The 282798-nt window shown below is 43.3% G+C and overlaps 12 protein-coding genes and 1 long non-coding RNA gene across 20 annotated transcripts; 7 read left to right on the top strand and 6 right to left on the bottom strand.

Annotated features, from left to right (window-relative positions):
- Positions 1-3068: 3068 nt before the first annotated feature.
- On the bottom strand, positions 3069-24567 carry LOC142391179 (protein NLRC3-like). The gene is made up of 14 exons (XM_075476956.1): positions 24503-24567; positions 24310-24423; positions 24068-24160; positions 23031-23123; positions 21550-21642; positions 19330-19422; positions 18960-19052; positions 18788-18854; positions 17858-18071; positions 15987-17775; positions 15735-15905; positions 4151-4324; positions 3724-3770; positions 3069-3634 (listed from the first exon to the last, which is right to left on the bottom strand). The coding sequence occupies exons 1-14, from the start codon at positions 24565-24567 to the stop codon at positions 3069-3071; spliced, it is 3672 nt and encodes a 1223-aa protein (XP_075333071.1).
- An 11527-nt stretch (positions 24568-36094) lies between these two features.
- Positions 36095-39386, top strand: LOC142391327 (bone morphogenetic protein 6-like). The gene is made up of 5 exons (XM_075477098.1): positions 36095-36292; positions 37316-37473; positions 37574-37660; positions 37743-37873; positions 38713-39386. The coding sequence occupies exons 1-5, from the start codon at positions 36171-36173 to the stop codon at positions 38845-38847; spliced, it is 633 nt and encodes a 210-aa protein (XP_075333213.1). The 5' UTR covers positions 36095-36170; the 3' UTR covers positions 38848-39386.
- Positions 39387-58002: 18616 nt separating this feature from the next.
- Positions 58003-78038, bottom strand: map3k2 (mitogen-activated protein kinase kinase kinase 2). Its single transcript, XM_075477391.1, has 17 exons — positions 77672-78038; positions 74062-74134; positions 73570-73688; positions 73433-73473; positions 73249-73348; positions 73057-73170; positions 70073-70169; positions 69824-69954; positions 68011-68090; positions 67860-67924; positions 66627-66719; positions 66308-66544; positions 66071-66219; positions 65847-65978; positions 65632-65761; positions 65386-65563; positions 58003-61305 (listed from the first exon to the last, which is right to left on the bottom strand). The coding sequence occupies exons 2-17, from the start codon at positions 74114-74116 to the stop codon at positions 61086-61088; spliced, it is 1941 nt and encodes a 646-aa protein (XP_075333506.1). The 5' UTR covers positions 74117-74134; positions 77672-78038; the 3' UTR covers positions 58003-61085.
- A 995-nt stretch (positions 78039-79033) lies between these two features.
- sumo1 (small ubiquitin like modifier 1) lies at positions 79034-81570 on the top strand. Its single transcript, XM_075477411.1, has 5 exons — positions 79034-79169; positions 79577-79651; positions 80271-80348; positions 80496-80567; positions 81482-81570. The coding sequence occupies exons 1-5, from the start codon at positions 79158-79160 to the stop codon at positions 81548-81550; spliced, it is 306 nt and encodes a 101-aa protein (XP_075333526.1). The 5' UTR covers positions 79034-79157; the 3' UTR covers positions 81551-81570.
- Positions 81571-86364: 4794 nt separating this feature from the next.
- LOC142391326 (claudin-34-like) lies at positions 86365-87258 on the bottom strand. Its single transcript, XM_075477097.1, has one exon. The coding sequence runs from the start codon at positions 87158-87160 to the stop codon at positions 86429-86431; it is 732 nt and encodes a 243-aa protein (XP_075333212.1). The 5' UTR covers positions 87161-87258; the 3' UTR covers positions 86365-86428.
- An 8625-nt stretch (positions 87259-95883) lies between these two features.
- LOC142391546 (protein Shroom2-like) lies at positions 95884-140601 on the bottom strand. Of its 2 annotated transcripts, none has more exons than XM_075477390.1 (11): positions 140461-140601; positions 125699-125946; positions 123769-123917; positions 110672-110794; positions 108388-110587; positions 107644-107699; positions 102171-102758; positions 100531-101034; positions 98452-98626; positions 98093-98362; positions 95884-96682 (listed from the first exon to the last, which is right to left on the bottom strand). In XM_075477390.1, exons 2-11 carry the CDS (start codon positions 125903-125905, stop codon positions 96410-96412), a joined length of 4545 nt encoding a protein of 1514 aa, XP_075333505.1. In that variant the 5' UTR covers positions 125906-125946; positions 140461-140601; the 3' UTR covers positions 95884-96409. The 2 variants fall into 2 exon arrangements, with proteins under 2 accessions (XP_075333505.1, XP_075333504.1); XM_075477389.1 differs by having other exon boundaries at positions 98093-98365; positions 140461-140600.
- A 10504-nt stretch (positions 140602-151105) lies between these two features.
- On the top strand, positions 151106-154642 carry LOC142391568 (uncharacterized). Its single transcript, XR_012770582.1, has 4 exons — positions 151106-151199; positions 153719-153780; positions 153870-154113; positions 154409-154642. It is a non-coding gene; the product is annotated as an uncharacterized LOC142391568 (long non-coding RNA).
- A 7371-nt stretch (positions 154643-162013) lies between these two features.
- Positions 162014-167650, top strand: LOC142391545 (uncharacterized). Its single transcript, XM_075477388.1, has 4 exons — positions 162014-162096; positions 165417-165478; positions 165568-166186; positions 167469-167650. Exons 3-4 carry the CDS (start codon positions 165628-165630, stop codon positions 167612-167614), a joined length of 705 nt encoding a protein of 234 aa, XP_075333503.1. The 5' UTR covers positions 162014-162096; positions 165417-165478; positions 165568-165627; the 3' UTR covers positions 167615-167650.
- A 5311-nt stretch (positions 167651-172961) lies between these two features.
- LOC142391543 (growth/differentiation factor 8-like) lies at positions 172962-176172 on the top strand. The gene is made up of 3 exons (XM_075477386.1): positions 172962-173315; positions 174342-174712; positions 175698-176172. The coding sequence occupies exons 1-3, from the start codon at positions 172988-172990 to the stop codon at positions 176076-176078; spliced, it is 1080 nt and encodes a 359-aa protein (XP_075333501.1). The 5' UTR covers positions 172962-172987; the 3' UTR covers positions 176079-176172.
- Positions 176173-186207: 10035 nt separating this feature from the next.
- stat1a (signal transducer and activator of transcription 1a) lies at positions 186208-215335 on the top strand. Of its 5 annotated transcripts, XR_012770581.1 has the most exons (26): positions 186208-186337; positions 189034-189161; positions 192482-192626; positions 192737-192832; positions 192907-192993; positions 193081-193159; positions 196614-196705; positions 196812-196963; positions 198250-198408; positions 198488-198580; positions 199329-199388; positions 199470-199490; positions 199619-199709; positions 199836-199877; positions 201998-202087; positions 202187-202285; positions 203421-203556; positions 203657-203712; positions 203791-203885; positions 205303-205442; positions 206368-206556; positions 206639-206717; positions 206789-206885; positions 209527-209584; positions 213479-213517; positions 214893-215335. XR_012770581.1 is itself a non-coding variant. In XM_075477384.1 (25 exons), exons 2-25 carry the CDS (start codon positions 189034-189036, stop codon positions 214917-214919), a joined length of 2292 nt encoding a protein of 763 aa, XP_075333499.1. In that variant the 5' UTR covers positions 186208-186337; the 3' UTR covers positions 214920-215335. The 5 variants fall into 5 exon arrangements, 4 of the variants coding, with proteins under 4 accessions (XP_075333499.1, XP_075333500.1, XP_075333498.1 ...); XM_075477384.1 differs by lacking the exon at positions 209527-209584; XM_075477385.1 differs by lacking the exons at positions 209527-209584; positions 213479-213517.
- A 1380-nt stretch (positions 215336-216715) lies between these two features.
- glsa (glutaminase a) lies at positions 216716-252305 on the bottom strand. 3 transcript variants are annotated; one of them, XM_075477379.1, is made up of 18 exons: positions 251940-252305; positions 241726-241822; positions 241299-241417; positions 237984-238113; positions 236945-237024; positions 236704-236867; positions 234386-234444; positions 225273-225305; positions 225015-225073; positions 224832-224898; positions 224578-224628; positions 223107-223283; positions 222893-223024; positions 222717-222809; positions 220715-220776; positions 220556-220632; positions 220416-220479; positions 216716-218124 (listed from the first exon to the last, which is right to left on the bottom strand). In XM_075477379.1, the coding sequence occupies exons 1-18, from the start codon at positions 252179-252181 to the stop codon at positions 217977-217979; spliced, it is 1854 nt and encodes a 617-aa protein (XP_075333494.1). In that variant the 5' UTR covers positions 252182-252305; the 3' UTR covers positions 216716-217976. The 3 variants fall into 3 exon arrangements, with proteins under 3 accessions (XP_075333494.1, XP_075333495.1, XP_075333496.1); XM_075477380.1 differs by having other exon boundaries at positions 241726-241816; XM_075477381.1 differs by lacking the exons at positions 234386-234444; positions 236704-236867; positions 236945-237024; ... (2 more) ...; positions 241726-241822; positions 251940-252305 and adding an exon at positions 226948-226997.
- On the top strand, positions 218738-220320 carry LOC142391943 (uncharacterized; the record flags this gene model as incomplete). Its single annotated transcript, XM_075478138.1, has 2 exons — positions 218738-219439; positions 220282-220320. Coding segments are annotated over 2 exons (741 nt in total), but the record flags the coding sequence as incomplete, so codon positions are not given.
- Positions 252306-258853: 6548 nt separating the features above from the next.
- On the bottom strand, positions 258854-282484 carry LOC142391540 (NGFI-A-binding protein 1-like). The gene is made up of 8 exons (XM_075477377.1): positions 282039-282484; positions 271234-272036; positions 270043-270176; positions 269873-269924; positions 268842-268961; positions 261938-262106; positions 260620-260772; positions 258854-260526 (listed from the first exon to the last, which is right to left on the bottom strand). The coding sequence occupies exons 2-8, from the start codon at positions 272032-272034 to the stop codon at positions 260450-260452; spliced, it is 1506 nt and encodes a 501-aa protein (XP_075333492.1). The 5' UTR covers positions 272035-272036; positions 282039-282484; the 3' UTR covers positions 258854-260449.
- Between the last annotated feature and the right edge of the window lie 314 nt (positions 282485-282798).

The raw sequence follows: 282798 nt of genomic DNA, 5'->3' as shown, positions 1-282798 counted from the left end.
TTAAATAAAAGGAAGTTTAAAAAAAAAAAGAAAAAAAGAACTTTCACACACACAGTGCATCCGGGAAGTATTCACAGGCTCCACCTTTCTCACAGCATCCTCTCTTACAGCCTTATTCCCAAAATAGATGAATCTTTTACCTCTAAATTCTACAACCAATACCCCATAATGACAAAGTGAAACAAGTTTGTTTGAAACCTTTGCAGATTTGTAAAAAATAGAAAACAAACAAACAAACAAACAAACAAACAAACGAAAAAAAACACATACCTCCGTAACCGTAACACCCACTATCCTAGCTTGTTCGTGATTGTCCCTCTTGCGTTGTGGCGTGGGATTAACATAGCGCAGACAGCGCTTCAAGGCATAAATCAAAAATAACTGCGTCGTGTCTGCGACAAGCTCACTGCGACACACTGCTGCGAAGTATACACGAGCCTTTAGTCAGGTAAGTAAGGAAGAGTATTGCATTCACTTTAAAAAAACATATATAAAAAAAAAAATTCTTTCTAATTTATCTTTTGGTTTGTTTTTCGGGGTAATTTTTTTTCTGTTTTTCGGGGTAATTTTTTTCGGAAATATCGAGATAAGGTGGCCGACACGTGCAAACGCGCTGCAAACGGGGAAACAAATCCAACAGTGAAACGCTGCAAGAGAAAAATGCGGCAATCACAAAAACGAGCGGAGCACACGCGCTGCAACCCCCAAAACACATGCAAGAGAGAAACGCTGCAAACTTCAAAACACATGCAAGAGAGAAACGCTGCAAACTTCAAAACACATGCAAGAGAGAAACGATGCAACCCCCAAAACACATGCAAGAGAGAAACGATGCAATGTTCAAAACATATGCAAGAAAAAAACGCTGCAAACTTCAAAACACATACAAGAAAGAAACGATGCAATGTTCAAAACACATGCAAGAGAGAAATGATGCAAACTTCAAAACACATGCAAGAGAAAAATGCTGCAAACATCAAAACACATGCAAGAGAGAAACGCTGCAAACTTCAAAACACATGCAAGAGAGAAACGCTGCAAACTTCAAAACATATGCAAGAGAGAAATGCTGCAAACTTCAAAACACATGCAAGAGAGAAACGCTGCAAACATCAAAACACATGCAAGAGAGAAACGCTGCAAACTTCAAAACACATGCAAGAGAGAAACGCTGCAAACTTCAAAACACATGCAAGAGAAAAATGCTGCAAACATCAAAACACATGCAAGAGAAAAATGCGCAGCAAAATTCAAAACACAACGGGGGTCTCGACCTGTGGGATAGGGGATCGACTATGGGAGATCTACCATATTAATGAAAGAGAAGAAAGTCAAAAGGTAGTTGTCATTTATGTCTTTTTTAAACACTTGGCCGTAATCTTTTACCTTATTATAGCGACTGCGCTGCTCTTCTATAATAAAGTAAAATATTACGGCCAAGTGTTTAAAAAAGACATAAATGACAACTACCTTTTGACTTTCTTCTCTTTCATTAATATGGTAGATCTCCCATAGTCGATCCCCTATCCCACAGGTCGAGACCCCCGTTGTGTTTTGAAGTTTGCAGCGCGTGTGCTCCGCTCGTTTTTGTGATTGCCGCATTTTTCTCTTGCAGCGTTTTTACTGTTGGATTTGTTTCCCCGTTTGCAGCGCGTTTGCAGCGCGTTTGCAGCGCGTTTGCAGCGCGTTTGCAGCGCGTTTGCAGCGCGTTTGCACGTGTTGGCCACCGTACGAGATACTTTGAAATCCCGCGAGATTATCCAGCCTGAAAGTGACTCCGGTGGACCTAAGGTGACTCCTGCCCCCGCCCATACATGTCGACAGGTGCCTGCGTAAAGTCGACAAACTAATAGTTAAACCATCTACATGACTTAAAGACAGGACTATCTCCCAGTGTCTTAAACCCAGGTCAAAGTAAAACTTGATTAAACTAAACAAACCTTCCATTAAATCGAGCCCTCATAAAGGAATGAATGCGTTGATTGTTGCTTTCTGAACAAAAAAAAATTAAGAAAAAATTACCACGAAAAACAGAAAAAAATTACCCCAAAAAACAAACCAAAAAATAAATTAGACAGAAAAAACTGAGTTTTTTTTTTTTAAGTGAATGCAATAGGTATGGAAGCCCGTTTCCACCACTTAATAAAAGTAAATTTAGATTTTAATAATAATGAGATACTAAGTCGAAATTCCATCTCATAATTTCGACTTAGTATCTCATAATTATTAGATAGTATTACTAAATTTACTTTTGTTAAGTGGCGGAAACGGGCTTCCATATTTTTCAGATTGACTGGCTTGGTAAAAAAAAAAATTTAAAAAAAGATTTAAAAGATTTCCAAAGTATTTAATTATGTTTTATTTAGATTTAACACAGAGTCCCAACTTTATTTGGAACTGGGGTGTATTCTACATGGTCTGTCATTCAGGTAGAGATTTCTGCAGGTTGTTCACAAACAAATTTAAAAAAAAAAACAATGTTAAAAGGAAAGTCCTAATGATAAATGATAGCACCAACTCAAGTTATATTTAAGTAAAAAAAAAAACACTGTTCAAATCAGCTGCATTTCATTTTCACACTTTGATTGCAAACTGTGTTGCTTTTACTCCACGTCAACTCAATGGAAATCTAAACTTTTCTTCTTCATATGAGCACTACATGCAAAGTCATTTTCATTGATCATTCATTCATTGAAGTGCGGTAGAGCCAAATGTTCGCTGCAGGTTCTCCCATCTGTTTGAAAAGCTGCAGGTAAAAGACCAAAAACGATCAAATGGGAAGATGAGGATCCATTTAGTGTGTGAGTGTAAGAGCAGGCAGGTTGAAACAAAAAGAGTAAATCTGTTTGAATTAAGTAGGCAACAAAACCCCTCGTATATCCTGCAATATAATGCAATAGATATTCAATTGTGTGATCTGGGTTTTGAACCCTCAGGACCAGTTCACTCTTCACAAAACTTACAAAGAAGCTGAAAGAATTATAAGTCAACCATGGCACACCATGTCATAGAGGCCCTTTACACAGTCTGGTACAGTTAAAATCCATCTTAATGTGAGAGTCTAGACTCTAGAGAATGGACTTTTCCTCCTTCAGCTTACACAGAGACACTGAAGAATCAAAGAGGCTGTGCTGAAGCCCGATCCTGAAAGCAGGGTAAACGGGTTCAGTGAATGTGGTGCTGAAGGTGTGGAGGTGGATCAGTGTCTTTGAGGAGACTCTGTAAAAGGACAGAGTGCCAGAGGGCCAGTCCAGAAACACCCCGACTCTGTTGGAGGTGGGAGGAGCAGGACGGATGTCTCTTCTCTCTTTGTTGTGAAAAGCAGAGTAAGTCTTTCCGTTGCAGTACAGAGTCCAGGACTGATTTTCCCCTCCAAGCAGGGAGCTAGCACTGTCTTTTTTCCTGTCGATTCCTTTGTAAGTCACTCCAATACACACCATCCCCTCCCATTCAACCTCCCAGTAACAACGCCCAGTCAGAGCGTCTTCACAGAGCAGCTGCTGGCAGAAGTCGAACCTCTCTGGATGGTCAGGATGTGGCTGCTGCTCTTGTATCTCTGACACCTTACTGTTGTCCTCAGACAGTTTCAGGTGTCTGTGTGCTGTGTTCGAATCCAGAGTGATGTCACAAGCGTCTGCAGTAACAAGACAAAAGCAGTGGAATCATAATGCTGGAACGTCGTTCTTTTTTTTTTTTTATGACATAGGTGAAAGCCACACTTACACTTCCTCAGTCCTGCTTGCAGAGTCCAGGCTCCACCACATTCCACTCTGTGGAGAAAACCCAATCTCAGAGAGAAAAATCCACTCAGATTATGCACATTTGCAGCCAAAAAAATCCAGAATTAAAGAGTCAGCACACCTTATAATATTGCTTTGTGTGGAAAGGAAGGGCTTTCAATGGTTGAATTTGAAAGTAAATGGTAATCTTGTCCTAACCGTGAAATTCTGATGCCTGAACCTCAACAGTGTCAGAGAATCAAAGTAAATACAACTGATGGGAAGCTGTGTTTCTGGGACAAAAATATGTTTCCAATCTAATTCGGCTATTCAAAAGTTAGCCACTGTGATCCTCTGTTTCTGCTCCCCTTGAATTCTGACTGATGATGCAACTCTCTTTAAATGTGATGTAAAAACTCTAAAACTCAGACCTGACAGAGTCCAGTCTGCGGTTTGGGTCCTTCAGTGCAGCCCTCAGCAGCTTCACTCCTGCGTCTCCTGGATGGTTGTAGCTCAGGTCCAGCTCTCTCAGATGGGAGGGGTTGGAGGTCACAGCTGAGTTTAGAGAAACGCAGCCTTCCTCTGTGATCAGACAGCCTGACAGGCTGCACACCAGCATGAGGAATGTTAGATAATCTGCATAGAGTCTTTAAACACGTCACACACTCTCAGAAAATAAAGTACAGAATTGTACCTTTAGGGATACGATGGATTGTCACGGGGGCAGTACCCTCAGAAGGTATAGTTTTGTACCCTTGTGGTTTGTAGCTTACAGAGACCAATCTTGTACCTCTGGTGGCAATTTTGTACCCTTATACTGAAGTAGCCTAACACAGACTGTCTATTGTACCCCAGCATGTAGAAAAAAAAGGTACATATATGTACCTTTTACCACTTGAGTACTGTGGAGGGGGCGTGGTGCATCAGGTGCAGAGGAGAGGTGGGAAGGGCTCAGAGGACAGTGGGAGGGGAGATGATTGGCACACCTGCACATCGTCCGCTAATCATTCTCCCCTTTATCAGTAGCGTACTGGTCCAGGCAGGGCAGGACCATGAGATGACCAGAACCAGAGACGGCAGAACAGACGAAAGCCAGAGACACGGAGAAGCCGGCGATCGTCTCCTGCATTCTGCCTTGTAGCCTCGGTCATCGTCAATAAAAGATTAACACTTAAGAAGTGGTCTCTGTGTGTGTGTTGGGAGAACCCACGGTGGCAACCAGAACTGCCACACTGGCGCCCAACTTAACCCAACACACAGGATGACAGAACCGCAACAACCAGTGAACACGTTGGCAGAAATGCTAACCGAAATAGCCAAGATGAGCCACGACCAGGCCGCCGCGACCAGGCAGCACCTGGCAGCGCTGCCTACACAGGCGGAAAAGTAGACACGACTGCTGGAGGCGATGTTGTCCCAGGCGGGGGCAAGCGCAACGGGCCCCTCGCTCTCAGGAATGACTGTCCGCAAAATGACAGCAGAGGATGATCCACAGTCATTCCTGGAGATGTTCCGAGGCGACAGCGACGGCGTGTGGCTGGCCCGCGGCGGAGTGGGCGGTACGCTTGCTGCCAGTGTTGTCGGGGGAGGCACAGACGGCGAAGCTCTGCCTGCCGGCCACTCCCATGACCAAGCGCCGGAGGTTCGCCCTGACGCGGCGTTAACGTACCCACACTTTTCATTACGGAGCGACAGGTTGTACAGAGTGAGTCGTGACACTCAGACTGAGGAGATAATTACCCAGTTGCTGGTACCGAAAAGCCAGCGGGAAATGGTTTTCCAGGCGGCTCACTACAACCCGATGGCTGGGCATATGGGGTATGAAAAGACACTGAACCGTGTAATGGCCCGATTCTATTGGCCAGGCATTAGAGCGCACGTTCGCCGCTGGTGTGCGTCCTGCGCTGAATGCCAGTTGGTTAACCAACCGGCCATCCCGAGAGCGCCGTTGCGCCCGTTACCACTGATTGAGGTCCCGTTTGAACGGATCGGGATGGACCTCATCGGGCCATTTCACCGGAGCACACGTGGATACCGATTTGTGTTAGTCCTCGTGGATTACGCAACCCGACATCCAGAGGCAGTGCCGCTGCGCACCATCTACGCAAAGAGCGTGGCGCAAGCGCTGTTTCAGGTTATCTCCCGAGTCGGGATCCCCAAAGAGATCCTAACTGACCAAGGCACCCAGTTTATGGTCACGAACACTGAGGGAACTTTACGGATTATTGGGCATCAAGTCTATTCAAACCAGTGTTTACCACCCGCAAACTGACGGCCTCGTCGAGCGCCTAAATAAGACTTTGAAGTCCATGGTCCGTAAGTTTATGCACGATGATAAGCCAAATTGGGATAGGTGGCTAGATCCTCTGCTGTTTGCAGTGCACGAGGTTCCCCAGGCCTCCACGGGATTTTCTCCCTTTGAACTGCTGTTTGGCAGGAAACCACGTGGGGTTTTGGACCTGGTAAAAGAAAGCTGGGAGGAAGGTCCGAGCCCCAGCAAAAACGAAGTTCAGTACGTCCTGGACCTGAGAGCAAAACTCCACACACTGGGTCAGTTATCACGGGCCCAGGAACGTCAGCAGTGGCTGTACAACATAGGATCGAGGCTGAGACAATTTGCACCGGGAGATAAAGTGCTTGTGTTACTCCCAACTTGTAACTCCAAATTACTCGCCAAGTGGCAAGGGCCCTTTGTGGTCACACGGCCAGTGGGTGATGTTGACTGTGAGCTTGTGCGATCTGACAGAGGAGGTGCGACACAGATTTACCACCTCAATGGGCGTAATAGAAGAGTCCAACAGTGCCTGGTGTAGTCCCATCCTTCTTGTAGTCAAGAAGGATGGGACTATTCGGTTCTGTGTGGACTATCGCAAGGTGAAGGATGTTTCACAGTTGATGCCTATCCTATGCCCCGGGTCCACGAACTCCTGGACCGCCTTGGCACAGCTCGATTTTTTACGACGCTGGATTTGACCAAAGGCTACTGGCAAATTCCCCTATCTCCAGAGTCTAAGGAAAAAACGGCCTTCTCCACTCCAAACCAGAGACACGGAGAAGCCGGCGATCGTCTGCTGCATTCTGCCTTGTAGCCTCGGTCATCGTCAATAAAAGATTAACACTTAAGAAGTGGTCTCTGTGTGTGTGTTGGGAGAACCCACGGTGGCAACCAGAACTGCCACAAGTACATATATGTACCTTTTACCACTTGAGTACATATAGGTACCTTTAGGTCCAATAATTAACCCTAGGGGGTACATTAGTATAGATTGTACCTCATGGTTAGGGTTGCCAACTCCCCGAAAAATAAATAAGGGACACCTCATTAGAAGGGTCGGCCGAAACCGATTGCCTTCACCCTTCCTGGCCTGGAAATTTTTTTTTAACTATTTGACTCGAACCTGAATTGAATTAGATGCATATTTTTGAGTGACATGAACACATGGAAAACAAATTATTATCCAGCAATTCACTTTAATATAAAATAAAAAATTAACTGAATAAAATAAGTATCTTTCTTAAAGGAGAAGTTATTTGTTTTTTTTTACCTGTGTCTTTATTTCACCAATACTTTAAGACGAATGAATGAAAAAATGTTTTTCCCCCTGTTTGAGTAAAGTACTATTGCACTGTTAGCTCATAGTTGCCGTGTTGTTGTTATTTTGTAGCAGAGTGGTGCAAAAAGTCTACATCTCTGTTCATCATTAAGTGGTTTCAGAGTTACATGGTTCTGTAAAAGCATTCAGAAAACAATACAGCAATGTACTTGTTACAGCCATTTGGATGGTTTTTATGTTTTGGCCTACTAAGGTAACATTTGGGTTATGTATGACATATGTGGTATGAAATATTTAGTTGTTATGGAAAATGTGGAATGCTTATGCCTGGATTATGATTTAGTTTTGTTATTAGGTTAATTGCTTTAAGTATGACGATCACCATTGGGTGACGTCATTGGGTCAAAAGTCATTATATCAGGGTTTTTTTGAGTTGGTTTGGTGGATGGGAAATGCAGACCGGGCTGTCATACTATTTTCGACCGTACTTACTTAATGTTGTTACATTTTCATCATCTTTTCGTTTAGTTTGGACTGTTAGCTTATTTTGACTGCACTTTCATTCATCACTTGTTATCATCCTGGACGCAATAAATTATTTTCTACAACAAAAGGAGTGCGCGTTTGATCCCAGCCGAGTCCCAGTGTTTCTCCATTCCTTGGAACTTTGGAAAAAATTGGACCTAACAAAGTCGAAAATAATTAAGGATCTGGAAAACTGGAACTGTGGATTAAACTACTTCGACACCTGAAACCCGATGAAGCTCATCAACCGTGAGTAGTGCGCTTTTAAAGCAACTTCGGCCGCCGTGCCAATTGTTTACGCGGAAGCAAACAAACAAAGTGTTGGATGGTGCGTAAAGTGATGCTGGATGCTTGTAGCGCTTGGCACTGAGCTTGTAAAGTGCAAAAATGGATGAACAAAATGTGGACGATGTACAAGAAACTGTTGAGCAAGAAAAGCAATTATACCAGTTGATTAAAAGTCGGCGTGGAAAGTTGAGCGTGTTAACCAGGAAGCGCAACGAAATAAATGCACTAATTGAAGCCGGTGATACCACAGAGGAGGTTAACCAAGTACTTTCCAGTTTTGTTGCTTTTTTGGATGATTTTGGTCAAGTGCATAAACAAGTGCAATCTTTATTGAGTGAAGATGAAAGAGACGATGATCACAATGACTGGTATCAACCCAAAGTGGCGAGCTTCTCAGATTTTGTTAAAGGAGTGGAAATGTGGTTGAACAACGACGAAGTGAAAGAAACTGATGATGTGGGGGAAAAAATGAATGTTGGTGAATCAGAACAGCAATCTGGCGTAGCTCATGAACACGACACCTCGGTCTCCCCACATGACAGCGTCTCTCAAGTGGCAATAAAAAAGTCGCCAAGCGTAGCCTCTAGTCGGGGCAGTAACGTTTCCAAAGCGCTCTCTGACACTCGCGTAGAACGCGCTCAATTAAGGGCTCAGACTGATGCACTTGACAAAGAGCTTGAGCTGGAAATGCAAGAACTAAAAATAAAATCTGCAAAAAAGAAGCACCAGCTAGAAACTAAAATGGCACAGGCCGACGCAAAAATACAAGTCCTTCAGGAATATGAAATGCCCGCTGCTCATTTCATAACTCCGTCTGGTACCTCATCCGAATACATAATTCCCACAATCAAAGGAAAAGTTAAAGCACAACAATTTCCCTTTCACGGCACCACAAGCAAAGTCAAACTCAGTTTCAGTCCAACAGGTAAAGCAGGACAAAGCTCAACATCGTTAAATGCCACAAAACAAATGCCTGCCCAAAAGGCGCAAAATAAATCACCAAGGGACACCAACTTTCTCGAGGTGATGGAAAAACAAAATGAAATAACAGAAATGCTTGCAAAACAAAACATGTTAGCACAGTTACCACAACAAGAAATTCCTGTCTTCCGTGGCGACCCACTTCAGTACAAAACATTTATAAGATCATTTGAGCAAACCATTGAAACCAAAACTGACAATATGCAACAAAGGCTTTACTACTTGGAACAGTACACATCTGGAGAGGCAAGGAACCTGGTAAGGAGCTGCTACCACTTACCACCGGACCAAGGCTATCAGGAGGCCAAAGAACAACTGCAATGGCATTTCGGAAATGAAATAAAAATTTCATCTGCTTTCCTGGATAAGGCATTGGCCTGGCCTAACATCAAGGCAGAGGATGCATCAGCTCTGAAGTCATATGCAATCTTCCTCAAAACGTGCCACAATACCATGCAAGAAATGAATTTCACCATGGACCTGGAAACACCATCCAATTTAAAAATTATTGTCTCCAAGCTACCATTCAAGCTCAGAGAGAGATGGCGCACTGTTGTCAGCAGTATTTACGACAGACATAAACAAAGAGTATCCTTCAAAGATTTACTGGCATATATTGACAAACAGGCACGCATTATGCTGCATCCAGTTTTCGGAGAGCTACAAACCACACCTGACTCAAAACAAAGGAAAGTGCCCGCAAAAACAAACAAAACAAGCAGTTTTGCTACAGCTGCTACACCAACACCTGGACAAACAAGAGGGCATCCACCAAGTAAACAAAAAAACCCAAATGCACTCACAAAACCATGTCTGTTCTGTAACAAAGCCCACCTCATGACTATGTGCGAAAGTTTCAAAACAAAACCAAATAACGAAAAAGTACAGTTCATGAAAGATAATGGATTATGCTTTGGATGTGCGCAAAAGGGACATCTAAGTAAGGATTGTCAGCATCGCCTGCAATGTGAAACTTGTAACCGAATGCACCCAACCATCTTGCACATACCAATCAAAGGAAATCAAAGTGAACCTCAAAATGAAGAAAATGTCTTGTCAATGGCAACAGGGAGCAATACTGGGGCCAGAAAGTGTGCTCTTGCAATTGTGCCTGTTAAAGTTAAGATGGAACATGGAACAAAGTGTGTGGAGACATATGCTTTTTTGGATCCAGGGAGCTCTGCAACCTTTTGCACAGAGGACCTTGCCAAACAACTTGCTGCCCCTGGGAAAAGAACAGAAATTATTTTAAGAACAATGGGCCAAGAAAAAACATTGTCTACATTCAAAATCACTGGCATGGAAGTAGCAGCACTGGACAGCAACACTTACCTGAGACTCTCTGATGTTTTTACACAAAATCAAATCCCTGTAACACATGATGATATTCCAAAACAAAACGACATAAGGAAATGGTCGTATCTGGAGGAGGTTGACATCAAGTCTATTGACGCCAGCATTGGGCTGCTCATAGGTGTCAATGCTCCAAAAGCATTAGAACCATGGAAAATTATCAACAGCGTTGGCAGTGGCCCCTACGCTGTAAGAACACAACTAGGCTGGGTTATGAATGGCCCACTCGGTTCTGATGGTAGCCCAAACAGTTCCTACACAACCAATAGGATATCTGTGGAAGGCCTGGAAAATCTTTTGATGAAGCATTACAACGAAGATTTCATAGAACATCAATATGAAAAGAATGAGCTGTCAAGAGAGGATAAGCAGTTTTTGGAAATTGCTAATGAGTCTGCTGAACTCAAAAGTGGTCACTACCATCTCAAGCTGCCATTTCGCAACACAAGTGTGAACATGCCCAACAACAGGCAGATAGCACATCAAAGGGCTCAGTATTTGGCAAAAAAATTTGAAAAGAATGCCGAATTCTTTAACGAGTATAAGGCCTTTATGAGTGAGGTGCTAGCAAAAGGACAGGGTGAAATTGTCCCTGCAAGTGAGCTGCAGACTGCAACTGGCAAGGTGTGGTACCTGCCACACCATGGCGTATATCACCCACGCAAACACAAACTGCGTGTAGTTTTTGACTGTGCAGCATCCTATAGTGGAACCTCTTTGAATAAGGAGCTCCTACAAGGCCCCGATCTGACCAACACCCTCCTAGGTGCGTTGCTCCGCTTTCGCCTAGGCCCTGTAGCCTTCATGACGGACATTGAGGGAATGTTCCACCAGGTGCGTGTAGCAAAGGAGCATGTCAACTTCCTACGTTTCCTCTGGTGGCCTGATGGAGACTTATCCAAAGATCTTGTGGAGCATAGGATGTTGGTGCATATTTTTGGTGCTGTGTCATCACCTAGCTGTGCAACATACGCCCTGCAGAAAACTGCTAATGACCACCAGCTTGAATATGCAGAGGAAGTCACAGGCACAGTAATGCACAACTTTTATGTGGACGACTGCCTCAAAGCAGTCATCGGCACAGAGCAAGCACTGTCTCTCCTGCACCAGCTGCGTGAATTATGCGCAAAAGGAGGCTTCTACCTCAACAAGTGGGTTAGTAATGACCGAAAAGTTCTGGCTGCAATCCCTGAAAGGGACCGAGCAAAAGAAGTGCAGACATTGGATCTGAGCAGCAAGGAACAACTCCCAATGGAAAGAGCACTCGGAACCCAATGGAACGTGGAAAGCGATCAATTTACATTTAGCATAGCCATCAAATCGCATCAGCTGACCAGAAGGGGACTTCTTTCTGTTGTCTGCTCCATCTATGACCCCCTCGGCTTCCTAGCTCCCGTTACACTCGTGGCAAAGCAGATCCTTCAAAGCTTATCCAAACTGAAGCTGAGCTGGGATGAGAGAATCCCAAAAGAAACTGCACTTGAATGGGAAAGTTGGCATAGTGCACTTCACCTTTTAGGCAATCTGGGTGTTGGCAGAAGCTTTATTCCTTTAGGCTTTGGCAAAATTACATCAGCACAGCTACACCACTTTTGTGATGCTAGTGAGGTGGGATATGGCGCCGTATCCTACCTTAAGGTCACAAATGATGCTGGTAACGTCCATGTGTCCTTTGCCTTCGGGAAAGCTAGAGTGGCACCTATGAAGCCCACAACTATCCCCAGAATGGAGCTGGCGGCAGCAGTCCTGGCTGCACGTCTGGACCGTATGCTGAGAACTGAGCTGCACTTGTCACTATCAGATTCAGTCCTTTGGACAGACAGTATGACTGTTTTGCAGTACATTGCCAATAGTACAAAACGGTTCAAGACATACGTGGCAAATCGCGTATCTCAAATTCACTCTCTGACAAAAGTGGAACAATGGAGGCACATCTCTTCAAAGGAGAATCCGGCTGATGTAGCTTCACGTGGCTTGTCAGCCAAAGCCTTTCTCCAGTGCCAAATGTGGTTGACTGGACCACGCTTTCTTCGAACCCCCACACAATGGCCTGAAATGATTGGAAACATACATACCATCTCAGAGAACGATCCTGAAGTAAAGGAGGAAGCTTCTGTTTACGCCACAGCAGTCTCATCCATGGAATCATGCCCAACTACTAAACTGCTTTCGTATTTCTCGAGGTGGTCTGACCTAAAACGTGCAGTTGCATGGATTTTGAAGATTAAAGACACACTTAAGCAAAGGTGTGATGAAAAGAAAAAGGCCAATGAAAACAAACCAGCTGGTCACAAAAGGAAAATGGAAAAAACAACTTACCTGCTAACAGTGGATGACTTTGAAAAGGCTGAGCAAGCCATAGTCAGTTATGTACAAAGGCAACACTTCTCTGAGGAGATGTCACTCTTGAGCGATGGAAAAGCTATCAAAAAGGCAAGCACTTTGTACAAACTGGATCCTGTGATGGAGGACGGCATCCTTAGAGTTGGTGGTAGACTGAGCAAGTCTGCGCTACCTGAAGAGGCAAAACATCCTGCCATCTTGCCTAAGAACAGTTACATCTCTAAGCTCATTCTTCGCTGCATTCATGAGAGGGTGGGGCACAGTGGGAAGAACCATATGCTCTCCACTCTGCGCAGGCAGTTTTGGATCCCTCACGCCAATGCATTGGCAAGGAAGATCATTGGAGAATGTGTGACATGCCGCCGCTCACGCCAAAGTCCCGGGCAACAAAAAATGGCCGACCTACCACCCGATCGCCTAGTCATGGACCTCCCTCCATTCACTCATGTAGGCATGGATTACTTCGGACCTATTGAGGTCAAAAGAGGAAGGAGCACTGTAAAAAGATATGGAGCGATCTTCACATGTTTAACATCCCGTGCTGTTCATCTTGAAGTGGCCCACACACTTGATACTGATTCCTGCATTAATGCCATAAGAAGGCTCATTTGTAGGAGGGGGCAAGTCAAAGCCATTAGATCTGACAATGGAACTAACTTCATAAGTGCGCAGCGTGAATTGAGACAAGCAATAAAAAACTTGAATCAAGATAAAATCCATACCACACTCGCACACGAAGGAATACAGTGGAGCTTTAACCCGCCTCATGGAGCACACCATGGCGGAGTATGGGAGCGTTTGGTGCAGCAAGCTAAAAGGATCCTTTGTTCCATCACCAAGCAGCAAATGATTGATGATGAAACCCTCCAAACAGTATTCTGTGAGGTTGAAGCAATGCTAAATGACAGGCCAATTACACCCTCTAGCGATGATGCAAATGATCTTGAAGCACTCACACCCAATCACCTCTTACTTTTAAAAGGAAAACCCATCATCCCTCCTGGTTTGTTTAGCAAACATGACTCCTATGGAAAAAGACGCTGGAAACAAGTTCAGTATCTCAGTGACCTCTTTTGGAAGAGATGGATAAAAGAATATCTCCCCCACTTGCAAAAGCGCCAGAAATGGAACAGGCCCCGTAGAAACTTCTCTGTGGGAGATTTAGTTCTCTTGGTAGAAGAGTGTGCCCCAAGAAATACATGGCCCCTAGGGCGCATCACTGAAACAATAAAGGATGCCAAAGGCTTTGTGCGCAAAGTACGGGTTAGAACCCAAAGCAATGAATTGGAAAGGCCCATAACTAAGTTGTGCCTTTTACTGGAATCTGACTGAACCAAGAAGCTTCTCTCTCTCTCTCTTTTTTCGTTTCTTTGTTTTCCTGGAAATGGGTTATTTACTTAATGAAAAGTATGTAATATTGAAATGGAATGAATTTACCTTTTCTGAGTATACTTAAAGGTCTTATGACTGGTTTGCTACAGTGTTATTACATGTTATTGAAGTATAAGGTTTGCTGAAAGCATTGGTGCATAAAAAATAACATATGTGAATTCCTAGGTAATGAACATGATTTATGATGGACAATTGATGGACATTCTGTGTTGAGAAACTTTTGCTTTTTGCATTTTTTGGACCTCTTTTGTCTGAAGACCTTTTTTTCTCATGGACTTTGAAAACACACACACGCACGCAAGAAAAGAAAAGAAATGGACATTGATATACACTATTGAAGTGGACTTTGGGAATGGGCTGATGGGTATGTGATGCTATTGCTGATGCTATGTGAATTCTGAGCAATGTGTGGTTAATGTGCTTTGACTTTTTGTAGATGGCTGCTCCGTGAATGAGTTGGTAATTTTGTTTGTTCAAAATTAGGGGCCGGTATGTTACAGCCATTTGGATGGTTTTTATGTTTTGGCCTACTAAGGTAACATTTGGGTTATGTATGACATATGTGGTATGAAATATTTAGTTGTTATGGAAAATGTGGAATGCTTATGCCTGGATTATGATTTAGTTTTGTTATTAGGTTAATTGCTTTAAGTATGACGATCACCATTGGGTGACGTCATTGGGTCAAAAGTCATTATATCAGGGTTTTTTTGAGTTGGTTTGGTGGATGGGAAATGCAGACCGGGCTGTCATACTATTTTCGACCGTACTTACTTAATGTTGTTACATTTTCATCATCTTTTCGTTTAGTTTGGACTGTTAGCTTATTTTGACTGCACTTTCATTCATCACTTGTTATCATCCTGGACGCAATAAATTATTTTCTACAACAAAAGGAGTGCGCGTTTGATCCCAGCCGAGTCCCAGTGTTTCTCCATTCCTTGGAACTTTGGAAAAAATTGGACCTAACAGTACTGATATTAGAAAATGTAGTTTGTACTTTTAAAAGTAAGTTCTTCAGTACTTTAACTTGAGTAAAATTTTTAGCGACTTTTACTTGTAGTTGAGTAAGATTTGACCATGAGTATCAATACTTTGACTCAATTATTGGAGTTGAGTACTTTGTCTCCCACTGCTTAAAGTAGTGTTGGCGTCTGCGTAACTGCCATATATGCTGCTTTGTTGTCTTCCGCTATCTTCTCAGTAACTCCTCGACCAATGGGATGAGTGTATTCTCGTGTGTGAATATGCTGTCAGCTCATTGGTCACAGAGCAGGACAGGGCCTGGGAAAAATTTACCGTATATTTTCATATAAAGCCCCGTTTTTCATTTCCATTGGCATGATACTGCCTATTTTTGGATTCTCACAGTAATACGGGACAAAGTGCGTCCCTTTTCAGTTCAATACGGGACGGATGCTTTTGTTTCTAAATACGGGACGATTCCGTTTTTCAAGGGACGGTTGGCAACCCTACTCATGGTACAAAAAAGGACTCGTACTGTCCCTCTATTTCTGAGAGTGTACAATTCACTCTTTACCGTAGAATAAACAAGTAACTATTTTTAAAAATGTAAAACCTGAGAGATTCCAGTCTACATTGTGGACTCTGCAGTCCATCAGAAAGCTGCTTCACTCCTGAATCCTTCAGGTCGTTGTTACTGAGGTCCAGCTCTGTCAGACTGGAGGACTGGGAGAGAATCGAGGACAGGGCTTTACAGCTTCTCTTTGAGAGGTTACAGCCACTCAGCCTGAAGGAACAATGAAAAAACAGAAAAGATTATCTTCTCCAATTATAAATGTATAACAAAGTCTGAGATATGTGAACTTACAGAGCTTTGTTGGAGGCTTTGACCACTGGCAGCAGCCTCAGAAGAGCCTCCTCTGAAGCAGAGTACTTCTTCAGGTCAAACACATCCAGATGTTTTCCTGATGACAGTAAGATGAAGACCAGAGCTGACCAATGAGCAGGAGACAGTTCATCTGTGGAGAGACTTCCTGAACTCAGGGCCTGTTGGATCTCCTCCACCAGAGAACGATCATTCAGTTCATTCAGACAGTGGAACAGATTGATGCTTCTCTCTGCAGACAGTTTCTTTCTGATCTTCTTCTTGATGTAATCAACTGTTTTCTGATTGGTCTGTGAGCTATTTCCTGTCTGTGTCAGCAGGCCTCGTAGGAGCCTCTGATTGGTCTGCAGGGAAAGACCCAGGAGGAAGCGGAGGAACAGGTCCAGGTGTCCATTTGGACTCTCTAAGGCCTTGTCCACAGCACTCTGGTAGAAGAGAGTCTCTCTCAGTGTTTCAGACTTCTTAGACTTTGATGGTTCTTCCATCAGGTTGAGTCCAGAGTTGATGAAGGTCAGACGGACATGAAGAGCAGCCAGAAACTCCTGAACACTCAGATGGATGAAGCAGAACACCTTCTCCTGGTACAGCCCTCTCTCTTCTCTAAAGATCTGTGTGAACACTCCTGAGTACACTGAGGCTGCTGAGATATCGATGCCACACTCTGTCAGGTCTGATTCATAGAAGATCAGGTTTCCTTTCTGCAGCTGCTCAAAAGCCAGTTTTCCCAGAGACTCGATCATCTTCCTGCTCTCTGGACTCCAGTGTGGATCTGTCGCAGCTCCTCCTTCATACTTGAGCTTCTTCACTTTGGCCTGAACCACCAGGAAGTGGATGTACATCTCAGTCAGGGTGCTGGGCAGCTCTGCTCCCTCTCTGGTTTCCAACACATCCTCCAGAACTGTAGCAGTGATCCAGCAGAAGACTGGGATGTGGCACATGATGTGGAGGCTTCGTGATGTCTCAATGAGGGAGATGATCCTGCTGGCCTGCTTCCTTTTTCTGAATCTCTTCCTGAAGTACTCCTCCTTCTGTGGGTCAGTGAACCCTCTGACCTCTGTCACCATGCCAACATAGCCAGCAGGGATCTGATTGGCTGCTGCGGGTCGTGTGGTTATCCAGAGGCGAGCAGAGGGAAGCAGCTCCCCCCTGATGAGGTTTGTCAGCAGCACATCCACTGAGGTGGGCTCTGTAGCATCAGTCAGGGGCTCCTTGCTGTGGAAGTCCAGAGGAAGTCGACACTCATCCAGACCGTCAAAGATGAACACAACCTGGAACTGTTCAAAGCTGCAGATTCCTGCTGCTTTGGTCTCAGTAAAGAAGTGATGAACAAGTTCCACCAAGCTGAACTTTCTCTCTTTCAGCACATTCAGCTCTCTGAAAGTGAATGGAAACATGAAGTGGATGTCCTGGTTGGCTTTGCCTTCAGCCCAGTCCAGAGTGAACTTCTGTGTTAAGACTGTTTTCCCAATGCCAGCCACTCCCTTTGTCATCACTGTTCTGATTGGTTCATCTCTTCCAGGTGGGCCTTTAAAGATGTCTTCTTGTCTGATGGATGTTTCTGCTCTGCCTGCTTTCCTGGATGCTGCTTCAATCTGTCTGACCTCATGTTCATCATTGACCTCTCCGCTCCCTCCCTCTGTGATGTAGAGCTCTGTGTAGATCTGATTCAGAAGGGTTGGCTTTCCTGCTTTAGGAATCCCCTCAAACACACACTGGAACTTATTTTTGAGGTTGGATTTCAGTTTTTGTTGGCACAGTGGAGCAACAGTCTCTGAAAAGATGAGCAACAAAGATGATATGTTAAGATGTAAAAAGAATCCGTGAAGCCACAACAATTTAGTAAGTTGTCTTACTGCTGTACAACAAGTCAGCCAGCCGCTGATGCCTCATTGTCTTCAGGAAATGCAGCGTGATCTTCAGAAACGCCTCTCTGCTGCTCGTCTTTTGCTTCTCATCTGCACCCTCCAACTCCTCTTCTTTCATCTGACTGGCACAACCCGGCTTTAGAACCACCAGGAACCTCTTCAGCTCAGTTTTCACAAAAGCAACAATGTTCTCCTCAAGAAGCTAAAAGAATCATAATGCACAAAGAAATCCAGCTGTTACATGATGACCCATAACCCACTGGGACATTCTGTGTCAAATCAGTTGAGCAGAACCTTTTATCCTGACAGAATTGAAATATTTAAATGCTTTGATATTGATATGATATTTAAATGTTTGAATGCACATTAATATAACCGTAACTCATGTAGTTTTGCATGTACTCTTATTATATTTCAGAGGAGAGTCAAATAATAATTACAACATTTGTGGCAAACGTTTAAAAAAAGGACGAATCACCACAAATTCAATGACCACAATACAAGATTGTTTTACAGCACATAGAAAATATAACAGATTTGACTTTTTTAATTTCTCACTGTCTTTTGCCCATGTCTGAATTCTTTGATCTGACAGAAATCCTGATTAAAATGTGTGAAACTGACAATAATCTTTTAGAAAAAGTCATGAAGTTGCTCAATAATTAGACCAAATAGTGATTCTGACCCACTTTTCTGTAAAAGTAGCTTTAACTTTTATGAATAATTTCAGCACTCCTGTAAGATTTGGGATTTCTTTATCACTTAGTTTCATCTCCTAGTAAAAATAATAGTGACAATGCTGAACTAAAACGCAGTCATTGCACTGCTTTACTGAGATTATGTCAGAACTGTGTGGATCAGACTGCTTCCTTTTCACTCAGTGTTATCAGCAGTGAAAGCTGCCCTGTATGCAGAAACCTTGAAGGTGAGCTCCAGATCTGTTGCAGACTGGTCACTGAGCATCTCTGGCCTCTCCTGGTCAACTCTGAAGTAAGTACAAAGACACACAAGTGGTTAGTGCTTTTTTTTTCTCTTTTGAAAATCAGTTCTAAAAAATGGTTGTGCCCCTTAGTTCGTTATAAAAACACACCCATCTTTGATGTTAAGGGGTTGACCCATGGAGTTGTCACTCTTCATGGAGACGCTGGTCATTACTGAGGGGTCTTTCCTCTTAGGATATATCCTGGAACAAGCACAAAGGACAAAGAACAGAGACGATGAGCACTTAGGATGGACAAGTGTCACATTCTGAGTGACCAATCTAAGAACAGTTAACTTGTGTAATTTAAGTAATTTGATCGAGGGCAAGTGAACTTCTTTACTTGGTTTTCAAGAGGGAAGAAAATAAGTCTGATATTCTGAACAAAATACACATACAGGTATAAAACATCTTGAAGTCTTTTGTGATCCATCCTAGAAAATAATTAGGCACATAAGACAGTTCTTTATTAAAAACACACCCATCTTTGAAGTTGAGGGGTTGACCCATGGAGTTGTCACTCTTCATGGAGACACTGCTCATTACTGAGGGGTCTTTCCTCTCAGGATATATCCTGGAACAAGCACAAAGGATGAAGAACAGAGACGATGAGTACGTGGAGGTAATATAGGTGCCATGTTCTGAGTGACAAATCTTAGAACAGACACATTCTGTATCCTAAGGACTTAAATAAAGAGAATCTGGAGTCATTTACTTGTTTCTTGAAAACCAAGAAAATAAGTCCAGTTGCCAATTTTGAATAATCCATCCATCATCTTCCGCTTCTCCGGGGATCGGGTCGCGGGGGCAGCAGCTTGAGCAAAGAGACCCAGACGTCCCTGTCCCCGGCCACTTCCTCCAGCTCTTCTGGGGGGACCCCGAGGCGTTCCCAGGCCAGCCAAGAGACATAGTCTCTCCAACGTGTCCTGGGACTTCCCTGTGGCCTCCTCCCAGTGGGACGGGCCCGGAACACCTCACCAGGGAGGCGTCCAGGAGGCATCCTAACCAGATGCCCGAGCCACCTCATCTGACTCCTCTCGATGCGGAGGAGCAGCGGTTCTACTCCGAGCCCCTCCCGGATGACCGAGCTTCTCACCTTATCTCTAAGGGAGAGCCCAGATACCCTGCGGAGGAAACTCATTTCGGCCGCATGTATTCGCGATCTCGTTCTTTCGGTCACTACCCACAGCTCGTGACCCTAGGTGAGGGTAGGAACATAGATTGACCGGTAAATCGAGAGCTTGGCCTTCTGGCTCAGCTCCTTCTTCACCACGACGGGCCGGTGCAGAGCCCGCATCACTGCAGACGCCACACCGATCCGTCTGTCAATCTCCTGCTCCATTCGTCCCTCACTCGTGAACAAGACCCCGAGATATTTGAACTCCTCCACTTGGGGAAGGATCTCATTCCCGACCCGGAGAGAGCATTCCACCCTTTTCCGGCTGAGGACCATGGTCTCAGATTTGGAGGTGCTGATTCTCATCCCAGCCGCTTCACACTCGGCTGCGAACCGCTCCAGTGAGAGCTGAAGGTCACGGTCTGACGACGCCAACAGAACCACATCGTCCGCAAAAAGCAGAGACCCGATTCTGAGGTCGCCAAAACGGACCCCCTCAACGCCCTGGCTGCGCCTAGAAATCCTGTCCATAAAAATTATGAACAGAATCGGTGACAAAGGGCAGCCCTGACGGAGTCCAACCCTCACAGGAAACATGTCCGACTTACTGCCGGCAATACGGACCAAACTCTGACACCGGTCATACAGGGACCGAACAGCCTGTATCAAGGAGTCCGGCGCTCCATACTGCCAGAGCACCCCCCACAATAGTCCCCGAGGGACACGGTCGAACGCCTTCTCCAAGTCCACAAAACACATGTAGACCGTTTGGGCGAACTCCCATGCACCCTCCAGGATCCTTCCGAGGGTATAGAGCTGGTCCACTGTTCCATGGCCAGGACGAAAACCACACTGCACCTCCTGAATTCGAGATCCTCCTCTCCAGTACCCCCGAAAAGACCTTACCAGGGAGGCTGAGGAGTGTGATTTTTTTTTTCCCCTGTAGTTGGAGCACACCCCCCTTTTTAAAGAGGGGGACCACCACCCCGATCTGCCCTTCTAGAGACACTGTCCCCGATGTCCACGCGATGCTGCAGAGGCGTGTCAACCAAGACAGCCCTACAACATCCAGAGTCTTGAGGGACTCGGGACGGACCTCACAGACCCCACATCCGAGCTCCCCGACTCTGCTTCCGCATTGGAAGCATGTCAGTAGGATTGAGAAGGTCCTTGAAGTATTCTCCCCACGGACTCACAACGTCCCCAGTTGAGGTCAGCAGAGCCCCACCATAAACGGTGTTGACGATGCACCGCTCCCACCCCCCTGAGCCGCCGGACGGTGGACCAGAATCTCTTCGAGGCCATCTGGAAGTCGTTCTCCATGGCCTCACCGAACTCCTCCCAAGCCTGGGAGGGCTGGTAAGACCTTCAGTGCAGACAGTTCAGCTGATTGAAGGAAACAAGTCAGCTGTGCTGTTGCAGGGTTGGAACAAAACCTTGCACCCACACGGCCCTTTCATGGATCAGTTTGACACCCCTGCTGTAAGGCATTGGTGGTAACCACAAAATCACTTTGTGGCCATGTTTTGTCGTCGGCTCTCAAAATTTGTTTTAACTTGGACAGTTCTTTATAAAAACACACACCTATCTTTCATGTTGAGGGGTTGACCCATGGAGTTGTCACTCTTCATGGAGACGCTGCTCATTACTGAGGGGTCTTTCCTCTCAGGATATATCCTGGAATAAGCACAAAGGACAAAGAACAGAGACGATGAGCACCATGATCAGGACAACTGGAAATCTGCACCATTATAAAGAACTTTATAGCAGCGAATTTGCCCCGACTGTTTAATTCAGTGTCAAAATGTATAATCGGATCAACAGACAATTAAACCATAATCTTCTATCATGTGAGTTGGGTCTGTGATCAGAGTTACGAGGATGGGCTGCAGAGTGATCACTCTTCATGGACATACTGCTGGGTTCAGGGGGTTGCCGCCACAACAGGCACCGACCACCTTACGGCCACAGCTCCGGTCAGCCACCTCAACAATGGAGGCACAGAACATGGCCCATTCGGACTCAATGTCCCCCACCTCCCCCGGCACATGGTTGAAGCGCTGCTGGAGGTGGGAGTTAAAGCTTCTTCTGACAGGGGCTTCCGCCAGGCGTTCCCAGCAGACCCTCACAATACGTTTGGGCCTGCCAGGTCTCACCGGCTTCCTCCCCCACCAGCGGAGCCAACTCACCACCATGTGGTGATCAGTCCACCGGGGTAAACCCCAATGTACAGGAACACAGCCGGGGGGGCAATAAGTATACCCACACCTGCTCTGCGCCTCTCACCACGGGCAACTCCAGAGTGAAAGAGTCCAACCCCTCTCGAGGAGACTGGTTCCGGAGCCCAAGCCGTGCGTCGAGGTGAGTCCGACTATATTTAGCCGGAACCGCTCAGCCTCGCGCACCAGCTCAGGCTCCTTCCCCAGCAGAGAGGTGACATTCCACGCCCCAAGAGCCAGCTTCAGTAACCGAGGATCAGACCGCCAAGGTCTCCGCCTTTGGCTACTACCCAGCTCACACTGCACCCGACCCCCTTGGCACAAGCCCGGCCACTAGGCGCTCGCTGCCGGGCCCCGCCCCTGGGCCTGGCTCCAGGGGGAGGTCCCGGTGACCCGCATCAGGGCAAAGGAAGACGTTGTCCACATTTCACTTCCGTCATAGAGGGTCTTGTAAGATGTTCTTTGTCTGGTCCCTCTTCTTGGATCTGTCTGCCTTGGGTGACCCTACCAGGGGCTTAAAGCCCCAGGCAACATAGCTCCCAGACTCATTGGGGCACGCAAACCCCCCCACCACGATAAGGTGACAGCTCATGGGGTACGTTATTATTTTGACTAAATATGGATGTTGTTGGACTGTGGGAGACAGCCAGAGAACCTCATGAGAACCCATGTTGGAACAGGGAGAACATGCAAACTCCACACAGAAAGGCCACAATCAAGTTTTAAACCAGGAGGCTTGTTGCTGTAAGGCATTGGTGGTAACCACAAAATCACTTTGTGGCCATGTTTTGTAGTCGGCTCTCAAAAATTGTTTTAACTTGGACAGTTCTTTATAAAAACACACACCAATCTTTGAAGTTGAGGGGTTGACCCATGGAGTTGTCACTCTTCATGGAGACGCTGCTCATTACTGAGGGGTCTTTCCTCTTAGGATATATCCTGGAACAAGCACAAAGGACAAAGAACAGAGACGATGAGCACTTAGGATGGACAAGTGTCCCATTCTGAGTGACAAATATAAGAACGGTGAACTTGTGTAATTTAAAGGGATAGTTCGCCTCTTTTAACATGAAGCTGTATGACATCCCATATCAGCAACATCATTTCTGAACATCTTCTTACCCCCTGCTGCGTCCTGTGAGCAGAGTTCCAGCCTCGTTTTGGTGTTGATGAAGGTAGTCCGGCTAGTTGGCTGGGGTTTAAAAAATAAAGCGTTTTGCTTCTCAAAACAATATGCGTTCAACAGAGTAATACATTTGCATCACAAAATCATTCTCCAGGAAAAAGTCAGACCTCACAATCGCTTGGCCCTATTTTCTCTCCCTTCGTATCACTGCCTGCTGCCGCCTGCCGACAGCCGCGCCTGTTACAGTGTTTGCTGCTCTGAAGCAGGGGACTGCACGGTCTACACAGCAGGCAGTGATACGAAGGGAGAGAAAATAGGACCAAGCGATTGTGAGGTCTGACTTTTTCCTGGAGAACGATTTTGTGATGCAAATGTATTACTCTGTTGAACGCATATTGTTTTGAGAAGCAAAACGCTTTATTTTTTAAACCCCAGCCAACTAGCCGGACTACCTTCATCAACACCAAAACGAGGCTGGAACTCTGCTCACAGGACGCAGCAGGGGGTAAGAAGATGTTCATAAATGATGTTGCTAATATGGGATGTCATACAGCTTCATGTCAAAAGAGGCGAACTATCCCTTTAAGTCATTAGATCGAGGGCAACTGAACTTCTTTACTTGGTTTTCAAGAGGGAAGAAAATAAGTCTGATATTCTGAACGAAATACACATAAAGGTATAAAACCTCTTAAAGTCTTTTGTGATTCATCCTAGAAAATAATTATGCACATGGGACCGTTCTTTATTAAAAACACACCCATCTTTGATGTTGAGGGGTTGACCCATGGAGTTGTCACTCTTCATGGAGACACTGCTCATTACTGAGGGGTCTTTCCTCTCAGGATATATCCTGGAACAAGCACAAAGGATGAAGAACAGAGACGATGAGCACCATGATCAGGACAACTGAAATCTGCACCATTATAAAAAACTTTATAGCAGCGAATTTGCCCCGACTGTTTAATGTATAATCGGATCAACAGACAAATAAACCATAACCTTTTATCATGTGAGTTGGGTCCATCATCAGAGTTTCGAGGATGGGCTGCAGAGTGATCACTCTTCAGGGACATACTGCTGGGTTCAGGGGGCTCTGCTTCTTTTTGTGAAGACCTGATATAAACACAACATATGTTACAACCTCAACAATTAAAGAACTTTTTAATGTGAGTCACAGATTACTTTTGTTCACCTTGTTCCAACCATACAAGCTGTCTGGGTGTATGGAAAGTATTCTGCATCATTCTCAACATTCATTTAGATCCATTCATCAATGATCAAGAAGTTCTTTGATCATTTTAAAGATCAAACTGAATCTGACTTGTTTCACTGTATGAAATTCTTCTCTGACATAAAAAGAGTTCATGGTCACTGATTAGCTTGTATGAGGAAGAAGCTGTTCTCGTAACTGAGCTCTAAAACAATGAAGGCAGAGTTCACCTCTGTAGATAAACAGCTAAATTATGGGCGTAGCTCAATATAATTTTTCATAAAACTTCCTTTTGTTTTGTCACAAAGTTTAAAATATAACTGAACTGGCCCTGGCAGGATCTGTAGTGTGAATAACTTGTGTGCTGTTAGATGCATTTAGACCCTATATTTTACCAAAAGTAACAGTGCTTCTCTTTGAAAATATTCACTTATCAACATGTTTTCATTTAATTCAAAGTGAAAATACAAAAATACGTGCAGCCAAAATGCTCTAAGTTTGAAACTTGTCTTTGTCAGTGACAGAAAGGCCACATTTCTATGCTATTTATCAATATATTCATTGCTTCAAGTGATAGAAAATATAGGTTCTGACAAGTATATGTGATTAAACAGTACTTGACCAGAGGTCCGTTTCACGTAGCAGGTTTAGTGAAAACTCTGAGTAGGTTAACCCTGAAATGAGGGAAACCCTGAGTTTTCCGTTTCACAAAGGGAGGTAACTCAACCCCGAGAAAGAGGGGTAACTCTAGCCTGTTTCACAAAGAGAGGTAACTTAACCTCTCGGTCAGTTACCGGAGTAACAGACTCTCTGAACCTAACCTGGTCGGGACCAGGTTTTATTCAAGAAACCTTGAGTTTCTTTCTGTCTCCGCCCTCTTTCAGCCACGCACGCCATTTGATTTCCTCATTCATTCAGTCAGCAGAGCGAGTTCTTCCATCTCAGTTCTTCTACTTCTAGAAGTCCATTAGGCACAATAGGAGGCGACTTTTTTCACGAACATGTCCTTTTGACAATGATCCCGTGGATGAAGGTGCAGCATTACTGCGCAGAGAAATAAATATTCGTCGGAGATGGTTTTCAGACCGCGCAGAGATTTTTGCATTTACAGACAATTATCTTTTTGAGCGGCACCATCAGAATGTGTTGGGACAAAAGAAAAAAAAGACATAAAAGACCAATAAATATTTGTATGAATAGGCTTAAAAAAGACATATATAGGCCTATTATATTTTATAAAGGCACTCGTGTCTTGGGGGTGGATTCCCTCAGCCACTGGCCTCCCGTTAGAGGTGGCGGTGCTGGCCACCACCCGTTTTACGGGCATCTGCCTTCTTTCTGTTGGCTCAGTAGAAGTCTGTGTTAGTTTAAATAGGCTTAATTATTTAACAGAACATGATATAGATGATGACTCTAAATTGTCCTTCTGAGTGACTGTGAGTGTGTATGGTTGTTTGTCTCGTTTGTCTCTATGTGGCCCTGTGATGGACTGGCGGCCTGTCCAGGGTGTACCCCGCCTCTCGCCCATTGACCGCTGGGATAGGCTCCAGCCCCCCCGCGACCCGACTGACGGATTCAGCGGTATAGATAATGGATGGATGGATGATATAGATGAGAAGACATAGTTTATGTGTGAAAACAGCATTATGTTGGGAATAAAATAACTGCACAGTCAAATAGCCACTTAATATTTATTTTACAGTGTAAAACATGATCAAAATGAGGTACCTCCATGCCGAGGTCTCACCTGTTTGAACAATGTTTTTATATTTCATCTTAAGCTACCAAGAGCGCTTCTCCCCTGTGGGATTGCACCTAAATTAAATAAATGAATGGGCTACCATTCAAGCAGTTTCCCTGTAATATTATTGGGATTGCAAAGGACTACATTTAAACTTACACTTTTGCTGCTGCAGCGGTGTTGCACTTATTTCTAAAAACGTATTGAAACTCGCCGTATGAGCGCATTAAGATTTCCAATTCGAGGTTGGTGAAAAACGTAGCCCCTCCTCTTCCCCGTTGCCAAGGTGACTCGTCGAATCGGGGCTCCATTGATGCTGGCTTTTTAAAGTTGTGGTGCACGCGCTAAACTCAAGGTGAACTTACTCAGAGTTGATTAACCTCACTCAAATCAGCGTTTCTGGAACCGAAAACTCAGGGTTTTCTATCTCAGAGTAGATCAACTCAGAGATCAGGAATAGACTCAGAGTTGGTTGAACCTGCTACGTGAAACGGACCCCAGGTCTGAAGTCAGAAAGATGTTTCTCCAGGTCTCCTGAAGTAATTCAGTTCAAAACATCAGCGTCAGAGGGTAAACTCCAGCATTATCTAAAGTTCAACTGTTTACAGGCAGAAATAAACGACGGGCCGTATTGTTGACTGCTTTACCTTTTCATGTTGAAAACAACTTGGAGCCACACTGATCAGACCACAGCCTGAGAGAGAGAAAGAATCAGAAACACGATAAACCGAGAGTCTGTAGCAGTGTCACACTGCAAAAAGCCAGCTTTCAAAAACAAGAAAAAAAAGTACAAAAATTAGGTGTATTTTGCTTAAAAATAGCAAAATTATCTGCCAATGGAACAAGAAAATGTGGCTTGTCAAGATTTTTCAAAACAAGTACAAATATCTAATCTCAATTAACCCACAAATACCTTAGAATTAGTGTATTTTAACTAATAACAAGTACATTTTTCTTGATTCTAATTAAATACACGTGGCCTATTTTCTCAATATATTGTAAAATATTCTTGAATTAAGTAAATGCTAGAGCCATTATCTTGACATAGTGGTATGCACTAGGCCTTATATTTCTTGAAACCAGCTTGGAAACTGTTGATATTCTATCTTCAAGCATGTACTTACTCAAAACAGGTCATAAAATCTCAGTGACAAGCTGTAATATCTTATTTAGATAATTAAGGACAGAAACACCTAAAACAAGTGAAACAGTCTAACATAAAAACTTACTAAGAAGAACTATCTTATCAGACAAAAAATAAGCATGTCCCTTTGATCTGAGATATTTCTTTTTACTTAGATTTCACTTTTTGCAGTGCACCGGCGCTGTGAGGCTGCACACACAACATCAGAACTGTGTTAACACATTACTGCAAATTAAATGTGCAACATTTGGTCCTGAATTAGCTAAAGTAGGGCAGAAAGAAGCTTTGATTTCTGTTTATCAACTCAAAAAGTCAAAGATCCTGATCAGTACAAGCAGTAAAAATCGTGCGTGACACAAAAGTAATAAAACAACAGAGACGAGATGAGCAGGTTTTCAAAGAGAAGAAACGTCTATGATTAAATCTGACTTAATCAAAAAATTCAAACGAGTTATTCTCAAAGAAATTAAACATTGGAGACTGAAACAAGGAGATTTCGATAATTTTCTTACTTAAGTTTTTCCCTCGGATGTCATTTGTCTGCTCCGCAGTTCACATGCATCTCTGTGACGCTCCTGTTGGTATAAATGCTGCTCTGCTCCACCTGTACTTTAATCTGACTATAAAGCAGTAAAACTCCTGCAGTCTGGGGTCAGAGAGCAGGTTAAATCTATCATCTACAGGGACACTGTTTAAAGCACTAAAACAAGTTTGTGTTGAATGTAAAAACATTCAAACTACCTGATGTTTTCCATCAGAATCTAAATGTAATCTCTGTTCTTCTGATGTAGTTTACTTTAAGGAGATCGTCCCATCCATGGACTGAACCATGACCACAAATATTGCTTCCTCATCAACTTGTAGGTTGTTGTAGTAGCTCCCTAACATCAGTGATGCGCCTATTTTTATTTTGCTTTTATTTTAAGATGCTGGCCCCAGATTTACACAGGCTGGCTGGTAAGGATCCTGCCAGAGTGCAGAGTAAGGGCAGAAAGGCTCAAAGGGCTGGAGAAGGTTTCACAAGATCTCATTTTTCTTTCTTTTCCACATTGTTGTGGAAAACATTAAAACTGCCAGGTTTTGAAAATATACTGGATTCAACATTTCAAACATGAAGATGTCAAGAGTATCTTCTATATTCTAGGTTAAGACACTATAAATAAATTAATTAATTAAATTAAATAAATTCACGCCAATCCACAAACTACTATTTCACATATATCTGTTGTATCCGCATTTTTCAATTCAATTAATTTTTATTTATATAGCGCCAAATACAACAAATGTCATCTCAAGGCACTTAGATAATAAAGTCCAATTCAAGTCAATTGGAATTCAATTTCAGTCCCTTTAGAAAAGTATTTGTCATGTTAATTGTTATATCTGTAAGTTTATCATGACACAAAACACAGATAGAGTAGTGCTGCTCTATCTGTGTTTATATGTATATATATTTTATATATATATATATATTTATTTATTTGAGCTTACTACAAATAAATTCAGACAGAATTCAGAGTCTAACTGGCTCTTTCTGAAAGTCTTTTCGGACAGAAACGTTGGTAAGTTGAGAAATGTCACGTATAGAAAGACTATTGCTCATTATGAATGCTGATTTGCTGTTTTTATTTAAGACTGGAAAGTCCCTTAAAGTTTTTGTCTGGGCTTATACTGCTTGTAGTACCCATCCGTGGCCACAAGATGGCAGAGAAAGCCCATAATCTGAATATGAAAGATATCCGAAGATAGATTCAAGATTCAAGATTCAAAGTTTTATTTGTCACATAGTTATACACGGTACAACATGCAGTGAAATGACTTTTGACCGCCGTCCACAAAATACAAACTATAAACTATAAAATATAAACTAGGTAGCAAAGTAACATGAATAGAAAGTTAAAGTAAAATTAAATATTCCTAAATTAGAATAGTAGAATATCAAATAAAATATATAAAATATATAAGCAAGATTAAAATACAAAATAAGATTAAAAATATATACATATAGAATAAAATAGAGTACAAAATAAGTAAATATATGTATGTGCACAAGTTAAAGTCCGAGATATGTACGCCGTGTGTGCAAAACCGCAGATTTGTGCATGTGCGGGTGTGAGCGAGAGAATGTGCAAAAAAAAAAAAAAATGAAATGTTGAATATCAGGCTGTTGCAGCCTAACAGCAAATATAATGAAGGTTTGTGCTGTTCCCACATTTCCAATAAGAAATCCGACCACACTTTGAAAGCCTGAGCTGAGTCAGGTTGTGCGGTGTGATTAACTTCACTGCTTGTTACGACTCCGGATGGTGAGAGATGAACCAAACAAGTGACTGTGTTACCAATCTGAAACATTACAGCAATGTAAGGACATGTGTATCACATATATGTCGAAATATATTCGACAATGTTGACCAATGTTGTTGGTTGCCTTGGAGACCATCCTTGACCATCAGGCAGGGCACACCGGATCAGGCTGCCAGTGCATCGCAGCGCCAACAAAGAGAAAGATGAGACAAAGAACCGGCTCACTCACACTCACGCCTGAGACCGATTTAGAAAGCCCAGCTCATCAGAGAGGCATGTTTTTGGACTGTGGGGGGAATCTGGAGCACCTGGAGAGAAGCCCTGCACGCACAAAGGGAACATGCAGACGCCACAGAGAAAGGCCTAATCTGAAAATACGCCTTGCTGACTGCCACACCACCGAGCAGCCCCACAGCGCCGAGCAGCCCCACAGCACCGAGCAGCCCCACACCACCGAGAAGCCCCACACCACCGAGAAGCCCCACACCACCGAGCAGCCCCACACCGCCGTGCAGCCCCACACCGCCGTGCAGCCCCACACCAACGAGCAGCCCCACAGCGCCGAGCAGCCCCACACCGCCGTGCAGCCCCACACCAACGAGCAGCCCCACACCGCCGAGCAGCCCCACACAGGGGTGGAGCTGTGATTTTAAATGTGGGGGTGTTCCAGGGGGGGCACATGAGCGCCACATCAAGCCCATAGACACGACGCTGAAGTTGGCATCCGTTTCGCGAATTCCTGTATGGAAACTACAATTGTTACACTGCTCAAATTTGGATAGAATTATTCTAAAGAGGCTTAAACCTTGTTTGGGATTTGTGAAACCTTTTTCTGATTTGTGAAAATGCAGAACAGGGCCATTTTACTGCTTTTTTTTTGTATTCTCATCACCCTAAACTAGGTCCTGCATGGAAACTACAATAGTTAGACTGCTCAAATCTGGATGGAATTATTCTAAAGAGGGTACAGAGTCTTTAAAACATTTTTATGATTTGTTAAAACTTTATTTGGTCATTGAAAATTGAAAAAGGTGTAATCATCTTGCTGTAAAAGTGGGGGTGTCGAAACCCCCCCACCCCCCACGGGTGCGACGCCCATGGCCCCACAGCGTTCATTTCACAGCTCGGCTGAATGGGATGGAAATGGAACCCAAACTGGGAGTAAGTTTAGGCCTGAGGAAAGAGCACGAAGCTTCCGTGCACGCCTCTGACCTTTGCTGGCCCACACAGCTCTGAACGGGCTGTCAGACAGTCACATCAGCTGCTCCACTCCTCTGGGTTTTGTTACATTTTCTCCCTCCAGATCCTGTCCTTGAAAAGCACCTGCAGTGGAATAATGTTGTTATTGTGTTTATCAGGGAAAGATTTCTGTCTTTGACGTTAAGCCAAAAAATGGATGTTGCAATCAAAGATTACTCTGTCTTTTATTGTGTAGCAGCATGATGTGCACCCTGTGTGTTCCCCTCATGTTATGGTGGCTTATCTTCTCTGAATGCAGACTGCGGCCAACATTGTTTTGCATTCTTGGTTGGATTCCAACGTGATCAGAGATGCAAAAAATGTCAGGGTGAATTAGTAAGGACACACATAAGGTGCTCCAAAACAAAGCATCCATTCATTTTCTACACCTGCTTAATCAAACTCAGATAAAAAGATAAAACCCATCAAAAACACGCTTGTTTGCTGTTTTTTTTTGTAATGTTTTACTTACGAAAATCCTTATTTATGATGCTGTTTTTTTTAATTGGGATTTGGACATCAAGGCCACCGTATAAGATTAACTGTAAAGGATTTTATTATACAAAGACGAAGCTTTTTTACGGCCTCTTAGACGTGACTAATATGTGTGTGCCTGCTGTATATTTGCAGGGCTCACATGGAGATTTGTTTTGATCACAGTGGTATCACATCTCACACCTGTAGGGGAAGCCAGAGCCTGAATAAAGGCTCAGATTTTTTACTAAGCTTTGGCTTGTAAATCAGTGGTTGTTGCACCCAGCCACTGCAGAACTGTCGCTGCGTTTCTGGGGATTTGTACATTTTCCTCTTGTGCAAAGTTCATCCACTCAGTGCGATTCCATATAATATAATCAAAATAATCTTTTTCCTTTCCTGTTTCAATCTCTTTCTGTTTTGGTGAGGATCAAACCTTAGAAAAATACTTCAGCGTAGAGAAAACCAGTCGGTTGCCATTTTTACTGTCATCAATTTACTGTATTCACTTCACAAGACATTGTGCACCATATGTGCCATTTAAAATCCTGGAGCAAGTCTGCAAATCTTTAATTTTATCTCATCTGGATTACTGCTCAGTGGTGTGGGCCTCAGCCTCAAAAAAGGATCTGGCAAAACTACAAGTTGTTCAACACAGAGCTGCTAGGCTTGTCCTAGGATGTTCTGCTAGAACCAGAATTCATGAGATGCACACTACACTGTCATGGCTCAGCGTTGAGAAGAGGCTGGCCCTAAGCACAGCAACATTTCTTAATGAAATAATGAAAACACATAGACCTGAGTTTTTGATACATCAAGTAGTATTTTGTAATACAGCTCACAAATATGACACCAGGAAAGCGGGCAAGGGTGACATTGTACAACCAAATCCAAAAACTAACTCACTGAAACGAACTGTGCTTTATAGAGCTATTAAGACATGGAATGAATTGCCACTTGATGACCGTCAAGACAAATGCAAAAAATCCTTTAAAAAGAGATTAAGAGCGCATCTTTTGAATGGTTAATATAGGTGTTGGCTCAAGTTGTATAGTCTGTATTTTTATATTGTTTTATTAAGTGTTCAAAGCTGGACTTAAGCAATGTGGCAGCACTGCATGTTAGAACTATTTGCTATAATTGTTTTGTGAATGTATTTCACTTTACTAGGACTTTTTGAACTTTTAATGCATGTATATCTGTATGGTTTTTAATTGAAATTATGTGATGTTTTTTTAATTAGGACCCCAGGAAGACTAGCGAACTGCTATGGCATAAGCTAATGGGGATCCTTTAATAAAATGAAATAAATAAATTAACTTTTAAACCTCACATTGGAAATGTTACAAGAACAGCATTCCATCACTTACGAAATATTACACGGGTTAGACCATTCCTCAAACAGAAGGATGCTGAGAAACTGATCCATGCTTTTGTTTTCTCACGACTTTACTACTGTAATGCGCTATTTACTGGGCTCCCAAAATCTACTACTGACAGATTACAGCTGGTTCAGAATGCTGCTGCTAGAATCCTAACCCGCACTAAAAAGAGAGAACACATCACACCTGTTCTAGCTTCACTACACTGGCTCCTTGTGTCTTTTAGAATAGATTTTAAGATTCTCTTACTGGTTTTTAAATCTCTGAATAGATTAGCACCTCCGTACATTTCAGAACTACTCACAGAATATGTTCCAAATCGAGCTCTAAGACCATCAGGTGCTACTTTATTAAATATTCCTAGGATGAAATATAAAAAGACGGGTGAAGCTGCTTTCTGTTTTTATGCACCAAAAATCTGGAACTCTCTACCAGTGTATATTCGTCAGTCAACAGATATTACAAACTTTAAAAAGCAGCTAAAAACACATCTATACACCCTCGCCTTCTACTAGTTTTATGGATTCTATTATTATTATTATTACTATTTGTATATTGCATTTGTTGTTTCTCTATTTTATTGGTAAATTCATTTTTCTATTTTTAGTGCTTTGTCTTTGGTTTGTGTCTGTTTCCTCCTCGCTCTGTCCCCCCCCCCCCTCTATTGTGCTCTATTTTGTTGTTCTTGTGGTTGTTTTACTTTATTTACTTTGTATATTGATCTTATTTGTAAAGCACTTTGAGCTACATTTTGTGACTGAAAGGTGCTATATAAATAAATTATTATATTATTATTATTATCATCACCAGTATTCATGACTGATGGAAACCTTTTAGATTTATATCTTGTGTGATGTCATTGCCTCACCTTTTGTGAGAGGGTGTACAGAAAGCCAGATCTCTGTTATTTTCTCTCTAATTTCATGCGTTTTCTCTGCATCATTCTGATGTGTTTTCCATCTTTGGGCCTCTCCACTAATGTAACCTGGAGCCCAAACTCTGCCAGTGGGTCTACATTTGTGACCTACTTGGTGATCGGTTTCATCTTTCATACGATGCTGCTCTGAATTAGCCCTCAGTGCCAAGGGCACATAACTGGAAACACTCTTGTACAATGACGTCTTTAAATATGATTTCTCTAACAATCCTCAGGAAACTTTGACCTGTTCACACACACATATTGTAACATGAATGGCTGCATTTTCAGTCGCTCTCCCTCCAAACCTTCATGCCTGACTCTGCCTCTGCTTGTACTCTTTTCCACAGAACAGAGAACAAAACAGGGGCGTGGCTACAGGGGCGCAACAAGTCCTGCCCCCCCTGAGAAATGCCCTGTCCATCCAAAGAAAACTGGCCAGAAAAAAGGCCACGATTTATTATCTCTGTGTGTGTCTTGTATTGATAGAATAAATGCAGGTGGTGATTTTAAAAAAGCATATATCTGCAAAGTTTATAGCTTTAGTTATTTTTTTGTTACCGTGTTTCCCCCCCTCCGTAACCTTAACCCCTTGCTGCTGAAAAAAAAAGGCGATTTTCAAATTTTCGGATGTTTTTGTTGTATATAATGATCTGAAATGTAGACTTAATGAAGGTAATAAAAAGCTGGAGTTGGCTGGATGTCTTGCCCCATCTACTTGAATGTAAACCCTCAATGGAGAACGTGGCGCATGTTAAACAAAAGCTAATGCATCCTAAAGTCCTGGTCTAAAAACCTCTCCAAAATAGGACATATTTGCAACATGGCGAAGGGGTTAAGGGGCAGAACAATCGTCAAAACTGCTTTCCAGTTGGTTTGTTTGAATAGGACGAGGACTGACTGTCTGTCAGTCCTCGTCCTATGCAAACAGCACAACGTTGTGCGGGAGTTTACTTTAAGCACATACAGTGCACGTGTGGGCAGCTTGAGCTTTCGTCAACCAAATTTAAATACCTGACAACTTCGATTCCTGTTCCTTTAATTTTATTGATAGCTTGCTGTTGGTTGCATGCATCATACAAGTTCTACATTTCTTTACAAAAAAACAAACAAACAAAAACAAAATTCATAAAAAAAATTCCACTGAGCCACAAACGAGATCTGACATAGGCCCACTCTGAATAGTTTATAAACAATTTAAAAGTATTCCAGATAGAGTGTTGTTGGGTTTCATCCTCTCTTACCTTAACCATGCCTCTGAGTGTTGAACACTTTGTTCTTCTGCTGGACAATGGATGCAGATTTCAGTTCTGGTATACAACAGGACTGCAGGGTAATAGTGTTCTGGTACTCTCAGCTTTATTTCTTCTCTTTAGCAGTTACTTGGTGAACACATTTCTTGTGACCCTGATGGCGTTGTAATGGTGCGTTTGCATGCATCATCCAAGTTCTACATTTCTTTACCAAAAAAAAAAAAACTTGATAAAAAAATTCCACACTGTTAACGAAATTGACGGTCATGATTTATGCTAGTGTGCAGGGGTGGAGCAGTGATTTTAAATGTGGGGGTGTTGCAGGGGGGCACATGAGCGCCACGTCAAGCCCATAGACACAACGCTGAAGTTGGCATCCGATTTGCTATTAAAATGGATGGGCATAAAGGGCCATTTTACTGCATTTTTTGCATTTTGATCGCCCTAAACTAGGTCCTGTATGGAAACTACAATAGTTACAGTGCTCAAATCTGGGTGGAATTATTCTAAAGAGGCTGTAGATTCATTAAAACCTTGTTTGGGATTTGTGAAACCTTTTTCTGATTGTGAAAATGCAGAACAGGGCCATTTTACTGCATTTTTTGCATTTTGATCACCCTAAACTAGGTCCTGTATGGAAACTACAATAGTTACACTGCTCAAATCTGGATGGAATTATTCTAAAGAGGGTACAGAGTCTTTAAAACATACATTATGATTTGTTAAAACTTTTTTTGGTCATTGAAAATTCAAAAAGGTGTAATCATCTTGCTGTAAAAGTGGGGGTGTCGAAACACCCCCATCCCCCATGGGTGCGACGTCCATGCTAGTGTGACCATATTTTCATTACCGAATTGAATTATTATTATTATTATTATTATGCTTGAAGTTGTAGTAGTGTTTTTTTTTTCAGGTATTGTTTTCTGCCCCCCCAGATGAGCTAACTGCCCACCCACACATGCCATTCTGGTCACACCTCTGGAACAAAACAACAATGTGAAGTATCTCAAGGCCATGTTTGGGTACAGGATGATAAGAGCTCCCAGCCGCTGGATAATAGTACCCGGAGCTGCATCCTTAGTCTCAGCACTCCTGTCTCCTCCTCCTACAAGAGGTCCGACCGCTCGCTGTCTTTGTTTGCCGCCTGCCTGAGTCCAACTCGTTTCTTCTGTAGACCGACGGCGCTGCTCACCCATCATGTCCTTTGCATTCATCGTCATGACGATGCTTTTTGGCTCTTCAGTAGTGACTCCATTCGTGTTGCATCCATCCAAGGAAGAGCTTGTGGCTTCTGCTAATCCTCCCATTTCTCATCACAGGTCAGTTTTTACGTGTTTATGCAACAAAGCGGCATTTTTCATGTGCTTATGCCGTGTTTTGTTTGTAGAGTGCAGGGAACATTTACCGTCACCCATTCGTAATCAATCAAAAGCAGGCAGGTTAAATTACTGAGAGATTTCTGCTGAGGCGTGACCGGTGAGCCCATTGTGGATTCTGTGGGATTCATAGTCATATTTCAGCTTTGTGAGAACAATCTGTGAAGGGTCATCAGAGGAACACATCGCTGTATGTCACATTACTTATTTCATTTCTTAAATAAGTGCTTCTACAGGTCGTCCAGGATCTCAAAAGCATTGTTATTGTTTCACAACCACATCCGTCTCGTTTTTTGTCCTGATCAGAGTGTAAACATCAAATCAAATCAAATCAAATTTATTTATATAGCACATTTCATGTACAAAACAATCCAAAGTGCTTCACATAAAATAAAAGCATTGCAGCAGGGAGTGGAAGAAGCATTAAAATACATAAAAGAATATAAAGAGAAACAAATAAAATCATTTAAATGAATTTAAAAACGCAGCAACAGTCCAGATAAGTTCAAAGATATCGTGCAGATTTCATGCATAGACACATGAGAACAGAAATGTCTTTAACCTGGATTTAAAAATGTCTATATTTGGTGAAAGTTTAATCTCCACTGGCAGTTTGTTCCACTTGTTTGCAGCATAACAGCTAAATGCTGCTTCTCCATGTTTAGTCTGGACTCTGGACTGGACCAGCTGACCTGAGTCCTTGGATCTAAGAGCTCTGCTGGCTTTATATTCTCTGAACAGATCACAGATTGTAAACCATCAGCAGGCTTTTAAAATCTATTCTGTGACTGACTGGAAGCCAGAGTAAAGATTTTAAAGCTGCTGTGATGTGTTCAGATCTCTTAGTCCGGGTTAAAACTCCAGCAGCAGCGTTCTGGATGAGCTGAACATGACAGAGTTCTATTATGTTTTTTTTTTTTTTTTTAACTCAGATTTTATTATTTTAATCATATTTCATTGTTTCAGATGCCAGGACGAGTCACTGCAGTCCATCAGGAAGAGTCTCCTCAGGGCCCTCAACATGCAGACTGAGCCTCAGCTGCCTGCTGGCGGGCTGGACAGAGTCCGAGAGCAATGGCAGAGAACCTTTAGCACCATCTCTCAAAGTGCACCGCACACAAGACGTAAGTGTGATCCAAGGCAAGGCAAGGCAATTTTATCAATTTTATCAATCAAATGCTTAGTCAACTGCAGCTAAAGTTTCCGGTGTCCATCTTTCTCCAGCTGCCTCTGACTGCTCTGTGCCACCCGACGGTGGAAACAGCACCAGCCTGAGGTGCTGCTCCGTGGCCTCCGACATCTCCATGAAAGGTCTGCCCCGGCGTGTGTGTGTTGGCTGCGTGTTGACACCATCTTCTGTTTATTCGTTTATATGAATTCTTTCTGTGGCCAGATCTGGGCTGGGACAGCTGGGTGATCCATCCTTTGAGCCTGACCGTGGTTCAGTGTGCACTGTGCGATCCCGCAGAAGACACCGTGCCGTGTTCGCCATCCGCCTCCGGTGTTCAGGATGCAAACTCGCAGGTACGAATCTTAAAGACATTTCCAATCTTCCTTCATTTACATAAGAATTATCCTTCATTTCAGTAACAAGTAGATCTTGCTTTGGTGACGTAGAGAATCCGCCTCCTGTGCTGCAGATCTGTGTGATTCAGTGCAGTATCTGCAGTTTTAGGGCATTATTAGGACAGTATTTCCCTTTTCCCCTGGGTTTCAGTGTATTGGAGCTACAGCCAGCGTGTAGCATCACTTACCCTTAGTGTGTTTCAGAAATAAACCCATTATAATTTTCTTAATTTTCAGAAATTAACCCCTTAACACCTGAATTTATATAGCTGTATCTAAAAAAATGTTTGGTGTGTGTTTTAGCCTTTAAGTAGATGGTAAATAATGCTGAGATTATTAATTTCACTTTTGCACAAAAAATAAATAGAAATTTTGGTAGGCATCCTGGTCAATTTGGAGTCAATTTGGTATGTTTGGTATGTAATTTGGTATGTTGCTTATTTGCAACACAAGGCATAATGGTCAATAATAAGATAACAACAACACAGTAATATAACAGTGAAAAAACAATGTTTTTTTATTCACCCTTTCTTTTTTTTACATATTTATTTATATAAATCTGTAACAGGAAATAAGTCCGTCCCTTTGCAGTCGTAGTGAATATGTACTAACCGGCACTGGGGGAATAAAGATGCTATCTCAGCTGGTTGATTGAGTCAAACGGTTTGCAGCATATATGCGACAATAGGCGTTAAGGGGTTAAATAACTTTGATTCATTTCAATCTTGTGTTTAATTCAGTTAATGATTTCCTGCTGTCAGAGCATCATCTGAGTCCCTTTCCCCGACTCTCTCCAGGACCAGGTGCCATGCTGTCGGCCCACCTCGCAGGAATCGGTGCCCGTCGTCTACATGGATGAAACCAGCACCGTGGTGCTTTCTGACGTGCAGCTGACTCGCAGCTGTGGCTGTGGACGTGGCGACAAAGAGTAGGATGAGATTTGTCCAACGGCCCTGAGTGTTTGACATGAGCCACCTGGTGAATCCAAAGTGTGGTTATGCACATGGCTATCTTCTCTTACAAACCCTCACACTGTTGATTGTTTCTCTATCTGTGATACTCCATGTTTTCAGCTCTAATCTGGGGAACCAAAGCAAAGCATTTGCATTCCAGCTGTACCAAAAACAGATTTGTTGAGCCTACCACACACGAAACACAAGTCCACTTCTTTTGTAAGACACATCTGCGTGTTAAAAGTGACCAACAAACAAGCTCAGACCAATAAAGCATGTTGCATGAGCGTTTCCTCCCAAAATGTGAGACTTCCTTGAGGCTAGCACTCTCAGAAGCCAGTTCTCTGATGTGTGAATTGGCCTCCAATGTGAAATATTTCCATTTAATCTTCGTAGATAAGCAAGGATCCGTCAAATGAGGGTGCAAGTTATGCAGAGGCTTGTTGTTATGAAGCTTAAATCCTTCATTTAAAAGTTCCGATGTGCAAAAACGTCCTATATTTAGTCGGTATTAATTTAACCCCTTAAAGCCTATTGTCTCATATATGCTGCAAACCGTTTGACTCAATCAACCAGCTGAGATAGCATCTTTATTCCCCCAATGCCGGTTAGTACATATTCACTACGACCGCAAAGTGACGGACTTATTTCCTGTTGCAGATTTATATAAATAAATATGTAAAAAAAAAAAAAGGTGAATAAAAAAACATTGTTTTTTCACTGTTATATTACTGTGTTGTTGTTATCTTATTATTGACCATTATGCCTGGTGTTGCAAATAAGCAACATGCCAAATTACATACCAAACATACCAAATTGACTCCAAACTGACCAGGATGCCTGTTGTCGCAAATTTGCAACATACCAAAATTTCTATTTATTTTTTGTGCAAAAGTGAAATTAATAATCTCAGCATTATTTACCATCTACTTAAAGGCTAAAACACACACAAAACATTTTTTTAGATACAGCTATATAAATTCAGGTGTTAAGGGGTTAAACCCACTGGGTTTATGGGTAAGAGACACGTGAGAGAACTGGGAAATACGCCGACAGTCTCCTTATCAACAGTAATCTGCCAGAAATGTTTAGAAAATCCTCATAACAACTGATATTTTCATTTCCACCTTACCAAAACAATTATTTATGTTGATTATATAACAGTCTTACAGATGAGTTATTGGCAGTGATGCTTTTCAGCCTGTTCCAGAGATGCTCAGCCATTGCTTCAGATGCAACACATGGAAGCAGAAGACATTTGACTTCTGTTTTAATTCTAGCAGTTCTCGCTCAGCCTTCAGAGTTTTGCACCGGTTGTGTTTTCAGAACAGAAATGTTTCCTGGATAACTGTGTGCCTCTTCCTGCTGGGACTCCTCCTGAATGCTCACTGGCCAATCTTTTTTTTTTTTTTTCAGCTGCCATGCAAATACAAGAGGCCGCAACTTTAACAGTGCACAATTCAACTGTTTGTTTGAGTAATACTGTCTGTTTAAAGCTTGGATTAAGAGTCTAATTAAAGATAAAAGATTCTGATTTGATATCGTAAAGCTCTACATTTTCTAAGGTTGTGCGTGAATAGAAAACGTTTAATAATCCGACTTTGTTTATAGACGTATGCTTTTTCTTTGATAGCTTCTGTTGCTGGTGATGATTCTCAGTTGTTCATTTTCAGTGTCTTTGACAGATTTTCTGTCATCAGTTTGTTGTACACTCACTTTACAAAGTTACTTAATGGTCTACTAATGTCCAGTTTAATCGATGCATTTATTTTGAATTCTTATGACTCTGCTTTGTAATCTTAATCATTTATACCAATTCAATCATTTCTTGCTCTCATTTTTTTTAAATAAAGATTATTCAAATCGACTGAATATTCGCTCTCAGTTATTATTCTTTAAAGGTTTTCTTTGTTTTTTTTGATCAGCTGCCATGTAGGCAGAAGCTCGTGATGAGGGAGGGAAACTGGAGACGAAGGAACTTTGGCACTGTTCTCTGAAAACCAGGTGCTGCTGAGAGGAGGAGTGACAGGCTGCATTATCCTGAGCCGCCCTCTTTGTTCTCACCGGCTGTGCATTGATTTGTGCTCAGATTCTGAATTTTAGGTTGACATTTTAAGCTCTGTAAAGGTTTGGATATCACTGAATATTGCAGGCAGTTATCTTTTCTTCTTGTTCTTCTAGTTCTTCAGTCAGTCCTGGACAGAATGTCGAGATACATCAGTGTAGGAGTGTTTTTTGGTTTGCTGTCCCCGCTGTTTCTGGCTGTAGGAGCAATCGAATGCTTAGAGAAAGAAACCCTGCTGAAAATGAAGCCGAGGCCCAGCTCTGCGAATCAACTGACAGAATGTTTGCTGGAGTGCACTTCGATGACGTACATAAGAAAATTGCAGCTTCAGGACAGACACAACATACGGATGATGGACTCCACAGAAGGTAAGAATCCACAACTTTAGCCAGATTTGCTGCCAGACTAAATGTCAGTTTTTTTGTATTAAAAATAGCACCAAAGCTAAAAGCGGAGCCATCATCAGTGGGGAAGACGTTCTAACATGCCTGACTGCCATAGACCTGCACTGTGATCTGTGAAGAATACAAAGGGAGCTTTTTATTCATACAATCAAACACCCAACTGTGGCCATAGAACTTTATGTGGTCGTGGATATCTGATTGTACCTTAAATTAGATTAAACTATAAAAAATGCATAACTTCATGAGCTTTATACTGAATTTGGTGATGGCAGATGACTGCAGCTTACAGTCTCCTGTAAGAGGGGGGGTATAAATCTACAATAAGACGCATTTCAAAGATATTCTTATATGATCTGCCATGATTTGGCCTTTATAGACGGGTTTATTTTCCCAGGAGACCTTGGGGAATACTGCTGGTCTACGGAGCTCAAGTGCACCACTGGAGAGAGCTTTTTGCAGGCCTACGTGGTGCTGCCTGTGGATGTGTCTGCGGTGGGACACGAGCAGCTGGAAGTGAAGTCCACCTCCCCGACCGCCAGCGTGCTGCACGTGCACAGCGGCCCGACCACGATTGCAGAGAGTTGCGGCCTCCTTTACGAAGTAACGGCACACTTCAGCACCCCGGATACTGAAAGATTGTTCTGTGTTGAAGTGGTGACTCCAGAAAATGAGCTCGCGGACAGAGTTCTCAAATGCCCCCCCCATGTCGTCACCTTCTGGCAGAGAAATCCAAATCAGCAAAGTGGTGAATAATGTACTTGTGTAAAAGTACGGAGATAGTAGCACAAATGCTATTGTAATGCATTTAAATCATTAAGAGCTATATTGCGTGATATGTAGGGATGGGAATTGATAAGATTTTTATGATTCCAATTCCATTTTTGATTCTATTTAACGATTCGGTTCTTTATCGGTTCCCTTATCGATTCTCATTTGGAGAAAAAGGACAACAAACCGGTCGATTAGCATCAACTTTGTCTAGTTTAGAAGTAACACGAGTCATGACCTCACAAACCCAACAACGGTGAGGTCCACATTGGCCTATCATGGCCTGGGTAATTTAACTCTTCCTGCTCTGGTGAAAGGAGAAGCTGGAGGTAGAGGTGAACTGGGGGTGGTACCACCAGCCTCTGGCTCTGAGCCAGTCAGGCTCTGTCTCTCATGATTTCATCTAAATGTAATGCCTGAGAAGGCATTCATTTAACCTTAACCGTTACTAACAGCAGGTTTTACAATGAGCCAAATGGCGCTAACATGATAGGCAGTGTTAGTTAGTTAGTTAGTTAGTTAGTGACCTGCAGTGTTAGCCGAGGACATGCTAACGTTGCTAACGTTGCTGGGTTCAGATTCACCGACGTTAATCATTCATTCATAGTTATTGCATGTTGGTAGTATTTCCTCTCTTTGGTGAAATATTCACTTTACAAGTTGCCCAGTTGTCGTCTATTTTAGGGATGTGTAATCAAACTTTCGAGCGTTTGTACCGCTTGGGCGCCATGTTTACTGCTGGCTGCTGGCTGCGCTGGACTCGCCACGCAACGCTGCGTGGTGACGTCATTCGCGCCCACTGGAATCGATAAGGGAATCGTTTGCAAAATCGCCAAACGATTCCAAGGAATTGAAACACTGGGAACCGGTTCTCAACAAGAACCGGTTTTCGATTCCCATCCCTAGTGATATGTCTTCATTATGCAATCACATTTGTAGTTTTTCCTGCTTGTATTTTATAAATGTCAGAAGGCTTAGACGGAAAATAAATGTAATTTATAAACAGTCATAAAACTCCTGTATAAATCTATTAAAAGACAATGTGTGTACTTTCAGTCTGTGTGAATAAAGTCTGCATGATAAGCACTCATTTGAGCACGATACTTATTGCTTAAATAAGGATAATCACTGTTTGAGATGCACTTCCATGTTTTATTGAGCAATTTTAGGTTTTACTTGATTTTCTGAATACAAAGTGCACAAAGCCCTCTTTGACTGTGTGTCTGTCCACTCTGGCAGCTTTTATCTGTTGACTGTCAGAGATTCTTCCATTCATCATTGATCACAGTGGCCGACTGCAACCATCTGAGGCAGTTTAAGTAAACCTGGCATATGGACCACACAATACTGGGCATGCTGGTGTGAATATAATAAAATATCTGGCGACTAATTAGACATGATTTTGATCATGAGCTCCTAAAATAAGGCAGAAAACCAGAGGCAGAGTCCTGATTACGCTTATTTCCTCCACCTGTGGCTGATCCTGCAGGTAACAGCTCCAGCCTCTTGATGTTTTAATGGTTTATGTCACATTGTTTATGGAAAACCTTCTAAGACTCTTACTGTTTCCTTCACAGTTAAACTGGAAACAGACTTACCAATCATCAGCTCAATCCGCCACAAAGAGGAAAAGCCACAACCTTTTCCTCAGAGAATCTCGGGACAGTGACTCCGTGCTTCTAACTTCTTCTTCACCAGTCAGTATTACTTCTTTCATCTGAAGTGAACTCGTGTGTGAAGTTAAGGTGGAACTTAATCTTTGAGATGCCCAGTTAGCGTTCCTGTGTGGGAATGTTGACTCAAAGACACAGATGTGGGAAGAGGATCACCTTTGTGCTTTATTCATCTGTTCATAACTCCACAGATATCCATCTGAATTTGCATGTTCATGTTTTCAGGCATGAAATTGAAATGGAGATCTTCCCAGTGTTGTTGAGACTTTAGCATTTTTGAAACACACAGTCACATATTTCTCTACACTGGAAAAATGCCCCTCCAAAAATAAGTAAAAAAGCAACAAATACAAGATGTTTTTGCTTGAAATAAGCAAAAAAATCTGCCAATAGAACCAGTGAAAATCTTGATCTTGAAATTAGCTTAACAAGATGTTTTAAAGACTTTTTCACTTAACAAGATATTCAAGATGTATTGTCTTAAAACAAGTCCCTATATCTGGCTGAAATAGTACTTGTTAGGCAGTTGTGTCTGATATTAAGTGTAATTAGATTCTTTTCCAGTGTAATGAGATCTCATTAATCTGAAATAAATGAAAAGGATCCAGCTTTGATAACTTGCTCAGTGTTTGTGTTCCATTTCCATCTCATTCAGCCGAGCTGTGAAATGAACGCTGTGGGGCTGCTCGGTGGTGTGAGGCTGCTCAGTGGTGTGGGGCTGCTCGGTGGTGTGGGGCTGCTCGATGGTGTGGGGCTGCTCGGCGGTGTGGGGCTGCTCGGCGGTGTGGGGCTGCTCGGCGGTGTGGGGCTGCTCGGTGCTGTGAGGTTGCTCGGTGGTGTGAGGCTGCTCGGTGGTGTGGGGCTGCTCGGTGGTGTGGTGTGGGGCTGCTCGGCGGTGTGGGGCTGCTCGGTGCTGTGGGGCTGCTCGGCGGTGTGGAGCTGCTCGATGGTGTGGGGCTGCTCGGTGGTGTGGGGCTGCTCGGTGCTGTGAGGTTGCTCGGTGGTGTGAGGCTGCTCGGTGGTGTGGGGCTGCTCGGTGGTGTGGTGTGGGGCTGCTCGGCGGTGTGGGGCTGCTCGGCGGTGTGGGGCTGCTCGGTGCTGTGGGGCTGCTCGGCGGTGTGGAGCTGCTCGATGGTGTGGGGCTGCTCGGTGGTGTGGGGCTGCTCGATGGTGTGGGGCTGCTCGGCGGTGTGGGGCTGCTTGGCGGTGTGGGGCTGCTCGGCGGTGTGGGGCTGCTCGGTGCTGTGAGGTTGCTCGGTGGTGTGAGGCTGCTCGGTGGTGTGGGGCTGCTCGGTGGTGTGGTGTGGGGCTGCTCGGCGGTGTGGGGCTGCTCGGCGGTGTGGGGCTGCTCGGTGCTGTGGGGCTGCTCGGCGGTGTGGAGCTGCTCGATGGTGTGGGGCTGCTCGGTGGTGTGGGGCTGCTCGGTGGTGTGAGGCTGCTCGGTGGTGTGAGGCTGCTCGGTGGTGTGGGGCTGCTCGGTGCTGCTCGTTGGTGTGGGGCTGCTCGGTGGTGCTCGTTGGTGTGGGGCTGCTCGGTGGTGCTCGTTGGTGTGGGGCTGCTCGGTGCTGCTCATTGGTGTGGGGCTGCTCGGTGCTGCTCGTTGGTGTGGGGCTGCTCGGTGCTGCTCGTTGGTGTGGGGCTGCTCGGCGGTGGGGCTGCTCGGCGCTGTGGGGCTGCTCGGTGCTGTGGGGCTGCTCGGCGGTGTGGGGCTGCTCGGCGGTGTGGCGGTCAGCACCGTCACCTCGCAGCAAGGCGTATTTTCAGATTAGGCCTTTCTCTGTGGCGTCTGCATGTTCCCTTTGAGCGTGCAGGGCTTCTCTCCAGGTGCTCCAGATTCCCCCCACAGTTCAAAAACATGCCTCTCTGATGAGCTGGGCTTTCTAAAACGGTCTCAGGCGTGAGTGTGGGTGAGCCGGTTCTTTGTCTCATCTTTCTCTTTGTTGGCGCTGCGATGCACTGGCAGCCTGATCTGGTGTGCCCTGCCTGATGGTCAAGGATGGTCTCCAAGGCAACCAACAACATTACATGATCTGGGCTGGTTCTGCAGCCACAGGACCTGGGCACCTTGCAGCCACTGAGTCCACCATGAACTCCTCTGGATACCAAAGTGTTCTAGAGTCAGATGTAGTTTGTCTTTTTCACGAGCGTGCTCTCAGGACGTCTCTATCTCAGGTATTATATGAGCATTATGTGGCAGGAAATACCCATGGAGTTTCCGGCTTGTTGGGATTATTGGCCAATCAGGTCTCACCATCCTAGTTATAAACGCTAGATGGTGATTCATGTTTCATGATTGTACTCGGGTGTTGAGTGCCCACATACTCTCGTCACTCGTACAGATCGTCCCCCTCTGTGACCTCCCGTGTGTCTGGAACGTTCCCAGTAAGTTTGATTCTCACCTGTCATCAGTGTTGGTTGGATGCATATTAAGCAGGTGGTTTTGCCTTAGGTTTATGCGCTCGTTTCCAATAAGTGGATAAGCTTCACGCTGCCGCTTGCTTGGATCACCTGCCTGATCGGTATGTAACATCCGCATCCGAGAATGTCCAACTACTGCAATCGCTTAGTAACGCGTTTTATTTATGCCCGGGATTCTAGGCTGGCTCCAAATCCGGAGTAATTGGGACATACTACCGCTTGCCTGACTGCCGCTGTGGCCTAAACTGCAGGAACGCTGCTGCTTTGCCTATACGCTTCATTTCTATGACCTGGATTTTACGCAGATATGGTGCCGATCGATTCGTATCATTGTTTGGTAACAGATGACGCCGCTGATGCTTAATGGATTGATTGTTTATTTTAGGTTTTGTGTTAAAACTGAAAAAAATTTAGTTTAAATTTCCCTTTTTTTACATAAACTTCTTTTTAATTAATTCTTATTTCAGGCGCTGAAGAGCTTCCAGTGGTGGGGATCAGGGTCCTTCTGGTGGCAGGTTGCATGTGTCGCACTTTTGGGTTTGGGCTGCACCACCGTGTGATTGTGATTGAGAATGTGACATGTGTGCTTGAGATGTCTTCCTCCTAACCTGCCTCCCCCACTGGTAAGCCTTAGCATTATTTTTACAGTCATTTCCTCATTGTTTTTAAACTTGTTTTTTTTTTTTTTTTTTTTTAACATTCTTTTTATTGAACATTTTCAAGATTATAACAGTCCAGCACAGTGCATGTACAGATTATTTGAGAAATGTAGCAAATCCAGAATACAGCCACAGCAATGAACTCAAAAGTCCTTATAAGTCCAGCGTTCAGGCAGTATTCCTCTGAGTTCTCAGGTACTCCAACACTTTGCCAAATTTTGCCGTGAGAAGATCCTTCCGTCCGTTGATACTAAATCTCAGTCCTTCCAGAGAGATATAGTCCGATATCGATGATTTCCACTGATGTATTGAGGGAGATTCGTCTCCCACCCATTTCGTCATAACAACCTTTCGGCCCAACATAAGCAGAAAATGTACAGTGTTTTTGTGTGGTCTTAATGATTCAGGGACACAGCCCAGTAGGCATAGTAATGGGTTAGGCTGTAATTGCTGCTTGATTATCACACTAATCTCAGCACATACAGTTTGCCAGAACCGTTGAATGTTTTCACATTCCCATAGGCAGTGAAATCTTGTCCCTAAAGTAGTCTTGCACTTTGGGCAGTTTGGAGAGGCCCCAGCTGTATATTTACTGTACATATAAGGAGATATATAGACATTCTGTACAATATTATATTGCATTTCTCTGAATCTATTACATATGGATATTTTCATAGGTAGAAGTAAGATCTCCTCCCATACTGCAATGTCCAATGTTGTTTTCAACTGAGTTTCCCATAACTTCCGTAGAAATGCTAGTCGATCTGTATTCAAATGTTGTAGCTTGGAATAAAATTTGGAGACAAAATGACCTTGTTTAAGACTATCTAAAAGAGTCTTTTCTAACATGTTAAATTCATCTGGAAGATTGAGAGTATCCATTTTGGAATGTACATAGTGTCTGACCTGAAGGTATTTGTAAAATTCTTTAGTTTGTAGATTATATGTATCCTTTAAGGACTCAAATGTTTTAAAACTCCCCTTATCCCAGAGATTATAAATATTGTGAATTCCTGCTTCATACCAATTCTGAAAGTTAGAACCAGTGCCCCCTCTGGTTAAATCAGGATTATCAGTTATTGTTGTTAAACAACTTAATTTATGTTTAGTACCAAATAATTTCCGTAAAGTATTCCAAGTACTACCCACATTAGTGATAAGAAAATTGTCTCTCGCCATAATTGGTAGTTCACTCCTGCGTTTATCTAGTAAGTTGATGGGAGAGAACGGTTTGGAGAATGCTGCTTCAATCTCAAACCATGGCGGCTTTAATTGAGCAGTTGCCCATATTGAGATAATTCTGGCTTGCATTGAGATTGTATAGTTTGTAATATTGGGGAGGCCCCATCCTCCTTGTTCTTTTGGTAGTTGTAGAATATCTAATTTAATTTTAGGCTTTCTGCCAGCCCATATAAAGTCAGAAAGAGCTTTATTTATGTCTTTAATGTTGTTTCTCTTCAGAGATATAAAGAGCATAGATAAAGGATAAGTTATTTTTGGGAGGATTATCATCTTAATAAGATTGATTCTGCCAAGAAAGGATACGGGAAGCTTTTTCCAGCCCAACATCTTGTCTTTAATGTGTTCTATCATGGGGTTAACATTTTCAGCATAAAGTTGACTAATTTTAGGTGTTATTTTAACCCCCAGATATGTGAATCCATCCGGTGCCCAGCGAAAGGGTTTTACAAAGTCAGGTTCACATTCATATGAAAAACCGAGGGTCATAATTTCAGATTTTGTAAAATTAACCTTGTATCCAGAAATTTGGCCGAACTCTTTCACACACTTGGATAGTGCAGGTATTGAGTTTGATGGATCTGTTAATGTCATGAGTATATCGTCCGCGTACAATAGAATTTTGTGCTGTGTTGTTCCTATCACCGTTCCTTTGATATCAGAGTTTTGCCGGACAGCAATTGCTAGTGGCTCTATAGCTAAAGAGAACAGCAGAGGTGATAGTGGTGACCCTTGAGCTGTACCTCTGTTAAGCTGAAATTGGGCAGAAATTAGACCATTTGTTGAAACTGAGGCAGTAGGCATTTTATATAAAAGCTGTACCCATCGAACAAAATCTGAATGGAAACCGAATCTTTTCAACACCTCAAGCATATATTTTCGCTCAACACGATCGAATGCTTTCTCGGCATCCATCGTTACTATAGCGCTTGGAGTTTGGTGGAAATTAAGATAGTGAATAATATTAATTAACCGTCTTGTGTTATTTGATGAGGTACGGCCTCTCATAAATCCTGTTTGGTCTGCATTAACTATATCGGTCACCACTCTTTCTAGTCGATTAGCCACTATTTTTGAAAGGATTTTAACATCCACTCCAAGTAGACTTATCGGGCGATAGGAGGTGCACAGCTCTGGGTCTTTCCCTTTTTTGGGGATGACTATGATATGAGCTAAGTACATAGATTTAGGAAGTTCCTTCTCTTCAAAAGATTTGTTGAACACACGTTGTAGTAATTTGTTAATTTTGTGTTTCATCTTTTTATAGAACTGTACACAGAACCCATCAGCCCCTGGGCTTTTACCTGACTGGAGTGAGGAGATTACTTTATCGATTTCTAATTCTGTAATAGATCCTTCCAACAGTTTAGCTCGTTCTTCTGTTAGCTGAGGCATCTGTAAACCGTCAAAAAAATTACTACTGGTAGATGTACTGTTGTCTAACTCTGAGGTATACAGCTTTACATAAAATTTCTGAAAGCAGTCGTTGATCTTAGTATTATTAGTTTGACGGATTTGATCCTCATCAGATATTGCAGAAATAAAAGTTTTTTGAGGAGAATTTCTTGCAAGATGAGCTAAGAACTTGTTTGCCTTATTTCCAAATTCAAACAGTCTTTGTCTAGCAAACAAAATATCAGACTCAGCCTTCTTTGTTAGTAAGTTAGTCAGCAGTAGTCTTGCCTCCTTTAATTCTTTAAGCACCCCATCCGATTTGGATCTTTGAAAATCTTCCTCTAATTTTTTGATTGTCTTTTCAATTTGTGATTGTTCTTGAATGCGCTCTTTTTTCTTCTTACTAGAGTATGATATAATCATGCCTCGCATGTAAGCTTTATAAGCTTCCCACACCAGTCTTGGGTCAGAATCATTGCAGTCATTTACCTCCAGATACAGGTCTGTTTGCATTTCCAGGAATTTGATGAAATTATCATCGTGAAACAGTGATGCATTAATTTTCCAAGAGAATGATCGCTCTGCTGGCCTAAGAGGCTGCATTTTCAGAGTGACAGGAGCATGGTCTGAAAGGGCAATAGATCCAATATCAGATTGTTCTGTTAAGTGGGCTAGGTGTTCAGATATAAATATATAGTCTATTCGTGAGAATGACCAGTGAGGTGGAGAATAAAATGTGTAACTTTTATTATTAGGATTCATGTATCTCCATCCATCTAACAAGTTAAACATCTCAAGAAAATTTTGTAGTGCTCTGCCAGCTCTTGACTGATCTTTGTGAGGAGGGTCTCTATCTAAACAGGGGGAAAGATGGCAATTAAAATCGCCTCCAATTATCATATTTGCACAGTCCATTTCAGCGATTTTACTGAGTAGTAAGGCAAAAAAGTCCTTGTCATAGACATTAGGAGCATATACATTCCCTAGCAGTACTGATTCTCCGTATAATTCTCCTTTTACTAGAACTATCCTTCCCTCTGTGTCTTTGTAACTATCTTTGGCTGTAAATGGCAACAATCTATGAACTAATATAATTGCACCCCTTTTATTGGTAGAATAAGATGTGAAATATACCTGTCCTACCCATTCCCTGAGATATTTCTTGTGCTCCTCTTCATTCAAATGGGTTTCTTGGAGAAATGCGACGTGTACACTTTCCTTTTTAAGATGGTTTAGAACAGCTTTCCTTTTGACAACATTATTGGAGCCCTTAATATTCCATGTACAAAACTTAATATTGAAAATAATATAAAATTATATCATGCTGCATAGTCTTCTGTATCTTACCAATTAGTTTGGATCTGTTTTTTAACCGAAATCCTGCCTGGACAAAAAACAACAACAACAAACACAAGAACAACCCAAGCAAAAAGAAACTAAAGCTTGGATAAGACCTACCAGTTTTTAAACTTGTTTTTAAAGCATATCTGTTTTAATAAAATATTTTTCGTATTGGAACACGTCTACTGCTTTGGGTAAAAACGGACCTGAGTGTCTTTGATTTTGGGGTTGCAACTGCAGCATCATATCACATTTTTGTTTAATTTATTTTTAATTAGTTCCCTGTGTGAAATTCCCAGGGTGGCGTTGTCGGGTTTTAACTGTCATCTTATATACCCGTTGAGCTCGGTTCGCCACAATCATATGAGCATTATATGAGTATTTTATGAGCTTCCAGAGCATTCCTCTGTCACTGCGGATGCGTTATGGTTTGAAATCCTGTGCAGCAGATAAGCTGTCCAATTCTGGCTTTCCCAATTGTTTTGTCTTCCCATTCCTGCATGGAAAAGTACAGAGTACAGAGACTATTTCATTTATAATGTCTAAGAACAAAGCCAATTTTAACAAGTGGAACTTTGTAAACACCTCTGAAAACCCAGCTGATTGTGCCTCACGGGGACTCGCAGTGGAACAGCTCTTGGCCAATCAAACATGGACACTAGGGCCAGTCTTCTTACAAGATGCCAATGTGAAAAAGACAGACAAGCATGAAGATTTGGGCCTTGGTGAGGATGATCCAGAGGTGAGAAAAACCGTTTTGGTGTTCTCAGCAGTCACTGTGGACGTGTGTACAGTGGAGAAGTTAATAAACTATTACTCCAGCTGGTGGCGCTTGAAACGAGCCGTTGCCTGGTTGCTGAGAATTAAAGGTTTTCTGGTTTCAAAAGCATACAAAGGAAGAAATACAGTAAAAAAAAAACCTTCAAGGACCGCTGACTGTAGATGAGCTGAACAGAGCCGGAACGGCAATCGTTCAGTCAACGTCGCAGCTTCCATCCATTCCATGAAATCTCAGCTTTGGAGAAAGGAAGGCAAGTGCCAAAAAGAAACAGCTCCATCTATAGATTGGATCCTCGTCTTCAGGATGGCCTGCTCAGAGTTGGGGGACGGTTAAACAAATCAGCTATGCCTGAAAGTTCAAAGCATCCCATAATAATGCCAAAAGGTCTCCATGCTACCAACCTGTTGTTACAGGACATTCATGACAAAACTGGACACTCTGGCAGGAACTTCATGCTTTCTCACCTTCGTCAGCGGTACTGGATGCCTGCAGCGAACGCAGCAGTGAGAAAAGTTGTGTTGTTTACAGAAAATATCATTCAAGAGCTCAAGAACAAAAAATGGCAGACCTACCTGTGGATCGGCTGACACCTGATAAACCCCCCTTCACACACGTAGGAATGGACTATTTTGGGCCCATAGAGGTCAAAAGAGGTCGCACCATCGTTAAAAGATATGGAGCACTGTTTACTTGTATGACAACGCGTGCCCTGCACATTGAAGCCTCTCACACTCTCGACACAAGTTCGTGCATCAACGCTATTCGACGCTTCATGTGCAGAAGAGGACGGGTGGATCTCATCAGATCTGACAACGGCACGAACCTAGTAGGGGCCGAGAGAGAGCTCAGAGCTGCCATAAGAGAAATGGATCAGACAAAGATCACAGAAACCTTGGCAGAAAGAGGGATACGTTGGATCTTTAATCCACCTGCTGGACCACATTTTGGTGGAATATGGGAGAGGAAAGTGAGATTGGTGAAGAGGATTTTAAAGTCAGTGCTTGGTGAACAAACGATGGACGACGAGTGCCTACAAACTGTGTTATGCGAGGTGGAGGCAATAATAAATGATAGGCCTATAACCACAACATCTGAGGAGATGGGCAAAATAATATCTCCCAAGCTTACAGGAGCGCCAGAAATGGAACAGAATAAAAAGAAACCTCAAGGTTGGAAATGTCGTCATGATCCTGGATGAAAATTCACCAAGAAGTTCATGGTTACTTGCCAGAGTGGAGCAGACTAAGCTGGACGCCAGAGGTCTTGTTCGTCGGACGCTGGTCAAGACCAGGAGCAACATCTTCGAAAGACCAGTTGACAAATTATGCCTTATTTGTGAGGCTGACGACTAGACCATAACTCATGAACTGACAACTAATGACTATAGGGGTGTTGGCGGACCGCTGCCCCAAAAACGACTAATGACTATAGGACCGCTGCCCCAAAAACGACTAATGACTATAGGGGTGTAGGCGGATCGCTGCCCCAAAAACGACTATAGGGGTGTAGGCGGACGGCTGCCCCAAAAACGACTATAGGGGTGTAGGCGGACGGCTGCCCCAAAAACGACTAACGACTATAGGGGTGTAGGCGGACGGCTGCCCCAAAAACGACTAACGACTATAGGGGTGTAGGCGGATCGCTGCCCCAAAAACGACTATAGGGGTGTAGGCGGACGGCTGCCCCAAAAACGACTAACGACTATAGGGGTGTAGGCGGACGGCTGCCCCAAAAACGACTAACGACTATAGGGGTGTAGGCGGACGGCTGCCCCAAAAACGACTAACGACTATAGGGGTGTAGGCGGACGGCTGCCCCAAAAACGACTAACGACTATAGGGGTGTAGGCGGACGGCTGCCCCAAAAACGACTAACGACTATAGGGGTGTAGGCGGACGGCTGCCCCAAAAACGACTAATGACTATAGGGGTGTAGGCGGACCGCTGCCCCAAAAACGACTAATGACTATAGGGGTGTAGGCGGACGGCTGCCCCAAAAACGACTAATGACTATAGGGGTGTAGGCGGACGGCTGCCCCAAAAACGACTAACGACTATAGGGGTGTAGGCGGACGGCTGCCCCAAAAACGACTAACGACTATAGGGGTGTAGGCGGACGGCTGCCCCAAAAACGACTAACGACTATAGGGGTGTAGGCAGACAGCTGCCCCAAAAACGACTAATGACTATAGGGGTGTAGGCGGACGGCTGCCCCAAAAACGACTAATGACTATAGGGGTGTTGGCGGACCGCTGCCCCAAAAACGACTAATGACTATAGGGGTGTTGGCGGACCGCTGCCCCAAAAACGACTAACGACTATAGGGGTGTAGGCGGACGGCTGCCCCAAAAACGACTAATGACTATAGGGGTGTAGGCGGACGGCTGCCCCAAAAACGACTAATGACTATAGGGGTGTAGGCGGACGGCTGCCCCAAAAACGACTAATGACTATAGGGGTGTTGGCGGACCGCTGCCCCAAAAACGACTAACGACTATAGGGGTGTAGGCGGACGGCTGCCCCAAAAACGACTAACGACTATAGGGGTGTAGGCGGACAGCTGCCCCAAAAACGACTAATGACTATAGGGGTGTTGGCGGACCGCTGCCCCAAAAACGACTAACGACTATAGGGGTGTAGGCGGACGGCTGCCCCAAAAACGACTAACGACTATAGGGGTGTAGGCGGACGGCTGCCCCAAAAACAACTAACGACTATAGGGGTGTAGGCGGACGGCTGCCCCAAAAACGACTAACGACTATAGGGGTGTTGGCGGACCGCTGCCCCAAAAATGACTAATGACTATAGGGGTGTAGGCGGACGGCTGCCCCAAAAACGACTAATGACTATAGGGGTGTTGGCGGACCGCTGCCCCAAAAACGACTAATGACTATAGGGGTGTAGGCGGACGGCTGCCCCAAAAACGACTAACGACTATAGGGGTGTAGGCGGACGGCTGCCCCAAAAACGACTAACGACTATAGGGGTGTAGGCGGAACGCTGCCCCAAAAACGACTAACGACTATAGGGGTGTAGGCGGACGGCTGCCCCAAAAACGACTAATGACTATAGGGGTGTAGGCAGACAGCTGCCCCAAAAACGACTAATGACTATAGGGGTGTAGGCGGACGGCTGCCCCAAAAACGACTAATGACTATAGGGGTGTTGGCGGACCGCTGCCCCAAAAACGACTAACGACTATAGGGGTGTAGGCGGACGGCTGCCCCAAAAACGACTAACGACTATAGGGGTGTAGGCGGACGGCTGCCCCAAAAACGACTAACGACTATAGGGGTGTAGGCGGACGGCTGCCCCAAAAACGACTAACGACTATAGGGGTGTAGGCGGACGGCTGCCCCAAAAACGACTAACGACTATAGGGGTGTAGACGGATCGCTGCCCCAAAAACGACTAACGACTATAGGGGTCTAGACGGATCGCTGCCCCAAAAACGACTAACTACTATAGGGGTGTAGGCGGACGGCTGCCCCAAAAACGACTAATGACTATAGGGGTGTAGGCGGATCGCTGCCCCAAAAACGACTAATGACTATAGGGGTGTAGGCGGACCGCTGCCCCAAAAACGACTAATGACTATAGGGGTGTAGGCGGACCGCTGCCCCAAAAACGACTAATGACTATAGGGGTGTAGGCGGATCGCTGCCCCAAAAACGACTAACGACTATAGGGGTGTAGGCGGACGGCTGCCCCAAAAACGACTGACTATAGGGGTGTAGGCGGATGGCTGCCCCAAAAACGACTAATGACTATTATGGTGTAGGCGGACGGCTGCCCCAAAAACGACTAATGACTATAGGGGTGTAGGCGGACCGCTGCCCCAAAAACGACTAATGACTATAGGGGTGTAGGCGGACCGCTGCTTAAAAAACGACTAATGACTATAGGGGTGTAGGCGGACCGATGCCCCAAAAACGACTAATGACTATAGGGGTGTAGGCGGACCGATGCCCCAAAAACGACTAATGACTATAGGGGTGTAGACGGACGGCTGCCTCAAAAACGACTAATGACTATAGGGGTGTAGGCGGACCGCTGCCCCAAAAACGACTAACGACTATAGGGGTGTAGGCGGACCGATGCCCCAAAAACGACTAACGACTATAGGGGTGTAGGCGGACCGCTGCCCCAAAACGACTAATGACTATAGGGGTGTAGACGGACGGCTGCCCCAAAAACGACTAACGACTATAGGGGTGTAGGCGGACGGCTGCCCCAAAAACGACTAACGACTATTATGGTGTAGGCGGACGGCTGCCCCAAAAACGACTAATGACTATAGGGGTGTAGGCGGACGGCTGCCCCAAAAACGACTAATGACTATAGGGGTGTAGGCGGATCGCTGCCCCAAAAACGACTAATGACTATAGGGGTGTAGGCGGACCGCTGCCCCAAAACGACTAATGACTATAGGGGTGTAGGCGGACCGCTGCCCCAAAACGACTAATGACTATAGGGGTGTAGGCGGATCGCTGCCCCAAAACGACTAATGACTATAGGGGTGTAGGCGGATCGCTGCCCCAAAAACGACTAATGACTATAGGGGTGTAGGCGGATCGCTGCCCCAAAAACGACTAATGACTATAGGGGTGTAGGCGGACCGCTGCCCCAAAAACGACTAATGACTATAGGGGTGTAGGCGGACCGCTGCCCCAAAACGACTAATGACTATAGGGGTGTAGGCGGACCGCTGCCCCAAAACGACTAATGACTATAGGGGTGTAGGCGGATCGCTGCCCCAAAACGACTAATGACTATAGGGGTGTAGGCGGATCGCTGCCCCAAAAACGACTAATGACTATAGGGGTGTAGGCGGATCGCTGCCCCAAAAACGACTAATGACTATAGGGGTGTAGGCGGATCGCTGCCCCAAAAACGACTAATGACTATAGGGGGTGTAGGCGGATCGCTGCCCCAAAAACGACTAATGACTATAGGGGTGTAGGCGGACCGCTGCCCCAAAACGACTAATGACTATAGGGGTGTAGGCGGATCGCTGCCCCAAAAACGACTGACTATAGGGGTGTAGGCGGACCGCTGCCCCAAAACGACTAATGACTATAGGGGTGTAGGCGGATCGCTGCCCCAAAAACGACTAATGACTATAGGGGTGTAGGCGGACCGCTGCCCCAAAAACGACTAATGACTATAGGGGTGTAGGCGGACCGATGCCCCAAAACGACTAATGACTATAGGGGTGTAGGCGGACCGCTGCCCCAAAACGACTAATGACTATAGGGGTGTAGGCGGATCGCTGCCCCAAAAACGACTAATGACTATAGGGGTGTAGGCGGATCGCTGCCCCAAAACGACTAATGACTATAGGGGTGTAGGCAGACAGCTGCCCCAAAAACGACTAATGACTATAGGGGTGTAGGCAGACAGCTGCCCCAAAACGACTAATGACTATAGGGGTGTAGGCAGACAGCTGCCCCAAAAACGACTAATGACTATTATGGTGTAGGCGGATCGCTGCCCCAAAACGACTAATGACTATAGGGGTGTAGGCGGATCGCTGCCCCGAACGACCTTTTTTCTTTTCAGCAAGGACCAAGGACCAAGAAGATTCTGTATTCTGTATTACAATGTTATGAATGTGTAATTAATGTGCCATAGATATGAGTTAATAAGCTATGTTAAAGTTAATCATAAGCCCCCCTGCCTTATAATTAGGGGCCGGTTTTGTATAGACTGCATTTCTGCCTAGGTTTTGTTTCCTGCGCTCGTGAGACAGTAAATATAAACTTCCATTAACTTGGACACAATCACTGATAATTCTTATGTTTAGTCGATTACTTTTATTTTGATAGAGTCACAGGAAGTGTAGCTTAGTGTAGCCAGCTTTACTCTTGTTGTAGTTACCATTTATGGCCACTTGAGGGCAGAAAAATGCCCGCCTGAATATAAATACAACACTTCGGCTGTTTGTGATGTAGCCAGAGTAGCTAGCTGAACTGGCTCTTTAAAACTTAATGGGCAACATTATCTCACAGTTTTATGAGGGATTTAGACGGACTCTTGATAGCTCTGCCAGTCTATTAAGTCACAACTTTAAACACCATGGTACACTCATTTTCAGGAAAACTAAAGCTGTTTGTTGATCCTTTTCCATTTAAATGTTGTCTTTATAACACCGAAAATAATTAGAGCAAACAGGTAATCTGGTTCGGTCAAATGTTAGACTGATGTTACCTATTTTTATTCACATTTATTTTGTTTCTACACGGATTACTCCTTCAGGGTGCAGTTGCTATTTATATGCAGCGAGACACCAAGCACAGAACTGTTATAAAGCACGTTTTAAATAGCTCAAATCAGTGGGAATCTTATTTGTTGAGACACTTCCTGAAGTCAACAGACAGGGAAACATGAGGTGAAATAAATATCTTTTATTGTTTTCATCATAGTCATAATTGTTGTAATTATGAACACCGAGCTGTCGCAATACTCCAGAATTTTGCCAAAAAACAGCAACCGTTCGACGGCACCGCTGCGTCTCTCAGGACCCAACCATGCATAAAATCTCCCGTTAAAAAAAGAAAAAGGAAAATAAAAAATATATATTAAAAAATTATGCGTACCACTGATATACAGATCTGATATAAACAGGCGTATTGGTCACAAACCAATCAGAATTATAAACATGGCTTCTTTTACAATACACAGAGACCGAACATGTGGGATATAAGAGTACCTTTTTTTAAAAATGAAGAAGAAGAAGGAGGGGACAATTTATTTCACACATCTGTACAGGTTCGTCATCATCGCTTCAATGTTCTCACCCCCTACAGTCAGAATGCTCGAGGCATTTTGGGCGCAGTGTCCAGTGAGCAAAATCTGCAGTAAATGCACATGAACACACACACACACACACACACACACACACACACACACACACACACACACACACACACACACACACACACACACACACACACACACACACACACACACACACACACACACGTCCAGGTGTGGCAGCAGTGGCTAAAGACAGAACTACAGGTGTATCTGCAGGTGACAAATACAAGAACCCAAGAGTTAAACCACTGTGGTGAAGGAGGCCACCTGATGGTAAAAATGACACATCAATACATTCAGTAGAAGTTAACCGGACCTTCAACACACACACACACACACACACACACACACGCACACACACACACACACACAGTAAAAATAAAAACAGTCTTTAAAATGTGCAAAGAAAAGGTGGCTGAACCGAGCTGCTCCAGCGACAGCCGACGAGGGACCGTGAGAAAGCATCAGTGGATCATCAATAGTGCATAATCAAAGTTTAGCAGTGCTGGGGGGCTGACGTCTCACCTCCACCTGTACCAGACAGTTTCTCCGACCAGAGGCCCACGCACGTTCAGTCTACAGGACTTTTTGTTTGGACACGTCTTTGTTAAAATGTAGAAAAAAGAAAAAAGAGGAGCTTCAGCTTCCACAGCCTGTGTGGAATCAGCAGCTGATGGGACACACGTACCACAGAGCAACAGAGATATGAAGCTTTCACACCAGTTTAAGTGCCTTCAGAAGGGTTCCTCCTGCCGTCCCTCAAGCTGCCATCTGTGGACTCTTTACCCGGAGAACCGTCAGGAGAACGCCAACAAACGGGTCGTACCAAAAACCTGTCGTTTTGATCATTTTACGCACCGTAACCAACAAGCAGAGCAACCTGCTGGTTGCCCCTTTAAAAAGCAGAGCAACCTGCTGGTTGCCCCTTTAAAAAGCAGAACCTGCTGGTTGCCCCTTTAAAAAGCAGAACCTGCTGGTTGCCCCTTTAAAAAGCAGAGCTACCTGCTGGTTGCCCCTTTAAAAAGCAGAGCTACTTGCAGGTTGCCCCTTTAAAAAGCAGAGCAACTTGCAGGTTGCCCCTTTAAAAAGCAGAGCAACTTGCAGGTTGCCCCTTTAAAAAGCAGAACCTGCCCCCCCCCCCCAGCAGGGAGTCGGATAAAGTGACGAGTTTAACTGATGATGGTTAAATGAGATCCTGTAAACATCTTCTCCTGCAGGAGTGCACGAGGAGTGCACGAGGAGTGCACGAGGCGGGACAACGAGCACAAAGCACCGCGGCAGCGGGTGGGATGCTGCGGGTCGTACCCCTGCTGCTTTAAGTGGAAACAGTCCGAGTCTGCAGCTGAACTCTGCAGAGCTGGAGCCGTTCACTCTGACGGTTCGGATGTTAAAGTCTGGTCCCGCTAACTGGTTCCTTACACGCCGAGTGTCTGCAGAGCTGGAGCTGCTCAGCAGAACCGAGTCAGCAAGAAGCAGAGAAGAGAAGATGAGAGAAGAAGAAGAGAAGCAGAGAAGAGAAGAAGAGAGAAGAAGAGAGAAGAAGAGCTGAAGAGAAGCACCGAGGCTGAGGGAGCTGAGTGGATCAGAACCGTCTCTGCTCAGAAAGGCAAGAACCAGATCAGCTGCTGACGGAGGGGGGGCAGTTTATCCAGGAGGAGGGCAACCGAGAGGAGGGGGGGCAGTTTATCCAAAGACTCGGCAGCAGGGACTCGGCGGCTGGGACTCGGCAGCAGGGACTCGGCAGCTGGGACTCGGCAGCAGGGACTCGGCGGCTGGGACTCGGCAGCAGGGACTCGGCGGCTGGGACTCGGCAGCAGGGACTCGGCAGCAGGGACTCGGCGGCTGGGACTCGGCGGCAGGGACTCCGCGGTTGGGACTCGGCGGCTGGGACTCGGCAGCAGGGACTCGGCGGCAGGGACTCCGCGGCAGGGACTCCGCGGTTGGGACTCGGCAGCAGAGACTCGGCAGCTGGGACTCGGCGGCAGAGACTCGGCAGCAGGGACTCGGCAGCAGGGACTCAGCGGTTGGGACTCCGCAGCAGGGACTCCGCAGCAGAGACTCGGCAGCTGGGACTCGGCGGCAGAGACTCGGCAGCAAGGACTCGGCGGCAGAGACTCGGCGGCAGGGACTCCGCAGCAGGGACTCCGCAGCAGGGACTTCACGGCTGGGACTCCGCAGCAGGGACTCCGCAGCAGGGACTTCACGGCTGGGACTTCACGGCTGGGACTCCGCAGCAGGGACTCGGCAGCTGGGACTCGGCGCCAGGGACTCGGCTCTCTCTGGAGGCCCCGCCATCGCCGCCGCTCTGGGTTTTGACTACATTCTGGGGTCAGCGAGATGGGGGGCAGGTCCACACCAACACATCCCGCTCCAAAAGGGTTGAAGAGAGAAATCGTACAAACATAAAAAAGGGACGTTTCCAAAGAGTCGTTGGGTGGCGTCAGGAGAAGAGCTCCACCCCTCCATCAGAAATTAAGGTGCACGTTGTGGAGGAAAATAAAATAAGGTTCAGGTCCTCTGTGAGTCTCATACAAACAGAGACAGAAGAGCAGGCGGCCTGAAGCCCCGCCCTCTTCCAGCGGTCTCTGCAGAGAGGGGGCGGAGTCAGAGGCAGGACCGCCCCCTCAGGTAAGGCCGTGTTTGGCGGTTCTCGGGGTTAATGTACAAAGATGTGCCTCAGTAGCTCATCTGCAGACGGACGCTGCTTGGTCTCCACGAAGATCCGTTTGAGAAACTCTCGGCCGTGGTCTGACACGTGGGCGGGGAGGACCGGGTTCGTCGGCTGCGTGGCGATTTTAAAAATGGCCGCCATGGCCTCGAACTCCGCCCAGGGAGGCCGCTGCGTCAGCATCTCCACCACGGTGCAGCCGACGCTCCTGAGGACAGAACAACAGCATTTTAGAGGGGAGACTCCCCCATCTGGACCCGGCTCACAACAGAAGCAGCTGACCCTTGACCTTTGACCCTGAACCACCTGAAACAGACATTCCTACCTTCTGGTGTTGGAGAAGGTACCATGATACCCCGACGCAAAAAAACGATTCGATACGTTCTTTTTTTATATCGACACTTCTCTTAAAATAACGTTCTGTGTCTGTGCAGCGAGCCGAGAGTAACGCTAGAGATGGCGACAAGTTCGGAAGCTCCTGCCCACCTTCTGCTGACATATTGCAGAAGTTCAGAGGTTGAGAGAGAGTGTATTTGGGATTTCATTGTTCATGAAGAAAGCTATTCAGCTATTTATTTTGGCAATTATTAGGGCTGGGCGAGTAAACTCGTTATTATCGCGTTAACTTGTTAATCATTTTATCGCACATTAACGCAGGTTTTATTATTTATTTTATTATTGTAAAAGTCTGTTGCTCTCTGCTGCGGAACCGGAAAAGAAAGACCGCTACAGGTGCTCCTTGGTCTCTGTGTGAAGCTCACGGAGCTAACCGGCGCTACTTCCTGTTTTACTTGTTTCAACATAAAAGCACGTATTTAAAAATAAATTAAAAAAAAAAAAAAAAACTCCTGGGTTCACAGCCAAGTTGAATTGTCTTCTCAGCGTAGTAGTTCCAGTCTAAAATATCACTTAAAGGCAAAACACACAACTGATAGCAGCAAGTCATTCAAGGAAACAGACAGTGGAGCGAGGCTTCTACATAAAAACTACAGAAAGATGCTGATGTTAAAAGTGTGTTTGCACAACAAATGTTATGGCACTTTCATTCATATGGCAGCACATTTAAAATAAAGCTAAATGCTAAAAGCTATACACTACTTTTGGATTCATTTTTGGATTCTGCGTACAAATACGATTAATCGTGATTAATCAGGGAAATCATGTGATTAATCAGATTAAACATTTTAATCGTTGCCCAGCACTAGCAATTATATTTTCTAAATGATTTATTCTGAGTGTAACGGTTGAAATACTTCACTGCAATTCTCTGACGTACGTTTGTCCACCATAGTGTAATGGCATACACCATGTAGTGGCATGTTTTGTTTAAAATAAAATAGAAAAGTATTTTAAATGTGTAAGTGTAATGTCATTAATGTGTTCATTGTTCAAACGTCGATATTGGACAGAAAAGTAGCTTGTTAAGCAAAAGCCAATATGCTAACAGAAGTGATTGTGCTCATACTCGCTCGGTTCAGTATCGAGTTATTTATGGCAGGTATCGTATCGAAGTCAAAATTTTGGTATTGGAACAACACTAGTACCTTCTGAAGTCTAAATGGAGCTAAATCCCACTTCTATGAAACATGAATAAATGCACTGAAACCACATTTCATGTCCAGTTTAGGATTTCTCCAAAGTTTCTGGCAAGATTTCACCATCAAACTCAGCCACTCAGCCGCCGCCGCCGCTCCAGCTGTGCGAGCGGGGAGGACGACTCCCGCTTCACTGAAACACGGCCGCCGGCAGCACCGCCGGCAGCACCGCCGGCAGCACCGCAAGTTCAGCTGAGCGTTTCGGTGCTTTTCTAAAGGCTGCGTCAGGAAAACCAGCCGAGGTCACAGATCAACACGAGCACTATAATAAGGTCACCTGTGATCCAGTGTTAATTTCGTTAACCAGGACGATGACGAAAATATTTCGTTAACGCCCCTTTTTCCCGTGACGATGACGCACAAAACTGCTTCCAGAAAATAAAAATATGACGAGAATAAAAAATTATTTTTGTTAACGAGACTTAAAGGGATAGTTCGGGATATTTGACATGAATCAGTATGGCATCACCATAACCAGTGTCGTGCATTCAAACTGACTTACCCCCGACAGTGTCCTGTGAGCCGAGTTCTTGTCCAGTGTTGGTCAAGGCGAAAGTAGTCCGGCTTGTTTGCTGGGGTCAAGAAATTAGCGCGTTTTTCTTCCCAAAACAGTACGTGTGCTAAAGAGTGATTTATTTCATCACAAAAACCGAAGCCGGCAAAAGTCACTCCTCGTTATCACTTGGGCCCTATACTGTCTCATTGTGTATCAGTGCGCACGTCATTCTGACCGCAAGCTGTGCGCACGAGTCTTTCTGTTCTTTGGCAGTGCTCAACACTTACTCTGCAGACAACTGGCCATCGGGTCCAGCTGGTCTGGGACGCCTCTTCTAGTTGATCTTGGGAACATGGAAAAAAGTTCTCAGACGCCTGCATTCAGGAGTGCAGGGAAGTCACCGTTATTTGTGATGCAGGCAGCAGCTGTCCCGCGGCCGCCGACATCCTCATCTATGGAAAGGTTTTGTATCTGGGGCATAACTAAATCCCACTCGTGGCAGCAGTAACATTCCACCTCTGTCTGCATTACTTCGCACTTCAAACAAGTGCACCAGGATTTGTTGGCCACCCTGGGTATCGCAGCTCCAGCAGTGGCTCCAGCTTCTGTTTCCATCACTTCTCTGTCCACCCTCTCTCTTTCTGCCCGATCTAAGTCCATTTGGCGAACTTCCTCCTCAGTATAAACGGGTTCATAAAGATACCCCCTTGGCTCTGAACGGAAGTCAATATGTTCCTCGTCGCTCTCGTAGTCAGACATCTTCCCGAGCAGTAAACAAAGTGAATCGACTCGTGCGCACAGCTCGCGGTCAGAATGACGTGCGCACTGATACACAACGAGAGACAGTAGGGCCCAAGTGATAACGAGGAGTGACTTTTGCCGGCTTCGGTTTTTGTGATGAAATAAATCACTCTTTAGCACATGTACTGTTTTGGGAAGAAAAACGCGCTAATTTCTTGACCCCAGCAAACAAGCCGGACTACTTTCGCCTTGACCAACACTGGACAAGAACTCGGCTCACAGGACACTGTCGGGGGTAAGTCAGTTTGAATGCACGACACTGGTTATGGTGATGCCATACAGATTCATGTCAAATATCCCGAACCATCCCTTTAAGCCCTATTCGGACGGGACTAGTTCAATGGGGGGACGTATGGTAATGTTGGTTAACCAGACGACACCAGGGAGAAGAAATGACCAATTCGGACGGGACAAGAAATCCCTGTAATATTCATCTAACATGGGAGGAGTTGTTGGTTACGCACAACCGTCACATCCTGGATGCTATGCACGTCTTCATTTCACTTCCGTACATGCGTGCTTGCAAGCAGCGCTTCATCCAGAACCTCCATGTTTGCAAACAGACACACCTAATTGTTTCTCTCTTTAAAAGGATGTGACGACATATTCCGTACTTATTACCGAAGGTCGCATTCGCACGGGATTAGTATTACCTATGGTAGATACTCCGGACCGTTTCACAGGAGGTAGAATTCTCGGCAAAGTTTACCGACATACTCCGCTATCTTTACTGACATGGCGCGTTCGGACGGGACTAGATTTCCCGGTTATTATTACTTTACCCCAGGTCCCCCCATTAAACTAGTCCCGTCCGAATAGGGCTTAAGACAAGACGAAATTTACAAGCCATGCACGAATGGACATTAAAAAATGTAATTGTTTATAATTCATTTGTAATTGTTAATATAAGTGTTTCTTTAACTTCATAGAAGATTACGCGCTGTTGCCCTGTTTGTCCCTGCACGGTCCCACAGTGCCTCGCGCGGCTAGTTCAGTTGAGTTTAGGCCCTTCCCATGTCAAGTAACGTAGCCGGTAGCTAGCTATAACTTAACCGTAGCTAGTTCACCTTTGCAGTCCAGTCATGGCGTCGGGCTCGGATACCGGTATACGGTTTGTTGGAGCTGGGCGAAAACAACGCCTGGATGTATGGAGCCATTTCGTTTACAACGCGAAGGACAACAAAACAACCTGCATGATAATGATTGATCATGGTGGTGGTGTGATATATGTAAAAAAGAGAAGCAGTGTGTGGAGAAGTTCTATTCTGCACAGTGTTGACTAAAATGACTAAAATGATTAAAATTTGACTAAGACTAAAATTGATTTTCGACATTGTGACTAAGACTAAGACTAAATTAAAAAAAACTGACGAAATTAACACTGCTGTGATCTCACCAGATGTCGGCCTTCCTGCCGTAGCCCTCGCCGCTGATCACCTCCGGGCTCATCCAGTAGGGGGTGCCGGTCACCGACTTGATGCCTGTTCCTGACAGGCAGATGGTCTGCAGCCGCCTGCTGGCCCCGAAGTCTCCCAGCTTCACGTTTCCCACCGAGTCGCGCAGGATGTTGGCTCCTGAGCGGAGAACAGTCACTCAGCTTCATCCTGCACCGCAGTGGGAAATCGTTTCCGGGTCAGCTCACCTTTGATGTCCCTGTGGACGATCATGTTGCTGTGCAGGTAGGAAACCCCCTCCAGGATCTGCCGGGTGTAGCGGCGCGTCACGTTTTCCGTCAGCGCTCCGTACGACTTCAGCTGGTCCTTAATGGAGCCCTGAGAGACGAGCAGCATGGTGAGAATCACAGAGTCTTTAAGCATGCAAAGCGGAGCGTTAACACTGGTATAAAGCGACACCGACTCCGGGCATGTGCTCCATGAAGATGGAGAGCGTGCGCTCCATGGTGTCCCGCAGGCAGCCGTAGTACTGCACGATCCGCTCGTGACACAGGTTCTTCAGGAGCTGGATTTCACACTCCAGGGCGCTGACCTCCTAAAGGGGCGGGAAAAGAAAGACAGCATCACAACGGGACCGGCCCCGCCCCCAGCCGCCGCTCACCCTCAGCGCGTGAAGCCGGCACGCACCTTGCTGGTCTCTGGGCTCTCCGGGTCAAACTGGACCTGTTTGACCGCCAGCTCCCGGCCGGTATCTGCGTCATAGCAGAGGAAGACCCGTCCGAACGCCCCCTGACCCAGAAGTTTCCCCAGCCGCCAGTTGGTCGGCGCCCGCGGAGCTGCACACACAGAGCGGACAGAACGCATCAGATAAAAGCGGATCATCGGGTTCTACAGCGGCCGTATTCACTGGTGAACTGGGCTCACAGCGGCTGGGCGGGCTGATGTCCATGACTGAGAGGGTGGGAGCCGTCGGGGGGTTGAGGTTGGGCTCAATGTCGCTGCCCCGCCGCCGCCTGGCGGGCCCGGGGGCCTCCTCCAGGTCGGGGGTAAAGACGCTGCTGCCGCTGCTGGTGCTGGGCGACTGCTCCGTCGGGCTGAAGCTGACCGGCGAGCGGAAGCCGTGGACCTGCGTTCTCCGAGCTCGGGGGAAGGTCTTCCTTCCTGCGCGAAAAATCAGGACCTGTGACACCCCCCTTACTCACAGCCAAAATGTTTGGGTCAGTAAGAAAAGAAAAACACCCACCGTCACTATAATCCTGAAGGCCGAAGGGAATTCCGTATCTGCGGGGGTACGTCCCCCCTTTCCCCGACTTTTCGAACACGGGGATGTCGTACTCTGCGGAAGAAAAGATGGAGGAGACATCCAGAACGGCTTTTTAACTGGTTTCCTGGTGCAGCACACAGAAGGAATGCTGCCAGGATACTTTACTCTACAGCAGAGATACTCACTGCGGCTCCTCAAGCTTTAATTGGCGGCTCGCACTCGCATAGTAGCTTATAACAATATGGTAACAAAAACAATATTTTTTTTTCAAATAACATACAGCAAATACTGCACAGTATTATGTATTTTTATTAGGTTTGCGTTTTTTGTAGTATTAAGTATTTTTATTAAGTATTAATTAAGGCTTAATGGTGTTTCCTAAAGGGGGATCTGTTAAACCTGGCAACGCAGCCCGCTTAAACCACAGTGCACGCTAGCTCGTTTAGCCAGCGCCAGATGCAGGCACAATGGATTGGTTTTTAATTAAAAAAGGGCAAAAACCAGCACAAAAACCATGCTCATCTTGAATGTCTCACTATGATTACAACAACAAACTACAAATACAACATGAAGAAAGTCAAGCACATGCATGCCAGCTTCCGCTCAGCCCAGTATTAAGGTAAATGTGGTCTTGATTGAAAATGTGTTGGCTGTGTTGTTTCTTTTTTTGTGGGATGTTTTATATGTAGAAATGCATATTTGCAAAAAGGGAACTTTAGTATGTTGGTGTAAAAGTGGCTTTGCCCTTGATTTTGCTGCCAATGTGGCTCTGGTGAAAAAAATAGTGAGTATCACTGCTCTACAGGTTAGATTCTGCTTTACATAAATAAGGACGTTTCCACTGCTGCTTCAGAACCAAAAACTGTTGCTACAGCAACGCTTTGCACGGCCGGGTCAAAGCAACAGCTTCGGTCAGAGGCTGAAACATCCAGAGCAGCGTTGGGTTAGTTTAACTGCAGTGAGGGTTCCAGCTGTGTTTTAATTTCAGCTGGAGATCAGACATCCTGATCATGGTGCCTAAAACAGCCTTTAGAGACTGAGGCATCAGTCTGACCTGCTGCTGCTCTGAATATTTGCAAGTCTCTGAGGGGAAGTGTCGCGTTACATAATGACGGCAAATCAAACCGGTTCTTTGCTGAACCGGCCTTGAAGCAGCACAGGAACGAGTGTCTCAGCAAAGATGCTGCCATAGACACACAGCCGGGAACTGACCTGGAAAGTCCTGGTGGTTGTCAGGGTAACTCTGTGCTCGGGGCATCCTGGACTTTGGGTAGTCGCTGTAAAAATAAGAGCAGCTTCAGTTTACATCCGAGCTGCACGTCAACTGGACGTCCCGTTTCAGCTCTCGTGTCCACGTGCTCACCTGTCCAGCGGGCTGTCTAAGGAGGGACAGCTTCCAGACGCCGAGTTCTCCGGACTGCTCATGGACAGCGGGTCCAACATCTGGAGGAGGGACGGAACTCAAATTATTAATGTGAGCAGCAGGAGTCCAAACTGCTCTTTTCCTTTACGTGGAAGGACTGATCAATATCGAGTTTATCTTAAACTTTTCAAAGCTTACAAATCAAACTAACCTGGATCCATCGCTCACACCTGCTGTAGTTAATTAATTCATTACAATATGGATTAGCACATAACGTCAGGAGACTTTTTGATATTAAAGAATCAGCCCAAGCCTGCTTTTTTACGTCTTTATGACCTCACGTGCCTGCATGGACGTAACATCTCTGGCAGGAACAACAGGGAGAACCAGCTTTCATAAAATACTAAAAGCTAAAACGTTCAGGTTTTGACTAGGGCTGGGCGAGTCAACTCGTTTTTAATCGCGTTAATGCATCAATTATTTAACGGCGATAAATATTTTATCGCACATTAACGCATGTTTTATTTTTTTAATTTAAAAAAAAATAATTATAATTTAAATTAAAACAAAAAATTTTTTCGAGGGCTTTTGTGCCTTTAATGGATAGGAAAGTTCAGAGAGACAGGAAGCAGGGGGCAGAGAGAGGGGGAACGACACGCAGCACAGGGCCGTCTGATGCGGGACTCGAACCGGACCAGCCCTGTTTTATTATTTATTTTATTATTGTAAAAGTCTGTTGCTCCCAGGCTTCAATTTTGTAAAAGTCTGTTGCTCACAGGCTTTTATTTTGTAAAAGTCTGTTGCTCCCAGGCTTTTATTTTGTAAAAGTCTGTTGCTCACAGGCTTTTATTTTGTAAAAGTCTGTTGCTCACAGGCTTTTATTTTGTAAAAGTCTGTTGCTGTCTGCTGTGGAACAGGAAAAGAAAGTAATCGGCGGATCCACCAAACATGGAGAAGGGTACGGAACTTTTACTCGGCCATTTTCATTTTAAAGTTCTTCCAGACGGCGGAGTCGACAGAACCAAAGTCATCTGTAAACTCTGCCAAGTTGAATTGTCTTCTCAGCGTAGTAGTTCCAGTCTAAAATATCACTTAAAGGCAAAACACACAACTGATAGCAGCAAGTCATTCAAGGACACAGACAGTGGAGCGAGGCTTCTACATAAAAACTACAGAAAGATGCTGATGTTAAAAGTGTGTTTGCACAACAAATGTTATGGCACTTTCATTCATATGGCAGCACATTTAAAATAAAACTAAATGCTAAAAGCTATACGCTACTTTTGAATTCAGTTTTGGATTCTGCGTACAAATGCGATTAATCGTGATAAATCAGGGAAATCATGTGATTAATTAGATTAAACATTTTAATCGTTGCCCAGCCTTAGTTTTAACATCATAAAAATGTTTCTGTGAGGTGAGTCGGTGGATCCTTAATGTAAAACATGAGTTATAGCCTCTGAAAGGAGCTGAATTTAAAATAAAACTCAATGCTAAAAGCTATACACTACTTTTGAATTTTGCGTACAAATGCGATTAATCAGGGAAATCATGTGATTAATTAGACAAAATATTTTCATCGTTGCCCAGCCTTAGTTTTAACGGTTAAAGGCCGCAGCGAAACTCGCCAACCCGCGGCTAACGTTAGCCGCCACTTACTCCCAAAGCTACTTCCACCTGGTGGTGTTCCAACCATGAAGCAGGTGGGAAGCCAAACATTCCACAAAGTCTTTCTTAAAGCGTATTTTACACGTGAGATTTGAGTGTTTTAGCGTTCCGAACACTGCAGACAAACACTCCAAGGTGCTGGTACCTGGTCCATGCTCTCAGGGATGAACTCGCCCTCGCTGTTGATGCTGGTGAAGGAGCCGTTCCTCGCCACCTGCTGGAGAGCGTCAGGAATGTATCCCGGAGGAGGAGAGCTGCGGTCCGTGGAATGGGAACCTGAGGTCAGTCGGGGAGCAGCACAGAAGAGGATTAAATCAATCCAATTGATTATTTTGGGTGCATTGGGTTGGGTTTTAAACGTTTTTGAGAAGTCTGAGCAGGAGCTACTTCTCACCTATCAAAGCCAACATGCTCTTCTTGTCCGCGACCCTGAAGCCCGTGTTGTCCAGCTCTTCGTGGGACGGCAGGAGGTCCATGTTGGAAGAAGAGTTCTGGAGAAACAAAACGGGCAGCTTATTTAAGGCGAGACACTACAGGCGAATAGGGTCATATTTTAAAATAATAGATACAAGTTTTAGAAATTTGTATGTTTCATTATGCAAATTGGGCAGTATCTCATTAAATATGCGCTAATTTGCATATATATATCTACGGAAGCTAGATCTGAACATATGATAAAGCCAGGTGCAAAATTCTTTTTTCATTTGGTTTACACACAAAATGAAAAGAAAATTACAGAGGGATTTCAGGATATCTGCTTTCATTTCCTAGGAAATCAATATATACTGTCCATAGCCTATAAAACATCAATTTTCAACATGTTTTTTTTATTATAATGTCACATAAATCAGGTCAGGAATGATTTATAAACAAATCATTGTGTAAATATCTTCAGAATACTGCTGAGTGTATAACTGGAAGGTTTGGTGTTAGTTGGTGCTCCATAGGCTGAGATATTGATACTGGAAAAATACAAAAAACTTATTTTGAGAAAACGGCATTTAAAGATTTAAAAAGGGGAATTCAATACATTTGTATTAGAAACAATAGCTCAAAAACAGAATAAATGCTCAGGCCCTTGGTAATACTAATATTGAATAAATGCATCTTATTAATAAAGAACACAAGCTCAATACAATACAATAAAAGTGACCAGCCGCTGTCATTAACTCGGTTTCCTAGCGACAGTTTACGGTCAGCTGTGCTGCTTCCCGATGCTTCATCAGCTGATCTAATAGATTTTATTTTATTGCATCTTGCAAAGCGCAATTGTTGCTTTCTTTTCTTTGAAAGTTGCGGTTTTATGGGGCATTTTCGGAGATTTCGCGAAAGCTAAACACGTGATGCGTCTGAGCGAATCACGTTAGCAGAAACGATCAGCAGCCAATGAGATTTTGTCTTTAGCTATAAATATAATTCCTGCGTCTGTCCAATTTTAGATTATGGTGCAGGAGTTTGGGGTTATTGTAAGAAAACAAACTGTGATGCAGTTCAGAACAGAGCGATGCGCTGCTTCCTTGGTGTAAACAAAATGGCCCCTAAACTCGCAGCATGTGGTGATATGGGATGGGAGCCATGCGAAGTGCGGATTAAGGGTGACGTGGTGCGACTGTGGAATAGACTCATCAACATGGCTGACAACAGACTTGTCAAACTAATTTTTTTGTGGAACCTCTCAAAAAATAGTCGTTGGACAAATGAACTTTCCAGAATATTTCATGAAGTAGGTCTCGAGTACATATATAGAAATAAATTATCCTGTAGTGTCAAACAAATTAAGATAATATTATTTGAAAACTATAAACAAAATTAGGCAGAAGAAATTCTGTACAAATCTAAACTTAGAATGTATTGTTTGATAAAATCTGTCGACCAACCAGAGCACTATGTCACCCTGAACCTTAGCAGAGCGCAGAGGTCTGTTTGTGCCCAATTGAGAAGTGAAGTGGCATCTTGCCTCTGGCGGTTGAAACTGGACGTTTCCATGCAATCCCAGAGGAGAACAGAAAGTGTCACCTGTGTGACTTAAATGAGGTGAAAAATGAGATGCATTTTGTGTTTTACTGTCCTTTTTACCATGAAGTTAGACTTAAGCTCTTCCTTAAATTGACCTTGGAATGTCACGATTTATTTTCTATGTCCGATGAGTGCAGACTTGCATATTTGTTTAGCGAGAAGGTGTTTTATTTAGCCCAATATGTGTTGGAAGCTTACCAACAGCGCAGGAGCGCGCTTTTTGTTTGAGTGGGGTTGTTGTTTACTGAGGATCGCATATGTTGGATTAGCAATTATGAAGATGTTCTTTTGACTATTGGTTTTTGTTGCTTGTGGTGTGTCTTGTAAGCCCATGCTGGCTGGGCACCTTTTTGGTGTATGACACAGTTTAATAAAATAAACAAAACAAACAACAAACATCAAACATAAATCCGCCTTTAGACATTCACGATTGGTTACTGATAGAAAGGAAGTGCCGTTATTTGGGTGATATATCATTGTGCAGGAGACTCGGAGCTTTCCAACGATACCGGTCATGACAGACTTCAGTAAACAGACGACGCTCGGCATGGCACGTTGGAATGCTAACTGTAGGAGCTATTTGTTATTTTGTATATTTGGCTCACTTATTATTTGGTTATCTTTTGGGGGTTTAGTTTGGGGAATACACCCTTTTTGGTTGTTTTTGATATTTAGTATTGTTTGAGTAAATTTGGGTATTTACTTTTGCTTTTATTTTGAAAGCACGGGCGCACTGGGAGAGTTTATTTAGATGAGCAGGCACCTGGGAGGGCTAATAGTTTTTTATCAGGGCAAGAGAGGCGCCAAAGGCCCATTGTTCTTTGTTTGTTTGCTTGTAGTTGGAGAAATAAACTTAAAGAAACCTAATTTTTTGCCTGGACAATGGACTCAATTTACCTGCGTAAATTCACTCCTTAGGTGTCTCAGTGGCCGTTTGATTTCATTTAGTTTATTATGGTTTTGACATTTTTTTTAGTTTTGATTATTGACACAAGAGGACGAATAGCCACTACACTAACTTCTTGGTAGATTCGGGCGAAACGCACTGCCGCGGGTAAACAAAATGTAATAAAATAAACATTTTAATTTATGTTTTCAACGTTTTCTTTATAGCAGGTTGAAAGAACACATATTGAAGGAGTAGACTGGCCCAAAATCTCAAAATTGATCCCTGTTTTTGTCTGCTGTGTCTCGCCTTAAAATACCGATTGTTACATCACAGGTGAATCATTGCACGTTGGTCTAATCTGAAGCAGGATTTCAGCAGATTAAACATCCAGGTACAGCCTGAGTGGTGGGACGCCGGGACTCTTTTAAAGGTCCGTAGTCTCTGGGGAAACTGTAACTGTGGGAAGTCCTGACCTGAGAGGAGCTCTGGAGCACCAGGAGGATCTTCAGGCTCTTCATGTGAACGCTACGATCCAGCAGCTCCACAGCCTTGTCCAGGTCGTCCTGGGTGGTCAGAGGGATCACCAGCTGCCAGAGGAAAACACAACTACAGTTTAGAGATCGCCCCTTTTTACACGTCTTTCCCAGGGTCCTTCAGCTCTGCACCTCGTTGTTTGTGTAGTGAAGGTCCATCGTCTGACCAAAAGCCACTTTGGCTTTCGCCCTCAGGTCTTCAAGCTTGACGGGTCGAGGAAACTGCAAGATCCTGCAGAGGAGAGGGAGGATGAGAAGGGCGCAGCTGCTCTGCACCGACATCGTATTCCAGTGATGCACCGGAATAAAAGCTCACCTCTTCTCCCCTTTGAACTCGAACTTCACTCTCACATCATTCTGTTGGGAGGAAACAGCCAGGTTACTGCACTGAAGAACCGATTCAATCCCAACGAGCGCGCGCGCTCTCTGAAACCAGAGCGTTGCCGCGGTTACCTGGTTCTTGGGTGAGGAGGCTTTGGGTTTGTTCAGGTCCGACAGGAACGTGGCAGGACGGCTGGAGCGATGCAGTTCGGCCAAGTCCTGCATGATTGAGTTCAGGGCCTCCTGCTCATCTTTGAGATGACGACATTTTAAAGGTTTCACACTTAAAATCGATTCAACTTTTTGGAAAAAGAAATACTTCAATGAAGCTGCACAGAAAAAATATTCACAGTAACAAGACGCTGCCTTAGTTTTTAATGCACTTATCTTGGAAATGTTCAAACTTAAAGACGTGGAAAAATAAGGGGAAAAGCACGAGATCAGCCGTTGCTACGCATTACATGTCACTTACACTGGAGCGCCTCACACAAGGAATTACTATGTGGCAAAGATATCAATGAGCCATTGTTCAGAGAGCGAAAGAGGAAAAAGAAGCATTCCTTGAGTTGTAGGCCTGACAAAGGACTAAGTTCGCTGGTTGCCAACAGCAACACGCACACATACCCATCATCATGGCACGGCGATTGACCCAGGAGGCCAGGAAAGAGGATTCTCCCATCAAAGGGATTCCTTCCTCCTGCAACAGCAAAAGGATGAGATCAATCCCAGCAAGCAGCTGATGGAGACACAAGTTAAAGAGCATGAAGCGTCCCATCTTTAGCTTCCCATCCTTTAGCTTCCCATGTTTAGTTTCCCATCCTTTACCTTCCCATCTTTAGCTTCCCATCTTTAGCTTCCCATCCTTTAGCTTCCCATCTTTACCTTCCCATCTTTACCTTCCCATCCTTTACCTTCCCATCTTTAGCTTCCCATCTTTAGCTTCCCATCCTTTAGCTTCCCATGTTTAGTTTCCCATCCTTTACCTTCCCATCTTTAGCTTCCCATCCTTTAGCTTCCCATCCTTTAGCTTCCCATCCTTTAGCTTCCCATCTTTAGTTTCCCATCTTTAGCTTCCCATCTTTAGCTTCCCATCTTTACCTTCCCATCTTTACCTTCCCATCTTTAGCTTCCCATCCTTTAGCTTCCCATCTTTAGCTTCCCATCTTTAGCTTCCCATCTTTAGCTTCCCATTCTTTAGCTTCCCATCTTTAGCTTCCCATCTTTAGCTTCCCATCTTTAGCTTCCCATCTTTACCTTCCCATCTTTAGCTTCCCATCTTTAGCTTCCCATCCTTTAGCTTCCCATCCTTTAGCTTCCCATCTTTAGCTTCCCATCCTTTAGCTTCCCATCCTTTAGCTTCCCATCCTTTAGCTTCCCATCTTTAGTTTCCCATCTTTAGTTTCCCATCTTTAGCTTCCCATCTTTAGTTTCCCATCCTTTAGCTTCCCATCTTTACCTTCCCATCCTTTAGCTTCCCATCCTTTAGCTTCCCATCTTTACCTTCCCATCTTTAGCTTCCCATCTTTAGCTTCCCATCCTTTAGCTTCCCATCCTTTAGCTTCCCATCTTTAGCTTCCCATCCTTTAGCTTCCCATCCTTTAGCTTCCCATCCTTTAGCTTCCCATCTTTAGTTTCCCATCTTTAGTTTCCCATCTTTAGCTTCCCATCTTTAGCTTCCCATCCTTTAGCTTCCCATCTTTACCTTCCCATCCTTTAGCTTCCCATCCTTTAGCTTCCCATCCTTTAGCTTCGAATCTTTAGTTTCCCATCTTTAGCTTCCCATCTTTACCTTCCCATCTTTACCTTCCCATCCTTTAGCTTCCCATCCTTTAGCTTCCCATCCTTTAGCTTCCCATCTTTACCTTCCAATCTTTACCTTCCCATCTTTAGCTTCCCATCCTTTAGCTTCCCATCCTTTAGCTTCCCATCTTTACCTTCCAATCTTTAGTTTCCCATCTTTAGCTTCCCATCTTTAGTTTCCCATCCTTTAGCTTCCCATCTTTACCTTCCCATCTTTACCTTCCCATCTTTAGCTTCCCATCTTTAGTTTCCCATCCTTTAGCTTCCCATCTTTACCTTCCCATCTTTACCTTCCCATCTTTAGCTTCCCATCCTTTAGCTTCCCATCTTTACCTTCCCATCCTTTAGCTTCCAATCTTTAGTTTCCCATCTTTAGCTTCCCATCTTTACCTTCCCATCTTTAGTTTCCCATCCTTTAGCTTCCCATCTTTAGCTTCCCATCCTTTACCTTCCCATCCTTTACCTTCCCATCCTTAGTTTCCCATCCTTTAGCTTCCCATCCTTTAGCTTCCCATCTTTACCTTCCCATCTTTAGCTTCCCATCTTTAGTTTCCCATCCTTTAGCTTCCCATCTTTAGCTTCCCATCCTTTACCTTCCCATCCTTTACCTTCCCATCCTTTACCTTCCCATCTTTAGTTTCCCATCCTTTAGCTTCCCATCTTTACCTTCCCATCTTTACCTTCCCATCTTTAGCTTCCCATCCTTTAGCTTCCCATCTTTACCTTCCCATCTTTAGCTTCCCATCCTTTAGCTTCCCATCCTTTACCTTCCCATCCTTTACCTTCCCATCCTTTACCTTCCCATCCTTTACCTTCCTATCCTTTACCTTCCCATCCTTTACCTTCCCATCCAAGAAATAAAACGGCCAGCTGAGTATTTGGAGTGGTTTGCTTTATGGATCCTACTTGTGAGAGCTCTCTGGCCGTTTACCAATGCTCCATCACATTTTAATAGCAGGCTTCAAGTGTCATTGAGGACGACCCATCTCAAAAGGGACACATTCATGGTTGAGAGAGAAGCTGTCGTGCGGTCGTTCGGTGGCATTTTGTCCCAGACATGTCATTAAGACCTCAGGGAATCGGGTCAAGTGCAGTTTGGCGCTGGGTTCCTCTGCTTCTAATTATTTTGTGACTGACTCGGTTTGTTTTGCTGAAGCGTTTTGTCACGGTTCATTACAGAGAACCAGCTAATGACATGTCACAAGTTAAAGAGCAATGAAAGCTTATGTTGTTGCATAACTGTTCACAGTAAATGTCTAAATGTCACGGTGACTCGTTTAAAAAATGATTGCATTTATAAAAATTAGATGTCATAAAATAATACCAGTTGCTGGATGTTCTCCTTTTTAAAGGTGTTGCAGCTCTTTATCGGTGAGGTTTTCATATGACTTCTGCATTATTGTTATGATGTGTTGGGTGTTTTTACAGTTACAATGATGTAGCAATGATGCTGGTTGAGTTAATAAAAGCTCAATTATTATAAATACAAATTTGACCAACACAGCAACAGATAAACATCACATTACGTATTTTCCATGTCCTCTACAAAGGCATGTTTAGCTATAGACTCAAATGGGGCAGATATGAAAGAGTACATATGAGTATAAACCTGGGTACATAATAAAAGCTGTTTAATAGTCATCCATGAGTTAAAAACCCTGTATGCAGTTTGACAGAAGCATCACAAGTTGTCATAAGGTTTTTGTTATATGTTAGTTATTAGAAGTCGAAATGTTTCTGTGGCACAGCATCAGCACCAACAGACTAAACACAGTGAGGCTGGAGATGCAAGTCAGCGTGGCTTCTGATGATGAGGAGCGTGTTGGATGTTGATGATGGGAGTCTGTGATCATCACTAATTGATTAATGCGAGTGACGCAAAATCCGACAACTCCATCACGTTGATAAGAAAACCAACTAAATTAACATTAGCTTTAACATTTCTTACTGATAACGTTCTCCTCTGTGCTGGCTAACGAGATCCAGTCACTCGTCCGAGCAAAGTTAACAACACTATGGCCACCTTTAGTAGATAATTAGCTAAGCTTTAATATAACTTGCTAGTACAACAGCCCCGCGGAAGCTAACAACTGTTGCTAGCCAGTTTTACATTTATGCCAAAATATGCATCAAGATTTATTCGCTATCTTGACATGTAAGCCAGAAACACATTTAACAAAACATGAAGCAGATACGGGAAGCTAAGTGGTCAACGTCAACCGAGGGCTGGTTGCACAGCTAACTGTCAGGCCAGGGAAGTTGTCCGGCTAAGCTAATGCTAAAGTTAACTGCTACCCGCACAGCTAATGCTAAAGTTAGCTGCTAGCCGCACAGCTAATGCTAAAGCTCGTCTGCTCAGCAGGACCGTAAAAAGCAACCGTTCAACAGACAAATGGACGTTGTGAAGCAATCTCTATCGCGTGTATAACATCACCTGTCGGTTGACTGGATCTGTATTCACTTCCTCATCCACAGGGCCGGTGACAGGAGCCCCGGGCCCCGCGGAGAGCCGCCGGAGGAAGCAGAAGTTTGGCAGTCCGCTCCCAACTTCACTCCGAGTCCTGCTGGGCCACGACGACGAGGCCCGACGGTTGTCGGTTTAGCCCACACAGTGTGTCCAATGAAAAAAATCACCAGGGTAACCGATGGTCCAGCACGGCCTGCCCGCGTCTGTGTGGCGGTTAAAAGGCTAAATTATTCGACCGCTTTCATTTTGTGACACTTTACACTCTGGTTAACGGTAGCTTCACTCGCAGATCGCCCTCAGTTTGCATCAAGCTAACGAGTAAAGTGTAAATTATTACCGGAAGTGTTTTAAATTTTCTGATAAAAAATAAAAGTACGAGTCGCCACTGTTTAAGGAAAAGACACCTTCGGTATTTTATATCGATATGAATTGGCCGGAAGCGATTTTATTTATTTGTGTACACTTGATGGAGCCACCCCGAGTCCAACAACAACACCGCCTGATGTCAGAGAAAACCTCACAAATTAATATATGCGATAGCTGCGTTTTATCTGTATATAACTTCAACGTGTAACAGTATTTACTTAAGATGTTTAACATCTAGTAGTAACTAGATTGTAAGTAAACCCCAATGAGATTATTATATGATTCAAAGCTGGCCACAAAAATACAAAAACTATTGTAGTGACTATTTGTCTGTGAAAATAATAATAAACGAAAAGAAAAAACTTTTGTCTTTAAGGTTATCAAACTAAAATTAAAACAGAACTCAAATAGTGACTTGACGCACTGTGGGTTTCTGGTTTACGCAATAAGGTCCAAAAACGTCAAAAATGCAGTTCATCGTGGGTTTTATTCCGACTTTGCAGCCAAAACAGAACATGACAAGCTTTATGAGATCCCTTCTTGCCTCTCCTGGCTCTGATTTCCGTGGCTTGCTTCCCAAGTGCGCCCAGAGCTCCCTAAAACTCAAGTATTTATGTGAAACGCCCACTTCCCAAACAAAAAAAATAATTAAATAAATTACAAACCAATTTATCCTAAACAACTCAAATTAAACAAAAATGCTAATTATCAACCAAAAACTAAGCAAATAATATAAAATAAATTAATTTATATGGCTAAAAACAAAGAAATAGCTCCTACAACTATGATGATAATGCTGGTGTTGCAGAAGGTATTCATTGTTGAATATACAAAGTGATATTCTTGAAGCCGCAGTTTCCCAAGAGTAAAACGTAATTTCAGACATTTAATGTTGACTTTGTTCTTTATATTTTTTGTAGTATTCTCACGAAAACAAACTTAAAGCCACGCTCTTATTTTGAAGACACCTCGTTGCCTCACTTCCGGTAAATGTAGACCCCTCATAACATCCAGTCTCAGCTGCGACTCAAAGCTAACGCTACATCCATTGTCAGGGAATTTTCTACAGCACACAGAGAGGAGAAACATGTCAGACACGGTAAGATGGGAGCTTTTAAGAGTCCTAACTGTTTTTCTGCTGGTGTGACACGGAAAATGTCTAATTAGTATTTTTTGTAGCCGTTTCCTCGTTATCTGGTTATTTAACATGCTAACTGTTAGCCTATGTAGCCTCGGGCCTCAAACTCACACTTTATTTACCTGTTAGCAGTAAGCTTCCCTTTCATCTGGTTTAAAGCATTGCTGTGAAACTGCTGGTGTTGGTTAAATTTAGATTCTGGAGCATCCAGATCCAGGAGAGAAAGAGTTGGGGGAAATTAGCAACGTGAAAGTCTCAGGCCTTGCAGATGTTTGTGCTCGTGTGTATGTTTTGCTCAAGAAGATTTTTGTTCGTTTCTTGCTCTTTTTTTAAAAAATGCATTTACTTTGTTTTATTTGTATTTTTAGGAGACAAAACCATCCAGTCAAGATGGAGGGGATAAGAAGGATGGCGAGTACATAAAATTAAAAGTGATTGGACAGGTAGGTTTTAACATGTCGCGTGATATTAGCAAATATGACCGTTTTTATGAAATAATTTATTGAGTTGAATGGTCCATTGAGTCTTGTGTAAGTTTATGTTTGAAGTTATGTGGAAACGGTTCGTTTATTCTTATTTTTTTTTAAAAGCCCATCTGCACTACTGTAACCAAAGTACAAATGCAAAAAGGTTTCATATAGCCAGAAAGCACTGTATACTGTGGCTGTTTATATGCACAGTAACTGTGCTTTAAAGCTCTTAAATTGTGTTGATGTACTTTATTATGTTGTTTCACTTTAACAAAATGAATAAACAACTTATTTCTTGATTAAATTAATTGAAACATCAGTTCCACTTGCCATCATGTCTATGTTTAGTCATGCATTTGATGGTTAATAGCTTACTTGTTAAATAGAAAGAAAGGTCAGGAATGAGTCCACCATCCTTTAACAGAATATTTCTTCTTCTGTGGTATATTTTCCAGAATGTTTCTTGATTTTTATTCACAATCTGCCATCTTGTTTCTGCCTTTTCCTCAACATCTTACAGAAATAATTGTGTTACTTTGCAACCAGCATAAATACAGGACTACTGCTCATCACTTTGTCTTTCTGGCCACAGGACAGCAGTGAAATCCACTTTAAAGTGAAAATGACGACACATCTAAAGAAGCTGAAAGAGTCTTACAGCCAGAGACAGGTAAGAGGGTGGAGGGGATTTATCACGGGCGTAGTGTACGTAAAGCACATAGAAATGCCTCCGTTTTTAAAACCTTTAGATCATGAGGAAACGCTTTGCCGTACAGTCTCAGCAGCGTTCGGGGTCTCTTTGTGTGTTCGTTTTCAGGGCGTCCCAGCAAGCACACTAAGGTTTCTGTTCGAAGGGCAGAGAATCGCAGACAACCAAACTCCAAAAGAGGTAAACATGTCTCTTACAGCTTCATCCTCTCGCCACGTTTCCCTTTCGCTGACACCCGTGTTGATGCAGAGCTTCTTGTGTTATGTTCCTCTACTCCTCCAGCTTTCATTAAACTATAAACGTGCCTGTTGATCCAGGTTTACTGGGCCGTGTCTTACACTCAGGCTCAGAAGTTCTTGGGAATCTTGTATGAAGACCCCATGTAGTTAAAGCGAAGGCTGTAGCCTATCGTTGTTTTCATTGCTGTTTAATTTGAAGAGGTTTTGTTTGTGTAACGTCAGAAAAATAGTGGAAATGCTTGTTAGGATTTCCCACAGCATCATGAGTTGGTTTGAGGGAGCTTCTTTTGTTTTTAGGATCCTTCAGTGCATCAATTATTTCAGTTTATGTTCATATTTGATGAAACATCTTGAAATGAGTGTTCCCCATTCCCCAGTTGGCTGCCAGTTTATTATTGGATCAACAAACTGAATTAGTCCAGATGCATTTTATGTCTTCAGCACCTTTCTCATCAGCGTACGCTAAGTTTGCCACAAGAGAAGAAGAAGTTAAAAAAAAATCAGAACAGACACACTGTGAATTCTATCATAATCAAGGTCTCATCAAGTCCTTTAGTTTTTACTTCCAAAGGAGGAGCCCATTTTTATTTGCATTCAAAAGTCTTACAACTTTATGCTTTTGGAGGTTCCGGAAACGGAAAGATTCCCGTTTTGATTCGGTGTTTTTAAAGCTGGCGGTTCTGGATTTATCGTCAGAGCGAAGGAGCGTCGCTGTGCCTCGACACTGTTTTCTGTAAATAGTCTTTGTGATGTTTGTGCTGCAGATGGGATTTTGAGCAGTGTAACTGAAATAAGGACATTAAGGGGAGCCGAACTCTAACTGAAACCCGTGTCTGTGCTGTCTGTCTCCGTCAGCTGGGAATGGAAGACGAGGACGTCATCGAGGTGTATCAAGAACAGACCGGCGGACTTTGGAATGATTAAACCCCCCCGACATTTCTGAATCTTTTGTTTTCCTTTTCTTATCTTTTTTTAAATTTTTATTTTGTATGTATGTGTTTTCGTTCCGTTTCAAACCATCTGGATCAAAAACAGACTGGACTCGGGCTTCCATGTGTGAGGGCGGGGCTGAGGCTGAGCTACAGACGGCGGCGGGTCTCCGGCTCTCTGAGTGCGAGCTGCTCGTTTTGTTGGAGCAACACCCTTCCACGTCAGTCTTAGACCCACATTTACAAAGACGAGCTTTTTGCTTTTAATGCTGTTCCAAACTGAACTAAACCGGTCACCCAAAACGGAAAATGTCGTCGGTATTGACGAGTGAAACGGCTTTAAGTCGGCTTTCTCTTTAGGAAGTAAAGTGGCAGCCAACGTGATTTTCTTTTAAATACAAAACCAGAATATTTTGGTGTCCCAAAGCCCAAACGTTCCACTCAAGATCTGAAAAGTTGAATGTTTACACGTTCTTTTAGATTTTTAGCAGTTGCTCATGTTTCGAGCAGCAAGATTCAAATTTGTTCCCACAGAGAAAGTAAGCATTTCATTTGTGTTGCCATTTCCACTCTTAGGCCTGTCAGAAGCAGCTTTTAATGTCGTTATTTTTAAATGGAGGTTACCAGGGAGCATGTTTCCACTTACCAGCGGAAGCAGGTGTGAGCTGCTTCCACCGCCCACGTCTGAGCGTCCCATCCACATGTCTCACATTTACACACTGCTGTTGAAATGTGTTCTTTTTCTCCCCACAAAGTCCAAAATGATCTCAGAATGACGCAGCGGTGGCTGTTTCATTAACTTATCCCACTGCTGAGCGAATCGAACGGCCGTGGCCTGCAGCCTGTCTGAGTTGGGCGCCTTTCCTTAGAGAGGAAAGGGGGCGTGGTCACAGATTTCAGGAAGCAGACCCGCTGAGGTCCGACTGCCGGCTGGATTTCTGAAGGCAACATCATCTAAAGCAGAGCCTGGTAATCTTGAGAAGAAGGTGGACTTTAAAAGAAATAGAATTTTTTTCCCTCCCAGCTGTGCTTTAGCTATTAGCCACAGGACGAACCACAGGAACTCTTCTATTTCTTCTTCTTTATTATTTGTTTTTACAGGTTTTTAAAAAAAATTCTTGACCAGTTCAACAAATGCATCAAGTTGTTTTTCTTCTGCAAAAACCCTCTTTTGATACTCCTAATTTCCCTCCTATTTTCTTTGTATAGAGCGTCGTTTTGTGCCCTCTCGGTGTTTTTCCTAAATGACATGGAAGCTGCAGTCTTTTTGTACACGAGGCCGTTCATTCCACTCAGCTGTTGGCGTCCTCTTTGCATCACATTCAGGGCATTTAGCAGACGGAGTCGAGTTGGACACGGTGTGTGTGCTCAGATCGCTGGATTACTGGACAGTCTCTTTTTGTAAACTGTACAGTTAAAAAAAGTGTGTAAACATTTGTTTCTGTTCATTTGAATCATTTGCATTTATGGCCTCTGTGTGCCATATTTGAACAACTGCACCAATATAAGATTGTGATATTAAAAAAAACTGAAATTGACATAAAAACCATCACATTTGACAATTTAAACATTTTTTAAAAAAAAAACTGATATATGTGCTTTACTTGTATATGTTGTTCAGTATTAGTGTGTTTGAACGGTATGCTATGTGTAATATCTCCAGTGTCGTCCTTAATTTATGTTTGAGGGTTTCATTCTGTAATCAAATATATCAAAATCTAGAGGATTACTTTTCTGGCCGACAGTCAAACAGTCCTTTAAACACGGATCATTTTTGTCCTGCAGCAGTTTGTGCAAAGAAAAGTCGAACCTGATATAATGTGGTGTCAGCGCTTCCTTTTAAAGCCGTTTTCTTAAATCTGTGTTCTGTAAGAAGTTCCTCAAAAGAGATGTTTCACAATCGTTGGGTGAGAATCACGGATATTTGTCTGATGGATTAAATAATGCAGCTGCAGTAAACCTGTGGGACACAGTCCCGGGATCAGCTGATCCTACCGCCACACCAGGGTTCTCCCAGCATCTGTAAAAGATGTGGAGACGTTAAAGCAACACCAGTGGTTTTCACCCCCCTGAGGTGTGCGCAGTGAAATAAAATGTTACCTCAATTGGATTTCCTTAACCCGACTGGCTGTTAGAATCCTTCCTTTAGGTGGGGGGTTCAGGCAGGACGGGTGCGGCGATGGGACTGTCCATCACCAGAGGAACGTTGATACAGATGGTTTGAAATTCTGGAGATGAGCTTTTTGCTTTTTTTGAATAAAATATTTAAGAAAAAGATTCCACTCATTTTTTTTTCATTTTTTTATTGATAACTAGTTCTCCAGCTTTCAAAGTGTTTCTTTGGACATTTTCTGATTTTCAGTCCAGTCCTTGTACCTGAGCATTTTAAGATTAATGTGTTTTTTCTTTGTTAAGCCACTTAACTCTGACCTGTGAACCATTCAGGCAGGAAAAAGGCTCCTAACTCAAGGGATGAACCAGTGTTGTGTCCACACAGAACAGACAACTCAGCAAAGAAGCCGTTTTAAACTGGATCTTTAGGCACTTTGTTCCCAGCAGCCTGTCACAGAGACACATCATTTGTTCCCATTTCTTTAGCTGCATGAGTAATAAAACTGTTCTTTTTGCAGAAAAGTTCAAGATTAAAACACTGATGTTCAGTTAGTTAAGATTCAAACGATCCCACAGGACAAAAGTGAGGAAAGTTAATGCTTTTATACTGAAAAAAAGAGTAAATTATGACTAAAAGTCGTCGTTTTGCAACAAAATTAAGGAAGTGAGTCAAATCTATTAGATGGAACAGATAAAGTAAATGAATCTAAAGGAGCAGAAGTCCTGATCCAGATCTCATTTCTTTACATTTTCCTTCCAAGCAGTCAGACTTTCCTGTAATATTTTACAGAGGTCTCGATCGATAGCTTTTATTTGGACATTTTCTGCCTTTTTCAGCCGTTTTCAGTTCAGATTTATGTGTTTTTTCTTTGTTAAGCCACTTAACTCTGACCTGTGAACCATTCAGGCAGGAAAAAGGCTCCTAACTCAAGGGATGAACCAGTGTTGTGTCCACACAGAACAGACAACTTAGCAAAGAAGCCGTTTTAAACTGGATCTTTAGGCACTTTGTTCCCAGCAGCCTGTCACAGAGACACATCATTTGTTCCCATTTCTTTAGCTGCATGAGTAATAAAACAGCAAAGATAACACAGTGTGACAGACAGAAAACAGGATTTCTGCAGCAACAAGGTGATTCCCAAAGAGCTGTTAGCTGAAAACATGGCATATCTCAGCATGGTGTGCAGTGTGTCCTTAAAACATTTGAGGAAACTGGACAAGTGGAGGACAGAAGAAGAAGTGTCAGGCCTAAAGAACTATCCACAGCAGATGAACAAGATCTGAAAGTGATGTCCTTAAGAAAGAGGAAAACATCCAGCAAAGACCTGACACAGGAGCTGAGAGATGCATCTGGAGCTTCAGCTGATCCATCTGCTGTTGGCCCAAGCCTCATCAGAAATGGGCTCCATGGAAGGGTGGCTGTCAGGAAGCCGTTCTTAAGGAAGGGAAACAGGGAGAAAAGGCTGAGCTGTGCCAAAGGACACAAGAAGTGGGCTGAAAATCAGTGGCAGCAGGTCTGATGGACCTCCCCTGAATAACAAAAGAGCTAGAAAATGTGAGTAATGTCAGAAAGATGCTTTAATGTAACAGATTTCTGAGAGCAAAGCCTAGTTGCCCGGACCTCAACATCACTGAAGCAGTGTGGGGTCATCGGAACAAAAGGTAGCATCGGAACAAATTACATGCTATATTAACATTTATGCTTAAATTGAAACACAATATACCTGAAATCCCCAAATGTTGACTGAGAAATTGCTTCAAACTTTACAGACGTGGAAATAAGAGAATTTATTCATTTTGGAGAAACGGAACAGGAAGAAGTCTTTGTAATTACACCGAGTCCCGAGACCACGTGTTTGTCAGACCAAAACCTGTTTGAGAAAAGAGGAAATAGATAGCTATGACTCTGCATTACATGCATCAGTTAATCATTCAGATGTTGAGTCAGATCACTCCGTTTGAACTAGATTTAACACATGGGTGACACAGCATGAAAACAGCTAAAACTACGACCTCAGTAACATCGTTCCATTCATCTCTTATAGCTGCAACCTCATCACATGATGGCCTCTTCTACTTCAGATCTGAGCTAAAACGTTTATCTCAGCCTCACTGGAAAAAATCTAAATCTTACCAAGTATATTTTTCTCATTGAGTATCTTATTACACTTAATATCAGACACAACTGCCTAACAAGTACTATTTCAGCCAGATATAGGGACTTGTTTGAAGACGATACATCTGGAATATCTTGTTAAATGAAAAAGTCTTGAAAACAAATTGTTTTGAGTCACATATCATATGAAACAAGCTTTTTTTTACATTTGAAGAGGTTTTTAAGCCAATTTCAAGATAAGCAAAAAAAATCTGCCAATGGAACTAGTGAAAATCGGCTTGTCCAGATTTCTTGAAATAAGATGTGATATTTAAGACTTTTTAGATAAAAGTGATCTTGAAATTAGCTTAAAAACCTCTTCAAATGTAAAAAAAAAAAAGCTTGTTTCATATGAGATCCGACTCAGAACAAGATGTTTTCAAGACTTTTTCATTTAACAAGATATTCCAGATGTATTGTCTTCAAACAAGTCCCTATATCTGGCTGAAATAGTACTTGTTAGGCAGTTGTGTCTGATATTACATGTAATGAGATACTCAATGAGACAAATATACTTGGTAAGATTTAGTATAAATGTGTAACTTGTGTTTCCAAAGTCTCTGCTTCTTATGAAAGAGCTTGAGCCGAACATCAGCACAACACGGATTAAAAGTGTTCATCACACTCGAACGCAGGGTTATCCTTCCCAGCGGGGGTTATCACCCCCCTGAGGTCCTGCTCCAGCTGTTCCAGAGACGCCTGGATGCTGGCCAGAGACTTCACAGGTAACCTGTAAGAACAGAAAATGATCCCGGAGGAAACCATCAGGACTGCCCCCAGCATCCCGACCCAGATGCCACAGCCCACGCGCTGCGACTCGGGCGACTCGGGCAGCTTGAACTCAGGTGGGAACACGACGGTCCGATTGGTCACCACTGAGCTCAGATTCCACAGGAGAGGAATGAGTGACATCCCAGCGGCCGTCAGAAACAGCGCCCCGGTGCTGATGAAACCCACGCGGACCAGGGAACTCTTCTTCACCCCGAAGTAGGCGTTCCTCATGGTGTAAATGCCCCAGGCGTAGCCACAAAGCCCCAGCAGCAGGGCCGGCAGCATGAGCAGCTGAGCCGCTGCGATCTCAGGCGGCGTGTTTTCCTCCGTCAGGCTGATGGAGCTGCAGTGCATGGTTCTGAGCCCGTCCGTCACTGCGGTGTGGCTGTTGAAGCAGGCCCTCCAGATTCCTATCCAGGCCTCGCCGGAGGTGATGACCTCCGTGTTCGACACCTGCCACACCCTCCACTGGATGAGCCCCAGAGCCATAGCAGTGAGCGTCCAGCCGATGCAGGCCAGCCACAGGCCGCCAAACTGTGCGTGGGCCGTGTGAGCCAAGTAAGCCATGGCAAAGGGGGCCCCGGCGGGGCCTCAGCGGGGCCTCAAGCCACCCAGGAAGTCCTGATCACACTGGCTGACATCAGGAGATCACAGCCGAATAAGAGTCAGACTTCGCATCCAGCAGCAGAGATCTTGTTTACCTTCTCTTGTCCGGGCAGGTCGCCTTCTTTTCTCATGCTCTTTGGTCACCTGGGTTACCTGGCAAACAAGCACCCTGCAGCTCCCTGTGAGAGGATACAGACACAGGTATTCATTAGCAGAGAAAAACACCTCCTCCCCGAGTCAGCACCATGGCAACAAAGATATGGGATCATCTTTAATCGTTTGGTTTTCATAAATCATAGTTAATACTTAATGTTTACACAACCAAACAGGCCAAAGCTCACAGCTGGGGATGTGTTAACATAAATGGGCATCGTGGGTGTACCGGACACTGGGCCAGGAAGCCATATAGCTCCAGGCACACCTGTCAGAGTCACAGTTTCAACGGGTGTAAACAGATCCAGGTGATCACAAAGCAAACACAGAGTACAAAAGAAAAAAGTCTACGAAGACTTACAGAAGCAAACGTGTCAAATATCCAAACCAAATTATCAAAAAGGACAAAAGGACCCAAAATGACAAAAACTGATTGAGAAAACCACGAAAAAGAGACAAAAACTGAACAAAAAGGAGCAAATATCAAAGAAAAGGATGAAAAACAATCACACAATGATAGTCGCTGACGGAATTTGGGTACAAAGACACAAAATGTCCACAAAAACGTGCATAAGATCAATAAAATGACACGAAGAAACAACATCAAATATAGAAGAAAATGCAACATAAAGCTTAAACCTGCACAGATGTGGCAAACCAACTACATAGTGACTTAGATTAGCATTAAAGAGACACAATCAGCAGTATTTCACTGTAGGGAGAACTGAGTTAGAGTGTTCCCACGGCAACGATCATCACATTCCTCACAGCTTGGTAAAGTAACCGGGACATGACATTATATATGATGTAGGGCTGGGCAACGATTAAAATGTTTAATCTAATTAATCGCAAGATTTCCCTGATTAATCACGATTAATCGCATTTGTACGCAGAATCCAAAAATGAATCCAAAAGTAGTGTATAGCTTTTAGCATTTAGCTTTATTTTAAATGTGCTGCCATATGAATGAAAGTGCCATAACATTTGTTGTGCAAACACACTTTTAACATCAGCATCTTTCTGTAGTTTTTATGTAGAAGCCTCGCTCCACTGTCTGTTTCCTTGAATGACTTGCTGCTATCAGTTGTGTGTTTTGCCTTTAAGTGATATTTTAGACTGGAACTACTACGCTGAGAAGACAATTCAACTTGGCAGTGTTTACAGATGACTTTGGTTCTGTCAACTCCGCCGTCTGGAAGAACTTTAAAATGAAAATGGCCGAGTAAAAGTTCCGTACCCTTCTCCATGTTTGGTGGATCTGCTGATTACTTTCTTTTCCTGTTCCACAGCAGACAGCAACAGACTTTTACAAAATAAAATAAATAGTAAAACAGGGCTGGTCCATGGCGTAGTGGGTTGAGCAGGCGCCCCATGTACAGAGGCTATAGTCCTCGCTGCAGCTGACCCCGGTTCGAGTCCCGTATCGGACGGCCCTGTGCTGCGTGTCGTTCCCCCTCTCTCTGCCCCCTGCTTCCTGTCTCTCTGAACTTTCCTATCCATTAAAAGGCACAAAAGCCCCCCAAAAAAGGAAAAAAACTGCGTTAATGCGCAATAAAATATTTATCGGCGTTAAATAATTAACGAGTTAACTCGCCCAGCCCTAATACGATGTGATGCAATTAAATCACCAACAACAAAGATATCTCCACAAACCCGTGAAAACCAACCAAAATTACCACAAACTGAACCAAACGACCTCAAAAAAGAGTCGAGCTGGAGAAAATATCAGACTCTGACGAACTGATCAAGAAGTCAACTGGAACAAAAGTTGAAAAACAACAACCTGAAAAATGTAAATTCTGACATAAATAAACTGAGATATCGAGCGATCAGCCTCGTTAACGTCCTTCAGGTGTGGTTTTATTACGAAATGATGCGTCAGTTCATGACCTTTTGTAATCAGATTCTCATAAACAAAGAGTAGAGGTATAATAGGATTAATCCTTTTTAAGCAGTCAGATTGTTCCTGTGTCTTTCTGCTTCATCACATATGTTAAAAAAGTACAATAATCATTATTTATTCTTATAATATTATTCTTCAGCTCGTCTGAGCAGCGTAAGAGGAAGCATGAAACAATGCCTTCCCTTGTGCTCACTGCTGTGGCTCTTTCATGGACTTTTATGGAACAAACATGACAAAAACAAAAGGAAGTTAAACTTATTGGTCTCACTCCTCCTTTAGCTTCGATGATACAAGGAAAAAAAGACGATTTCTTCTCTTTTTCATCAATTCAGATACAGCGAAATACAATGATTCATGTGAAGATTTAGCAAACAGAGCCTGTTGGCTGTGAAAGAACTGGAGTGATGAACATTATTAATGACACAGCAGTGGGTTTTACAGAGGAAGTCAAACCTTTGTCACGTACCTGACAGCCTTTCTTCTGAGCAGCTTCTCCTCCGTGTTCAACAAGAAGTTCAGAGCTGTTTTATTCTCCCAGACACCTCAACACTTCCTCATCCTGCAGTGACCTTAACACAGCGTCACGGTGAATGATTGACAGGATACGAGCTCTGCTGCAGTCACTGAGTTTCTGTGTGTGAGCTCTTATCTTTCTTTCAGGTCCCGAGGGGAGGAAACAGTTTCAGGGCTTTTTTCACAATAGTTCTTCTTCCTCAGGAACATTTAAATAAATGATAATCGAGTTTCAGGACGGCTGAGTTTTAAAAGAGTTCTTAAAAGAATCTTTAAAATCTGACAACGTAACGGCTTTACGACAAATGTTTCATTTGCTTTTAAAGATAATTTTTTAAACATTACATTTAGCATTTCATGAAGGAACAGATGACACTAAACAACACAACACAACACAAAAGGCCAACAGGGAATAACTACGACTGTCAAAGATCTGATGAGGATGGACAGAAACCAAGGGGGTTATATACTGAGGGGGACATATGAGGAAGTGATTCCAGCTGTGGCTGATTGAGTGGAAACAGGTGTGAAAGTGGAGCTGAGGGCCAAACAGGGGACCCGAGGGTACCTGGGAGTAAGGCCAGGGCTGTGTTCGAAACCGCATACTTCTCCTACTACTCCCACTACTCATATTGACTTTTTTCCCGGATGCATAGTAGATTCTCTGAAATGTTGGATATGCATCATGAGGTTACTACTCATACTCAAACTACCCAAGATGCAACGTAACGTGACGTCGCCGATCGTCATTTCCTGTCAAAACGGCAGTTTCAAGCTAGCTACGACGAGGGTAGGTTCACTTCCTGTTTTCAAAACAAAAGCACCAATTGTATCCTAATGGCTTTCCCTATGATAAAAGGCAACGGGTATTTTATTTTGTGAAAATAACCGGAAGTGCGTTGCTCACTGTGGCTAGCTTTAGTAGCGCCGAGTTCGTGGGAACAAAATTGTAAACAGCCGGTATTTTGTCAGGTTTTCAACACGTTGGGGATCTAAACGACTACTTTCTCACCTGAAAATGTTTCAAATGTTGCTAAAGTTTACAGAGTTTAGAGCTTAAGCAAAATCAGCTTCAGGCCGGCTGATTTCGGCTCAGGCAGGAGCGAAATGCATTGTGGGTAAACACTCTGCATACTGCCTGATCGATGAGTATGCCGTATGCAGAATGGAAGTATGTAGTATGTAGTATGTAGTATGCAGTATGTAGTATGCAGTATGTAGTATGCAGTATGCAGTATGTAGTATGCAGTATGCAGTATGTAGTATGCAGTATGTAGTATGCAGTATGCAGTATGTAGTATGCAGTATGTAGTGTGCAGTATGCAGTATGTAGTATGCAGTATGTAGTATGCAGTATGTAGTATGTAGTATGCAGTATGTAGTATGCAGTATGCAGTATGTAGTATGCAGTATGTAGTATGCAGTATGCAGTATGTAGTATGCAGTATGTAGTATGCAGTATGTAGTATGTAGTATGCAGTATGCAGTATGCAGTATGTAGTATGCAGTATGTAGTATGCAGTATGCAGTATGCAGTATGTAGTATGCAGTATGTAGTATGCAGTATGTAGTATGCAGTATGCAGTATGCAGTATGTAGTATGTAGTATGCAGTATGTAGTATGCAGTATGCAGTATGTAGTATGCAGTATGTAGTATGCAGTATGTAGTATGTAGTATGCAGTATGCAGTATGTAGTATGTAGTATGCAGTATGTAGTATGTAGTATGCAGTATGTAGTATGCAGTATGTAGTATGTAGTATGTAGTATGCAGTATGTAGTATGTAGTATGCAGTATGTAGTATGTAGTATGCAGTATGTAGTATGCAGTATGCAGTATGTAGTATGCAGTATGCAGTATGTAGTATGCAGTATGCAGTATGTAGTATGCAGTATGTAGTATGCAGTATGTAGTATGCAGTATGCAGTATGTAGTATGCAGTATGTAGTATGCAGTATGCAGTATGTAGTATGTAGTATGCAGTATGTAGTATGCAGTATGTAGTATGTAGTATGCGGTTTCGAACACAGCCTCTAAAACACAATAAAAGGTATCAGCTCAAACTAAGGACATGGAACAGAGAACAAACCAAGAAGTAAATAAACCATGGAAACCCAAAAACACAGAGTTCACAGAAACGACCGCCTGAGAGTAAATCAAAGAACTAAGAAATAATTCAACCTTAGAAAAGACCAGAGACTAGAAGATCAAAGCACACACACCCTTCATCTAAGAGGGCAATAAGAGTCGGGAGAAGCTGTAAAATATTTCAGCACAGAACTGTAAAAGTGAGATAATGTTTGATATGTGAATCACTCGCAGCTCGTTAATAACTGAGGCGCATCGTTGGATCACCATTAACCACCTCGTTCCCTTTCTGCTCCATCTGAAGGAAACAGATCATCGGGATATGTTGCTTAAATATGAACGTTTTAAACTAACGACTTCACTTATTCATTCATACTTAAAGATGTGGCACAGACGGGACATAAAAACCTGTACAGCAGATCGCTGGTTCCTTAGAAATAAACACCCCTTCAGTTGAATTCTACAAAGCTTCTTCTGGTGTTTCTGATTTACAAGAATCAGAGAGATCAGAGCCAAGGAGAGTCTCTGAATGATGTCAGTGAAATCCAGAGCTGAGTTACTGTGTTAGTCAGACTAAAACCAGACTTAAAACACATGAAAACACCTTTGTCTGATTGAAACTGTTCTAAATTGGATTTCTCAAAATCGGTGACAGATTATGTTGGTTTTGGAGTTGAGTTTCTCCTTCTGGTTTACATAAATAATCCTGTGGCTGCAACTGGGAGAAAATCCATATTTATGTTTATTTACTCTGTTTTTCTGTGAGCAGAATCACCAGGTCATAAGAAGAGCTGCGTTTCCGTTACCATGACACCAGGGGTCCCTCCTCATCCCTGCAGCACGTTGGGGTCAAACCAAATACCGGGCTCCGGGTTGGGTTCTATCTTTAGCTTTGGAACCTTCCTAAAAGTTTGTTTTTATATATACACCTTTGTGCCTTTTTCTGTTCTTTATCGATTACAAAACCTGATAATACAGCATTATCTCATGTATTATTATACTAATATGATATATATGATTAGGGATGGGAATTCGAAAACCGCTTCTTGTTGAGAACCGGTTCCCTGTGTTTCAATTCCTTGGAATCGTTTGGCGATTTTGCAAACGATTCCCTTATCGATTCCAGTGGGCGCGAATGACGTCACCACGCAGCGTTGCGTGGCGAGTCCAGCGCAGCCAGCAGCCAGCAGTAAACATGGCGCCCAAGCGGTACAAACGCTCGAAAGTTTGATTACACATCCCTAAAACAGGGCAACTTGTAAAGTGAATATTTCACCAAAGGGAGGAAATACTACCAACATGCAATAACTATGAATGAATGATTAACGTCAGTGAATCTGAACCCAGCAACGTTAGCAACGTTAGCATGTCCTAACCATGTGCTAACACTGCAGGTAACTAACTAACAAACACTGCCTATCATGTTAGCGCCATTTGCCTCATTGTAAAAGCTGCTGTTAGTAACGGTTAAGGTTAAATGAATGCCTTCTCAGGCATTACATTTAGATGAAATCATGAGAGACAGAGCCTGACTGGCTCAGAGCCAGAGGCTGGTGGTACTACCCCCAGTTCACATCTACCTCCAGCTTCTCCTTTCACCAGAGCAGGAAGAGTTAAATTACCCAGGCCAGGATAGACCAATGTGGACCTCACCGTTGTTGGGTTTGTGAGGTCATGACTCGTGTTACTTCTAAACTAAACAAAGTTGATGCTAATCGACCGGTTTGATGTCCTTTTTCTCCAAATGAGAATCGATAAGGGAACCGACAAAGAACCGAATCGTTAAGCAGAATCGAAAATGGAATTGGAATCGTAAAAATCTTATCAATTCCCATCCCTATATATGATATAGATTCTGTGTTAAGATAGTATCAGATAAATATTCATTGAACAGCTGCATTTTCAGTGTTTTACACACATTCGCTCCGTGCAAATGAGGTCAGACTCTCATTAAAGCATGATCATCTTTTCCTAAGTCCTTAAATGTCTCTCCTTCCATCTTAAATCAACTTCACAGAGTTTCCAACCAGCTTAAAGGAGTTTAGGAAACAACGACAGACCACTTTATAACGACCATACCCTGGCTGTAGTGCAGACCTTGTGTCGCTGAAATCACACCAGCAAATTTGGTCCAATTTGTGGGATGTAGTGATTCTAATCAGGCATAAACTGCACTTCGACTCCTCTTTGGAGTCTCAAAGGAAAACTATGGAGGCCACTTAAGTCTTATCTCTAGAGCAAATGTGTCATTTATTATTTCTACTGCAGTAACATAATGGTGCAGCATCATAAATGCTCTAATTAAATAAAAAACACAGCTTTGCATATCATATTAGAGTCCCAAAGTGCAGATTTAGGTGAGTTGTCCTCATAAAACATGCTAATTTTGCACTTGTGTCTGAAAACAAGTTCAATCTGAAGATAAATCTGATGTTTTTGCTTTGAAGCTAAAAATCCAATGAAAAAAACCCAACTCTGCTACTTTATTCTGTGTTATTATTTTAATGACTTCAAGATGGTGAAAGAGCACACTTCATGCATGAAACCACAGTACCCAGCATGCCCACATCAGTCCGCTGGGATCACAGTGATGGGAGGCTACAGTAGGCACATCTTTGAGTAGATATTTCGTATATGTCGAGCAAAACAAAGAGTGTAAAGTGCAAACTTTCCTTTCAGCTTCCAGAGAAACACCTGCCGTGCCTCAGGCTTTTTAAGTACACCAGTCAGGATTTTTGGATTGGAGCTCAAGCTAAAAGCAGCGTGAATGTAAACCTATGAGGTATATAGAGAAGAAGGAGCAGTAAAGTCTTATTCTAGCATAAACCAAAAGAGTTTGACTTCAAAATGACGTGTGAAAAAGCTCGTTGAACGCACACAATCAGGAGACCGCAGATACCTGGTCGGACACGACACTTAAAACCAGATGAATCCCAAAAACAGCACGAAGCATGAATCAAATTAAAAGACCGGGGAAAGTCTTTGTCTTTCTTCAAAAAAGGCTACAATAAATTACTACCGAACATCATTAAAATCTGAAAACGCACGATAATTAAATACACATTCAGCAGGATAGCAAGCTTATGATACAACATAAATAAAAGTGGGACCGGAAGCACTGCGAGATGCAGAAAGTTGGGAGCAGGTTTGGTTTCTGTGCTTCGTTCTGCCGTCGTCCTCTTCAGGAGGTTCACCAGGACGCCCAGGCTCAGTTATTAGTTCAACAAAAATAAAATCCACACACCTATTAGCACTATGAGTGGAATACTTAATACACATATGTTCATGTTTTAAAACGTCATCGTTTATAAAATACCGTTACATCTTAAAGGAGAATTCCGGCTATTTTACAAACATATCCCATCTGTTGGAGACCCAGGGAAGTTGGCCAAAGGGAAAACCGCGAGAAATTTTCATGCCCGCTGCGCAAAGTTGTCCAATTTTACAGATTTCCATGAAAGCGGGCTCTATCGGGAAAGCTTTTAACCTTTCCTGAGGCTCTTAACGTGTATCAAAATACTTTTGACCGAATTGGCCGCGGTGTCAGTAGCAATACAATTCAACCCAGAGGCTAACCATACCGTTAGCTAGCACAGACATTATACATTTTGAGATTTCAAAAACAGCGCACTTACCTTTCTCAGCTTCAGTCATGTGACACGTCATGACATCACGGCGAAAATGGGTGTTGAAACGAGTCAGCTGTTCGATAGGACACAATAACAAACATGGCAATGTGTAGTTCGGTTCCCGAGGGTCGTTTTTGGTGGACAAAAAGACAATTTTGGAATACTATAGTGAATGACTTCGGCGATCGCACGCCTGTGGAACACGGAAGCTGAGAGAGGTAGGTGCGCTGTTTTTGAAATCTCAAAATGTATCATGTCTGTGCTAGCTAACGGTATGGTTAGCCCCTGGGTTGAATTGTATTGCTACTGACACCGCGGCCAATTCGGTAAAAGTAATTTGATACACGTTAAGAGCCTCAGGAAAGGTTAAAAGCTTGCCTGATAGAGCCCGCTTTCATGGAAATCAACGCAATCGGACAACTTTGCGCAGCGGGCATGAAAATTTCTCGCGTTTTTCCCTTTGGCCAACTTCCCTGGGTCTCCAACAGATGGGATATGTTTGTAAAATAGCCGGAATTCTCCTTTAACATGTCTGAATGCTGATGGTCCCGGGGTTCGTGTGCGGCTTTATGAGCCCAGTTACACCTCAGGAACCTGCACGTCTATCCGATTCAGGTTCATTAGAATTCATTCAGAAAGAAAACACCTTCTTCTTTCATTCCAGTTTCTTTAAGCACGAGCTGCAGACGAGTTAATTACAGTCGATGTAACACGCAGGCTGAAAAAAAGCCATTGTTTTGAGTTTTTTTACAAATCTTTTCTGCTCCAACTGATCATTTCCCGAGGCTCCTCATCCAGATGGGTAAGGAATTAACTTGGACCTATAACAGCCAAACCGCTTGCTTCATCTGAGCTATGAACTGAAACACAACCGCAGGTTTAAATAGGATTCCTCCGCCGCTTCCTGGTGGAGCTGAAGCGTGTCAGAGCAGCGGCCTCTGCTCCAGCGGCAGGCTGTCCACCAGGCACTTCAGCTGCTCCTCGCCCAGCTTGATTTTGTCTTCCAGCTTGCGTTGCTCGATGATGAGGGCGGACTTCATCTTGACGAAGTGCCGATAGTCGTCCAGGCTCTCTGCGTCGAGGTGGGCCTCCATGATGCCGAACACCAGCCGCTCCCTGCGGTCCAGATTTTCCTTCAGCTCCTTGGCATCTTCGTGCTGCCTCATCAGCAGCTTGCGCTTCTCTGTGAGGGTTCGCTGAGGAAGGACGGAGTTCAGTTAGCATTCAGCGGAGCACATTAAAGGGACATTCACATTAAAAGGGACATTCACATCTGGGGGGAAACACCTGAGTCTTTGGCCACATGCTTCAAAAAGAAAATGAAACCAAACCCACAACTAAACACTTTGAACTAGGGCTGTGCGAGTTAACTCGTTATTATCGCATTAACGCATCAATTTTTTAACGCCGATTAATATTTTATCGCGCATTAACGCATGTTTTTATAAAAAAAAATTAAAACATTTTAAAAATTAAAAACAGAAAAACATTTTTTAGGGCTTTTGTGCCTTTAATGGATAGGAAAGTTCAGAGAGACAGGAAGCAGGGGGCAGAGAGAGGGGGAACGACACGCAGCACAGGGCCGTCCGATGCGGGACTCGAAACGGGGCCAGCTGCAGCGAGGACTGTAGCCTCTGTACATGGGGCGCCTGCTCAGCCCACTACGCCACAAACCACCCGTGTTTTATTATTTATTTTATTATTGTAAAAGTCTGTTGCTCACAGGCTTTTATTTTGTAAAAGTCTGTCGCTCACGGGCTTTTATTTTGTAAAAGTCTGCTGCTCACAGGCTTTTATTTTGTAAAAGTCTGTTGCGCACAGGCTTTTATTTTGTAAAAGTCTGTTGCTCACAGGCTTTTATTTTGTAAAAGTCTGTTGCTCACAGGCTTTTATTTTGTAAAAGTCTGTCGCTCACAGGCTTTTATTTTGTAAAAGTCTGTCGCTCACAGGCTTTTATTTTGTAAAAGTCTGTTGCTCACAGGCTTTTATTTTGTAAAAGTCTGCTGCTGTCTGCTGTGGAACAGGAAAAGAAAGTAATCGGCGGATCCACCAAACATGGAGAAGGGTACAGAACTTTTACTCGGCCATTTTCATTTTAAAGTTCTTCCAGACGGCGGAGTCGACAGAACCAAAGTCATCTGTAAACACTGCCAAGTTGAATTGTCTTCTCAGCGTAGTAGTTCCAGTCTAAAATATCACTTAAAGGCAAAACACACAACTGATAGCAGCAAGTCATTCAAGGAAACAGACAGTGGAGCGAGGCTTCTACATAAAAACTACAGAAAGATGCTGATGTTAAAAGTGTGTTTGCACAACAAATGTTATGGCACTTTCATTCATATGGCAGCACATTTAAAATAAAGCTAAATGCTAAAAGCTATACACTACTTTTGAATTAAGTTTTGGATTCTGCGTACAAATGCGATTAATCGCAATTAATCATGTGATTAATCATGTGATTAATTAGATTAAAGATTTTAATCGTTGCCCAGCCCTAGTTTTAACATCGTAGAAATGTTTCTGTGAGGTGAGTCGGTGGATCCTTAATGTAAAACATGAGTTATAGCCTCTGAAAGGAGCTGATGTCACGTGTTTAGAGCAGCTACCTTCTCCTCCGGCGGGGCTTCATCCTCCAGGCTGTTGAGGGCGTTCTCCACCCGGGCGAGCCGCCCTGACAGCGACAGCAGCAGGCTCACCACTTTGTCCAGGTCGCCCACAAACATGCAGAATTTGTCGAGCTGGTTGGGCTGGCAGAGGCGCTGCACGGTGGCCTCCACCTCGCGGCCGAGCGCCTCGTTGTCCTCCACGTCCTCCTGCAGGCTCTGCCGGGCCTCCCGCAGAACCTCCAGCTTCCTCGCCAAGCTGTCGATCAGCTCCTGCTGGAGGGGACCAAGAACGCACCATTTTCCTCATTCAGAACATGCTCCATTTGATTTATTTTGCAGTAAACGTGTGAGTGTTCTACCTTTTTACTGGCCAGGTCAACGTCCAGCTCATCCTCCGAGTCCTGCTCCTCCAGCTGGCCCTGCATGTCCTTCATCTTGATGAGGAGCTCGGCTTTGGGGGCTGATGTGTTGTAGTAGGAGGAGCTGGGGACCAGGGAGGCTGCTGCAGCTGCAGACACGTCCTCCTCCTCCCGCCTGACACACACAAAGGCAAACACAGGCTCACTGAAGGCTCACTGAAGGCTCACTGAAGGCTCTGAGGCGCCTTACTGGACAAATTCAGGAGGAAATAGAACAAATTAACTTCATATTTGTTCACATAATCATTACAATCCTAAAGAGAAACTCTTTTGATGTCTCAACACTGTTTAACTTCTGACTCAAAGCCTAAAATGTTTTACATGCCTTCCATGTTAGTAAAATGTGGGAATATTCAAGGAAAAATTGCCAGCAAAAGCTGAATAATTTAAACATCTGTTAAAGAAAAGTAAATGAAAGCTGCTGGAGAGATAACTGCAACATTTCTCCACCAGAGGGCAGGATGACGGACTCAAACCTTTGTTCCCTCATCTCTGGTTGGGCTCTAGAAATGTCCACTTTTCTATGATTGTCACGGACTGTTAGTTCATTGATTCATGAGAGAGTAGAGCAGCTAAAAAGAGTTCAAAGAATCCTTTTTTAACTTTTTTTCCCATTTTCTTCAGTCTCTGCCCCCTGATTGATGGACCCCCCCACTCACTCTCTCTCTCCTTCTCTTTCCTCTCTTTTTCCTTTTCTGTCTTTTTTATTTATACTGAGCAGCATACACACACATGTACATATTACACTTATTATACTTATTCACTTGCTATATATAGATGTCCTTAACTGTTAGTTCAGTAGCCCCCCCTAAATAGTGTATTGTTCTGGAATTGTTGTGAAAAAAACAAGCCAAAAACACTAGAGGAGGTAGACTGTATGCTTTTTTTTCTAACTCATCCAGATGCACATTATTTTGTACAGAAGCATATTGCATTCATTTAAAAAAAAAAAAAAAAAAAACTCCGGTTTTTCTGTCTAATTTATTTTTTGGTTTGTTTTTCGGGGTAATTCTTTCTCCCTCTGTTTTTGATGGTAATTTATTTTTTTTTAGTTTAGAAAGCAACAATCAACGCATTCATTCCTTTATGAGGGCTCGATTTAATGGAAGGTTTGTTTAGTTTAATCAAGTTTTACTTTGACCTGGGTTTAAGACACTGGGAGATAGTCCTGTCTTTAAGTCATGTAGATGGTTTAACTATTAGTTTGTCGATAGTCACCTTAGGTCCACCGGAGTCACTTTCAGGCTGGATAATCTCGCGGGATTTCAAAGTATCTCGATATTTCCGAAAAAAATTATCCCGAAAAACAGAAAAAAATAGCCAGAAAAACAGAAAAAATTACCCCGAAAAACAGAAAAAAATAGCTAGAAAAACAGAAAAAAATAGCCAGAAAAACAGAAAAAATTACCCCGAAAAACAGAAAAAAATAGCCAGAAAAACAGAAAAATTTACCCCGAAAAACAGAAAAAAATAGCCAGAAAAACAGAAAAATTTACCCCGAAAAACAGAAAAAATTACCCCCCCAAAAAACAGAAAAAAGAGCCAGAAAAACAGAAAAAAATTAACCCGAAAAACAGAAAAAAAGAAAAAATTACCCCCCCAAAAAACAGAAAAATTACCCCAAACAACAGAAAAAAATAGCCAGAAAAACAGTGTGGAAAAATACCCAGAAAAACAGAAAAAAATTACCACGAAAAACAGAAAAACAGAAAAAAATTACCCCGAAAAACAAACCCAAAATTAAATTAGAAAGAAAAAACAGATTTTTTTTTTTCAGTGAATGCAATACGCTTCCGTAATTTTGACTGTATCAATATGTTTGCCCAAACTGACACTGTGGTGATACAATGCTCAATGTAAACGTGACATTGATTTCTATTCCAATGTGCCTTACCTCCCAATAAAAATATTAAACAACAAAAAAAAAAAAAGAGTTGAAAGAGAACATTTCCACACATCCGGAGACTTCTACGTCCCAGCACCAGCCGTCTGTGTGAAATCTGTTCTGATGTGTCCTACCTGTCTGCGCTTCTGGGGGATGAGGTGGGCAGCCTGGACCCCGCCGGGGCCTTTCTGCGCTGCTGGGACCCCTCCAGGATCTTCTCCTCTGGCGAGAAGAGTCCCTCCATCAAGTCCATGGTGGTCTTCCTGCCGCTCTGGTCCAGAATGTCAACCAGAGACTTGTCTTTACCCATGATGTCCCTTGCCAGTTCCTCTCTCTTGGCATCGTCCTCCATGTGCTGAGCCCCAGCCGTCCTGGACTCCTGACCCAAAGTCTGCTCCGGGTCCTGTGCGCCCTGGCGGGTGAAGGCGCTGAACAGGGACGAGGACTGGCGCTCGGCCGCGGCCAGAGACGGGATGGGGGGCGGCGGCTCGGTTACGCCGCGGGTCTCGCAGCTCTGAGGCAGATAGGCTCGGCCCCCCCGCTCCGAGCTGCTCTCAGAGTGAACAATCCTCACGGGGACCTTCCTCACCGGGCTGCCCACATCCATCCCCGCCGGGGGCTGCGGTTCTTTTTCACAGCTGGAAGAGAAGCAAGTGTCAGGATCAAAGACAGTTAAAATATTACCCTATTCACCTGTAGTGTCTCGCCTTAAATGTACAATTATGGCTTCATAAGGAAACATCCTGACACCAGAATAAAGACTCCTACAGAGCGTGTTGTATTTCTGGATATGAAGGCTGTTTCGATGTCATCAGCACCTGCAACTTGACAATTTTCAGGGTTTTTTCACATGATTTCAACATGAAAGTGCTGTCAGCTGGAAGGATTTGTACAGTGCTGATGGATATACTTTCTTACATATTTAGGAAGGTCAGTCATTAGTTTAAACCCTTCCTGCTTTGCAAAGGCTTAAATGTATGCTACTTAAATGTCCAAAAATATGGCGAAACGTTTTTTAGGCTATTCACAGTATATATTGATTTCCTAGGAAAGGAAAGCAGATGTCCTGAAATCCCTCTGTAATTTTCTTTTCATTTTGTCTGTAAACAAAATGAAAAAAAAAAGAATTTTGCGCCTGGCTTTATCATGTGTTCAGATCTATCTTCCGGAAATATATGCAAATGTGCGCATATTTAATGAGATTATGCCTAATTTGCATAATTAAACACACCAATTTCTAAAAATTGTAATACATTTTTTTTCATACTTGTATAAGTAAACAACTGAGGAAGTTTCATGGTGATATCTATTATTTTAAATGTGTCAAAATCCCCAAAACTGGACCTGAAAGGACGGCAGTCTGCACCGACATGAAAGTTACTGAAAGAGCAGCAACATGGAGTTAAAATGCAGCTTTATTAAGTGCTTTACATACATGGCTCTAAGTAGGTCTAATGAAGTCAGTTATGAGTGAAATGATTGATAACTCCAGCCCAGGCATGAATACTAAAAGGTGCTTTTTAATATCTATCAGAAAAGTCTTAAATCACAGGATGAATGGCACAGTTAAACTGCACACACGGCGTTTTAACTAAACTACAGTTCCATCCGCCTCATGCTGCAGAGGAAAGTCAAACTCAATCAAACTCTGAGCATCTGATCTTTTCCCTCCTCGGACTTGTTTACTCAAAGCTGTTAGTCAAATCCAATTCTGCTGGAACAGAAGGAAAAGCTTTAGGTAAGGCAGGGCAGGGAGGAGAGCTAAGCCGCTTACCTGAGCCGCGAGGCATCCCGCACAGACACGGCGGGCGGTTCGTCGGTCAGCCTCAGCGGGGAAAACTGCGGCGAAGGGGAGCGCGCTCGATCCGCCCCGGGGAGAGACAGAGCGGCTGTGAGGGAAGATGACGGGGAAGAGGAAGGAGGTGGTGGTTCCGGCTGCTCCTTCTGGTTCTCTGCACCCACCTTCCTCATGTCTGGTCCAGATGTGGCGCCGGGGCCAGAGGTGCAGGCCTGGGCAGCAGGACTGCGCTGGGTGTCACAACCTAAGCTGGACAGAGGCTGGAAGCCTGCCGGGTCCGACTGGGCGCCAGCCGGGAATTCCTGGGAGGAGAATGTGGTTTCTGGACCTAAATGGGGCCTGGGTGGTGGCAGCAGGCTCTTGGTCTGTGGAGACTGGGCATTCTGCTTGGAGTCAGAGCTGGGGCTGACACTGCGACGGTCAGAGGACGCTGTGGTGTGGGTGGGAGGGGCAGCGTCTGTGCTGGGCCTGTGGTCACGGCGGCCGGGGACAAGGCCCTCATTTCTGGGGACTGACACCACCAGCTTTGTGCTGTGGTCGGGCAACCTGCTCTCAGCATCGTCTCTAAAGTCAAAATAAGAACAAACCTCATCAGTACCTGAAAAAGATGTCTTTAGAACTCTTTAAATGATTAAAAAAAACTGACAATGAACATTACAAAAGAAGTCTGTGGAGCAGAAATAACTTCCTGACAGCCCTTGGTTCAATAACTTAAAGCTATGTGAAATTATAATTCAATTTTAGTGGCAAGATTTCAAATTGTTGCAAGTTGTCCAAAAGATTATGTCAACTTTGTCCCTTAGAACGATGTTAACATTGTTTTAGAGAAAAAGATCTTTCCCCGTGCATGAAACCAGCTTTCTGCAGCTTTCTTACAGCCCGAAAAAAAGGATTTACACCCAAAGAAGTTGCTTAAAACATGTAAAAGACTGCTTTTCACTTTTCTTGGCAGGATATAAAGGGCTGGTCTGAAGTCAGACCTCCATGACACAGTGGAGTAGATATTAAACACAGTGGAATAGATATTAAACACAGTGGAATAGATATTAAACACAGTGGAATAGATATTAAACACAGTGGAATAGATATTAAACACAGTGGAATAGATATTAAAGGGGAACTCCGGGGCATTTGAAGCGTGTTTCCATTGCTAGAGGTTGTCAAATAATGACAGTAGGACACAGACAGGTGCAAATCTGCGCTCCCTGTGTGGAGATCGCGCTGTTCGCTCAGCCTGTCATGCGAGGCTAATACGTGGTGGCTAAGGGGCAAGCGCTAACCCTTCCACGTAAAACAACAACTTGCACACAGCAGAAACGTCACACCACTTTATAAACCATCCGACAATAAAGTCACAAGCCTTACCATCAAAACCATATGCATGGTTCTCACATTACTGGCATGGGGACGTTACAAAACAACTTTATAAACAGCATGTCACTCACCGGTTAGTTGTAGGCTCGCGCATGTGAAAGCCCAAAAGAGTCGATGGACGATAATCCCATATACAAAACAATTATCTTCTCTAGAAAAACTGCGTTCGAGTATTTAAAACATTACAAGAATATTACTGGGCATGTATTGTTGTAATGTTTTAAATACTTGAACGCAGTTTTTCTAGAGAAGATTAATTGTTTTGTATATGGGATTATCGTCCATCGACTCTTTTGGGCTTTCACATGCGCGAGCGTACAACTAACCGGTGAGTGACATGCTGTTTATAAAGTTGTTTTGTAACGTCCCCATGCCAGTAATGTGAGAACCATGCATATGGTTTTGATGGTAAGGCTTGTGACTTTATTGTCGGATGGTTTATAAAGTGGTGTGACGTTTCTGCTGTGTGCAAGTTGCTGTTTTACGTGGAAGGGTTAGCAGTTGCCCCTTAGCCACCACGTATTAGCCTCGCATGACATGCTGAGCGAACAGCGCGATCTCCACACAGGGAGCGCAGATTTGCACCTCTCTGTGTCCTACTATCAGTATTTGACAACCTCTAGCAATGGAAATGCGCTTCAAATGCCCCGGAGTTCCCCTTTAAACACAGTGGAATAGATATTAAACTCAGTGGAATAGATATTAAACACAGTGGAATAGATATTAAACACAGTGGAATAGATATTAAAGACAGTGGAACAGATATTAAACACAGTGGAATAGATATTAAAGACAGTGGAATAGATATTAAACACAGTGGAGTAGACATTAAACTCAGTGGAATAGATATTAAACACAGTGGAATAGACATTAAACTCAGTGGAATAGATATTAAACACAGTGGAATAGATATTAAACACAGTGGAATAGATATTAAAGACAGTGGAACAGATATTAAACACAGTGGAATAGATATTAAACACAGTGGAATAGATATTAAAGACAGTGGAATAGATATTAAAGATAGTGGAATAGATGTTAAAGACAACCAAATACGCCTTCTAAAAGACGTTGGCCCCAGTCGGGCCTAATAAGCCATCTAATTGTGCATTTCACATATAGCGTGTGAACTACTGATGTCAGAATATGCAGAACTTGGGCTGCAGAAGAATTATGAGACAAGAAGTCATTATTAAATTAATTAATCTTGTGAAGAGTGAAGCTAATTAGAGAATTGGATTAAACTTGGTGGATTGAAGGAGCAAGCAGACGTGTTATGGGACTGCATGTGAACAAAATGCTCCTTTTATTATAATAGTAAAGCCCAATTTTTGTGTTGGTCGTGGGAACATTTGGACGTCAAAAATAAGACATTTCTGATGGCTGAACCACACTTCTGTGCAGAAAACAAGCCTGTGTTGTTCCTTTTAATCAGGATGTAGTAGTTGGCTGAAATAATGCTAAATAGTTTGAGTTTGCAAAGTCATGATTAAGTCTTAAAAACCACCGATGTGCAAAGCTCACAAGATGTTTAGCTGGAAAAGGTGTTGACTTTACTGGATATGAGGAGGGTTTAGAGGCGTGTTGTGTTGTCAGAGTGAGTGTGTTGTAGCTCAGGAAACCCGATCCATGGATGTGAAAACCAAACACTGAGGATGGATTACATGTGAGCCGAGACGGGACGGGAACTCTGCGTAAATAAATGTTTTAACCACTGAAGGAGAAAAATCTTTGGGAGTATTTGTTGTTTTACGTAGTTTAGCAAAACAGCATCTAAGCTGCTACAAAAGGGTCTGAGGTGCATGCTGTTCGAAGCAGGTGCACCCCCCCCCCAAACTGCCTCGGCTTTTTCATTTTTAGGAATACTTCAACTGTTTAAAGCTGTATGACATCCCATATCAGCAACATCATTTCTGAACATCTTCTTACCCCCTGCTGCGTCCTGTGAGCAGAGTTCCAGCCTCGTTTTGGTGTTGATGAAGGTAGTCCGGCTAGTTGGCTGGGGTTTAAAAAATAAAGCGTCTTGCTTCTCAGAACAATATGCGTTCAACAGAGTAATACATTTGCATCACAAAATCGTTCTCCAGGAAAAAGTCAGACCTCACAATCTCTTGGCCCTATTTTCTCTCCCTTCGTATCACTGCCTGCTGCCTGCTGCCGACAGCCGCGCCTGTTACAGTAGCCCCTTTCACACTGCGACCCGCTACCTTAACGGGTCCAAATTGCACCTTCGACCCGCGTCGAGCAATGTGAACGCTTGGCGTGTCAGGGTGACCCGTGTCGCCTGAAGCCGAGTTCAGGGGGAGTTGCCTAGTGGCAGAGCGTCACACGAAACACATAAAATGCTGGGCGTGTACAATGACGTAGGCACAAGCCATGCGTCGGAGGTAGGGTTAAATACACCTGTCTGCATCAAATTTTTCAAACAAACGATGGCGGGACACCTTGAGAACTCATTTTTGCAATGCAGTTCATGGAGATGTTACTTTACGGTGCGTCTTGCTGCGTGGGAAACCGCGCTCTCCCATCTTTCTCGCCAGCCCTTCCAGCAGAGGTCCATCTTTCACCGTCCCCGAAATGTGGCGGTAAATAACGTCCTCTGCTCGGAGGCTGAGGAGCTCGCGGACCTCCTTGTCTCCCCAGTTGGCCATATTAAAAAATGTCTCGAACTTGATGTAGGCTAAAACAGAGTAAAACTTGTCCTCACCTGTCGCTGTTGTTCTGAATCAGCTGTACATTCTGTCTTTAAAACTCCTCACGCCACGCCCACGTCCGACCCGCGTCGATTGCGTTCACATCAAACTCGGCTCGGCAAAAAGACTAGGGTCCGACGCGGGTCGAAAGGCGAGTCGAGTTGACGCGGCAGCCCGGGTCGGCAGTGTGAACACAACAGCGGACACGCTAAATTCGCGAATTAAACGCGGGTTATTCGGCAGTGTGAAAGGGGCTAGTGTTTGCTGCTCGGTCTACACAGCAGGCAGTGATACGAAGGGAGAGAAAATAGGGCCAAGCCATTGTGAGGTCTGACTTTTTCCTGGAGAAGCATTTTGTGATGCAAATGTATTACTCTGTTGAACGCATATTGTTTTGAAAAACAAGACGCTTTATTTTTTAAATTCCAGCCAACTAGCCGGACTACTTTCGTCAACACCAAAACTCGGCTGGAACTCGGCTCACAGGACGCAGCAGGGGGTAAGAAGATGTTCAGAAATGATGTTGCTGATATGGGATGTCATACAGCTTGATGTCAAAAGAGGCGAACTATCCCTTTAACATTAAAAACAAACATCATTTAGAGCGTGCGTGTGCACCGGCGTTGCTAAATGTGCTGGGACAGCTGCTCCTCTTTCTAAAGGCGGAGGATAATCATGACCTTTACTTTAAATGAAATATGAAAACAAATCAGCGATGAATGCATGTTGTGGGACGACCCGTCACTCCATGTCATCAGAGCCGACCCCGACATCTGCGGTGCTGCAGGGAAAACATGTCGCCCGGCGGGGTAATACTATGGTGTCTTTAGCATCACAAAGGAGGAGCTGGGATCACTGCAGTTTTACATGCACGCTGTTAGATGCATTTTGCTTCTAACAGATGAAGTTGGCACTTCTCCAGCAGCCCTCAGCCGTCAGCTACAGCCACCGTTGTTTCCGTTTGTCCCGCTAACTTTGAGTAATTAAACCGTTTTTGATGACGCCGTTCACCTCAACCTGAGCGTCAGCAGCAGGCGTTTAAGTCAGAAAGAACGATCGTTTCCTTCCAGCTGAAGGAGAAAACTGTTCTCCGTCTGCACAGAAATCTCACAGACCAACGACATTCCACATTTTTGCATGAAACTTCACATGCGTTTCTTTTTGCCGGATGTCCCAGAGTAGAAGCAACTCTGCACAACTCACATAGGTGCTGATGAACACAGACACTTCTTCAGCCAATCAGGTGACTTTTCTTTGACCTGATAACTTTTGGTTTATTTGATTTGGAGCATCAACTCAAATAATAATAATAATAATGTTTGTACTTTTGGTAAAACCCAAAGTGCTTTCTCATTTATAAGTCAAAGAAATGTTGATCTCACCTGCTGTTTAAGCTGCTCTGTTGGGCTTCAGAATCTGTCCACGGAGAAGAAATATTCTGCAAGAAAAGGGGATCATTTAGAAGGTCTTTGCTAAATCTGCTGCTTGTTAAAACACTTTACACTAATGACACGTTCTTTGTCCTTCACTGGAAAAAAAGCCCCTCCAAATATAAGTAAAAAAAACAACAAATACAAGACGTTTTTGCTTGAAATAAGCAATAAAATCTGCCAATGGAACTAGTGAAAATCGGCTTGTCAAGATCTCTTGAAATAAGATGTGATAATTGGGACTTTTGAGATAAAAGTGATCTTGAAATTAGCTTAAAAACCTCTTCAAATGAAAAAAAAAAAGCTTGTTTCATGTGAAATATGACTCAAAACAATTTGTTTTCAAGACTCTTTCACTTAACAAGATATTCAAGATGTATTGTATTAAAAACAAGTCCCTATATCTGGCTGAAATGGTGCTTGTTAGGCAGTTGTGTCTTATATCAAGTGTAATGAGATACTCAATGAGACAAATATACTTGGTAAGATTTAGATTTTTTCCAGTGTTCTGTTCGTGCGCATTAATACGAGCTGCCAAGACTAAAGATAGCTGTGATGAGTTACCCAAACCTTAATCTAAAGTTTAGATTCTAAACGCAGAACATCTCAAAAGAGTCAAGAATCCGTCGGGCTGCCCACTGTTCCTGACCTCTCTAATCACTCTGAAATCTGAAAATCAAACAGAATCTGGGTCACCTGTGCGTAGAAGTCTGCAGAGGGAGAGGATCTGGATCTCTCGTGGACGCAGGCGGCCTTCTCCTCAGCACCTGCATCCAAGATGTTTTCCGCTGAGTGATACCTCCCTTGCGTCTTGGTTTCGGACGACTTCTTCTGCTTGTTCCAGGTGGCCTGGTACTCAGCAAAGGTCCCGAGTCTCTGCTGCTCCAGTAAGGCCTGCTTACATTTAGGGCTCAGGTGTTTGGGATCTGGGGGAGATGGAGGTCTGTCTTTGGGTTTGCTCGTCTCATCCATGTCTGTGCTCAGGTTTGTGCCGTGACCCGATCTCGGCACAGGCCTGGAAAAGGCCGGTTTGGTCTCGAAGAACTTCCTCCGCTCATGCGAACCCGTTTGGGATTCTCCCTCCATGCCCACTTTGTCCATCTTGTCAGGCTCTGAGAAGGAGTGCATCCTCTTTGCGGGGTGGAACCGCTTACGACCTCTGATGCGTCCGTTGGGGGTTTTCAGAGCCGGAGCCTCTGGTCCCAGGGGCTCCAGGTCTCGTCTCTGGAAGGATGTGGCCTGGAGCACCCTGGCCTGGGCCTCTTTTAAATGGTCCTTGTAGGTGCTGGAAAAGGAGGCGCCTGAAGATGCGGACGCCTCCGTGGATCGCCACTCTTCCGCCTCCTCGTCCTCGGCCTCGCAGCTCAGGGTCGCAGCGCTGCGGCTCTTCTGCAGCTGCGCTCTCTTCTGCTGGATCTCTTTGCGCAGCGTGGTGGCGTAACGGTCGCTGCGGCGGTTAGCTTTTCCGTTAGCCGCGAGCTCGCTGGCGTCGTGGGTGGACATGAGGGATGTCACAGCGGCCGCCGGTTGCCTCTCAGTCAGAGTCCTGGTCTCCTGGGCCAGGGAGTGGAGAAGTGGGGTTTTCAGAGGGGATATTCTGTGATCTTCCTGCGGAACCCAAGGGTCTTGGTGTCTTGAAAGAACCTTATGATCGTTACTCTGATGTGTCGGAAAGAGTCTTTTGGTGTCATGTCCTTCAGCCCTCTTTGCAGGATCCTCCGGGCTTCGAACGGAGAGTTCGTAGGTCTTTGGGTCGTACTGCAGGCCGTTCCCAAGGTGGGGACTGCTGTTGCGCTCCTTATTTTCAGCGTAAGGCATCTGGGACTGAGGTATAGAGTACATCACCTTAATGTTTGTCTTCAGGGAGCTCGGGTAGACGGCTTCGCTGCTGTTTACCCAGTGGGGTTTCTCCATCTCCCCCCTCCAGCCCTCTGCTTTCCCCAGTCTGGTCTTGTGCTCAGCGGTCTGGACCAGATGTTTTCCTGCCAGGCCATAGTATCTGCTGTGGCCCCCACTCTCCAGGCTTGGGTTCGCAGCAGAACTGGCCATGAATGCCGTCGAGTGCCGTAACTGCTTGCGGTTGAAAGCGTTGGTGGGCAGATCCTGGAGGCTGCGGTAATAATTTCCAACACTTTGAGTCTTTGTGGGAGGAGCTGTCCTGGTCTGCAGGTAGAAGGGGCTTTCGTCACTGTATTGCCTCTGGTGGGCCGGTGTTTGGGTGCAGTGGGGCTGCCTGACATCACTGCTGGACAAGGAGAAGAGTTTGCTGGGCTGCAGCTGGTTTTGTTTCTGAGATCTGAAGCAGCTCTGGTCATTTTCCGTCAGCTTTTCAAAGGACCTGCCCTGGCTCTTTGCTGGAGCAGAAGCCCCCTCGGGGTAAGGGAACACCTTAGTGGCAGTGAAGCTATCACTGCGCAGGGGAGGGGGCGGAGGAGGGGGAGACTGGGACTTCTTCCTCTCCGGTACCTGCCACACCGGGCCGACGCCGGGTCGCCCAGCAACGGAAACCCGAGATGCAGGCTGGTCCTCGGGCCACGACCCCTCCCAGCCTCCAGGAGACGGCTGCAGGTACCTGTGCCGCTCACTCTGCTGAGGGCCTTCGCTCTGCAGCCCCTTGAAGAAAATGTTTTCAGTGCTGGTGCCCTTCCTACTGGACACGCTGGAGTCATGAACAGGTGGGCTGGAGCCACTGGAGAAGCAGCTAAACCCCGAGTCTCGCTTATTTCCTGATCCACACAGCGGCTCGGCGCTGCTGATGTATTTAGGCGGGGAGAGACGACCCGGTGGGTAGGGATGGGAGGGACACTCCACTCTCTCCATGCTGCTCACCGAGCCGAGCTGATCACTTTGCTGCTGCTGAGTCTTCTGGTCCCCTGGAGTGGATGAGTCTTTGGGCCTATCATCATCAATCAGTCAGTTAATAAATAATGAAAAGCGGTCTGCCGTGTTAAACGTTGGGAAGAGAGAAGCTCAGCCTCACCTTGCTTCATCTTTTGGCTGCCAGACCGGCGCTGGTGTGGCCCCACAACCGGCTCGCTCCGACTCCTCTTCTGTCAGCTTGGAGGAGTGCCAGGAATGAGGCCGCGACTCTGGATCATTTTTCCTGCACAGCAAAGGGGAAACGGAGCACTTTACACAAATAGGGGGGACTTTCTCATGAGATCATACTGCAGATGGCAGCATTTTTGGAACAAAAACAAGTGGAACAAACTGCCAGTGGAGATTAAACTTTCACCAAATGGAGACATTTTTAAATCCAGGTTAAAAACATTTCTGTTCTCATGTGTCTATGCATGAAATCTGCACGATATCTTTGAACTTATCTGGACTGTTGCTGGTTTTTAAATTCATTTAAATGATTTTATTTGTTTCTCTTTTTGTTCTTTTATGTATTTTTAATGCTTCTTCCACTCCCTGCTGCAATGCTTTTATTTTATGTAAGGCACTTTGAACTGGTTTGTACATGAAATGTGCTATAAATAAATTTGATTTGATTTTTGCAGAGTTGGATCACGATGCATTTTCAGTCCACAGAAGATACTTTTAAATGCAAGCGTTTTCCTTTTTTGTGGAGGAGTCCTAATCTCCAAACAATCAATATAACAAAGCTTTATGACACCGATTACCTTGATATTCAATGCTGATGTCAGTATTCTTCACAATAAGAGTCGCCTAACAAGCGACAACCTTTTTCCTGTTAGGTCACGATCTGTACTTTTCTGTTTAGTCTCCATTAGTCCCCAGTTACTCTAGTCCGGCCATTTCCTCACCTTTCGTAGCAAAGGTAGGGTTTCCCCCGTCAGTCTTGTTCCTGCTGCTGTATCTTACGATCTGGTTTAGTTATTTTTGGTTGTTCAAGTTTATCTTTTTGTGGCATTCCTGCGATTTGGAAGGAGGGAACCGAGGAAACGGCAGGACTCAACTAACTGGGGGCTAACAGAGACTAAACAGAAAAATACACAGATCCTGACCTGTTTCATTTCAACAGGATTTGACAAACCTGACTTCAGATGCAGTCATGAATGTTTAATATATCAAATACTTTACTAGAAGGGCCTCAGTTATCATCTATGGGTGAGAAAACCACAAAAAGGTACACTGATATTAATAATATGACTACATCATCGTGAACATACCCCCTGAAGCGGTTCTTCCTGGAAAGCATGTTGAAAAAGAAAATATACACATGTTCAATAGATCAGAAATATTCATTTTACACAACATTTCAAACCAGAAGTGAGTGTAACTTCATGTAAACAATGTTTCAAATGAAACAAATAGCACACAAGGAGGCTGAGCGTCACAGAACAACAACAAGCAGAAGGATGGGGTGAAAGATCCGGAAATTCAGAGTGAAACCTGCAGTCCTGCCACCTGTGCGGTTGTACATGTTCAAACATCGTTTCCAAGAGGAATGAACTGCAAACATTTCAGGCTTTGGAGAAACGCAAGTTAAACACAAATAAGCAAACCACTAATGAATATTTGACTCAAACAACTAGCACCACACACTAAAATACGACACAGGAACACAAAGCACCAACAATGGGCCAAAAACAAAAAATGAAAAATAAAATCGCTCGGGGACACCAAAAGCTACCAGTGAGCAGGCTAACAAGGTGGTACCTCATAGAGCTTCGCAAAATCTTGGTGAGAAAGCTCCTCGCCACGTGAACCTCAGTCTCTGACGGCATTGTTCGTGGCGATACAACATCGACCATTTTAGCTCTGATGGGCAGCGAGTGACGAACAGAGAGAAAGGAGAAGGAGGATATGATGGCGTGGCAAAAGGAGAGGACAAGTTCATAAAATCACACACATCAAAGTTCAGCTTCAGAGGCATTAATGGATCAATTAGAGAACAAAGATGCTGAGGGAAAGGAAGGAGAATCAGGCCAGTGCGAAGAGATGATCCTGTGGAATCAATTCTGTTGTAAAACTAATGAACCCGTCATCAGAATATTTGTATGACTAAGTTTAGGTTCATATTTCTAAAGAGAATAAATGTGGGAGCATCCTCGACCAAATCGTGGAGTTTCTAGCAAACAGGAAAGTGCCCATTGGCTTGCTTCAGAACATTTTTTTCTACCCGATGCTCTTATTGTGAAGAGCTTTCAAAATAAGAGCTGGATCTGTGGCAGCCATATGGCTCTAATGGGAGCTTAGCTGCTTAGCTTTTAGAGAAATTAGATGGATTTGAGTTGGATATCCAGAGCAGAGCGAGATCTGCACAGCCGACTCTCGACTATTTATTCTTTACGTATGAGGAAGGAAGCTTTAATGTGTCACAAACTCGGGTCAAAGACATGAAATACTTGTGATGAAGTTCAGATGTCAAACTGAAGCGAAATACCTCGATCCCATGAAACTTTACCTGCCCCGATTTAAACTTTAACCCTGCCGGGCAGCGAAGGACACGCTGCATTCTTTCAGCGAAGGAATGCAGGGAGGTATTTTCTCTCACAACCAGGGAGAGACATCTATGTTGGCCATCGACCAGGAGCCGCTCAGCCGGAGCGATTTAATAAAGAAAGCGTGATGCCTTCTATCCCACTTCTCACATTATTTCAGCTAGCCTTCATTTCCTGATAGCCCTGCTTGGTGGCTCATGACCTCATAAGTGTTTTTAGAACATAAAATACAATAAAAACTGAATTTAAGTAAACTAAGGCCTTTAATTATGAAAAAGGAGATCATTTTTTTGTTGTCATCTTGGCTTAATCAAGGTTTTCTTCATGAAAAACTCAAATAAAGTCAAACGTCAGCATTGATTAACATCACCTGCTGGATATAACGACAAACTGAATCCATTTCAGACACTAAAATAGAAGAACAGCAAGTGTTGCTCAGCAGACATCATGTTTTCCCCTCTTTAGAGCCTGAATGTTCTTTGTTTTTAGGACTCCGTCATAAACCAGATCACAATATCAGGACGAGTCCTTTTCTTTTACGCATGGAGCAGAAATGTGAAGGGCATCTATTATTCAGTGTTCATGTTTAACCACAAACTGTTACTTAAAGCCTTTCCCTCCGCTCGCTCTGACACATAAAAGTGAGAGCCGTGTCGCCTCCGAACCAGCTCAGGGACAATGGACATGCAAATGTCCCCTTTCCAAAGCGCCCAGGGTCTATTGTCAGGGGATACAGCTGGCCCGTTACAGATATTCAGCAGGGGGGGAGACGCCACCGTCCACTCCCAGGAAATATGAGTCCGACGGCTCACTGGAGAACAGACTCTGACACTGAAACCCAGCTGCCCCAGATGGCTGCTCGTTGCTGAGGATGATGCACAAAAACCAGCAAAAGCCCTCGAATCAGGAGCTGTGTTCACATGGACTCAAATAAATAGTTTATGACCACCTGGATGAAGTCAAAGAGAGCGACGCAAACCTTCACATTCAGAGAGAGAAGTAGTGTGAGCCGCTGAGATGCCAGAAAGCACATGAGGAAAACACCAAGTTTACCCACCACTCAGTGTGACTGCCTGGTGCTGTATGAACAGTTATTTAATCCATTTCTATGCAGATCTTAGAGTCTCGTTCTTTGATAAGAATAAACATATTTATCTCTGATTTTGTCATGACTTTTGAGCCACTGGTTCTGTCTTATATCTCAGGGAGATTAGATCTTTCACAAAGAGAGTGATTCATGTAAGAGGGGAAAAAAAGCACATTTCCTTTAAGAATGATAACAGCAAAAAACAGACTGTTTCTGTTCTTTATTTTCTGATTAATGCCATGGCAACAACTAAATATGCATCATAAATAAAGTTTCAGCCACTGCAATGGGAACGTTGAGCATCAGCGGATACCGGTGCGAGGTGTCCGAGTGGTTATCTGCCAGACCACACTGGAAAAAAATGCCCCTCCAAAAATAAGTAAGAAAAACAACAAATAAAAGACGTTTTTGCTTGAAATAAGCAAATAAATCTGCCAATGGAACTAGTGAAAATCGGCTTGTCACGATTTCTTGAAATAAAATGTGATATTTGGGACTTTTGAGTTAAAAGTGATCCTGAAATTGGCTTAAAAACCTCTTCAAATGTTAAAAAAAGCTTGTTTCATATGAAATCCGACTCAAAACAATTTTTTTTCAAGACTTTTTCATTTAACAAGATATTCCAGATGTATTGTATTAAAACAAGTCCCTATATCTGGCTGAAATGGTACTTGTTAGGCAGTTGTGTCTTATATTAAGTGTAATGAGATATTTTGACTAGAAATTAGATAAATACACTTGGTAAGACTTTGATTTTTTTCCAGTGCAGACCTTACTTTGTTTTGGAGATTATCTCGGCTGGTAAATTTTACTCAAGAGATCATTCCCTCTGGATGTGGAGCGGCCCACCAAAGCCTCAAATGAATCAGACACAAGGTGCAGGTTATGAACATCTTTCTTTCTGACTCTAATATCAGCAGCACGTCTGTCTTTCTGTTCCACCTCATTCACACCGAAGCTTAAAGTTTGGTTTAATTGGTCACTTATTAACTTGATTTCACTGTGATCTCATCTTTGCTTTGTTTCCCCACACGGCAGCTCCCGACTAAACCTTCATTCCTGCTTTGGAATGTGAGGAAGAATCCCAAGAAAGATACATGGATGGAATCATCAGTTAGTTGTGTAAATAAGTTGATTAAAACGTGAGTGTCCAGCCAAACCGCACTTATTGGGTCTTTTTTAATGCACCAAAACAAATGATAAAATAAAGACGTGTGAACAGCCTGTGTTGAGATACACGCGGCAGATGTGGGACATGAAGTCTTTTCAGTCATATCTCACTACTGCATGAGCTGCATTTAAACTATATCAAGTAGATATTAAACTTTGAGTCAACACAGTTTAAAAAAAATAGCATTTAAATAAGGCGCAAACATTTTAAGATGCATACAAATCAATAAGTTTCCATTAATTCTGCAGAAGCGATTGGAAAAACACTGGAAAAAATCAAAGTTTTACAACTGCCTAACAAGTACCATTTCAGCCAGATATAGGGACTTGCTTGAAGACAATACATCTTGTTAAATATCTTGTTAAATGAAAAAGTCGGATTTCATATGAAACAAGCTTATTTTGACATTTGAAGAGGTTTTTAAGCTAATTTCAAGATCACTTTTAACTCAAAAGTCCTAAATATCACATCTTATTTCAAGAAATCTGGACAAGCTGGTTTTCACTAGTTCCATTGGCAGATTTTTTTGCTTTTTTCAAGCAAAAACGTCTTTTATTTGTTGTTTTTCTTACTTATTTTTGGAGGGGCATTTTTTCCAGTGTATCAAAGAGGGAAACACTGTGTTTTTAGAGCTAAAGACGGGTGCAAGTGCCTGAAGAAACATGGTAACTTACCAACTATGTTCTCGGTTTGTGTGTAATCCGTCTGGCTGCACAACACTCCCACTCCAATTCTCCTCAAGTCCTTCAAAAACCTGCTCTGACAACACTAGCCCCACCAGCCCGACAGAAACGAGTGTTCTGAGGAATCTGGCAGCCCACGATGAACACTCTGCACCTTGTGCCGCACAGATTTCCTTGGGGATTATAAAGGGGGAGGAGTTACTGTCCCGTCCGGCGTCCTTGTTGTAATCTGGTGTTTGTGTTGTAAGTGGCTGAGCTGCAGAGAGCCACTGAGGCTGCTGGGAAAGGAAATCATTGTAAACGAAGTAACCAGAGGGAGATTAAAATTTAGGGGAATACAACTTCACTTTATAAAACTCAAAGTCTTTGTTTTCACCTTAAAATGCTCCAAAGTCAAACGTCTTCCATGTGAAAACATTAAGAGAAAGTTTTCATTTTACACCAAGCTTTGACTCATCGTTCGACCGGGGGTCAGCTTTATATTCCGCCCTCTTATCAGCCTGATAACTCTCTCACATTCCAGCACGTTTCTGAATTTCACAACCTTTTCTTTTCTCCGGTGAACTCCGACTTTAGCGTCCTTGTCAGGAAACAACACAGAAAGGAATGTTTGGCCCACGTCTGGGTTCAGAGATACCGCTCGATGTCAGAGTGGGGGGGTGCACAGCAGCTCCTCCACCGAGGAGAGGCGAGGCTGCCAGTTTAATACACAAACCATGACAGCTGGAGGGTGGGAGGCTGCTTACGTTACCTCCACAGATCGGCATTCAAACCTCACATTAAACAACTGTGTGTCAAGCTGTCGGAAACGATCCCTAAATATAAGTGAAATCTGGTTACTTTGCAGTGAGGCAGCCACACTTCTCTACAATCAACAGGCTGTGAATGAGTGTGAGTGACCAGTCAGACCGATGCTGCATCTCCACTCATATTAAAGCAGAAACTATAGTTCCAACCTGCTCTGTAAATAAAACAAATCATATGCACCAAAAGCTTGGAATGAACTTCAAGCTACTCTAAATCTTGAAGTTCTTCCATCCATAAATTCTTTTAAAGACCTTTTAAGATGATCATTAACTGACCACTGCAATTGTTTTTAATTTCATTCCTTGTTCGCTGTCTGTTTTTTAGTGTCTGTGTATACTCAGTTTTTAATATGTTTACTTCTGTTTAGATGTGATGTAGTAGTGGTTTTGTCTTGTCTTGTAACTTTTTTAAGCCGCCTTCTTGGCCAGGACTCCCTGGCAGAAGAGTTATTGTAACTCAATGGGACCATTTCCTGGTTAAAGAAAGGTTAAATTTAAAAAAATGCAGCAGCAGTCACCGCAGACAGCTTTTAGGGGCTGGATTCCAAACACTTCTGGCTCCTCTTCAAAAGGAGTGAAAAGGTAAAGAAGGAATATTCATCTTGTCAGTACTCAGATAAACTTGGTGATGCTCAGAGCGAGCTTCAGGGCCACAGACCGTCCGACCAGCAGGAAATAAATACAGTAAACACCTCTCAGATGGAGAAGAGACGTTTTTCAAAAGAATACTTTATATCTTTGTACATGTTAGGGTGACAAACCATAGACGCAGAGCCGGCCCAAGGCATATGCCAACTATGCGGTCGCTTGGCGCCCCCACGCCACCAGGGGGCCCAGAGAGCAATTTTGAATTTAATTTTGATTACAACTTTATTTTTCTGTAAGATAATGTGAATGTCATTTGATTCTATTTTGTATTTGGATTTTGAACATTTTGCACACCATTGGACATCTGAAAGAAATTAAACTATTTAACGTGTTTACTATAAATGCAGTCTCCAGCCTGCTGATGTTACTTTCAAATAGCTAAATTAATGAGCCATACTTATACATCACTCTTTATGTAGAAGTTAATTAAACCATATTTATGAGTTTGCTACCCTTTAAGGTTAAAAACAAGAATGACACCTGTATAAGAGGATTACAAATAATGCTAATGATTGTGGGTCCGTTACACACATAACAGTGTAGCCTATGGAATAATGAGGCATCTGGAGCTGAGGTGATGGTAGGGGGGCCCCAAATGAAATTCTGCTTAAGGCCCCATAAAGGCTTGGGCCGGCCCTGCATAGACGTGCAACTTCTTTTTATAACCCATCTAACTGCAAAGTGCGCCCACGTGCAACAGCATTCCTTTTGTTCTGCACTGTGGACGAGGAAAAGATGTCTGAATCAGAGGAGCAACGGTAAAAAGCGGATTAGTTAAAACTTAAACCACACATCCAGACTTTTAAATGCTTTCAAAGAGCTGATTTGTGTGTATTTCTGGCACATAGAAACACCAGGAAGCCGGATTTTTGGCCAGATGTTACTATCCCTGGTCCACAGATTTCCAGTTAACCCCAAGAACCTTTCATTCAAGTTGGTGTTCGCTTGTTAAACCAGCAGCCATGTTGGAGGGTTTGCCCCTCAGGGGGCCAAAGTAGTTCAACTGTTAAAAAAAAGGACCCTCAAACCCTTCAAACTTCTCCTCGACTTCAGCTGAAAATGTAATCAGGTGAAGAAGAATTTTAAGGACTGAGAGAAGCAGCACTGAAACGTTTGTCTGCAGAGATTAAAGCACAAAAAAACATTTGCCGGGTTAACATCACCAAACTGTTTCCTGCTGGCTTTATAAACGAGGTAACCCACGGATTATAGCCAACTCTGAGTTACATCCAGGTAATTACATGCAGTAAGCAACCATCTTTTTTCACTGTGCCCGACTTTATTCTGTGTTCCGGTGGGTCGTTTTTAAAAGAATAATCTTTAATTAACCCTTGTGTGGTCTTAACATTGTGTTTACTCCCCTTGTCCTACAGGTCAAAAACGACCCGCCCTACCAAAGCCCCAAAATAAAGCAACTTAATTGAATTTTAAATCCATAGTCTATTTTGTATGATGAAACCACCTGTTATTTATCTATTCAACTCAATTTAATAAATTTTTTATCATGTATTTTTTGTTACACAATACAAAAAGACAATCACCAGTTTTCAGGATTACACTTTTTTTTTTTTTTTAACCACAAACCAACTGTCAGTTGGACCAACAGTTTTCTTGTTTTCTCAGTTTTCTTTTACATAATAAAGCTTTATTATTGCTATCAAGTAAGAAGTAATTACTTCTGAATTAATTATATTGAAAGGGGAAAAAACAGTGAACTCTTTTCTGGTGTTTAAATGTTTTTATAATTCACGGGTCAAAAATGACCCATAAGACAATCTTTGTACGCTAGTGGTGAACAGCCCACATGGAAACATAAACATAAAGTATAAAGTATGACTTTTTCTAATGATGGGGTCCCTTTAGGAAAAGTCATAAAATTTCAAGTTGGAAAAAGATAGTTTAAGGCATTTTTTCTACAGCTAAACATGGTCGTGGGTCACTTTTGACCCGCAAGACAACCGGAGGGTTAACCAGACAGGAAGCCTCTTCAGGCATTTTTGTCAAATCAATTCAAGGATCACTTTTCTAGCTCCACCCCCTTGTTCAAATATGGTCACTTTCAGTCCACCACCCAACAGTTGATCACAGAGATGTTGTCATGTTTTTACAGACAGGTAAACATGCCTGCATGCATGTGCTTTACAGTCGTAGGATGAATCCCAACATTTCATGGCTCAGAGTTTGAATCTCGTCTCGTGGAAAATGTGTTTCTGCTCTCAGCGACATGGTGGAAACATTCGTTTCACAGGGCTCGACTCTACTTTATCATTTCCACCTTTAACAGACATGACATGAGCATACCGTACAAAGTACAGTGTCATCATGATGGGTTTATTGATCTAAACAACACGGTCAAAGCTGTCCTACGTGGAGCTAACGGGGACATTTTTAGGAGAGTAATTCTACGCTCTGATACGCCTTCCAGGACCTCGGTTTGCTCTTTCTCTGGCCTGCAGCCACGATCCTCTCCTGCTCTTATCAAAGGGCTGCGATCCTCTAGCCTGGCTGACGCGTCCACATCTGGATGAGATGGTGGTCTGGGAACTAGGTGTGCATTTTCTCGTATTTGAGGCGTGGTTTACGAATGCCTAGAGCCGTTTATTGGGCGCTACGAATGTCTATCAAATGGCGTCTGGTTCTTCCCATGCTGCTTTGCGTGCGATTCATAGCCAATTGTATCACTTATACCAGATGGTCTATGCGCTACACGCTTCGGTGTAGCGCATAGACGTCGTCATCGTCTTGCTGTCTTTTTAGGTAATTGGTAAAGTTTACCAGCTCGTCATCTCTGTTTCGGAGCTAGAGCCCTCAGAACTGCTTTGTGCCCCACAGAAATGACAGAAACCCATCTGCATGCAACCTACGGCTGGAACCACTGGCACCCGTTTCCCTGAAGTTCCATCGTCTAGCTTCAAGAAAACCAATCAGAGAGGACACAAATAAAGCAATTTACTGTTCCAAATTTCAATTACAGCACAGGGTAAAGGAAACCGACAAGAAACGGACGCCTAAGGCCTTTATCCCCATGTTACTGTTATATAAAGATCAGGAGTTCATCACTTCTCTACTTATACAGCAGAAGAAAAGCCTCCAGTTAGACTCCATCATTTAAAAGAGAAACAATGCTCATTTTCTAATGCCTCACTGATTAAATCACCAGCCTTATCCTCCTCTGAACAGTTCATGAATCGCTTCCTCGCCGTTTTATCTGCAGCTCCTATCAGCCAGCTCACTGATGACACATCTTGCTGATTCGCCAGCTTGCTGGCACTGGAAAACACAGCAGCCTGGGGGGCCGATCTCGCCCCGCTGAGCTCTGAACGCAGCCATACAATAGAAAGCGCCAGCGTCATCACAGCTGGGCTTATCGGCGTGTCACTGCCCGAACCGGCATCACAAAAAAGGAGAGGGATCAAATGTGTTGTAGGGAGTACAAACTCTGAAGATGAGCAACATCTGGAACGTGTGGAAGAATTAGATAAACAGCACTTTGAACCTGATGTTTGTTAAGTTTATCAGGCTTTAAGTTCACTACTTTACAGCTTTATAATGTATTCGCCTCCAAGAAACTCAATTTATGCACAGTAAAGCAAGAGTAAAGCCAGAATACAGAGCAAATTTATCAAAGAATAGCGGAGAAAGTATGCATTTTCACAATATTACCACGATGAATGGTCTGCTGTCAGTTATGATGCAATAAAATAAAAGTAAAAAAGTAAGAAAAATGCATAACCAACTGTTAATGAAACTCGGAGGACAGTTAATATGTAATCAGGTGCGTTTTTATAAGCAGCTATTTTCCAGGAAACATTTTCTGCTAAATTTAAATAATAATTCTCTAAATTTTGAGTTTTAAAATGCACATTTCTCTCTTTTAAAAGCCGAAACGTCCCCTGTAAACTGCTGCCAAAGGAGATTTGCTAACTGTGAGGCAACGCTCAGCTGCTTTTTCTGCCCGTGTGTAATTGAACAACAGGTTTAAGAGCTGCAACACACACACACTCGATTTGTCCTGTTAAGCATCTCTGCTGAAGCTAAAGAATTAGTTACACGCGTACGCAGATTTAGATTTACTCACATCAGTTTACCCGTGCTAACGTCACATGACATAACATGATAAATACATTTTAAAAAAATCAGAGGAAACAGATGAAGAGAAAAATAACCTTTTAAATTCTTTTTTAAATTTAGAGCTGGTACTTTTTCTCAACTCTTTCGTGTCGTAACAACAGGGAAAACATGCAGTTATATCTTAAACTCATTCGCTGCTTCCTGATTTAATGTGAGTCGTCAGGAAACCCAGTGACTGAATCAGAGATGACACAAAAAGACAGAAAAGAGGGTGAAGGAAAAGAGGAAATACCTGCGAGTGAAAATCGTCTCTTTATCTTCTAAAAGGCCGACATATCCAGAGGGAAAGAAACAGATATGAGCGCCCACTCTAGGCTCTCTGGAGTAGCCAAAGCCCCTGAAAACAATGGGCTTTGCTGATATGGCCTATCCCACTAAGCAGTGTCAACTCACCTAGGCAACATGGACTATACCACTCCTGCTGCAAACAGGGGAGGCCCACAAGACCAAGGCAGCCCCGACAGAGACTCAACCATCTCTCAAAGCCAGTTTGAACATTTGCTTTTCTACCCCAAGCCCGCTGTGTGCTCCCTAAACCTGCTCAGATCAACTGTTCCCACATCAACAGGTTGCTGCAACACAGCAGCAGCCCACCTCTCCCTCGTGTTGACTCAGCCCACTCTGCAAAGCCCAGCTCACGCCTGCGGCTTTGCAACTAGTAATTGGATTCAAGCTTTAAGACTCTGTTGCCATTTGCTGGTGGGGAGATGTGTGTGTAATTCTGACAGGACAGGACACCAGTGGCACATGTGGTGAAAAGGTTTAAGGAGGCAATTAAAGAGATTATTCTTATAGGGAAGCCACCAGGATAACATTTAGACCATTAGCAACAGGTGTGGAGCAACTTGTTTTAGCTGTGGTTATTGTGTTTGACTTGATCTAATATGAACGTGCATAAAACAGATGAAACAGAATGTAGGAAACAATATCAAAGATTCCTAAATGGTGTTTAACGTGACCTGATTTTCAGTACAACATACAATTCTCCATCTTTAATGTAGCGTTACTTATTGGTTGTGTGGAATAAAACCAGCAACAAATGCTGCAACAACATTTCTGAAGCATTTCTTCACCTGATAAGTGACTTATTAGAGCACAAACTTTAACTTAAGTCCAAATGGCAAACAGTAAAGAACAATTTAAGGTACGAAATGAGAGAGAAAACGCCACCTTATCAGCCTTGTTCTTTACTTTTGTTCTGCACCTCCGCCTGTGAAGGTTGAAATGGGCTGAAAGTCGACACTGCCGTCCCCTTTAGGTCCACCTGTTCGACTGTTCCGGTTGGAGGCGGGTCGAGGTCGGACAAAGACTGGGACTCCTCTCGGTCTAATTTACGAGTCATTATCTGAGCTCTGAAATAAGGGAGCTGGCTTGAGCTCAGCTGCCTCCACAATACTGGCTTTTGTTTGGCTCTCACACTGGAAAAAAAATCAAAGTCTTACCAAGTATATTTGTCTTATTTCTAGTCCAAATATCTCATTACACTTAATATAAGACACAACTAGCTAACAAGCACTATTTCAGCCAGATATAGGGACTTGTTTGAAGACAATACATCTGGAATATCTTGTTAAATGAAAAAGTCTTGAAAACAAATTGTTTTGAGTCACATATCATATGAAAAAAGCTTTGTTTTTTGACATTTGAAGAGGTTTTTAAGCTAATTTCAAGATCACTTTTATCTCAAAAGTCCCAAATATCACATCTTATTTCAAGAAATCTGGACAAGCCGATTTTCACTAGTTCCATTGGCAGATTTATTTGCTGATTTCAAGCAAAAACGTATTGTATTTGTTGTTTTTCTTACTTATTTTTGGAGGGGCATTTTTTCCAGTGCAGGAGCCAACAGGCAGCCAGAGACCCAGACTGGCTCTGCTTCAGCTGACCCTGTTCTTAATTAGGTATGTACAGATCTGTGGCAGAAACACTGAAGCAAGGTGAGTTTTCTTTGGACGTTTTCTCACCAGAAAGATGCCAAACACACAACACACGGCTGAAGAACAGAGTCGATAAAGAAACAAAATGTCTGACCTGGTTTGGGGACTTAAGAGAACCTTTAACATTTGAAAACTTACATTCAAAGAAAAATAAAAGTGGATGCGCACTGCTGCACAAACTCTGGGTTTGGCTGTTTTGGTACCTTCGAACAAGCAGGGTAAGAGTCCTGTGGGAGCTCTTCACCAGGCAGATGGCCTCCTGTCGAGAGCCGCTCAGGGCGACAGAGTTCACGCTCACCATCTCATCGCCGGCCTGGAGACGGACGGCAGCAGCCACGCTTCCCTCCTCCACCTGGACACAACAGCCGTGGCAGAACATTAACGGGCACACACGTCACCAATGGCATCAACAACAGCCTCAACAAACATTTTAAAGATAAAAACAGCTCAAAGCACCCCTGAACTCGAGAAGAGCTCGTGATAATGATCCAGACATGTTTGAACGATTATAAACAGCCACCATAAAGTGAGTTCACCTCTCATTTAAGGTGGCAGCACCTCGGGCTCCATCATCTGGATTAACCTTGTAGCACCCAAGCATATGAATAATCATTGAAAAAAATCATTTTGGCTCTTCTTGCATCTTTTTGGGTGGGAATAAACCAATATTTTGGGATTTTTTTGGAATTGGGCTATTTTTGATCATTTTAGGCAATGTTGCATATTTGCACCTGTGGGCTTTCCTGATTCATTTTGTAATGATACAATATGGAGACCTGACCTCCCATTACCGCTGTGAAAGGTGGACAAAGCAGACCACACCAAACGAGACCAGAACGAACTAGAACAGACCACCGCAAAGCAGAGTGTAATGCACTGACCCAAGGAAATGATTGCTGTGACAACTGTCGGCACATCAAATGTAATGTAAAAAAATATTACACATGAATGTAAATAATGTATGTAAATTTAAAAAAATCAAATAATGTAAAGTAAATGAAAATATAATGTAAATAAATAATGTAAATAAAGAAAAAGCTTATTGCATATCTGCAACTGTGGGTGCAACAAGGTTAAATGTACCGTTGTTGCCTCGCTGCTGGCACCAGTTATCCAGTCTTTTTGTTTTGGCTGTGTAATGACACCTCCGGCCACAGGGGGTGCTAACGTGGCAAGACTCATTGTTATTACTTATTTGCCAGAAACAGAGAGCTGTATGATTTTATGTCAGGTGGTGAGGTTAAAACAAGCTGAAAGGGAAAACAAAACAACGGAAAATGTTGCATGCGGATCCGTCATGTCCTCAGCAGCCAGAGGAACCTGTGGTTACAGCCACCTTATACTCTGATTAATATTTAACTGCCTGTAATCTGAGGTAGCTGGAGGCCAGCCGCGGCTATTCAGAGACAACACGGGAAGCCGGGCTGCCTCTCCCATTCTCTGGCGAAATTGCTACATCTTCAATGTTAAATTGACGATAAAACAGTTATTCACAAAACACAAGATATGCCCAATACTGCATTTACTTTCATAACTACAACATGTTTTCCTGTAGCTTAACGAAGTGATTTGTTCTGAAATCATTCACTGAGGAAATCATGTTATGAAGCCACCACTAACAGCCAGGCTTCCATGAGTGTTTGTCCATCATGAGAGAGAAAAAATGCTCCACAGATCCAGCCATTTACAGGCCTTAGATTCTTTCTGTGTATTTGCTGGGCATACTTGTCATACTAGACACAGCTATGTTATAACTAATTCTTTTTAACTTTGCTATCTTCTGCTTTGGGATGGCACGAGCCACTACAACCCTGAACGCGTAATTTGGGCTTCCCCTGTTTTAAAAGTCAGCAGCCGCCACTGCTGGAGGCGCACGGCTCATAAAGATGAATTCCTCTAAAGAATATCAAACAGTAGAGATAAGGATAAGCACAGTTAGGGTTCTAAAAGGTCGTATTAAAGCTGAACTGGGGCCCTATGTTAGAATGCAGAATGTTAACCTCCGGTGTAACATTTCACACTGTGGTGGTGTTCAATACTTCAGACTTCATGTTGTGCACCAGACGTCTAAACGAAGGTAAACACACGCTGCTGATGGAGGCTTGGGACGCTTCACCCAACACCTTAAAGTACCTTAGTGATGAGCAAGGGCTCCCGGTGCTCTGTGCCTCCTCTCAAGGTGAAGCCCCACGGCGCTTTACCCCGGAGCAGAACCTCCACCAGCTCTTCGCCCTCCTCTTTCTTCTGCTTCCCTGTCCCTCTCAACACATCCACCTCTCTCCACCACCGCATCCTTCCTGCTGAGACTCTCAGGCCGTCTGCGTACGACGTGGCATCCATGATGCCTCAGGTTCAGCGGCCTCCATCAATGTCAGTCCACACTGAACACTAACAAATAAAATGATGGAGACAGAACGGTGGATTACTTTTTCTTCTCTTCAAGTCAAAGAGAGGCGCTACAAACATACGTTTCTTGTTGTTGGTCATGTCTTTTAATATGAATAAGTGAACCAAAAAGGCAGGTTGTGCAGGTTTAATTTTCTCTCCTTTATATAAAATTGCCTCAATAACAGCTGAAGCTCATCATAATAACAGCTGAAGCTCATCATTATAACAGCTGAAGCTCATCATAATAACAGCTGAAGCTCATCATAATAACAGCTGAAGCTCATCATAATAACAGCTGAAGCTCATCATAATAACAGCTGAAGCTCATCATTATAACAGCTGAAACTCATCATAATAACAGCTGAAGCTCATCTTAATAACAGCTGAAACTCATCATAATAACAGCTGAAGCTCATCATAATAACAGCTGAAGCTCATCATAATAACAGCTGAAGCTCATCATAATAACAGCTGAAGCTCATCATAATAACAGCTGAAGCTCATCATAATAACAGCTGAAACTCATTATAATAACAGCTGAAGCTCATCATAATAACAGCTGAAACTCATTATAATAACAGCTGAAGCTCATCATAATAACAGCTGAAACTCATCATAATAACAGCTGAAACTCATCATAATAACAGCTGAAACTCATCATAATAACAGCTGAAACTCATCATAATAACAGCTGAAGCTCATCATAATAACAGCTGAAACTCATCATAATAACAGCTGAAACTCATCATAATAACAGCTGAAACTCATCATAATAACAGCTGAAACTCATCATAATAACAGCTGAAACTCATCATAATAACAGCTGAAACTCATCATAATAACAGCTGAAACTCATCATAATAACAGCTGAAACTCATCATAATAACAGCTGAAACTCATCATAATAACAGCTGAAGCTCATCATAATAACAGCTGAAACTCATCATAATAACAGCTGAAACTCATCATAATAACAGCTGAAACTCATCATAATAACAGCTGAAACTCATCATAATAACAGCTGAAACTCATCATAATAACAGCTGAAACTCATCATAATAACAGCTGAAACTCATCATAATAACAGCTGAAACTCATCATAATAACAGCTGAAACTCATCATAATAACAGCTGAAGCTCATCATAATAACAGCTGAAGCTCATCATAATAACAGCTGAAGCTCATCATAATAACAGCTGAAACTCATTATAATAACAGCTGAAGCTCATAATAATAACAGCTGAAGCTCATCACAATAACAGCTGAAACTCATCATAATAACAGCTGAAACTCATCATAATAACAGCTGAAGCTCATCATAATAACAGCTGAAACTCATCATAATAACAGCTGAAACTCATCATAATAAAAGCTGAAGCTCATCATAATAACAGCTGAAACTCATCATAATAACAGCTGAAACTCATCATAATAACAGCTGAAGCTCATCATAATAACAGCTGAAACTCATCATAATAACAGCTGAAGCTCATCATAATAACAGCTGAAACTCATCATAATAACAGCTGAAACTCATCATAATAACAGCTGAAACTCATCATAATAACAGCTGAAACTCATCACAATAACAGCTGAAGCTCATCATAATAACAGCTGAAACTCATCATAATAACAGCTGAAACTCATCATAATAACAGCTGAAACTCATCATAATAACATCTGAAACTCATCATAATAACAGCTGAAACTCATCATAATAACAGCTGAAACTCATCATAATAACAGCTGAAACTCATCATAATAACAGCTGAAACTCATCATAATAACAGCTGAAACTCATCACAATAACAGCTGAAGCTCATCATAATAACAGCTGAAACTCATCATAATAACAGCTGAAACTCATCATAATAACAGCTGAAACTCATCATAATAACAGCTGAAGCATCATAATAACAGCTGAAACTCATCATAATAACAGCTGAAACTCATCATAATAACAGCTGAAACTCATCATAATAACAGCTGAAACTCATCATAATAACAGCTGAAACTCATCATAATAACAGCTGAAACTCATCATAATAACAGCTGAAACTCATCATAATAACAGCTGAAGCATCATAATAACAGCTGAAACTCATCATAATAACAGCTGAAACTCATCATAATAACAGCTGAAACTCATCATAATAACAGCTGAAACTCATCATAATAACAGCTGAAGCATCATAATAACAGCTGAAACTCATCATAATAACAGCTGAAACTCATCATAATAACAGCTGAAACTCATCATAATAACAGCTGAAACTCATCATAATAACAGCTGAAGCATCATAATAACAGCTGAAACTCATCATAATAACAGCTGAAGCTCATCATAATAACAGCTGAAGCTCATCATAATAACAGCTGAAGCTCATCATAATAACAGCTGAAGCTCATCATAATAACAGCTGAAGCTCATCATAATAACAGCTGAAACTCATCATAATAACAGCTGAAGCTCATCATAATAACAACTGAAACTCATCATAATAACAGCTGAAGCTCATCACAATAACAGCTGAAGCTCATCATAATAACAGCTGAAGCTCATCATAATAACAGCTGAAACTCATCATAATAACAGCTGAAGCTCATCATAATAACAGCTGAAGCTCATCATAATAACAGCTGAAGCTCATCATAATAACAGCTGAAACTCATCATAATAACAGCTGAAGCTCATCATAATAACAGCTGAAACTCAACATAATAACAGCTGAAGCTCATCATAATAACAGCTGAAGCTCATCATAATAACAGCTGAAGCTCATCATAATAACAGCTGAAGCTCATCATAATAATAGCTGAAACTCATCATAATAACAGCTGAAACTCATCATAATAACAGCTGAAGCTCATCATAATAACAGCTGAAGCTCATCATAATAACAGCTGAAACTCATCATAATAACAACTGAAGCTCATCATAATAACAGCTGAAGCTCATCATAATAAAAGCTGAAGCTCATCACAATAACAGCTGAAGCTCATCATAATAACAGCTGAAACTCATCATAATAACAGCTGAAGCTCATCATAATAACAACTGAAACTCATCATAATAACAGCTGAAGCTCATCATAATAACAACTGAAACTCATCATAATAACAGCTGAAGCTCATCATAATAACAACTGAAACTCATCATAATAACAGCTGAAGCTCATCATAATAACAGCTGAAAATCATCACAATAACAGCTGAAGCTCATCATAATAAAAGCTGAAGCTCATCACAATAACAGCTGAAGCTCATCATAATAACAGCTGAAACATCATAATAACAGCTGAAGCTCAACATAATAACAGCTGAAGCTCATCATAATAACAGCTGAAACATCACAATAACAGCTGAAGCTCATCATAATAAAAGCTGAAGCTCATCACAATAACAGCTGAAGCTCATCATAATAACAGCTGAAACATCATAATAACAGCTGAAGCTCAACACAATAACAGCTGAAGCTCATCATAATAACAGCTGAAACTCATCATAATAACAGCTGAAACTCATCATAATAACAGCTGAAGCTCAACATAATAACAGCTGAAGCTCATCATAATAACAGCTGAAGCTCATCATAATAACAGCTGAAGCTCATTATAATAACAGCTGAAGCTCATCATAATAACAGCTGAAACTCATCATAATAACAGCTGAAGCTCATCATAATAACAGCTGAAGCTCATCACAATAACAGCTGAAGCTCAACATAATAACAGCTGAAGCTCATCATAATAACAGCTGAAGCTCATCATAATAACAGCTGAAACTCATCATAATAACAGCTGAAGCTCATCACAATAACAGCTGAAGCTCAACATAATAACAGCTGAAGCTCATCATAATAACAGCTGAAACTCATCATAATAACAGCTGAAGCTCATTATAATAACAGCTGAAGCTCAACATAATAACAGCTGAAGCTCATCATAATAACAGCTGAAGCTCATCATTATAACAGCTGAAACTCATCATAATAACAGCTGAAACTCATCATAATAACAGCTGAAGCTCATCAAAATAACAGCTGAAGCTCATCATTATAACAGCTGAAACTCATCATAATAACAGCTGAAGCTCATCATAATAACAGCTGAAACTCATCATAATAACAGCTGAAGCTCATCATAATAACAGCTGAAGCTCATCATAATAACAGCTGAAGCTCATCACAATAACAGCTGAAGCTCATCATTATAACAGCTGAAACTCATCATAATAACAGCTGAAACTCATCATAATAACAGCTGAAGCTCATCATAATAACAGCTGAAGCTCATCATAATAACAGCTGAAGCTCATCACAATAACAGCTGAAATTCATTATAATAACAGCTGAAACATCATAATAACAGCTGAAACATCATAATAACAGCTGAAACTCATCACAATAACAGCTGAAATTCATTATAATAACAGCTGAAACATCATAATAACAGCTGAAGCTCATCATAATAACAGCTGAAACATCATAATAACAGCTGAAGCTCATCATAATAACAGCTGAAGCTCATCATAATAACAGCTGAAGCTCATCATAATAACAGCTGAAACATCATAATAACAGCTGAAGCTCATCATAATAACAGCTGAAGCTCATCATAATAACAGCTGAAGCTCATCATAATAACAGCTGAAACATCATAATAACAGCTGAAGCTCATCATAATAACAGCTGAAGCTCATCACAATAACAGCTGAAGCTCATCATAATAACAGCTGAAGCTCATCATAATAACAGCTGAAACATCATAATAACAGCTGAAACTCATCATAATAACAGCTGAAGCTCATCATAATAACAGCTGAAACTCATCATAATAACAGCTGAAGCTCATCATAATAACAGCTGAAGCTCAACATAGTAACAGCTGAAACTCATCATAATAACAGCTGAAGCTCATCATTATAACAGCTGAAGCTCATCATAATAACAGCTGAAGCTCATCATAATAACAACTGAAGCTCATCATAATAACAGCTGAAGCTCATCATAATAACAGCTGAAGCTCATCATTATAACAGCTGAAGCTCATCATAATAACAGCTGAAGCTCATCATAATAACAGCTGAAACTCATCATAATAACAGCTGAAGCTCATCATAATAACAGCTGAAACTCATCATAATAACAGCTGAAGCTCATCATAATAACAGCTGAAGCTCAACATAGTAACAGCTGAAACTCATCATAATAACAGCTGAAGCTCATCATAATAACAGCTGAAACTCATCATAATAACAGCTGAAGCTCATCATAATAACAGCTGAAGCTCATCATAATAACAGCTGAAGCTCATCATAATAACAGCTGAAGCTCATCATAATAACAGCTGAAACTCATCATAATAACAGCTGAAGCTCATCATAATAACAGCTGAAGCTCATCATAATAACAGCTGAAACTCATCACAATAACAGCTGAAGCTCATCATAATAACAGCTGAAGCTCATCATAATAACAGCTGAAGCTCATCATAATAACAGCTGAAACTCATTATAATAACAGCTGAAACTCATCATAATAACAGCTGAAGCTCATCATAATAACAGCTGAAACTCATCACAATAACAGCTGAAGCTCATCATAATAACAGCTGAAGCTCATCATAATAACAGCTGAAGCTCATCATAATAACAGCTGAAGCTCATTATAATAACAGCTGAAACTCATCATAATAACAGCTGAAGCTCATCATAATAACAGCTGAAGCTCATCATAATAACAGCTGAAGCTCATCATAATAACAGCTGAAGCTCATCATAATAACAGCTGAAACTCATCATAATAACAGCTGAAGCTCATCATAATAACAGCTGAAGCTCATCATAATAACAGCTGAAACATCATAATAACAGCTGAAACTCATCATAATAACAGCTGAAACTAATCATAATAACAGCTGAAGCTCATCATAATAACAGCTGAAGCTCATCATAATAACAGCTGAAACTCATCATAATAACAGCTGAAGCTCATCATAATAACAGCTGAAACATCACAATAACAGCTGAAACTCAACATAATAACAGCTGAAACTCATCATAATAACAGCTGAAGCTCATCATAATAACAGCTGAAACTCATCATAATAACAGCTGAAGCTCATCATAATAACAGCTGAAACTCATCATAATAACAGCTGAAACTCATCATAATAACAGCTGAAACTCATCATAATAACAGCTGAAACTCATCATAATAACAGCTGAAGCTCATCATAATAACAGCTGAAACTCATCATAATAACAGATGAAACTCATCATAATAACAGCTGAAGCTCATCATAATAACAGCTGAAGCTCATCATAATAACAGCTGAAACTCATCATAACAACAGCTGAAACTCATCATAATAACAGCTGAAGCTCATCATAATAACAGCTGAAGCTCATTATAATAACAGCTGAAACATCATAATAACAGCTGAAACTCATCATAATAACAGCTGAAACTCATCATAATAACAGCTGAAGCTCATCATAATAACAGCTGAAACTCATCATAATAACAGCTGAAACTCATCATAATAACAGCTGAAACTCATCATAATAACAGCTGAAACTCATCATAATAACAGCTGAAGCTCATCATAATAACAGCTGAAACTCATCATAATAACAGATGAAACTCATCATAATAACAGCTGAAGCTCATCATAATAACAGCTGAAGCTCATCATAATAACAGCTGAAGCTCATCATAATAACAGCTGAAGCTCATCATAATAACAGCTGAAACTCATCATAATAACAGATGAAACTCATCATAATAACAGCTGAAGCTCATCATAATAACAGCTGAAGCTCATCATAATAACAGCTGAAACTCATCATAACAACAGCTGAAACTCATCATAATAACAGCTGAAGCTCATCATAATAACAGCTGAAGCTCATTATAATAACAGCTGAAACATCATAATAACAGCTGAAACTCATCATAATAACAGCTGAAACTCATCATAATAACAGCTGAAGCTCATCATAATAACAGCTGAAACATCATAATAACAGCTGAAACTCATCATAATAACAGCTGAAACTCAACATAATAACAGCTGAAACTCATCATAATAACAGCTGAAGCTCATCATAATAACAGCTGAAACTCATCATAATAACAGCTGAAGCTCATCATAATAACAGCTGAAACTCATCATAATAACAGCTGAAACTCATCATAATAACAGCTGAAACTCATCATAATAACAGCTGAAACTCATCATAATAACAGCTGAAGCTCATCATAATAACAGCTGAAACTCATCATAATAACAGATGAAACTCATCATAATAACAGCTGAAACTCATCATAATAACAGCTGAAACTCATCATAATAACAGCTGAAACTCATCATAATAACAGCTGAAACTCATCATAATAACAGCTGAAGCTCATCATAATAACAGCTGAAACTCATCATAATAACAGCTGAAGCTCATCATAATAACAGCTGAAGCTCATCATTATAACAGCTGAAGCTCATCATAATAACAGCTGAAGCTCATCATAATAACAGCTGAAACTCATCATAACAACAGCTGAAACTCATCATAATAACAGCTGAAGCTCATCATAATAACAGCTGAAGCTCATTATAATAACAGCTGAAACATCATAATAACAGCTGAAACTCATCATAATAACAGCTGAAACTCATCATAATAACAGCTGAAACTCATCATAATAACAGCTGAAGCTCATCATAATAACAGCTGAAGCTCATCATAATAACAGCTGAAGCATCATAATAACAGCTGAAGCTCATCATAATAACAGCTGAAGCTCATCATAATAACAGCTGAAGCTCATCATAATAACAGCTGAAGCTCATCATAATAACAGCTGAAGCATCATAATAACAGCTGAAGCTCATCATAATAACAGCTGAAGCTCATCATAATAACAGCTGAAACATCATAATAACAGCTGAAGCTCATCACAATAACAGCTGAAGCTCATCATAATAACAGCTGAAGCTCATCATAATAACAACTGAAACTCATCATAATAACAGCTGAAACTCATAATAACAGCTGAAGCTCATCATAATAACAGCTGAAGCTCATCATAATAACAACTGAAACTCATCATAATAACAGCTGAAACTCATAATAACAGCTGAAGCATCATAATAACAGCTGAAGCTCATCATAATAACAGCTGAAACTCATAATAATAACAGCTGAAGCTCATCATAATAACAGCTGAAGCTCATCATAATAACAGCTGAAACTCATCATAATAACAGCTGAAGCTCATCATAATAACAGCTGAAACTCATAATAACAGCTGAAACTCATCATAATAACAGCTGAAGCTCATCATAATAACAGCTGAAGCTCATCACAATAACAGCTGAAACTCATCATAATAACAGCTGAAGCTCAATAACAGCTGAAACTCATCATAATAACAGCTGAAACTCATCATAATAACAGCTGAAACTCATCATAATAACAGCTGAAACTCATCATAATAACAGCTGAAGCTCATCATAATAACAGCTGAAGCTCATCATAATAACAGCTGAAGCTCAACATAAAAACAGCTGAAACTCATCATAATAACAGCTGAAGCTCATCATAATAACAGCTGAAGCTCATCATAATAACAGCTGAAACTCATCATAATAACAGCTGAAGCTCATCATAATAACAGCTGAAGCTCATCACAATTACAGCTGAAACTCATCATAATAATAGCTGAAGCTCATCATAATAACAGCTGAAACTCATCATAATAACAGCTGAAGCTCATCATAATAACAGCTGAAGCTCATCACAATTACAGCTGAAACTCATCATAATAACAGCTGAAACTCATCATAATAACAGCTGAAGCTCATCATAATAACAGCTGAAACTCATCATAATAACAGCTGAAGCTCATCATAATAACAGCTGAAACTCATAATAACAGCTGAAACTCATCATAATAACAGCTGAAGCTCATCATAATAACAGCTGAAGCTCATCATAATAACAGCTGAAGCTCATCATAATAACAGCTGAAGCTCATCATAATAACAGCTGAAACTCATCATAATAACAGCTGAAGCTCATCATAATAACAGCTGAAACTCATCACAATAACAGCTGAAGCTCATCATAATAACAGCTGAAACTCATCATAATAACAGCTGAAGCTCATCATAATAACAGCTGAAGCTCATCATAATAACAGCTGAAACTCATCATAATAACAGCTGAAGCTCATCATAATAACAGCTGAAGCTCATCATAATAACAGCTGAAACTCATCATAATAACAGCTGAAGCTCATCATAATAACAGCTGAAACTCATCATAATAACAGCTGAAACTCATCATAATAACAGCTGAAGCTCATCATAATAACAGCTGAAACTCATCATAATAACAGCTGAAGCTCATCATAATAACAGCTGAAACTCATCATAATAACAGCTGAAACTCATCATAATAACAGCTGAAGCTCATCATAATAACAGCTGAAGCTCATCATAATAATAGCTGAAGCTCATCATAATAACAGCTGAAACTCATCATAATAACAGCTGAAACATCATAATAACAGCTGAAACTCATCATAATAACAGCTGAAGCTCATCATAATAACAGCTGAAGCTCATCATAATAACAGCTGAAGCTCATCACAATAACAGCTGAAACTCATCATAATAACAGCTGAAACTCATCATAATAACAGCTGAAGCTCATCATAATAACAGCTGAAACTCATCATAATAACAGCTGAAACTCATCATAATAACAGCTGAAACTCATCATAATAACAGCTGAAACTCATCATAATAACAGCTGAAACTCATCATAATAACAGCTGAAGCTCATCATAATAACAGCTGAAGCTCATCATAATAACAGCTGAAACTCATCATAATAACAGCTGAAGCTCATCATAATAACAGCTGAAACTCATCATAATAACAGCTGAAACTCATCATAATAACAGCTGAAGCTCATCATAATAACAGCTGAAACTCATCATAATAACAGCTGAAGCTCATCACAATAACAGCTGAAGCTCATCATAATAACAGCTGAAACTCATCATAATAACAGCTGAAGCTCATCATAATAACAGCTGAAGCTCATCACAATAACAGCTGAAACTCATCATAATAACAGCTGAAACTCATCATAATAACAGCTGAAGCTCATCACAATAACAGCTGAAGCTCATCATAATAACAGCTGAAACTCATCACAATAACAGCTGAAGCTCATCATAATAACAGCTGAAGCTCATCACAATAACAGCTGAAGCTCATCATAATAACAGCTGAAGCTCATCATAATAACAGCTGAAACTCATCACAATAACAGCTGAAACTCATCACAATAACAGCTGAAGCTCATCATAATAACAGCTGAAACTCATCACAATAACAGCTGAAGCTCATCATAATAACAGCTGAAACTCATCATAATAACAGCTGAAGCTCATCATAATAACAGCTGAAGCTCATCATAATAACAGCTGAAGCTCATCATAATAACAGCTGAAACTCATCATAATAACAGCTGAAGCTCATCACAATAACAGCTGAAGCTCATCATAGTAACAGCTGAAACTCATCATAATAACAGCTGAAACTCATCATAATAACAGCTGAAGCTCATCATAATAACAGCTGAAGCTCATTATAATAACAGCTGAAACTCATCATAATAACAGCTGAAACTCATCATAATAACAGCTGAAGCTCATCATAATAACAGCTGAAGCTCATCATAATAACAGCTGAAGCTCATCATAATAACAGCTGAAACTCATCATAATAACAGCTGAAACTCAACATAATAACAGCTGAAGCTCATCATAATAACAGCTGAAACTCATCACAATAACAGCTGAAGCTCATCATAATAACAGCTGAAGCTCATCATAATAACAGCTGAAACTCATCATAATAACAGCTGAAACTCATCATAATAACAGCTGAAACTCATTATAATAACAGCTGAAGCTCATCATAATAACAGCTGAAGCTCATCATAATAACAGCTGAAGCTCAACATAATAACAGCTGAAGCTCACCATAATAACAGCTGAAACTCACCATAATAACAGCTGAAACTCATCATAATAACAGCTGAAACTCATCATAATAACAGCTGAAACTCATTATAATAACAGCTGAAGCTCATCATAATAACAGCTGAAACTCACCATAATAACAGCTGAAACTCATCATAATAACAGCTGAAGCTCAACATAATAACAGCTGAAGCTCACCATAATAACAGCTGAAACTCATCATAATAACAGCTGAAACTCATCATAATAACAGCTGAAGCTCATCATAATAACAGCTGAAACTCATCATAATAACAGCTGAAGCTCATCATAATAACAGCTGAAACTCATCATAATAACAGCTGAAGCTCAACATAATAACAGCTGAAGCTCATCATAATAACAGCTGAAGCTCATCATATTAACAGCTGAAACTCATCATAATAACAGCTGAAGCTCATCATATTAACAGCTGAAACTCATCATAATAACAGCTGAAGCTCATCATATTAACAGCTGAAACTCATCATAATAATAGCTGAAGCTCAACATAATAACAGCTGAAACTCATCATAATAACAGCTGAAGCTCATCATATTAACAGCTGAAACTCATCATAATAACAGCTGAAGCTCATCATAATAACAGCTGAAGCTCAACATAATAACAGCTGAAACTCATCATAATAACAGCTGAAGCTCATCATAATAACAGCTGAAGCTCATCATAATAACAGCTGAAGCTCATCATAATAACAGCTGAAGCTCAACATAATAACAGCTGAAGCTCATCATAATAACAGCTGAAGCTCATCATAATAACAGCTGAAACTCATCATAATAACAGCTGAAACTCATCATAATAACAGCTGAAACTCATCATAATAACAGCTGAAACTCATCATAATAACAGCTGAAACTCATCATAATAACAGCTGAAGCTCATCATAATAACAGCTGAAACTCATCATAATAACAGCTGAAGCTCATCATAATAACAGCTGAAGCTCATCATAATAACAGCTGAAGCTCATCATAATAACAGCTGAAGCTCATCATAATAACAGCTGAAACTCATCATAATAACAGCTGAAGCTCAACATAATAACAGCTGAAGCTCAACATAATAACAGCTGAAGCTCATCATAATAACAGCTGAAACTCATCATAATAACAGCTGAAACTCATCATAATAACAGCTGAAGCTCATCATAATAACAGCTGAAGCTCATCATAATAACAGCTGAAGCTCATCATAATAACAGCTGAAGCTCATCATAATAACAGCTGAAGCTCATCATAATAACAGCTGAAGCTCATTATAATAACAGCTGAAACTCATAATAATAACAGCTGAAGCTCATCATAATAACAGCTGAAACATCATAATAACAGCTGAAGCTCATCATAATAACAGCTGAAACTCATCATAATAACAGCTGAAACTCATTATAATAACAGCTGAAGCTCATCATAATAACAGCTGAAGCTCATCATAATAACAGCTGAAACTCATTATAATAACAGCTGAAGCTCATCATAATAACAGCTGAAGCTCATCATAATAACAGCTGAAACTCATCATAATAACAGCTGAAGCTCATTATAATAACAGCTGAAACTCATCATATTAACAGCTGAAGCTCATCATAATAACAGCTGAAGCTCATTATAATAACAGCTGAAGCTCATCATAATAACAGCTGAAGCTCATCATAATAACAGCTGAAGCTCATCATAATAACAGCTGAAGCTCATTATAATAACAGCTGAAGCTCATCATAATAACAGCTGAAACTCATCATAATAACAGCTGAAACTCATCATAATAACAGCTGAAACTCATCATAATAACAGCTGAAGCTCATCATAATAACAGCTGAAACTCATCATAATAACAGCTGAAGCTCATCATAATAACAGCTGAAGCTCATCATAATAACAGCTGAAACTCATCACAATAACAGCTGAAACTCATCATAATAACAGCTGAAGCTCATCATAATAACAGCTGAAACTCATCATAATAACAGCTGAAACTCATCATAATAACAGCTGAAGCTCATCATAATAACAGCTGAAGCTCATCATAATAACAGCTGAAACTCATCATAATAACAGCTGAAGCTCATCACAATAACAGCTGAAGCTCATCATAATAACAGCTGAAGCTCATCATAATAACAGCTGAAACTCATCATAATAACAGCTGAAACTCATCATAATAACAGCTGAAGCATCATAATAACAGCTGAAGCTCATCATAACAACAGCTGAAGCTCATCATAATAACAGCTGAAACATCATAATAACAGCTGAAGCTCATCATAACAACAGCTGAAGCTCATCATAATAACAGCTGAAGCTCATCATAATAACAGCTGAAGCTCATCATAATAACAGCTGAAACTCATCATAATAACAGCTGAAACTCATCATAATAACAGCTGAAACTCATCATAATAACAGCTGAAGCTCATCATAATAACAGCTGAAACTCATCATAATAACAGCTGAAACTCATCATAATAACAGCTGAAACTCATCATAATAACAGCTGAAACTCATCATAATAACAGCTGAAACTCATCATAATAACAGCTGAAACTCATCATTATAACAGCTGAAGCATCATAATAACAGCTGAAGCTCATCATTATAACAGCTGAAGCATCATAATAACAGCTGAAGCTCATCATAATAACAGCTGAAACTCATCATTATAACAGCTGAAGCATCATAATAACAGCTGAAACTCATCATAATAACAGCTGAAACTCATCATTATAACAGCTGAAGCATCATAATAACAGCTGAAACTCATCATAATAACAGCTGAAGCTCATCATAATAACAGCTGAAGCTCATCATAATAACAGCTGAAGCTCATCATAATAACAGCTGAAGCTCATCATAATAACAGCTGAAACTCATCATAATAACAGCTGAAACTCATCATAATAACAGCTGAAGCTCATCATAATAACAGCTGAAACTCATCATAATAACAGCTGAAGCTCATCATAATAACAGCTGAAGCTCATCATAATAACAGCTGAAACTCATCATAATAACAGCTGAAACATCATAATAACAGCTGAAGCTCATCATAATAACAGCTGAAACATCATAATAACAGCTGAAGCTCATCATAATAACAGCTGAAACATCATAATAACAGCTGAAGCTCATCATAATAACAGCTGAAACTCATCATAATAACAGCTGAAGCTCATCATAATAACAGCTGAAGCTCATCATAATAACAGCTGAAACTCATCATAATAACAGCTGAAACTCATTATAATAACAGCTGAAGCTCATTATAATAACAGCTGAAGCTCATCATAATTGACCTACAATAATTCTATTTTCATTGACGGCAGCAGCTACCAAATACACCCTTTCATCATGGAAGCTTTATGTTTAATCCAGTCTGAGTGTTTTTAAAAGACATTCAACTTACTTTAAGATGATGAATTCTGTAGTAAAGTTGTCTAACTTCCAAACAAAACAGCTGACGCGTCGTTTCACCGCGGGAACCTCCAACAGGTGGTGGTGGCGCTGCTCGGCTTTCTCCGACTTTTTCATTTTAATCAACTGGCTTTTACCTCCTCTTGCCCTGAGCATTTTCTAATGGACATGTAGACCCTCTTCAGCCCCACGAGCACGCCGTTCTGCAAAACTAAGCCCTCGGTATGGGTTCACAGTCCCCCCTCCTCCTCCTCCTCCTCCTCCTCACTCCTTGTTGTTCCTCTCACCTCATCAGTCGTATCATCGCGCTCTCTACCGGCGACATTCGGAGTCATTGGCCTGTTCATTTTTTGTGTACAGCCTTTGTCAGAAATGATGGATGAAAGGGATTTTACAGTAGCGTAAATATCGCGCATAATGCCTTTTTTACATCAAAATAATGAACTTTGAGGCTGAATTTCTCCAAAACGATACAGTGAATATGTTTGATACTGAGTGAGTGAACAGTCAGGGTGGTCCTGAGTTCAAGTGTATCAACCTTTGTCAGAAATTATAGATCAAAAGCAGGGGCGGTCCTAGAGGCGGGCCGACCGTCCAGGCGCCCGGGGCGGCATCACGGGGGTGGGGAAAAAAAACAAATAACCAGGGGGGGCGCCAGCACCGGGTTTCGCCCGGGGCGTAAATCAGTGTCGGACAGCCACTGATCAAAAGGATTTTGCAGCTGAGTAAAATATTTGCACGCTCAGTATCATGGACATCCTGCATTTGCCATAAATTCTGTAATACGGGCGCACTGCATCATTTAAAGTGTTGTGAGCTTTAATCTCATTTGGGTTTCTATGTTCTGTCCTCTCCTTCTTTGGGTTTTGTAGCAGCTAATGTTTAGTTTCTGCTCTGATTTCGCACATTTCAGGTGCTGATCACTGCCCCTCTCTTGATTTCCCGTATAGTAGTAGAGGTAAATCCGCCTAACGTCGATATTGACCCATACTCTCCTGCTGGTGCCCAGAGTCAGACCTAAACAAGGTGAGGCTGCGTTTCAGTCTTCCAGAAGATGTGAGACAGGCCTCAACTCTGACAATGTTTAAATCCAGGCTGAAAACAGTTCTGTTTAGCTCTGCATATGACACCTGAAAGTATTTTATCTGCACTCTTCACTTGTTAATTAATTAATGATTATTTTTTATGTTTTTTTTCATTTATTTTTCTTTTTCTTATTTTCTTATTTTTTTTTTAATTATTATTATTATTATTATTGTTATTATTATTTTATTGCCTTCTTGTGATTTTATGTAGCTGTGAAGCACTTTGAATGACCTTGTGTACGAATTGTGCTCTACAAATACAATTGCCTTGCCTTGCCTACTTAGCTTGTCAAAAAGGATGATTATAAACCAACGGCAGGAGCTGAAGTTCATCTAATGTTAGGCTACACTGTCCCTGAAACTGACAGCCTGAAGTTGCAAATTCATCAAGCAGCCAGCAGATGACAACCTAACTCCATGACCTTAACTAGTTGGTCATATTTGAACATGCTAAAAGGGTTCTTAGGCTGTTGTTTTTCACACTAGTGATTTAGAGCAGATTCTCCAGATAAATTACAATGAATGTTGAAATATTGACTGTTTACAATGCAGATTGAATTGTTTTGCGAATGGCAAATTCAATCAGAAACAGCTTTTGTTTATTAGCAACATAATTATTGCCATCACTGTTAGTAAATAAACCTCGTTTTATTTGATTTTTGTGCGTTTTCTGCTTTGTATTTTGGACTGATTTGGCTTAGTTGGTGTGAAATGAGCCTACTTGAACTCTATTGTGTGCAGTACCACATGTTTCTAGGTGCTTTTTTAAGTTTTTACTATGTGTAAAGCGGAGAGCGACAACATATGAGGTTCCCCACCAGTCAGCTGTCTTTAACATGAGTTAATCAGGCAGAATCCTGTTACACTATTTGAATGCAAAGCAGAAGCAAATGTCTTCACAATCACAAACTTCACACAGATGATTATCTCTCTGACAAACTCCATCGCTTAGTAACAAGTACAAAGTATGATAATGTCTAATTGAAAGAAATTCAAAGCTGCCCTGGTGAAGTTTTGAAAACCACTAACCGAAAAACTAACAAAGAAGATCAGATTTACTCCGAATGTTGAAAATCTCCACGGGTGCACGTGCACTGACAACACTGAGGACTGCAGACTGAGGTGCTGTTTACACATACCCGGGTATTTTGATAAACGAAGACCTTTCCCTTCGTTTTTGCCTTTCATTTATACACAAACGGAGTTTTTTCCTCCGAAAACGAAGCTAAAAAAAAAACTCCGGCAAAAGTGGAGATTTTTTAAAAACTCCGTTTAGCGTTTGTGTGTAAACTGGTTGAAAGAGACAAAAACTGAGTTTTTGAGGAGTTGTCATCATAGTACAGAGCCCCGCCCCATCCGCCATATTGGCAGGATGCTAGCGTGATAACGCCATTCATTGTTTATCTGGCAAGCATGGAGGTGCTAGCAGCATTTCTGTTGTTGAGAGCTATACTCGCTTGTGTGATTTTGAAAATTACAGTCATACAATGTATTGAACAACAAAGACATTTTTCACGGCTTTAGCAGTTTTATAGTCCAGCGCAACGTGTAAAAGTAGCTCAGTCTCGCTGTCAGTCCACACACATGAGCCTGGCGCCATATTTTCTTCTTGAAAAGGATCCGGAAGTTCTTCCTGTCAGCGGTTCTCTATTAGGCTTCTGATTGGCTTGTGTGGACTTCTCATTGTTCTAACACTGCCACCGTCAGGCTTGGCGTAATTTAACAGCTCCTGATAGCGTATCAATGTAGACGTGTTTTTTTTTTAAACGGGGCTGTGTGCACCTAGTTTTTTTTGCAAACGAAGGTTAGAAAATATGCGTTTATCAAAATACCCGGGTATGTGTAAACAGCACCTCAGTGCAGACTCCCTGCAGACTCACTGCAGGGAGTCTTGTGACGACCCCTCCGCTCCACCAGTTGTCCCTGTTCTCTTTATTGCTTCTTCCCTTCTGCAGAGAGGAAGGCGGAGTGCTCGTCAGACTGATTAAGCCACACCTGGGGCTTGTGCTTAAAAAGCTCCTCTCTTGCCAGTGAGTCTCGACCCCTCCTGACTTGCCTTTGACTTGCAGGGCGGCTGCTGTTTTGTTGTTTTGATCGCTTACACATTCACACACTCAGGCACGCATACACGACTGACAACTGACTTCCACATTTCTTTAGTTTAGATTATTTTGTAAATAAAAGTTATTTTTGGAAACTTTTGTCTTTCTCCCATTTTTGTTGCAGCCTTAGAGCCGGGCTGTGACAGTCTGCACAGTCTGACATTACGCTTAATATGCAACAATAGTAATTTTCTTTGTTTTCGTATCTAAATTGTCTTCCACTGGACAGTCTAACAGGATGACTTCATTCCTCCATTCAGAGCTTTGAAATGAGGTTGAACATGATGACTTTACCAACAGATTTTGGTCTTACAGTCAGTCAAAACGAATGATTACCTTTGTTAGCCACGTCTCAGTTTGCACATCTTATCAGATGATGAGATGACGTATCCATGATTCCATTGTATTGATCATCCTCCCACGCTCATCATGCCAGGATAAATGTTACCTGTAATCTGTCCGGAAGAGGGAACCCAGCAGCCCTCAGGTCTGTGGCCTCCACCTCAGACCCAGATTACAACTAAAACAGGATGAACAATGCTTTGAAAATGACAGTCAGTGATGTTTACATCTTTCCTTCCGTAAGAAAACAGCTCAGATGTGGAAGCAACCAAGATGTGAGGTCCCTCTACAAAAGAAATGCTGGTTTAGAATCCAACTTTTTCTTTTGAATGTAACTTTTTTCATTCAGCCGTTTTTGTTCCCTTTTCTCTGTAAACGTATGTAGTATTCCAGCCCAAAAGGCTCAAAGTGAAACTTTGTGTTCATTGTTTTGGAGCAGTTTGTGTTTCCCTCTTTGACATTTTGCAGAGAGGAGTCATCTAATGTTCCAGACCGAGCTGCAGGAACTGATCGGACCTTGGACGAACCGTTGCACGCCTCTGGGCTTGAGCAGGTGATCCTGATGACCCTTATTTAGCCTGGGGTCCGTTTCACGTAGCAGGTTCAACCAACTCTGAGTCTATTCCTGACCTCTGAGTTGATCTACTCTGAGATAGAAAACCCTGAGTTTTCGGTTCCAGAAACGCTGATTTGAGTGAGGTTAATCAACTCTGAGTAAGTTCACCTTGAGTTTAGCGCGTGCACCACAACTTTAAAAAGCCTGCATCAATGGAGCCCCGATTCGACGAGTCACCTTGGCAACGGGGAAGAGGAGGGGCTACGTTTTTCACCAACCTCGAATTGGAAATCTTAAAGGTAGGGTAGGAGATCCTGGATTTTGAGTCCAGCGAAGCTGCATTTTGAAAATACACAGGTAAAAAGTCCCAACCCTTTTCTTCACTTTGCCCCCGAAGGCACGCCTCTAGAGTACATGAACGCGCACGAGCACGAAGGTGCACGAGCGCTGTTCTGACAGCAAGCATCGATCGTTGCCGTATTTAGTATTTAGTATATGATAACTATACGTTTAATAATGCTAGGTGCTAGCCAAGCTGGCTCTAGTTTAGCTTCCTGCCAAGCTTCGTTCACGGAGCAGGGTACGCGCACAGGGGGAAGGAGGGGGAAGGGGGAGGGAGGAGCAGATTGCAGTTTGATAGACGACATCAGTATCCAATCATTGTGAACGGTCCGTTCACAATGATTGGATACTGTTTTTCCTAGATTGTACGTTCTAGAGGCCACTAAAACTTTTCATTTTTGTGTCAAAACTGCCATAAGGGTGTGAAGAGTATTTCAAGCAATATGTATAAAAATGTTCCAGAAAAAGATCCCCTACCCCACCTTTAATGCGCTCATACGGCGAGTTTCAATACGTTTTTAGAAATAAGTGCAACACCGTTGCAGCAAAAGTGTAAGTTTAAATGTAGTCCTTTGCAATCACAATAATATTACAGGGAAGCTGCTTGAATGGTAACCCATTCATTTATTTCATTTAGGTGCAATCCCGCAGGGGAGAAGCGCTCTTGGAAGCAGTTTAAGATGAAATATAAAAACATTGTTCAAACAGGTGAGACCTCGGCATGGAGGTACCTCATTTTTATCATGTTTTACACTGTAAAATAAATATTAAGTGGCTATTTGACTGTGCAGTTATTTTATTCCCAACATAATGCTGTTTTCACACACATAAACTATGTCTTCTCATCTATATCATCCATCCATCCATTATCTATACACCGCTGAATCCGTCAGTCGGGTCGCGGGGGGGCTGGAGCCTATCCCAGCGGTCAATGGGCAAGAGGCGGGGTACACCCTGGACAGGCCGCCAGTCCATCACAGGGCCACATAGAGACAAACGAGACAAACAACCATACACACTCACAGTCACTCCGAAGGACAATTTAGAGTCATCATCTATATCATGTTCTGTTAAATAATTAAGCCTATTTAAACTAACACAGACTTCTACTGAGCCAACAGAAAGAAGGCAGATGCCCGTAAAACGGGTGGTGCCCAGCACCGCCACCTCTAACGGGAGGCCAGTGGCTGAGGGAATCCACCCCCAAGACACGAGTGCCTTTATAAAATATAATAGGCCTATATATGTCTTTTTTAAGCCTATTCATACAAATATTTATTGGTCTTTTATGTCTTTTTTTTCTTTTGTCCCAACACATTCTGATGGTCCCGCTCAAAAAGATAATTGTCTGTAAATGCAAAAATCTATTCGCGGTCTGATAACCATCTCCGACGAATATTTATTTCTCTGCGCAGTAATGCTGCGCCTTCATCCACGGGATCGTTGTCAAAAGGACATGTTCGTGAAAAAGTCGCCTCCTACTGTGCCTAATGGACTTCTAGAAGTAGAAGAACTCGCTCTGCTGACTGAATGAATGAGGAAATCAAATGGCTGAAAGAGGGCGGAGACAGAAAGAAACTCGAGGTTTCTTGAATAAAACCTGGTCCCGACCAGGTTAGGTTCAGAGAGTCTGTTACTACGGTAACTGACCGAGAGGTTAAGTTACCTCTCTTTGTGAAACAGGCTAGAGTTACCCCTCTTTCTCGGGGTTGAGTTACCTCCCTTTGTGAAACGGAAAACTCAGAGTTTCCCTCATTTCAGGGTTAACCTACTCAGAGTTTTCACTAAACCTGCTACGTGAAACGGACCTCTGAAGACTCTCTGGATTGTTTGGTTGATTAATTGATTTCTAACCATGATTTATCAGCATAGAGGCTGCATCTTTTTGGCCTACCCGAGATTCTCACCTCTCCTGTTTCCCTGTTTCCAACTGTTTCTGTTCAAATAAAATAAATTGAATTCAGACTTAAATAAAGAGTTTGGAACTGGTTGAAACTCTAACTCCCTTTTTTGTAATGAAACACTATTTGATTTGATAGTTTGTGTCATGATTTGTGTTCGTTGTCCCTGTTCTCCCCTGTGTTTTTGGTTTCAGCCTTGTTAATTACCCCCAGGTGTTTCTTGTTCCCTTGATTACCCTCAGTGTATTTCAGTTCAGTTCTGTCTGTGGCTCCCTGCTGGAGTCTTGTATTGTCAACTCCTGTGTTCGTCTCCCAGTGAGTCTAGTCCCTGTGTGTTTTGCTTATTAAATGCACGTTTTCCAGAAACGAGGAGGTAGTCTGTCTGCACTTGGGTCCTACTTTACCATCAACTCCTGACAGTTTGATATTTAGATAAAGAAATTGAATAGTTCAGCTCTGAGATCTGAGCTGTTGTATGCATTTAATTGAAAAAGAGTTTTCCATCCATCTGTATTCTTTCAAAAGAAATCATCTAAATTTAAGTTGATTAAACGTTTAATTTCCTAACAGGTTGCATTTAGATTCATTTAAAAAGACAGTTTTTACAGCTCAATGATGCAGGATTTCATTATAAAGGATTGAAATATGCAGCAAAGACAGTATCTGCTGATGGAATATGTGATTTTCTGCTGGAAAAACTTGAAAATCTGTAGAAAGAACACATGTCCCACCAGCATTTCTGTTTAAAAAGTTCATAAAACCCAAAACAAATACAGTAAACCACCTCCTTTCTCCAGTTGTTGGTTCAGGCTGGAAAATGCTCCCCGTGCTGGTTAAATAGAACCAGTTTATTCCAAATTAGGAAGGGCGTGGGTGACATCTTCAGCTAAGTTGTTGACGAGCTACAAAAACAAAAGCCCAACCCACTAATGGCGGTTGGGCTGACGCCTGAAGGTTTCTACCACACCTTTGTTGGCCCAATTACCTGCATTCCCCCTTTTGGCATGATTTCATCATGTCAACCTTAAAATGAGGTGGGAGTGTCATATTCTGTATTGTATCACCCCTGTTAGCGGCAGCCAACCTAGCAGGGCCCCAAACTGCAAGTCTGCGGGCACTTTAAGGTGCAGCACAACCAGAGAGGAGATTTTTTGTCATCATTATGTAAGCATCAATGTGTAAGCTGTTCTTCATTGCCTTTTATCAGCAGCAAGCAAGTCTTCATTGCACAGGCATGTGGAAATAATAAATATAATAAAACAATTCTAATGCGTTAGCAAAAACTTTTCTTTCAGGACTCTTTTCCCATTTTTCTCGAAACAGAAACTCTTTCCAACAATGCACATCACAGCTCTGTAAATTCTAACCAATGAAGTATTAACACACCTCTAAGCACAAGAGTTTATTAAGTCCTGGGACGCCCTATTGTGGCATTCGATGGGAGCCAGAGGCCTGATTCCAAGAATTTTGGTGTGGGTCTGAGTGTGGAGAGGCTTTACGAGGATCCTGTTTTGGAGGAGGGTAAGTATTGTAATCATACTGAGGAATCCAGCCCGACCTTGTGTGGCCCCATAGCCGTAGCCCCTGCATTGATAGCATCGATCATTAATTCTTCGGGAGAGTTTGACCCTGTTGTGGTGGTTTCCTCTTCCCCTATTTCTGAATGGAGGTGGGTATGGGTATGGCCCATAAGAAGCAGGTGGATGGTGTGATTGCATAGCAGGAGGAGGGGCCTGCTGAGATGTTTGTTTAACATAAGCCTTGTTATGATTGACCTTTTCTCTTATTTCTTTCAACTGTGTTTTTGCCACTTCGATTTCATTATCAATGTATTGAGTGACATGGGCTGCCCATAATGCATATCTCAAGTTTGTTAATCCAACCACTTATTTTAGCGTAGATTGCACAGAGGGAGACAGTGATGCTTCCACAGCTCCTCTAAACAGCATCTCGATGGTTTCACTTACGGCCGGATCTTCACCAGTTCTATCCTGCCATAGCCCTCTTACCCGGAGTAAATAGGCTGCCCCTCTCTCATCTCCATTCGGTGGTAGTCGACACAGTTCAGCTGACCTCATGTGTACAGGGAACTTTTCTCGTATTAGTGGCCATAACAAGTACACAAGCTGATGTAGGGGCGTACTGTCTAGGGCCGTATCAGTTTGGCAGCGTTGCTCAATTTCTTTCAACATGCCCAATGACGTGCATGAGGCAAATACTCGCCTGAAATCACCTAGGGCTGGGACTATTCCAGCACATGCTTCTAGAAATGCCTTAATCCATGGTGCGCCCCCTTTATTTATGTCTGGTAACTGGGATTTAATCATTACAGTGTCCTGCAAGGAGAATGGATTATACGTGGTGGTAGTGCGACCATCACCTGTAGATGCCATTACCAATGGCATCTGATGATGACTGCGGCAGATGTCTGTGCGAGAGTGAACATTACCACTATCTGGTTTCTGAGCAGGGACATGTTCAGTACGATTTGTCCACTCACTCGGTCTGTTTCGCTCAAATACAGAAGTCAGGCCATTTACTGAGGGACCACCATTTGCAGCCCCTGATCTATTCATGTAGATAGGTTCAGATGGTGCTTCCCCTGATTGGGTTTCTTTTGACCGTGATTCAAATGTGTCAGTTATGTTGGACGGAGGCATCTTATCTTCTTGTGTAGTAGGATGTGTCTCTGGAGAAGATAACGTCTTGACTGGCATTTGATGTGGTAGTTGTGCAGACGACTGTCTCTGAATAGAGAATTTAACTTTTGCCAGAAATATTTCTGCTTTTTTCTGCCATCTAGTCAAGGTGTCAAATAATGCCGACCCCAGAGAGCCGGGTTTACATGTTTTCCACTCAGTGATCATTTTTTGTGACATATTCAAATGTTTTCAAATGTGTTTATACTTTACGTATCAGCATTCAATGTGACCATCAGACAGTAAATTTATACTTTGATTTTTACTGATCAGAGGACATCTTAATTCAGACAACTTAATTTAGCTTGTCCAATGTGCAGAAATTTCACATATATGAGGTTTTCTGCTCACCTTTTTTTTCGGGCGCCTCGAATTGTCTGAACAAAGGATCCCCCTCGATCGGCTCGAGTCAGCCAATTCACGGGGTCACGGCACCAGCTGTTAGCCCGATTCTTTTATTGGAAGCCCAAGAACAAGCTGGAGAAATCTTAAGCTAAACAAAGTATTTATTCATGGTCACATGTGAAGTTTTAGCCGTGCTGAACTCGGAGAGACAGAGCCCTCGCAGGGCCTCCATCAGAGAGCCCCGATATCTGGAAACCTTTCATATTTATGTCCACCTTTATCTCACAGAGGTTGGACTTACACTCGACAAAGTATAATTGGACATTTGCTAGTGATATGAGCCGGCCTTCCACCGTCTTTGTCATGTTCTTTGGATGTGATAAACTGTGTGTGTGTGTTGTTTCAGGCGTGCATCTACTGTACCAGACCTATCTGACATACATTTCGTTTGTATGAGCAGAGTGTAGACGTACAGACTAGGAACATAGATTATAGTGAACTACAGAATATGAATACATAAAGTTTAAGAATAAAGCCAATTTATAACACCTTCCTCTCTGCTGCACTAAACCAATTTCTATCTTATTTTGTTATCTATCTGTAACAATAGCACATCTCAATGATTAATTCAGAAGAAAGACAAACTTGACCAAGTTAAAGAAGTTAAAGAGCCGAACCACATTACTGCAGTTAGTGCAGCGATCCGGCATGGACTTGAGGATTTCCTCAGTGATGGAGATGAACGCCACAGCACAGGGATGGACCGATACACATTATGAAAGTCAGAAATAAGTAATAACAAAGAACATTATTTGTATAGGACAAAAATAAATATACAAATCGACAGTATTATGCAGCAAATGAGGCGGAACAACCTACCAAAATGGAAGCGGTGTAATTAATGGTCATTGCACATTGATATAAAAGGATATTTCACTGTCGTACTCTGATGTAAAGCAGCTGAAGTCTTTGTTGGGAATATTGAATATAATCAATAAGACTTTATTCATCCAGCAAGAAAAAAATGAAGAACTGTAGTAATAGATCACCAACAGTGACAAACGGTGTTTATTTGCTTAGAAATGAAATCTTTTATGTGTTATTAAATTTTCTTCTTTATGCTTCAGTGTTTAGAAATGAGACAGAAGTTTTTTTTCTTGAGTGGAAAAGTTTCACAGAAGCCAAACAAAACAAGCTGTCTGTAGGTGTGTCTGAAAAGGTGTGTCTGAAATAATAGGGATGCACAAAGCCCAAATGATGAGTCACAGGAAGAAGAATGTAGGCGAGCCAGACGGTGCCTTTATAACTCTGAATCCTCTCCACACTGACACAAGGCACAGACGCTGCTGCTCGGATCATGTAAGTACGCTCTTAAATTTGCTTGAAATTTTTAGATGAACTTCTAAGATATTTACTTTGCCAAGTTTGAGATGAACATCTTTGCAGTAGTGGTTGGGACACCATCTGAAACTGTGTTTTAGTGCAACATTCTGCTGCCGCTCACAACGATAAACCAAATTACATTACATTATATTACGGTCATTCTGCAGACGCTTTCATCCAAAGCGACTTACAATAAGTGTGTTCCACAGTTGGTGCATTTCCTTCTGTTGTGGCCATTTATGTTTTGTAAGTCATGGGTTCTATCGGTTTGGTTTTCTTTGGGATATTGGAATATACTTTGGTTGATTTGGAGTCAAGATCTGGGGTTCATTTTTAGGGACCGAGCAGTGAAACTGCAAGGACCCTATTGTATCTGTAAGGTTTATTATTATTTTTTTAGGGACCGAGCAGTGAAACTGCAAGGACCCTATTGTATCTGTAAGGTTTATTATTTATTTATTTATTTATTTATTTTTTTTTTTTCTCCGTTATTCTTATTCTTTGCAAAAGGTATGCGAAAACTCAGGAAATTTTGCGAGCGCCACCTGCCAGTCGACGACATGAAAGAATCTAAACTTTATATTTTTGGGAGTCGCTCATTGACTCTGTAGCGCCCCCTACGATGCTTAAAAATGGTCCCCTTAATAGGATTAGTTTCGCGTGGGACGACGAAATTCGGTACACTCATTCATCATGCCCAGACGCACAAAAAAGTCTCATGCCGCCAATGTGCCACGTCCACAGGAAGGCGGCCATTTTGGATGGAAAGTGCGTTTTCGTGCCATTTTTGACCGATTCCACGCCTTGCATAAGATCGAACTTGTCCTACAGATTTAATGCTACAGACTTCAAACTTGGCCAGGTTACTCTTAAGACATGGGGGGAAAATTCATTGGCCAACTTTTTCAAAACTTAAAGGGCGTGGCGACGCCTCAAATTTATGACGTGCCATAAAAAACTAAGTCGCTTATAACTTCCACATACATAATCCAATCTTTCCCAAAGTTCAACCGGTGATTGCTGGACCCAGCCTGAACGCGCACCTATAAAATAGTGACATCCACCTATAGCGCCACCTGCTGGTGGTTGGAAACGTCTTTTTTTTCTCCACACCTCGCATTTGATCGAACTCCTCCTACATATTTAATGCAAAAACCTTCAAACTTGGCCAGGTTACTCTTAAGACATGGGGGGGGGAATCATGGGGAAACTTTTTCAAACCTCAAAGGGCGTGGCTGTGGCAACGCCTCAAATTTATGACGCGCCATAAAAAATTAAGTCGCTTATAACTTCCACATACATTATCCAATCTGTCCCAAACTTCATACGGTGATTGCTGGACCCAGCCTGAACGCGCACATATAAAATAGTGATATCCACCTACAGCGCCACCTGCTGGTGATCGGAAATGTCTTTTTTTCCTACACTTCACATTTTATCAAACTCCTCCTACAGATTTAATGCTACAAGCTTCAAACTTGGCCAGGTTACTCTTAAGACATGTGGAGAAAAATTAATTGAAGAAACTTTTTCAAATCTCAAAGGGAGTGGCCCTACGTTTGGACCTGTCATACACATGAAAACGCATAAAAACGTATCAAAAAACAAATGTTTTTAAAAACTCTAGGCAAAGTGAAGATTTTTGAAAACTCCGTTTATGCAGCTGCGTGTAGACAGAGATAACCGGATTTTTGCATTTTCGAACGTCACAATATGCGCCAAAACAACAACAAATCTGCTTTAAAGTCTAAAGTGCGACCTTTGTTTACTGAAGAAGCATGGATGCCTTGAGAACTGTGGTGGTTATTATTGTGCAGGCGCTGTTTACTGCCTTGATTTTACACGCCCAAGTCGTACTCCTCACTCCTGTCGCTGTCGGAATTATTACGTCCTCATATCGAGGGGCAGTCATGCGATCACCTGTCAGTGTGCTCAAAAAAGTTGCGTGCACACTTTATTATTTAGCTGACGAGGGCAGATTACGCAAAACAGCAAATGCATTTGGGTTGTCAAGACAGGTGAAAACGCAGATGTTCGGTTATGTGTGGAAGGTGTTTTTTTTTCGAAAACGAGGTAATGTGGATACAAATTATTTTATAAACGGAGGGGGGGAAACATTCGGTTTTAAAAATACCCGGCTACGTGTGTACATAGCCTAAGAACACACCAGGGGCTCTTTTTTGTTTGTCAAATGTCCGGTGTGAGGACGGGAGGTGGTTGTTGAATGATTTTTTGACCACTTTTAGATCTTGTTAAATCCAAATAAGTTATCTTTCGTTTTTATGGACCAGTCGGAGGAAATCGGTCTGATTTTGACTGTTCTGAGCTCTGAAAGCCTTTTCTGTTATTCTTTCTCAGTATTTGGACATGTTAAGCAGACTTTTTGGCTCCAAAAGAGTGACGTTTTAAGGTTTGCATGAAGCCAAGTTGTATCCCGTCAAACTGGTTTACTGAAAATGTCGTGGGCGCTGCCCACTTGTGTTTGTCTTGTTTAGAAGTGAATCATTCAGGGATCATCTGTCACAAAGACGAGTAGAAATGTCCAGCGGCAGCTCAGGTAAGATGCACGTATCTCACTTTTACCACATCACTTTGGAAAGAACGTTTAAAAGCTGATCAGGCTGTTTCTGATCGGTGCTCCTACAGAGCATCACCCTTCAGGGAACCAGGGGTCTCAGGGAAATGATGGCCATCATGGTGGAGAGAAGCAGCACGGAGGAGACCACCGTAAAGATGGAAGTGAGGGCGATGGCCATGGTGGAAAACATGGGGGCAAGCACGGCCATGGCGGTGGAGACAGCCGTGGCGGTGGGCAAGGACGAGGAGGTGGGCAAGGACGAGGAGGTGGGCAAGGACGAGGAGGTGGACACAAGTAGAGAAGCAAAATTAGGTGAGATTCGGCATTTCTCTGAAACACTAACTGGAAGCTGGAAGAACCTGTATTTCCCTCTGTGCTCTTCTTCTTCTTCTTCTTCTTCTTCTTCATGGGTTGGACTCAGATAAACAAACGTGTCATACCACTGCAGCCAATCAGCTTTCAGCAGCATTTGACCCTGAAGGCACATTGTGGGTTCTTAACATGCAACCAGGCTAGTGAGCCCAGTTTTGGACCTTGTTAAATCTGCTGTAATTATTTCACTTGTTGTCTTCCTGAAAACTAAAGAAATGTTTGTTCTGTCTTTCAGGGAGATGATTCATCGGGCTGCAGAGAAGTAAAGAAGCAAAGATCGAGTGTTTGAAAGCACTTTGTACTGTACCATCAATGAGCCTTTCCATGCTATCGTTTAGCTTTTGCAAATTAAATCAACATGTCAGCCTGTTAACTGCATAAAATCAAATTAAAGTTGTTTACTGGCACAAAGAAAAAGCCTGAAGCTTTGTTTCCTGCCCTGACATGAAATAAAATGCAGCTCTCTTTAGATGTGATGAGTTCTTCTGGCTCCAGATATTCTTTAGTTAAACGTATTCTTCATCTTTTTGTGAATGAAATGAATTCCATTCTCCTCCACCCTCTGCCCGGGGGCTGCAGCCACACCTCTGGGTGGAGCAGGTGATGGGTGTGGTTCAGCAGAGATATCCTGACATTCAACTGAATGGATCAACCATAACATCTGGATCTCTGCCACATTTCCTGAAATGCAAGTCGATGATAAGCTGCTTTTTCAGCCGCACTGAGACGTTTAAAATATTTGGAAGCTTACTTTTAATCTGACTTAATAAAACTGATGCTTGCGGTACAGTGATTATAATGAGGGATTCCAATATTTATATTCAAAACTGGTTGGGAGAATTGTGACCGCTGTGGTGCATCAGTCAAAATGCACAAGATCAATTTCTTGAGGATTTATTAACCATTAAAGGGAATCTTTACATCTACGTGGGTTTTACTGCAGTTACTGTGTGGTTCTACAAACAGAAAAAGCAGAAAATATACCTAATTAACATTACCATGTGGTTGGCTGGACATCACATTTACACTTACCAACTAACATCAAATATACCAAAATATATTTACAAATAATCATATTAGTAGACGACTTACTTCTCCTTGCACGCACACAGAACACAAAAACCAGTGGATGGCGAACTAAACACAAGATATCAAACACATTGGCCCTCATTTATCAAACTTGCATAAGACGAAAAACGTGCGTAGGTCGTGTGTACGTTCTTTTCTGCGCAAAGGTTGGCATTTATCAAATCCATCGTGAGCGCAGGAAAGATGAAATCGCCACGACAGGTCTGAGGCCGGTGTACGCACTTTTCCATTTTGACTTGCGGTGACTGCAACACAGCAGCGTCACTAGTACGTGCCTCAGGAGTCGCAACAAATCCCTTGGTTAAAATTATCACTTTAAAGCTATAATGTGTAATATTTCACGGACAATGAATGTCTCCATGTCGCTCCGCCATTTTAAAACTACGGGATTTGTAGAAGGACATGTCATCAGCTTTGCATTTTCCGTTTCCAATGTGGAAATTGCGTAATTTAATCTGGAGTTTATCACATTTTATTGACCATCACAGTAGGGGAAAATACAGAACTCGTCCGGTCTGCGATTTACATCGCCAACGCTGTTGACAGCGTTTCTTTGCCGCCTTTCGTCTTTCCATGTCGCATGTGGCACGCATGTTTTGTAAATCTCACTTGAGCCTCTGCGTACGACGAGTTCTCCGCTCATATATACGATGCTTTCTACGACGGCTTGATAAATGAGGGCCATTGTCTCTGCAGACATCCTTCCACTGAGCTGCTATCTTGAGAATGAAGGAAATTAACAAGGAACATGACTAGGCAAGTCTAACATGCAGTACCTACTACTAACCAAAGGGGGCGCTGATGGACTACTTTCTACACACTACAAAGTAAATAGGCCTAAATAAATTGCCCAAAAATACCAAGCCCAAGTCCTTCAATACAGTGATCCTCAGTGAATGGAAACAATGCAGCTGAAGACAGAGCATGATGGTGACAGGAAGGGAGCAGAAGTGCTCCTCCAAACATAAATCAGGAAATAGAGCCAACTTAAAAATGTTACAAACCAAGACAAACATGAAAATGACTAACAGGGAAATGTTAATATCAGTGACCATAGTGCGGTGATTGTGGTTTTTCTTTTATTTATGTGTGACTATGCTTCTTTTAAAAAATGAGTTTAAAAGTCCAAACCTCTGCTCTGGTTTCAGTTTTTCCGGGGAGGGTACGTCATAAATCCTTTGCAGCCAATGATTCTAAAAAGGACATTGACTAAGTTTTATGCTCATGTGACATATATTAAGTAAAATGATAGTTAGATGATGCAGCTGTTTCCCCCTTGATGTTTGTTGAATGTGACCAATGCTGTGGTCAAAGCTCAAAGCTCTGGTGGAAGGAAGGTGATACCTGTCACACCACCAGTTACATTTATTATGAGTCTTAGTCTTGATTTTTGCCTTTTTGGACCCTCGTTTGCCACCTTTTTTTTGTGCTTTCCTGGAATCTTAATTTCTGGGTCGTCATAAATGCAACATGATCAGTGGATGCCATGAAGCAGCATTCGGCTGGTAAATTAAAAACATCTGCACGCTGTTGGTTTCTGTTTTCATTCAATAGGACAAAAGCATCTCAGCCTGAGGAAAACGGGATTATCCTCTGAGCACACCCCGTAGAATAAAAGAGAAACTCCAAGAAGTTGTGCATCTGATCTGAACTGAGAGGCACTGATCCATTTGATTTCAGGACAAAGTTTAAGTTCACGAGCCTCCGTTTCTTTCCTTGGATAAAGTGCTTATTGTAAAACAGTCTTAGTTGCAACACATTTTTTTTTTTAAATCAATATAATATTAAATTTTTAAATCAATATAATATTTTTAAACTGCAAAACAACGTTTGCAGTCGCCTGGCTTAGAATAAAATAGTTGCTGTGGATGCTGTTATTGATAAAAGTTGTGTCCTGGAAAACAGAATCATTGAATCTGTAAGTGAAAGAGCGAGCCGCCATCTTCTTCCCCGAATCTCGGGCTGTGTTCGAAACCGCCTACTTCTCCTACTTCTCCTACTTCTCCTACTTCTTCTACTTCTCCTACTTCTTCTACTTCTCCTACTTCTCCTACTTCTTCTACTTCTCCTACTTCTCCTACTTCTCCTACTTCTCCTACTTCTTCTACTTCTCCTACTTCTCCTACTTCTCCTACTTCTTCTACTTCTCCTACTTCTCCTACTTCTCCTACTTCTCCTACTTCTCCTACTTCTTCTACTTCTCCTACTTCTCCTACTTCTCCTACTTCTCCTACTTCTCCTACTTCTTCTACTTCTCCTACTTCTTCTACTTCTCCTACTTCTCCTACTTCTCCTACTTATTCTACTTCTCCTACTTCTCCTACTTCTTCTACTTCTTCTACTTCTTCTACTTCTCCTACTTCTCCTACTTCTTCTACTTCTCCTACTTCTCCTACTTCTCCTACTTCTCCTACTTCTTCTACTTCTCCTACTTCTACTTCTCCTACTTCTCCTACTTCTCCTACTTCTCCTACTTCTTCTACTTCTCCTACTTCTCCTACTTCTCCTACTTCTTCTACTTCTCCTACTTCTACTTCTCCTACTTCTCCTACTTCTCCTACTTCTCCTACTTCTCCTACTTATTCTACTTCTCCTACTTCTCCTACTTCTTCTACTTCTTCTACTTCTTCTACTTCTCCTACTTATTCTACTTCTCCTACTTCTCCTACTTCTTCTACTTCTTCTACTTCTTCTACTTCTCCTACTTCTCCTACTTCTTCTACTTCTCCTACTTCTCCTACTTCTCCTACTTATTCTACTTCTCCTACTTCTCCTACTTCTTCTACTTCTTCTACTTCTTCTACTTCTCCTACTTCTCCTACTTCTTCTACTTCTTCTACTTCTTCTACTTCTCCTACTTCTCCTACTTCTCCTACTTCTCCTACTTCTTCTACTTCTCCTACTTCTACTTCTCCTACTTCTCCTACTTCTCCTACTTCTCCTACTTCTTCTACTTCTCCTACTTCTCCTACTTCTCCTACTTCTTCTACTTCTCCTACTTCTACTTCTCCTACTTCTCCTACTTCTCCTACTTCTCCTACTTCTTCTACTTCTCCTACTAGTCATACTTTTTTAAGTTCCCGGATGTATACTAGATGCATACTAGATTCGCCGAAATGTTGAGTATTCATCATGAGGTTACTTGTCACACTCAAACTACCCAAGTTGCAACGTAACGTGACGTAGAGTCCTGCACTGGAGCCGTAGGCCCGACAGCCCGAGGGCCGGGCTTCGGGCTGACGACCGTATAATTACCTCGGATACGGGCCGGGCTCGGGCACTTTTATTTTTCAATTTAATAATTAAAAAAAAAAAAAAAAACCCTACTGATCAAAGTGTTGCAAGCAAAGTCTGTGTTGTGTTTAAATGGAAACAATTGAACGCAGCAGCAGCTGCCAGTACCTTTCCGGAAATGCCGCCAAACTCCCGCCAAAGACCGTGGTGAAGTTGGTTTGATATCGGTTTAAAAAAAAAGACACCTTATTTCCTTATTGTGAATATCTGTCGAATGTCCAATATCAAACCAACTTCACCACGGTCTGCAGCGGCAGCTGCAGCAGCAACATTTCCGGAAAGGTACTGGCTTGATTAAATTCATTCTGGACTCTATATCCGACCACATGAAGACCTCGGGACACTTCGGTTTGGCTTTAGGGACGCTCTACTCACTACCACGTAAGTGTTATGTTGTTTGGAGCTATAGAAGAGGTATAAAAATAGCGTTTTGTAGCGGTGACATAATATGCCCTCATCACTTCCAGGCTAACGACTTTTGGCTAAAAACGGTCAAATCGAAATTCTCAAAACACATCCGAATGACATGATTTTGATGTCAACTCAACGTATGTACTCCCAACATCCCGTAAATTGATCTAAAGTGCATTTTACTCCGGATTATCCCTTTAAATAGAACCAATTTATTCCAAATTAGGAAGGCCGTGGGTGACATCATCAGCTAAGTTGTTGACGAGCTACAAAAACAACAGCCCAACCCACTAATGAAGACGTGACGTCTGAAGGTTTCTACCACACCTTCCTCTCTGCTGCACTAAACTAATTTCTATCTTATTTTGTTATCTAGCTGTAACAGTAGCACATCTCAATCAATCCCGTGTCACGGGATGATTTGGAGCTGATTATACATGCATCTGTGTCTTCGCGTTTGGACTATTGTAATAGTCTGTTTTCTTGTCTGAACAAGAAGGAGCTGTCTCGCCTGCAGTTGGTGCAAAACTCTGCTGCGAGAATTCTGACCCGCTCAAATAGGAGGACTCACATAACTCCTGTTCTTAAAGCTCTTCATTGGCTACCAGTTTCCTCTAGGATAAATTTTTAAATTTTGGTTTTAACTTTCCGAGCGTTGCATGGTCAGGCTCCACCCTACATCAGAGATCTGATCCAGTCTTACACCCCAGCTCGGGTTCTGAGGTCTGTGGATCAGAATCTTCTGATGGTGCCACGCACGCGTTTCCGGACCAGAGGAGACCGATCCTTCCAGGCTGTTGCTCCCAGGCTTTGGAACCATCTTCCGCTCTCTCTGCGCTCGATGGACTCTGTTGACGCCTTCAAAAGGCAACTTAAGACCTTTTTATTTGTTCAGGTTTTTTCTTGATTGTCTTAATTGTCTTAATCTTCTTAAATGTCTTGGGCTGCTATGATTGCCACTGAGTTGCTTTGGCCTTTTTAAACTTATACTTTTATGTACTTCTTAACTGTGTGTTTCTATTGTACCTGTAAAGCGCTTTGTGACCCTGGTCTGTGAAAGGCGCTGTACAAATAAATTACTTACTTACTTACCTACAATGATTAATACAGAAGAAAGACAAACTTGACCAAGTTAAAGAAGTTAAAGAGCCGAACCACATTACTGCAGTTAGTGCAGCGATCCGGCATGGACTTGAGGATTTCCTCAGTGATGGAGATGAACGCCGCAGCACAGGGATGGACCGATACACATTATGAAAGTCAGAAATAAGTAATAACAAGGAACATTATTTGTATAGGACAAAAATAAATATACAAATCAACAATATTATGCAGCAAATGAGGAGGAACAACCTACCAAAATGGAAGCGGTGTAATTAATGGTCATTGCACATTGATATAAAAGGATATTTCACTGTCGTTGTCACACCGCGGTGAGGTTAAGTTGGGTTTTTGTCTCGTTTCATGTATTGTTTCGTCATTTCTCCAGTCTGATTGTGGTATGAATGATTCCACCTGTTTCCCATTACCCCGGTGTGCTTCAGACTCTGCGGCCTTGTCCACACGTAGCCGGGTATTTTTAAAACCGAATGTTTCCCCCCCTCCGTTTATAAAAAAATCTGTATCCACATTACCTCGTTTTCGAAAAAAACACCTTCCACACATAACCGAACATCTGCGTTTTCACCTGTCTTGACAACCCAAATGCATTTGCTGTTTTGCGCAATCTGCCCTCGTCAGCTAAATAATAAAGTGTGCTCGCCACTTTTTTGAGCACACGGACAGGTGATCGTATGACAGTGGACTGCCCCTCGATATGAGGACGTAATAATTCCGACAGCGACAGGAGTGAGGAGTACGACTTGGGCGTGTAAAATCAAGGCAGTAAACGGCGCCTGCACAATAATAACCACCACAGTTCTCAAGGCATCAATGCTTCTTCAGTAAACAAAGGTCGCACTTTAGACTTTAAAGCAGATTTGTTGTTGTTTTGGCGCATATTGTGACGTTCGAAAACGCAAATCTCCGGTTATCTCTGTCTACACGCAGCTGCATAAACGGAGTTTTCAAAAATCTTCACTTTGCCCGGAGTTTTTAAAAACATTCGTTTACGGTGCGTTTTTATGCGTTTTCATGTGGATGACAGGTCCAAACGTAGAAAAATATATTCGTTTTACCAGATACCCGGCTACGTGTGGATGGGGCCTGCGTCTCCCCCTGTCTTGTGCCAGTGTGTTGTATCTGTCCGACTGACGTACCTCACTCTCGCCTTGTACCAAGCCTGATCTAAGCCAAGTCTACCAGTTGGTATTTTCCTCGTAAGAGAGTTTTGTTTTCCAGATAACATTTGATAATTAATCCTGTAAGAGTTACAGAGATAGTTTGTTTATAGCCCTCTTCTTTTTTCCTCCCGGTTGGAGTGATTTTGATTTGTAATATTCTATAGTATAATTCCTCCGTTTTTTTAGGAGAGGTGTTTTTGTTTTTCCTCCGCAGCAGGAGTGATCCTTATTTAATATTAACGTTTCATAATTCTTTGTTTTTTTCCTCCGCTAGAGGAGTGAGTTTGATCATTTATATAGATATACTTTTCCACTTTTGGAAAAGTATATTATTGGAATAATATTTCATAGCCTGTTTAGTTTCTCTGCAGAGGAACTTGGTATCTGCTGCCCTCCTTAATAAAGCTCTTGGAATTACATCTCCTGCATCTGCGTCCTCCGTTCTCTAAGTGTGACAGCCTACTCTGATGTAAAGCAGCTGAAGTCTTTGTTGGGAATATTGAATATAATCAATAAGACTTTATTCATCCAGCAAGAAAAAAAAATGAAGAACTGTAGTAATAGATCACCAACAGTGACAAACGGTGTTTATTTGCTTAGAAATGAAATCTTTTATGTGTTATTAAATTTTCTTCCTTATGCTTTAGTGTGTAGAAATGAGACAGAAGTTATTTTTCTTTTACAGTTGAGTGGAACAAAACAAGCTGTCTGTAGGTATGTCTGAAATAATGCACGAAGCCCAAATGATGAGTCACAGGAAGAAGAATGCAGGCGAGCCGGACGGTGCATTTTAACTCTGAATCCTCTCCACACTGACACAAGGCACAGACGCTGCTGCTCGGATCATGTAAGTACGCTCTTGAATTTGCTTGAAATTTTTAGATGAACTTCTAAGATATTTACTTTGCCAAGTTTGAGATGAACATCTTTGCAGTAGTGGTTGGGAAACCATCTGAAACTGTGTTTTAGTGCAACATTCTGCTGCCGCTCACCGAGTCCAAAGCGACTTACAATAAGTGTGTTCCACAGTTAGTGCATTTCCTTCTGTTGTGGTCATCTATGTTTTGTAAGTCATGGGTTCTATCGGTTTGGTTTTCTTTGGGATATTGGAATATACTTTGTTTGATTTGGAGTCAAGATCTGGGGTTGATTTTTGTATTTGAGATTGTTTAACCCTCTGGAGTCTAAGGCCTTTTCAGAGACTTTGAGGCAGTTGTCACCACCTTGACATTTTCAAGTATTTCAACTAACTGCAACAGCAAAAGTGACACATATAGTTGTATTCTGAAAAGCCTAACAAAAAACAATATGAGAGTGAAGTGAATGTAATACAAACAAGTTTTATTTAAATTGAGGGTAGACACAACAGTACAAAAAAAACGAGTTTTAGAGGTCTTCAAACAGTGCAAGAAAACGCACTATAAATATATCTAGCCAAGACTTTTGAAGGTTGAACCTTGTAAACAAAAGTGTTGGCTGCATAAAAGTAAAAAGTGCAGTCAGAAATGTTTTTTTGTTTTCACACAAACTGTAAAAAAGTCATTGTAACTCCAGGCAGTGTCTGTGTTAGTTGAATACTAATTAGATGGGTGTGTAACACCCCTGATTCCCCCCACCCCCCTGTCACTCTCCATGTGATAATTGTCTGTCACTGGCAGGGCATTGCTGCCTTCCCTCACATGCTGGCTGAATGGGGCGTGTTCTCACCTGTGAATAGCCACTCAATCACCTGGTACTTTACATGTGAATAGCGATAGGTGTGGCCTAGGAAGCTGCTCCAGACTGAGGCTACGGCTACACGAAAACGAAACAAGGTTTTTTTTGAAAACGGGTACGAAAATTCTTGCGACCACACGGAAACGCGCTGCTGGTCCAGACGAAAACGATGAAACGATGCAGTACACACGCCACTGTGTCACGCCACGCTGTGAGACAATAGAGAAGTGTTAAAATTGGCTCACAGCGTCAACGTGTGACTGACGCAAAAACGTTTTAGCTGTAACAATGGAAACGAAACGAGGCCGTTTTCAAACTTTCCCACTCTGGAACCCGTTTTCAAAAACTATCGTTTTGGGGTAGTGGGAACGCCGGCTCCGTGTGGCCGCGACAGCGAAACGATAAGAAAAAGTATCGTTTACAGTGAAAAACGTTTCCGTGTAGCCGCAGCCTAAGACTACTGAAAATCCAAAGATTTCTGTTCACTCTCTTTAATAGGGCCAGCTATATAATTTATTTAAATATATATATATATGTATACATATATATATATATATATATATATATATATATATATATATATATATATATTTGAAAACTAGAAGTATCAAGGTTTTTAATGGTGTCACTTATATGTTTGAATGACAAAAACTCACAGAGTTAAGGAAGTGTACAGGGCCGCTGACAGGTTTGGCTGGGCCCGGGACAAAATTCTCTGAATGGGCTCCCCCCCCCCCCAACCCCCCCCCCCCCCCCCCGGTAGCAACCCACCCACACCCACCTCTACTTTCCCAGTCTCTCATTTATTAACCAAAAGGATTATTTACCATTTTGCCTGGATATGGATATGGACTGAGTGGAGTTATGGCTTTCAAAATCCTACCACAATAAAATTCTATTTTATTCATTTAGAGCTCATAAACTTCACATTTCATCAACCATTTTTCACTTGACCAAGGGAATCATGTTAAGGGTACTTTTATTTATTGCCAGCCCCGCGTGTATGTCTGCTGAACTTTACTTTTCCTTTTTTTATTTTTTTGGGCCCCCCCCCCATTCCTCGGCCCGGGACAAAATACCCGTTTGTCCCCCCCTAACGGCGGGCCTGGCCGTGTATACTCTCGCAGCAGTGTGTCGCAGTGAGCTTGTCGCAGACATCACGCAGTTATTTTTGATTTATGCCCAATTTTGAAGCGCGGTCTGCGCTATGTTAATTCCACGCCACAACGCAAGAGGGACAATCACGAACAAGCTAGGATTGTTGGTGTGGTGGGTGGCGTGTTTCTCTTCCGGTTACGGAGGTCATTCAACAACAATGGCGACTGGACGAATGCGCACTTTGATTGAGATGCAGCTGATCGATCTAGAAATAGAAGAAATATTGCTACTACTGGAGCTGGCAGAGAGGGAAAGAATTGTCACGGTTAGCACGGTTAGCACGGTTAGCGTCACCATCCTTTCTCTCCTCCCTGCGACGATATCTGCGGCACTGTCTGCGGTGATTTACAATTTTGGGGAGGTGCACCAGAGTGTCTGCGTAAGGGGGGGGGACATGTCTGCGTTAACTGCGACACACACGCAGACGACCTGGTTTCCAACCATAAACCGCCCTTTACAGATGTGTTTTTGGAGATGTGTCAAAAATCCCGCCGGCGGGTTTTAAACTCCAGAGTGTTAAATTATTTTGGTGACTTTTAGACCCGCCCATAAATCAGACAGATTGAGAACACACCAGGGGCTCTTTTTTGTTTGTCAAATGATCATTTGACCGAATGAATGATTTTTGGACCACTTTTAGATCTTGTTAAATCCAAATAAGTTAACTTTCGTTTTTATCCGAATTGTAAGAATTGTTTTGTTATTGTTTTGCTCATTTTTTTTTTTTTTGTTAAAAAATGAACTGCTGCCACCCACGGCCTTTGTTGGAAAATATCATTTGGAAAGTTAAAAGGCCGCGACACCTTCCAAAACCAAACAGCTAAGAGCATAACTAGTGCTAGAGTAAGTGCGGTAAGTCAGGTACCGAGACAAATGGGAAAAAAGACAACTCAGTGGGTGGTACAAGAGGCTATAGTCCTCGCTGCGCTGGCCCCGGTTCGAGTCCCACATCGGACGGCCCTTTGCTGCATGTCGTTCCCCCTCTCTCTTAACTGTCCTATCCATTAAAGGCATAAAAACCCAAAAAATAATTGAAAAATGATAAACAAATAAGTGCGTAGGAAGCAGGGAGGAAACAGGTGATGTCCTAAGAAGGCGGATCTGGGTAGTGCAAATGTTCTGAGCTCTGAAAGCCTTTTCTGTTATTCTTTCTCAGTATTTGGACATGTTAAGCAGACTTTTTGGCTCCAAAAGAGTGACGTTTTAAGGTTTGCATGAAGCCAAGTTGTATCCCGTCAAACTGGTTTACTGAAAATGTCGTGGGCGCTGCCCACTTGTGTTTGTCTTGTTTAGAAGTGAATCATTCAGGGATCATCTGTCACAAAGACGAGTAGAAATGTTCAGCGGCAGCTCAGGTAAGATGCACGGATCTCACTTTTACCACATCACTTTGGAAAGAACGTTTAAAAGCTGATCAGGCTGTTTCTGATCGGTGCTCCTACAGAGCATCACCCTTCAGGGTACAACCTGGACCCCCAGCCAAGAAACCAGGGGTCTCAGGGAAATGATGGCCATCATGGTGGAGAGAAGCAGCACGGGGGAGACCGCCGTAAAGATGAGGAACACCGAGGGAGGCGCAGTCCTGACCATGACCAGCATGGTGGCCATGGTGACCATGGTGGCCATGGTGGCCATGGTGACCGTGACCATGATCGGCACGGGGGAAGCTCTGATCGCCATGGTGACCGAGACCATGATCGGCACGGGGGAAGCTCTGATCGCCATGGTGACCGAGACCATGATCGGCACGGGGGAAGCTCTGATCGCTGTGGTGACCATGATCGGCACGGGGGCAGCTCTGATCGCCATGGTGACCGTGGTCACAGCCCTGGCAGACGCCACAGTGGCAGCAGCGGGAGCAGCAGTGGGAGTGAGGGTGAAGGCGATGGCCACCGTGGAAAACACGGGCACAAGCACGGCCGTGGCGGTGGGCACGGGCACGGCCATGGCGGTGGACACGGGCACGGCCATGGCGGTGGACACGGGCACGGTCATGGCGGGGGGCACGGTCGTGGCGGTGGGCATGGACGAGGAGGTGGACGCAAGTAGAGAAGCAAAATTAGGTAAGATTCGGCATTTCTCTGAAACACTAACAGGAAGCTGGAAGAACCTGTATTTCCCTCTGTGCTCTTCTTCTTCCTCTTCTTCTTCTTCTTCATGGGTTGGACTCAGATAAACAAACGTGTCATACCACTGCAGCCAATCAGCTTTTAGCAGCATTTGACCCTGAAGGCACATTGTGGGTTCTTGTGAGACTAATTGCAGGACTAAACAAGGCGAGGCTGCGTTTCAGTTTTAAAATCTGAAACAGCTTTCCAGAAGATGTGAGACAGGCCTCAACTCTGACAATGTTTAAATCCAGGCTGAAAACTGTTCTGTTTAGCTCTGCATATGCCACCTGAAAGAGTTTTATCTGCACTCTTCACTTTTAAATTAATTAATTAATGGTCATGGCCACCATGGTGGCCATGGTGGTTTTGGTCAGGACATCATTTCCCTGAGACCCCTGGTTTCTTGGCTGGGGGTCCAGGTCGTACCCTGAAGGGTGATGCTCTGTAGGAGCACCGATCAGAAACAGCCTGATCAGCTTTTAAACGTTCTTTCCAAAGTGATGTGGGAACGACATGCAGCAAAGGGCCGTCCGATGCGGCTCAAACTGGGGCCAGCTGCAGCGAGGACTATAGCCTCTTGTACCACCCCCTAAGTTGTCTTTTTTTCCCATTTGTCTCAGTACCTAACTTACCGCACTTACTCTAGCACTAGTTATGCTCTTAGCTGTTTGGTTTTGGAAGGTGTCGCGACCTTTTAACTTTCCAAATGATATTTTCCAACAAAGGCCGTGGGTGGCAGCAGGTGGTTGTGTTCTTGCACGCACTTCAGTTGATTGTTAGAAAAAATTCTTAAAATTTGGATAAAAACGAAAGTTAACTTATTTTGATTTAACAAGATCTAAAAGTGGTCAAAAAATCATTCATTTGGTCAAATGATCATTTGACAAACAAAAAAGAGCCCCTGGTGTGTTCTTAATCTGTCTGATTTTTTTTTTTTTTTTTTTTTTTTAATGATTTTATTGCCTTCTTGTGATTTAAATAAATAAATACTTTATTTATCCCAGAGGGAAATTAAATGTTGATGTAGCTCAATTAAATGTTTACATTAAATTATGTAGCTGCAAAGCACTTTGAATTGCCTTGTGTACGAATTGTGCTCTACAAATAAAATTGCCTTGCCTTCTTAACATGCAACCAGGCTAGTGAGACCAGTTTTGGACCTTGTTAAATCTGCAGTAATTATTTCACTTGTTGTCTTCCTGAAAACTAAATAAATGTTTGTTCTGTCTTTCAGGGAGACGATTAATCGGGCTGCAGAGAAGTAAAGAAGCAAAGATCGAGTGTTTGAAAGCACTTTGTACTGTACCATCAATGAGCCTTTCCATGCTATCGTTTAGCTTTTGCAAATTAAATCAACATGTCAGCCTGTTAACTGCATAAAATCAAATTAAAGTTGTTTACTGGCACAAAGAAAAAGCCTGAAGCTTTTTTTCCTGCCCTGATATGAAATAAAATGCAGCTCTCTTTAGATGTGACTGAGGTCTTCTGGCTCCAGATATTCTTTAGTTAAACGTATTCTTCATCTTTTTGTGAATGAAATGAATTCTCCTTTCTCCATTCTCCTCGACCCTCTGCCCGGGGGCTTTCTATTGGTCCCTGTGAGCTGGCTGGTTTGTTCCAGGCTTGGAGGAGCATTTATTACCGATACGTTCCAGTCTCCTCCAGCCCTGACACATGGACCATGACATATGGCCTCTATCTGGGATTTTATTCATCTTTGAATATCTATTTGAGTTTATTTGTGAGGGCCAGAGTTTGTTTGCACCCAAGTATCTTAACTGGACCAAAACAAACCAACAAAGAACCCAAATGGCTTAAATGATCTGCTTTTAATTTACCTTTCACTCATTGAGGTTACATGGCTGTAAAAATCAGATTAAAGGGATAGTTCGCCTCTTTTGACATCAAGCTGTATGACATCCCATATCAGCAACATCATTTCTGAACATCTTCTTACCCCCTGCTGCGTCCTGTGAGCAGAGTTCCAGCCTCGTTTTGGTGTTGATGAAGGTAGTCCGGCTAGTTGGCTGGGGTTTAAAAAATAAAGCGTTTTGCTTCTCAAAACAATATGCGTTCAAAAGAGTAATACATTTGCATCACAAAATCGTTCTCCAGGAAAAAGTCAGACCTAACAATCGCTTGGCACTATTTTCTCTCCCTTCGTATCACTGCCTGCTGTGCAGACCGAGCAGCAAACAGCGTAACAGGCGCGGCTGTTGCTAGGTGGCTGAATGCATTGATATGAAGGAAGGCAAAAATAGGCCCAAGCGATGTGAGGTCTGACTTTTTCCTGGAGAACGATTTTGTGATGCAAATGTATTAGTCTGTTGAACGCATATTGTTTTGAGAAGCAAAAGGCTTTATTTTTTAAACCCCAGCCAACTAGCCGGACTACCTTCATCAACATCAAAACGAGGCTGGAACTCTGCTCACAGGACGCAGCAGGGGGTAAGAAGATGTTCAGAAATGATGTTGCTGGTATGGGATGTCATACAGCTTCATGTCGAAAGAGGCGAACTGGGGTGAGCGGTGGCGTAGTGGGTTAAGCAGCCGCCCCATATACAGAGGCTACAGTCCTCGCTGCAGCTGGCCCCGGTTCGAGTCCAGCACTGAGCGGCCCTTTGCTGCATGTCTTCCCCCTATCTCTGCCCCCTGCTTCCTGTCTCTCTCCAACTGTCCTATCATTAAAGGCATGAAAATATTTTAAAAAAGAGTCCAACTATCCCTTTAAGGGCTAAATTACAATCAGACTGAGTTATTAAGTGCATGTAGACACCTTAATCTGACTAAGAATTGGATCGGATCGGATTCAGACCCCGAGATAACTCGGTTGAAAGTCACTCTAAACCTGCTTGTAGACACTGAAGCACGTGGTGAATTAGACTTAGCAACAGTTGGAATGGGTACAGCGCCACCTATCATATTGTATGACACACTTAGTGCCTCTCATCCGATTCATTCACCGCCATATATCCAAGGAGAATTACCCTTGCTCAAATAAGGAGCATAACCCAACTGTAGCTATAATCCAATTAATCTCATCATGTAGACCCACTGAATGTTTACTGGAAGGGTTTTTGAGGAACTACTTTCATACAGATCCTTCCTCCAAAGGTCCAAAGACCTTCAAAGATGTCAGACGTCTCTTCTTACCGCCACAGAAAACAGCTGATGCTCAAGATCCTAACAAACATGTGAGTTAAACTGTCACCTGTCAGGTCCATGTGCACTGATTTAATGCAGAAAAAAGGGACCTAAAGATGAGTGTTTTTGCAGGATTGTGAAGCAGAAATCATGCTGAAGTCTTCCAAAAGTTCCCACGTTTGAATGTGAGACTGAAGCAAACACACACTTTAGGCAAAAATGTGTTCAATAACATCCATTTGAAGTATAAAATGTGAACGAGCGACTCGTTTATCTCTCAGTCTGCGTGAAGAGTTTAAAGCTGCTGGTGGGGAAACATTAACCTACCCCCCCCTCACCTCTGGTTGTGTGTACGTCCACACAAACTGTGCAACCAGCAGCCTGAACACGTGTCTTCTTCTCACCAACGCTGACGGAATATTATCTGTCCTGGCTTCAGGCAGAAAAACAGCACAAACACTCATGTTTGTGCACCTCTTATATTTCTTTCAGCTACTAAACGTCCCCCAAACAAACTGCTGTAAATGTGCTGTGCATTTTAAAAGATAAAGTCCTTTTTTTAATGGCTGTATGATATTTCTCTCTTTCATTTCTCACATGTAAATCTGCCGTTAAAGCTGTTTAAACGTGTAATATTAAATACAACAAAGATAACATAACAGTGTCTGCTCAGTCATTTACTTTATAAGGACATTCTTTCCAATGATTAGTCGCAACAATACATTTCAGGTGACAATAACGGCAAGAAATCCCACTTTTAAGATGTTTGACTGAACTGATTGTGGAATAATCTCCCAGTGAACTTTCTTACATCCTATTCAGGCCCATTGTTGAGGTTTTGCTGACTATGCTTCTTTTAAAAAATGAGTTTAAAAGTCCAAACCTCTGCTCTGGTTTCAGTTTTTCCGGGGAGGTTACGTCATAAATCCTTTGCAGCCATTGATTCTAAAAAGGACATTGACTAAGTTTTATGCTCATGTGACATATATGAAGTAAAATGATAGTTAGATGATGCAGCTGTTTCCCCCATGATGTTTGTTGAATGTGACCAATGCTGTGGTCAAAGCTCAAAGCTCTGGTGGAAGGAAGGTGATACCTGTCCCACCACCAGTTACATTTATTATGAGTCTTAGTCTTGATTTTTGCCTTTTTGGACCCTCGTTTGCCACCTTTTTTTTGTGCTTTCCTGGAATCTTGATTTCTGGGTCGTCATAAATGCAACATGATCAGTGGATGCCATGAAGCAGCATTCAGCTGGTAAATTTGGTTTCTGTTTTCATTCAATAGGACAAAAGCATCTCAGCCTGAGGAAAATAGAATAAAAGAGAAACTCCAAGAAGTTGTGCATCTGATCTCAACTGAGAGGCACTGATCCATTTGATCTCAGGACAAAGTTTAAGTTCACGAGCCTCCGTTTCTTCCCTTGGATAAAGTGCTTATTGTAAAACAGTCTCAGTTGCAACACAAACTGTGTTGTGAAATGACACAAATTCCTCGGATTGCATAATGTGTGCCGACGGTTTGGAGAAGTTCAAACAACATGTGAACTCATTTGGGGTCCAGCCTCAGTCGGACCTTTGGAAAACCGTGAGTTCACACGACGTAGTCACACTCGCTGTCAATGAGGGGGAGCTCGCTGAACTGAATGTCCGCCTCCCAGCAGAGCTGCAGAGCCTGAGCCACGATTTCTTCTGACATCTTCTGGGCAAAGTCCAGCACGGCTCTGCCGGCAGGTGGAGGATCCCACGTACCACATTCGCTCTCGTTCAAATCCTTTAGAAACTCCTCTGCTTCACTCTCTCCGTGCTTGTTGGTGTCGGGCTCCTTCGGTGTGTCAGAACAGGCCGGAGACGAGCACCCGGACTCATTGCATCCCATTCTATGAGATGCAGGAGGAGCACTCGGCTTTCTTCAGTAGAATCCGGTGATTTCCATGTCTGTAGAAAAGGAAAAACCTTTGTTTTAAACCGTTCCAGCAGTGCCACTGCTCTGCCCCCGGGACTGTTTATCAGACTGAGAAACGTCACCTGCAAGCGTCTGTTTATCCAGCAACAGAAAAGTCAAGGTTACATGGGTTATTTGGAAGGTTTCAGTCTGCAGGTGGGACTTTTTGTCAGAACTTTCATTTATCTAAGAGCCCAATCAACTGATTAACAGCCAGCTGTAAAACTGCAAATGTCTCCTCATGAATTGAACTAAAATGATCTAAAAAGGCAGAAAAAGTTACACATGGAATGGGAATATGTCGTTATTGTTTGGCCTTTTCTGCCTTTTCTTCTGTGCTGCAGCTCCTCTCTTGTTAACTTAAAGTTTCTAACCTCCAGAGCAGCTAATAAATGGGCAGATTCCTCCTCCTGCTGCTGGGTGGGAGGAGCAAACGACTTCATGACACCCAAAACACATCACGTTCTTCCCTCAGTACCTTGCTTTTCACCATGAAATCACTCATTCACATGTACAGTTAACACTTTACCTGCTAAACGTGTGCTATCAGAGTAACTTGGTTCATTTTCAAAGGTTTTTTATGCAGTTTTTAATATTCAAGAAGTCACATCAAAGATCCCCGGTTTTAATTACAGTAACTGGGTGGAATTAATGACTAGGAAACACTTTGACTGAACAGCTGTGAGTGATAACTGGTTGCAATCCTGCACGTGGCTCACCTTTTATGTTGTAAAGCTGCTTTTAAAAGCAAACTGGGTCACCGCTGAGTCAGGGTGGGGATTTATGAAACTAATTGTAAACATTGAACGGTGAAATTAATCATTTTTCACGTCTTTCACTCATATCAAAGGTCGGTGGGTTGCTCCTGAGGTGTATTGCTAATTTCTTTTAAATCAATATAATATTTAAAAACTACAAGACAACGTTTGCAGTCGCCTGGCTTAGAATAAAATAGTTGCTGCGGATGTTGCTGACCGTGGTGAAGTTGGTTTGATATTGGATATTCGGATATTCGACAGATATTCACAATAAGGAAATAAGGTGTCTTTTTTTTTCCCAATACCTCCCAAGCCATGTGACCTAGTGACTCCAAACCAATGCAGAATATTTCTCCCATGTAGCACCAACCACACGCACACCTTTTTTTTTTTACATCAATTGTATGAACACTCTATTTTATATGATTTTTTAAAGGAAAAGCCATTATTTCCTGTAGGGAATGGTCTCTTTTTTTCAATACCTCCCAAGCCTTGTGATCTAGTGACTCCAAACCAATACAAAAAAATCATATAAAATAGAGTGTGCATGCAATTGATGTAAAAAAAAAAAGGTGTGTGTGGTTGGTACTACATAGGGGAACTATTCTGCATTGGTTTGGAGTCACTAGGTCACATGGCTTGGGAGGTATTGGAAAAAAAATACACCTTATTTCCTTATTGTGAATATCTGTCGAATATCCGAATATCCAATATCAAACCAACTTCACCACGGTATGTTGCTGAGTGTTATTGATGAAAGTTGAATATTTAAAAGTCCTGCTGCCTCTTTAAATTTTCTAAAATGAAAAAAAAAACATCCCTTTTGCAGCCAATCATAAAGTCCTGAAGCCAGGGGACAGACTCATATCAGACAGCGTCACCGCGCTGACTCCTTCCTCTCTCCAGGATGCTCCTTTTCCTCTGCCTGAGCGCCGTCCTCTCTTCGGGTTTCGCCATGGGGACGAACCAGACATCCAAGCTGCTGGCGGACAGCGGAGAGCACTGCTCGGCGTGCGACTTTCGGGAGCACAGCAGGCTGATGAGGCTCCACAGCATCAAGTCGCAGATCCTCAGCATCCTGCGGCTGGAGCAGGCGCCCAACATCAGCCGGGACATGATCCGCCAGCTGCTCCCCAAAGCGCCTCCTTTGACGCAGATACTGGACCAGTACGACCCGATGGTGGAGGACGAAGAGCACGCGACGACGGAGACCATCATCACCATGGCCACCAAGCGTAACTGCATGTTCTTGCATTGTGTTCTGATAGGTGATCTTTTCTGAACTCGGTGCGTAAATCCTGTGCGTAAAGGTGGACTTCTGGCAGGCTGGCGGGAAACTTGGGCAACAAAAACACAAAGGACGTGTTGTGTTTCCTTTTAATGTGTCATTTTAACACTGATTGGGGATTTTTGTCAGATCGTGGAAACACAAATACAAATATGAAACGCTTTCGCTGCAAAAAGCCAGCTTTCAAAAACAAGGAAAAAAAGTACAAAAATTAGGTGTATTTTACTTAAAAAAAGCAAAATTATCTGCCAATGGAACAAGAAAATGTGGCTTGTCAAGATTTTTCAAAACAAGTAAAAATATCTAATCTCAATTAACCCACAAATACCTTAGAATTAGTGTATTTTAACTAATAACAAATACATTTTTCTTGATTCTAATTAAATACACATGGCCTATTTTCTCAATATATTGTAAAATATTCTTGAATTAAGTAAATGCTAGAGCCATTATCTTGACATAGTGGCATGCACTAGGCCTTATATTTCTTGAAACCAGCTTGGAAACTGTTGTATCTTCAAGCATGTACTTACTCAAACAGGTCATCAGTAACAAGCTGTAATATCTTATTTAGATAATTAAGGACAGAAACACTTAAATCAAGTGAAACAGTCTGACATAGAAACTGCTTACTAAGAAGAACTATCTTATCAGACAAAAAATAAGCATATGTCCCCTTGATCTGAGATATTTCTTTTTACTTAGATTTCACTTTTTGCAGTGTTGTAACATTTTTAGACATTCAAAATCATCACAGACCCCTCCCTAAAACTACCTATCATTCTATCTGTATACTCTTTCACTATGCCAGGTGAACATTATTAAATATCAACAGTAAAACGTAATAGAAGTGAAGCTGTCATGATGGTGCAAGGAAAGGTCAGGGGTCAAATCATTTTAGTTCTTCCTCAGATGAACAACAAAGTGTTGGGCGGATGCAACTGGATAATTTAGCTTTCTCTATTTCTTCCAGCCAACCCCGTCGCTCGGGACCAGTTGTCCTCCTGTTGTCTGTTCAGCCTCAGTTCAAAGATCCAGCCCAAAAACATCCTGAGCGCCCAGCTGTGGGTTCACCTGCGGCCCGCTGACGTGGTCGCCACCGTCTTCCTGCAGATCTCTCGCCTTAAACGAGGGAAGGAGGGCAACAACACCCGCGTCAGGGTCCGCTCCCTGAAGGTCGACACCGACGCCGGCGCCGGCTCCTGGCAGAGCATCGACATCAAGTCTCTGCTGCAGGCTTGGCTGCGTCAGCCAGAGACCAACTACGGCATAGAAATAAACGCCTACAACTCTAAAGGGGAAGACATGGCCGTCACCTCAGCGGAGCCTGGAGAGGAAGGACTGGTGAGATTATTAATACCAACATGTTCTAATCATTTGGGTTACATTTTAAAGGAGTAATGAATGGACTGTGAGGTGGGCTGATGTTCACCACACAGCTTTCTCTATCTAAATATAAAGATATAATATAAAGAGAGTTGAACTTATTATTATTGTTATTTTTTTTATTTATATGTGTTTATTTATTTTTTATTATTTTCATTATTTCATATTCATTGCACAGTAATTTGCTGACTAATTACTGTGGTTTATTGGATCTTTTTTAATCGTTTAACTATTATTTTCTTTTCTGCCATATACACTGAAAAAACAACTCATAAGATTTACTTAAAAAACCCTTTGTAAGTATTTGCACTCAAATGATTTAAGTAATATTTAATGCTGCAGTATCAAGTAAATTTTACTTACCATAAAACATTACAGTTTTGAAGATATTAAGTAACATTTACTTAATTACATCAGTTTTAAGTTATATTTATTTAAACAAATTGAGTAAAGTCTACTTGTTTTTCATAGGCAGGAACATCATTTTACTCCAAATTTTAAGTAAATGTTATATATCTGTAGTATTTGCTGTTATGAAGTAACTTAGTAGATTTTAACGATTCAGAGTAAAGTTTATGTAGTATTTCTAGGTTTATGTACATACAACTATTAAACATTTAAATTGTATGAGGAAACCTAAGTAAAACTTACTCTTTCCCCATAATTCATGTATTACATTAATAAAATGTTTAATTTTACTGAAGAAGCTCTAGTTCTTACTGAATCTTAAAAATACAAGGTAGAGATTATGACAGTTACTCTAATAGAGTTTACTTCACCAAAAAGTCACTTTTTTCAGTGCATGTTTTGGATGTTTAAACTGTTGGGTGTTTTTATATTAACATGAAAAACCAATAAATATATGTTTAAAAAAAAAAAAAGAAGAGAGTTGAGCTCCATATTATTCAAACTTGCACTTTGGTGATAAATCTCATCTTTCCAGCAACCGTTCATCGAGGTGAAGATCCTTGACAGCTCCAAGAGATCCCGTCGTGACTCCGGCCTCAACTGCGACGAGGAGTCTGCGGAGACGCGCTGCTGCCGCTATCCGCTCACCGTCGACTTTGAGGAGTTCGGCTGGGACTGGATCATCGCGCCCAAGCGCTACCGAGCCAACTACTGCTCTGGGGAGTGCGAGTTCATGCACCTGCAGCAGTATCCGCACGCACACCTGGTGAACAAGGCCAATCCACGGGGCACCGCGGGACCCTGCTGCACGCCCACCAAGATGTCCCCCATCAACATGCTCTACTTCAACCGCAAGGAGCAGATCATCTACGGAAAGATCCCGTCCATGGTGGTGGACCACTGCGGCTGCTCCTGATCGGAGAGGCTCAGATTAAAGAAAATGATCCAAACAATGACACAGAGGAAGGTCAAAGCAACAGCGCCTGTAGTCTACATCAAACATCAAACGTAGGTCAGTGTGTGCTCCTGGGCCGGAGGACCCTGATGGAGGAGGACGTTTTCACCACTTTGGATTTTCTTCTAGTCTTCAAACAGTTTGTAAGCCAGAAGACACATTCCTACTTCTAAAAATGCAAATGTGATAGTTACAGCAAAAAAAAAAAGGTCTTTCAGGTCGTGGACTGCTAGCGTATCCAACTCAGTAAATAAGGCCAAACATGTTTGTATTCATGTATTCAAACTAGGTCTGGGCAACGATTAAAATGTTTAATCTAATTAATCACATGATTTCCCTGATCAATCACGATTAATCGCATTTGTACGCAGAATCCCAAAATGAATCCAAAAGTAGTGTATAGCTTTTAGCATTTAGCTTTATTTTAAATGTGCTGCCATATGAATGAAAGTGCCATAACATTTGTTGTGCAAACACACTTTTAACATCAGCATCTTTCTGTAGTTTTTATGTAGAAGCCTCACTCCACTGTCTGTTTCCTTGAATGACTTGCTGCTATCAGTTGTGTGTTTTGCCTTTAAGTGATATTTTAGACTGGAACTACTACGCTGAGAAGACAATTCAACTTGGCTGCAAATGCAGGAGTTTTTTTTAAATTTATTTTGAAATACGTGCTTTTATGTTGAAACAAGGAAAACAGGAAGTAGCGCCGGTTAGCTCCGTGAGCTTCACACAGAGACCGAGGAGCACCTGTAGCGGTGATGTTACCTGCTGGTTTATCTTTATTTTATTACTCCATGCTTTGTGGTGTTTGCTGTAACTGTGTGGATCCGCCGATTATGTTCTTTTCCGGTTCCGCAGCAGACAGAAACAGACTTTTACAAAATAAAAGCCTGTGAGCAACAGACTTTTACAAAATAAAAGGTTGTGAGAAACAGACTTTTACAATAATAAAACCTGTTAATGCTTTTTTTTTAACCTGTTGTACCGACTTGGGCCAATTGGGCGCAGCAGGAACAATTAGTAAAAGTAGCGTCATCACGTTGTTGCTCAGGATGCAAACTTTCATCCACATTCAGCTGAAACGGGGGAGCATGATCACGCATAGTGTCATGCTTGCACCTGCACTGTTAAATACTCTACTGTGTTCACTGACTTGTGTCTGTTTGCTGCTGAGGACTGCATGATGGCATCGTTTTACTCATTTTTCTTTGAATATACAGACTGCGAGCAACCCAAAATAGTCTCTACTAGATGTTTTTTCTTTAAACTTACAAGCATGAGATGTATTCTTGTGGTAAAGTATGATATACTGTTTTAGAAATGCTAAATAATCACTTAAAGATGCAGTTGTACAGAGGAACAGTGGGGGAGTGTTTCAGGGTGCATCGGTGAGGCAGTTTGGCTCGTCCTGGTGATGCTTTCTGCTGAACCACTGAGCAAAATCAGGCATTTTCAAGGATAAATGATTGTTTTTGTCCACCTCCCAGTGGATGTACCTTTCAATACTTACTTTGTCTAAGATTCTTGTAATTGAATCAATAGTTAAATTGTTATTTAGATTTTTTTAAAGATGGATTTACCAAAATCTTATGATTTTAGTTTGATTTGCGCTTCTCATGTGTAGTTAGAGTGGATCTGAAATATAAAACAATATCAACTGGATGCAGAAATGTCAGGAATTCAAGGCAACTCGACACGAAACAACACTTCTAATCTATCTTTGCAAGAAAATGCCATAGATGGACGATTAGATTCCAGCTGCTTCCTGGCCTGCTTTCTGAAACCTTGTCCTGATTTGAGCCTTGACCGGAGCAAACCCTGCAGAGTATCTTCCATGTGTGCCTTTATTTAAAAAAGAATGAACTGAATGACACGTCACCTTTCCCCGTCGCAGCGCTTGTTTGGAAACTCCTCGCTGTGATCAGCTCTGGAGAGCATCGCAGGAGCAAAGAGACAGAGATGCACTTTTTTAATAACTCTGCAGGGGTTGGCCTTTTACTCTGTATATGTGCTGTGAGTATTTAAAGACTGTCTAATCAACATGTCCTGTAAGCGTGGGATTAATATTTTTAATTGTTTTTTTCCTGTCAAGGTTTAAAGGAACAGCACCTTGATTTTTTTCCTACACGGCTACAAGCACAAATTCAGTTAAATGATACTTTATCGACCCCAAAGAGGGAAATGATGTGTTGCTTTCTTAAATGATTTAAATTACTGCAGAAAATAAACCGAACTTCTGCTTCTTTTGTGAATGACTGTATAAAGATGGATGTAGCCACCAGGTCTGAGATGTGAAGCCAATGAGGAACTGCCTTAAACTGCAATACCACCGATGGCCACTCGGGTGCCTTAGAACTCCATTCACAATATGTCGACGTCTCTCATGCAATACTTAGTCCATAAATTATTCCCTAAACTCATTAAACTGTTAGTAATGAGATTCTGGTCGGTGTGCTGCTTGTCATTTTAAAAGTTAATCACATAATTTATTCATTAATATGTGTCAATTCTATCGAGCAAGAGTCGCATCACTCTCAACCTACACCTTATGTCCAAATATGGTCACTTCTGGTTCCAATATCTCTGGCTGTATTCCAAACCGCACACTTCTCCCACTACTCATACTAACTTTTTGAGTTATTATGCAAGTTTTAGTAAGCAAGAAGTTCCCGGATGCATACTAGATTCTCCGAAATGTTGGGTATGCATCATGAGGTTACTACTCATACTCAAACTACCCAAGATGCAACGTAACGTGACGTCGCCGATCGTCATTTCCTGTCAAAATGGCAGTTTCAAGCTAGCTACAACGAGGGTAGGTTCACTTCCTGTTTTCAAAACAAAAGCACCAATTGTATCGTAACGGCTTTCCCTGTGATAAAAGGCAACGGGTATTTTATTTTGTGAAAATAACCGGAAGTGCGTTGCTCACTGCGGCTAGCTTTAGTAGCGCCGAATTCGTGGGAACAAAATTGTAAATAGCCGGTATTTTGTCAGGTTTTCAACACGTTGGGGATCTAAACGACTACTTTCTCGCCTGAAAATGTTTCAAATGTTGCTTCGAACACGGCCAATGTATGGATCCAAGTGTTTTATTGATCTTCGATTAATTCTTGTGGTGGTGCGCCACCTGATGGACATCAGCCGAACTGCAGCTGAAGGCCACACGACGCGGTTATGGTTGTTTTTAATCATGTTCAGTTTGTGTAAAAATAACATTCATTTGGACAGCAGCAATAAGACAATCTCCGCCAAGAGGACTTTTTTTAACTCTAACCCTCCTTCCATGGAGCACAGATCTTAAGCAAACTGAAAAAAAAACAAAGCAGTTGATGTAGAAATGAAAAAGCAGAGGCTGATCTCAGAGGGAGGCTTCGGCTCAATTTGAAGCCGCATGCAGATGTCCTGACTGTTGTTCTCTTGGCGGGGGGTTTCTGACCCACAAGTCTTTGTTGTTCTGTTGGAACCGAACGACGGAGTCACATCCACGAGTCTGCTGTGAACTGGAATAAACTTACAGAATATCTTTCTTCCAGATTTAATATCTTTAACACTTTGAGACGTTCTGTTTTTACACATCTAAGCATTAGAATGGTTGATAGATGGATCTGTTTTAGATTACTTTAAGGACACCACACTTACCTGTTGCTGTATAGAGCCTTAAAATCCTGCTGTTCATAAATGATTTCACTAAGTAAAGTTTAAAAATGTTTCCATGCAGGGCTTTGATGTCCTGAACACGAGGCCATGTTGATTTAAAGATTTAAAGTGGCCGTTTGTACTTTTTTCAGCTTTTTTTAACTTTTATACATTTACCCAAAAGCTTTAGTTTGTTCCTCTCACAATTTGTTTTACATTTAATGAAGAGCTAATTATTAAAGATTAACCGAATATATCCCTGAACTTGCTGGCTTTGATGCTTTGAGACCTGTGTTCTAAACCGCATACTTCTCCTACTACTCCCACTACTCCTACTAACCTTTTGAGTTAGTATGCGAGTTTTAGTAAGCGAGAAGTTCCCGGATGCATACTAGATTCTCTGAAATGTTGGGTATGCATCATGAGGTTACTACTCATACTCAAACTACCCAAGATGCAACGTAACGTGACGTTGCCGATCGTCATTTCCTGTCAAAATGGCAGTTTCAAGCTAGCTACAACGAGGGTAGGTTCACTTCCTGTTTTCAAAACAAAAGCACCAATTGTATCGTAATGGCTTTCCCTACGATAAAAGGCATCGGGTATTTTATTTTGTGAAAATAACCGGAAGGGCGTTGCTCACTGCGGCTAGCTTTAGTAGCGCCAAATTCGTGGGAACAAAATTGTAAATAGCCGGTATTTTGTCAGGTTTTCAACACGTTGGGGATCTAAACGACTACTTTCTCACCTGAAAATGTTTCAAATGTTGCTAAAGTTTACAGAGTTTAGAGCTTAAGCAAAATCAGCTTCAGGCCGGCTGATTTCGGCTCGGGCAGGAGCCAAATGCATTGTGGGTAAACGCTCTGCATACTGTCTGAACGATGAGTATGTAGTATGCAGTATTTAGTATGTAGTATGTAGTATGTAGTATGCAGTATATAGTATGCAGTATGCAGTATGTAGTATGTAGTATGTAGTATGCAGTATGCAGTATGTAGTATGTAGTATGCAGTATGCAGTATGCAGTATGTAGTATGTAGTATGTAGTATGCAGTATGTAGTATGCAGTATGCAGTATGTAGTATGTAGTATGTAGTATGTAGTATGCAGTATGCAGTATACAGTATGCAGTATGTAGTATGCAATATGCAGTATGCAGTATGCAGTATGCAGTATGCAGTATGTAGTATGCAGTATGCAGTATGCAGTATGTAGTATGCAGTATGCAGTATGTAGTATGCAGAATGGAGTATGCAGTATGTAGTATGCAGTATGTAGTATGCAGTATGCAGTATGTAGTAGTATGCAGTATGCAGTATGTAGTAGTATGCAGTATGTAGTAGTATGCAGTATGTAGTATGTAGTATGCAGTATGCAGTATGTAGTATGCAGTATGCAGTATGTAGTATGCAGTATGTAGTATGCAGTATGCAGTATGTAGTATGCAGAATGCAGTATGCAGTATGCAGTATGCAGTATGCAGTATGTAGTAGTATGCAGTATGCAGTATGTAGTATGCAGTATGTAGTATGTAGTATGCAGTATGTAGTATGCAGTATGCAGTATGCAGTATGTAGTATGCAGTATGTAGTATGTAGTATGCAGTATGCAGTATGTAGTATGCAGAATGCAGTATGCAGTATGTAGTATGCAGTATGTAGTATGCAGTATGTAGTATGCAGTATGTAGTATGTAGTATGCAGTATGCAGTATGTAGTATGCAGTATGTAGTATGCAGTATGTAGTATGCAGTATGTAGTATGCAGTATGTAGTATGCAGTATGCAGTATGCAGTATGTAGTATGCAGTATGTAGTATGTAGTATGCAGTATGCAGTATGTAGTATGCAGAATGCAGTATGCAGTATGTAGTATGCAGTATGTAGTATGCAGTATGCAGTATGTAGTATGCAGTATGTAGTATGTAGTATGCAGTATGCAGTATGTAGTATGCAGAATGCAGTATGCAGTATGTAGTATGCAGTATGTAGTATGCAGTATGCAGTATGTAGTATGTAGTATGCAGTATGCAGTATGTAGTATGCAGTATGCAGTATGCAGTATGTAGTAGTATGCAGTATGTAGTATGCAGTATGTAGTATGTAGTATGCAGTATGTAGTATGTAGTATGCAGTATGCAGTATGTAGTATGCAGAATGCAGTATGCAGTATGTAGTATGCAGTATGCAGTATGCAGTATGTAGTATGTAGTATGCAGTATGCAGTATGTAGTATGCAGTATGCAGCATGCAGTATGCAGTATGTAGTAGTATGCATGATGTAGTATGCAGTATGTAGTATGTAGTATGCAGTATGTAGTATGCAGTATGCAGTATGCAGTATGTAGTATGCAGTATGGAGTATGCAGTATGCAGTATGCAGTATGTAGTATGTAGTATGCAGTATGCAGTATGTAGTATGCAGTATGCAGTATGTAGTATGCAGTATGCAGTATCCAGTATGTAGTATGTAGTATGCAGTATGTAGTATGTAGTAGTATGCAGTATGTAGTATGCAGTATGTAGTATGCAGTATGTAGTATGCAGTATGCAGTATGCAGTATGTAGTATGCAGTATGCAGTATGTAGTATGTAGTATGCAGTATGTAGTATGCAGTATGCAGTATGCAGTATGTAGTATGCAGTATGCAGTATGTAGTATGCAGTATGTAGTATGCAGTATGCAGTATGCAGTATGTAGTATGTAGTATGCAGTATGTAGTATGCAGTATGTAGTATGCAGTATGTAGTATGCAGTATGCAGTATGCAGTATGTAGTAGTATGCAGTATGTAGTATGCAGTATGCAGTATGCAGTATGCAGTATGTAGTAGTATGCAGTATGTAGTAGTATGCAGTATGCAGTATGCAGTATGCAGTATGCAGTATGCAGTATGCAGTATGCAGTATGCAGTATGCGGTTTTGAACACAGCCAGTATGTCTGTATATTTATTATCTCCTGGGAGCTTGTTTGGTGGAACTGAGCTCAATTAAAAGTGTTTAGCAGAGCTTTTAGGTGGCTTCTTTTAACAAAGAGCTCAAACTTCAAGCAAGCATTAAAGAATCAGTCAGAAAACCTCCATCCTTGGGGTGGGCCGTGGCGTAGTGGGTTGAGCTATAGTCCTCGCTGCAGCTGGCCCCGGTTAGAGTCCCGCATCAGATGGCCCTTTTCTGCATGTTGTTCCCCCTCTCTCCACTGTCCTATCCAAGAAAGGCATAAAAAGCCCCAAAAAATACTTTATAAAAAAAGAAAACCTCTGTCCTATTAAACCGAACTACATCTTAACATATTCTAGTAAACGTTTTAGAAATGTTTCCACCTGTGCCATCTGCCATTTGTTCTTAGACATTATGAATGCATATTAAATAGTCCATGTTCCTAGTTTGTACTTTTCCACTCTGCACACAATATATGACCTTAAATGGTCCAAGACACTGAGATAGCATTACGAGACAAAACAATAAGCCTGGGAAAGCAGATGCACACTTAATTCAACATTCACACACACACACATTGTTTGGCTCATCCAAAGAACACGACGAAGACGGTGTTGAACCTGCTCATGTCGAGTGTAAGTCCAACCTCTGTGAGATAAAGGCTCATATAAATATGAAATGTTTCCGGAAATCGGGGTTCGGTCTGACGGATTTCCTGCGAGCGCTCGGTCCCTCCGAGTCCAGCGCTGCTAAACTTCACATGTGACCACCAATAAATACTTTGTCTAACTTAAGATTTCTCCAGCTTGTTCTTGAGCTTTCAATGAAAGAATCGAGCTAACATGGGCCTGCTGGAAAGAGTTTAAATGCTTGTTAAAGCACTGTTTAGGTGAGACAAACTGGCCATTAGGCAGGAATTTCATGGTGTTATTAAGTAAAAGAAGTGCAAACAATGTGTTTCAGGCAGTTTAGCTGCTGTTTGCTGTGGTTTTCAGACTAAAAGCATACGATTTACCCTTTAAAAGTGCAACACAGGACTTATTAAGTCTCTAAATTATTATTATTAGGGCTCTAAATAAACTTTTTTGATCACCAGCCAATGTGGCTAGTAAGTTTCTGAAGTTACCAGCCAATCAGAATTTCCACTAGCCACATATTTTTCCGTGCAAAAAAGACAGATGAGAGCCACTGAATTCATTTGATCAATTTATTAACTGAAGCTTTAAATTCATTTTACAGTGAAATTGGGAATGTATATCCAATTAAAATAATTACAATAATTAAACTTATGTACATACAAAACTTATTCTAACATTTCATTACTCCTCAACCCTCACATACTATTCAGGGTCACATTTTTTGTACATAAAAAAATTACTTTAAAACTGATTTATATTCATGTGAACCCTGAATCTACAAAAATGGAAATATTTAACAACTTTCTAACCATGTTTTAGTGCAGATAATGCACAGAATTAAACACAAAACTATGTGCAGAGACTAATTATAAGGGGGATACTGTGAAATGCTTAAACATCGTCCGAGCTCTCTGAACTGTCTTCGGATCCATCTAAATCAGTTCCATTTTTCCCTTTTCTCACAAAGTGTCACCATGCCAGATTCAATATATTCAATCCTCCTCCTCCCCTCCTTTGGCAGGCATATCTTTTCTCTTCGCGGCCGGCTGTCCCAACCATCGCCACATTTTGTTAGTGTTTGCGTCTGTATTTGTACCAATAACACGCTGTCAAATAATGCTCCCCCTTCTCAATGCATTCATTCACAATGATGGAGCAGAGTCACCTAAATAAAGACAGAAGTGTCCCAAATACAAAACTCAAAGGGTGAATGACACCCCATTTGTGCATAAGCTAACTGCTTGTTAATACGATAAGTGTTAAATTACTTTGCATGTCTTCCAAAAGAGAAAACAATCAGACGCAGGGTAGCAAAACATTATGGGCGTGAAAACGAAACTTAGAAAATCGGCTCGGCGCATGCACAAAGTAGTAATTCTCGACAAGTAGGAGAAATCGACTGAACACCGGCGTCTATCGTATTTCCAAACCAAGAGTGATCCACTCCCCTAGTACGGCAGCCTCGGCGGATGCGTTCCCATAGAAACAGGACGCAGGACGCGCAGGACGCGCTCAGCCAGATTCAGCCAGATTTCAATGCACCAAGACAGACTGGACTTTTCTCATTGAAGAAGTAAACTATTGAACATGATACTTGACACTTTATATTCCCTTTAGTACTTCAGTTGTGGAGTACTTTGTTTGTAGTAGAGGATTTTGCAATAGTCAGAATACTTTGATCCTTTGTCAGTTCTTACAGGTTTTAAGTCTTTCCAGTTTCATTTTGTAGTTTTTGTATTGTTACCCAAAGTGCTGTTACTTTTGTGTGTGTACCTCTTTTTAAGGTTTTGTCGTTTAAAGTACTTTGTGGTACTTTTCCCCATTCATTTTAATATGATTGGGGGTACTTTTGTGTTATTTAGTCCTTTTATTCAAGTAGCACTTCAGGTCCTTCATGCCTTTCCAATACTAAAAACCATTTATTGTTCATATACAGTTGATCAGTTGTTCTACATAATACAAAACATTTTAGTTGTGAAGATATTAACAAGTTAAAATTAAAATGTGATGACTTTGTTTGTTTATTATTAACTATTAATTTGATAGAATTAGTATTAATTCTCACTTCAACCTAAACCACAATTAGTTCATGTTTATAGATATTTAGATATTATTATTTATTACCAAAATAATCTGATTAAAATTTTTCATTATAAAAAGAAATATAATGAGAAAACACAAGTCAATATTAAATTTGAGTCACTGCTGGTTCGGCCCTCCAACACATTTCAGATTTTTCATGCGGCCCCCTGAATAAATTAAATGCCCACTCTGCTATAATGGCTCATTTTTGTGTGTTTTTCTCATTAGGCTGGTTAAATTCTGACGCAACAGTGTGCATAAAATGGAAATTGTGCAACGCTTGTTCCTGTTTTAACAATCCATTGAATCATCCTAAATTTAATTTTGGCTTCAGTAATTTGAGTAATTATCTTCCTATTTAGTTTTGGACAAATCAGTTACAATGTACACATAAATCTTTGAATGTGAGTTAAGTTTCAGTTTCAGAGTCGTAAGCGCTCACATACTTTCTTTTTCTCTGAAAACACGTGGTAACACTCAGCTGTTCTGTTTAGTGTATTCCCTCCCTCAGAAAGCACGCAATATTTTTATTTTTTAATATTTTTGTATGCACTTTACTCACAGTATTACACTCGTTAGGTTTACAAGAACTCAAACCAAATGTTTAAGTTTGACCTTGACCTCAAATAAGAGCATAAGAGAGGAAAAATACCTTGCGTTTAGTCTCGGTTTTGGGTACGTCAACTAATTGGCAGAACAGCCGCTTTTCTATTGTTCTGATTGGCTATCACAAGAAATAAGGCGGGGCTTTTCATGAATTCTAAGTTATGATTGGCTGATGGTCTTACTGTACAGGTTGACTACACACTAGCACTGAACACAGCAGACAGAAGTGGGCATCCTCCTGTCCAGGAAAAGAAAAACTTGAAGGAGACACACCTAAATTCCCTCGAGAGACTCTCCACGTTTCCTCCAACTAAAAGGTGAGTTCCGTTAGTTGATTCTCTACGTTTACAGCGTCATTTTAACGCAGCGTCATATTATCACACAAGTGTTTATAAATTGTAAACACAGCGCTTGAACTTGGCTAAGCTAGTTGATAAAGTTTATAGAAAAACTACCGAGGCCTACAGAAATAAAACGTGTATACAGTGTTGGTTTCCTAATAGCTGTCAGTCAGTTGTCAGTTACAACAAAATTGAACTCTTGTAGGCTAAAGTTTGTCCCACATCGCCCACCGTAAGACTAAATGATAAACAAACAGGCGGTGATAAATGTAAGATTATGTGTTAATATGTAACACCAGGTGAATTATACATTTGCCGAGTCCTCAAGTGAAGCACCGACATTAAGATAAGAGGTCGAATTTATTTCTATTGATACGAATGTGTGGTGCGATGCTAGAAAGGCTTAAAAAGGCAAATATCTGAATAGAGTTTTGTTTAACGAGAACTGTCAAGGTTGTGTGGCAGGCAACCTGAGCAGCCCTCTGGGGTTTAATTAAAGAATTATATTACATTATGTGTCGTAAAACTGTCATACGTTTGATATGAAACAACTCAATAAGATATATCTTTGTTTGTTGAAGAGTTATCCAGGGAATAGTCCCGTTGAGCACTTTTAGACTGATGCTTTGTGCAGACTCGTATGTGGGGAAAAGGAAACCTATGAGGACTTGACTGCTCCTCCTATAGTAATATTTGACTGAATGCAGTTGGATAGAAATCGTTAAGAAAAATATAAAGGTTTGCAGCAGTATCCTTAAATGTTCTAATTTTGGCTGAAGAATCATAATAGCCTATATTAAGTAACAGGATTTATGTAGTGGCCATTTGTCCATTAAAAAAAAAAAACAAATTAAACTTAAACCAAACAAAATCAAAAGACCCCTGATGCACCATGGGGATGTGGTTTAACGCAGGCAAAAGAAGATGAATGTCCAAAAATGAATTCTTGCGTTTTTCTGATGATTTATTTCCAAACAATAAAACAAACAAAAGAACAAAGAAAACCTGCTGCTCTCTCCCTTTCCCTGGTAAAAACCATCGGCCCACCCCGGTGCATGCTGGTACTCCAGGTGCCCAGTGTGACCCAATTAGCAAAATATTCTAAACAAATAACTAACAAAGAATATTAGCAAGAAAAATCTAATCTAAATAAAGCACTGAAATGAATCAAATAAAGTTACTCATAATTAGCAAATTAAATTTACAACTAAAAACAAAAACTAACTCTACAAATAGCTCCTACAATTTAATTTGTGTAAGAATGAGTCTAAAAGCCAAAAAAACGAACATATAATGATCAAATAAAGTATCATTCTCAGGGATTAAAGGGATAATCCGGAGTAAAATGCACTTTAGATCAATTTACGGGATGTCGGGAGTACATACGTTGAGTTGACATCAAAATCATGTCATTCGGATGTGTTTTGAGAATTTCGATTTGACCGTTTTTAGCCAAAAGTCGTTAGCCTGGAAGTGACGGGGGCATATCATTTCGCCGCTACAAAACGCTGTTTTTACACCTCTTCTACAGCTCCAAACAACATAACACTTACGTGGTAGTGAGTAGAGGGTCCCTAAAGCCAAACCGAAGTGTCCCGAGGTCTTCATGTGGTCGGATAGAGAGTCCAGAATGAATTTAATCAAGCCAGTACCTGCTCTCAATCAGAGCCTCTTCCGTCAACAGGAGGCTACCTCACGTGAGACGTCACGTGAGTCCGTAGGAGTTGATTGCCGAGTGTGGAGTAACTCGCTCTGGAAATTCACAATTTCGTTGCCGTTTTTTTTACAAACACAGTCCAGTATTTCTTTCGAAAGTGAAATGAAGTTGTATGCAACAGCAAAGCCTAGCTTACTAACAGGTTGGAATTTTGAAATGTCACGTGACGTGATGTCTCGCATGAGATAGCCTCCTGTACTCCCAATCATCCCGTAATTTGATCTAAAGTGCATTTTACTCCGGATTATCCCTTTTAAATATGCATTTGTAATATTTGTATAGATTTAGTTACTGATGTGATATTTTGGGGAAGCCGGGGCGGTATCGGTGTAGGTATGGAGTCAGCGTGTCGCTGTGTAGAACGCTGCTTCCTTGGGCTAAGTATCAGGAGGTAAAGCTAAAGGTTTCTCTACATGTCCATGTATCCGTGGGCAAGATGCTGTTCCTCTCTTATCGGCCAAATGAATGCAGTGTCATGTAATCCTTACCCCCAACCACACTGATGAACAAGGCTGCAGATATTATTCAAGTTATAGTTGTATTCTTTGGATATTTGGATTGTAAGATGACGTTTGAGTTAAAATGGTCGGAGTGCTGATTCTTAGTTACGTCCCTGAATGTATTAGACTGAGCTTCAGGAAACTTAAACCACGTGTACAGCTTGTGAAAAGCCTTGAAAGGAAATTAACTCACTTCTCTGGTGTTCTTGAGTAATCCTGACTCAGTTTGCTGCCACTTTAACTGAGGAAACATTTTGAATTATAAGATATAAATAGACAAACATTTCATTCAGCCTATATTTAAAGCTGTGGAACAATGTTAAATCTCTTTAATCTTTGCAGACGTTGTTTTTTTGTTTTTTTTTGTCTAATTTTACTGAATGTTGAACCTGATCCAACTGTTTTCCTGAACTGGCCAAACCACTTGAAAGTGACGGCTTTTTGTCCTCCGACAGATGGCGCAGTGGGGTCAGCTCCAGATGCTGGACTGTAAGTACCTGGAGCAAGTGGACCAGCTCTACGATGACTCCTTCCCCATGGACATCCGACAGTATCTGAGCAAGTGGATTGAAAGCATCGACTGGTAAGAAGTCGAGCCCTGCAGCTGATTGACGTGGCGCTCTTTTTGCACTCTACCTCGTTTATTTGTATCATCTTCTTTAATTTAATGACGCACAGCTGCAAACATCCTTTACAAACGAGGATCCAGATCTTAAAGCGGTGGGACGTAGCACCGCTGTCTGAGCCCTGCGCGTGCACAGCTGTACGCGCACGTTTGCTGTCACGCTTTAGAGGCTGGCACAAGACACCTTGTAATGTACTGAATGAGACGATATACCATGATATATGGGATGAACACGCATGCTAAGATCTGGCAAAGATTTTTACTTCATTTTGCTCTGAAACAGAACGGAGGAGCTAACTGAGGCGTCACAGAAGATGACCGTAAGGTTAGAACTTGTGTTTCCGTTTCTGATTACAGGAAACGTCACAGCAGCCTGTTTATCCAAAGCAAACATCTGGAGGATATAAACCTGTTTCGTTAGCTTTATTCCAGGAATCAGCTGTGATTTACAGCCCACACAGAGCAGTCTTGGGTCTAATGCATCTGCCTATGAGTTTCTCTTTTTTTAACATAAAGTACCATAAAGCCAGTTGTAGTATGTCAGCCCCCCGGGTGCTCCGGGGTCATTTCAGGGCTTCAAAATGAGTTAGAAGCACGTAGTGTTAAGGTTAAACTTCTCCAGTTTGAAGAGTTTCCATTAAAATGGAAAAACCTGTGAACATCGTCCTGTTCCAGGACTCTTTCTCTCCTGCACGGATCCTGAAAGCTGAAGAAGTGAAACGCTGTCTGTTCATTGTAAACATGACAAAAGTTTTAAATGATGAGTTGGAAAAGGAAACCTCTGCCCCCCCTCCCCTCCTCCTCCTCCTCCCTTTTCTATCGCTATAATTTAACTAAGATGGCGTCTGAACACTGAATCTTTAGCTCTGGGAAGTTGTCATTTCATGCAATTGATTAAAGAATGGATGAATTAAGTAGGGCTGGGCGAGTTAACTCGTTATTATCGCGTTAACTTGTTAATTATTTAACGCCGATAAATATTTTATCGCGCATTAGCGCCGGTTTTATTATTAATTTTAGTTTTGTTAAAGTATGTTGCTCACAAGTAGTGCTGGGGGGTATACCGGTTCACACCGAATACCGGTTTATAATTTAGTTATGATATGAATTTTTAATATACCGCCATACCGGTGTATTTGATTACACAACGGGGGGAACGCTGCGTCGCGCGACATTGTTTGAGATGGGACCCTTTTCAGTGTTGCGCCTCTAAACACGCATGTTTACTGTCTATGGGTGCGAGGAGGTAATAAGCACTTGCGCTACGCGTAGGTGAAGGTGGATAGGATAGACATGGAAAGTTCCGAAATCGAAGCTGCAGAACTAGTAGAACATGCTGACACAGAAGAACTTGTGCCAAAAAAAGGAGCCGTGTTCTGTCGATTTCTCCTACTTTTCGAGAATTGCTACTTTGCGCATGCGCCGATCCGATTTTCTAACTTTCGTTTTCACGCCCATACTGTTTTGCTACCCTGCGTCTGATTATTTTCTCTTTTGGAAGACATGCAAAGTAATAAAACACGTATCGTATTAACAAGCAGTTAAGCTTAACATGCACAAATGGGGTGTCTGAAATATGACGCATATTTGAGCATGTTGAACAAGTGGAAGGCGCCTATGAAAGTTACGTTATCCATGAGACAGCGGCTTTTCTCTCTCACAATAAATACACAATTTTTCTCTTCTATATAAAAACATTAATTGATAACAGCGATGCTGTTTTTAGGAATGGAGGAAAACTGGACTACAGTTCACAAGTACCTTTCTGAGGGACACTTCTGTCTTTATTTAGGTGACTCTGCTCCATCATTGTCATGAATGCATTGAGAACAGGGGGAGCATTATTTAACAGCGTGTTATTGGACTATCAAAATGTGCTACCCTCTTAAATAAATCAATTTCATTACACTTTTTATAATTACACACATGAGAGACAAAAAACACTTTATGACTTTATTTGATATACAGAGGTAGAAAACCATAAAGTAGCCTTTTTGATAGGGTAGCACAAATCGATAGACAAGCCTATCGGTTTTTGCGGCGGTAGCATTTCTCGACGAAGTAGCACAAATCGACAGAACACCGTGTCTGTAGTTTGGAAGTTTTTTGGTTTAAAAAAATCCGACGTCGACCAAACAACCATTTTATGCAAGTGTTGTCGGGCTACAGTTGTCGCTGGAGGTGGCAACACGAGCAATTTGCTCCATCACCTTAGCCGTAAGCATGTCTTAGAATATCAAGAATGCATGAAGTTAACGTCAGCACCCGCCACATCAGCAGGTAACACGGGGAAAGCAAAAGAAAAGTCGAGCCAAATGTCACTTCAAGACGCACAGTAAAAGTTCTGTATTTTGACTGCAATTGTGTTTGCATTCCGATTCCTCACTTCGTTAGAATCATGAGTAGCACTTCATTTTGTGGGGCGTTATTCTATGACGGTAAAATAGACCATCCTAAGTTAATCTACTGCAGTAATTCTGTTCTCAATCTGTAGAAAATGCTGTGAACACCTAATTATGCATGAAAAAAAAATACCGTGAAACCGTGATACCGTGAAAAAATACCGTGATATGTATTCTTGGTCATACCGCCCAGCACTACTCACAAGCTTTTATTTAGTGAAAGTCTTCCTCACAGGCTTTTATTTTGTAAAAGTCTGTTGCTCACAGCTTTTATTTTGTAAAAGTCTGTTGCTCACAGGCTTTTATTTTGTAAAAGTCTGTTGCTGTCTGCTGTGGAACAGGAAAAGAAAGTAATCTTTGGATCCACCAAACATGGAGAAGGGTACGGAACTTTTACTCGGCCATTTTCATGTTAAAGTTCTTCCAGACGGCGGAGTCGACAGAACCAAAGTCATCTGTAAACACTGCCAAGTTGAATTGTCTTCTCAGCGTAGTAGTTCCAGTCTAAAATATCACTTAAAGGCAAAACACACAACTGATAGCAGCAAGTCATTCAAGGAAACAGACAGTGGAGCGAGGCTTCTACATAAAAACTACAGAAAGATGCTGATGTTAAAAGTGTGTTTGCACAACAAATGTTATGGCACTTTCATTCATATGGCAGCACATTTAAAATAAAGCTAAATGCTAAAAGCTATACGCTACTTTTGGATTCATTTTTGGATTCTGCGTACAAATGCGATTAATCGTGATTAATCAGGGAAATCATGTGATTAATTAGATTAAACATTTTAATCGTTGCCCAGCCCTAGAGTTATAGTGTTCTTTTGCTGGAGCCGTGCAGGATTATTGTATTTTCTCTCTGGGCCTCCTCAGGGACACAGTGGCAATGCAGGACTCGTTGGCCACTGTTCGTTTCCATGACCTCTTGGCTCAGCTGGATGACCAACACAGCCGCTTTGCTCTGGAGAACAACTTCCTGCTTCAGCACAACATCCGCAAGATCAAGAGGAACCTGCAGGTCGGACCCCAGAGGCAATGATTCGATCTGAGGGAGATCGTTTTAAGCCCCAAATTTCTTCTGTTGCAACACAAACCTGAATTCTAAACGCAGAGCAATTGTCTCTCCAGGATCGCTTCCAGGAGGACCCCGTGCACATGGCCATGATCATCTCCAGGAACCTGAAGGAGGAGCAGAAGATCTTGGCCAGTGCGAGCAGTGTGGAGGTAAAACCTGCAGTCCGGTGCACCTGGGAGCCCGTGAAGTGTCTGTGCATCTGCCTTAAAACTCTTATCTGCAGCAGGAGGGCGAGGGGACGGTGTCGGCCATGGTGGTGGAGAAGCAGAAGCTGGACATCAAAGTCAAGGAGATGAAAGACAGAGTCCAGGTCAAACAGGAACAACATGGAACTGATTTGTGCTCAGCTGGTTTCCTAAAAACATCCTTAATTGGTTCGGTTTCTCTGTCCTTTCAGGTGGTGGATCAGAACATTAAGAATGTGGAAGACCTGCAGGATGAGTACGACTTCAGAGTGAACTCCCTGAAGAGCAGAGGTGAGAGCGCGTTGGAACGGAGAAACACGAGTAAAAAGACGCTGATCAGCCATAACATTATGACCACATGATCTCTGACCAGTTTTACAGATTCATTTTTTTTTAAAATTAATTAATTATTTAATTATTTATTTCTAATCAAATCAAATTTATTTGTAGCTCATTTCATGTACAAACAATTCAAAGTCCTTTACATAAAATAAAAGCATTGCAGCAGGGAGTGGAAGAAGCAATAAAATACATAAAAGAATATAAAGAGAAACAAATAAAATCATTTAAATGAATTTAAAAACAAGCAACAGTCAAGATAAGTTAAAAGATATTTCATGCATAGACACATGAGAACAGAAATGTCTTTAACCTGGATTTAAAAATGTCTACATTTGGTGAAAGTTTAATATTTATCCTTAAATTGCTTTCCATATCGACAGTATTGACTTGTAAATGATTTTTTTTTTTATTTATTTTTTTTTTTTAAATGATTAACTAGCAATCCGGTCAATATAAAGTTCTTTGTTTGAAGCACAATTCTACAAACTTACGAAAACTTACTGAAAAAGTGTTGGTGCTTAAAGTGCTTCACTGGCCTGAAATTTATACTTAAAACATCTCAAGATAAATGAAATAAAAAGAAAATCTAAATAAAAATGGCAAGTGTTTTAAGGGCTTCAAACTGAACATCTCAATGTCTTATGGATTATCCTCCATTGCAGTCAAATGCCCCTCGGATGGCCAACTCCTGTAGTTGGGTTTTTTATATATATATATATATATATATATATATATCAGTATATTCACCGGTCTTCCTCTCCTCAAGATATGGCCGTACACACTGACGCATTCCTGAACGATCAGGAATGCCATGAACTCGCTGTTCGCAGTTAGCACAGACGTCTCTTTTTATGACTCCTATAAATTGCGCGCACGCGGCATCATTGCTGTACGTCGGGTTTATCTTCAAGCCATTTTTCTTCTGAAGAATTAAATGTTAAACTTGATTATCATCTGGGCCTCGTCCGATGATGTGTTTGCTGCTGGCTGCCGCTGAAAGGCAGCGGGGACAGAGGACACTGAGCAGGTATAGTGTTTCATAGATGCGTTTCAATTCGAAATGTATTGGAACCAGTCACAAATGCAGTATTGCCACACTCCTTACAGTAAATGCAGTATATTATCGGCTTTACTGTATCTTAGCCAGGGAAACTGGTCGAGCAAACAATAGATAACCGAGCTGCAACGTGGACGTGAAGCGGAAGCAGCAGAAGAAGAACACTGAGCCGGTTCTTCATCCAACCAACCGGCTCAGAGCCGGTTCTTCATCCAACCAACCAACCGGCTCAGAGCTGGTTCTTCATCCAACCAACCGGCTCTGAGCCGGTTCTTTATCAAACCAATCGGCTCTGAGCTGGTTCTTCATCCAACCAACCGGCTCAGAGCCGGTTCTTCATCCAACCAACCAACCGGCTCAGAGCTGGTTCTTCATCCAACCAACCGGCTCAGAGCTGGTTCTTTATCCAACCAACCGGCTCTGAGCCGGTTCTTTATCCAACCAACCGGCTCTGAGCCGGTTCTTTATCCAACCAATCGGCTCTGAGCCGGTTCTTTATCAAACCAATCGGCTCTGAGCAGGTTCTTTATCCAACCAATCGGCTCTGAGCTGGTTCTTTATCCAACCAACCGGCTCTGAGCCGGTTCTTTATCCAACCAATCGGCTCTGAGCAGGTTCTTTATCCAACCAACCGGCTCTGAGCAGGTTCTTTATCCAACCAACCGGCTCTGAGCAGGTTCTTTATCCAACCAATCGGCTCAGAGCTGGTTCTTTATCCAACCAACCGGCTCTGAGCTGGTTCTTTATCCAACCAACCGGCTCTGAGCAGGTTCTTTATCCAACCAATCGGCTCAGAGCTGGTTCTTTATCCAACCAATCGGCTCTGAGCAGGTTCTTTATCCAACCAACCGGCTCTGAGCAGGTTCTTTATCCAACCAATCGGCTCAGAGCTGGTTCTTTATCCAACCAACCGGCTCTGAGCTGGTTCTTTATCCAACCAACCGGCTCTGAGCCGGTTCTTTATCCAACCAACCGGCTCTGAGCCGGTTCTTTATCCAACCAACCGGCTCTGAGCCGGTTCTTTATCCAACCAACCGGCTCTGAGCAGGTTCTTTATCCAACCAACCGGCTCAGAGCCGGTTCTTTATCCAACCAACCGGCTCTGAGCCGGTTCTTTATCCAACCAATCGGCTCTGAGCCGGTTCTTTATCCAACCAACCGGCTCTGAGCCGGTTCTTTATCCAACCAACCGGCTCTGAGCCGGTTCTTTATCCAACCAACCGGCTCTGGGCCGGTTCTTTATCAAACCAACCGGCTCAGGGCCGGTTCTTTATCAAACCAACCGGCTCAGGGCCGGTTCTTTATCCAACCAACCGGCTCTGAGCCGGTTCTTTATCCAACCAACCGGCTCTGAGCCGGTTCTTTATCCAACCAACCGGCTCTGAGCCGGTTCTTTATCCAACCAACCGGCTCTGAGCCGGTTCTTTATCCAACCAACCGGCTCTGAGCCGGTTCTTTATCCAACCAACCGGCTCTGAGCCGGTTCTTTATCCAACCAACCGGCTCTGAGCCGGTTCTTTATCAAACCAACCGGCTCTGAGCTGGTTCTTTATTAAACCAATCGGCTCTGAGCTGGTTCTTTATCCAACCAACCGGCTCAGAGCCGGTTCTTTATCCAACCAACCGGCTCTGGGCCGGTTCTTTATCCAACCAATCGGCTCAGAGCCGGTTCTTTATCCAACCAATCGGCTCAGAGCCGGTTCTTTATCCAACCAACCGGCTCTGGGCCGGTTCTTTATCCAACCAATCGGCTCAGAGCCGGTTCTTTATCAAACCAATCGGCTCAGAGCCGGTTCTTTATCCAACCAATCGGCTCAGAGCCGGTTCTTTATCCAACCAACCGGCTCTGGGCCGGTTCTTTATCCAACCAATCGGCTCAGAGCCGGTTCTTTATCCAACCAATCGGCTCAGAGCCGGTTCTTTATCCAACCAATCGGCTCTGAGCCGGTTCTTTATCCAACCAACCGGCTCTGGGCCGGTTCTTTATCCAACCAATCGGCTCAGAGCCGGTTCTTTATCAAACCAATCGGCTCAGAGCCGGTTCTTTATCCAACCAATCGGCTCAGAGCCGGTTCTTTATCCAACCAACCGGCTCAGAGCCGGTTCTTTATCCAACCAACCGGCTCTGAGCCGGTTCTTTATTAAACCAATCGGCTCTGAGCCGGTTCTTTATTAAACCAATCGGCTCTGAGCCGGTTCTTTATTAAACCAATCGGCTCTGAGCTGGTTCTTTATCCAACCAATCGGCTCTGAGCTGGTTCTTTATCCAACCAATCGGCTCTGAGCTGGTTCTTTATCCAACCAATCGGCTCTGGTTACAGGTTTGTTTTTATTTCTCTTTGGCAGAGAATGAATTGAACGGCATGACAGCAAAGGAGCTGGAGAAGGAGAAGATGATGATTGGGAGGATGGGCTTCGAGCTGAAAGCCAAACGCCAGGTGAGCTGATCTGCTGAGTCACTGTTAGCAGCACGTGAACAGATGTTGGTGATGTCATTTCTCTCTGTGGATGTGAGGCGCCTCATGTGTGCGTGGTGTGTTCCAGGACGTGGTGATGCAGCTCAGCGAGCTCCTGAACGTCACTCAGTCGTTACTGACCGACCTCATCTCCGAGGAGCTGCCAGAGTGGAAGCAGCGGCAGCAGACCGCCTGCATCGGGGGTCCGCCCAACGCCTGCGTGGACCAGCTGCAGAACTGGTGAGACCGCTCAATAGGTTGCTGTTTCCCTCCATAAGTTGCTGTTTCCCTCCATAAGTTGCTGTTTCCCTCCGTAAAGTTGCTGTTTCCCTCCGCAAAGTTGCTGTTTCCCTCCATCTGTTGCTGTTTCCCTCCATCTGTTGCTGTTTCCCCCCCATCTGTTGCTGTTTCCCCCCATCTGTTGCTGTTTCCCCCCATCTGTTGCTGTTTCCCTCCATCTGTTGCTGTTTCCCCCCATCTGTTGCTGTTTCCCCCCATCTGTTGCTGTTTCCCTCCATCTGTTGCTGTTTCCCCCCATCTGTTGCTGTTTCCCTCCATCTGTTGCTGTTTCCCTCCATCTGTTGCTGTTTCCCTCCATCTGTTGCTGTTTCCCCCCATCTGTTGCTGTTTCCCTCCATCTGTTGCTGTTTCCCTCCATCTGTTGCTGTTTCCCTCCATCTGTTGCTGTTTCCCCCCATCTGTTGCTGTTTCCCTCCATGCAGTTGCTGTTTCCCTCCATCTGTTGCTGTTTCCCCCCATCTGTTGCTGTTTCCCCCCATCTGTTGCTGTTTCCCTCCATCTGTTGCTGTTTCCCCCCATCTGTTGCTGTTTCCCTCCATCTGTTGCTGTTTCCCTCCATCTGTTGCTGTTTCCCTCCATCTGTTGCTGTTTCCCCCCATCTGTTGCTGTTTCCCTCCATCTGTTGCTGTTTCCCTCCATCTGTTGCTGTTTCCCTCCATCTGTTGCTGTTTCCCCCCATCTGTTGCTGTTTCCCTCCATGCAGTTGCTGTTTCCCTCCATCTGTTGCTGTTTCCCCCCATCTGTTGCTGTTTCCCTCCATGCAGTTGCTGTTTCCCTCCATCTGTTGCTGTTTCCCCCCATCTGTTGCTGTTTCCCTCCATGCAGTTGCTGTTTCCCTCCATCTGTTGCTGTTTCCCTCCATCTGTTGCTGTTTCCCCCCATCTGTTGCTGTTTCCCTCCATCTGTTGCTGTTTCCCTCCATCTGTTGCTGTTTCCCCCCATCTGTTGCTGTTTCCCTCCATCTGTTGCTGTTTCCCCCCATCTGTTGCTGTTTCCCTCCCTGCAGTTGCTGTTTCCCTCCATGCAGTTGCTGTTTCCCCCTTTAAAGTTGCTCCTCTCACCCCTCCTCCTCCTCCAGGTTCACAGCAGTTGCTGTTTCCCCCTTTAAAGTTGCTCTTCTCACCCCTCCTCCTCCTCCTCCAGGTTCACAGCAGTTGCTGTTTCCCTCCATGCAGTTGCTGTTTCCCCCTTTAAAGTTGCTCCTCTCACCCCTCCTCCTCCTCCAGGTTCACAGCAGTTGCAGAGAGTCTCCAGCAGGTCCGTCAGCACCTGAAGAAGCTGCAGGAGTTGGAGCAGAAGTTCACCTACGACAGCGACCCCATCACACAGAAGAAAGCTTTTCTTGAGAACCGAGCTTTGGAGCTCCTGAAGAACCTCCTCTCTAAGTACGGAGCCTCCCTCTCACACGCCGCTGCTCGTGTTGCTGTTGACTGTTTGTCATGAGTGTATCGTGTGTGTGTGCAGCTCCCTGGTGGTGGAGAGGCAGCCCTGCATGCCCACCCACCCACAGAGACCCCTGGTGTTGAAAACCGGCGTCCAGTTCACCGTCAAACTCCGGTAAGAAAAACGGGGATAAAACTGCACCTGAAACTGAGGTCAACAGGATGAAATGCAGCACTTTACCCTCATTTCTTCAGACTTTTCCATGAAAATGTTGTTTTATTCAAACGTGTTCAATCAGGAATGTTAAAGCAGGTTAAAAACGGGCCTGAAAGGCCTTCAGGAGGCCTGGCTGCTTAAAAAGAAATCTAAAGACATGAGATCTGGACTTTTTTTTTACTGTAATGTACAAAAAAACAGGAAATCACACGAGACTCACGCTGGGCTTTTGTGCTTTGTGCAATATTCAAATGGCCCAGATGTCTGCAGATTGCAGCACGAACAATAAGAAGTGAAAATGATCACTGATCTGTGTCCCGTGTTCAGATGATGTCATGCTTCTTTAAAATGCAGATTATCTGAGGAACCTCGTCCCGTTTTTATTGAACATGTTGATTAAAACGTCCCGTTTCAGCCTTCAATTCAATTCATTTTTATTTATAAAGCGCCAAATACAACAAATGTCATCTCAAGGCACTTAGATAATAAAGTCCAATTCAAGCCAATTGGAATTCAATTAATTGTAATCATAATTATTCATAAAATAATCCAGTTTGTTCATATAGAGCCGATTCAAAAAGATTTTCCCAGCTAAGGAAACCAACAGATTGCACTCAAGGCTTCCCCTGAAATGAAAGCGTTGCTGATGTGCAGCTGAGCGCCTGTTTCCTGCCTCAGTCACGTATTCCGCTTCCTTCTGCTTCAGGTTTCTGGTGAAGCTGCAGGAGTTCAACTACCAGCTCAAAGTCAAAGCCGTGTTCGATAAGTAAGCCGATCTCACGTTGTTTTAAACGTCCTCGCACCCTGGTGTTTCTGAGCCGCTAACATGCGTGTTCCTCTTCCTCAGGGACGTGACGGAGAAGAAAGGGTACGTCTCAGACTTTCTCGTGCATGAACTGTGTGTTGAGGTCAGGTGTGTTGTGTGAGAGTCGGACCTCTGCGGGTCCAAAGATCCACGTGTGGTGATGATGATGATGTTCGACTGTCTGAAATCAGGTTCCGGAAGTTCAACATTTTGGGGACAAACACCAAAGTGATGAACATGGAGGAGTCCAACGGCAGCCTGGCAGCAGAGTTCAGGCACCTGGTGAGGCCTTTTCTTTCCTCCTATCTCCTGATATTAGGAGGTCACACAGAGGTCACACAGAGGTCACACAGAGGTCACACAGAGGTCACACAGAGCAGCTCTAACTCGTTGTTTTTCTCCTCACAGCAACTGAAGGAGCAGAAAGTCGCCGGCAACAGAACCAACGAGGTGAGAGCCTTCTATTTCATCTGATACGTGGTTGCTATGGAGACGAGTCAGGAAGACACCGTGGTTCGAGTGTTTGAATAGAATAAAATAGAAATAGAATCGAAAAATTCAAATGAGTCAAGTAGCTCAAAAAATTATTAATATTTACAATAGCCGCTTTCGGACTGTAGGAACCTTTGGCAGTTCTAATAACCTTTTAATCCGCGGGGCCGTTTTCTCCCGTGTTCGGACATACAGGAACTCGGGGCTTTCTCCCTCAGTTCCTATAACCATTTCAGCTCCTTCTCCGAGGTCGGGTCTTTTCATGGTTCTATAGAACGCATCTGACGGAGGTGTGTGGTGGTCGGTAGCTACGCCCCATGTCATGCTATCACGGCTGAAATGTTTCCTCATAGACACAGACACAACCGGCGGGTGTTTAATAAGTTAAACTTACACTGGTCTCCTTTGTCTGCAGCGCTCTGCTCTCCTTTCTTCCTTCATGAAATGAAAAAGTATCGTCTCCTGACTCTCTCTGTGAGCTTTTCCAGCCTCGATATTAGACGCCCGATGTGATTGTCCATGATTAATATCACCATCATGCAGACCATAAACACGGTGGCCTCCCCGCTCTCCATATTAGCTTCTTTGTGGTGTTTTTTCTTCTCTCCTTACTTTTACGGGTTTTGTTTTGTTTTGTTTTGTGTTTGAATGTAGCGCTAAACGGCTAACGGCTAACACGTCACTGACGCAGACGGCTGCGCGCGGCGCATCAGTCCCTATCAGGTCCCGACTCATGTGCGAATGCAGACTGAAGCAGAAAGACAGTTATCAGAACGAAATTCGAGTAGGACAGTTCTGATAACTGCGTTCTTATAACTACTCTGTCCGAAAGCGGCTAATGATTGTATATTAACAACAACAATAATAATACCAATTCTAGTAAAAACATTACTACTAACTAATAATAATAAATTACTAAATAAATGTAAAAAAAATCAATCAATCAATTTGAGAGGAACTCAGCAGTCACTGTTAAAGAGCCTTATGGCTGTGGGACAAAGGACCACAAAGTTTGAGCTCAAAGAGGAGAAAAGGTGATTTAAAAACTCATCGTTTCTGCTGGATGAACAGTTTTTCTTCCTCGGCGTAGAGTTAAGCTGTGCTTTAGTGCCACCTGGTGGCGTATTTACGCACCTGCCGGTGTTTATAAAGGTGTGTGTGGGGGGGGGGGGGGGGGGGCTGCACAGTTTATGACTGGAAGGATGAAAAGGGAAGAGGCAGCAGTTGGAAAACATCTCTAATGCATCTTTAATGTTCAGATATCGTCCTCTTTCAGTGCTCCAGGCAGCAGTTGTGTTGCATTGAGCTCCTGAAGCCTGTTTAATGAATCCCAGCGGCTGCAGCCAGAGGAAGCAGCCAGGCTCGGTTTGTTGTTGCTGGATGGATCAAACCTAAACCTCCACTCAGAGATGGTGCTTGGGACCTTTCTTCTGTAAAAAAAATGGGCGTTTTAGACATAATTTGCTGCCTTGCAGATTATCTGACACTAGTTGATGCAGTTAAAGGGAGAGAAAGGCTTCCAGAACGTTGTTAGTTGTCCAGATGTTTGTATCCTGACTGATGCACAAACATTTCACTTGATCAGAAGCACATTAAGCTCTGAGAATAACTGGTCATTCAGGATATTCTCTCCCGAAGTAGCTTTCTCTGCTTTCGATCCAACGGCAGCAGCACAGAGCCGACTTCCTGTAAATCAGGACAAGATGGAGCTGATTCTGCTCCTCAGGTTAAAGTCTGCTTGTTGCACAGCATCAGTCTGAGGATCCAGATGTTTCATGTGTTCCTGCAGCTGGAACCAACATTAATGTGCATCAAATACTGAAAAGATGTTGCTGAGTCGACATTATTTGGTCAAATTTGGGGATTAAAATCCAACATTTGTTGGAAAAAAAGTGAATTATTCGTATCTGAATGTGGAATCTGCTCAGTGTCTCCAGCTGTGATGCAGATGTTTTTATACGTCTTTACTGTCACATCTGCTCAGTGTCTCCAGCTGTGATGCAGATGTTTTTATACGTCTTTACTGTCACATCTGCTCAGTGTCTCCAGCTGTGATGCAGATGTTTTTACTGTCACAGGGTCCTCTGATCGTCACCGAGGAGCTTCACTCGCTCACCTTTGAGTCGGAGCTGCAGCTCAACCAGTCCGGACTCGACATCAAACTGGAGGTGAGGCGGGACCCAAACCTTTAACCTTTAACCTTTACCCTTTAGCCTTTACTTTGGCACCAGAGTTGGACGCGTTGACCCGAGCGCTTGTTGTTTCAGGCCATGTCTATGCCCGTCGTCGTCATCTCTAACGTCTGCCAGCTGCCCAGCGGCTGGGCCTCCATCCTCTGGTACAACATGCTCACCACAGAACCCAAAGTACGAACGCTTCCATCCTCCTTTAAAGGGACAGTTTGCCTCTTTTGACATGAAGCTGTATGACATCCCATATCAGCAACATCATTTCTGAACATCTTCTTACCCCCTGCTGCGTCCTGTGAGCAGAGTTCCAGCCTCGTTTTGGTGTTGATGAAGGTAGTCCGGCTAGTTGGCTGGGGTTTAAAAAATAAAGCGTTTTGCTTCTCAAAACAATATGCGTTCAACAGAGTAATACACTGGAAAAAATCTAAATCTTACCAAGTATATTTGTCTCATTGAGTATCTCATTACACTTAATATAATACACAACTGCCTAATAAGTGCTATTTCAGCCAGATATAGGGACTTGTTTTAAGACAATACATCTGGAATATCTTGTTAAATGAAAAAGTCTTGAAAACAAATTGTTTTGAGTCATATTTCACATGAAACAAGCTTTTTTTTTCATTTGAAGAGGTTTTTAAGCTAATTTCAAGATCACTTTTATCTCAAAAGTCCTAAATATCACATCTTATTTCAAGAAATCTTGAGAAGCCGATTTTCACTAGTTCCATTGGCAGATTTTTTTGCTTATTTCAAGCAAAAACGTCTTTTATTTGTTTTTCTTACTTATTTTTGGAGGGGCATTTTTTTTTCCAGTGTACATTTGCATCACAAAATGGTTCTCCAGGAAAAAGTCAGACCTCACAATCTCTTGGCCCTATTTTCTCTCCCTTCGTATCACTGCCTGCTGCCGCCTGCCGACAGCCGCGCCTGTTACGGTGTTTGCTGCTCGGTCTGCACAGCAGGCAGTGATACGAAGGGAGAGAAAATAGGGCCAAGCGATTGTGAGGTCTGACTTTTTCCTGGAGAACCATTTTGTGATGCAAATGTATTACTCTGTTGAACGCATATTGTTCTGAGAAGCAAAACGCTTTATTTTTTAAACCCCAGCCAACTAGCCGGACTACCTTTATCAACGCCAAAACGAGGCTGGAACTCTGCTCACAGGACGCAGCAGGGGGTAAGAAGATGTTCATAAATGATGTTGCTGATATGGGATGTCATACAGCTTCATGTCAGAAGAGGCGAACTGTCCCTTTAATGTCCGAGTCTCTGCTCCGCTGCGCCGCTAACAGCCCGCTCTGTTCTCCAGAATCTCAAGTTCTTCCTGTCTCCTCCTGCGGCCAAGTGGTCTCAGCTGTCCGAGGTGCTGAGCTGGCAGTTCTCCTCCGTCACCAAGCGAGGCCTGAACCAGGAGCAGCTCAACATGCTGGCCGACAAGCTGCTGGGTCAGTCCCACGGATCAGAGCCACGGATCAGACCTCAGAGCAACATTCGGTGTCCTGGAGTCTGTGTTTCTGAGATGTTTTTCATGTGTTTTCTGTGCAGGAGCCAAAGCTCAGAGGAACCCAGAGGGACTGATCCCCTGGACCAAGTTCTGCAAGGTGAGGCCGAGCCGCTCCGCGTGTCACCGTTAAAGAGAGAGTTTCGTCCTTTTTAACGCCTCGAAATGTGTCCAGCAGCAGAGCACCAACGAGAAGGCGTTCCCTTTCTGGCTGTGGATCGAAGGAATCCTGGACGTGATCAAGAGACACCTGCTGTCGCTGTGGAACGACGGGTGAGAGCCGCCGCCGCCGCCGTGCGAGCGCCGAGCGAGCGCTGCCGCCGCCGCCGCTGTGTGAGCGTCTCCAGCTGGAAGGGTTGAAACTAACGACCTGTGTTTGTCCACCTGTGTTTGTCCCGCCTGTGTTTGTCCCTCCTGTGTTTGTCCCGCCTGTCTTTGTCCCCCTGTGTCTGTCCCGCCTGTGTTTGTCCCGCCTGTGTTTGTCCCTCCTGTGTTTGTCCCTCCTGTGTTTGTCCCTCCTGTGTTTGTCCCGCCTGTGTTTGTCCCTCCTGTGTTTGTCCCGCCTGTGTTTGTCCCTCCTGTGTTTGTCCCACCTGTGTTTGTCCCGCCTGTCTTTGTCCCCCTGTGTTTGTCCCGCCTGTGTTTGTCCCGCCTGTGTTTGTCCCGCCTGTGTTTGTCCCGCCTGTGTTTGTCCCGCCTGTGTTTGTCCCACCTGTGTTTGTCCCGCCTGTGTTTGTCCCGCCTGTGTTTGTCCCGCCTGTGTTTGTCCCGCCTGTGTTTGTCCCGCCTGTGTTTGTCCCGCCTGTGTTTGTCCCACCTGTGTTTGTCCCACCTGTGTTTGCCTGTGTTTGTCCCTCCTGTGTTTGTCCCGCCTGTGTTTGTCCCTCCTGTGTTTGTCCCGCCTGTGTTTGCCTGTGTTTGTCCCTCCTGTGTTTGCCTGTGTTTGTCCCTCCTGTGTTTGTCCCGCCTGTGTTTGTCCCGCCTGTGTTTGTCCCTCCTGTGTTTGTCCCGCCTGTGTTTGCCTGTGTTTGTCCCACCTGTGTTTGCCTGTGTTTGTCCCTCCTGTGTTTGTCCCGCCTGTGTTTGTCCCTCCTGTGTTTGTCCCGCCTGTGTTTGCCTGTGTTTGTCCCTCCTGTGTTTGCCTGTGTTTGTCCCTCCTGTGTTTGTCCCGCCTGTGTTTGTCCCTCCTGTGTCTGTCCCGCCTGTGTTTGCCTGTGTTTGTCCCACCTGTGTTTGCCTGTGTTTGTCCCTCCTGTGTTTGTCCCGCCTGTGTTTGTCCCTCCTGTGTCTGTCCTGCCTGTGTTTGTCCCACCTGTGTTTGTCCCTCCTGTGTCTGTCCCGCCTGTGTTTGTCCCGCCTGTGTTTGTCCCTCCTGTGTTTGTCCCGCCTGTGTTTGCCTGTGTTTGTCCCACCTGTGTTTGCCTGTGTTTGTCCCTCCTGTGTCTGTCCCGCATGTGTTTGCCTGTGTTTGTCCCACCTGTGTTTGCCTGTGTTTGTCCCTCCTGTGTTTGTCCCGCCTGTGTTTGTCCCTCCTGTGTCTGTCCCGCCTGTGTTTGTCCCACCTGTGTTTGTCCCACCTGTGTTTGTCCCTCCTGTGTTTGTCCCGCCTGTGTTTGTCCCTCCTGTGTCTGTCCCGCCTGTGTTTGTCCCACCTGTGTTTGTCCCCCTGTGTCTGTCCCGCCTGTCACAGGTGCATCATGGGCTTCCTCAGCAAGGAGAGGGAAAGGGCTCTGCTGAGCGATAAGTGCCCGGGAACCTTCCTGCTCAGGTTCAGCGAGAGCAGCAGAGAGGGAGCCATCACCTTCACCTGGATCGAGCTCGACGTCCACGGTAAAAAACCCAGAAACCCGCCGCGTTTCATCGCTGCCACACAGCGCCGCTCCAATTTAAAGGGACAGTTCGCCTCTTTTGACATCAAGCTGTATGACATCCCATATTAACAACATCATTTATGAACATCTTCTTACCCCCTGCTGCGTCCTGTGAGCAGAGTTCCAGCCTCGTTTTGGTGTTGATGAAGGTAGTCCGGCTAGTTGGCTGGGATTTAAAAAATAAAGCGTTTTGCTTCTCAAAACAATATGCGTTCAACAGAGTAATACATTTGCATCACAAAATCGTTCTCCAGGAAAAAGTCAGACCTCACAATCTCTTGGCCCTATTTTCTCTCCCTTCGTATCACTGCCGCCTGCCGACAGCCGCGCCTGTTACGCTGTTTGCTGCTCGGTCTGCACAGCAGGCAGTGATACGAAGGGAGAGAAAATAGCACCAAGCGAAGTGAGGTCTGACTTTTTCCTGGAGAACCATTTTGTGATGCAAATGTATTACTCTGTTGAACGCATATTGTTTTGAGAAGCAAAACGCTTTATTTTTTAAACCCCAGCCAACTAGCCGGACTACCTTCATCAGCACCAAAACGAGGCTGGAACTCTGCTCACAGGACGCAGCAGGGGGGAAGAAGATGTTCAGAAATGATGTTGCTGATATGGGATGTCATACAGCTTCATGTCAAAAGAGGCGAACTGTCCCTTTAATGTGGTTTCCCATCTTTCAGCTTCGTCCCTCTGTCATGTCTCACGTCTTTATTGGCTTCACTTTGAGGCTCTTTCTGGGATCTTTGTTGTATTTCTTGGCTTCTGTTTGTGATCCAAACACGTTCCTTTTGAACTCCACTGCTCTTTATTTAAAAGCTGCTCCCTGCGAGCCTCTTTCACCCACATGCATCCCTGCTCAGTGCTGCTGATGTTTTACTCTGCAGATAAGCCGGTGTACCACTCCGTGGAGCCTTACACCAGAAAGGAGCTGACCGCCGTGTCCCTGCCCGACATCATCCGCACCTACAAGGTGATGGCGGCCGAGAACATCCCGGAGAACCCGCTGCGCTTCCTCTACCCCGACATCCCCAAAGACAAGGCCTTCGGGAAGTACTACCCCAAACCCTCAGAGGGTAAGACCCGCCGCCGCAGCCGTTTCCTTCGGCCAGTTAAACATTCCTGAGCAGAAGCTCATCAAACGTTTTCACCTTCCAGCTCAGGAGCCGATGGACGTGGAGAACGCCAAGGACGACCGGGGCTACATGAAGACGGAGCTGATCTCCGTGTCCGAAGTGTAAGCGCCCGCCACTCTAACTGTGTTTCCTGGGATGAGATAACAGGCTGACCGCTGCTCCTCTGCCGCAGACCTCCCTCCCGGCTGCATGACAACATGATGCCCATGTCTCCTGAAGACTACAAGGTCCTGGAGCAGTACATGAGCCCCAGAGACATGGAAGCTGTGGTGAGTTCTGCCGCCTCTGAGCCGCTAACCGCCGCTTCTGAGCCGCTAACCGCCGCTAACCACTGCTTCTGAGCTGCTTACCGCCGCCTCTGAGCCGCTAACCGTCACTTCTGAGCCGCTAACCGCCGCTTCTGAGCCGCTAACCGCCGCTTGTGAGCCGCTAACCGCCGCTTCTGAGCCGCTAACCGCCGCTTCTGAGCTGCTAACTGTCGCTAACTACCACTAACCACCGCTTCTGAGCCGCTAACCGCCGCCTCTGACCCGCTAACTGTCGCTAACCACCGCTTCTGAGCCGCTAACCACCGCCTCTGAGCCGCTAACCGCCGCTTCTGAGCCGCTAACTGTCGCTAACCACCACTAACCACCGCTTCTGAGCCGCTAACCACCGCCTCTGAGCCGCTAACCGCCGCTTCTGAGCCGCTAACTGTCGCTAACCACCGCTTCTGAGCCGCTAACCACCGCTTCTGAGCCGCTAACCGCCGCCTCGGAGCCGCTAACCGCCGCTTCTGAGCCGCTAACTGTCGCTAACCACCACTAACCACCGCTTCTGAGCCGCTAACCACCGCCTCTGAGCCGCTAACCGCCGCTTCTGAGCCGCTAACAGTCGCTAACCACCGCTTCTGAGCTGCTAACCACCGCTTCTGAGCCGCTAACCACCGCCTCTGAGCCGCTAACCGCCGCTTCTGAGCCGCTAACTGTCGCTAACCACCGCTTCTGAGCCGCTAACCACCGCCTCTGAGCCGCTAACCGCCGCTTCTGAGCCGCTAACTGTCGCTAACCACCGCTTCTGAGCCGCTAACCACCGCTTCTGAGCCGCTAACCACCGCCTCTGAGCCGCTAACCGCCGCTTCTGAGCCGCTAACTGTCGCTAACCACCACTAACCACCGCTTCTGAGCCGCTAACCACCGCCTCTGAGCCGCTAACCGCCGCTTCTGAGCCGCTAACAGTCGCTAACCACCGCTTCTGAGCCGCTAACCACCGCTTCTGAGCCGCTAACCACCGCCTCTGAGCCGCTAACCGCCGCTTCTGAGCCGCTAACTGTCGCTAACCACCACTAACCACCGCTTCTGAGCCGCTAACCACCGCCTCTGAGCCGCTAACCGCCGCTTCTGAGCCGCTAACTGTCGCTAACCACCACTAACCACCGCTTCTGAGCCGCTAACCACCGCTTCTGAGCCGCTAACCGCCGCCTCGGAGCCGCTAACTGTCGCTAACCGCCGCTTCTGAGCCGCTAACCGCCGCCTCTGAGCCGCTAACCGCCGCCTCCTCACACGGAGACACGGGACCGAATCACGCCAGAACACCCACAGAGATCCAGAGGTGTGCAGAACAGAGTAGAAAAATACTTTATTCGTCCCCCAATGGGGGAAATTCAAATTAGTCAAGTAGCTCAAAAATTTAAGATAAATATTTACAATTATTGTATATTAACAACAACAATAATAATACAAATTCTAATAAAAATACTACTACTAACTAATAATAATAATAATACACTAGAAAAAAATCTAAATCTTACCAAGTATATTTGTCTCATTTCTAGTTAAAATATCTCATTACACTTAATATAAGACACAACTGCCTAACAAGTACTATTTCAGCCAGATATAGGGACTTGTTTGAAGACAATACATCTGGAATATCTTGTTAAATGAAAAAGTCTTGAAAACAAATTGTTTTGAGTCATATTTAACATGAAACAAGCTTTTTTTTTTTTTCATTTGAAAAGGTTTTTAATAGGGATGCAGCGATACCACTTTTTTTCAAACCGATACGATAACGATACTTGGATCTGAGTACTTGCCGATACTTCTACCACAAAAAAATGTAATGAATTGGAAGACAGGTTTTGGTCTCACTAGCCCAGTGGTTCCCAAACTTTTTGTGCCCAAGGCACACCAAAGGACAAGAAAAAATCTCAAGGCACACCTATTGTGCAAAATAGCCCTTATAACACGTGTTATCACTCATATCATGTAAAATATCTGTAAATGTGCATTATTATTTACTAATGCCAAATACAGTGTGACAAGAGAACTATTACTTATGAAATATTTATTAACGAAATATTTAAAGAATTAATTTGAAACTTTATCAAATTAGGCTTCATCAAAGCAGCAACAGTCATTTAAACCAGACGGGTCACAAAATTAAAAGTGAGGAAACTCGGCAGAAATTCAGCCCAGAGAACTGTCCATGGTCCTAAACTACAATTTATCATTGCAACAGCAATCAGTGAAACATGTGCTATTGTAAATATTTTGCCTACTTACAAATTAGTGAGTCGGGGCGCGCAGGTTTCTTTAATCCTCGGTGGTACTGAGCAGAGGGCCACTCGCACCTCCTGTTCAACAGAGAGCCGCGACCTCCTGTTGTTCTTCATGTTTAACCAGAGCAGAGAACGCCAGCCCACACAGGCAGGTAGCGGGGAAAGGAAGAAGGTGCTCAATCGCGTGGTGGGAGATGCTTGGGTAGTTCGATGCAGAAGAATTAGCTAACTAGCAGTTAAGTTAGCATTAGCTAACTAGCAGTTAAGTTAGCATTAGCTAAATAGCAGTTAAGTTACCATTAGCTAACTAGCAGTTAAGTTACCATAGCTAACTAGCAGTTAAGTTACCATTAGCTAACTTCTCCCGACAGGACTCACTCGGGCTTGAGGATTGCTGACACCCCCGGTCCAACTGAAGCCATAAGACGGGTAACTTTCATGATACTGTCAACAGTTTTGTTTTCCTCTTTTCTTTCGGTGGTGGGTTGTCGGCAGTCTCTGCACTGGTGGTTGGTGGTTTGCTCCGCACAAGAAAGATCACTTTTAACTCAAAAGTCCCAAATATCACATCTTATTTCAAGAAATCTGGACAAGCCGGTTTTCACTAGTTCCATTGGCAGATTTTTTTGCTCATTTCAAGCAAAAACGTCTTTTATTTGTTGTTTTTCTTACTTATTTTTGGAGGGGCATTTTTCCAGTGTAATAATAACAAATGACTAAATAAAATATATATATATATACAGTCTATGATAATAATAGTATATGTATGTATAAAAAAAAATGTAGTTATTGTAGCGCCCTCTGGTGGAGAATAGACGGTGCAGCAGTTATTTCTGATGGCTGTGTTTGGGTTCAGATGTCTGGGATTTACATTTAGCACTCAACAAAAACCAGAATAGAATGAGATGTGTTACAGCAAAGTATGAGGAGTAAAACTCCAGATGAAAGATAAAAGAGTAACACAGGAAAGCAGAAGAAGAAGCAGTCAGTTAAAGGAAGGAAGCTCTAACAGCCTCCTGGTTGTCTTGGGTCGTTTTTTAATATTTCCAGGAAAGCAGGAAACGAGTGAAACATGAATATAAACCCAGAGAAGCAGAGTTATTTCAGTTCTGAGCAGCTTTAAGGTGAATATCTGCTCTGAGCTTCTTTAAGGAGTCTTCAGGAACAGTTCTCCAGGCTTCTTGAAGGACATCCCAAAGCTCTTCTTTGGATGTGGGCTGCCTTTTGTTGCGTTCTCTGCCAACATGATCCCACACTGCTTCAGTAATGTTGAGCTCCGGGCTCTGGGGAGGATTCATCCCTCCATCAGACCTGCTGCCACTGATTTTCAGCCCACTTCTTGTGTCCTTTGGCACAGCTCAGCCTTTTCTCCCTGTTTCCCTTCCTTAAGAACGGCTTCCTGACAGCCACCCTTCCATGGAGCCCATTTCTGATGAGGCTTGGGCCAACAGCAGATGGATCAGCTGAAGGTCCAGATGCATCTCTCAGCTCCTGTGTCAGGTCTTTGCTGGATGTTTTCCTCTTTCTTAAGGACATCACTTTCAGATCCTGTTCATCTGCTGGAGATAGTTCTTTAGGCCTGACTCTTCTTCTTCTGTCCTCCATGCGTCCAGTTTCCTCAAATGTTTTAAGGACACACTGCACACCATGCTGAGATATGCCAAGTTTTCAGCTAACAGCTCTTTGGGAATCACCTTGTTGCTGCAGAAATCCTGTTTTCTGTCTGTCACACTGTGTTATCTTTGCTGTTTTTCACACATGCAGCTAAAGAAATGGGAACAAATCTTAACTCCAGTCTGAAACCCACAAAGAGCTTCTAGATTATTCATTTCTGGTGGCATAAAACATTTTAATCATTTAATTTGTATTAATTGTTCCATAATTAGTCATTAGATTATATCTTATATTCCTTTTTTAAGCTTTAAATGGAATCTTATTTACTTTTTCTTGATGTTGTATAACATATAATTCTCATTATTGTCTGGTTTTTTCCTACTTTTCTACTTTTAGACGTGATAACGTTCTTTATCTTGGGATTAGGATTTTTCTTTTAAACTGAATTTCTTATATTAATTTGACTCTTTTGGTAACTGAAAGCAGTTTTAATGTAAATGTACAAAAAAGTTGAAACTATGAAGCTGTTTTTCACACATGCAGCTAAAGAAATGGGAACAAATGATGTGTCTCTGTGACAGGCTGCTGGGAACAAAGTGCCTAAAGATCCAGTTTAAAACGGCTTCTTTGCTAAGTTGTCTGTTCTGTGTGGACACAACTCTGGTTCATCCCTTGAGTTAGGAGCCTTTTTCCTGCCTGAATGGTTCACAGCTCAGAGTTAAGTGGCTTAAACAAAAGAACTGGACTGAAAATGAGGAAAAAAGCAGAAATTATCCAAAGAAAATCTTTGAAAGAGCTTCAGAAAGCCTGTAGAAGTGTAATATAAACTGTGGAGTCGCTGCTCTGTGTGTCTGGGATGCTTCTGTGCTCCCTGAGAGCACCGGCGGTGCGATGTTTGATCACATGAAGGTTCAGATGAAGGTTCAGATAAAGGTTCAGATGAAGGTTCAGATGAAGGTTCAGGTGAAGGTTCAGATGAAGGTTCAGATGAAGGTTCAGGTGAAGGTTCAGATGAAGGTTCAGATGAAGGTTCAGATAAAGGTTCAGATGAAGGTTCAGATGAAGGTTCAGGTGAAGGTTCAGGTGAAGGTTCAGATGAAGGTTCAGATGAAGGTTCAGATGAAGGTTCAGATGAAGGTTCAGGTGAAGGTTCAGATGAAGGTTCAGATGAAGGTTCAGATGAAGGATCAGATGAAGGTTCAGGTGAAGGTTCAGGTGAAGGTTCAGATGAAGGTTCAGATGAAGGTTCAGATGAAGGTTCAGGTGAAGGTTCAGATGAAGGTTCAGATGAAGGTTCAGATGAAGGTTCAGATGAAGGATCAGATGAAGGTTCAGGTGAAGGTTCAGATGAAGGTTCAGATGAAGGTTCAGATGAAGGTTCAGGTGAAGGTTCAGATGAAGGTTCAGGTGAAGGTTCAGATGAAGGTTCAGGTGAAGGTTCAGATGAAGGTTCAGATGAAGGTTCAGGTGAAGGTTCAGGTGAAGGTTCAGGTGAAGGTTCAGGTGAAGGTTCAGATGAAGGTTCAGATGAAGGTTCAGATGAAGGTTCAGATAAAGGTTCAGATGGAGGTTCAGGTGAAGGTTCAGATGAAGGTTCAGATGAAGGTTCAGGTGAAGGTTCAGGTGAAGGTTCAGATGAAGGTTCAGATGAAGGTTCAGGTGAAGGTTCAGATGAAGGTTCAGATGGAGGTTCAGGTGAAGGTTCAGATGAAGGTTCAGATGAAGGTTCAGATGGAGGTTCAGATGAAGGTTCAGATGAAGGTTCAGATGAAGGTTCAGGTGAAGGTTCAGATGGAGGTTCAGGTGAAGGTTCAGATGAAGGTTCAGATGAAGGTTCAGATGAAGGTTCAGATGGAGGTTCAGATGAAGGTTCAGATGAAGGTTCAGATGGAGGTTCAGATGAAGGTTCAGATGAAGGTTCAGATAAAGGTTCAGATGAAGGTTCAGGTGAAGGTTCAGATGAAGGTTCAGATGAAGGTTCAGATGAAGGTTCAGATGAAGGTTCAGATGAAGGTTCAGATGAAGGTTCAGATGAAGGTTCAGATGTTTGATCACATGAAGGTTCAGATGAAGGTTCAGATGAAGGTTCAGATGAAGGTTCAGATGAAGGTTCAGATGAAGGTTCAGATGTTTGATCACATGAAGGTTCAGATGAAGGTTCAGATGAAGGTTCAGATGAAGGTTCAGATGAAGGTTCAGATGAAGGTTCAGATGAAGGTTCAGATGTTTGATCACATGAAGGTTCAGATGAAGGTTCAGATGAAGGTTCAGATGAAGGTTCAGATGAAGGTTCAGATGAAGGTTCAGATGAAGGTTCAGATGAAGGTTCAGATGAAGGTTCAGATGTTTGATCACATGAAGGTTCAGATGAAGGTTCAGATGAAGGTTCAGATGAAGGTTCAGATGAAGGTTCAGATGAAGGTTCAGATGAAGGTTCAGATGTTTGATCACATGAAGGTTCAGATGAAGGTTCAGATGAAGGTTCAGATGAAGGTTCAGATGTTTGATCACATGAAGGTTCAGATGAAGGTTCAGATGAAGGTTCAGATGAAGGTTCAGATGAAGGTTCAGATGAAGGTTCAGGGCCGGGTGCTGGCATGTTGGTAATCTGACTGAAAACTTTCAGCTGTAATGACTGATTTCCACCTGCTTCCCTCTGTGGCTCCAGCAGCTGTTTTTTCTCATGTCTGTCTCTCGTTCTGCTTTCAGACCAACAATCTGATGGATTTTGGAGAGTTTGTCCCGACGGTACGTTTGCTGTGTCGTGCAGTTCAGTCTGTGTGAAACACTAACTGTTGGGCTTCCTGCACGGTGTGCCGACCTGACCTCTGACCCCCGACCTCTGAACACTGAAGCAGAGGAATTCTCAGTCTGTGTTTGTGTCGTCTGTTCCTCAGTTTAGACTCGTAACGTTCAGCATGACGCACCGTCACCGTCTCGCTTTCAGACTGGTTCTGTTTGGGTTTCTGACTGGTTCCAGACTTCTTTTTCAGTTTGAATCCTGACTGGAGTAAAACAGGGTTCAGCCTGAACTGGTTTTGGACCGTTTCTGGCTTGATTTAGGACTGGTTTTGGACTGTTTCTGGCTTGATTTAGGACTGGTTTTGGACCGTTTACAGCTTGATTAGGACTGGTTTTAGACTGTTTCCGGCTTGATTTAGGACTGGTTTTGGACTGTTTCCAGCTTGATTTAGGACTGGTTTTGGACTGTTTCCGGCTTGATTTAGGACTGGTTTTGGACTGTTTCCGGCTTGATTTAGGACTGGTTTTGGACTGTTTCCGGCTTGATTTAGGACTGGTTTTGGACTGTTTACAGCTTGATTTAGGACTGGTTTTGGACTGTTTCCGGCTTGATTTAGGACTGGTTTTGGACTGTTTCCGGCTTGATTTAGGACTGGTTTTGGACTGTTTCCAGCTTGATTTAGGACTGGTTTTGGACTGTTTCCGGCTTGATTTAGGACTGGTTTTGGACCGTTTACAGCTTGATTTAGGACTGGTTTTGGACTGTTTCCGGCTTGATTTAGGACTGGTTTTGGACTGTTTACAGCTTGATTTAGGACTGGTTTTGGACTGTTTCTGGCTTGATTTAGGACTGGTTTTGGACCGTTTACAGCTTGATTTAGGACTGGTTTTGGACTGTTTCCGGCTTGATTTAGGACTGGTTTTGGACTGTTTCCGGCTTGATTTAGGACTGGTTTTGGACTGTTTCCGGCTTGATTTAGGACTGGTTTTGGACCGTTTACAGCTTGATTTTTGGACTGGTTTTAGACTTTGTTTTGCTTTAGGACATGAAGACAGGAGCCCTCCCATTTCAGAACACAGCTCATTAGTTTAGATTAAACACAGAACTTTAGTGCCGTAAAACCTTGATTCCACAAAACAAATGCACGGCACGTTGGCGCCCCAATCCATCCGTCCATACGTAACTACGACCTTCTGACCACCGAACACGTAAAAAAAGCAGGAAAATAATCCACGACTAGCACAGAAGATGAGCGAGATGTGATGTTTCATTCATGCTTTAACAGCAGCTGCTCTTTGCTTTGACACTACATTTCCCAGCATGCTTTGCGTCGGTGTTGTTTCTCCTTAAAAACCAAAGTTTCCTCTTTTTTTTCCTTAGATGAGTGCAGAGTTAGATCAAAACTGAAGATGATGCCTCCATCCTGCTGCAGCTGTTTCTTCAACACACACGTGCACACACACACACACACACACACACACATTGTGTTATTGTGAGACCTCCACACACTGAAAACACAACAGCTCAGACCTTTTAAACCTGCTGAAGGCATTTTAACATCATAAGTCGCCTTCGATGTGATGATAGATATATATATATATATATTCTAATTTTCTGTTCTACATTAAATGTGAAATATAAACTCGTCCTAGTTAAACTACAACTGAATGGGATCCTGCATACCTTCTGGGAAGTCGGCCTCTGTCACAGCTGATTAAGTGTAGCAAAGAAAACCATGAAAAACAACAATCCAGAGAAAACTGTATTTAAAGATGAATTTGTCTGTCTGGGGAACATAATAAAAGCTTTTTTTATTTAACAAACTGACGTATTTTCTGACTCTCCGACAAAGGCCTGGGTCTCAGGCTGTTCTGGATCAGAAGGACACAGGCATGTAGAGCCGGGCTGAGGCCTCCTGATCCAGAGGAGAAGAGGAGCTCCTCGGGACCACGTTTCCAAAGAAAAACTGAAGAATGTTCCAGACAAATACATCCCGAAGGGTTTTTCTGGTGTGTCGAGCGGTGGCTCAGAGGAATAAGAAAGGACTCCAGATGCTGCGGGTTGCAGGTTCGAGTCCTGCAGACTGCAGTTAAAGTTTTAACGCCTCAGTTAAAGTGACAATAAAACCCTCCTGAGCCAGAGCAGGAGGTGAACCCACAACCTCCAAACTTCTAGTTTGTCTTCTTACCCTCTGAGCTACACACTCAGCTGAATAAATAAGTATTTTTTTAGGATTTGTCTTTTAATTTCAGGCGTTTTGCTTCAGAAACGCGTCAGCCGGCTGAAACCTGAAGCTCTGCCTTCAAAGCACTCCTGAACCTGCCGTCATCCTCCGTTCAGATCAGAGGACGGACACCCGGGAGGAGTCTGAGGGCACTTCTTCTTCTTCTCACCTGCCCAAACTCCACCTCTCTGGATGGATCATTTCAGCTCAGGGCAGCAGACGTTCAGAGTTCAGCCTCACACTGGAAAAAATCAAAGTCTTACCAAGTATAATTGTCTCATTGAGTATCTCATTACACTTAATATCAGACACAACTGCCTAACAAGTACCATTTCAGCCAGATATAGGGACTTGTTTGAAGACAATACATCTGGAATATCTTGTTAAATGAAAAAGTCTTGAAAACAAATTGTTTTTAGTCAGATTTCATATGAAACAAGCTTTTTTTTTTACATTTGAAGAGGTTTTTAAGCTAATTTCAAGATCATTTTTAACTCAAAAGTCCTAAATATCACATCTTATTTCAAGAAATCTGGACAAGCCGAATTTCACTAGTTCCATTGGCAGATTTTTTTGCTTATTTCAAGCAAAAACGTCTTTTATTTGTTGTTTTTCTCACTTATTTTTCCAGTGCAGCTGTAATGTTGCATCTTTCCACCGTGTAACAACAAAAAAAAAACAATTTAAGTTCCCTTCAGAATAGTTTCAGACTGACGGGTGGTTTTTTGTCTTATTTCAGCACTTTATCATCAGTTTAAGGGTCCCCCCCCCCCCAATAAACCTCAGACACGTCGTGGGTTTTTCTAACGTTTATTGAATATTTTATTTGTGAATGAATATCTGGCCCGTCTGCGACACTCCGCAGCAGCATAAATACACACGAAGAAGAAACACGTTACATTCAGAACACTTGGTCACACCATCAGTTCACTCGGGTTACAATCGTTTCCCTTCTGGGGCTCAAACGACAGCTTTGTGCTTCTTTTTTTTTTTTTTTTACTCCAACCTGGACGCTTTAAAACCCGCCGACCCACAAACGAAACATCGGATTATTTTGCACGTTAGCGCTCCGTGAACGGAGGAAATATTCCGGGTTTTTGTGTAAAGGAACGTAATTTAAACAGTTTGACGAGCCAATCGGGAACCTGCTGGTTATCTGTATAAATGTGTGTAACATCTGTCCAGAAACTACGGATCAAATGGGGCTGAAGTGAACGTCTGCTGATTGTGCAGGTAACCGTGGCGACGACCCGACTGTGACGCTCATCCTCACAGGCTTCAGATTTGGGGGTTAAATGATCTTTATTGGTACGTTTCCATGAAACGAAGGCTTGTTTTGATTGTTTTCCTTAAAACATTCGTGTCATGAGTTGGAGCTTTTGGTGCCACTTCTCTACCCAACGGATCCATAAATCTCTCCTTTTCAAGACAGAAAAAAAATCAACAAACACGTAGAATAGTCTGTAGTTTACAATAAAAACGGTGGGCTGTTTAAATCAAACACAGTCAGGTGATTACGGTAGTTTCACAGAAGAAGAAGAAGAAGAAGGAGGAGGAGGAGGAGGAGGAGCCCTTTTAGCTCCATGGGGCTCAGATGTCTTCCCGTCGGGCCTTTGCAGTCTGGCAGTGTCTCGTCTGATATGTGCAAACTCCTCCCGCCGTCGACAGATAACCAACTCGACTCTGGCTGCTGCTTAACTTCAGTCCCTCACTTTGAAATAAAACATTAAACCGTAAACCAGACGATTAAAGTCCAGTTTTACGGGAAAAATGAGAGAAAAAGAAGCTCTGAGCTGAGATTAAAGAGGGAAGAACGTTAAAACACTGACGGCTCCCAGAGCTTCAGTGAAATCATTCGTCTCACACCCGTGAGCAGATGTCACACTCGCCGTGTTGGGGGGGGGTACATTCCACCGGGCTGTGATGAAGAAGTGAGGAAGGTTGAACGCCACCCCCGTCAGGACTTCCTGTTTCCATCCGTTCTGCCAGCGTTCGGGGAAGGTTCAGGAAGGAGGTGGAAAGGAAAAGTTTCCCGCTCGGAGTGAACACAGTGAAATATTACAACAACATCTATGAGGGACACGGTGAGCAGCGTTCACCCCGCAGAGGTGGCTGCTGGGAGCTGAGGGGCGTCTGATCATCTCTAAGGGTCGTTTGGTGTTGCTTCTACATGCTGGACCTCCCCCGCCGCCTCTCTCCACTCAGAGCGGGCCGCCCTCCGGCCGGGCGCCACCTCGCCATCACAGCATCCCGTCCAGGTTCTTCTCTGATTTCTGCTTGTCGGCGTCGCTGTCCTGAGGGCTGTACTTGTTGTGGTGGTCGCGGAGGATGGTCACCACGTCGTGGTGGCCGAAGTGCACCGCCTCGTCCATCGGCGTGTTCCCCCACCTGCAGCCAATACACGGACACACAAACACTTATTTCCTGCAGGATGGACGACTGTAACGAACCAGAAGAAGAAGCAGAAGAGGAACCAGAAGAAGAACCAGAAGAGGAACCAGAAGAAGAAGCAGAAGAAGAACCAGAAGAGGAACCAGAAGAAGAACCAGAAGAAGAAGCAGAAGAAGAACCAGAAGAGGAACCAGAAGAAGAACCAGAAGAAGAACCAGAAGAAGCAGAAGAAGAAGCAGAACAGGAACCAGATGAGGAACCAGAAGAGGAACCAGAAGAAGAAGCAGAAGAGGAACCAGAAGAGGAACCAGAAGAAGAAGCAGAAGAAGAAGCAGAAGAGGAACTAGAAGAGGAACCAGAAGAAGAAGCAGAAGAAGAAGCAGAAGAGGAACCAGAAGAGGAACCAGAAGAAGAACCAGAAGAAGAAACAGAAGAAGAACCAGAAGAGGAACCAGAAGAAGAACCAGAAGAAGAAGCAGAAGAAGAACCAGAAGAGGAACCAGAAGAAGAACCAGAAGAGGAAGCAGAAGAGGAACCAGAAGAAGAACCAGAAGAGGAACCAGAAGAAGAAGCAGAAGAAGAACCAGAAGAGGAACCAGAAGAAGAACCAGAAGAGGAACCAGAAGAAGAAGCAGAAGAAGAACCAGAAGAGGAACCAGAAGAAGAACCAGAAGAAGAAGCAGAAGAAGAAGCAGAACAGGAACCAGAAGAAGAACCAGAAGAAGAACCAGAAGAAGAACCAGAAGAAGAACCAGAAGAGGAACCAGAAGAAGAACCAGAAGAGGAAGCAGAAGAGGAACCAGAAGAGGAACCAGAAGAGGAACCAGAAGAAGAAGCAGAAGAGGAACCAGAACAGGAACCAGAAGAAGAAGCAGAACAGGAACCAGAAGAAGAACCAGAAGAGGAACCAGAAGAAGAACCAGAAGAGGAAGCAGAACAGGAACCAGAAGAGGAACCAGAAGAAGAAGCAGAACAGGAACCAGAACAGGAACCAGAAGAAGAACCAGAAGAGGAAGCAGAACAGGAACCAGAAGAAGAACCAGAAGAGGAACCAGAAGAAGAACCAGAAGAGGAAGCAGAAGAAGAAGCAGAAGAGGAACCAGAAGAAGAAGCAGAAGAGGAACCAGAAGAAGAACCAGAAGAAGAACCAGAAGAGGAAGCAGAAGAAGAAGCAGAAGAGGAAGCAGAAGAGGAACCAGAAGAACCAGAAGAAGAAGCAGAAGAAGAACCAGAAGAGGAAGCAGAAGAAGAAGCAGAAGAGGAAGCAGAAGAGGAACCAGAAGAGGAACCAGAAGAGGAACCAGAAGAAGAAGCAGAAGAACCAAGAAGAAGAACCAGAAGAAGAACCAGAAGAAGAACCAGAAGAAGGCTGTGTTCGAAACCGCATACTTCTCCTCCTACTCCTACTAACTTTTTGGGTTAGTATGTGAGTTTGAGTAAGCCAGAAGTTCCCGGATGCATACTAGATTCTCTGAAATGTTGGGTATGCATCATGAGGTTACTACTCATACTCAAACTACCCAAGATGCAACGTAACGTCGCCGATCGTCATTTCCTGTCAAAACGGCAGTTTCAAGTTAGCTACGAGGGTAGGTTCACTTCCTGTTTTCAAAACAAAAGCACCAATTGTATGGTAATGGCTTTCCCTATGATAAAAGGCAACGGGTATTTTATTTTGTGGAAATAACCGGAAGTGCGTTAGCTCACTGCGGCTAGCTTTAGTAGCGCCGAATTTGTGGAAACAAAATTGTAAACAGACGGTATTTTGTCAGGTTTTCAACACGTTGGGGATCTAAACGACTACTTTCTCACCTGAAAATGTTTCAAATGTTGCTAAAGTTTACAGAGTTTAGAGCTTAAGGGAAATCAGGTTCAGGCCGGCTGATTTCGGCTCGGGCAGGAGCGAAATGCATTGTGGGTAAACGCTCTGCATACGGTCTGATCAATGAGTATGCAGAATGGAAGTATGTAGCATGTAGTATGCAGTTTTCGAACACAGCCGAAGACACCAGAAGAAGAACCAGAAGAATCAGAATTTCACCCAAAGTCAGAACTAAAAGAGGTGTGAGTGCACTGCCTGAACACCGGGGGGCAGCAGAGAGGGAGCATTAAATCCGTTCTATAACTGAATTAACCTGGACCATATTTCTGTAGCAACACTTTGTGCTGCAGGCAGATAGTGTGGAAAGTTAAGCGTGTTTCATGGCTGACAAACGAGCCCTTCCCACATGACTGGTGCAACAAGCTGGAGGTGTTGAGACTTTTAAAGAGCAACAGGAGGCGCGTACCTGTCTTTGGGGACTGTGTTGACTTTACATGCGTCCAGCAGGAAGCGGACCACCTCAGCGTGTCCTGAAACGCAAACAAAACGTTAGCTTCATACATACAAACGCACCGAACACATTCGTTAACTCACGGGGAGCTTCACCTTCAGCAGCCGCGACGTGCAGCGCCGTCCTGGAGTCGTAGTCCCGCTGCTCCATGTCCATGGAGGACAGCGCAAACCTGCAGAGACGCACAAAACAAAGCGCTTCCTGAAATGAACCGTTCGTATAACAGCAGAATATCGCGGCTAACACCTCCGTACCTCCTCAGCGCTGACACGTCTCCGGTGTAGGCAGCAAACAGAAGGTTGATCACAGACTTCACCTGAAACAGCAGGAAGAGGAGAGCTGACGAGCATCCACCAGAAGAAGAAATCAGAAATCAAGCTATTCCGAACGGATAAAGACAGAATATATGAAGACAGAATATAAACACGGGCGAGGTGGTCGTTTCCCAGCAGGTGGGGATGGAAAACGTTTTTAAAGGAAAACGGAAAGATATTCAGGGCTGTAGCCATGCACGAATCTCACCATACAATGCACGATATTCAGCCAACGATTCGATGCACGATATTCAGCCAACGATTCGATGCACGATATTCAGCCAACGATTCGATGCACGATATTCAGCCAACGATTCGATACACAATATTCAGCCAACGATTCGATGCACGATATTCAGCCAACGATTCGATGCACGATATTCAGCCAACGATTCGATACACGATATTCAGCCAACGATTCGATGCACGATATTCAGCCAACGATTCGATGCACGATATTCAGCCAACGATTCGATACACAATATTCAGCCAACGATTCGATGCACGATATTCAGCCAACGATTCGATGTACGATATTCAGCCAACGATTCAATGCACGATATTCAGCCAACGATTCGATGCACGATATTCAGCCAACGATTCGATGCACGATATTCAGCCAACGATTCGATACACAATATTCAGCCAACGATTCGATGCACGATATTCAGCCAACGATTCGATGCACGATATTCAGCCAACGATTCGATGCACGATATTCAGCCAACGATTCGATACACGATATTCAGCCAACGATTCAATACACGATATTCAGCCAACGATTCGATGCACGATATTCAGCCAACGATTCGATACACAATATTCAGCCAACGATTCGATGCACGATATTCAGCCAACGATTCGATACACGATATTCAGCCAACGATTCGATGCACGATATTCAGCCAACGATTCGATGCACGATATTCAGCCAACGATTCGATACACAATATTCAGCCAACGATTCGATGCACGATATTCAGCCAACGATTCGATGCACGATATTCAGCCAACGATTCGATGCACGATATTCAGCCAACGATTCGATGCACGATATTCAGCCAACGATTCGATACACAATATTCAGCCAACGTTTCGATTCACAATATTCAGCCAACGATTCGATTCACGATATTCAGCCAACGATTCAATACACAATATTCAGCCAACGATTCGATGCACGATATTCAGCCAACGATTCAATACACGATATTCAGCCAACGATTCGATGCACGATATTCAGCCAACGATTCAATACACGATATTCAGCCAACGATTCAATACACGATATTCAGCCAACGATTCAATACACGATATTCAGCCAACGATTCAATACACGATATTCAGCCAACGATTCGATTCACGATATTCAGCCAACGATTCGATGTACGATATTCAGCCAACGATTCGATTCACAATATTCAGCCAACGATTCGATTCACGATATTCAGCCAACGATTCAATACACAATATTCAGCCAACGATTCGATGCACGATATTCAGCCAACGATTCAATACACGATATTCAGCCAACGATTCGATGCACGATATTCAGCCAACGATTCAATACACGATATTCAGCCAACGATTCAATACACGATATTCAGCCAACGATTCAATACACGATATTCAGCCAACGATTCGATTCACGATATTCAGCCAACGATTCGATGTACGATATTCAGCCAACGATTCGATACAATTCACAACATTAAGCCAACGATTCGATGCACGATATTCAGCCAACGGTTCGGACAGTGTGAGTTGACATGAATCGTCGCTGATTGGACTTCTCAATAAAGTTTGCTTTAAAAAAGAAAACCGACACTCGCGGCTGAAAAATCGATACTTTATCGGGAGACAAAATATCAATATATAATCGCAGTATCGATAACATTGCTCAGCCCAAAGGATAATAACGACGTCAGTGCCCCGCACTCACCCTCTGATCTCCTCCCTCCCTGCGAGGATCCAGTTTCTTGGCAAAATGCCTCAGGTTGTCGTAGTTGTGGAAGTTGAAAAGGGAGACCAGGTCCTGGAAGGAGAAAACACTTTCACTGCTTCAGGCTGATCACAGAGTTCCCAAACAGGGCGTCACAGCTCCGAAGCTGGGCTCACCGTGCAGAACTGGATGCCTCTCACGCTGTTGCCCAGCTTGTCCAGCGGAGGGGACCAACACATGATGCCCATCACGTTGGGAACAACCAGGAGAATCCCTCCGGCGACACCAGATTTAGCCGGCAGACCCACCTGAAACAGACAGAGGACGACGGCCCGCTCTTCACAATGACCTGTTACAGTATCGAATGTGCTGTGGGACGCAGCTACTGACGTGGAAAGCGAACTGTCCGGAGAAGTCGTACATCCCGCAGGAGTGCATGAGACTCAGAGTGTCTCGCACGGCCTCGGGGCTCAGCACGCGCTCTCCGGTGATTGGACAAAAGCCGCCGTTGGCCAGCGTCGCCGCCATGACGCTGGCGCTCTCACAGGTTACCTCGATGGAGCACAGCTGAGGGAGAGGAACAAAGAGAGGGACTTTGGCTCTGTTCGAAACCGCATATTTCTCCTACTAACTTTAACTTTTTTTAAGTTCCCGGATGCACACTAGATTCTCTGAAATGTTGGAAGTGCGTTGCTCACTGCGGCTAGCTTTAGCAGCGCCGAATTCGTGGGAACAAAGCCAGTATTTTGTCAGGTTTTCAACACGTTGGGGATCTAAACGACTACTTTCTCACCTGAAAATGTTTCAAATGTTGCTAAAGTTTACAGAGTTTAGAGCTTAAGGGAAATCAGCTTCAGGCCGGCTGATTTCGGCTCGGGCAGGAGCGAAATGCATTGTGGGTAAAAGCTCTGCATACTGTCTGATCGATGAGTATGCAGTATGCAGTATGCAGTATGTAGTATGCGGTATGTAGTATGCGGTATGTAGTATGCGGTATGTAGTATGCGGTATGTAGTATGCGGTATGTAGTATGCGGTATGCGGTATGTAGTATGCAGTATGTAGTATGCGGTATGTAGTATGCAGTGTGTAGTATGCAGTATGCAGTATGTAGTATGCAGTGTGTAGTATGCAGTATGCAGTATGTAGTATGCAGTATGTAGAATGCAGTATGCAGTATGCAGTATGTAGTATGCAGTATGTAGTATGCGGTATGCAGTATGCAGTATGTAGTATGCGGTATGTAGTATGCAGTGTGTAGTATGCAGTATGCAGTATGTGGTATGCAGTGTGTAGTATGCAGTATGCAGTATGTAGTATGCAGTATGTAGTATGCGGTATGTAGTATGCAGTGTGTAGTATGCAGTATGCAGTATGTAGAATGTAGTATGCAGTATGCAGTATGTAGTATGTAGAATGCAGTATGCAGTATGTAGTATGCAGTATGTAGTATGTAGTATGTAGAATGCAGTATGCAGTGTGTAGTATGCAGTATGCAGTATGTAGAATGTAGTATGCAGTATGCAGTATGCAGTATGTAGAATGCAGTATGCAGTATGTAGTATGCAGTATGTAGAATGCAGTATGCAGTATGTAGTATGTAGTATGTAGTATGTAGAATGCAGTATGCAGTGTGTAGTATGCAGTATGTAGTATGCAGTATGCAGTATGCAGTATGTAGAATGCAGTATGTAGAATGCAGTATGCAGTATGCAGTATGCAGTATGTAGTATGCAGTATGTAGAATGCAGTATGCAGTATGTAGTATGTAGTATGTAGTATGTAGTATGCAGTTTCGAACACAGCCTTCGATGATAACTGGACTCATCGATCAAGCAGCACTCAACACTCATCTTCCTCACCTGGAAGTAGAAGTCCAGGATGGACGTCATGTCGGTTCCATCCGGAAAACACTGAAAGGACCAAAACACGGTCAGACCACACACGGCTACTTTCCTTACAGCAGATTTGGAATAAAGAAAAACCTTCAGAGCTTTACAGGACTCCTGATGTGATGAGTGGGAGGAAAAATCTACTTATCGTGCACAAATAAACTAAAAAAAAAAAAAAAATAGGCCAAATGGTTTTGAGTGAAAGCAGCCGGCTTCTCTCTCACCTTCTTCTCCTTCAGGTAGTAGCCGATGGCAAAGTTTCTGTCCCCAGACTCGCGCTCCGACTGGAATCTGGGACAAACAGAGCGAACCGTGACTCAGCTGCAGTCACAGAAACCCAAACCGAACGGTTTGGGCTCCCAGAAGAAGACGCCAGGAGGCGCAGAGTGCTGCGTTTCTGTACTCACGTTGCGTTGCTGAAGCCCACGTACTCGTTTCCTGCCAGTTTGTTCATGAAGTTCATCACCTGCAGAGCAGAGAACAGGATCCTGCTGAATCCAAAGCCTTTCTACTCAGATAAAAGACGTGTCTTATATAAAGATTTTCTGGCTTTTCTAACAGCAGATGAAAGATATTTGTGTTTTAATTGATAATCAGATGAAAAAGGTTGCACTAGTGATGGGCCTCTTCCACAGTTTGGGACCAAACAACACTCTCATACTCACGTAATCAAACTTCTCAGCATTGCTGGCGCCTTGCTGAAACACAAACAGAAGCAATCACAGCGGTTACGGATCGACCTCTCAGCCCCAGAACAAAGAAAAGACACGTTGTGACATCAGCACGTTCACAGATGAGGCGCATCTCTATGTTAAGCTAACACAGAAAAACAGTGCAAGTTCACATCACTACTGGTGTGACAAGTCATTCAGTCATGACATCAGATGGGTTCAGATTAGAGGTGGAGACGAGCTGGAGGATGGAGGAGGTGAAATAAAACGGTTAATCCACTCAGGGGTTCTGCTTGTGTGAAACGAAGGAAAACCAACATGAAAAGTAGAACGAGGTCGGTGCAACGGACCGCTGTGATGAGCAGCATTTTAACACAGGTGTGTGTGTGTGTGTGTGTGTGTGTGTGTGTGTGAGAGACCCACTTCCTGCTGCCGTCACACTGCGAGTCACATGATCAGCGCCAGCTAACTCTTAAAGGAACAGTTCTCCACCTGAAGGCCCAGTAAAACACAAGCCTATCTCATGCATCATGGGAAATGTAGTTTTCTGACTTAGATTCTGCTTCTCTGAGCTGAATCCATGTTCCCACAGCAGATTTCCTGTTTTCAAGAAGAACTAAAGAGGGAAACTGTGTCTGTTTGTTTTCAACGTTGCACATTAAGCTGAGATAAACACTCTTTCCTTATTCTACAACTATTCACGTGGTCGCAGATGTTCTCCAGATGTTCAGCATAGGGCTGGGCGAGTTGACTCGTTATTATCGCGTTAACTTGTTAATTATTTAACGTCGATAAATATTTTATCGCACATTAACGCAGGTTTTATGTGTGTAGCTCACGGAGCTAACCGCCGCTACTTCCTGTTTTACTTGTTTCAACATAAAAGCACGTATTTCAAAATAAATTTAAAAAAAAAAAAAAAACTCCTGCATTTACAGCCAAGTTGAATTATCTTATCACCGTAGTAGTTCCAGTCTAAAATATCACTTAAAGACAAAACACACAACTGATAGCAGCAAGTCATTCAAGGAAACAGACAGTGGAGCGAGGCTTCTACATAAAAACTACAGAAAGATGCTGATGTTAAAACTGTGTTTGCACAACAAATGTTATGGCACTTTCATTCATATGGCAGCACATTTAAAATAAAACTAAATGCTAAAAGCTATACACTACTTTTGGATTCATTTTTGGATTTTGCGTACAAATGCGATTAATCAGGGAAATCATGTGATTAATTAGATAAAAATTTTTAAATCGTTGCCCAGCCCTAGCTCAGCCACATCATAGCTGCACTGAAAGTAGATCCCAGGTCAGACCAACCAGAGTACAGGGATGGATGTCATGTGACTGGCAGCGTGAGCGCACAAAGTGGGATCTCTGAGACAAAAACTCTCTTTTTTTTTACTGGATTTTAAGGAGATTGACTGCTAAAAAAACAAAAACAAAAATTAGCTTTTTACTCTGAAACTAAAGAAAACAAAAAGAGCCTCTTCTCTACAGAGGAATGAAGAAATGAAGAAAACCAGAGCGGCGCTGTTTATAATCCAGGTGTATAAACAGTGGTGGAGAATGTAGGTGAGAAACATTCAGAAACAGCCACGTAAAGGCTAAAGCTTCACAAATCCAGACCAAAGAGGGGAGAATTATTAAAAAAAGGGAAAATTACCAACGTCATTGACCTGTTGATGTGGTCATAATTTCCCAAAGATCCTAATGCTGGAAAATATGCAACAACACATAAAACCACACAACGAGCCTTTACAGGGTACATTGCACATATGAAGTGTGTGTGTGTGTGTGTGTGTGGGGGGGGGGGGGGGCATGCACAGAGTCCTCACTGAACATGCTCAGCTGTGATTGGTCGGGATTCAGAACAAGTCTCTGCTGCCACAGCTGCTAATTATCACCTGAACTGTTTAAATCGCATCATCGCACCCCACAGCTGCTCTTTGAAAACCTTGTTCTGCTTCTTTCTCTAAAGTCCAAGGCTGTGTTCAAAACCGCATACTTCTCCTACTACTCATACTAACTTTTTGAGTTAGTATGCGAGTTTGAGTAAGCGAGAAGTTCCCGGATGCATACTAGATTCTCCGAAATGTTGGGTATGCATCATGAGGTTACTGCTCATACTCAAACTACCCAAGATGCAACGTAACGTGACGTCGCCGATCGTCATTTCCTGTCAAAACGGCAGTTTCAAGCTAGCTACAACGAGGGTAGGTTCACTTCCTGTTTTCAAAACAAAAGCACCAATTGTATGGTAATGGCTTTCCCTATGATAAAAGGCAACGGGCATTTTATTTTGTGAAAATAACATGAAGTGCGTTAGCTCACTGCGGCTAGCTTTAGTAGCGCCGATTCGTGGGGACAAAATTGTAAATAGCCGGTATTTTGTCAGGTTTTCAACACGTTGGGGATCTAAACGACTACTTTCTCTCCTGAAAATGTTTCAAATGTTGCTAAAGTTTACAGAGTTTAGAGCTTAAGCAAAATCAGCTTCAGGCCGGCTGATTTCGGCTCGAGCAGGAGCGAAATGCATTGTGGGTAAACGCTCTGCATACTGTCTGATCGATGAGTATACAGTATGTAGTATGCCGTATGCAGAATGGAAGTTTGCAGTTTGCAAATATGCAGTATGTTGTATGTAGAATGTTGTATGTAGTATGTAGTATGTAGTATGCAGTATGTAGTATAAAACAGGTTTCTAGGACTGCTTTCTTTCATCTTCGTAATATTGTTAAAATCAGGAACATCCTGTCTCAGAGTGATGGCAGAGCCTTCAGTTATCAGGCCCCTCTTTGTGGGCCCAGCTGCCAGTTTGGGAGGCAGAGCCTTCCGTTATCAGGCCCCTCTCTGTGGAACCAGCTGCCAGTTTGGGAGGCAGAGCCTTCAGTTATCAGGCCCCTCTCTGTGGAACCAGCTGCCAGTTTGGGAGGCAGAGCCTTCAGTTATCAGGCCCCTCTCTGTGGAACCAGCTGCCAGTTTGGGAGGCAGAGCCTTCAGTTATCAGGCCCCTCTCTGTGGGAACCAGCTGCCAGCTTGGGAGGCAGAGCCTTCAGTTATCAGGCCCCTCTCTGTGGAACCAGCTGCCGGTTTGGGAGGCAGAGCCTTCAGTTATCAGGCCCCTCTCTGTGGAACCGAGTCTGCCTGTTTGGGAGGCAGAGCCTTCAGTTATCAGGCCCCTCTCTGTGGAACCAGCTGCCAGTTTGGGAGGCAGAGCCTTCAGTTATCAGGCCCCTCTCTGTGGAACCAGCTGCCAGTTTGGGAGGCAGAGTCTTCAGTTATCAGGCCCCTCTCTGTGGAACCAGCTGCCGGTTTGGGAGGCAGAGCCTTCAGTTATCAGGCCCCTCTCTGTGGAACCAGCTGCCAGTTTGGGAGGCAGAGCCTTCAGTTATCAGGCCCCTCTCTGTGGAACCGAGTCTGCCAGTTTGGGAGGCAGAGCCTTCAGTTATCAGGCCCCTCTCTGTGGAACCAGCTGCCAGTTTGGGAGGCAGAGCCTTCAGTTATCAGGCCCCTCTCTGTGGAACCGAGTCTGCCAGTTTGGGAGGCAGAGCCTTCAGTTATCAGGCCCCTCTCTGTGGAACCAGCTGCCAGTTTGGGAGGCAGAGCCTTCAGTTATCAGGCCCCTCTCTGTGGGCCCAGCTGCCAGTTTGGGAGGCAGAGCCTTCAGTTATCAGGCCCCTCTCTGTGGGCCCAGCTGCCAGTTTGGGAGGCAGAGCCTTCAGTTATCAGGCCCCTCTCTGTGGAACCAGCTGCCAGTTTGGGAGGCAGAGCCTTCAGTTATCAGGCTCCTCTCTGTGGAACCAGCTGCCAGTTTGGGAGGCAGAGCCTTCAGTTATCAGGCCCCTCTCTGTGGAACCAGCTGCCAGTTTGGGAGGCAGAGCCTTCAGTTATCAGGCCCCTCTCTGTGGAACCAGCTGCCAGTTTGGGAGGCAGAGCCTTCGGTTATCAGGCCCCTCTCTGTGGAACCAGCTGCCGGTTTGGGAGGCAGAGCCTTCAGTTATCAGGCCCCTCTCTGTGGAACCAGCTGCCAGTTTGGCTCTCAAATGATATTATGTACATGTGACATTATTGTGGTCATTAACTCGTTTCCCTGTTCCAGCAGGTATCCTTTGAATGGTGTTACAGTGGTTTTTTTCCCCTCTTTTCTGTCCTCTCAGCCCCCAGCTGGTGGAGGCGGATGGCCACCCTTCCTGGTTCTGGTTCTGATGGAGGTTTCTTCCTGTTCAAAGGGAGTTTTTTCTCTCCACAGTCGCCTCAGGCACGTTCAGGACGGGAGATTGGACTGAAGACAAGTTTCAATGCAATCTGTTGGTTTCCTTAGCTGGGAAATTGTTTTTGAATTGGCTCTATATGCAGTATGCAGTATGCAGTATGTAGTATGCAGTATGCAGTATGTAGTATGCAGTATGCAGTATGCAGTATGTAGTATGCAGTATGTAGTATGTTGTATGTAGTATGCAGTATGCAGTATGTAGTATGTAGTATGTAGTATGCAGTATGCAGTATGTAGTATGCAGTATGTAGTATGTAGTATGTAGTATGTAGTATGCAGTATGTAGTATGCAGTATGTAGTATGCAGTATGTAGTATGTAGTATGCAGTATGTAGTATGCGGTTTCGAAGACAGCCCAAGTGGTGGAGACGCTGCGCTTGAGGTAGCTTTATTGACAAATGAAAAAGGACGATTCTGGGAAGGAATTTAACGACCGTACGAGGGAGAAAATGTACCGAGTTAATCAGATACTGCCCTTGTTCTGGTGTACATGCATGAGGATGGAGTCGAGTTAAGACCCGAATTCACCGTCTTTAAGTCACACGATTTATCAGCTGAGGCTGCGGCTATAAAAATCAGGATTTAAAGAGTTAATTCCATCATTTTCTTCACTGCCATGTGCAGATGTGACAGAGGACGGCTGCCTAAATGCGTACAGCACTGGACAATGTTGCCCCTCTGAAAAGGAAGGTAATCAGTGAGAAGAGGTTGGCTCCTTGGTATAATTCACAGCTGCTTTAAAGCAGAGTAAAGCTGGAGAGACAGTGGCGTTCCTCTAATTTAGAAGAGTTTCAATTAGTCTGGAAAGATAGTTTAATAACGTATAAGAAAGCCCTTCGTAAAGCTAGAACTGCTCATCAGTGATAGAAGAGAATAAGAACAATCCCAGATTCCTCTTCAGCGCTGTAGCCAGGCTGACAAAGAGTCCGAGCTCTGCTGAGCCAGGTGTTCCTTTAACTCTCAGCAGTGATGATTTTATGAGCTTCTTTACCAGTAAAACTGTTTCTATCAGAGAGAAGGTTGATGGAGTCCTTCCCACTATTATCAGTGATGTATCATCAGGGGCAGCAGCTTTAGAAGTATCTTTAGAACCCGATTTGTATTTAGACGGCTTCTGTCCAGTTGATCTCTCTGAAACATGATCTCTCTGTCTCTAAAGACATAAAGACCTGCATGAGTCAGAACTGTCTGCTTCTAAATTCAGAAAAAGTGAAGTCGTTATCTTTGGCCCTGAGCGCTTCAGAGAGAGATTATCAAGCTATATAGTAACTCTAGATGGTATTTCCTTGGCTTCTCATACTACAGTGAGGAACCTTGGAGTTATTTTTAACCAGAATCTGTCCTCTGACGCACATATAAAACAGGTTTCCAGGACTGCTTTCTTTCACCTTCGTAATATTGTTAAAATCAGGAACATCCTGTCTCAGAGTGATGGCAGAGCCTTCAGTTATCAGGCCCCTCTCTGTGGAACCAGCTGCCAGTTTGGGAGGCAGAGCCTTCAGTTATCAGGCCCCTCTCTGTGGGACCAGCTGCCAGTTTGGGAGGCAGAGCCTTCAGTTATCAGGCCCCTCTCTGTGGAACCAGCTGCCAGTTTGGGAGGCAGAGCCTTCAGTTATCAGGCCCCTCTCTGTGGAACCAGCTGCCAGTTTGGGAGGCAGAGCCTTCAGTTATCAGGCCCCTCTTTGTGGAACCAGCTGCCAGTTTGGGAGGCAGAGCCTTCAGTTATCAGGCCCCTCTCTGTGGAACCAGCTGCCAGTTTGGGAGGCAGAGCCTTCAGTTATCAGGCCCCTCTCTGTGGGACCAGCTGCCAGTTTGGGAGGCAGAGCCTTCAGTTATCAGGCCCCTCTCTGTGGAACCAGCTGCCAGTTTGGGAGGTAGAGCCTTCAGTTATCAGGCCCCTCTCTGTGGAACCAGCTGCCAGTTTGGGAGGCAGAGCCTTCAGTTATCAGGCCCCTCTCTGTGGAACCAGCTGCCAGTTTGGGAGGTAGAGCCTTCAGTTATCAGGCCCCTCTCTGTGGAACCAGCTGCCAGTTTGGGAGGCAGAGCCTTCAGTTATCAGGCCCCTCTCTGTGGGACCAGCTGCCAGTTTGGGAGGCAGAGCCTTCAGTTATCAGGCCCCTCTCTGTGGGACCAGCTGCCAGTTTGGGAGGCAGAGCCTTCAGTTATCAGGCCCCTCTCTGTGGGACCAGCTGCCAGTTTGGGAGGCAGAGCCTTCAGTTATCAGGCCCCTCTCTGTGGAACCAGCTGCCAGTTTGGGAGGCAGAGCCTTCGGTTATCAGGCCCCTCTCTGTGGAATCAGCTGCCAGTTTGGGAGGCAGAGCCTTCAGTTATCAGGCCCCTCTCTGTGGAACCAGCTGCCAGTTTGGGAGGCAGAGCCTTCGGTTATCAGGCCCCTCTCTGTGGAATCAGCTGCCAGTTTGGGAGGCAGAGCCTTCAGTTATCAGGCCCCTCTCTGTGGAACCAGCTGCCAGTTTGGGAGGTAGAGCCTTCAGTTATCAGGCCCCTCTCTGTGGGACCAGCTGCCAGTTTGGGAGGCAGAGCCTTCAGTTATCAGGCCCCTCTGTGGAACCAGCTGCCAGTTTGGGAGGCAGAGCCTTCAGTTATCAGGCCCCTCTCTGTGGAACCAGCTGCCAGTTTGGGAGGCAGAGCCTTCAGTTATCAGGCCCCTCTCTGTGGAACCAGCTGGCAGTTTGGGAGGCAGAGCCTTCAGTTATCAGACCCCTCTCTGTGGAACCAGCTGCCAGTTCGGGAGGCAGAGCCTTCAGTTATCGGGCCCCTCTCTGTGGAACCAGCTGCCAGTTTGGGAGGTAGAGCCTTCAGTTATCAGGCCCCTCTCTGTGGGACCAGCTGCCAGTTTGGGAGGCAGAGCCTTCAGTTATCAGGCCCCTCTCTGTGGAACCAGCTGCCAGTTTGGGAGGCAGAGCCTTCAGTTATCAGGCCCCTCTCTGTGGAACCTGCTGCCAGTTTGGCTTTAGGAAGCAGACTTAAGCAGGCTTAAAACTTTCCTTTCTGATAAAGCTTATAGTTAGGGATGGCTCAGGTGAGCCTGAAACATCCCATAGTTAAGCTGCTATAGGCCCAGCCTGCTGGGGGGCCTCATCTGTCACACCTTTCCTCACTTTACTCTCTTTTTCCCCCGTTTAATTTCTCTAACTATATTATGTACATGTGACATTATTGTGGTCATTAACTCGTTTCCCTGTTCCAACAGGTATCCTTTGAATGGTGTTACAGTGGTTTTTTTCCCCTCTTTTCTGTCTTCTCAAACCCCAGCTGATGGAGGCGGATGGCCACCCTTCCTGGTTCTGGTTCTGCCAGAGGTTTCTTCCTGTTCAAAGGGAGTCGTTCCTCTCCACAGTCACCTCAGGCACGCTCAGGACGGGAAATTGGACTGAAGACAAGTTTCAGTGCAATCTGTTGGTTTCCTTAGCTAGGAAACTGTTTTTGAATTGGCTCTATATGAATGAATTGGATAATTTTGAAATGAATTATGATTACAATGAATTGAACTCCAATTGGCTTGAACTGGACTTTATTATTTAAGTGCCTTGAGATGACATTTGTTGTAATTTGGCGCTTTATAAATAAACTGAATTGAATATATTAGAGCTGGAGACGCTTTAAGTGACCAAACAAACAGAAAAATGTGAATCAGATCAGCTTTTTTGGGAGTTCGGCTGCATTAATATAAACTTACACTTTACCGATTTTCCTAAAAGGAGCTTAAAAGCATGTGTGGAGCAGCAGCTAGGCTCACGTGAGTGGAAATAAGTGCATATACGCAGCGATTCAAACTAAAAACATCATCTGGGTGTGTTAGTCCGGCTTTGAGATGCTCCATTTTATACAATTAGCATGTTTACATTCATTTTTAGGTCCAGTTTTAGTTGGGCTAACTAGGGTTTGATAGATCTATGAGGCTGGAGGCTCCTTAGACACACATCACGGGACTAAAATGTTTATTATTCTACATCCTGAGGCTCCATCCACATGTTTTATCACAGGACCATCCACTGATCCCCCTGATAACTTCCTCTCGCCTGCATATGCAGGCAGCAGTGTCACGGTGAGAATGTGCACGCTGACAACACGAACAGGGTCAGAACGACAGTAAAAACCTAGAAAACCCACAAACAAAGCGTTTGAGTTGTTGTTTCTGCCCATCGGGACTCAAACACCACCAGTTTTACAGCAGATTTAGCAGTAATTCTGCTTTATTTTCACATAAACATCAGTGTGGATGTCCCCTGACCTTATCTGACCTCCACTGGTTTGCTGTATTATTCTAACTCTCAGTAATCTCTTGTCATGCACGACTCTGAGCAGAAAGACATGATTCTCTGTTGGTCTCTGCTGCTTAAATATGATGCTGTGATTAAGGAGGATCACTCTGTCTGAATGTTTGAGTCAGAGGGGAGAAAGCAGCTCCCCGGGTGTGTGTGTGGAGGTCAGAGGAGGAAATTAAATGAAACACTTCCGTGATTAAAGCTCTGCTTGGTGTGGTGGAGCTGACCTGAGAGGAAGACACTGGCTTCCTTCTCCGCCCACTCACTGATGCCTGACTGATGCTGCTTCCCACCAAATCCCCTTTCAGCACGATTATCTGTAATCTCCCTGTATACGGTAATCTGCCATCACTTTACCTCACTTTACCTCACTTTACCTCACTTTTTACCCTTCTGGCTGCAGATACACATTCAAACGAGTAAAAACCGCCTGGATATTAACGCAGAAATGTCTCACGGTCAGTCATCTACATTTAAAAAAAAGAGTTTTTCTATATTCAAACATATGAAATGGTTCATGTTGGGATGTAAACGCAGCTTACCTTAATGAGGGAGGTGCACACGATGGCACCAGCGTTAACCATGGGGTTGTGCGGTTTATCTGTAGGAGGAAAGATAGAAACCAGATGTTTGCTTTTTTTTTTTTTTTTAAAATCGACCCATGAAAGTTAGGAGAGACAGACTGGATGAGAGGTCAAAACATGACTAATAATCCGCTGAGTGAACATGGGTGTAATGAGGCGCTCTGTGTGTTTAAATGCTCTTATGCAACAGGCCTGAACAATGCTTCAGAAAACATAAACGCACTGCAGGAATCTACCTTCTGACGGAGCGGACTGTCAGAAGGCAACAAAGAGAGGAAACTGGAAACGTTCTCACGCTGCCTTCTATTCAAAAACAACTATTTTTACAGACTTTCGGCTCTGGATTTGATGCGATGTCTGCCGACAGCGGCGGCGGCGCCCGATGCACCGACAGCTACTCCCACGCAGACGGATCGACTCGGCCTGTGGGTTTTACAGAGCCTCTCCACAGAGGACTGAAATAAAGGCAACGGGGACCAAAAGTGTTTCTAATCCCACTCAATATTTAGCAGAAAACAGAATAATCTTAGAGACGTAACACAGGTACAAAAGGTGTGTTTGATCATTCTTAATGAGCAACGAGACTTAAAGCAATACAATGTAACTTCTCAAAAAGCCCATTATGGAGCTCCCCCTACAGGCTTGGAGGTAATGCACGGTTACGGTCTCTTGCTTTGTCGGCCTCTCTCTTTCTCTTCATTGCTTCATCAGTCAACGTCTTCTTCGGTTTCTTCGGTGCCTCTTCCATGATGATCGTACTGACAATGTTGCGCTAGCTTAGCCTTATACCTGTGAGCGTGAGAGGGGTCTATTTGTTTTTGCGGTAGGTGTGCCAGAAAGCAAGTCGAAGTACTTCCGCTCAGCTCCCGGGCCGCTCCAGCAAAGTTACATAGCGTAGTTTTTCCAACTCAGACCCCCGAAGGGCATAGGAGACAGGCCAATCGTAATATTAAAACTCATTCTAGCCACACAATTTTTTTCAAGCTGTTATTTTAAGGTAGAAATGTTACATAGTATTACTTTAACACTAACACAGCCTCCATTATCCATATCTGCTTAATCCAATTCAAGGTTGCAGGTTGGGGGCTGGAGGCGGCCACAGCCTGCACCGGTCCATCACCGGCCCGGCTGGGTTGTTTAAAGGGACAGTTCGCCTCTTTTGACATGAAGCTGTATGACATCCCATACCAGCAACATCATTTATGAACATCTTCTTACCCCCTGCTGCGTCCTGTGAGCCGAGTTCCAGCTGAGTTTTGGTGTTGATGAAGGTAGTCCGGCTAGTTGGCTGGGGTTTAAAAAATAAAGCGTTTTGCTTCTCAAAACAATATGCGTTCAACAGAGTAATACATTTGCATCACAAAATCGTTCTCCACGAAAAAGTCAGACCTCACAATCGCTCTGCCCTATTTTCTCTCCCTTCGTATCACTGCCTGCTGTGTAAACTGTGCAGACCGAAGTGCAGACCGAGCAGCAAACACCGTAACAGGTGCAGCTATCGCTAGGTGGCTGAACGCATTGATATCAAGGGAGGCAAAAATAGGGCCAAGTGATGTGAGGTCTGACTTTTTCTGGAGGGACGATTTTGTGATGCAAATGTATTACTCTGTTGAACGCATATTGTTTCGAGAAGCAGAACGCTTTATTTTTTAAACCCCAGCCAACTAGCCGGACTACCTTCATCAACACCAAAACGAGGCTGGAACTCTGCTCACAGGACGCAGCAGGGGGTAAGAAGATGTTCATAAATGATGTTGCTGATATGGGATTTCATCCAGCTTCATGTCAAAAGAGGCAAACTGTCCCTTTAAGCATCTAAAAGTGTGTAAACTTGTTGTTTTTCTGATCAGAAATCAGATGTTTAGCTGTGCAGAGCCTGAAAATGAACAGCTCAGCCGTCACGGCCTCCTTAAAAACCTTCAGCTCCCTTTGCTGAAAGCATTTCTATTCTATGAGAATTCGATCTGATTGATGAACCCGTTCAGTTCGTAGCTCGTAAATCTTCATGTTTGAGCTCAACAGAAGGACTGAACTCATTCCAACTCCTAAAAACTGATTATAATCACTTCATGGAACATATATCCTCCAGCCCCACAAACAGAGAAGAGTCCAACGTTTGCGCTTTGTTTCTCAGAGGTCACGAACACAACAGAGCGTCTCAGCTCTGCCGTTTCACCTTATCGTGTTTCAGCTCCATGGCAACCGGGCCACGAGATGGATCCTCTTACAGGCAGATGAGCACAGCTGGCTGAGACATTAAAAACAGGTTTCCTCACCTTCCTCGTTCAGGAAGAGCTTGTTGAACCTCAGGCCGCTGGGTTCTTTGGCAATGAAGCGGTGCACGTACTCGGTGCCGTGGTCGTGAACGGCGATGGCGTATTTCAGCGGCTTGACACAGGACTGCAGGCAGAAAGGAACTTTGGTGTCGCCCGCAGTGTGCCTGGGAAAGAGACGGAGTCTTACTGGGCCTGCGTTGTGCAGCTGAACATTAGAAAGTGGAGCGAGCTGAAACTCTACCTCTGTCCATCCACCGTACACAGAGCAACAGCCCACAGGTCGGGGCTGAAGCGGGCCAGCTGGGGAATGTAGTCCGCCACCTGCAGCGGGAAGCAGGAGATAAAAATAACGCCTTTTAGCAGATTTCTCTCCTCTTTAGGTGATAAAGATACTTCTAAAACAGTGACTGACAGGAGATCACAAGCATGTGCCCAGTCTCAAGCAGTGGTCTGCCCCCCCCCCCCCCCAACACCAGGGTACATGAATTACAATTCAGTGATTTAATGAAGGTCTCAGTACGTCTATCTCCGTTTTATACTGTAATAAAGAAGGTCTTTCTCTGTTTTATACTAGGGGGGGACGATATGCTTTGGTCACGATTCGATTGCATCACGATTCTTGATAATTGCGATTCTACAAGTATTGCGATTCGATATAATCAGTAATTGCAATTTTCTTCCTCCTTAAAAAAAAACAAACAAGTTGAATCATACACTTCTAGAATGAAAGTCGTTCCCGTAAACGACGCACATCAGTCTGTGTCAGTCAGTCCAGCAGCTGACATTTATTTCAAATGAGACAAACAGAGGCATTTTTTAAAGTTTACAGTTACAAAATGAATTGAAATGTCCACACAGCACAAATGTGGGCTAGTTTTAATATAACTTAATGTGATGACTTGATGAATTTTATCTGGACACGGATATGATGTAAATGTGTTTAGCATAAATGGTATTCAGATTACAATTCTGCTGCCATAATGCTGGACAGGACAAGGGTAAAAAAATAATATTAATAAAAATTCAATAAATTTTTTTTTTCAAATCGATTCAGGGGAGAAAAATCGATTTTTACAATCATCCCATAAAAAAAAAAAAATTGCGATATGTTCATGAATCGATTTTTTCGCCCACCCCTATTTTATACTGTAATAAAGAAGCTCTTTCTCTGTTTTATACTGTAATAAAGAAGCTCTGCGTCGTGGACAGTTTTAAGCCAAATGAAATGTTTGAAACTTGCAGCTCTGCTTAGAGAACTGCCACCAGCAGCCCCCACGTACCTGCCCCCCCGGCAGGTTCTTGGCTTTGTCGTAGAGCTCGTCGATGTGGGCGCAGAAGGGCTGGAAGTCTGGGATGACAAACTTCTTCCGGAAGGCCTGGGTGAGCAGGACAATGTTGCTCTGGACGCATCTAAAATCCCAGAGGAAGACAAAACAAGCCTGTAATACATGATGGAGGAGAAGGGCACCACCCCCCACCACCCACTCAGGGTTTAATTCCCACCCAAAGCTCTGATATGTGGAAGCTTACACCAGCAGAAGTGTGTGAGGCTCAGCTGCTTTTTAAAGGAAAGGACAGCGAGAGCTTCAGCGAGCTGAGCAGCAGCTGCAGAATGAAGCCGACCGTTGGACTCAATAAACAACATCTCCAACATGTTCTGGATTTAATTCTCTGATCTGTAAAACACTGCCAGGACTTCCACAATGTCACCCGGTCCCTGTGATACGGGTGATTCTGACCTACAGAAACGCCACTAATCCACGTAATAAGCCCGAGGTGGGAGCTGCGCCTCTCTGCTGGCAGGAGATTTGTGCTTCAGCCATCTCAGAGCATCAAATCCCTGCAGAGACAACACGCTGCACTCCACCCCCTGTTCACGTGCTGCCCTCCGACAGGCGGGGCTCTGTAAATAAGCCGGGGGAGCGGAAGGGATGGATCTGGGCCAGGAGCAGCCTCCAGCGCGGCCTGCTCCCTGGTGAGCCGTCATATGCGCCGACTCGCCACGCTGTCGCCTTCCAAGCTGTCGCCTGCTTCCCCGTTAGGGGTCAAACAGCGGCAGGGAGGGGCTCAGCTTTTTCCACCGAGTCCCCACCGGTTGTGGCTCTGCTGCAGTTTGTGCAGCTTTCAGATGTCCTTAGCTACCACTTTAGATATTCAATGAGTTTCTGAAGGATGAAATCAAATGATTTCTAACAGCAATCCAGACGTCCTCAGACCGTCCCATCAGCACAAATGTTTTTACATGCGCAGTCTGCTCAGGCCTCAACGTGCTCCGCTGCATATGTCGGATACGCTCTGCGGCACAACGTGGGAACCAACGTTCCCTCTGAGCTGCTCGCACGTTCTCAGCGCACAAGAAAATCTAAATAAACGTATTAATTAACATCTAATACGTAAGAAAATATCGATACACTTAAATATCGCGATATTTTATTTGACGATACCGTACCATGCAAATATTCACGGTGTTTGTTCATTTTTGTGTTGCAATTAAACCTCCGGCCGCTAGTTGGCAGCAGTCATTATGTCCTCCGCGGACGAGAGGCTACAGCCAGCTCCAGCAGCTTTTAAAGCCGATGTTTGGGCATATTTTGGTTTCAAAACAAAGGAAGGCAGTCACGACTACGACAAGAGCCACGCGGCGTGCAAACTCTGCAACGCCAGAGTCGAGTACTCGGGCAATACTACAAATTTGCGAGCACGTGTGGCGAGACACCGCGACAATGTAGCATTACAGGCTAACGTGAAACGAGTGGATCCTGCGCAACGAACTTTTCGAAACTACCAGCGACCTCAACTCGCGCAACGAAGATAACACAGTCAGTACCGTCTTTTATTTGTCTTTAACCGTCAATAACAGTTTACATTTTTTGTTCATATTTTAAGAACCCTACAAGCACTTTCATATTTGATTATAGAGAGAGTATATGCTAATTTCTATGTGGTAACAGCCAGAAAAAGTGTTATGACATTTGAAGGTATAGAGACCATATTTTCTTTTGATAATAACTACTTTGAAATCAAAAGCTCCTCTCACTGGTTGTGAACCTCTAAGCAGATATCTTAAAATGTCTACACCTTTAGTATAACATTGTTTACATATTTTTTTCTTCAATCCTGAAAATGCTTGTATTTCTTCAGCAAGCTGATGTTAAGCATGTAGCAGCATTGTGTGTGCTATGTGCTACAGTTTTCTTACAATTAAATTCTTTCAAAGAAACTCAATATATCGTTGTTCCTACAGTATCGCAATATATCGTATCGTTGCCCCAGTACCGTGATACGTATCGTGATTCCAGATTCTTGCCAATACACACATCTAATACTAGACCTAATCTAATTAATTAGACCAATAATGTGTTTTTCTGTGCCATTTTTCAATGCAACGCAGTGAGTGACAAGTGTTCGGCCAATGATACGGCTTGCTTACGCTATGCAGCCAATCAGAGCATTGATGGTGCTTGCATATGTGCCCATACGCGCCGTGCAGGTTAGCTAGCTAACAACAGTGCGGGGTAGTTAGGAGCTAAGAGACGCCACTTATCATGGCGAAACGAACAGGCAGCGCCAGCGACACACCCACTCACCAAGCCAAAGTAAAAAAGAAATGCGGTTCTTTTAGGATGGAATGGCTGTCTGAGTGCAAACAGAGGAACAAGCGGTGAAACTGGGGGAGATTTTTTCTGTTTCGAGTGAGAAAGGTCTACTCTGCAAAACATGCAGGCTGCAAGCATGACTCACATATAACAGATAACATACTACACATCTCATGAACAACAAGATTTTTGTCTTTTTCATTTTAAGTGGGCCAAATCGCTCATATTAAAAGTAAACTGATGAAAATTGGTGCTGTGATTTGATTCTTTTAATAAGTCGTGTAACTTGCTATGATCCAAGGTTTTGAACAGGTGTGATGCTGGTGTGATACTGGTGTGATACTGGTGTGATACTGGTGTGATACTGGTGTGATACTGGTGTGTGGCCACAGCGTGCACATCTGATGTTGCTCAGTGGTCCTCAGTGTGCTCAGGGAGCTGGTGTGTTTGCCCAGACACGTGAAAAATTAGAGGGAACATTGGTGAGAACCCCCGCCTGCTGCCCACACCTACAAGCCTGTTTGTGATGCCAGATGTGGGCCAGATGTGGGCCGTTATCAGCTGCAGTTTAACACGCACAAACACGAGAGTCTTCCACCCATTTCTCTGTTTGAGCTCTCGTCTTTCCTTCCTTCCGTCTCTGAGCACGAATGACTTTTTCTTTTGTGAAAAGTGTTCAAAAATACAATATAAAAGCAAAGCTGACGGAGGCTTTCCTCGCTCCAGCTGGATTAAAAACAATCTGCTGCTGACGTGCAAACTGCAGAGTGATGAATAATGAACGCCTCTGACCGGCATTATTAATTCACCTCGGCAACTTTAGGATCATCTCTACAACAAAAAGCAGCAACCTGAGCCACACATTCTGCAGTAAACTGTCCTCTCCTGCGACTCCACAACAAGCCCAACCTCTGCTCCTTCGGCCTCTTTCCAAAGTGCAGAAGACTTTAGTTACAGCTACAGACAATGTGGACAAAGCAAACCTAACGGACAGCATACTTTTTGAAGAGGTGTCGGTCCAGCGCTCCGTCCGAGGTGGTCTTCATAATCACCTTCAGCATCTCCATGCATTCTTTCAGCCGGGGGTCTCCTGTGCGAAGCCCTGTGGCTTTAAGAGCCTGCACACAGAGAGGGAGGGGGGGGGGCACCGCGATTAAGACGGCTCGACAAGAAATCAATAAAGTAAGTAGCCGTGAACGGCGACTGTAATTCAACAGTGACGGTTCCATAAGTAACGCTGCTGGATTTATGGCTTTACTCTGTGTTTTTATCGTCTTTAAAATGCTGAAACCAGCCTCTCTACACTCAGTGAAATGTAGACTAAATGACACTTTAATCAGTGAGCATGGCTTCATTTTCTTGGCTATTTTCTCCCTCAGGTCATTATGTTCCCTTCTGATAGTGCAGTTCCCTGCGGCGTACTCACTGTGGTGAATTTGTGCGCGGGGATTTTTTCCTGGCCCTCTGCGATGGTGTAGAAGAGCAGGTCCTCCAGGCTGGGCAGGATTCCCGCCTTCCTTCTCCTGCAGGAAACGCAGAGGGAAAGAAAAAACACACACAGGGACAGAGAGGTGAGAAAGAGGAGGCCTCGGTGTGACCCGCTGTGGTGGAAACATGGAGGGGGAGCTGCAGCAGAGGGAGGAGGAAAGAGGCTGCTGCACTGCAAGGAGAAGCAGTCAGTAACAAAACATGAACACAGCACTGGAAAAATGAGCCTTAAGTCAGCACTGAAACCTGTGGAAAACACCCTGAAAGTGTTTTCATGGGGTTCTTATTCACAGGTCAGAGTGGGGCTCACTGTTGTCTACCTTCCTTGAATACCAGCCAGTCTGGAGCTAATTAAAGAATCATAAAAATAAGTTCATCTTCTCACTGTGAGCAGAGTTCCAGCCTCGTTTTGGTGTTGATGAAGGTAGTCCGGCTAGTTGGCTGGGGTTTAAAAAATAAAGTGTTTTGCTTCTCAAAACAATATGCGTTCAACAGAGTAATACATTTGCATCACAAAATGGTTCTCCAGGAAAAAGTCAGACCTCACAATCTCTTGGCCCTATTTTCTCTCCCTTCGTATCACTGCCTGCTGTGCAGACCGAGCAGCAAACAGCGTAACAGGCGCGGCTGTCGGCAGCAGGCAGTGATACGAAGGGAGAGAAAATAGGGCCAAGCGATTGTGAGGTCTGACTTTTTCCTGGAGAACCATTTTGTGATGCAAATGTATTACTCTGTTGAACGCATATTGTTTTGAGAAGCCAAACGCTTTATTTTCGGGACCCTAGCAACTAGCCGGACTACCTTCATCAACACCAAAACGAGGCTGGAACTCTGCTCACAGGACGCAGCAGGGGGTAAGAAGATGTTCATAAATGATGTTGCTGATATGGGATGTCATACAGCTTCATGTCAAAAGAGGCGAACTGTCCCTTTAATGCCTGCTTCTGGGGATCCCAACTGGCTGGTATTCTAAGCGGCGTTTCCACAGAGTCTCTGGGAGGAACGTTAGTAGCGCGTCGGGAGGCAGGCGGGTTCACCAGCTCACGGCGGGTTCTCTGCTATGATTCATGTCAACACCAAATAGGATTTGTGCAAAGCTCCGGCTGCCCAGGCTCACAATGCCCTGCAGTGCATCATGGGACTGGACTGCGCGTTGGGAGAGGATGTCTGGAGGCAAAACTGGAGTTGCCAGCTGGCTCCACTGCAGAAATTAAAGCAGAAGAAATCAGCATTTAGCAGCGTTTCCTCTCAATTTACCGAGCAGCAGTGGCAACATTAACGAGCCAAATCTGGTGTAAGAAAAGGAAGAAATAACCAACGAGGGGCGTAAAGCTGCAGGAATCTGACACAGCAGCCATCTTATTAGGATGGAAACTCTCATTCTGACAATGTGGCCGTGCAAAAGGAAGATAAACAACCAACCAGAACACCTGAACACACACGTTTCAAAGTAATGCGATCGGACATGTTTACAGAAAAAGCTCGGTCACAAAAGAAAAGAGCAAATATTCTTTTTAATAAATATTTGTCTGGATTATAGATTTCTAAAAGCCGACGTGTGACCAGAGGTAAAAGTGAACCCGACCGAAGGGCGCCGCTGCCCCCCCGCTGCTGCAGAAGACAGAAGAAACACACCAAGCTGGAGCCAGACAGCGTTAATCAGTCTTTTACCGCCAAGTTCCACCTAAAGCTGGAGGTCAGAGAGTCCGTAGATCACGTTTACTGTCAAATTCAAACGATGCGGTTTGTCTTAACGCTGCATCAGAGGGTCAAATATCTCAAATTCTGCCTCCAGCGTGAGTGGAAGGAAGCGTGTACACTGAAACAGTTCACACGCCATCCGAGTTGACTTGTTGCTGCTGCCGCGGTCCACCTCTGACCTCATTAACGGCGGCTGCTGGTGAGAGAGGGGTGAGTGGGGGGGGAGGACGGGGGAGGAGGGGGATCGAAGCGCAGCCACTGGGAGGAAGTGGGGTCGTTTCAGAGGTAAAAAGCGGTTGTCGGCTTTCTGCAGAAAACCTCTACTGCTACTGGAAAAACAGACTTCAAATCAAAACTACGGCTAAAATAAAAAAAAGAGAAACATACTTACAAATGTAAAGCAAGCAGATCAACAACAGGGAGAGAGAGTGCAGAGGGAATAATACTGGATTAATCACACACAGTCAGAAAATCAACTTAAATTACATTAAAGGGATAATCTAGAGTAAAATGCACTTTAGATCAATTTACGGGATGTTGGGAGTACATACGTTGAGTTGACATCAAAATCATGTCATTCGGATGTGTTTTGAGAATTTCGATTTGACCGTTTTTAGCCAAAAGTCGTTAGCCTGGAAGTGACGGGGGCATATCGTATCGCCGCTACAAAACGCTATTTTTACACCTCTTCTACAGCTCCAAACAACATAACACTTACGTGGTAGTGAGTAGAGGGTCCCTAAAGCCAAACCGAAGTGTCCCGAGGTCTTCATGTGGTCGGATAGAGAGTCCAGAATGAATTTAATCAAGCCAGTACCTGCTCTCAATCAGAGCCTCTTCCGTTAACAGGAGGCTACCTCACGCGAGACATCACGTCACGTGACATTTCAAAATTCCAACCTGTTAGTAAGCTAGGCTTTGCTGTTGCATACAACTTCATTTCACTTTCGAAAGAAATACTGGACTATGTTTGTAAAAAAAACGGCAACGAAATTGTGAATTTCCAGAGCGAGTTACTCCACACTCGGCAATCAACTACGGACTCACGTGACGTCTCGCGTGAGATAGCCTCCTGTTGACGGAAGAGCTCTGATTGAGAGCAGGTACTGGCTTGATTAAATTCATTCTGGACTCTATATCCGACCACATGAAGACCTCGGGACACTTCGGTTTGGCTTTAGGGACCCTCTACTCACTACCACGTAAGTGTTATGTTGTTTGGAGCTGTAGAAGAGGTATAAAAACAGCGTTTTGTAGCGGCGAAATGATATGCCCCCGTCACTTCCAGGCTAACGACTTTTGGCTAAAAACGGTCAAATCGAAATTCTCAAAACACATCCGAATGACATGATTTTGATGTCAACTCAACGTATGTACTCCCGACATCCCGTAAATTGATCTAAAGTGCATTTTACTCCGGATTAGCCCTTTAAATGATTCTGAAGCAGAAAGAAAAGCATGAAAACAGAACTCCACAAAGTTTGAATAATAATAATAATAATAATAATAATAATAATAATAATATCACACTGGGACAATGATACTGAAGTACGTGGCTCCAGTTTAAGTTAAATCTGTGCTGGCAGAGGTGGACAACATCTGGAGCTGCCTCATTAGTGCCCCCCCTCCCTCTCTGAGGGCTTTTAAAGGTCGGCTGTGACTCAACACAGCCCGTCCAGGAGCTGAAAAACGCAGTTCTGAGCAGTAGATCCAGTCTGTATCTGCACATCAGGAGCATGGAATCAGTTCAACAAACAGCTGGTACAACAGGAAACAAGACGACTGGTTAGAAAATGTGACGTTAATTCCATTCGGATCCAGTCGCTGTGATTAAAGTCAATAGAAACAACACCAATTAGCTGGTGTCAACCTGCTCCCATCACATGCAAACATCGTCCCGGGTAGAAGGATGTGCACACACAGAACATGAGTTACAGAAGTGGCAGCCAGCGGGTTTTTCGCTCCTCTGCACTGCGAACAGCGGACAGTTTTAATGGTAAAGGTTTAAATGATTCCATTGGATCCAGTATCATTTGAGGCGATTTGGTACATATATATTCCTTTTTCTTGCAGTATTTTCATTTATTCAATATGTTCCATTTTATTTAGAATTATTAGAATATTTTTTAGAATTATTAGAATATTTTTTAGAATTATTAGAATATTTTTTAGAATTATTTGAATAATTTAGTGTTAATTTGGTGTGATGATTTTTTTTTTTTTAGATTAGATTATTAGATTATTTCTTTATTAAATCACTGATAAGTGATTTCAGGGGGGATTATGTGGGAGAGCAGAGCCATGACACTTTGTCCAATTGCCTTGTTGTGGCCGAATCATGCATATTGTTTGAGGTTAGGATGAGCTGTGTCCGGATAATGGCGAAAATGAGGCGCCGGCCTCGGACAGCAGGTGCGGAGGAGAGGTAGGGTTTGGGCCACGTACGCATTGAATGATACAGAAGTGTATAAAAGATTGTCCCAAACTGAGGTCAAAGGGAATTTCCGTGCATGCTGAAATGTACACGTCTGATCAATAAATTCCCCAGAAGAGGCTGACCCGACGAGTCCGGCTCCTTTTTCTGCACAACAGGGTGAAGTGGCTTATGTGCGACTTCTCTGGGATTTTCCGCCTCCCGCAGATTACGTGTTTCCCTTCGGCGCGCACGCTTCGAATCTGCTGAACTTATCTGGTGCGATCGATGCCGGTTTCACCGTCTGGCGCGTCATGTCAAATCGGCGTGGAGTGTTGAGAGGCGGCGCTGCACGAATCAATCCGTGCCCCTGATTCATCTGCACCTGGAGGCCCTGATGACTGCCGGGCAGCACGCCAGCTCGCCGGCTCTGGAGCAGCCGCTGTGGAAAGGATGTGGGCGGACAGGCTCCCCTGCATCACAAACACTTCTAACCCCGTACGAGCTGGAGCACAGCCTCAGGACCCCCGGAAGCAGACAGGGGGCAGGCTGGGCCTCTGGGGCCGCCGACAGCCCGCCTTCAATATTACATCAAACACACTCCTGCCTGCCGGATGCATGACGTTCACTGACTTTTAACACCGCTTATTGTTGTGCCATCGGTTCTGTTGTTCTATTTGAGTCGTATATATTCATCATTTATACCGGCACAGTGGAGAAAATAGGAGAAAATAGGAGGTTACTGCTTAATTCAGACTGTTGCGGCTGTCTTTTCAATGTTCAGTCGCTGAGAAACTTAAAGGGGAACTCCGGTATTTTCAACATTAAGCCTCTTTTCTGAGTCGTCTGCAATGTTTTAGAACCCCCCTCACCGCTTTTTTGATGTTTACTGCTGTCTCCGGTATTTGCCTAATTTAGATTCTTCTCAACTTGCTTCAGAACGGCAAGTCATGTGCATGTCCAAAAAGGTCCGTAAAAGCACCATAAACATCCGTTGTCAAAATAATCAACTCACTGGAGTGGTTACTGGTGTGCACTGGTAATCCATATCAAATTTCGTTGTGAAAAGTTGCTTCTGTCGTGTTTTATTTGACATTTTGTACTGTACTTCTATTTCTCTCTTTCTTTGTGTCTCAAAAACTCCCGCCACCACACACAATAGGTAACATAAATAACCACACCCCTGGCTGTGTCACGCAATGACGTAAAACCTATAGAAGCAAGCAAGCAAAGGTATACTTTGGCTCCATAAACAGACTAATTAGAGGCCAAAATAGTTTATTGATTTAGTCAATGTTTCCCAAAGGCTTCAAATGTCTTATTTTGCTCCAGAAAAGCAATAAATTCAGTTCCTACTGCAAACGGCCAATCAGGCAGGGTTAACGTCCAAAAGGACCTTTTTATTTGTTGGAATGTAATGTATTTTTCTGTAAAAAAACCGCAGGATTAAAGCTGTTGGACGGCTGGGCGCTCATCTCTTCCCGCAGCAGTCAGAGTTCCACAGGAAGATCCTGAACCCGCTCAGCAAACCGCGAGTCCTCCCGCAGTTTCATCTCTGATCGGCAATCATTCACAGAGCGAGCCGAGGCCTGAAATTAGCCTTCAGGGGGAACAGCATGTCTGTGACAACCAGTCAGCTGAGCAGCGGCTGCCCAAACATGGCCGACAGCTCCATAAATTATCCATAAGCAGAAACAAATGGGACAACTGAAGCGTTTCATTACCACGGAAACCATCAGAGAGGACATGCTCTGATGGTTTAAGGACAGATGTGACGGAGTTGTTGAACATTTACACCCGTGATACCCACAGTTAAACCACAGTTTATACTAATATTTCACTGACAGTGAAAGTAAAAGCCAGCGAGTCGTTAACTTGTGAAGGAAAAGGTCAAATATGTAGTCTGATGCTTTTCTTTGTCACATGCTTTTGAACTGTGGCTCAAAAACAAGCTGCTTTAACTAAAATAAAGGATAAAATAGAGAGTTTATCCCGCAGATGTGAACGAGAGCCCTCATTTCTTTAGATTTTCCCTCCAAGCAGCCAGATTTTTAAAGTGGTTTTAAAGTTCTTCAGGCTTTCTGAAGGTCTTTATAGTTTTTATTTGGACATTTTCTGCTTTTTCTCTCATTTTCAGTCCAGTTTTTTTCTTTGTTAAGCCACTTAACTCTGACCTGTGAACCATTCAGGCAGGAAAAAGGCTCCTAACTCAAGGGATGAGCCAGTGTTGTGTCCACACAGAACAGACAACTTAGCAAAGAAGCCGTTTTAAACTGGATCTTTAGGCACTTTGTTCCCAGCAGCCTGTCACAGAGACGCATCATTTGTTCCCATTTCTTTAGCTGCATCTGTGAAAAACAGCTTCATAGTTTCAACTTTTTTGTACATTTACATTAAAACTGCTTTCGGTTACCAAAAGAGTCAAATTAATATAAGAAATTCAGTTTAAAAGAAAAATACTAATCCAAAAATAATGAATGTCAACTCGTCTAAAAGTAGAAAAGTAGGAAAAAAAACAGACAATAATAAGAATTATATGTTATTCAACATCAAGAAAAAGTAAATAAGATTCAATTTAATGACAGAAACGCTTAAAAAAGGAATATAAGATATAATCTAATGACTAATTATGGAACAATTAATATAAATTAAATGATTAAACTGTTTTATGCCACCAGAAATGAATAATCTAGAAGCTCTTTGTGGGTTTCAGACTGGAGTTAAGATTTGTTCCCATTTCTTTAGCTGCATGTGTGAAAAACAGCAAAGATAACACAGTGTGACAGACAGAAAACAGGATTTCTGCAGCAACAAGGTGATTCCCAAAGAGCTGTTAGCTGAAAACTTGGCATATCTCAGCATGGTGTGCAGTGTGTCCTTAAAACATTTGAGGAAACTGGACGCATGGAGGACAGAAGAAGAAGTGTCAGGCCTAAAGAACTATCTACAGCAGATGAACAGGATCTGAAAGTGATGTCCTTAAGAAAGAGGAAAACATCCAGCAAAGCCCTGACACAGGAGCTGAGAGATGCATCTGGACCTTCAGCTGATCCATCTGCTGTTGGCCCAAGCCTCATCAGAAATGGGCTCCATGGAAGGGTGGCTGTCAGGAAGCCGTTCTTAAGGAAGGGAAACAGGGAGCAAAGGCTGAGCTGTGCCAAAGGACACAAGAAGTGGGCTGAAAATCAGCGGCAGCAGGTCTGATGGAGGGATGAATCCTCCCCAGAGCCCGGAGCTCAACATTACTGAAGCAGTGTGGGATCATGTTGGCAGAGAACGCAACAAAAGGCAGCCCACATCCAAAGAAGAGCTTTGGGATGTCCTTCAAGAAGCCTGGAGAACTGTTCCTGAAGACTCCTTAAAGAAAGGACAGAAAGCTGTCTGAGAGGGTTCAGGCTGAGTTCAGAGCTCCTTAAAACTGTACAAACTTCATTCAACTCTTTTTCTTAGATGTGCAGAAGAAGAAAGAAGGTAACCAATTCATAATAATGGTGGATTTAAGTGTTACATTAAATTCAGCCATTTAAATAACTGACTCTAAAGAACAACAGCACATTTTACCTACTGACGGAAGCATTTTTAAGACCAAACAATCACCATAAAAATGCCAAAGTTTGTTTCCAGATGCTCCAACAGAGACTAGAAGTGATCTGAAACAGGTTTTCGTGTATCTATAAATAAAAGAGCAAAAAGGCATCCGTATGAAGATGCTATTTTTACATCCCTGGCCTGTTCCATAGCTGCACAAAGATGGCCGTCCCTGAAAGAGCCCCGACGTGCAGGAGAGCCCGTCGGCTTGTGTAAGGGCCGGGTCCGTTTCACTGACCCCGCTCACAGGACGCAACACTTTGCTGATGAGTCACTTTGGAAATGATGACATCTTAATTGAAGTCGATGGCTTTCAAGAGGAAGTGCTCAGGCTTCATCAACCTGTGGTGGTGTTTTTGGCCATTAGACGCTTTTAACATTGGTCCCATCTACTTCCAAAAGTGCTCTTGTCCTCACTTGTGTGAGCACTCTGAACAGTAAACTCTGCCTGATATACACACTAAGCCACCAGCAGGGCTGAAGTGAGTCCACCGCTGCTTTATTCCACGATTATAATATTATATATTTATCATTGAAGCCATATGTTGCATCAGGGGCGATTTTAGGATCTGGTCTTTAGGGGGGCCCAGCCCCCAGTGCCCACAGAGGCACATTATTTCTCACCAATTGAGGCAAACTAGTACATTTATAAATTTGGAGCCGTATTAGTTTTGCTTTGAGTAGTGATTTCCCCCTACAACATTCAATTTTGACCTCAAAAGACTTCATAAGACTGCATGTGGCTTGGACGGGGATAACAGAGAGCCTGAGACAAATATTGAAGATAACTCAACATTTATTTTGGGAGTAAAGAGTTAAAACAAAAACAAATGCTAGAAAATAAATAAAATGGTCACTAAAATAATGCATCCTTGAGCAAAAAATATAATATATATAACATAATATAATATTTTAAAAATGTGCTGAGCCAGGGGGTGCCGAGCTATCTCACGGTAATACCCTAGCCTCGCCCCTGTGTTGCATCATTAACATCTTAAATAACCAGTATTATTTATGATCAGTGTTGGGAGTAACGGCGTTTAAGTATAACGGCGTTATTTTTCCAGTAACGGAGTAATCTAATTAATTACTTTCCCCATCGTTACAACGCCGTTATCGTTACTGAGAATATAAAGTGGCGCGTTACTACACTTTGGTTGTAGGCTTTAGGCTACACATCAACACATCGGATACGGTGGCGGACACGTGCAAACGCGCTGCAAACGGAAAAACAAATCCAACAGTAAAACGCAGCAAGAGAAAAATGCGGCAATCACAAAAACGACTAGAGCATACGCGCTGCAAACTTCAAAACACATGCACACCCAAATGCAGCTAGCTAACCCAACCCCAGGCCCAAAGGCAAGTAGCTAACCCAACCCCAGGCCCAAATGCAGCTAGCTAACCCAACCCCAGGCCCAAAGGCAGCTAGCTAACCCAACCCCAGGCCCAAATGCAGCTAGCTAACCCAACCCCAGGCCCAAATGCAGCTAGCTAACCCAACCCCAGGCCCAAAGGCAGCTAGCTAACCCAACCCCAGGCCCAAAGGCAGCTAGCTAACCCAACCCCAGGCCCAAATGCAGCTAGCTAACCCAACCCCAGGCCCAAAGGCAGCTAGCTAACCCAACCCCAGGCCCAAAGGCAGCTAGCTAACCCAACCCCAGGCCCAAAGGCAGCTAGCTAACCCAACCCCAGGCCCAAAGGCAGCTAGCTAACCCAACCCCAGGCCCAAAGGCAGCTAGCGTGAGCCCCAGCGGAGGAGGCGGAGCCACTCGAAAACAAACAACACTCCATTTTTCGGGTCAGAAACGGGTGACCACCATCACCATTTTATATTCATTATTTATGTTTTTATTTCTATGCTGCAATCTATTGAGTTCAAATAAATACCAAATGTTCTAAATTACTGTATATAGTGTTTCTATTCTTCAATCAATTAATATAAACATATTTGATGTTAAAGATGTTATAGAACATAAAAAAATAACGCCACAGTTACTTTGCTGAGTAACTAATTACTTTTACAATGTGCCAACTGGGTTACTAACTCAATTACTTTTTGGGAGCAGTAACTAGTAACTGTAACTAATTACTTTTTAAAAGTAACTTGACCAACACTGTTTATGATAGATATATAAACACAGTGACCTGGCTGCATCACAGATGCAGATGCGACTGACCTTCATTAGACATTGACAGGAGCAGTGGCGTGATGGAAAATCAAAACACACCGAATTAAGTTGATGGTTGTCACAGTTACGTGAATATGTTCAGATCCAGCAGCTTAAGAGCCGTGTTAAAGCCTCGCTGAGCCACCCAGGAGCTGCAGATTAAAGGTGCAGCTGCCTGCCGATGCTGCTGGTCACGATCTGACTCCCAGCATGCTCCTATTATCGGACAAAGCTAGAAATATTATATTATATCCGATTATGGATCTCGCTTCTACTCACTTCTCTGCTGAAGACTCCTTGGAGACTTCATTGTGGCCGTCTCCTGTGGAGCAGAAGCCCCTGAAGCCGTGGTTTCTGTGGTTTCTGAAGCCGTGGTGCTGGGCTCTCAGCCCGGCCGGCGACCTCCAGCACGGCCGGGCGGTGCTGAAGCGGGCGGCGGCGGCAGGTGTCGCTTTCACACCGGCTTTACCTGTCAGTTGAAATAACTCCTTGAGCGCTACCGTGGACCGAAAATGTAACATTTCAACCCCCGTCGAGAAGACTACCTGGTTGGTGTTAACGACTGTGAGATGGAGTAACGTTCCCGGATGAGAGCGTCGAGCAACGGTTTTTTTCCCAGTGACTCAACGGCTGAAAAATGCGGGATACAACCAACCTTTATCCTGGCGCCGATTTTAATTGGACTATCATATTAAATGTCTGCATCTGATTGGCCGAGAGGGCTGTCAATCACTCACAGTGTCCCGTCCAATGTTTTGACGGATCTGGTGTCGTGTTTTGATTCCTTATCTCCATCACCTCCAACAATTAGGACATTTAACTCAGTTTACATGTTTTTAGGTACATTTTCCCTCTCAGTAATATTTCATAGAATACATAGAAGAGCTAAAATCATTCTGAATTTGATTTAAAAAGGGAAACATGATGGAAATTAACTAAAAAAAACTACAGCGATGCTTATGTGTGATGGCTCTCAGGATATTCCTCATAAAAGCCATTAAACTTGATTCAAACTCTTATTTATAATTGATAATTTCCCAAATAGCTGATATTTTTGGAACACATTCGCTCAGTCTGAGATTTCTTGGCATATTTAAATCATTATAATAACAATAAAAAGAAAATCCCCAGAAATGGTTGAAAGATGTGGATTTTTTTTGTATTTATATAACAATTTTCGTCCTAAATTCTGTATTTATGATAAATGAGTTCACTGTCTTCAATTTATTTCTTTTTGCATACAGTGAAACACACACTAGTGACTGAAAAAATCAGTCAGTATGAGTGTTTTTCTTGGATTTTCCCCTGTGTCATAACTTTTTACACGTTTTCTGACTGAATATAGTGTAAACTGGAGAAAGGTGCATTAACATTCTCGTTGCTCATGTTGACCCACTGCTGGAAGTAGGCTCATTACCGGGCACAAAACCCTGTTTTTAGTGGTGTAATAGGTGCATGTGAGCATGTTCAGCTGTAATTAGGGCATTTCCACAGACGCACTTTCAGCCTTTATCATGTTAAAGTGATGGACACTGCGTTAAAGCAGACCTGCGGAGGCTGTCACTGCTTGTTAACAGTGATGCATTGACATAGTGTGCCACTTTGTGGATTATTTTGGTCCTGCATGCAGACACTTTGTGCTGCAGTAAGCAGTTACAGCGCCACCTGCCGGAGGAAGCAGCCCAGAGACAATGACAGCACAAAAACTGCATTCATACATTTTAACACTTTCCTTTGAAGGAGACCAACATAACTCGTCTAACTTAGTCAGAGCGCATGTTTTATTGTGAGATTTGATCTCTGGGATCCCGTGTGGGAGGAGTTTAACATAAAATAATGACCTACTAAAGATATTACTCACTGGAAACTATTTGCTGAGTTGCTTCACTTTGCTTTTTTTTTCTCGGCTCCCAGCTTTTATCAGACTTTTATCTTAATCTTGATGTAAACTCCACCCACCCGGAGCTCCAAGTGGGATAAAACAAACAGATTAGTGCTGACTAATAATGCCTCCTCTGAACTTGGACATGAAACATTCATTAGTTTGGCTTGGAAAACAAAAAACAAAGGGGACTTCCAACAAAATATACATATTATTCTTTTAGAAAAATCCCTTTTTTTTAGTGTGGAAATGGAAACATGTAACCTAAATAACTCTGAAGGGAAGAATAGAATATAGAATAGAATAGAATAGAATAGAATAGAATAGAATAGAATAGAAATAGAAAAATACTTTATTCATCCCCCAATGGGGGAAATTCAAATTCGTCAAGTATCTCAACATTTGTTTAAATTTTTGGAAGGTGTCCACATTCATTTGCAGCGGTGCAAACCTCGTGCTGAGCTGTTGTGGGTTTCTAAAAATAAAAGCAGCAGGATTGAAGTTAAATGTGCCCAAACAAGCCCTGAGAATGCGTTTGGATTTGAGCCAACAGGTGACCTTTTTATTACCTGTAACACAGAGAGTTTAAGAGTTAAATCTAGTTAAATCACAAGTTGACGGTCTTATCAGCTAAAGCTCTGCGGTGGTGCACATGCATTTGACCTTTTAACGTGTTGGAGACATCCACCCTCTCACAAAAGCCTGGCTTCCCTCTGCTTTATGGCGCTCTTGTGGCTCGCGTCACAGATGTTTGTTATCTTGTGTAAAATGCAAAAAAAAAAAAAAGGAACCCCAGGACTCATGAAAAGTGGCAACAAACTGCCACTTATCCAAACTAAAAGCAGCTCTGAGAGTTTGATTTTGTGCATTTTTCAGCCGTAGAAGCAGAAAACAAAGGAGGGAAGGAAGGAGGGGAGACAAACGAGGCGATCCCTTAACGAAGCTGCAGGGAGGAGAGGCGATAATTCACCAGCGCCCACACCTTCTCAAAAGCAGTCAGCTTCCTGCTCCTTTCAAAATGAGGGTGATGGGTGCGCTCAGCAGATCCCTCCCACGCTGCTCAGCGGCTGGCTTCCGCCCACCGCCCGTGGAGCCGCCGCCTACCTCCAGCCGTTGCCGTGGCAACACATCATCATCAGTGACTTGCGCTGGAAGAAGGAGGAGGAGGACAGAGAAGGGGAGGGGTGGCCTGTTTGGAGCCGGGCTGCCACTGTGAGCAGCGTTTTTTGGCGTGGGTGTTCATGAGCCGAGCGATTCTCCAGAGAAAATCTGTCTACGTTTGTGTGTGTGAGTGTGAGTGTGAGGGGGGGGGGGGGGGGGGGGGGGGGTGGAGGCAGAGGACGAGGGGAGGTATGTGAAAAGGACCTGCGTCAGAGTGAGTCATCAGCCGGTTTCACAATGTGTTGATGTGACGCTGATGCAAATGGGCCTGCGCAGGGAAACAGGAAAACAGAAGCTCCTCAGCCTGCCTGTTTGGGGGGAGATGACCCAGCAATCTTCCAGCGTTGGTGTTTGCTCAGAGGCACCTTGAGCCTGGACCCCCCCCCACCCCCCCCAGCTGCCCCCCCAGGCAGGAGACCCGTTTCTGACCAAGAGTCCAGTCGGTCACAGAATAGATTTTAAAAGCCTGCTGATGGTTTACAATCTGTGATCTGTTCAGAGAATATAAAGCCAGCAGAGCTCTGAGATCCAAGGACTCAGGTCAGCTGGTCCAGTCCAGAGTCCAGACTAAACATGGAGAAGCAGCATTTAGCTGTTATGCTGCAAACAAGTGGAACAAACTGCCAGTGGAGATTAAACTTTCACCAAATGGAGACATTTTTAAATCCAGGTTAAAAACATTTCTGTTCTCATGTGTCTATGCATGAAATCTGAACTGTTGCTTGTTTTTAAATTCATTAAAATTATTGTATTTGTTTCTCTTTATATTCTTTTATGTATTTTTAATGCTTCTTCCACTCCCTGCTGCAATGCTTTTATTTTATGTAAAGCACTTTGAATTGTTTTGTACATGAAATGTGCTACAAATAAATTTGATTTTGAAGAAAACCCTCTAATTTGGACATTTTACTGCATGTGTAACAGAGTTAAGGTGTAGTGTGATTCCACATGCCATAAAACAACTCTTCACACAACACACAAAATAAGTCCTATGGTATTTAAATGCCCTGGAGATGATGGTTGTGCCCCCCGGGGGTAAACAGCAGTCGGATCTCGCTGTCTCCCTGGTAGGTGCACGAGTTATGAGTTCAACTATTGTTTTATATTAATTACTTTCATTTTATTACCAAGGTGTGTTTTAAGTTGTATTTTATAAAGCTATAGCTCCCAAACGGTTGAGCACGTTCTTTTTCATAAATGTTGACGGTATTTTTTGTCTTTTTTTGTTTATAAAATGGCTAAGTGCTGCATGTTGTTAGCTAACCTGGACTTTCCTTTCACATTTTTCAGATGTGTGTACTGTGTGTGTGTGTGTGTGTGTGTGAGGAAACCGGGACAGACTGTCTTAGTTCCCCAGCAAGTTTGCCAACCGTGACCGTCTTCTTCAACACAACGCACGAGAAAGCAGAAAGCCGCTACCCGTGCACACCCGGGATAATATCAGCAAAACAAAGTGGAGTCACACAACAGAACGCACCACACGGTAGAGTTCAAAAAATAAAGTTTAATGTTTATGTGCTGTATAACAAAAAAAAATATATTAGTGTTTAAAAAACAGGTGCATAACTAGGTGAAGCCTAATCTATCACTTTACAATAAACAGTGAGGAGAAGGGTGATCAGTGAGACGACATGCGCTGCTCTGCAGGGTCAGAGCTCTTTTTAACCACCACCTCCAGTCCTCACCGGTTTGGAATCTCATGAAGAGTCTTTAAATACAAACACTGTGTGGTGCTGTGTGCACTAAGAGTGAGACGACACGAACATTTTCCAAAAAGTTGCAGGTGAATTCCCACCCTGATGACGGACGTACAGTCACTGAGTCACATGACGAGACGACGCACACGTATGCAAATAGACTTATTACCTACATAAATATTGCATTGGTCTTTCTGAGTGACTAAATTATGTGCAGGGGGGGTGTGTGGGGGGACTTCTCATCATCTTGGACCAAACAGATGTATTTACACAATGTGGGGAACACATAAAAACACTTATCCGTCATGTTTCTACCGCTAAACAACAAGAACACGTTTGAAATCTGCACGGATGGCCATCACAGGAGGGTTAAACACTGTAAAGAGCGAAGGCTAAAAGCATGTTTCTATACACCAGACATGTTCACGTGGCTGCACGTAAGATCTCCTTTTTTTTTTTTTTTTTTTTTTTTTCGCTCCACACACATAAACACTGCATTGACACCAAAAATATACAGCAAGTTACCGGACGAGGAACACCCTGGTGGACAGATTAGGCTGTTTGTTATATTTACAGGCTGCTGCTGCTCCACAAACAGCAATAATTACTTCTTTCTTTCTTTGCATCTGTTGCAGAAAAACCACAAACCTGCCGCTTTAATATTTTATTTTGTGTGTGTGTGTGTGTGTGTTCTCTCACAGCTTGTCGGATCTTTCCTCAGAAACGCGCAGGCATCTTTATTCCTGAAACACTCCCTGTTTGCAGATGAGTGGTTTAGCTTCAACAGCAGTGTTTTTTTTTGTGCTAAATTACAAAGTGAAATGGAACAATTAGCCCGGGCCTCCGGGCACGCCAGCCCGGCCGCTCTGCCAAGACCAACGACGGCGGTCCCCTGCTGCTACTCCACAACAGCTCCTGTACATCCTCCTCGTAAATTACCTCCCATAAATATACACGAGACAGGAGCGAGGAAGAAGCGATTAGTCCCGCCTCTCCTGTCGGCCCGTTCTGAAGTGAAGGACGCAACATTTAAAAATACCAGCGTGCTGCAGGGGCTGCCTCTTAACTCAGGCTCCCTACAGAGGCTCCACCTTTGTTCTCAGACGCCTGGAGGATGGGAGCGCTCTGCCGCCGCCACTTTCTCCCTCCACCTTTAATCAGAGCTGATTACTTTGATCAAGAAAGTCATGAGACATTACAACAGCATTAAAAATCCATTATGGATGTTTACTGTCAGCATCAAGGGGAGACTGACCTGTGGCGTCCTGATACGCTCACAGTGAGAATATATTACACTTCCTGACAGACACCACAGAAAAGAGGAAGCTGATGGGAAGGGTTGGATATATATACACATTCAGAGCTCGAGTGTTTGTGTCAGAATGTACCCGTTTATCCTCCAGTTGTGGTGATATTTCCAGAGCTGAATCCCCCACTTCCTCCTCAGGAGAGCTAACAATTAGTCAATCGACACCACGCAGGCTGTTGAGGGGATGTTTGAATGGGACACGTTTGTTTTTTTCTGCTCTCCAAAGGCCAGCGAACACAAACAGAGCATCGTGTTGAACTGCTCCGACACCGCTCGAGTCCTGAAGCCCGTTTCTAGCAGCTTTGTCGGCATGGCTGCACCAAAGATCCTCCACCAGGAGACGATGCACCGCAAGCAGCACAAATGATATGAAATGAAACGGGCTGACGTGTAGATGCCTCTGGGCTGTGTTTTTTCTTTAAGAGACGTCAGGGTTGCCAGATCAGACACAAACAAGTCTCTCCTGATTTTTGTTGGTGCACATTTAGTGTGAAAATGTCCTTTAAAGAAGCGTTCAGCTCTCCCTGTCGCTGGTCTTCCAGGTGGAAGCACACAGGAAGTAAAGGGCCATATTCTTTTTCTACACGTCATAGAGTTACAGGAAGGTGCGATGAGGGTTCGACCACACTCGCTCAGTGGGGTCACATGGCGCTAAAAGGATCGGATTATTGGCTAAATTACAATCAGACTGAGTTGAGAAAGGGTAATTCTCCTTGGATATATGGCGGTGAATGAATGGGATCAGAGGCACAAAGCGTGTCATACCCCGGTGTGATAGGTGGCGCTGTACCCGTTCCAGCTGTTGCTAATAGAGCCACTTCCTGTTGACCTCTTCACCACCAACAACAACAACAAACTCAGGCATTGGAGAAAGATGGAGAACGCAGAGCCAGATGAAGCTACGTCCCTATGAGCTGCTTGTTGCACAAACTCGATGCCCAACGGAGCATTCTCCATCGCGTTGTTTGTTTGTTTCTGACGGCGACAACAACAGGAATATCGTCTCCTTTGACTTCCGGGTCACGACCCCGGGAAAACATCTGGAGCATGCGCAGAACGCAAAGTCTGATTCACCACGTGCTTCAGCGTCTACAAGCAGGTTTAGAGTGACTTTCAACGCAGTTATCTCGGGGTCTGAATCCCATTCTTAGTCAGATTAAGGTGTCTACATGCACACTCTCAGAAAATAAAGTACAGAATTGTACCTTTAGGGCTACGATGGCTTGTCACGGGGGCAGTACCCTCGGAAGGTATAGTTTTGTACCCTTGTGGTTTGTACCTTACAGAGACCAATCTTGTACCTCTGGTGGCAATTTTGTACCCTTATACTGAAGTAGCCTAACACAGACTGTCTATTGTACCCCAGAATGTAGAAAAAAAGGTACATACATGTACCTTTTACCACTCGAGTACATATATGTACCTTTTGGACCCTCAAAAAGGTACATATAGGTCCCTTTAGGTCCAATAATTAACCCTAGGGGGTACATTAGTACAGATTGTACCTCAGGGGACAAAAAAGGACTCGTACTGTTCGCCTATTTCTGATAGTGCACTTAATAACTCAGTCTGATTGTAATTTAGCCAATAATCCGATCCTGTCAGTGCCGTGTGACCCTACTGAAGAGTGAATCCGCTGCTCTGACACCACAAATGTTCAGTGCAGATCACAGAAAAAGTGCCGCTGCTTTCTTATCACACTGTTATCATCTCACAGATATTATATCAGACATGTTTTTAGGAAAGAAGATTTTAAATAAATTAAATATAGTGCCTGTCCTCAAATCAATAATAATCAGCCTTCTCCTTCCTCTCATGAAGGAGATCTCTAAAAACCACAAAAAGTCCAACAGTCCACTGTAATAATAACTCTCAGTCCTCTAAACCATGAAGTGAAAGGTCTTTGAAATATTAACAGGATCTATATTTAAACCTATTTGTTCGGGGGAAGTTGTAATGAAGCTAGCTTTTCAACTATTTTTGAAATATTTAATTGCTTTTCTTGGGTAATATTAAGCCATCAACTGAGTATTCTGGAGATTAAAGATGAATATATAGTTACTGCATGTACACGATGTCAGTGATGTCAGTTACAACATGAGATGCGTGACTGAGGATATCCGGCGTGTCGAGTCTGGAATGGAGTCTAAACTTGGTGCAGAGGTGGAGTGAGGACAAAGGCAGAACCAGGTCAGTTATAGCGTGGATCCAGGTTACTTTCCTCTAAGCTGTTCTCATTTATAAACTTCAAATAAGTTACACTAAAGATTAAGAGTCATCTAAATAAATTTGGAGGCATCAATGCGGACGTGAACGCTGTCACATCAGCAGGCAGGGACCTTAAAGTTTCCACTTCCAGAGTTAAGAGTCAGCCCGGCAGCTCGCCGTCCACAGAAAGCAACAAAAGCAACTCCCAGGCAGAGGTAAAGAGTTTACAGAAGTCTTCAACGGATCGCTCTTTAAATTACACGAACATCGAATCAACAAAGACCTGCGGAGCGCCGAGCGGCGCCGCGGCACGCTCGCAGGTGCTTTGGCAAATACTTTTCAAAACAAAGAAACAAAAAGACAAGATTGAAGAAAAATAAATGCTATTCATGAGGCAACGTTGGTTGTTAAGGCTCTACTGTGGCTGTGCTTGCTTAGTATCTATTGACGGGTAATAACTGCATACTGTAAGGTGTGAGTAGAATGAAGAGGGGGGAGGGTTGGTGGGGGGCGGAGGGGTGGGTGGGAGGCACTATGTGGAGTCTTCTGGCTCTGATTTGATGGTCTTCTTGTCTGCGGTGCTGGACGCCCGCTGTGATGTCCCGTTTTCTGAAGACACGGATAAGACAGCATCATCAGCATAGGCGTTTACAATGAGGCACCTTTAAAGCACAACGGCTCCAGATGACCAACGTCACTGACCTGTTGCTGGTGTTTTGGTCTCATCTGTGTTGTGGTTGTGGTTGTGGTTGTGATTGTGATGGCGCTTCAGCTCGTTGGCGAGCTGCTTGCCCAAAGGGAGGTCACCTTCCTGCATGCTCTGACTGACCACCCGCAAGTTGATTGGTCGATCGTCTGGAAAATGAGGAGGACAAGTTTACGGTTTCTGGATCAGGACTTTTCCACATCGTATCATCACGACTTCTTCTGGAAATCTAACCTCTTCTCTTTAAATTTGCACTGGAAAAAATCAAAGTCTTACCAAGTATATACCAAGTCTAATTTCTAGTCAAAATATCTCATTACACTTAATATAAGACACAACTGCCTAACAAGCACCATTTCAGCCAGATATAGGGACTTGTTTGAAGACAATACATCTGGAATATCTTGTTAAATGAAACAAGCTTTTTTTGACATTTGAAGAGGTTTTTAAGATAATTTCAAGATCACTTTTATCTCAACAGTCCCAAATATCACATCTTATTTCAAGAAATCTGGACAAGCCGATTTTCACTAGTTCCATTGACAGATTTATTTTCTTATTTCAAGCAAAAACGTCTTTTATTTGTTGTTTTTCTTACTCATTTTTGGAGGGGCATTTTTTCCAGTGTGAACGTTTACTTTAAACAAGAAGGACAGGAGAAAGAGAAGAAGAAGAAGAAGAAGAAAGGAACAAATTAAGGAGAAGAAACCATCAGAGAGTAAAACAAACAGCAGTGTGGAGAGAGAAGAAGAAATAACAAAAGATGCAAAGGGGGGGAAAGGAAGAAAAGCAGAGCAGGAGAAGGGGAGGAGAGAGACGCCCCCCTCCAGGCAACTGGCTCGAGGTAAACAGGCGTGGGCGCCATAATTACAGGTGCATTGTGGGATTTGTGGGAACAGCAGTATAATGAGCTGTCGGGAGTGGGTGAGGGAGGAAAAGGATAAAAATGAGATGAAGCCTGGAGGAGAAGTAAGAGCCTGAATAATGATGTGCCCCCCCCTCACCCCGTCGGTGTTTGAGGAGTCGGAGCAGAAACAAACGAAGATGAAAAAGAGGTGACGACTGTCACAGCCGGGTGTGGAAAACCTGCACCTATCAGCTCTGTTTCCACTCTCACAGCATCGGATAAGTCTGCACATTACACTCCAGAAACACCGAGCAGAAAAACACGCTTTCACTGAAAGAAGTTTATCGATCTAAGTTTTCTAAAGAATAAAGGATGTAAAAATGCAACAATTTGGGCACAAACTGCGAATCAAAGGCAGATTCTGAGTAAAGATTCCCCAGTAATCGACCGGCGATGACTCGCCACACCTTGGCTGTCTCTGCTGGCGTCGGCGGCGGCTCCGTTGGTATTCTGGGCGTCGTTGAGGTACTTTAAGGCGGCGGGGGGGATCCTCCAGTCCAGAGCCTGGAGTCGCTCCTGGACGGCGGCGTCCTGCAGGATCTCCATCTGCCTCGCCAACAGACGCTCCAGCTGCATCTGACAGACAGAGAAACCAAACTGAGGATTTAACAGGAACGTGGAGGCTTTTCCTGTGATGTGATCTGAAGTCTTCCTGTACTTATTTTAAGGGGGGGTGGGGGGCGGCTCTTAAAGAGACAGGAGCTAAAGCGAAGCGTCTCAGACAGATAATACAAGAGAAATAAATCGATTTCTGAATATAAAAGCTCTTTAATGCGGAATTAAATGATTAAATAACTCTTATGAAAATCAGATTTTATGCTTCGAAGACTAATAAAACATTAAAGTTGTCAAATATTGTATATTAAATGTTTTATTGAATGTTCCTTTAACATGAATTGTTTGAAATGATAAAACTTTATGAAACTTCAGCTGAACTGACAGAGATGTAGCGTCTGTTCAGGCCAGTAAAGCCGACCAATCAGAGCAGCTTTGAGCTTTTAGGGAGTCGGCCTCCCTGACTTCAGGTTTTAGACGTAATGAGCTCCTCTGCTCTGAGGGAACTCTCTGCACAGCTGGTTTCAAATTCTAAATAAGGAAAACTGATAAAGAAAGGAAGTTATTTAAAAATTGTACTTATTTCCATGATAAAAAATAGCAGATAATCTATTTTAAACTGTGCTTTAGGCTGTAAAGTTTACATGGATTGCATGAATAAAAACACAGAAAGAGTAGAATATGTGGACAGAATTCACATAAAAGCTCTGGATTCTTTCTTTGGAGGCTGTCTAAACATATCTGTGTAGGACCGACTTGAAATGGAGAACTTTTGTGCACCTGCACGTCTCAAACTGACTGCAGAACTGATGTATATTTAAAGTTTGTAATCACAGCCGCTGATCCATAAACACTCTTCTGTTTGAGGAAAGAAACGCAGCGCCTGCTTATCGTCTGTTTGCACGTCGCTGTCGCTTTAAATCACCGCAGGACGCTCTTTGCATCCTCACAGGGCGAGCAGACGCAGCCATGAAATCTCATCAGTGTGACGACTGTAACTGCTGCCACACAAACACTGATGGAGCCGAACACACGCTCAGATGTGCATGAAGCCAGATGTGCATGAAGCCAGATGTGTGCGCGTTACACACCCGAGGAGGTGAAGGAGCACACATGCCTTCTGGGTAATGAGTTACCAGAGACATCCCGACTCTTATTAGGAACAAACAGGATGGAAACAATGCAGAGCGTCACTGGATCCAGCTGCTGAGAACATCTGCTGCTGAGAACATCTGCTGCTGAAAACATCTGCTGCTGAGAACATCTACAGCTTAGAACATCTGCTGCTGAGAACATCTGCAGCTGAAAACATCTGCTGCTGAAAACATCTGCTGCTGAGAACATCTGCAGCTGAAAACATCTGCAGCTGAAAACATCTGCAGCTGAAAACATCTGCTGCTGAGAACATCTGCTGCTGAAAACATCTGCTGCTGAGAACATCTGCTGCTGAGAACATCTGCGGCTGAGAACATCTGCTGCTGAGAACATCTGCAGCTGAAAACATCTGCTGCTGAGAACATCTGCTGCTGAAAACATCTGCAGCTGAAAACATCTGCAGCTGAAAACATCTGCAGCTGAAAACATCTGCTGCTGAGAACATCTACAGCTGAGAACATTTAAGCTGAGAACATCTGCAGCTGAGAACATCTGCTGCTGAGAACATCTGCAGCTGAGAACATCTGCAGCTGAGAACATCTGCTGCTGAGAACATCTGCAGCTGAGAACATCTGCTGCTGAAAACATCTGCGGATGAGAAAATCTGCTGCTGAGAACATCTGCAGCTGAAAACATCTGCTGCTGAAAACATCTGCAGCTGAAAACATCTGCAGCTGAAAACATCTGCAGCTGAAAACATCTGCTGCTGAGAACATCTACAGCTGAGAACATCTAAAGCTGAGAACATCTGCAGCTGAGAACATCTGCTGCTGAGAACATCTGCAGCTGAGAACATCTGCAGCTGAGAACATCTGCTGCTGAGAACATCTGCAGCTGAGAACATCTGCTGCTGAAAACATCTGCGGCTGAGAAAATCTGCTGCTGAGAACATCTGCTGCTGAGAACATCTGCTGCTGAGAACATCTGCTGCTGAGGATTCAGACTAATGAACATCTGCAGCAGCTGAGGATTCAGACTAATGAACATCTGCAGCTGCTGAGGATTCAGACTAATGAACATCTGCAGCAGCTGAGGATTCAGACTAATGAACATCTGCAGCTGAGGATTCAGACTAATGAACATCTGCAGCTGAGGATTCAGACTAATGAACATCTGCAGCAGCTGAGGATTCAGACTAATGAACATCTGCAGCTGAGGATTCAGACTAATGAACATCTGCAGCTGAGGATTCAGACTAATGAACATCTGCAGCTGAGGATTCAGACTAATGAACATCTGCAGCAGCTGAGGATTCAGACTAATGAACATCTGCAGCTGAGGATTCAGACTAATGAACATCTGCAGCTGAGGATTCAGACTAATGAACATCTGCAGCTGAGGATTCAGACTAATGAACATCTGCAGCTGAGGATTCAGACTAATGAACATCTGCAGCAGCTGAGGATTCAGACTAATGAACATCTGCAGCAGCTGAGGATTCAGACTAATGAACATCTGCAGCAGCTGAGGATTCAGACTAATGAACATCTGCAGCAGCTGAGGATTCAGACTAATGAACATCTGCTGCTGAGGATTCAGACTAATGAACATCTGCAGCAGCTGAGGATTCAGACTAATGAACATCTGCTGCTGAGGATTCAGACTAATGAACATCTGCAGCTGAGGATTCAGACTAATGAAGATCTGCAGCAGCTGAGGATTCAGACTAATGAACATCTGCAGCAGCTGAGGATTCAGACTAATGAACATCTGCAGCAGCTGAGGATTCCGACTAATGAACATCTGCAGCAGCTGAGGATTCAGACTAATGAACATCTGCAGCTGAGGATTCAGACTAATGAACATCTGCAGCAGCTGAGGATTCAGACTAATGAACATCTGCAGCAGCTGAGGATTCAGACTAATGAACATCTGCAGCAGCTGAGGATTCAGACTAATGAACATCTGCAGCTGAGGATTCAGACTAATGAACATCTGCAGCAGCTGAGGATTCAGACTAATGAACATCTGCAGCTGCTGAGGATTCAGACTAATGAACATCTGCAGCAGCTGAGGATTAAGACTAATGAACATCTGCAGCAGCTGAGGATTCAGACTAATGAACATCTGCAGCAGCTGAGGATTCAGACTAATGAACATCTGCAGCAGCTGAGGATTCAGACTAATGAACATCTGCAGCAGCTGAGGATTCAGACTAATGAACATCTGCAGCTGAGGATTCAGACTAATGAACATCTGCAGCTGAGGATTCAGACTAATGAACATCTGCAGCTGCTGAGGATTCAGACTAATGAACATCTGCAGCTGAGGATTCAGACTAATGAACATCTGCAGCTGAGGATTCAGACTAATGAACATCTGCAGCTGAGGATTCAGACTAATGAACATCTGCAGCTGAGGATTCAGACTAATGAACATCTGCAGCTGAGGATTCAGACTAATGAACATCTGCAGCAGCTGAGGATTCAGACTAATGAACATCTGCAGCTGAGGATTCAGACTAATGAACATCTGCAGCAGCTGAGGATTCAGACTAATGAACATCTGCAGCAGCTGAGGATTCAGACTAATGAACATCTGCAGCAGCTGAGGATTCAGACTAATGAACATCTGCAGCAGCTGAGGATTCAGACTAATGAACATCTGCAGCAGCTGAGGATTCATACTAATGAACATCTGCAGCTGCTGAGGATTCAGACTAATGAACATCTGCAGCTGAGGATTCAGACTAATGAACATCTGCAGCTGAGGATTCAGACTAATGAACATCTGCAGCAGCTGAGGATTCAGACTAATGAACATCTGCAGCTGCTGAGGATTCAGACTAATGAACATCTGCAGCAGCTGAGGATTCAGACTAATGAACATCTGCAGCAGCTGAGGATTCAGACTAATGAACATCTGCAGCTGAGGATTCAGACTAATGAACATCTGCAGCAGCTGAGGATTCAGACTAATGAACATCTGCAGCAGCTGAGGATTCAGACTAATGAACATCTGCAGCAGCTGAGGATTCAGACTAATGAACATCTGCAGCAGCTGAGGATTCAGACTAATGAACATCTGCAGCAGCTGAGGATTCAGACTAATGAACATCTGCAGCAGCTGAGGATTCAGACTAATGAACATCTGCAGCTGAGGATTCAGACTAATGAACATCTGCAGCTGCTGAGGATTCAGACTAATGAACATCTGCAGCTGAGGATTCAGACTAATGAACATCTGCAGCTGAGGATTCAGACTAATGAACATCTGCAGCTGCTGAGGATTCAGACTAATGAACATCTGCAGCAGCTGAGGATTCAGACTAATGAACATCTGCAGCAGCTGAGGATTCAGACTAATGAACATCTGCAGCAGCTGAGGATTCAGACTAATGAACATCTGCAGCTGAGGATTCAGACTAATGAACATCTGCAGCTGAGGATTCAGACTAATGAACATCTGCAGCAGCTGAGGATTCAGACTAATGAACATCTGCAGCTGAGGATTCAGACTAATGAACATCTGCAGCAGCTGAGGATTCAGACTAATGAACATCTGCAGCTGAGGATTCAGACTAATGAACATCTGCAGCAGCTGAGGATTCAGACTAATGAACATCTGCAGCTGAGGATTCAGACTAATGAACATCTGCAGCAGCTGAGGATTCAGACTAATGAATATCTGCAGCTGAGGATTCAGACTAATGAACATCTGCAGCAGCTGAGGATTCAGACTAATGAAAATCTGCAGCAGCTGAGGATTCAGACTAATGAACATCTGCAGCTGAGGATTCAGACTAATGAACATCTGCAGCTGCTGAGGATTCAGACTAATGAACATCTGCAGCAGCTGAGGATTCAGACTAATGAACATCTGCAGCAGCTGAGGATTCAGACTAATGAACATCTGCAGCTGAGGATTCAGACTAATGAACATCTGCAGCAGCTGAGGATTCAGACTAATGAACATCTGCAGCAGCTGAGGATTCAGACTAATGAACATCTGCAGCTGAGGATTCAGACTAATGAACATCTGCAGCAGCTGAGGATTCAGACTAATGAACATCTGCAGCTGAGGATTCAGACTAATGAACATCTGCAGCTGAGGATTCAGACTAATGAACATCTGCAGCAGCTGAGGATTCAGACTAATGAACATCTGCAGCTGAGGATTCAGACTAATGAACATCTGCAGCTGAGGATTCAGACTAATGAACATCTGCAGCAGCTGAGGATTCAGACTAATGAACATCTGCAGCTGAGGATTCAGACTAATGAACATCTGCAGCAGCTGAGGATTCAGACTAATGAACATCTGCAGCTGAGGATTCAGACTAATGAACATCTGCAGCTGAGGATTCAGACTAATGAACATCTGCAGCTGAGGATTCAGACTAATGAACATCTGCAGCAGCTGAGGATTCAGACTAATGAACATCTGCAGCTGAGGATTCAGACTAATGAACATCTGCAGCTGCTGAGGATTCAGACTAATGAACATCTGCAGCAGCTGAGGATTCAGACTAATGAACATCTGCAGCAGCTGAGGATTCAGACTAATGAACATCTGCAGCAGCTGAGGATTCAGACTAATGAACATCTGCAGCAGCTGAGGATTCAGACTAATGAACATCTGCAGCTGAGGATTCAGACTAATGAACATCTGCAGCAGCTGAGGATTCAGACTAATGAACATCTGCAGCTGCTGAGGATTCAGACTAATGAACATCTGCAGCAGCTGAGGATTCAGACTAATGAACATCTGCAGCAGCTGAGGATTCAGACTAATGAACATCTGCAGCAGCTGAGGATTCAGACTAATGAACATCTGCTGCTGAGGATTCAGACTAATGAACATCTGCAGCTGAGGATTCAGACTAATGAACATCTGCAGCAGCTGAGGATTCAGACTAATGAACATCTGCAGCAGCTGAGGATTCAGACTAATGAACATCTGCAGCTGAGGATTCAGACTAATGAACATCTGCAGCTGAGGATTCAGACTAATGAACATCTGCAGCTGCTGAGGATTCAGACTAATGAACATCTGCAGCTGAGGATTCAGACTAATGAATATCTGCAGCTGCTGAGGATTCAGACTAATGAACATCTGCAGCTGCTGAGGATTCAGACTAATGAACATCTGCAGCAGCTGAGGATTCAGACTAATGAACATCGTCAGCTGAGGATTCAGACTAATGAACATCTGCAGCTGAGGATTCAGACTAATGAACATCTGCAGCTGCTGAGGATTCAGACTAATGAACATCTGCAGCTGAGGATTCAGACTAATGAACATCTGCAGCAGCTGAGGATTCAGACTAATGAACATCTGCATGTTCTCCTCTCTTCAGGATCAGTCGGTGTGAGGGACTACTTAACGTGGCGGATTGATCCACGAGTCATACTAAAAGCGGTTGAAGCATTAAACAGGAAAACTGTGAGGGACTACTTAACGTGGCGGATTGATCCACGAGTCATACTAAAAGCGGTTGAAGCATTAAACATCACAGTCTGTGGTGAGGACGGAGCTCGGGGGACACTTTGTGTGTCTGTCAGCTTCTTTGCTTTCGACTGCGGACAAATGAAAAGTTTCCCGTGTTCTGTCACTGCTGGTGTTCTGAGGCGCCGGTTTACGTCTTTTCCGCCCGCCTACCTGCAGGTTGCGCCCGACGGTTTCCTCTCCTTTGGACTTGGCGCAGGCCAGCTGCTCCCTCAGCATCTCCTGCCTCATGTGGATGGCCTGCAGCGCCTCCTGGATGTCGAAGAAGTTCTCCTGAAGAACACAGAAAAACACATCCAGTTTTAGAGCGCGTGCATACATAAAAGCTGTTGTTTTTACAGTTAAAGGTGGATATAATCCCCCTTTTTATCAGTTTCTGGAAGGTTTTCGGCCCAGACCTCTGCAGGAATTCCCCCTCTCTGCAGCTCGCAGGTGTGGGCTTATCTGCGGACCGGCGGTCCTCTAAAGGTCCCGGCGGAGCCCGCGGCCGCCACATGTTTCCCATCATCACTTCTCGCGCTGAGAGGAGCCATTCAAAGACGACTCTCAGCCAAAGGAGCGCTGAGATAGCGCTTTGTTCTCCGTTCAAGGCTTTGGCTGCTCTGAGCTTTCAGCTCCTCAGCACCGAACACAAAGCAGCCTCGGCTGCCAAAGCTGCCATTTTCTACATTTCAAATGAACCCGTCAGGAGCTCCGACATCATTAAAGGGGTCAAAGACTTATTTAATCCTGTCAGAATGTAATTATCAACATCAGGAAGGAAATCTTGATGCAGTATGGCTACAATTACACCGGAAAAAATCAAAGTCTTACCAAGTATTTTTGTCTCATTTCTAGTCAAAATATCTCATTACACTTAATATAAGACACAACTGCCTAACAAGCACCATTTCAGCCAGATATAGAGACTTGTTTGAATGAAAAAGTCTTGAAAACAAATTGTTTTGAGTCGGATTTCATATGAAACAAGCTTTTTTTGACATTTGAAGAGGTTTTTAAGCTAATTTCAAGATCACTTTTATCTCAAAAGTCCTAAATATCACATCTTATTTCAAGAAATCTGGACAAGCCGATTTTCACTAGTTCCATTGGCAGATTTTTTTGCTTATTTCAAGCAAAAACGTCTCGTATTTGCTGTTTTTTTTTACTTATTTTTGGAGGGGCATTTTTCCAGCTGGTTTTACCTCCGTTTTGATCCTTTTGGGGGACGGTTCGTCTCTGTCTCCACAGCGAGACCTGCAGAGAAACATCAAGAAACGCGCTTTTAAGCACTTTCATGCTGCAGAATTAATTAAATAATTCTTTACTCTGCGTATCTGACGCCATGTATGGAGCTGTGAAGGCCGGCTCTTACTTGCTGGTGCGGTAGGTGTATTTGTAGGTGACCTCCCTGGAAATCTGCCGGGCGAGTCCGAACAGCTCGTCCCGGCGTGTCAGCAGAGCCATGTCCCTCATACAGAGCTGGGCCGCCGCCTCGTTCACCGTCAGCTGCACATCACACACAGACGAGTCAGCTTACAGAGAAAAAAACCTGTATGGAGGTTTTTCTGCGCCATCAGAGTTTGAATATGAATTTCTAATATGGAATTTTTACAGCATCAAAATCAGACTTTGAATTTGAAAAACCAACAGTGTAAAAAAAAAAATCTATTTCTAAAAAAAAATTTAGTGGAAAAAAATTCAACTTCAAAACGGCAGCCAATCAATTTCCGCTCCATTGGACAGATCAGCCGTGTCCACCAACGCAGGTGATGGTGCTTCAGTGAGTGAGTTTACTTTATTTGCCATTTGTGTTAATAAAATAGAGTAATAGATATTACTTAATATCTATTGAGCTGATCTGTCCAATGGAGCGTAACTTGATTGGCTGCCGTTGGATGAATTGAGACGGGGATCGATTGCTTCTCCCTGTTTTATCCGGATGTTGAGTCTGGTTCTTTTTCCACTGAATTTTTTTAAGTAAATTTTTTTTAAGTTGAATTTTTACCACTGAATTTTTTTAAGTAAAATTTTTTTAAGTTTAATTTTTTACCACTGAATTTTATTAAGTAAAATTTTTTTAAGTTGAATTTTTTACCACTGAATTTTTTTAAGTTGAATTTTTTTCCACAGAATTTTTTTGAAGTAGAATTTTTTTAAGTTTAATTTTTTATCACTGAATTTTTTTAAGTAAATTTTTTTAAGTTTAATTTTTTACCACTGAATTTTATTAAGTAAATTTTTTTTAAGTTTAATTTTTTACCACTGAATTTTTTTCACTGAATTTTTTGAAGTTGAATTTTTTTTCCACTAAATTTTTTAAAATTTAATTTTTTTCCACTGAATTTTTTTAGATTTTTTTTTTACACTGATTTTTGTATTTAGAAATAGAGTTTTTTTTTACACTGTTGGTTTTTCAAAATCAAAGTCAAAGATTTTGATGCTGTAAAAATTCAATATTAGAAATTCGTATTCAAACTCTGATAGCACAGAAAAACTTCCATACAGGTGTCTATGATCCGAACCTAATCAGAACAGTTAGTGGGCTCATTAACTGTCTGCTCACCTCGTGCAGCGTCAGGTGTTTGCCGTCCCTCCTCTTGGAGTCGAACCGCCCATATATGGCGCTGTACTTCCTGATCTCCTCCTCCCGTCGGGGGTCGTCGTCGCTCATTTCGAAGATGTGCCCGATCATCTTGGCCAGTTTCTTGTTGTTCTTCAGCTGCTCTTTGACCTCGGCCAGGTCCGTCTTGGGGAGTCCGGGCGCCATCCTGTCCACGCACTCCAGGACCGACTGCACGGCCGCGGCGTCCAGAGCCTCCAGCGCGTCTCTGGGGGAGGACGGCGAGCCGAGGTCCGACGGCGACAGGCTGTGCTCGCTGTCGTTGCTGTGGCCCGACCAGAACCGAGCCTCGCTGCCGCCCTGCAGGGGCGACCCGGCCGACACTTTGTCCCTCGCCACGTCCAGCTTCGCCGGGTCGGAGCACGCCGCGGCGACCGCTTTGGGCATCTTGACGCTGGCGGTGTTGGCGCGGTCCTGAGCGCCGAGCAGCGTGGGCGAGCCTTCGGGGAGCTTGTAGACGGGGATGCTGCAGACGGGCAGCGAGGTGAGCGGCTGGTTGAAGATGGCCGGGTTGGTGACCCAGTCGCGCAGCGCCTTCTGGAGGCGCCGCACGTGCAGCGGCTTGCTCGCCATGCCAACGAGCGCCATGATCTCCAGGAACTCCTCCTCGCCGGCCTCGCACAGCTGCTGCACGTCGTCGCCGCCCTGCTGGATGAACGCCTCGTAGTAGTAGAGCAGGTTGGCCCGCTGCAGGATCCTGTAGAGCTGCAGCTCCCCCAGGGTCCTGGGCAACACCGCCGCCATGCCTGAGAGAGGGCAAAACACTGGTTAATACCCACTGAGGGCAAAACACCAGTTAATACCCTGAGGTAGGACAGGCAGTTAATACCCTGAGGTTGGACAGGCAGGTAATACCCTGAGGTAGGACAGGCAGTTAATACCCTGAGGTTGGACAGGCAGTTAATACCCTGAGGTTGGACAGGCAGTTAATACCCTCAGGTTGGACAGGCAGTTAATACCCTGAGGTAGGACAGGCAGTTAATACCCTCAGGTTGGACAGGCAGTTAATACCCTGAGGTAGGACAGGCAGTTAATACCCTGAGGTTGGACAGGCAGTTAATACCCTGAGGTTGGACAGGCAGTTAATCCCCTGAGGTAGGACAGACAGTTAATACCCTGAGGTTGGACAGGCAGTTAATCCCCTGAGGTAGGACAGGCAGTTAATACCCTGAGGTTGGACAGGCAGTTAATCCCCTGAGGTAGGACAGGCAGTTAATACCCTGAGGTTGGACAGGCAGTTAATACCCTGAGGTTGGACAGGCAGTTAATACCCTGAGGTTGGACAAGCAGTTAATACCCTGAGGTTTTACAGGCAGTTAATACCCTGAGGTTGGACAGGCAGTTAATACCCTGAGGTTGGACAGTAAGTTAATACCCTGAGGTAAGACAGGCAGTTAATACCCTCAGGTTGGACAGGCAGTTAATACCCTCAGGTTGGACAGGCAGTTAATACCCTGAGGTAGGACAGGCAGTTAATACCCTCAGGTTGGACAGGCAGTTAATACCCTCAGGTTGGACAGGCAGTTAATACCCTGAGGTAGGACAGGCAGTTAATACCCTGAGGTTGGACAGGCAGTTAATACCCTGAGGTAGGACAGGCAGTTAATACCCTGAGGTTGGACAGGCAGTTAATACCCTGAGGTTGGACAGGCAGTTAATACCCTGAGGTAGGACAGACAGTTAATACCCTGAGGTTGGACAGGCAGTTAATCCCCTGAGGTAGGACAGGCAGTTAATACCCTGAGGTAGGACAGGCAGTTAATACCCTCAGGTTGGACAGGCAGTTAATACCCTGAGGTAGGACAGGCAGTTAATACCCTCAGGTTGGACAGGCAGTTAATACCCTGAGGTAGGACAGTCAGTTAATACCCTGAGGTAGGACAGGCAGTTAATACCCTGAGGTAGGACAAGCAGTTAATACCCTGAGGTAGGACAGGCAGTTAATACCCTGAGGTAGGACAGTCAGTTAATACCCTGAGGTAGGACAGGCAGTTAATACCCTCAGGTTGGACAGGCAGTTAATACCCTGAGGTAGGACAGTCAGTTAATACCCTGAGGTTGGACAGGCAGTTAATACCCTGAGGTAGGACAGGCAGTTAATACCCTGAGGTAGGACAGGCAGTTAATACCCTGAGGTTGGACAGGCAGTTAATACCCTGAGGTTGGACAGGCAGTTAATACCCTGAGGTAGGACAGGCAGTTAATACCCTGAGGTTGGACAGGCAGTTAATACCCTGAGGTTGGACAGGCAGTTAATACCCTGAGGTTGGACAGGCAGTTAATACCCTGAGGTTGGACAGGCAGTTAATACCCTGAGGTTGGACAGGCAGTTAATACCCTGAGGTAGGACAGGCAGTTAATACCCTGAGGTAGGACAGGCAGTTAATACCCTGAGGTAGGACAGGCAGTTAATACCCTGAGGTTGGACAGGCAGTTAATACCCTCAGGTTGGACAGGCAGTTAATACCCTGAGGTAGGACAGGCAGTTAATACCCTGAGGTTGGACAGGCAGTTAATACCCTGAGGTAGGACAGGCAGTTAATACCCTGAGGTAGGACAGTCAGTTAATACCCTGAGGTTGGACAGTCAGTTAATACCCTGAGGTAGGACAGGCAGTTAATACCCTGAGGTTGGACAGGCAGTTAATACCCTGAGGTAGGACAGTCAGTTAATACCCTGAGGTAGGACAGGCAGTTAATACCCTGAGGTTGGACAGGCAGTTAATACCCTGAGGTTGGACAGGCAGTTAATACCCTGAGGTAGGACAGGCAGTTAATACCCTGAGGTAGGACAGGCAGTTAATACCCTGAGGTTGGACAGGCAGTTAATACCCTGAGGTAGGACAGGCAGTTAATACCCTGAGGTAGGACAGTCAGTTAATACCCTGAGGTTGGACAGGCAGTTAATACCCTGAGGTAGGACAGGCAGTTAATACCCTGAGGTAGGACAGGCAGTTAATACCCTGAGGTTGGACAGGCAGTTAATACCCTGAGGTAGGACAGTCAGTTAATACCCTGAGGTAGGACAGGCAGTTAATACCCTGAGGTTGGACAGGCAGTTAATACCCTGAGGTTGGACAAGCAGTTAATACCCTGAGGTTTTACAGGCAGTTAATACCCTGAGGTTGGACAGGCAGTTAATACCCTGAGGTTGGACAGGCAGTTAATACCCTGAGGTTGGACAGTCAGTTAATACCCTGAGGTAGGACAGGCAGTTAATACCCTGAGGTTGGACAGGCAGTTAATACCCTGAGGTTGGACAGGCAGTTAATACCCTGAGGTTGGACAGGCAGTTAATACCCTGAGGTTGGACAGGCAGTTAATACCCTGAGGTTGGACAGCCAGTTAATACCCTGAGGTAGGACAGGCAGTTAATACCCTGAGGTAGGACAGGCAGTTAATACCCTGAGGTAGGACAGGCAGTTAATACCCTGAGGTTGGACAGGCAGTTAATACCCTGAGGTTGGACAGGCAGTTAATACCCTGAGGTTGGACAGGCAGTTAATACCCTGAGGTTGGACAGCCAGTTAATACCCTGAGGTAGGACAGGCAGTTAATACCCTGAGGTAGGACAGGCAGTTAATACCCTGAGGTAGGACAGACAGTTAATACCCTCAGGTTGGACAGGCAGTTAATACCCTGAGGTTGGACAGGCAGTTAATACCCTGAGGTTGGACAGGCAGTTAATACCCTGAGGTAGGACAGGCAGTTAATACCCTGAGGTTGGACAGGCAGTTAATACCTGTTAGCAGCAGATATCCGTTTTTTTGAGCCTGTTGATCGCCAACTAGGCCGAGCAGTGAAATCATCACAGAGCCAATGATTTTGGTTGGATTTTTCTTATTTTTTCTGTGGAATGAGTATACTGTTTGGTGAACAGAATGGCATATTGACTGATGTCATAATTTGGGGAAATAATTTATTGCCAATGAAGTAAAGATGAAAACATTGGAAAAAAGTGGTAAAAAAAAACTGATTTCTTTGCATTAAATTGAGCCAAAATCATGTAGAAATGTATTTTAAGAGTTATAATTTAATTGGATGTTGTCTCCACATGTGTTCTGTGCATCTGGAATGCATTTATTGACAGCTTACCCAACCCACTGAGGATTTGTCAATGAAGCGTCAATTGTAATTTTCCAACATTTTCTATCAAAAAATGAAGTGTACATACACTAAAAATGGCCGCGATGTTTCCGGCAGAGCAGACCGTCTGATTTTTGCTTCTTAGGGTCAAAGTGAACATAAAGAAACACAAATAAAAAGTATGGCAGACCATGTCAGGTTAAACCCATTTTTGAGACTATAAACTACATTTTTCTAAACGAATCTCCCTGATGGAATCACGAGGTCGTACAGTATGAGCTGTAATAACTTCTAAAACACGTTCCTATCCACAACGCTTTATTTAGCTGTGTGAACACCACAAAGCTGCCTTTCCCAGAGCTAAACGTCTGAAATGACGACCTGCAGCTTCTCCTCGTCTGCTTTAAAGGGATAGTTCGCCTCTTTTGACATGAAGCTGTGTGACATCCCATATCAGCAACATCATTTCTGAACATCTTCTTACCCCCTGCTGCGTCCTGTGAGCAGAGTTCCAGCCTCGTTTTGGTGTTGATAAAGGTAGTCCGGCTAGTTGGCTGGGGTTTAAAAAATAAAGCGTTTTGCTTCTCAAAACAATGTGCGTTCAACAGAGTAATACATTTGCATCACAAAATCGCTCTCCAGAAAAAAGTCAGACCTCACACTCGCTTGGCGCTATTTTCTCTCCCTTCGTATCACTGCCTGCTGTGCAGACCGAAGTGCAGACCGAGCAGCAAACACCGTAACAGGCGCAGCTGTCAGCAGGCATTGATACGAAGGGAGAGAAAATAGCGCCAAGCGATTGTGAGGTCTGACTTTTTCCTGGAGAACCATTTTGTGATGCAAATGTATTACTCTGTTGAACGCATATTGTTTTGAGAAGCAAGACGCTTTATTTTTTAAACCCCAGCCAACTAGCCGGACTACCTTCATCAACACCAAAACGAGGCTGGAACTCTGCTCACAGGACGCAGCAGGGGGTAAGAAGATGTTCAGAAATGATGTTGCTGCACTGGAAAAAAATCAAAGTCTCTTATATTCGTCTCATTTCTAGTCCAAATATCTCATTACACTTAAAGCTGCCGTCGGCAGGTTTTCAAAATTCCGAGTCTAAAGTCGGAAAATTCGAACCGATACAACTTTCAGGTCCCTCCCCCTCTGTGGACGAGGTTGTGCACGTGAGTTCACACCAGTGTGCGCGCACACAAGCTGGGGGCAGACTCACGCTCAGCATGGAAGACGTGGTTGGTGACTGTTCTGCTCAGATAATAGATTAATAATAAACCTAACGTGATTGGTTAAAAACAGCCGGGAGCGCTCCATTTTTGCGAGCACGATTACAGGCTTCAGAGGGAGCTGCAGAATTCGGGATTTTTCCTAAACAGCCTATTTAATATTCTACTTCCAGAATCCCATGACAGTTCAAGCTAATATGACTAAAAAAAAGTTGCAGACGGCAGCTTTAATATAAGACACAACTGCCTAATAAGCACCATTTCAGCCAGATATAGGGACTTGTTTGAAGACAATACATCTTGAATATCTTGTTAAATGAAAAAGTCTTGAAAACATCTTGTTTTGAATCACATATCATATGAAACAAGCTCTTTTTTTTACATTTGAAGAAGTTTTTAAGCTAATTTCAAGATCACTTTTATCTCAAAAGTCCTAAATATCACATTTTATTTCAAGAAATCTTGACAAGCCGATTTTCACTCGTTCCATTGGCAGATTTTTTTGCTTATTTCAAGCAAAAACGTCTTTTATTTGCTGTTTTCTTTTAACTTATTTTTGGAGGGGCATTTTTTCCAGTGTAATATGGGATGTCATATAGCTTCATGTCGAAAGAGGCGAACTATCCCTTTAACGGCACACTGAACCAAAGAAAAAAGGTTTTGGTATCTGTCCTCCTTCTCTCTGCCTTCAGCCCCAACACAGGCTTTGCTGTGGACTCTTCCTCTGTTTCCTCTGTTCTGCTTGTGAGGCCTGCGGAGGCCCAGCTCACAGAGGAGTGGCAGTCAGCAGGCCAGGGTTGCTGGGAGGACTACATGCCTCTCTCCACCCCTGCAGGATGTGTAGGTGGTGGGCTAGCCTCGCCCAGAATAGGCCCGGAGAGTCAGGCAGGCGTCGACTGAGCCCGACTGAGAAGGACAAAGACAAAAAGCTGCCTGAGACAAAAACGAAGAAGAAAACCGGTCGGTTTAACTGGTGAAGACGGGCTGAAAAGATCAGACTCACCAGGAGGAGTTTGCTGTGAGAAAAAAAAAGGGAATATAATCGAGTTTATGATCTATGCTCTTAGATAAATTAATGTCTCAACCGGATCCATCCAGTTTATTCACATAACTTCACTCTAACGGGCACAAATGCAGCTAAATTCAAGCTGCTGATCCAAGACTGAAGTGGATGAAAGCAGCAAATCAAACGTTTTCCAAAAGTTTCAGCATCTCTGTGGATCCGCTGTGGAAATCACTGAAGTTTCTTAAGAATGAAACATCACGAGGCGATCGCACCCAGAGTCCTGTTCAACTTTTACACAATAAATAAAACATTTGGGTAAAACGAGGGATTAAAACCGCTCATCACTCCCTGAGAGCAGCTCCGAGCTCTTATACGACTAAAGAGGGCAAAGATCCACACAATTCCACCTTAAATCGTGATTTTTACAATTCTGCCGAGCCCAAAAACTGTCCAGATGGTTTCCAGATTTAGTTGGATGATAAATGCACAAATATTATCTCAAGTTACTGTACAATGAAAGAAATGCTGCCTCCATATAACATTTATCTTTAGTTATCTTTAGGAGTTTAATGAAAAATCTGCAACATTCACCTCCAATTTGTATTCAATCGGGGGAAAAAATGGTTCTCTGAGTGTAAATCGTGCGACTTTGTGTTGTTCCGAGCAAAAACAGACGAGTTCAACAGAGATCGGGACAAACGGTGTTGGGGAATAATCGCTTTGCTCAGAGGTTGGAGTCAGAAGGACAAAGCTTCTTCACCAGCTGCAGCACCTCGGCTGTGATGCCTGAATAAAAAGCTGCGCTCATCCTGAGTTATCAGAGGGCCAGAGGGCCACGGTTGGAACCTAAAACAGCACAAAAAGCAGCTTCTCACTGGAAAAAATCTAAATCTTACCAAGTATATTTGCCTCATTGAGTATCTCATTACACTTAATATAAGACACAACTGCCTAACAAGCACCATTTCAGCCAGATATAGGGACTTGTTTTAATACAATACAACTGGAATATCTTGTTAAGTGAAAAAGTCTTGAAAACAAATTGTTTTGAGTCAGATTTCATATGAAACAAGCTTTTTTTTCACTCGTTCCATTGGCAGAAAAAATGCCCCTCCAAAAATAAGTTAAAAAAAACAACAAATAAAAGACGTTTTTTCTTGAAATAAGCAAAAAAATCTGCCAATGGAACTAGTGAAAATCGGCTTGTCCAGATTTCTTGAAATAAAATGTGATATTTAGCACTTTTGAGATAAAAGTGATCTTGAAATTAGCTTAAAAACCTCTTCAAATGTAAAAAAAAAAAAAAGCTTGTTTCATGTGAAATATGACTCAAAACAATTTGTTTTCAAGACTTTTTCATTTAACAAGATATTCCAGATGTATTGTCTTCAAACAAGTCCCTATATCTGGCTGAAATAGTACTTGTTAGGCAGTTGTGTCTTATATTAAGTGTAATGAGATATTTGGACTAGAAATGAGACAAATTCACTTGGTAAGATTTAGTTTGGCTGAGACGTGGCAGGACATGAACGTGTTTTAAACCCGAGGTAAATGTCTCGTGCTGGGAATCACTCAGAGGCTGCTGATATATCCTGTTGTGCTGCTGCTTTTAATCGTGCTGCAAACAACTCGAGCAGCAGAAAGAGTAGAGGAGGAACATAATCGCTCACATAACATGAAGCGTCACTTAAAGAACATTAGCGCTGATGATGAAAACATGTCTTAAGGCGCTCGTCCTCCTCCACCGTCGGCTCTGATGGGAAACATCTCTTAAGCCTAAGAAGGCTTTTAATGTACAGAGCTGCACTAAAGTCACGAGCCTCTAACTTCTGTCAGTATTTTGCTTCCAAGCAGCCGGACTTTCTTATCTTTTAAAGTTTTTATTTGGTCATTTTCTGCTTTTTCACTCATTTTCAGTCATATTTGGGTTATTTTTTCATTGTTTAAGCCACTTAACTCTGACCTGTGAACCGTTCAGGCAGGAAAAAGGCTCCTAACTCAAGGGATGATGCTTTTGTACTGTACAAAAAGGGTAAATTATGACTAAAAGTCGTTGTTTTGCAACAAAATTAAGGAAGTGAGTCAAATCTATTAGATGGAACAGATAAAGTAAATGACTCTAAAGGAGCAGAAGTCCTGATCCAGATCTCATTTCTTTATATTTTCCTTCCAAGCAGTCAGACTTTCCTGTAATATTTTACAGAGGTCTCGATCGATAGCTTTTATTTGGACATTTTCTGCCTTTTTCATCCATTTTCAGTTCAGATTAATGTGTTTTTTCTTTGTTAAGCCACTTAACTCTGACCTGTGAACCATTCAGGCAGGAAAAAGGCTCCTAACTCAAGGGATGAGCCAGAGCTGTGTCCACACAGAACAGACAACTTAGCAAAGAAGCCGTTTTAAACTGGATCTTTAGGCACTTTGTTCCCAGCAGCCTGTCACAGAGACACATCATTTGTTCCCATTTCTTTAGCTGCATGTGTGAAAAACAGCAAAGATAACACAGTGTGACAGACAGAAAACAGGATTTCTGCAGCAACAAGGTGATTCCCAAAGAGCTGTTAGCTGAAAACTTGGCATATCTCAGCATGGTGTGCAGTGTGTCCTTAAAACATTTGAGGAAACTGGACAAGTGGAGGACAGAAGAAGAAGTGTCAGGCCTAAAGAACTATCTCCAGCAGATGAACAGGATCTGAAAGTGATGTCCTTAAGAAAGAGGAAAACATCCAGCAAAGACCTGACACAGGAGCTGAGAGATGCATCTGGACCTTCAGCTGATCCATCTGCTGTTGGCCCAAGCCTCATCAGAAATGGGCTCCATGGAAGGGTGGCTGTCAGGAAGCCGTTCTTAAGGAAGGGAAACAGGGAGAAAAGGCTGAGCTGTGCCAAAGGACACAAGAAGTGGGCTGAAAATCAGTGGCAGCAGGTCTGATGGAGGGATGAATCCTCCCCAGAGCCCGGAGCTCAACATTACTGAAGCAGTGTGGGATCATGTTGGCAGAGAACGCAACAAAAGGCAGCCCACATCCAAAGAAGAGCTTTGGGATGTCCTTCAAGAAGCCTGGAGAACTGTTCCTGAAGACTCCTTAAAGAAAGGACAGAAAGCTGTCTGAGAGGGTTCAGGCTGTGCAGGAGGATGAAGGAGCTCAGAGCAGATGTTCACTTTAAAGCTGCTCAGAGCTGAACTAACTCTGATTTTATTTTATAAACCGTGTTCTCATGAATAAAGGTAACAATCGGTTCTGCAGATTTTCTTCTCGTCGAAGGTCCAACAACTCAAAGCTGGATTTCACAGTTACATCTGATTTCTTTTATCTGAGCAAAAATACCAAATTTCTTCTGCTTTTGCTGTCTAAAATGTGACTTTTTGATCATTTGCATTCACATGTGAGACAGTAAAGTGAATATTTTGGGGGATTTGAACTATTGTTATGTAGAAAATTCTATCTAAAGAATAAAAATGTGTGTCATTCTGCTCCTTCTGTGTGTAAACTACATAACTGAGTGTTACTACAGCAGGTTGCATGGAGTGAAACCACGCTGGCAGCTTCACAAACACCACAGTTTGAATCAGAAAGCCTGTTGATGGATCCTCATCTGTCTGCTCAGACGCTCCCTGACTGATGTGCACACCAGCAGATGAGTGCGTGTCCGGCTTCTCAAAGCCAGTTTGACTGGTCTCACCTGCAGAGGTGAGCCAGGCGTGTGATCTGGAGGAGGAATCCTTTGATTTGACTGTGATAAAGAAGGAATTTCACAGTTTTCTCATTGAGGAAACAGCCTGAGAGGCGAATCCTGAGCGTGTGTGACCCTGGAAACATCCTCAGAGCAAACACAGAGAAGATACAGCTGAAATGGGGCTAAAAATAGCACAAAGTGAGCTCAGCAGCCCAGCTGACAGTGACACAAAGAATAAAATGCTTTGATAATTGATCATTGCTGTAATATTCCTTCAGTAATTCATCTGAAAGGTTCCCAGTGGAGCCGCGAGCCTCCCCGGTGTCTCACCGTCTGTTACAGTCAGATAAAAACCGTTTATCCTGCACAGAAAGTAGCTCCAACTGTGGGTTAAAGCGCAGTTTTTCTACAGCGCTCTCAGCTTTGCGTATTTCACGATAATATTCGATATTTACAGCGTTTAATGAGGACTTCCAACCCTGCCTGTAGCCTGAGAAATGACATCTAAATGATTTCTTCCTCGCTACGTTATTCCTTCGGGGAGTTTCTGCGCGGACGAGCCGAGTTTCACGTCTCATCCAGTGATATTTCCACGTATTTCCTATGATATTCTTCCACGAGGAAGCGCGTCCGCGGCGCCGCCGGCTCGTGATCTTTGCAGCAGATAGAAGTTGATGAAGAAAACAGCAGAAACAGCAGAAACAGCCGGACACACGCACGACCAAACCCGGGTCTAATGGTGCTTACCTGCTGAGTGTTTGGCCCCCTTCGGTCCGCTCTGTTCCGGATCCACTTCCTCTCGTTCTCCTCCTTCTTCTGGCTCCTCTTCACTGTTTACCAACACAGAGCCGGGGAGTTTAGTTTGCGCACAAAGAAAGCCTCGCGGAGCAGGAGCGGGGCGCGTTACGCAAAAAAAAAAAAAAACGAATTTCAGAGATGAAATGATGAAGAAGAAATAATCTCAACGGGGAGCCAAAGTCTGTCTTCTCTGGCTCAGACCGAGCGGCACTCCTCTCCTCGCTGCGTGGAAACTTTTTTTTCCTTTTTGCTGCAGCGCGCGCAGAGTATCTGAGAAAAGCCGCTGACCTTCGTGCGTCTTCTGGTGCGTCTTCTCCCTCAGAGTGTGTGTTGCGTGTGTGTGCGTGTGAGGGAGTGAGTGAGTGCGAGTCCTCTCCCAGCGTCTCCCCACCTCTCTGCACTACTCATCGTCAAGTCACGCGCAGCGGAGCGTGCACGCTTCCGCCTGCGCTGACAAAATATGAGAAACTAAAACACAAAGTCAGTAAAAAACCACAAGGTACTCATCCGAAAGAGTTCCAAACCATGTTCCAGTTAGACTGAGAGCGGTTTGATGGATTTATTTCCTCTGAGTTTACTGCTGTTTTTTGGCCAGAGATCCAAAGAGAATCCACTTTGTATCCTGGAAGTGACACGAAATGATGAAATAAAGAGGAAATGCATGTCAGAAAAGATCCAGATGTGAACCAAATCTGACCTAAATGTAATA

This window comes from Odontesthes bonariensis, chromosome 11 (genome assembly GCF_027942865.1).
Source record: "Odontesthes bonariensis isolate fOdoBon6 chromosome 11, fOdoBon6.hap1, whole genome shotgun sequence".
Classification (NCBI taxonomy): domain Eukaryota; kingdom Metazoa; phylum Chordata; class Actinopteri; order Atheriniformes; family Atherinopsidae; genus Odontesthes; species Odontesthes bonariensis.
Note: the sequence above shows the minus strand (reverse complement) of the source record. Positions and strands in the feature narration are given on the sequence as shown.

Bases quoted from the DNA above. Each gene is read 5' to 3' on its own strand.
- LOC142391179 (XM_075476956.1), bottom strand. From the start codon at position 24,567: ATGAATGTTGAGAATGATGCAGAATACTTTCCATACACCCAGACAGCT. The intron at 24,424-24,502 runs GTGAACAAAAGT...TGTTTATATCAG, and splicing joins GCTTGTATGGTTGGAACAAG to GTCTTCACAAAAAGAAGCAG. The intron at 17,776-17,857 runs GTAAGACAACTT...TCATCTTTTCAG, and splicing joins GGCTGACTTGTTGTACAGCA to AGACTGTTGCTCCACTGTGC.
- LOC142391543 (XM_075477386.1), top strand. From the start codon at position 172,988: ATGCTCCTTTTCCTCTGCCTGAGCGCCGTCCTCTCTTCGGGTTTCGCC. The intron at 173,316-174,341 runs GTAACTGCATGT...TATTTCTTCCAG, and splicing joins CATCACCATGGCCACCAAGC to CCAACCCCGTCGCTCGGGAC. The intron at 174,713-175,697 runs GTGAGATTATTA...TCATCTTTCCAG, and splicing joins AGCCTGGAGAGGAAGGACTG to CAACCGTTCATCGAGGTGAA.
- glsa (XM_075477379.1), bottom strand. From the start codon at position 252,181: ATGTTACATTTTCGGTCCACGGTAGCGCTCAAGGAGTTATTTCAACTG. The intron at 237,025-237,983 runs GTACGTGGGGGC...TTCCCGCTGCAG, and splicing joins AGAACCTGCCGGGGGGGCAG to GTGGCGGACTACATTCCCCA. The intron at 220,480-220,555 runs GTGAAGCTCCCC...TTTGCGTTTCAG, and splicing joins GCACGTCGCGGCTGCTGAAG to GACACGCTGAGGTGGTCCGC.
- LOC142391326 (XM_075477097.1), bottom strand. From the start codon at position 87,160: ATGGCTTACTTGGCTCACACGGCCCACGCACAGTTTGGCGGCCTGTGG.
- LOC142391327 (XM_075477098.1), top strand. From the start codon at position 36,171: ATGTCCTTTGCATTCATCGTCATGACGATGCTTTTTGGCTCTTCAGTA. The intron at 37,474-37,573 runs GTAAGTGTGATC...ATCTTTCTCCAG, and splicing joins AAGTGCACCGCACACAAGAC to CTGCCTCTGACTGCTCTGTG. The intron at 37,874-38,712 runs GTACGAATCTTA...GACTCTCTCCAG, and splicing joins TTCAGGATGCAAACTCGCAG to GACCAGGTGCCATGCTGTCG.
- LOC142391540 (XM_075477377.1), bottom strand. From the start codon at position 272,034: ATGGCGGCGGTGTTGCCCAGGACCCTGGGGGAGCTGCAGCTCTACAGG. The intron at 269,925-270,042 runs GTAAGAGCCGGC...GTTTCTCTGCAG, and splicing joins TACACCTACCGCACCAGCAA to GTCTCGCTGTGGAGACAGAG. The intron at 260,773-261,937 runs GTGTGGCGAGTC...CTCATTTTCCAG, and splicing joins CGCCAGCAGAGACAGCCAAG to ACGATCGACCAATCAACTTG.
- LOC142391545 (XM_075477388.1), top strand. From the start codon at position 165,628: ATGATGGCCATCATGGTGGAGAGAAGCAGCACGGGGGAGACCGCCGTA. The intron at 166,187-167,468 runs GTAAGATTCGGC...TCTGTCTTTCAG, and splicing joins AAGTAGAGAAGCAAAATTAG to GGAGACGATTAATCGGGCTG.
- map3k2 (XM_075477391.1), bottom strand. From the start codon at position 74,116: ATGGGAGAATCCTCTTTCCTGGCCTCCTGGGTCAATCGCCGTGCCATG. The intron at 66,220-66,307 runs GTGAGCCCAGTT...CTGTGTGTGCAG, and splicing joins CATCAGCCCGCCCAGCCGCT to CTCCGCGGGCGCCGACCAAC. The intron at 65,979-66,070 runs GTGCGTGCCGGC...CCGCCCCTTTAG, and splicing joins AGAGCCCAGAGACCAGCAAG to GAGGTCAGCGCCCTGGAGTG.
- stat1a (XM_075477382.1), top strand. From the start codon at position 189,034: ATGGCGCAGTGGGGTCAGCTCCAGATGCTGGACTGTAAGTACCTGGAG. The intron at 198,581-199,328 runs GTAAGAAAAACG...CTTCTGCTTCAG, and splicing joins CAGTTCACCGTCAAACTCCG to GTTTCTGGTGAAGCTGCAGG. The intron at 206,718-206,788 runs GTAAGCGCCCGC...CCTCTGCCGCAG, and splicing joins CTGATCTCCGTGTCCGAAGT to ACCTCCCTCCCGGCTGCATG.
- LOC142391546 (XM_075477389.1), bottom strand. From the start codon at position 125,905: ATGGATGCCACGTCGTACGCAGACGGCCTGAGAGTCTCAGCAGGAAGG. The intron at 110,795-123,768 runs GTACCAAAACAG...TTTGCTGTGCAG, and splicing joins CTTACCCTGCTTGTTCGAAG to GAAAAATGATCCAGAGTCGC. The intron at 101,035-102,170 runs GTAAGCGGCTTA...CTTCTCTTCCAG, and splicing joins CGGGATGCCTCGCGGCTCAG to CTGTGAAAAAGAACCGCAGC.
- sumo1 (XM_075477411.1), top strand. The intron at 79,652-80,270 runs GTAGGTTTTAAC...TTCTGGCCACAG, and splicing joins AATTAAAAGTGATTGGACAG to GACAGCAGTGAAATCCACTT. The intron at 80,568-81,481 runs GTAAACATGTCT...TGTCTCCGTCAG, and splicing joins ACAACCAAACTCCAAAAGAG to CTGGGAATGGAAGACGAGGA.